Source organism: Pinus tabuliformis, chromosome 5_1 (assembly GCF_031772625.1).
Source record: "Pinus tabuliformis cultivar Carrire ecotype Pingquan chromosome 5_1, CPIR1, whole genome shotgun sequence".
NCBI classification, from domain to species: domain Eukaryota; kingdom Viridiplantae; phylum Streptophyta; class Pinopsida; order Pinales; family Pinaceae; genus Pinus; species Pinus tabuliformis.
This window is the reverse complement of record NC_142305.1, coordinates 196284842-196573199: the sequence shown is the minus strand read 5'-3', so window position 1 is coordinate 196573199 and position 288358 is coordinate 196284842. Positions and strand designations below refer to the sequence as shown.

Below are 288358 nucleotides of genomic sequence, written 5' to 3'. Positions count from 1 at the left end.
CAACAAGGGGTTTGATTCTTTGAGCCAAGAATTTAGAAAGAAGATACGTAGGCCCACCTATTATGTTAACAATAGGTCTCAGGGGGACACCAGCCTTATGAATCTATGGAAGACCATAAATTTTGGGGATGAGGGGATTTCTTTCAAAAAGATTTTTACAGAGAGGCTTGAGGGAATTAATCGAATTAATGGCAGTCGATACTTCTTTGTTGACTTTTTTAATGGGATTCTTATTAAGCTTAATGTAACTACCACTATTATAAAGATGGTTTATCATCTTGCTAACATAGTCAGATTTATTCAATTTAGACTTCTGTGATCCATAGCAAGTTTATTGAGAAGAGTTTTGGCGAAAATCACATCAAAATTCATTTGTTGAAGCGTTTCGAACCACCAAGTGTGGTTCATCGTCTGGACAAGATGAAGAACCAACTCATGGCTACAAGTTAAATAGAGAGAACACATCATTCAACAGCTAGAAAAAATAGCTATTATTGACCAAGGAAATGGCTACAATGAACTGGGCAACAGCTATATTTGACTTGACCAAGACATAGGGAAAGGAAAATTAATTAGTTAGTTTGTTAGATCTATTTATTTCCTTGAACTTAAACTAAGATTAAAACCTAATAAATTAATATACTCTATATTATTTTAAAACTATATAAACTATAGGAATTATTATAGGATATATAAATGATTATTAATTAGATAACTTAGTTAGTTAAATAGTTGACTAATTAAATAAGTTTATTTATTTAACTATATATGTAACTAAATGAGTATTTTCTTCTAACTAAAAGCTAAATAAAAATAAAATAAAATTATGTTAATTCTATTATACGAAGAATGTAGCTATTTAAAATTAATTAGATAATTCGATTATGAAATTTATATATTTTAATCTAATAATGGGCTAAATATGGATTAAAACTAATGTTTATTAATCAATCAAATAATTAGTTTATATGCTTATAATTATTTCAGTGATATTTATGTATAAAATATTAGCCAAGTAAGGTGTAAATTATTTTAAAACTTAAATTAAGAATTATAATCTAATAACAAAAAACATTTTATTTTCAATAAAATATAAGATAACTAATTTGAATAAAATATTAATAATATTACTAAAATATTATAAAATAAAATAAAATAAAAAATTAATAATAATTAAAAATTAAAATTAAAATAATAATAAAAAATAAAATAAAATAAATAATATATATATAGATATATATAGAGAGAGAGAGAGAGATTAATTAGAAGTAAAGGGGAAAACAACAATCCATAAGACGAGGGAAAAAACCAAAGAAGAAATCAATAAAAAGAGAGAAACAGGGGGGACGGGCTAGGAGGAAAGGGCAGGGATCCAACAGTTGTTGATCTTCCATCCGTCATCCCCATTGAGATTACTTAGTCTCCTTTCAATTTCTATGGCCTCCCTAAACTTATGGTGATGAAAAGACGCAATTTTGGCAATCACCCAGGCCACCTCAATACAAATATGGTGCTTAGTCTTCTCCGCATGTTCTGTCAAGGCTGAAGACCGGGTCCTTCCATGTTTGATGTTGGCTGAGTGCTCATGAATCCTCTGATTAATATAGCGCCCAATTTCCCCAACATAGGGGGCCCCACACGAACCTAAAATAACATAAAAACCTTTCATGTCTTTGGGGTCAACTGGGTCTTTTACAGATCTTAGGGAGCTACGAATGGTGTTAAGGGGTCTAAAGGTTGAGGGAACATTATGCTTCTTAAGGATCCTTGCAATCTTGTTAGTGGTCCCCTGGATGAAAGGGAGATGAACCCCTGAGATTCGATCTTTAGGGTCTTTCTTAATCTTGGGACCTCTGCTAGCTTTAAGGAAAGCTTTCAAACCTTGGTGCCTACTATAACCATTATTAACAAAAACATTAAGGAGATGGGCTTTCTCTTTATCAAGGTTATTTTTATCATAGATTCTAAGTGCACGAGTAGCTAGCGTGTTGAGAACACCCAACTTTTGAGCAGAGAAATGATGAGAGTTGGCATGAAGATACTACTCAGTATGAGTTTTCTTTCCTTCTTTCACGAGAGGTAGTGGAGATTCCAGTGCCAAGAAAGTCACTCATAAAGGCAATTGCCAAAAGGTTACCATTGGAGGATCTAATTGAAGAACTTGTTGAGCCTAAGGGAATTCAAACATGAACAATTCTATGCATGACAAAGACAAGAAAGCCAAGGAGTTAGAGAAACATTTAAGGGAGGATCATTCAGTTATAGCCCAGCTGCAACAAGAAAGTAGGCAACTAAAGAAGACCATATTAGGGAAAACAACTCAACCTAATGAATACCTGCCTATGGTTAAAACCACACCAACTACTGTCGAATCCAAGGGCAAAGGAAAGGGAATTAAGGAAAGGGTTAAGAAGGCAAAGATACCAGCAATCATGGTTACAAGATCCTCTGAAAGCATGTCTGCCAACTATTAGTACCACCCTTATTATACTTGATGATAAGATGAAATTGTTGTTTATCAGTGTGGACGATGGTTTCCTTACCCGTCAAATAGTGTTTCCATTGTTTCTAACAACTTTCTAATTAATGGCTTAGCATCCCGAATTGATTGAGTTCTCACTCGAATGAATAAATAATGTTCTCATTTGTTTCTCATGTTCTTGATCAAGAGAGAGCTCTCTCTGTGTGTTCTAACAGGGCTGAAGATCGGGTCCTTCCATGTTTGATGTCGACTGAGTGCTCATGAATCCTATAATTAATAGAGTGCCCAGTTTCCCCAACATAGGGGGTCCCACACGAACATGGAATAACATAAACACCTTTCATGTCCTTGGGGTCAACCGGGTCTTTTATAGATCTTAGGGAGCTACGAATGGTGTTAAAGGGTCTAAATGTTGAGGGAGCATTATGCTTGTTAAGGATCCTTGCAATCTTATTAGTGGTCCCCTGGATGAAAGGGAGATGAACCCATAAGATTCGATCTTTAGGGTCTTTCTTAATCTTGGTACCCCTACTAGCTTTAAGGAAAGCTTTCAAACCTTGGTGCTTACTATAACCATTATTAACAAAAACATTAACGAGATGGCCTTTCTCTGTATCAAGGTTATTTTTATCAGAGATTTTCAGTGCACGAGTAGCTAGCGTGTTGAGAACACCCAACTTTTGAGCAGGGAAATGATGAGAGTTGGCATGAAGAGACTGCTCAATATGATTTTTCTTTCTCCCACCAAGTGTTTCGAAAGAAAACTCATATTGAGTAGTATCTTCATGCCACCTGTCATCATTTCCCTGCTCAAAAGTTGCGTGTTCTCAACACGTTAACTACTCGTGCACTGAGAATCTCTGATAAAAAGATCCTTGATAAAAAGAAAGCCCATCTCCTTAATGTTTTTGTTAATAATGGTGTTAGTAGGCACCAAGGTTTGAAAGATTTCCTTAAAGCTAGCAGAGGTCCCAAGATTAAGAAAGACCCTAAAGATCGAATTTGAGGGGCTCATCTCCCTTTCATCCAAGGGACCACTGACAATATTGCAAGGATATTTATGAAGCATAATGTTTCCTCAACCGTTAGACCCCTTAACACCATTCATAGCTCCCTAAGATCTGTAAAAACCTGGTTGACCCCAAGGACATGAAAGGTGTTTATGTTATTCCAGGTTTGTGTGGGACCCCCTATGTTGGGGAAACTGGGTGCTCTATTAATCAGAGGGTTCATGAACACCCAGCCGACATCAAACATGGAAGGACTCGGTCTTTATCCCTAGCAGAACATGCGGAGAAGACTAAGCACCATATTTGTATTGAGGAGGCCCGGGTAATTGCCAAAATTGCACCTTTTCATCACTAGAAGTTTAGGGAGGCCATAAAAATTGAAAGGAGACTGAGTAATCTCAACAGGGATGACGGATGGAAGATCAACGACAGTTGGATCCCTTCCTTTTCCTCCTAGCCTGCCCCCCTGTTGCTCTCTTTTCATTGGTTTCTTCTTTGGTTTTTTCCCCGTCTTATGGATTGTTGTTTTCCCCTTTGCTCTTGATATATATATATATATATATATATATATATATATATATATATATATATATATATATATATTAGTAATATTATTAATATTTTATTCAAATTAGTTATCTTATATTTTATTGAAAATAAGATGTTTTTTGTTATTAGGTTATAATTCTTAATTTAAGTTTTAAAATAATTTACACCTTACTTGGCTTTATTGAACATGATATATAAATAAATAATATTTTATACATAAACATAACTGAAATAATTATAAACATATAAAATAATTATTTGATTGACTAATAAGCATTCGTTTTAATCCCTATTTAGCTCATTATTGGATTAAAATATATAAATTTCATTATCGAATTATCTAATTAATTATAAATAGCTACATTCTTCATAGAATTAACATATTTTTATTTTATTTTTATTTATCTTTTAGTTAGAAGAAAATACTCCATATTTAGTTACATATATAGTTAAATAAATAAACTTATTTAATTGGTCAACTATTTAACTAACTAGGTTATCTAATTAATAATCATTTATATATCCTATCATAATTCCTATTGTTTATATAGTTTTAAAATAATGTAGAGTATATTAATTTATTAGGTTTTAATCTTAGTTTAAGTTCAAGGAAATAAATAGATCTAACAAACTAACTAATTAAATTGGAGCTTACTGAGGAAGGAACAATGGGGTTAGGGTTTCGAAACCGGCTCCGTTTACAGGTTTCAGGGATCGCTACACTACTCTTCCGCCGGCCATCGTAACCATCTTTCCTCGTTGCGGCACCCGTTACCTTCAACACAACAATCTACGAGCACGATTTACCGGTTTGCGTCACTCACCTGGACGGTTTCGGTCCCTCTCACTGACATCTCCCTGTTTCCTTGCATCGAACCTACAGGCAGCCGTCAGCCAGCCTGAGCGACAGTTATGGATGATCTCCTTGAATATTCTGTGAACCCATTGGTGGAAGCGCCCATCTGGACTCATCCCGGGACCATTGCGGAAGGTTTTTTCACTTTTGACCACGAACTCTCAGGGGAAGTTGAAGCTCTCCCCACCTTTTCTCGGTCTCGCATACCTTCCATCTCGCTCCCAGTTGATGCATCTTTTATCCAGGAGTACATCTCCCAACCCCTCCTGCCGCATTCTTTGGCTATTGCAGAGCTTACACAACATCCGGGCCAACAAACCCTAGGAGAGGCCCACGGTTCGAATCCTTCTTTGGCTAGTCTGAGAAAACCCTCAGACGCCCAGCACCTGGATACAGCATCACAGGCGCCAACAACATCTGCAACATTGGCCTCGGAGGATACACCTCTTGGAAACTTCACTGGTATTAGCTCCATACCTTGTTTTTTCGATTCCATTCCGACGAAGCAACCATTTGTGGCTAGGGTTTCTCCGTCCTCGGCGGCCACTCATACAATTGGGGTTTCTAAAGCTACAGGTAAAAGGAACAGTGAGGGTTCTAAGCGAAAGCGGTGCCTACAACTACAAAGCAGTGAGGTTTTCCTCAAGCTTTCTAAGGATACTCCGCTACTAGAAGCCATGGACTCGACGAAAAAAGTTCTTGTGGGGCGAGTACAAGGCAGGCACTACAGTGTGGAGAGACTACAGAAATGGACGATGGAGGTTTGGGGCCATCATCTAAAGGACCCCCCTAGAGTTCAGACTTTTGTCAAGGGATGGTTTGCACTACGGTTCACCTGCTTGGCACATACCAACTAGGTTCTCTCCACTGTTTGGCACATTGACCAAGCCCCTGTTCTTCTCAGACGATGGATGCCAATGTTTGATCCTGAGCTTGAGAGGGTCGATGTTGGGCCAATTTGGGTTCGCCTCCGGAGGCTACCCTTCCATTTTTGGATGGAAGACATCTTCAAGCGGATCGGGGATGCTATTGGAACCTACCTCACATTTGACGCCTCCTTTCAAACTACTAGGCGTATGGATTTTGCCAGGATACTGGTGCATCTTGACCTCTCGGATGGACTTCTAGAACACATTAACATTCAATGGAGAAATACTTCCCAGCGATAGCTTTTGGATTACGAGTTCGTCCCCTTCAGATGCAATAGGTGCCACAAAGTGGGACATCTCTTCAAAGATTGCCCCCTCAATGGTGGGTCGCTCAGGAGGACTACTCGTCAGGAACCAGTGGAGCAGGAGGAACGGGTTCAAGGGGAACCTGTACAGGAGGAACAACCTAGGGTTCATGAGGAACAGCCTCGGAACACAGTATCCTCTATGGAGAGGACGGATACACTAACTAGCACTGAGGATTTGGCTTCGGCACCTACACAGACTACCCAGAAGAAGCGGGGCAAACCACCTCACCGTCTACCTCCTCTACAACCTGGTCTGTCCATGGCAGCCTCTGGAGACTCTAATACATCGGGTAAGAATTTCACACATTCTGTACCCTCTCACTGCTTCTCTCATATTCATGATATCTTATTATCTGGTCTTTCTTTGGGTTCGGGTTCGGTAATTTCAATGGCTGCCACTGCTCAGATAAATTGTGATATTGCACCCCCTTTCCCTTCCATCTCTCACACCCCCCCCCCCTTCACTGTCATTTCCCCCCCCTCCGGCACCCTCATCCTCCACACCTACTCCTCATTTTGGGTATCTCACTCGCTCAAAGGCTAAGAAACAAGTGTTGGATCATGTCAGACTTGAAATTATCCCCTCCCCTCCTCCCCCTAAGCTTCATCGAGGTCAACCCTCTTCTCTCACTATAGCACGATCACAAGCGGGTGATGAAATTGCATTGGGTATTCAGTCCACCATTCCTGGGGTCCTTAAAGGCAGAGAAACCCCCTTAGAACCCCTGCCATGAAGATTATGTCCTTCCATTGTAGAGGGTTGGCTAGGCCTAAGAAAAAACTAGCTTTCTGTCAGTTAGTTGGCACCGACTTGCTGGACCTCATATTTTTACAGGAAACCCTTGGTCCTACTGTGAATATTTCCCTTTCCCTTGAGCATATGCTTCTTGGATGGAAATTTACTGGTCTAGATGCTCATGGACGATCTGGGGGTCTAGCCTTGGGATACAATACCCGTTCTATCAAGTTACTCTCCAACTGGGGAGGACCTGATTTATTGGAGCGAATATCCATTCTGCCGACCTGGGAATGTCCTTCAGAATCATCAACATATATGGGCCATGCCATAAAAGACCTGAATTTTGGGAACATCTCCTAAGCTCGACCTTATTTACTGTAGATCATCTCATTCTTGGAGGAGATCTCAACTTCTCTATAGGACACTCAGAGTCCTGGGGCCATCATGCTCAGAGAGACCCTCTCTCGGATTACTTTTTAAACACTCTGGAGTCTTTACATTTTATCGACATCCCTCCTGCCAAGGTGCAAGCTACTTGGAAAAATAATTGGACTGGGGAGAATGGTTTGGCTAGGAGATTGGACCGCTTCCTAGTCAAGGAGAATGTTATGGAATTAGGACTTCTCATTAGGCAATGGGTCGGATCTGGAGGGATCTCGGATCACCTACCTATATATATGGAATTGGATGGGGGCAGAGCAAAGCCCAAGGGACCATATAAATTCTGCTCTGCCTAGCTCAAAGAAGCCTCTTACATCAACATGGTTACTGATTTTTGGAAAGCAAATCCTCCTGGGGCTAGAGGAAATTTATCAGAGGGCTTTGTTAATAACCTCTCTGAGCTGAAGACATTGTCAAAGAATTGGGCACATCACAAAAGAACACAAGATGATCATACCCTTCGACAAATTGAACTCGAGTTGACTGAGTTTGAAAATGATCGGGATGGGCTATACACTTCAGATGAACATAAGGAGAAGATCACATCCCTCTATATTGCTCGCAATAAGATTCTTAAGGACAGGGAAGAAGTCTGGAGGCTGAGAAGCAGAGCTATTTGGATGCGGGAAGGTGATGCTAATACCAAATTCTATCACAAGTTCGCAAATGGGAGGAAGGCGATCAATACCATCTGGCAGCTACAGGATGAACAGGGACATATTGCTAACACCTTCCCTCAACTGGCTGCACTGGCCACAACACACTTCAAAAAGGCATACAGTGCTCCCAGGGACGCTAATTTGGCTGAGATAATCAGAGTGGCCCAATATTTTCCTCGATTTGTGGAGGCCTAAGAGGGCATATATCTGATGAAGGAGGTCACCCTAGAGGAGCTGGAGGCCACATTAAAATGGTTTAAAAAGGACAAGAGCCCTGGACCAGATGGCTGGACTATTGAGTTCTATCTGGAATTTTTTTACACCATTGGTACAAATTTGCTACATGTCATTGAAGACAGTAGAACAAGTGGACATTTGGGGGCTTCCATTACCTCTAAATTTATCTCTCTTATTCCAAAATCTGATAATCCATCCTCCTTTGATGAATATCGCCCTATATCCCTTTGCAATTGCTTATACAAGATCATAGCTAAAATTATAGCAAATCGGTTGCGGCCCATTCTATCCAATCACATCTCACCTGAAAAATTTGCTTTCCTCCAAGACAGGTAGATTCATGAAGCTTTTGGCACAGCCCAGGAAGTACTACATACTTTACACATCAAAAATCGCAAAGGTATGATCCTGAAGGTTGATCTATCAAAAGCATTTGACAGAGTGAATTGGTTGTATATTAGGATGCTTTTAACTCATCTGGGGTTCCCCTTCAATTTTATCAAATGGATTATGTGTTGCATCACTAACATTCTGTTCAGTGTCCTGGTCAATGGAAGTGCATCCCCATTTTTCCTCTCAAAAAGAGGGTTGAGGCAGGGATGTCCACTTTCCCCATTTCTTTTTCTTCTGGTCATGGAGGGGCTCAGCAGGACCTTAAAGGATGAACACAGAAGAGGCAGACTACAAGGAATCAAGATAAAAAATGAATGCACGCTCACACATCTACTATTTGTGGACGATGTACTGATTTTCCTCAATAGAAGTATTGGTGACCTGACCAATATCTGTACAATTTTTTCCTTATTTCAAATTGCTACGGGGATGATGATCAATGACAGCAAATCTACACTTACTTCCACGGCATGCAATCAGCATGAGATACTATTTTCACTTCAACGCTTCAGATTTACTCAGCTGAGACTTGCTGAGGGATTGAAATACTTGGGGTATAAGCTAAAGCCAATTGGATACAAGATTACTGACTTGACCTATCTCATCGCTAAGCTGGAGAAAAGACTCAACATTTGGTACCTCAAATATTTATCCCGGGCTGGTCGCCTCACACTCATCAAGAGTGTCTTGGAGACCACACATGTTTACTGGATGTCCCTGGCTTGGATTCCTAAAGGAATACTAACTAGGATCTAAAGCGCTATGTTGCAGGTTCTTATGGATGGGTAGCCAGCCGGGGAAGACTTTCACTTGGGTCAAATGGGAAGCCCTCAACTTACCAAAAAATGGGGCGGCTGGGGACTAAAAAAATTGGATGACTTTTCCTCTGCTCTGGCTACAAAACTCGGGTGGCATCTGGTCACATCTATCAGCCTTTGGTCCAGAGTGACTACAGCTAAATATATTGCACCATTACAGATATTGGATTGGATCAGAAGACTGAACAGGACCACTGCAGGAATTTCAACCATTTGGAAGGCAGTCATTAAGGCGTTGGACCCTATTCAGGCAGGCCTTACATGGCGGATCCGCTCGGGCCACTGTGTTAGAATCGGGATTGACCCGTGGATTGGTTGTGGGAACTCTCATAGATTGCCACATGAGCTTCTTCAGCATCTTCGGGAACAAAATATCTCATACATAGCCCATATTGTTGATGATGAAAATTCTACATTTCTCTATCAGGCATGGAAATCTGTACAACATCTGAATATCCCCCCTCAGTGGCATCGGGACTAGCTAGACTTCACACAGGCACTAGTTGAGGCCCACATTCGCATTACAGAAGGAGAAGACGAGCTTATTTGGGCATTATCCAAGATGGGAAGATACACTCCAAAGGAAGGATATTTGGTCTTGTCGGAAGCTAGGAAACCTCTAAACCTACAGGCATGGTGGAAACACCTTTGGAAGCTGAAAGCTCCCCCCAGGATGTGGTTGCTCATGTGGTGCATAATGAACAAAAAAATCCCCACTGGGGATAACCTTATGAAGCGCACATTTCATGGTCCTCACTGGTGTTATCTATGCAACAGTGATTGCGAATCCGTAAATCATCTGTTTCTCACCTACCCGAAAGCTTGAAAATTATGGTCCCTGCTATTTGTTGTTGTATCCCCACCCTGTAACTGGCTTGCTAATACTGTTATAGGGGCCTGGCACTCATGGTTCTCCAGCGCATCTCCCCTCAAACTGCGTAACCTCCCCCTACTGTCCTACTGGGCAATCTGGACTACCTGCAATCACCTCATATTTCATAACACTCCTCCTCGGTGGTCTATTATTGCTGCAAAGGCAATGGCAGATTATGCACACATCCCTGATGATCCACCTCCCCCGCGGCCTAGGAACATTATCCTTGAACATTATGATCCCAAAAGGCCCTGGGCTTACTTTAATGGGGCCGCTCAAGAAGGAGGATGTGGGAGGTGGGGCCATACTTCATATCTCTTCAACACACTCATATAGTTTGCTCATGGGTTTAAGAAGAGGCACCAATAATTTTGCAAAGTTATCAGCAGCAAAACACAATATTCATTTTGCTTTGGAGAAAAATTGTCGAGCCCTACAATTATTTGGGGACTCAAAAATTGTCTGTGGCTGGTTGAATGGATCCACTAGATGCTCATCTTTCTCTTTGAGACATATTCTAGATGAGACTCTGAGATTGATTACACATTTTGATTTTTTACTTGTAATCTTATCTACACGGAGCGGAACACAGTTGCTGATCACCTATCCAAAGAAGTTGCGCTCTGGGAGCTGAGTATCTGTTTGATCTGCGAACAGAATGATAGAATGATGATGATCATTATCAATACTACCATAGGCCTTTCATGGACAATATGGATTGGTATTACAGAGCATATGGTTTATTTTAATTTTGTTTTGTATATATCGCATTGATGGACTGTGTTTACTTTACTATGATTATCTCAGTATATTTTGGACTATTACCTCCCTGCGTGGATCAAAGGTAACTAGTTTTTATTTATTTTGGATATGAACTTTGCTACTCTGGTTGATGATAGCCATGTCATTGATAGTATCTGAATATGCACGTGCATCTACAAAATGTAATTTCTTACTATGAATGAAATTACGAATTTTTCCATGGGAAAAAAAAAACTAATTAATTAATTAACCAATTAATTTTCCTTTCCCTATCTCTTGGTCAAGTCAAATATAGTTGTTGCCCAGTCCATTGTAGCCATTTCCTTGGTCAATAGTAGTTTTTTTCTAGTCGTTGAATGATCTGTTCTCTCTATTTAACTTGTAGCCATGATCTGGTTCTTCATCTTGTCCTGACGATGAACCACACTTGTTGGTTCGAAATGCGTCGACAAATGAATTTTGATGTGATTTTCGCCAAAAACTCTTCTCAATAGTCAGATTTATCAAGAATGACTACAGCCCCACCTTTGTCAACCTTAAGGATGACAATGTCAAGGTTATCATTTAAGGCTTTAAGGGCAATAAATCCATCTTTGCTAATGTTTCTTTTGGGAGGCTTAGCCTTCCTGAGAACGATAACACAGTCTTTCCTAATAACTTCTTTAACATTATCAGGAAGGTCTCTATTGCCAAATTAGATGTTACAAATAATGTCATATATGGAAATCTTATTAGGGGTAAGAGCAAAATTAAGTCGTTTATTTAAGAGTCTAAAATCCGAGGGCTCAAAATTTTTACCAAAAAGATTAATAACATTTTTAAAAGGAAGAGAAGAGAGGCTATTGAGATTGAGAAGCATGCAATCAACCTCAATAGATATGATGATTGGAAATTGAGTAAGAGTTGGATTCTGACCCTCTCTTCTTAATTTCCCTTGTTATTTCCCTTTTAATTAATTAATTAGTGAATAAAAATTTAGTTATTTTCTTTAATTGTTTATTTTCAATTTTAATTTCTTCCTCATTTTATTGAAATTTTTTATTCCAAATTTTTTATTTTTTTCCATATAAAATAAAAAATTTATTTGTTTATTAATTTATTAATAATAATAATATTAACCTTACGATTACACTTTACAATTTGACCCCTTAAGATTTATTCACTTTATAACTTTACATATGAATTTGGTTTTAATTAATTTTTGTATTTTAATTTCAAATTTTTACTCATTTTTTATTGATTTTATATTTCTTTGAATTTTAATTTAATTAATTTTTATATTATAATTAAATTTTTAATTTCACTTTATGATTCAATATATGAATTTGATTTTAATTAAATTTTAATTTGACTTTATATTTGAATTTGATTTTAATTAATTTTTTATATTTTAATTTAATTTTTATATTTTAATTGACTTTTAATTTGACTTTATGATTTTATATTTGAATTTGATTTTAATTCATTTTTATATTTTAATTGAATTTTAATTTATTAAATTTTATGTTTAAATTACTAATGGCTAATATACAATAATTAGTTTATAACTAAAATTTTATTTTAATTAATTCTATAACTAATTTTTAATGGCTAACTCTAGACCCTGATACATATTTGCTATTTATTCATTTGGATTGATGGATTTTTTCACCTTTGTCCCAAGGATGAACCATATTAGTTGGTTTGAATCGTCGACCAAATCCTAATGATGTGATTAATCCAAAAGACATTCTCATTTACAGTATGGATCACAAAAGTTTAAGATCTAATTTACTCACTAGTCAGATGCTATTATGAGGATTGCGCAAAGTTCGGTTGAGTTTGGACGCCTTATAGGATAGTTTAATTCCCCAAAAATAGCTTCCATCCTCAACCCCTCCCATGAAGCTTGAACCTGAAACCTGGTGACGACTGAAACTCAGTAAAACTAATTAATCTATACTTCATGAATTCTACGGACTTTATTTTGATTATTAATTCAGTAATATCAATGTGTATAACTCTATGTATTTAAAATATAATTATTTTTTACAATTTTCCAATTTCTTTGTAATATTTAATTTAATTTAATTTTTTCAAATTTTCACTGAAATTTCAAAAAAAATCAAACTTGAGAACAAAATTAAAGAAATTCTAATAATTATGCATCAAGAAAGAATCCAAAAATAGCTTAGGTACTAATGCAATGAATATCAATAAAATTTCCTAATTCATATATTATAAATATATATAATTAATAAATGAACGAGTAATATGGATATAATAAACCTTATTCCATATATTTATATACTATTATATTTATGGATATAATAGTCATAAAAGTGAAAGATTTCATCCTTTAATTTATAATTTTATTATTATTTATGTATTTAATATTTATTATATTTTTTGAAACGCATGTATTGTACCATATGTACCCTATAATATTGGGCATATTATATAATACAATGATATACATCACTACATAAATTATGCAGTTTGGGACCAATGCACATTAAGATATTTTGATTGCCATTTATGATGCATTTTTTTTGGACCAATGCACATTAAGATATTTTGATTGCCATTTATACACTATAATATAATACGATACGAGGTAAAAAAAAAAATTAAACAAACATCCCTTGGTTGGAAGTCGTCTTCTTTTTTGTGAAGGGCGGCGAATTATATTACTTCAAAAAAAGATTACATGTTGTTTCTATTCATAGATAATTTCATCTAGCATCAGAGTTTAATAAGAAGAGAGTTAAGGCATTTTCAAGAAATCTATCAATGTGGGTTCATTATAATTAACTAGAGAGTTGATCTCCTCATAGTAGATATAGATCAATTTCAAAATTTCCAGGAGGCGAGAATAAAATAACACTAACAACTTTAACCTACTATCAAACATGTTAGGACCCAAACACGATTATGAATGAACAGAGTCAAGAGAGTGTCCATAATCCATAAATCCCATATCCAAAGACAACAAAAGAGCAATAGTTACGTTCCAAGAGAGGAGACACAATTCCCATTTAACACATTGGACTAGTCAAAGACAACTTCACCCAAACATGTCGAGCTCGAACAATATTTTGAATTCATTAAGCCAAGGCAGTAGAGAAGCTCATTGCGAGAGTTGAGCTCCAAGTGATGAGGAGAAAAAAGGTGCAATAAACTATCATCGATCAAAACCACCATAGTAGTGAGCTTGTTGTTCTTGCACTCATCAAAATAACTGCAAAACCAGGGAGTCATCGTATAAAACCATTGAACACCACAAATCCGTACTATTGAGAGTAAGAAAACCATTCACATCACTGAGACAAAATCCATCAGAATGCAAAATAGAGCTACCAAGTTTTTAGTCATGATCAGAGGAGATGATGGTAAAGTCATGAGCATTACTAACAAATGGATCAGTTGGATCTCCCAGAGGGTCAGTAAGATCCCCCAAGTGAAATTTAACACCAAGAAACTCTCCAAACTTCTCAGACAATAATCCATGTTTCTGTTGAAAATAGCAACAAGAAATGATAAAAATAGAATCCAGAATATTCCAATTTTTATTTGTCCTTGAATTAAAATTGTGAATTAAAATCGAATTTAGTCTCACCAGTTGCTTGGAAATAATTAATTAATTCATTATGGATTAATTAGTTGGAGAAATTCAAGTTAGAAGTCTTTCTGCAATCATGCAATAGTTATCCCTTAAATTAAGGAGATTATCCCTTAATTAAGGAGATAAGATTGAGTTATATTTGAGTTGTAATTAGTTAGCTCAGTTTACTAAGTTAAGTCCAGTTAAATTAGTTCCAAACTGTTTGAGGAACTAATTGTGAGTTATCAGTCAGTTGATACATGCATGCACTCAACCAATGTACTCCAGATACTGAAGATTCCCTCATCATAAACTCCTGCATGTCTATTCTGAGAAAGACCTAATTGAGCTAAATGTCAAGGACATTGTACTATCAGTTGCATGTTTTCTCCTATAAAGGAAACTCATGCATGCATTCAAGGTAAGGTTCCTTGAGGATTGCGCAATTCTGATAGTGTGTTAGAGTAGTGTGTGAGAGCAGTGTTCCAGTGGGTGAAGGAGATCATCCCAAAGGAACTGCGCAAGGAAATAAGAGCTTGAAGGGCAGAGGAGAAGGCTTGTGAGAAGCTTTGATTGCCTATGAGCATCCAGGAGGATTGTACTAAGAGCTGGCTAGCTGTGAGAGCTAAGGCTTTGTATAATTCTAATGTATTTCCACCTTGTATGATAATACAGATAGTGGGGTTTTTAGCTGAGGCTTTCCCCTAAGTATTTTTTGTGTTTCATGTACATGGATTCTTCTTCTTCTAGTTATATGTGTTCAGCTCGATCTTGCTCGATCTTTCTCAATATTTAAGCTTCCGCAAATTGATAGTAGAAGTAGGTTATAGTATTTTTCTTTGGTATTAATCCAGGTGGATCTTCAAATACACTGGCATGCAAAATCTCAAAATTCAAAGTGGCATAAAAGTAGGTGTCCTGACATCAGATCGAAGCGCTCGTCACCCTGATTCCAATGGTGCGAATGGCACTCCAATCCGAGTCCAGATGATGAAGTTATGGCAGACAAAAGGTTGCCTTGTTCCTTTCGAAAATGAGGCATTTTCTCCTAAAAATGGGTTTTTAGCCTTTAAAAAGGAAATCGCATTGGAAAACGTGCAAAGGGGCAGACTTAACAACCCCCGATCAGCGATTGTCGATATATCGGGTCGGAGGCAGGCAATCAGCGATATCGGGGGCTTCAAACCTGCGATGTAGCGATCGCCGATATTGGCGTCGGTGGATTGAGTCGGCGAAACACAAGTAACAAGACCAAGACCTTCGGGCCATTGCGATTGTGATTTGTCGATCAGCGACGGGCAATCTCAGCCGTCAGATCGAGAACAGATCAACGGCCAGGATTAAATCAGCGATTCCCGTGACAAGGCCTTTAAACAGTGCGATAGCGACATGATGCAATTTGGACCGTCCGATCAAGGAACGGATCAACGGTCTAGATCTAATTGGTGGATCAGTGATCGGCGATTGGAGATTCCCAATAGACAGGGCCGATGACATCAGCAATAAGGATCGAACCTGATGGATTTATAGGTCTGATTTGACATATTTTGAGGTCCGGCCTTTCGAGTTTTTCAATGTTTTTGTGTATATCACTTGAGTGGAAAAATGGCTATTTTAAAGGGTTAGTTGTACCTGCCGACCCTTCTACCTGAACGGTTTCCATTGTAATAAAACTGACCTCCGATTTTCAAACAGCTTTGTCATAAAAGAGACATATAAAAGCCTGATGATTGGAAAAAGCATGGGAGAGAGGATTTTCAGCATGTTGTTCAAGGCAAGAAAGCTTTCAGGTGGCCAATAATGCATTTTGTCTGATTTGGACAAGTTTTTATATGTTTTCAGCCCCTCTCAATGCCACGGACGCATTGGTGTTGTCCATTTCTCCATCTGAGGTCTTCATTTCACAGCCATTGTCCAGAATGGAGGTATAAGCCTCTTTTGATGTACTGATGATTGTATTTTCTTCTTTTCATGCCATTTAATATACGAAGGCCTCCCCATCGATCGAGCAAGGCCCGGAGACGTAGTCCGAGTTGGACAAACTCCGTTATCAAGTCTTGGTCTCTTCTTGTCATGCTTTTGTGTGTTTCTTCTTCTTTTCTTGTGCGCACATTAAAACTCTCCGTTAAGCCGCAATTTTCACATGTGATTCTTTCCATACATCTATAAGTGAAAGTATCCTGGATCAAGTGGTATCAGAGAGGTCTTTGTGTTGATGTGAATCGCAGTGTGAACAATGACAGAGGATGAAAGAGCGATGTACGAGACCATGCTCGACATTTACAAGAGAGTGGAAATTATGTATGAAACTCTATAGAAGGAGACTGAGGAGAGAGACTGCAGGAACAGATTTCAAGGCAAAAGGCAGGCACGGACTTCGAGGCATTAATTAATATTTTAATGCAGGAACCATGAATTTTGCAGGGGGGCAAAATTTTCACTCTGTCAGAAATTGACAAATTTTATATGGATTTTACACCTCTCGTTGCCACGAGTGCAACAGTGTTGTCCGTTTATCCATCAGAGTTCTGCATTTTTTGGTAATTTTCAGAATGCACATGGAACCATGATTTTAGCAAAAACAGGGAGCAAAACCATGAGCCTTGAAATTTTCCCAAGGAGGTAAAATTTTTCCATGTCAAATTATAGTCAAGTTTATACTTGTTTTTCATGGTTTTCCGCAGGGATTGCAATGGCAAGATTAGATTCACCATCTTAGTTGCAGATTTGTAGTCCATCCATGGAGCAGAATCTTTGAGGAATCCTGGGGGAATCTAAAAAATTCCTTGAGCCCAGAATTCTCAACTTCTCAGAATTTGGATTTTGGACAGTCGATTCAGCACTACTCAATTCCAGAAATCTGATGGTGTCTTCAGACTTCTTATTCTCTCATTTCTTCTTCTAGTCAGTTTTATAAGTGTCAGTGCAGATGTCCACATTCATGTGCGAGCAGCCATCTTCATACGATCGATGCCTTGAGATCAATGGTCCGAGTAGCTTCAGTAGTGTGACATCCACTTCTTTAGATAGCCCTTGGTTGTGAGGTATATGATGTGTTCATGTACTTCTTCTTTCTGCATTATACTGCACAGATCCTTGATTGATGTTGATGTAGGATCTTGTTTATTACATGTTGTCATGATTCCTTGCTTGATTTGATGCGGAATCTTTTATGTGATGTACTTGTTGTCATAACTCACCATGTTATGCTTGTGATATCCCTTGTTGTATGTTGCTGGGATACTCTTGTTGTCGTCATACATGATTTTGCATTGAGATCCCTTTTGTGCCATGTTGGTGGGATGCTCATCATGTATGTTTTTGATTCATACTGATAGGAGTCTTTTGATTGAGAGTTCTAGTTGTGGAACATCTCTTAGAGCCACTCCTGCGTGAGGGCATTTTTCCTGGTATGATCGCGACATCATCTCTTCTGTACATCACCTTTATTAACAGCATTTAATGCAGCGACCTACACCATCTTGACACCGGGGCCCGGAGACGTAGTCCCTCCTAAACAAACTCCATTATCAACGCTTATGTTTTCATGTGTTGATGATTGTTATGTTCCTCTTCTTTTCCGCATGCAAATGTATTCATTAATGTTCTTTTAAAAAGCAATTTTAACACATCACAAAATTAAAAGGTCTTGGAAGGGTCCTTCTTCACACCCGGACCTGGATCAGGTATATTGCATTATCAGGGTAATCTACAGTCAGATTTTCTACATAGTCTTTGAACGAGATTTGTAGAGAATTTGCATAATTTCTACATGGTATCAGAGCTAGCTGATCTATAGAGAAATTTCTACATGGTATCGGAGCTAGCTGATCTATAGAGAAATTTGTACAGTTTCCAAGACAAAACTTGACGTCTCTTAGCATATGCTTTATACCTTCAAGTCCAGTTAACACATTATACTTTTCAACTTGCTTGTCCTTGAAAATTAGATGAAGCAAAGTTTTGTTGTTGCAAGGAGAGAGAATACAGAAAAATTGAGTCTTCTCTTACAGAAATAATCATGGTTTGGAACCCATTTCATCCCATCACCAAGAATTTCTGAGTCGGAGTGGTAAGGCCTATCTCTCGATTCTTAGGACTCCAAAACTAGAATTTCCTTTCTAACTTCAAGGGGTACATAACCAAAGAATTTTTTCATTATGTAAAAAGCGAAATTTCAAGAGTGTTTAACCCCAACATGACCTAACCACCTAGTTTTCATGTCATTCGTTGATGAGGAGCCATAATGGAAGCAGCAAGGGAAAAATGCAAGCAACTAGTAAGATCAATGTGACCCAAAAAAGCAGGGAAATGGACAGACCATCACCACTTCGAAACCAGACTGAAAGACAACTCTGTTGTCCCCCAACCTCTAAGCCAGGGGACCAAATTCAAGGAGGTTTTGAAATTCTAAACATGCAAAATACATGAGATACCACAACCTCCAACATCGTACCAAACTATGGTGTCTACCAAAACCCCACAAAACCATAAGAGAACTCCTCCCACCAAGAGAAAAAAGAGAAAATAATTCCAAACCAAAAACAACATCAAATAAGCAACTTAATCACTCTAAGAGAGACCCAATTCACGATACCATAAAATTCCAGGGTCGAGAATAGAAAAGGCCAAAGAAAAACCCTAAACCAATACCAATTATCTACTGCCAGAAATAGGTTCCCATCAACTTCAAAACCAGACTGAGAAATTACCAAGGTACCAACAACCGCAAACTAGAACTGGAAAAACATATGAAATACCTCTTTATTCGTTGTCCAAAGGGGACGAGGTAGACTATATGACCACCAATTCAAATATCACCCCAGACTTTGTGGAATGGATATATAGGACAAAGAACATCGCCTCCATGGTCGCACCAGCTGAAACTGAACCTGACATACCACTAGCTCTACACAACCAAACCTAAACTCAACAACATGAAATTAGAATCCAATGGAATACACAACGAGATAGTGAAAGGTGTAAGAGGTAGAGGAAGAAACCTCACCTCCACTCCCACACATAACACACCCTCGCCACCTGACGTACAACAAGATTAATGGTTGGAGTGTGCAAGAAACATTAACTCATTCTTACTTTCGAATTACATTTTCAATTCAGAGAATCTCCAACAAATTTCTAACATATTTTTTTTTCTTCTGAATTGCAAAAACTAAGTACATACATTCATAGATAATCGTATATCAGATTCCTCTTCTATCATTTCTAAAATTTGGATGAGTTGGAATTTTCCAAAAAGGAATCCAAGCTCCTTGTTTTTTTCCACAAAGTCTTAGATTTCTTCGCATTTTTCCTCCTACAAATCTAGTCTATTTTCTTAAACTTAATAAAAAACTAATTCCACTATATCCATAAAAGCAGATACGATTTTAACATCATTCCTATCCAAACTTTCTAATCTTTAAACTAAAACAAAGTTAATTTACTAATAAGATAAAGGAATCTAATTCTTTCCACATTATATCTGTTTTTTTACAATTTCAAGAGTAAGATGCTCCTGCATCACCACCCCATAGAAATTAACATACATTTATAATGAAAGAACGTTGTGTGTGAATATGACTCCTTTCACTTGCATGCTTATGTTAAAGAAAGTGTAGCTAGGTTCAGTCTTCATAAATATGAATGTACTTTTGATTCTTGTATTTTGTAAAAGAAAGAAAAATTAATAATAATAATATTATTATTATTATTATTATTGAGCTTGGGTTTCTTGCCCAAGAAATTTGTTCTATAGGCCAAGCACTAATTGAAAGTGCCTCTACGATTGTCCTAGGTTAAGAAGTCAAATAGGGACATTGTCATAATGTGAAGACCCCATCGGGCATCTTGTATATTGTAAAAAGAATTATTTTTGTATTTTATTGAGCCTTCCAAGGCCAAGTCAGCATGCCGACCTGTTAAGCCAGCCTAGAAGTTGGAATTCGTACCCCTGGAAGACCTATGTATAGAAGACAGTTTGACCTCATTTGGACACATTCATTAAAATGAGAAAACATTGATACTTAATGACCGCACAACCAAATGATGTTTATTTACAAGAGACACAACAATGTGCTAAGTTTTCCAAAATGCATGTTGTACATCTCTTAATGTGCATCGGTTCCAAAGACCTAATTTCTATATTTTTTAAAATGTGTTGTTTTCTATGGTGTGCCTATGTATTGGAAGAGCATAAAGGCTCCTAATAAGAAGACTTCTTCGCTGATGGGGGTGCGAACAATGTTAGGTATGCAATTTTTTTGGGTAATGAGTTGATTGTACATTTGTTTGATCTCGGGCATGGTGTGGAAGCTGTTGAAGAATATAAGGCAAGATGACATTAATGATTCTTCTAACTATGATAAATGTTTGTGATGTATTTTTACTTATTAGGATTATCTTCTTCTTATTATTATTATAGTGTGTTATTCAATCATCAAACAACTACTAGAACAAGAAGATCAACAAGATACAAGTATACAATATGTAGGCCCTAAGCCAAGGAAAAATCTCTCCTCTTGAAAGGAAAACCCTTCAATTTATTCTTTTAGATTCTTTATTGACAAATACCAAGACCCTTGACCAACACTGAAGCCCTTCCAAGACCAAGATCAACTTCTCAAAATGTGCTTTCTTCACTGCTTTCCAAACCTAACATAATCTCTTCCAACAACAATACTTCGACCTCCATCCACAACTTTTTGGCCCTAACTCCAGATCTGCAACTTAAACCCCCCGACAACGACAACTACTTCATACTTGTGGACTATAATTGCCTCTTCTTTGCCTCTAGCTGCCTCACTTGACCTAATTTGTCTTCTGGATCTAGAAAGGGACTTTGTTGGCCCTTCCTTCAACTCTTTTTCGCCGAATCGAACCTCCACAACAGAACCCTAGCCCAACAATAGAAACCCTAGCAAAAAGCTACAGAATTTCAACCCTCTTCTTCGCCTATCTTATGTGTTGAGGTCATTAAGTATCAATGTTTTCTCAAAACTAAATATATTTTTTTACTTATTTCTACTTGACATATTAAGAATCAATTTAACAAAAACTTATACTTACCACCTTTACAAAAAGGTTTATTCACAATAACTTTTGAAAATTGCCTGCTCGTGGGATGACGGGTGATTGTCTCATTGGGTTGTTATCGCCTCCACCTGGTTTCAAATCCCACGAGGGGACACCATGGCGGGTCATAGTGAGGCTGGAAGGATAGGCGTCCCGTTGGAATTTGAGACCTTGGCTCCAATTTTTAGTGGTCTTCGGATGTATCGGTCATAGGCCAAACTATGAGTTTTTTATATGTGTGGCTTGTAGGCTATTGCATATATCTGAGGAGGTTGGTAGTTCCCCATCAACCATTTTTCTTTAAAAAATAATAATAAATTTTAAAAATCTCTACTCACAACATGTTTCCTATAAAATGTATATAAAATTTACATTTTTTGATCTTATATCAAGAACTAATTGAATAAAAATTTAAACTGAATTATTTCGAATTATACATTCTAGATATATCATAGAATTACGTGGACAAGAGCGAGTTCAATTATTTAACCTCATCTATCAAATTTTAAGATATTCTTAAAATCTACAATCAAAACAAAAATATCCTAAAAACTTATAACTACTACTTTCACAAAAACATTTATTAATAACAAACTTTACCGATAAATTTTTATGATCATAAATTTTTTTTAGTAAAATTATAATATTTTATTAAATAACATAGTATTAAATAAGTAATTATTAGAAAATCATATAATTAAATTGTAACTCGAAGATTATAGATGGTTTCATAAAAGAAAATGATAGTGATTAACACGATAAGTCCTCTTATCATTCCCCATTCTCAAATGAATTTTTAATGTTAGTGATAATAAAACTTTTAATATTTTATTAAATAACATGATATTAGGTAATCAATCATTAGAAAATCATATAATTAAATTGTAACTTGAATACTATAGGTGGCTATATAATAAAAGAAAATGATAGTGATGGACACGATAAGTCTTAATATTCGGAGGGGTAGAAATAATTCTCAAAAGAATTGTCAATGTTAGCTACTCTAGGAATTTCAATATTTTTAATAAGTAAACATAAAGTTGACTTTTAAAACTATTAAATTTTAAATGAAACATTTCCAACCAGAACCACTAGTCATCCAATAATTTTTATTATTTTATTTATAGTCATACTCTTATATGCTATAGTTCCCAAATCTAGAATCTCATATTTAAATTTATTAAATATAATAATGTGTATTATGTCATACTCCCTATTAAATGATACTTTAATATAACATACACTAACCACTTGTCTAGGCACAATATTGTAATAAAAGAGGTTCACAATATGCCCACTATTCCGAGGGCAGAATCTGGGAATCAAAGAGACTCACAAGATGCCCACTCTTCCACCTCAATATTCTCACATGGGAATATATTAAGTGATTTGTGTATAGTGCATTACAACTCCTCTTATAAAGTAACCTAAAAAATTGAAGTTCAAATTTTGTGGGTATAATATAAAATTTAAAGAAATTATTAAGAATTAAAAATAGTGTAGGTATATTTTAATGTCAGATATATTAATTATCTAAAAGATTAATTTTTTCGTGGTATAAATATAGTTTTTGAGTGTAAAATTTGAAAAAAAAAAAAAAAAAATATACTTTAGGAAAAGTTTGCACTTTGAGAGATTTGATCCCTCTTGATATTCATTAGATCTAGAATTAAGATGGATCTAGGCTAGTTTGATATATATGAGCTCAGTCTACTTGAAACTCTGTTGTTAGACCATAAAACCTAATAAGCTCTTGTGTTATATCGTTTTTGTCTTTGTAAGAGTCGAGGATAACTAAGTTGTTATGAACATCGCATAGATATATTCTAGTGAATTTTCATGCGGAGGTTAAAATGAGTTGTTGACACAATCTAAATTGAGCAACTCTAATAAATTCTAATGTGGACTAAAAAATTATAAACAAAATGTAAGATTGCATGCAATATATATATATATATATAGTGCTCACATTTCTCTTCACACTACTCAAGAGTAAAATTTCAAACATATAAATTAAAATGAATAACATACAAAACATTCCAAAGGTTTGTCTTGGATATAATGTCAAAAGCATTCCTAAAATCAACAATGAAACATAGGGGATTATTTCTATTATTGCAACACTCCTCTGTAATGACCCTAAGTGTGGCAAGGTGGTCCACAATTGAATTATATCTTCTAAAATCAGCTTGGCCTTTAGGTCTTTGATTGTGGCTTTTTAGCCATAGGAAAAAACTTCCTTTTCAAAATAATTCCATAGAACTTGGATAAAATGGAGCTAATCATAATGGTCATATAATTAGACTGATCCAGGTGGATGTTGGTGGCCACCCGCCTATTCCACTTGGACCCCCACCACTGTCTCTTTCAGTTTTTTAGTTTACTTAGTTGTAGCACAGTTTATTATTTTTGGCAATTTTTTCAGGTCTTGAACTTTCGAAGCCGTTTTGAGGCCCTAAACGGCGTTTTTGGGAAAACTGGGGAAAACATGAGCCCTTAGTTAAGATTTCTATTTGAAAGTTGTAGTCCTCGGTTAGATATTTCTAGCAAGGTATTGTGCGCGTCAAACGGATATCGTATGTCAAGGTTACGACCCTGGGAAGTTGATGTACCAATTTACCAAAACGGGGCCCATAGTTTTGGCACTTCACCTCCTAGGATTAGGTTTTTGGATGTTTAGGGTTTTCTATTGTTTCTCAATAATAAATAGGTCTTCAAGCCTCATTGTAACATAGTTCAGAGGCATGTAGTCACCACATCTCTTCTCAGATATAAGCTACCATCGCTCGAGCTGGTTTATTTCCATTATGTTTGTAAGCTTATTTCAGTATTTGATATTAATGAAATGAAGTGTTATTTTTGTTGCATCTCTGTATTTACGATTATATATGTAATTTTTTGTGTTCATGTTTAAGTTCGTATCATAGAGGGCATGTTTTATTCCCAATTCTAAAAATAGGTACAATGAAGCTTTACATCCAAGGTTTAGGAAAGTTCAGCTTGACTACGAATTGAAGAGTTTGTGTATGTGAGGGATGAGGATAGACCCTCCAATTTTAAAAATTCCAACTTGGTAACCATCAATGTCGTTAGATTTCTCATTTGCAAGATACTTAACCCTGAATTATATATCTTCCATAGAAAACATACTAACCTTTGTTGGAATGTTTGGAATGGTGTCCATGGCATTAAAGAATTCATAAAAAAAAATGAGGGTAAAATTTCTAATCCTTCAAGGGAATTATATTATTATCTTCACTTTAGGAAATATAAGTTTCCTCCAAAATTTCTTAGGTTCAAGATTAGATATGTATAAAAGATATTCCTACTTCCTATCAATATGGCATATTTCTTTCCTCTTAATTAGGGCTTTGTGTAAACTTTCCTTAATTGCAATTACTAGAATTTATGCTTCTATCTATTGAAGATGATTTGTCTTCAGAAATTAATTATGGCAAATAGCAAATAAATCACTACTACAATTTTCACAAATAATAATAGGAACTGAGAAATAATGCACACACACAAAATAATGAACACCAATATTTTGGACAAATTGTCCCTCCAAAAACCCCAATGTGGGGAAAAACAATTCTACAGATGAGGGTTTTATTATTAATCTTCAACAAAAATTGAGAATTACAATCCACGCGCCTCTCACTAGAAAATCTCCCAAAAAAAAAATCTCTACACCTATTGGCAAAATCGTACTAAAAACACAAGTTTCCCTTCTAGAAATCAACACGGCCTCCTCTGTGCAATTCACACTCTCTGTCTACAACAAGTATTGGCAAATCTAGAAATATGTATGGTCCTCTCTAGAATTCGCACTACCTTCGAAAATTCGTTTCAGCAATGATCTATGCCTCCTGCAATTCGTCTGAGAAAATTGCACCTCCTCTGGAACCTGACTCCGGAAACTTGAAATATAGTTGTTACCAATCTATGCGCACTATCTAATTCGCAATGGCAAGTATGGCCTAACTACAAAATAATTCAGTCTCATTTCCATTCTTATAATGACTAGAATATCTATAGAGAATTTCTCTCTCCCCGATCTCGCTATTGAAACCATGTTGTTGGTGTCCTCCATTGCGCCCTTGTTATCACTGCAATTTGTTGTCTCTAAGTGATCTACAAACCCCCGTCAACTCGCTCTTATAATCTCTCGTTGAGCAACCAACGACCACGATCTAATCATAATCGATGGCTAAGATCATCTTGACTCCATCAAATGACTTTTCTAGAAGTCTTTAGAGAAAAATTGATTTACCTCAATTAATTTGATTTAATTAACCAGTTTTCCTAAGTTAGACTTAGGAAAATATTGAATAATTGGTTGATTAATCTAATTAAGGAATTCCCCTTAGAAATTTTTTCTATGTCTTGGAGATAATTATCCTCTTATGTTCCTTAACCTCATATACACCAATAGAGACTAGAACACTTGTCTGAGCTACCAAAAAATAACACTCCCTATTAGTGATGAAGGTGTTCTCCACTATTCACAACTTATCCCTGAAGAAGACAAACTTTGCCCTAGCCAAGGCCTTCGTGAGAATATTTGCAACATGTTGATTTGTGGGAAAACATTATAGCCTAACTGATCTGCATTGTACACAATCTCTAATGAAGTGGTATCTGATGTTGATATTTTTCGACCTATCATGGAACACTATATTCTTAGAGAGCTTGATGCAACTCTAATTATCACAATAGATATTGGTCAAATCCAACCGCTAACCAAACAGTACCACTAGCAGCTTTTGAAGACAAATAGCTTCACATGTAGCCATGCTCGCTACCATGTATTCTGCCTCTGCAGAAGTTAGTTCCATGGAATTTTTTTATTCCTAGTGCACCAAGAGACAACCCTTAATCCAATATTGAAGCAACAGCCTGAGGTGCTATTTCGATCCACTAAATTGATTGCCCAGTCTAAATCTAGATATCCCACGAAACTTACACCATGACCTCGAGCATATCTCAACCCATACTCAATTGTACCTCGTAGATATATAAGTAAATGTCTTTTTGTGGGCCAATGTACTCTCTTAGGTTCTACCATGAACTGATTGAGAGAGTTTATCGTGAAACAAATGTATGTCCTTTTGTTGACTAGATACATAAGAGATTTGACGATCTGCCTATACAAGGTTGGGTCCATTGTTGTGTCCTCTAATGCATCTATCTTCATCCAGTTGGTAATCATAGGCATAGACATGGTTCTACAGTCCTACATCTTGAACCTCTTCAAGATCTCCATGGTATATCTCCCTTGACCAAGGAGGATTCCCCATATGTTTTCCATACCTACAATCCTAGGAAATAATGCATCATTCCTAAGTCCTTCATCTTCAACTCAGTTTCCAAGTGCCTCTTGCAATCCTATATGAGCCTTGATGACCCTGTCAAGAATAGATCATCCACATATAGTACAAGAATGAGTCGCTCAACTCCTACCATCAAATAGTAGAGGTTATAATTCGCCTCACTCTTTACGAAGACCATTTACTGCAAGTAGTGTCAATCTGACCATACCATGCCCTAGGAGCCTGCTTGAGTCTCTATAGTTCCCTCATCAACATACATACATGAGTATCCCTTTCATGCATCTCAAATCCTTCTGTCTACTTGATATAAACCTCCCCTTCTATCACCTCGTTCAGAAAAGTTGTCTTCACGTCCATCTAGTGAATTTTCCATCCCGTCTATGTTGCTAATGAGATCACACCCCTGATAGAAGTGTATCTAGAAACTAGAGAAAATGTCTCCCCGTAATCTATGCCCTCCTTTTGAGCAAAACCCTTGGCCATGAACCTAGCTTTATATTTCTCCACACTATCATATGTAACATACTTGATCTTGTAGATCCATTGAGAGCCAACTATTGACCTATCCATTGGTCTAGTAATGACCTCACATACATCATTTAGTATGATGTAGTGGTACTCCACCACCATTGCATCTTTCCACACCTAATGTTGTGCATCCTCCTGATAGTTGAAAGGATTTTTCTCAATGATCTTTGTCACCAACGCCTTATAACTTTCTAGTTGTCTATGTTCTCTCGTGCTCACCCTAGGAGCTTCCACGAACTCCTGGGCATCCTTTAATGTATGAATCACCTCCATGTTCTTCTTCCACTAGTGTAGGGTGGAGCTTCATGCTCCTCATCCTGCCCCTACTACTTCATCTATTGTGAACTCACTAGACCACCTGCACCTGAGCTAGTGGTCATACTGGTAATTGTGCTTGTGTTATATTGTCCCTACAGTTGCTTCTCAACCCTTGGAGCTTTAGTTGGCCCGCTATGAGCATCTGTTGGCAACTCATGATATTTTCTGAAGGATTTATCCTCCTGGAATTTGAGATCCCATCTCATGATAATCCTCCTGCTACAATGAACGTAGATCATGTATGCATTTTCCATTCTGTTGTATCCATTGAAATAGCCCTTCTCTACAGTCTGGTCCAACTTGGTGCATTTGTCATCTAGCATGTGATAATACGCTATACTTCCAAATATTATGAAATTTCCAACCTCTGGCTTCTTTCCTATAAAAGCCTTTTCTAGTGTCCTCATCCCTAATTCTTTATGAAGAAATTTTTTATAAATGTACATCGTTGTGCTACATGCCTCTGCCTAGAGAAATCTAGCCATGTCATGGTCATATAAAATCACCCTCACTGCCCCAACTATCTTTCTATTCTTTATCTCTATGACCCCATTTTGTTGTGGGTTGTATGGAGTTATCCACTCTCTTCTGATACCCTCCTTCACAAAGAACCCCGTGAAGCCCTTATCTATGTACTCACCTCCATTTTATGTTTGAAGCACCTTGATCTTTCTTCCTGTCATGTTCTTCACAAGCACCTTAAACTCTTTGAAGCAACTAAATAGATCGTCCTTTATCTTCAAGAAGTAGATCCAGGTTTTCTTAGAGAAGTTATTGATAAATATTAAAAAATAATCATAACCCCTGAGATATTTTGTAGACAATGAGCCACTTATATTTGAGTGTATCAACTGAAGCACACCTTTGGCCCTATTTTCACTCCTTGGGAATGTTCTTGTTGCAAAATTCCCAATCACGACCCCTCTGCACATATCATCATGTTCCATACTAATTTTTGGAACTCCTGTCATAGTCTCCCTTAGCAACCTAAGTGCTCCATGATGTAAGTGTCCCATCCTCCTATGCCATAACTCTCCCATGCAATTGTTATTGTTGTTGCTAATCAATTCCTTTTGAGTATCGATCTAAAAATTATACAACTTGTTGCTCCTTCCTCCAATCTCTTTTACCTTCTTCCAACTCTAATGTTTGATATAAACCTTATGCCCAAAAAAATAAACATTATAACCTTTGTCCTGGAGTGCAAAAACTGAAATCAGGTTCATGCCTAAACTTATCACACGTATCACATCCGTAATATTTTTGATCTTGCATGACTCCCTTTGAATGTTGATGGTCCCTCTCCCAACTGGAGTGCATTTAGTCTTTCTTCCCATCTACATATGGAATTCCATCTCCTTTTCCTTATAACTAGAAAATTATTCTCTAACTCTCGTCACATGTGTTAACACTCCACTGCCAATATATTAGACACATGTATATGTATATCTAGAGAGGAAAGTTATGAGAGTGAATTCATTATCTAGCCTTGAAGACAAATCCTCAATGTCTGTTGAAGTTTTTGTATTCTTCCCTTTCTTTTCTCCCTTATTTTGGTTAGGACATTGGCTAACATAGTGTCCTAGCTGAACGTAAGAAAATCACTTGATTTTACTCAAGTATTTCTTCTTATTTTCTCCTTTTGGGCCTAATCCCTTATTGGAACCCTTCTTCGACTTCCCTTTTCCTGCTAGGGCTAGTGTAATAGCCCTAGGTTGATTTTTCGTGTAAAAGGAAGGACATTATAAAGGCAAAAATCAACCAAGGTCACAGGACATGTATTCCAAGCTGAATGGATGAAAAAACATTACATTGGGAATCATTTATAGTTTACTATTGGCTACGGAAATTGGCATTGGCATTGGCAAAAGGAAAAAGGCAATAAATAGCAATTAATTAAAGAAATAAAGGAAAGTAAGAGAAAAATGAAGATGAAGAGACAAGAATATGCATGCAAGGGAAAATATAGAGGAAATAAAGGCAAATGAAAGAAAAGAGGAAAGGAAAAAGGAAGAGACATCAGACATCAATGATAAAAAATCATCTAAGAAACAATTGACAACTTTTGATCAGTTTCAGCTTTAGTTTTTCTAAGGAAGAAATAGAACTCCAAGAGGAGAGAGAGAACACTTGGACACAAGCAAGCAAGCAAGGGACAAGCAAAGGAAAGCAAGGGAGCGCAAGGAAAAGATTGGAAGAGAAGCTATATCAGGAATATTTTGCAGGTAACAGGTTGCATGTGTGATTTCCTTATTGGGATTTGAATACATGATGCATGCTTTTGGTTTGCATGATTACTTCACTGTCATTGGCATGGGATTTTCCTAAATTGACAGTGGTTACAGCCATGCTTTGCCATTTCCTGGATAGCCATGGTGAGATGGGATTCATTCTTGGTTGAGTTTGGATTGTCAGAATATCTTAGATCCGAGTGAGGTGGTCTCAAGAAAATCCTAAGGACTAGGGGTGGAGATGGTTTTCTCTAGGAAGCCCTTGACAGGTAGGTGGAGACAGGAAAAGTCCTTTGGGAATGGTGAAGACATTCTAAGGCATCCACGCTTGTGTTGGTTGGTGATTTCTGGACCAATTTATGTGAAATCACTATGGTTGAGGGTTGAGGTGGTTTAGCCTTTGAATGCCCTAGTTGGTTTTAATTTTGTTTATCCTATGAGATCCTGCATTCATGCTTGGAATATGGCATGGGGGTGATTGGCTTAAAGAGAGATTTGGTTCAGCCCAATATATGGTCGGGTGGTACGTGGAAGTCACTAATTTGGTTGGCTTTATGCATATGTTATTATGCATTATTCCTTATTGAGATCAATTAGCACACGTATTGGTTATTGTGTTGATTTTATGATTGATTTGTCATGGCTCCACTTTGGTTAAATGTTGGTTATAGGCACAGTTAAATGATGTGCTCTTGTTATGGATCTTGTTCATGATTTGATAAGTTAGTGAATGGTTATATGAATGAATGAGCTAACAAGTGTTTGATGTAGCTAGCTTGAGAGGGTAGTGAGCCTTCTTGATAATTTTTTGGTGAAACTAATGAGACGGTGAACAGATATGCATTCATGACCTGTAGCTACTATGTTTACCATATGTTTGTCTAAATGATTATCATGTGTTTGGCATGGTTTGGCAAGAACTGAGCCTAAGTGTAGTTTATGCATACCTGTGATTATCTTAGACCAGATTCTGGAAAGTTATGGGTAGTTCTAGTCAGTGGCATGTAGGCTAGCCCCGAAATTCATGCACTGAATCCACGGCTGAAGGCACAGAATTGAGTATTTTCGGCTGTAACTGCATGGAGGATGACATGTGCGTGTGGTTGGAGCCTTCTGACTGCATGGAAGGCTTGGCATGTGTGTGGCTAGGCTATAAAGTCAGGCAAACATGTAGTTCCATTCTAGGAAAAGATTATCAGTGGATGTTTTCTAACATCTGGGTGATCAGGTGTTCTTGGATGTTGCAATAAAGTTTAAAGGTAGTAGGCCCCACTTCCATAACTAGAACTTTTTTTTTTGTTCATGTCAGATCATGTTCACCCCGGAGAGCTTGTAAAAGCAGGTAAATGTGGGGTGGGGTGTTACAGCTACGCTTTCTTATTCCTTCTCGACCTTTGTAATTTTACTGTTGTTGCTACTACTGCCACTAACCAAGTTGAGCCTAAGCTCCTCCTGAGTGAAATCACTCCACAGAAGATCCCAACTCGATAACTGGTCACATCCATTGATAAGTTGGACAAACACATCCCAGGAATAGAAAACCCATTTAGGGCCACTCGCACCAGCTCATCATTACTTGGCTTATCTTTAACTACAACTAACTCATCCCTGGAAAGTCGAACTCTAGTAAGATAGGAAACCATGTCTTCACCCTTAAGCATTTTAATGGTCCTCAACTTTTCACTGAGAATCAATTTCCTAGTTTTTGTAGGATTCTAGTACATATTTATAATTGTGTTCCACATCACCTTTGTTGTGTCCTTTTGTGTGATATGCAGAACTATATGGTCCTTGACACCATCAAGGATAATAATCTTAATCTTTGAATTCTCATTTTTATAGGTTTCTAGCTGATGTGGATCTGTTAGTATGGCTATAAAACTTTGCATACTCCTTCAATCCATGCTTGTCCAATAAAATAAACATTCTAGCTTTCCAAATACCAAAGTTAAAGGCTCCATCCAATCTATCTTGATGTCTCAAACCTGCTGGGACCATATCTTAAAATATGGAAATATAGCAAAGCCAAAAATAAATATGAAGAATATGAACTGGTTTATAAACCCTTAGATTTCTCTTGTTGTGCCCTATGTTGATTTACTCCTACAAACCCTCTGTGCTTTATATCTACTCTGATACCATGTGAAATTTCCTTAATTGTAGTTATCATAACTTATTCTTATATCTAATGCAGATTATTTGTCTTCATAAATTAATTACGGCAAATAACTAATAAATCACTATTGCAGTTTTCATAAATAATAACAAAAACTAAGAAATAATGCATACACACACCAAATACTGAACACCAATATTTTGAACAAATTGTACCTGGAAAAACCAGTTCTGTAGATGAGGTTTTTATTATTAATCTTCAGCAAAATTTGAGAATTACATTCTACTTGCCTCTCACTGGAAAAGTTATGACAAATATTTTTATCCACTCCTACTAGAAAAATCAAACTGGAAGCACCAGTTTCTCTTCTACAAATCAACACGGCCTCCTCTGTGAAATTCGCATTCTCTACCTACAACATGCACTGGAAAATTTCGAAATGCATACGACCCTCTTTGGAACTCGCACTGCCTCCAAAACATCATTCCATCAATGATCTCTACCTCTTACAATTCTTCTGAGCAACTAACACCTCCTTCGACACATGTCTTTGACAACTAGAAATCGAACTACTACCAAGCTATGTGCATTGGCTAATTCACACTGCCTAGTATAACCTCACTGCAAAATAATTCGACCTCCTTTCCCTTCTTGGAATGACTAAAATATTTGTGGAGAATTTCTCCAGAAATTCTCTACCCAATCTCTCTACTAAAACTTTGTTGTTGGTGTCCCCCACTACGCCCTTGCTATCACTACAATTTGTTCGCCCTAAGTGATCTCCAAAGCCCCATTAACTTGTTCTAATAATCTTTCACTAAGCAACCAACAGCCACGATCTAATCACAATAGATGGCTAATATCATCTTGACTCCATCATATGAATTTTCCTTAAGTCCTTAGAGCAAAATCAATTTACCTCAATTAGTTTGATTAAATTAACCAATTTTCCTAAGTTAGACTTCGGAAATATTTAATAATTGGCTAATCAATCTAATTAAGGCATTTTCCTTAGAAACTTTTTTTAGGTCTTGGATATAATTATCCTCTTATGTTCCTTAGCCTCATAGACAACAATAACGACCAGAACACTTGTCCGAGCTACCAAAAAGTACCACTTTGTACATATTTATTATATTAACTTTCAAGGACACATTTAAGCATCCTTAATGGATTTCCTAGCAATTTGCATTCACTATCATACTAAGTTGCATGATGCCTCAAAAGACAACTTGTTAATGGAGGTAGAAAGGGTGGTTGTAAAGTTATGATAGATGTCTTCAATGTTGTCTATATGTGTAAGAATATTTAATTCATTACTTACATCCCTTTAAGAAAATATCAACTTTGTTTTTGTCAAAAATTCAATGCCTTGTATTATCATATTTTCCTTCGATATAGCCTTTGTGCATGACAAATTTTAGAGTTAGAATTAAACGTCTATAGTTAGAGTTAGGTTCGTGACCATTTCAAAGGTCAAAATTCATAATTTGGTTCGATAAAAGGCTATTAGATATCACATGGTTCATGACACTATTTCCTAGCCCGTGAATACAAGTCATCCAATTGGAGTTTAGTCATTTCATTACTCAATTACAAATTATAAGTACAAAGCTTGACTAGCTCAATACTAAACAAATTCTCAAGGGGTGGCAGGAGGGGGGGAGGATTATCATCAATCCCGAAGGAAAAAATTTCACCAATTACTCCTGGGGGCTAAGCTAGAAGACAAAAAATGAAGCGGAAATGTATGGTCTATTATTAGGATTATTTATGGCCCAAGATATGGGAATCCCCAAGCTGATAATCTTGCACGGGGGCTTCACTGGGGGAGAAATAACATACCACATGTATTCATATTCGAGGAGATATATTGAGGGGAAAATGACATAATTTATTGAGCATATAATAGGGGCTAAAGGGTTTTTATATTGGAAGGTATAAAAAACTAAGCTCAAAGTTAATGAAAAAATATAAAGGGATATAAAAAATGTTAATGAAAAAATGGATACCTACAATATCTAGTGAAAGTAGAGGTTTTTTAAATTGGGAAGGTGTATTTGGTTTGTATTGGTAGGGGATTAAATAATGCGATTTTTAGAGGTATTTTCCAATATGTAGTCAAATTAAAGTACTATTTAGTATGCCACAAACACACGTGATATGTTAGAGTTTCATTGAGTGAAGCCCCTGTGTAATCTTGGGAGACTCTATGAATACTATACAACATCTAAACAATGGCTCCTCTCAAAAACAGAGTCACCTCAAGCTCCTCCTCCAAAGAATTGATCATGCTCTAGAACACTTACTCTGAAATTCTTTCTTTGATATCCTCAGAGGCCAAAATATAGAAGTAGATCACCAAGCTAATATAGTCTGCCTCCTCAGCGTGGTTCAAACTAAAATAAATGGCATCAAGGATTGGAAAACTATATCTTAATTTTTATTAATGACTCTAATCAACCCTGTGCTAACCTCAAATCCGCACTCTTGGTGACATAATAAGGGAAAATATAAGTTTTGGAATTTATTTGCAATGGGTTAGGTTGGTTAGTTTCGTGGTTGTAGCCAAGCGTTTGGTCCATTCATGGGAGGCCTTCTTAAATCCACACACTCCATCCTACCTTGTACAAATACTCATGCCTTGTACATAATCTGGAGAAGTTGAGCATTATGTGTCTTAATGGCGATTCAACAACCTTTGTGTGTGAGCGTTGACGCTTCTGTGTTAAATTCAAGGCTTGCATCAAGTTTTCTCACAATTATGCTTGGGCACAATCTCTGTGGGGGCACCTTTCCAATCGCTCCCATACAAATTGTGTTTCCATTCATTACAAAATTGTTATTGCTTTCACTACTCTATGTGACAAGAGGCCCTATAATAGGCTCTGTATGCATGCTCACTCCTTGAGTATCAGTGGGTCAAGGAATTGACTTCACCATTCCTACTGTCCAGTCAATTTCAGTAATTCTCTTACAAGAACCCAATCTATGTAGGGAATTGACATTTGTAGGGCTCAGGGCTACCTCAACAATTTGGACATCGAAGGCAACGGGTGTTTTTCTCAGGTTAGCCTTAGTTACCCAAGCTCTGTCAATATTTGGTCTCTTCTACCCATTAAAGTTACTTCCTTCACTTTCCTTGCTTCCAGAGAACTCTTGTTATTGATCACCCTTCTCTGTATCCTCCCTGCCCTAGGTTTGTTCAATTTTCCCATTTATGACCCCCCTATCAGTGATTAATGTGTCAACTATGTACCCGTCGGTGTCTCTTACACCCCCTTCAACAATCCTCCCATATTGTGTTTTCTTTCTCTGAGCAATAGTGAATCATCTGTCTTGAAGGCTCCTCCACCTCTTGACATTTCCCTTCCATTCAACATTATCCCTATCATCTTTAAGCCTGCAAGTGACTCTTGTAACCCCTGTGACACCTCTTACATCTTCTGCTTATATATCCAGATCCAAGCTTCTTCGGTCACTTGCCCTCCCCGCACCACCCCCCCCCCCACCACCGCCACTTGTCTAATAGGCTCTCCCGTCAGGATGATGATTTGAATGCTCTATGAAGGCAGATGGAGGAGCAGAAGCAGATACCCCAAGTTCCATGGAACCAAGACATTGCCAGCATTACATCAAACCCCCCACACTGGCAACATGAAATTGGATCTAAATAGGCCTCTAGAGGAGGATTTCTTCTTCCTTTTATAATGGTTTTATTCTGCAAATATGTCCTTCTATTAGCACAATTTTATAAGATATATGCATGTTGGCCTACTACTATATTCTATTTCTGTTATAGTTTTTTTGGTCTCACGGTTAGTACCTTCGTGCAGGATGCCATGCAATAAATTGCATTGTAATGAATTCCTCGTGTATTTGTTGTGACTCGGAGTAGATTTAATATAATCACTACTCATTTGTGTTTAAAAAAAATATTTAACAAATTCTCGATCAAGTCTCTAGAGGATCATGGTTGGAATCACCGCTTAACAGTATAGCTTGAATAATAGAAATTCTAGCATTAAAATCTCCTAGCAAGAGAATATTACCTTCATTTCTCGGCCTATAAATACCTTAGTCTGGGATATTATAGGGATGATGTTTATCTAGATTTTTTTTCTTAGAAGAAGTAAAATTAAAAGGTGTGAAATAAACAAATTTTCTATATAAATATTTTTAACATTTTTACAATTGAATATTCCTATCCAAATGTGTTGACTGAGAGAGTTTATTTTATGAAGTTGGATGTGAGGAGGAACATTCTCTCTTATGCAATAGGTTATACCTCCAACCCCTCTATAATAGAATTTAGTGTTCCATGTCAACCATAACATAAATACTTCTATGTTAGGGACCTTAGACTTCTTATGCTCCCATGTTTCAACTAGAAAAATAATGTTAATTTCACCTTGATCCAACTTGACGCGGGTCCTTTATGCCATGGAAAGTCATGAAAGTTCCAAAAAAAGATCCAGAGTGTACCAAGTTCCTATTTATTAGGATCATTGTAATCTATACCCCAATAATATCATTTTTATTTCTAATTATTGCCCATTTTCCTTCCTTCCTAGTTTTTTTTACATTATGAACTTTCTTTCTTAATTCAACTTGGTCTTCTAAAATGAGGTCTTCATTTGTAAATATTCCTAACCCTTTTAAGTTTGGAGAATTAGTGACTATGTCATTTATGGTCATTATAGTTTACCTTCACATGAATCAACATATCCTTGAGTTTATTTATTTTGCCTAGCCTAGTTGCTTCTATGAATTAAATTGTTTTAATTTGTGATTTATTTTTTAGTTCTTCTTTTACTATTGCTAGTGGTCCTCATCTTATTGCTCTTTTTATACCAAAAATTATAAGGTTTAGGGCTCTGGTATTATGTTCATGATCCAATTTGATTAGTTAACTCATTTTCCACTTGATGGATTTGATATCCAATTTATTTTCCAAACTACTTGAAACCAAATAATTTATTATTTAATTTGTTTTCTATTTTTTTAAACAAATATTTTATATTATAATCTTCTTAGACCTCTTTTTTTTAATTTTTTTTTCAAAATTTGATACCTAACATCTATTTTATATAATTTAACATCCATTTTATATTATATAAAATATAATTCAATTAAAAAAAAAAAACTCCAACTACTTGTGATATCTTATACTATTTAGTTATTTAAAATAAAAACAAATGCTTCCCCGATCGGGGTGTGAGACAGTTGGAGGCCCACTTGGGCTTGATTGACATGACATAGCTTTTATTGTTTTGGGACAATGGGTGGTATCACCCATGCCCTCACACGCATATTCACTATGATAATATGCAGCGTTGCAGATCTTGGCAGATCCACAACGTGAAAGTTGGTAATCCTTGGTGCCTACAGGCAGTGGGAGCAAAGGTGGAGTTAAGATCACATATCTTACGTATAAACTCATGTCCTCATCTTCTCAAGGAGCCTAAGTTTGTTGGTTACAGGTTCGCAACGCTGGGAACCCAAGAGGAATAACCAACTGTTGCATGTCTCTGCTCGAGGTTGTCGTATAAAGTCCGGTATGTTATAATGTTATCTCTGTATCCCGGGTTGGGGGAGGCAGCTCGGGATAAACTTCATTCCCGAAGGGGAAAGGAAACACTAGTTAAATTAGAAGTTTTTGTGACTAGAAATATAGGCCTTCTCGATTATGTAATGTCGATTTCTATATATTTTTGGCAATATTCTTTCTCGCATGGGCATGTTTACTAGTTTTCACTATTTTATCATGATGTTTTCTCTACATGTTGATAATTTGGTTTCCCGATTTAAGCCTTAATTATCGCGGAAAGCACTGTGGAGAGCAAGGGTTTTGGAAAATTATTAGGGCCAAGTCTACAAACTCAGGGCTCAGGGGAGTATGGGGGACACCATTTCTATTCTGGCGATAACTCCCACCTTTGAAGGGTTATTAATTATATATGCTTGTTGGATCGGGTGGTGGAGTTCTGAAGGGACTTAGCGTTGTCTGGAATTGCATTTGTTTTTTCGGCCATTCATTAAGCTAATACCTGTTTTTTAGGTGGTTCTTTATACAAATTATATTCCAGGTCCGCCTACGTTGTATTTACTTCTAGCCTTTATACATTAGGTTGGGTCACAAGCGCGGGAACGTGGGAGAAGGATGAAGAAAGGTAGCCCGGCCTTGGAAAATATGGTGAGGTCTCAGCCTCACGGTGGAGCCTTGAGTCGAGGTGGAAGAGGCAGAAGACACCAGGAAGATAAAGGAAAATATGTAGATACATCCTCGGGTCGGACTGAGCGGCAGAGGACCGCACTGCATAGGACTGAGCGGTGGGAGATTACATGGCAATGAAGTGCGTGGCAGATGGGTCAAAAAAAAATCTGAGAATCTTCAGGCCACGATCAAGGCTTACTACGAAGGGACCTCAATGCAGGTGAAACAACTGATTACAGACTAGGAGGTAGAGTTGAATTCACAAGCTGAGCTTTAACCGCAAGTCGCAAACTAGGGGGAACTAATCATGGACCCTGGGTACACGTGTGACTGTCTCACCCTATTCAAATAGTCCATTCATCTTTATTGGTTAATGAATTGCATAGTGACCAAAGCAATGGTTGTGACCACCAACACAACGGCGCACAATGAGGTTGAGTTGAGTCTACAAGACATTCAAAACAAGCTCCAGCTTATCCAATGTTGGTTACTAAATCAGAATGCCCATTTGGGCCGCATCAAGCAACATATCCCATGTCTGCCACAATCTGAATTACCAGGATCAAGTAAAAATATCCTGCTCCGATGGAATCGTCGGATGATTAATGGGTCAAAGCTATGACTGTTAATTTTGGCTTATTTTTTGTTTTTTATGTCATGTAGCATTTATGTTTTCAGTCTGATGTTTATTAGTTGGTTTCAAGACTATCAGCCTTATAAGGCTTGGCTAAAAATACTCAAACTGTTTAAGTTTTGGATGGCTTATAATGCGATTCGTTGGCCAACAAACCTGGTTTCCCACTTGGCAGGTTGAGGCCACCGAATGAACCATATATTTATAACATTTTTGTTTATAGATGAATGAATGAAAGGTACTACTAATCTTACAACAACAACAACAATAAATGCTTACTCTACACTTCTCTCGTGTAAGAAATATGATTGATTTTCCTTGAATGTTATATGCTAATTTTGAAAACCCCATAATCATTTACATACATTACAATAGTCTTTTATATTTTCTAATTAAAACTCTAAATGGTGTCGTAAGTTTCCTACACTTTTTTCCATAATTACACAATCTTTGAATCAATAACCATATGGGGAAATTTATATGTTTAACAAAATAGCTAAAACTCAAAATTCAATTTTATAGAGTGTGGTGGATAGATTTACATAATTACACCGAAGGTGTTCCCTCTGCAGGCTTGGGCTAGGCAAACGCTGTTCAGCCCAACCAATCCCAACACCCCATTTTTGTCATCCTCCATCAAATAAATATTTGACACGTGGAAAGGGCTTCGCACGGAGTTATTCGGTCTTCCGGAGCCATCATTGCCCTCGCAACTTTGCACATATCCTCACTGCTAGCTCCACCAATGCCTCATCTACGAACCTCCACACCAACCTTCAAATCAATGCTTGGTATCACCAATATTGTTTTCTTTTTTCTTGATTCAGCAATCGTTTCTGAATTGGGTTTGCGTGAGTTTTTGGGGCACAATTTACTCGCCATTAAGCGAACTAAAAGGAAGGCTTTAGCAATTGCAGTAGCTGGAATTATGGAATTAGTTTACCCTTAGTCGCTAGGATTGAGGTTTCTTATGTTCTTAGAGCAATTATTTCTAAGGGTGTTGTCTATAGACAATTCCTCATCTTCATGGGTGTGTCATTGTCTATCACTGCATTCTGCATTCTGAGTGCTTGCTAGGATAATCTTCTCACCGCCGATATAGGACAGTTGGCCATGGATGCAGCTGCTATCAACGATGTGGTTTCTTTTCAGATACAGACAAGAGCCCATTAAGAGGCATTGGATTTGTGGCTTTCATGCTAGTGGTATTGAAGCTAGTAATGGCCTTGATTGCCCAATGTTCACCTGAAAATGTTACCGTTAAACTAGAAATTTGATTACATTACTCTGGTAGGAGTGCTAGCAACTGATTTTGCAACAAATGTAATTGGGATTCACTTAATCTTTAGAGCTTTTGTGTTTGGATTCACAATTCCCAAAGATGGCCCTTTTGCAGGGATGTTTATTGAAATTCCTTGTTGCTTCCACTCTATTTTTCCTTCAGTGGTTTAAAGACTAATGTGGCAACGATTCATGGAAGGCCCACTTGGAGTCTTCTCCTTTTGGTAATCGTGACTTCCTGGGCTAGGAATATTCTGGATACATTTGTTGTTGCAATTGCGCACAGAGTTCCTTGTGATGAAGCAATGATGTTAGGGTTCTTGATGAACACCAAAGGATTGATCGAGTTGATTGTCCTCAACATTGGAAGAGATAGGAAGGTAAAACTCAAATCTTATAAAAATGTTAAATTCAAATGAAATATATTGAACATATTTTATTTAAATCAATTTGGTTGTTATTTTTAGGTCCCGAATGATAAGTGTTTATGATTTTGGTGTTGATGCCTCTATTCATGACATTCATCGCAACTTTGTCAGTAGCAGCCATATACATCCCAACAAGGAAGGTGGTTCCATACAAGGTTCGCGCTCTTAACCCCTTGCCTTCGCAGAAGAGAGTTCATTATGTAGGGCATAGATTACCCAATTTGTCCTGCAAATTTATATCACAAAATGCATGTTATTGTCCTCAATCCTCATGGAAATTTAATTGAATGTTCGAAAAAACTATGAAAAGTTAAAGGTATAATTTATCATAAGATTATATGAAAGATAAAATAATTACAAAAATGAAAACTTAAGGGATCGGTTATGCAGTGAATCATTCAAGTAGCCTCTTGAATTTATGAAATAGTGAAAGAGAAAATGAAAGTTTATCATTGGATTTGCCTAGATAATAGAGAATTGTCAAAGGAGAAAATGGAACCCGTGGAAAGCAAAAAGGGTTCACCGGTGAAGCTATTGCAGGCGATCTTATCTTACTCCTTCAAGCTTCTGGTCATTCCGTATTAAAAGAGTCCTGAGTGGGCTCGAAGAAATCTACAATATAGCCATTTATTGTAATAAGAGAATGCATGTTATTCCTTGCATGAGGAATTAGATAAAATTCTCTTTCTCTCAATGTGCATGGTTGTTCATCACGGTGCAAATGTGTTTCACTCTACCCTTACTTTGAGTTACAACTTACGTGTGTGACATTTACCTCTTATTTATTTAGCAATATGTAGGGTTCCCTTTAAAATGCCAGTAAATCAAAGTTGGGGATTTAGACCATTACATTTAACAGAAGAGCCTACATGATGTTTTGCCTATTTTCTTTCATCTTGGAGAAACTCGTTAAATATATTTTATGAGGACAAGTCAAACTGTTTCATGTTATTCCAGCAATCATTATTGGAATCTAGCAATTCACTGTGGGTGAACTGACGAATCTGGCGATTCAATGTGGGTGAACTGACAATTTTTTATTGCTTAAATTGCCTTTTGAATGTATAAATCAATTCAACGCCGTCCAAAACTTATAAAACACTTGGTTTGTGTAATATTAATATTGAAATTTACAATTCTATTAATTATTTTAAACTTTTAATGATCCAGGTGGATATTGGTGGCCACCTGCCAAGTCCACCTGGACCCCCACCATTGTCTTTCTCAGCATTTTCAGTTTCCTTAATTGTAGCACAACTTACTATTTTTAGCAGTTTTTCGGGTCTTGAACTTCCGGAGCCGTTTTGAGGCCCTAAACGACGTTTTTTGGGGAATCCGGGGGCAACATGGGTCCATTGAATGGATCGATGTTTCCCGTTCCAACAATGATAGTACTCGGATAGATCTTTCTAACGAGCTATTGTATGCGTCAAACGGAGATCATATGCCAAAGTTACGACCCCGGGAAGTTGATGTACCAATTTACCCCAAACGGGGCCCACAGTTTGGCGTTTCATCTCCTAGGGTTAGGTTTTGGAATGTTAAGGGTTTTCCATTGTTTCTCAACAATAAATAGGCCTTCGAGCCTCATTGTAACACAGTTCAGAGGCATGTAGCCATCACATCTCTTCTCAGAGATAAGCTACCATCGCCCTAGCTGGTTTATTTCCATTTCTGGTTGTAAGCATGTTTCAGTATTTTCCATTAATGAAATGAAGTATTGTTTCCACTGCATCTTTGTGTATATGGTTATCTCTGTAATTTGTTGCGTTCCTATTTAAATCTGGATCAGTGGTATCAGAGCGGTTTGCTTTTTTTCTCTGTTTTTCTTTGCATGTCCCTAACAAGGTCGGGATATAAGGAGTTAGGGCTTGAATTGGTTGAACCTTTGCAAGACCAGCCTCGCAAATCCCGACGGCCTCCCATGGCAGACGAGAAGAAAGACGAGGGGGCAGGAGATCCCATCAAAATCTTGCTCGAAGAAGCCCTCGAGCGACAACGGAACGCGATGATGGACAGCTTTGCCCAGATCCTTCAGCGGCTACCCAGAAGGGACGCATCGGCTTCAAGCAGCTACTCTGGAAACGCCACACCCTTTAAGGTACAAGTTAATTTTGAAATCCCCATATTCGAGGGTCAGATAGACGCAGATGCCGTAGATAAATGGTTAAATCTGCTAGAGGGTTATTTTTCTGTTCATGAATTTTCGAGTCGGGAAAAGATTGTTTTTGCTCTTCTCAAAGCAGCCCCCCACGTCAAGGACTGGTGGGAAACCTACTGCGAGCAGAAGGATGAAAGTACTGGCTCACTATTTTCAGCCGCACCCACCTGGGATTCGTTCCGGGATGCCATCAAGGAGCAGTACTACCCTGTTGGAAGCTATGAGGATGAATACATAAAGTGGACCACGCTGCGGCAGGGAAGGGACCAAGACGTGCCGGAGTTCACCAATCTTTTCCATACCCTTCGCACAAAGTTGGGTATCAAGGATTCGGAGCAACATTTGATACTCAAATACCGTGGCTGCCTGCACAAGTACATCCAGGAAGAAATACAATTCCTAAACATCCCCTCGCTCGGCGCAACGTATCGATATGCCGTCAAGGTCGAGCAGAAGTTTAAACAAAAGAAGTGAGACTTTGGATCTGCGAATCCAAAGCAAGGGAAAGGTGCCCCTAAACCACAGAACAAAGGACCAAACCAAGACAACCAGCCGAAGTTGCAAGCAAAGAACACTCGCCAACAGAATATCCAACTATATCGAGTTGTCAAAACAGGCCAACTCCTTTAGCAGGGCAAGTGGCTCACCAGGGAACAAGTTCAGCAAAAGTTTCCTCATCTCATGGAGGAGCTCAACGCAATGGGGACCATTGCTTCCTAAGGGGGGAGGAATGATCCAGGTGGATATTGGTGGCCACCTGCCAAGTCCACCTGGACCCCCACCATTGTCTTTCTCAGCATTTTCAGTTTCCTTAATTGTAGCACAACTTACTATTTTTAGCAGTTTTTCGGGTCCTGAACTTCCGGAGCCGTTTTGAGACCCTAAACGACGTTTTTTGGGGAATCCGGGGGCAACATGGGTCCATGGAATGGATCGATGTTGCCCGTTCCAACAATGATAGTACTCAGATAGATATTTCTAACTAGCTATTGTATGCGTCAAACGGAGATCATATGCCAAAGTTACGACCCCGGGAAGTTGATGTACCAATTTACCCCAAACGGGGCCCACAGTTTGGCGTTTCATCTCCTAGGGTTAGGTTTTGGAATGTTAAGGGTTTTCCATTGTTTCTCAACAATAAATAGGCCTTCGAGCCTCATTGTAACACAGTTCAGAGGCATGTAGCCATCACATCTCTTCTCAGAGATAAGCTACCATCGCCCTAGCTGGTTTATTTCCATTTCTGGTTGTAAGCATGTTTCAGTATTTTCCATTAATGAAATGAAGTATTGTTTCCGCTGCATCTTTGTGTATATGGTTATCTCTGTAATTTGTTGCGTTCCTGTTTAAATCCGGATCATTTAACCAACTTTTGGAAAAAAATGGTGTGAAAATGTATCTAGAAAAACTTTAAAATGTAAATTGTTTTGAATATTTTATGATTTGCTTAATCTAAATTAATAGACAAGAATGTCAAAACTTTCTTTATATAGGTATACTATTTATAAATTATAATATTAAATGTAATATCTTATAGGTAATACTTGTAACTTATTCACTTCCATGTAACATTTAATGCCTTTAGGAAGATGTAAAACTACCCAAATATTTAATTTTGTGATGTTAATGGAACTTGAAAGTTGAAATTGATCTAGAATCTATGGTAAATTTGACAAAGATTTCAAACTCAACTGTATGGTGTGTATTGGCCTGGGCATCTCAAGCCTTGGATTGACCTATTGAAATCTATTTCAAAAATAAGATGCTATCATGAGATTATGTTAGAGATATTTTGAGTAATATTTATTGATACCTAGGATGCAGAAAGTTATGACCAACAAAGAACACGAGGAATTTGTAAAAATACTTATATTTTAGATATAAAATAGAAAAAATAATCATCAATACACCATATAGTTTGTCTGGGATAAAAAATTATAAATTTCAAGCCCTGGATTGTTAGTTGCATTATTTATTAAAAAAAAATCTATATTCTATATGCATCATTAATTTAGATACACATCGAAGCCTAAGTTGTGAATAAAATTTGGATGACACTATTGGAAAACCCAAGATGTTGAATCTTCTAAGACGCCCATTTTTACATTTTGAAATGTAAGAGCTCCAGAAGCAGGCTCATTGCACTTGACAATTATAAAGGCAGATGTTTTTAAAATAATAAGATTGAACAAAAGAAGACAGATTGTTGATAGAGTAGTTTTGAGCTAGAGAGGTGTGTTGAAATTTTAACATACTTGAAAATTCATGTTTAATCTCATTTTTCTCAAGAGTTTTTGAGAGTATTAGTTGATACATCCTTAGATTCAGTAACAGGTACCTTAATATCGCTTTGGTTGTTTCAGCTCAGCCATGTAGACAAAAAAAATCATTGAAGCAATCTGATAGAAACTACTAAAATTCTATAATTTGAATGGCATGTTATTGCAATTAAGTCATTAAAAATAGGGTGGATTCATACCTACTTACCAACTTTGATAGGTTCTACACTTTCTCCCCAAATTTGACGCACTCAATAGTGGTTTAATGTGAATGTTTATTGTTCCATAAAGTTGAATTTTTATATTTCTTTTCAAAAATTTGGTCCGTTGTGTCAAGATGGAATCAGAATCTTCTCCTTTGGGGACTAAATTTGTGTCACGTGGCCTTTTAATAAAGATGAAAAACCCTCCATAGAGATATAAAGAGGAAAATAATAAATATGTTGGAATCATCTCCATCAATGAAACATATACAAACGTTTATATAGGAAATAAAATGTAGAATTTGAAAACATTGCCTTTTTTCAATCTTTGCATATCTAGAGACTAGGATATGATCATATCCTGGTTTTAAAAATGAGTAAAATTCCATGCAGAGCATGACAAATTCTTTCTTTTAATATAATAAGAAGACAAAAACACTAACATGAAGGACCCAAATTTAATGCCCATTTCCCACACCATATACATGACAAATGTGAATATTTCCACATGAGAGTTGTTGCATGCACTCATTGCCATTGTCTAGAGACATACCAAACTCTTGATGGAATTGAAGATACAAGTCACCAAGTTATGGTTGCCATCTTAAATGTTGATGAACAAGTTATCCAAGTTATCCATAGATTTGTAATTTTGCATTGTGGAGGTGGAGAATCTTGTCCTACTTAGCTAAATTATGTCTTCTTGTAGTGATAACGTTCTTTTTTAGAAGATTGTTTGTTCTTGCCAAATATATTTGTGAAAGATAGGTTGAATATATTTCCTAAAAAAAATATAAAAATTAAATATGGAATTGCTTTATTTATTTACTTATTTGGGAGAAGAAGTTACCAAATACATTTGTGAGAGATAGGTTGAATACATTTCCTAAAAAAATATATAAATATTAAATATGGAGTTGCTTTATTTACTTAGTTATTTGGGAGAAGAAGATCCATCACGTGACTTCAAACATGAGAAAAAGATGCAACAGAGTTTACAAACCATTGCTTTGAGAAAATAAATTAGGGCAAAGAATGGGAAAATTGAATAAGGATTCTCACTAATCACTCTAAATGTAATTTTCTCTTATCTATATAAAGGAATTCTCAATGTTATATAGTAAAATTTATGTAGTCAGCTATATAGAAAATCTCACAAATATAAATAGCATCAACCTTAAACATTTCATGAACACCAATCTAAATGTAATATCTCTATACATTGACTTTTTGAGTGTTTTCTTGCCATTTTATTTTGCTTTGAAGTTTGAATGTTGTATTCTTCTCTTCACTAGTGAGTATGATATTTACATTTTTATTAGCTTTTTTTTAATCGATGCTTGTTGGAAAAATTTAATTTATAAATTCTTCCAAGGGAAGTTAGTATTCAACATGTTAATGGACATGTCCTTTCATATTTTGGTTTCTTGTTAGTTTACACTTGATTGTGTATTGCTTAGTTGACATATTCCTTCGGTGTTCCTTTGCACCGTTTAGGGGCAATTGCTAGTTTAATCTTCTTTAATATTTAGTCTTATTAGTTATTGCCTCGTTAGGGACTATAGCATCCACCTCACTATCAAAGTGTGTTTACTTTGCATTATTTTGCTGTGTTTTTGTAATTTTAACCAAAGTTCTGAGAAAAAGCTGAATATTTCTATTTTCCCGTAAATTCAAAAATAATTTTCTAATTTTCTGGAAATCTTATTTCTGATTTTCAATTGGTTGAGTGAGATCTAATGGGACATAATTCCCCCAAAAATCATTGCATAACAAATCATTTTAGAATAAACAGGCTAATTTTCTGAGTGGCCATTTTGTCAATGAGTGCTTTGACACTGACACTCTTATGTCTGACACTGCTACTACTATGTCTGATGATGTCAGAACTGATGGAGTTCCAAGTCCCTTACGTAGGCAAAGGGGGGGGGGGGGGGGGCATGGGGGCATCATGTTGATCATTGTGCAGAGTGCATACATTCGTAGGAGCCCCCACTCTTGGAGCTCCTCTGCACCCCCGCACTCTGCACAATGTATTATCGTTTCACGTTTATAATTTCATTATCGAAGTTTTGCAAATTATTGGAATATTGACAATGTCCAGTCTGCTTTTATTGATTCTTTTCTACTTACAGTAAAGAAAATATCCATCTCTTTGTTGCAGTTAGATAATTCCTCTTACATTGCAGTCAAAAATCTTGGTGACAACTTCTAATCATGATCGATGGCTACTTACCACTCAATTCAAATCCTGCTCCAATATGGCGAATTGTGATTTCTAAGGTGAAATACTACAAAATAAGTTTGGAATTTATTTCAATTACAAACATTACTTAGTAACAAGAGTTTGGGGTGGAGGAAAAACCAATTGGCCCAATGTCTTAACCATTTCCAGACGCCACCTTTGACTTGTTTTTCCACAAAATCTAGCTGACATCCTGTGCAGTGACAAGGCTTCCAACTGCCAACTACTTGTTGACAATGCAACCCCAACCCCTGCCCTAAGGTTGCCCTATCTTGAGTTTAGAGTGTCTCATTTCTCCACCACTAACTCAAGCCTCCTCCATTCATAACACAAGTGGGCATAGGCGTGTTAAGTGCTCTGACTAAGAATAAAATGGAAATGGTAGCCATGATTGCTAAGCTTTATCCTATGGAGGCAATTGAAATCAATTTCATGCCATCATTTGTGTATGCATATGATTCATTCTTCCATTGCCTTCGAGGTGTTTTATTCAATGGGATTTGTGTTTTTGCAAAGTAGTGGAGGAAGTCGATTGTGCGGGAGTGTGGAGAAAACACCTTTGTCCATACTCTCGCACAATCAACTTCCTCATTACACGTAATGTTTTGAGACTAACATAATTTGTGCAAACTTAGTTTGACCAATTACATGTTACAAGAAAAAATCTACCCTTATTTAAACTTAATCCTTACAAAAAATGAAAACAATTAAATGAAATCATGTTATAAAATTACACCGAACAAATTAAAACAATTAAATGAAAACATTTTATCAAGGTATGGATTCTTCTCATTTTATAGCCCTACCAGCTCAATTTTTTTACAAGAGAGTGTGCTCTGCCCATTACGGAAATCATTCTACGTTAATTAAATGGAATAATCACCAATTATGGATTCTAACAATATTGGAACAAATCTCTTCAGTACTTTGAATTTAAAAAGTTAGAGTTCATTTTCCATCAAATGCCATATAGATTCGTGTCCTTCCCTATAGGCATCAATTGAAACTTTTATATGAATACCTTTTGATGCCCAAGTGCAGGCCTCACTTGTGAGTTGGTCGAGCAAGTGGCTACGGGTACTTTATCGAGAATATTGGGGTAGAAAATCGAATAAGCCAATTTCTTTTTTGTTATAACTCGCAGTAGGGAAAAGAACTGCCACTTTAAAATTTATTTTAAGTCGATGATCTTGATGGAATTAGAATAGTTGTGGTATGTGGAGGCAACCAAAATCAATTTCATGGCATCCTTTATGTATGCATATCAGTCACTCTACTACCACCTTTGAGGTGTTTTATTCAACAAGATTTGTGTTGTTGTGTAGTTGTGGAGGAAGTTGATTGTGCGGGAGTTTGCGTGAGAAAACACCTTTCTCCTCACTCCTGCACAATCTAACTCCTCCTCATTGGGTCACAACCAGAGGGATTTGAATGGATCTCTTACTTTTCACAGTTTCGAGAGATAATCATAATTTGTGGTAAACTTAGTTTGACCAATTACGAGTGTTTCAGCAAGAACAAAATGCCTACCCTTGTTTAGAACTGTAATCCATACAATTAAATGCCAAAGCTCATGTTATCATTTTTTTTTGGTATCCCAAAGGAATCCATCAATGCAATTTCCCAGCGGACGAATTTGAAGAAGGCATGCCTCGGCCACCTGCAATAACTACTAGCCTAAACCTCTCGGGGTCTATGAGCATATCCTCCTGGGCTTCGCTAAATTGGGTGCACAACCAGAGGGATCATATGAACCTTGGATCTCTCTACTTTTCACAGACTGTCACAATCTACTTCAATTATTACAGCTTGAGACATTGCCCGCTTAATGTAGGTAAAAAAAATCATGTTATCAAATTACATAAAACAAATTAAAACAATTAAATGAAAACATTTTGTCAAGGTACGGATTCTTCTAATTTTGTAGTCCTACCAACACAAATTTGTTTATCAGAGAACGCACTTTTCCCACTATAGTCTATGTTAATTAATTAAATGAAATAATCACCAATTATGAATTCTTTTCCTGAAACATAATCAATAATGGGTCATCGTCTAAAAATATTGGAACAGATTTAAGAAGTTAGAGTTTATTTTTTATCAAACCAACTTCCAATGCATGTCGCCACTTCACAACACATTCCAGTGAAAATGATCTCATTTTAACATAAATTTCATTGATTCTAGTCGCTAACTAATTGTTGCTTATTATTATTTATTTAGCTTATTAACTTAGGTTTTAAAATGAATTGGGAGGAAACTCATTGTGCAGAAGTGCAGAGCTCCGCACAATGATTTGAACATAAATTTCGTTGATTCCAATAGCTAATTAATTGTTTCTTATTGTTATTTCTTTGTTTAGTTAATTTAGGTTTTAAAATGAATGAATGTGGAGGAAGCTCATTGTGCGGGAGTGAGAAGCTCCGCACAATGAACTTAGCTCATTGTGCGGAGCTCCATATTCCCGCACAATGAACGTCCTCCCAATTATGTGTTCCAAGAAAATTTATATCCTTATTTAAACTTAATCCATACAACAAACGAAAATAATTAAATGAAATCATGTTATCCAATTACATAGAGCAAATTATAAAAATAAATAAAAAAAAAAAAAAACATTTTATCAAGGTATGGATTCTTCACATTTTGTAGCCCTACCAGCTCAAATTTATTTACAGGAAAGCATGTTTTTCCCACTAAGAAAATCAGGGTATGTTAATTAATTAAATGAAATGATCACCAATTATGAATTATTTTCCCCAAACGCAATCAATAATGGGTCGTCATATAATAATATTGGAACAAATTTAAGAAGTTATGGTTCATTTTTATTAGACCAACTTCCAATGCATGTCACCACTTAACAACACGTTCCATTGAAAACAATCTTGTTTGAACATAAATTTTGTTGATTCCATACGCTAATTAATTGTTGCTTATTATTATTATTTATTTAGCTAATTAATTTAGGTTTTAAAATGAAAAAATGTGGAGGAAGCTCATTGTGTGGGAGTGTGGAGCTCCACACAATGATTTGAACATAAATTTTGTTGATTCTAGTCACTAGTTAATTGTTGCTTATTATTATTTCTTTGGCTAACAAATTTATATTTTAAAATGACCAAATACGGAGGAAGCTCATTGTGTCGGAGTGCGGAGCTTCACACAATGAAACATGTAATTGCAAGGAAGTTTGTCATGTGGGAGTGCAAAGCTCCACATAATGAACTTAGCTCATTGTGCAAAGATCCACACTCCTGCACACCGAACTTCCTCGCAATTACATGTTCTAAGAAAAAATCTACCGTTAATTAAATTAATCCATTCAACAAACGAAAACAACTAAATGAAATCGTGTTATCAAATTACATAGAAAAAATTAAAGCAATTAATTGAAAACATTTTATGAAGGTATGGATTCTTCTCATTTTGTAGCCCTACCAGCTCAAATTTGTTTACAGAAGAGCATGCTTTGCCCACTACAGAAATCATTCTATGTTAATTAAATTAAATAATCACCTATTATGGATTTTTTCCCCAAACTCAATCAATAATGGATCATTATCCAACAATATTGGAATAATTCTCTTCAGTACTTTGGATTTAAGAAGTTAGAGTTCAATTTTTATCAAACCAACTTCCAATGCATGTGGCCACTTCACAACACATTCCGTTGAAAACGATATCATTTGAACATAAATTTTGTTGATTCCAGTTGCTAATTAATTGTTGCTTATTGTTGTTTCTATGGCTAATTAATTTAGGCTTTTAAATGAACGAATGCGAAGGAAGCTCATTGTGTAGGAGTGTGTAGCTCTACACAATGATTCGAACATAAATTTTGTTTATTCTAGGCACAAATTAATTGTTTCTTATTGTTATTTATTTGGCTAATTAATTTAAGTTTTAAAAGGAACGAATGTGGAGGAACCTCATTGGTCCGAAGCTCCACAAAATGAACTTAGCTCTTTCATTGTGTGGAGAACTTTCATTGTGTGGAGAGCTTTCATTGTGTGAAGTTTTCTCCGCACTCCACACAACCTTTAATCAATTAATTATTATAGAGGCGGGGACTATGATGCATTGCGGCTATGACCCTTGTTTGATATAAGAATAAGTCAAATTTCCATGTAACTAAATTTTATTTATAGAATTATAAAATCTTGATTTATTAATCATGAGCATCAAATTATATTTAATAAAAAATAAGTATATATGTGTATATGTATGTATGTACATATATAAAGTTAATTAAATTTATTTCATGTGCTTGGGAGGAATGATGTTATCCTCCTCACCTAGATTCGATTTTCGCAAATTACATGATGAGCTTGTATCAAGTATATTGTCATAGCGGCATAATTCGTAGTAAGAGTACATCAAAATTCTATCTCAAATATTTTAACGAAAGTGAAAAAGAGATCTATCTTTTAAGATATATTTGTACATCATACTTCGTATAGTGAACACAAGATTTTAGAATAGTTTATAAGTGTAGATTCGACAAAATAAACATAAAAAATTGTATCGCTTTGTAAAATGTATAAATCATCATAAGGTATAACAGTTAGTTACTTCTTCTAGTGCTACTTTGGCTATAGATCAACCCTACTTGACAGTCTCCACATCATTAGCGATTTGATGCATTATTTATTCTTCCCTTAATATCCCATGATCGAATTTATAATTGCACTTGATTGGATGCTACATATTACCCACCCGTGGTACAACCATATTCTTGAGAATGTTGCATTGTACCTCTAGAACAATGATCTAGCATTTTTGTTGAACCAAGGTTCCCATAATTATTGCAATTTGAACAACGACCTAAAGATATTTCTTATGAATATTTATTGTGGTTATAAGGGTTGAGATTCTATTACCCTAAGTAGTGTCCTTATGGCATCATAATGCTCTCCTCTCCCTCAACTCCTTGTAATCCAACTAAGGAATGTAATAGTCCAGGTCCCAACAAAAATTTAAAAACTCAATGCTATCAATATGTCTAGTTGTTGATCTACCATCAAGTTCCTCAAAACCTAGAACAAATGTTGGCTTGGCTCGAGGTAATGGAAACAAGCATGCCCAAATAATCTTTGGTCCAAATAAAAAAGGCAGTCAAATATGGATACAGAAATTTCGAAAATGTTGTACCTAAACATGAGGAAAAAAGAAAACATGAAAACACAATCCACCAAAAACACAAAATAAATAGTTCCCTCACTTAGAAGGCCCCAATTCGACCACGAAAAAGTCAAATTTAAAAGAGGGTTCACTCAAAAGGAAAAAACCTTGCAAAGATTATTGAAAATCAAATAGAAGTAGAATAGGTTCCTTGAAGGTTGAAACTGAAACAAGGACTAAGTCTCCAAAGCTAAAGATTGTGGCAAACATGTTAACATTGAAATCTTCAAAAAAAAAGGAAACTAAGGTGATAGCTTATTTGTAGTACAAAAGAGGATCAATATGACACTCACAAGGTGATCCTAATTACCAAAACTCAACAAGCCAAAGATTAAACATGTAAGATTGAACCTTCATGTGAGAAAGCCAAACCACAAAGCCATAATCCCACAATGATAAGGTGAATTGCATTCCATGAATTCAAATTTGTGTGAAACAAGTTATTGAGGCATGCAAGGAGATGGGAAAGTCACTTCTCATAACATACTTTGCCATACAATGAGCTTGCCTTAAATTGATCCATGTGCCTCCTTAATTGATTGATATGTGCCTTATCCTCCATTAAAATGTCATGGCATAGGTGGGGTGTATACCTTACCATTGATAACAACAATTCACACTTTTGTTGAAGTGTCTTGTTTGGAAAATTTATTTGTAAGTTGGTATTCTCCCATAAAATTTGATAGAAATTATGTTACAACATTGAAAATATGTAGAAACATATAACAATATAAGAAAATTAGAACTTTACTAATCTAACCTCATATCCAACATAACAACATATAATCAACAAAATAAAGGGGATAAAAAGGGAAGCACACACAATATATACTGTAGGTTTTAACCCTATACAGAAATTACCTGCATACGAATTCTAAAACACAGAAAATAAACAATGGAAGAGAATAACACATAAAACACATATACACAGAGATTTTCGCCTCGATCCCAAAACCGGGACTACCAGTTTGATTTTTCATTATGTTCCTTTCAATGCTATAATACATATTTATAAATGCCGAAGCATCCAATACCATGGACCGAAAACCATCGCGTCTAAAAACATGTGTGAAAATCATGCACAAAACCATAGGTGGGTCCGCCCAACCTAACATAGGGTCTAAAACCAAAATTTTCCAGGCGCTGCCCTGCACCCCATAAAGTGGGGTTACGGGTACGCCTCAAACCCCCTGTGACCCCCCCCCCCCCCCTCCACTACACAATCAGCGCAACGAAGGGGGGCTCCGCCCCCCCTCTAACCCCCTAGTTAACTACGTGGGCTAGTCGTGGAAAGAATATAACACAGCCCAACATTCTCCAACATTTTGTTTTCTTTCCACAGGGGGCCACAAGAGAGATTAGTCATTTTTCCAGCCCTGAAACGCCCATTGTCTCTGTACACCAAGAGAACTTCTCAGAGCTCACAGATTTTTCAATGCATTTGCAGTATTCTTCAAAGTGTCCACCTTTACCAGCAACACCTTTTTGTCTTCTATCATATCCCTCACAAAGTGATACTGAACATCAATGTGCTTTGTCTTTGAATGATATGCGGGGTTCTTTGCCAAGAAAATTGCACTTTGGCTGTCACAGTCTATCCTTATAGCTCCCTGTACTAACCCCATACTTGAACACAATCTCTGCAACCAAACTGCTTCCTTGCTTGCATGAGTGGCTGCCATGTATTCTACCTCTGTAGTTGATAGTGCCACTATAGATTGTTTCTTACTCATCCAACTGACTGCACCTCCAAATAGGTTAAACACATACCCACTTGTAGATCTTCTCTGATCCAGATCTCCAGCCTAGTCTGCATCAACAAAGCCATGAATATCCAACATTCTGTCCAATCCTGATCTTCCTTGGTAGCACAAACCATAATCACTAGTGCCACGCAAATACTTGAAAACCCGCTTCACTGTTGTCCAGTGCTCCTTCCCTGGTTTTGACATAAACCTGCTCAATACTCCCACTGCATGTGCAATGTCTGGTCTAGTACAGACCATTGCATACATCAGGCTACCGACTGCACTTGTATATGGAACACGGGACATGTCCTCTTCCTCTTCTTGTGTCTTGGGACACTGTTCAGCAGATAACCTCACACCTACAGGAATAGGAACCTTCACTAGTTTACTATCCTGCATATTAAACCTCTGTAGTATTGTCTTGACATACTTCCTTTGGTTTAACCAGAGCTTCCTCTTTTCCCGATCTCTTTTAATTTCCATGCCCAAAATATAGTTTGCAGCACCAAGATCTTTCATGTCAAATTTGGAGGACAATTGGGTCTTCAAATCCTGAAAAATTTCTTTGTCATTTCCAACCAGCAACATATCATCCACATACAAGACCAGATAAATAACACGGTCACCAATTAATTTAAAATACACACAGTGATCTGCTTTGCTTTTGGTGAAGCCAAGTCCCCATATAAATGTATCAAATTTCTGATACCACATCCTTGGTGAGTGTTTTAACCCATACAAAGACTTCTTTAACTTGCATACCAGTTCTTTCTTACCCTTCACCGCAAAGCCTTCATGTTGCTTCATATATATTTCCTCTTCCAAATCCCCATGAAGAAATGTTGTCTTCACATCCATCTGTTCTACCTCAAAATCAAAAGCAGCAGTAGCAGATAAAAGTAATCTAATAGAAGTTACCTTGGCAACAGGAGAAAAAATATCACCAAAATCAATTCCCGACACCTGGGAATAACCTTTTTCTACCAACCGAGCTTTGTATTTCTCCACCTTTCCTTCTGCATTTGTCTTCTTCTTGAACACCCATTTGCTGCCAATGGGTTTCCTTCCAGCTGGCAACTCCACCAGATCCCAAGACTCATTTTTGTGCAAAGATGTCATTTCATCAGCCATGGCCTCTTTCCAGAGTTTTCCATCCTCTGAATCTACTGCTTCCTTCACAGTTCTGGGATCATCATCTGTAATAGATAAAGCAAAATTTGAACAAAAAGAAGATGGACTATACCTTTCTAGTTGCCTTCTTTCTCGAACTGATCTTCTCACAGCTGGATTTTATGGCTCTTCATCTTTTGATTCCTCCTCTGATGTAGAGTCTGATTCTTCCTCCTTTAGCTCAAACTCTATCTTCTCAGGTTCCTTTGGTTGGACTTCATGTTTAATAACATCTTTCACCTCTCTAAACACCACATCTTGGTTGTACGCAACCTTCCTTGTTACTAGGTTCCAAATCTTATAACCCTTTAAACCATCCTTATACCCAATAAAGATGCACTTTTCAGATTTACTATCCAACTTGGTTCGTTTCTCCTTTGGAACATGTACATATGCATCATATCCAAATACCCTCAAATGTGAAAGAAAGGGTTTCCTACCAGTCCATACCTCTTGTGGAGTCTTATCCTCCAATGCTAATGAAGGTGACCTATTGATCAGGTAACATGCAGTATCCACCGCCTCCGCCCAGAATTGTTGTCCTAACCTGGCACCACTGAGCATGTTTCTTGCCCTTTCCATCAACGTCTTGTTCATTCTTTCTGCAACTCCATTTTGCTGAGGTGTATATGGAGTAGTCTTTTGTCGTACTATACCACACTTCTTACAGAATTCTTCAAATTCCTTGCTGCAAAACTCTCCACCATTATCTGTCCTTAGCACCTTTATCTTCTTCTCTGTTTGATTTTCATTCAAGAACCTTAAATTCTTTAAACCTGTCAAAGACTTCAGATTTCTTCTTAAGGAAATATATCCATGTATTCCTTGAGAAGTCATCTATAAATGATACATAGTACACAGACTTATCCAGTGATGGAACCTTCATAGGTCCAAACACATCACTGTGCACAAGCTCTAATATCTATTTCGCCCTCTTACCACCAGAGGGGAAACTCACCCGATTTTGCTTCCCATATAAACAATTTTCACAAAAATCAAAATCCAGAGAGCTATTACTCATACCTTCTACCATACCTTTACCATGAAGTATTCGAAGGCCTTTCTCTCCAATATTTCCAAGCCTTTGATGCCACAACATGGTCTTCTCTCTAGAGACCACTAGATTTTTTGCTCCACTTTCAAGAACCACATAACTGTTGCACCCATCAACAACTGTGCTACCTTGCAGCTTGTACAGAGTTCCAATCCGAACTCCCCGCATAAATACCAGTGCTCCCCGAACCATCTTGCAAGTATCCTTCTCGAACACTGTTTTTACACCTGCATCATCCAGCTTGCTTACAGAAATTAGATTTCTGGCCAATGCATGAATATGTATAACACCCAAAAGTGTTATAACTCTTCCACCTTGCAAAACTTTACCTTTCCGCGACCAATGATTCTAGCCTTCCTATCATCCCCTAAGAAGACATCACCACCATCGTATTTCTCATACTCGCAAAACCACTCTCTATGGGGAGTGAAGTGAAAGGATGCAGCTCAGTCAATCAACCATGCCTCATGATCAACATGTGTACTTGAAGAAGCCAAGTACACATCCCCACCTTCATCTGAGATGGTTTTTGCCTTTGCAGAAGGAGCATCATCAGATCCCTTTCCTTTATCAGGAGCTTTAGATTTACAGTCCCTTTTGTAGTGCCCTTCCTTTTCGCATTTCCAGTACACCACCTTTACAGGTTTTCTTGGAGATTTAGATCTCCCTCTAGATTTAGATCTCCCACTCGATGACTTAGTTTTGTTTCTGTTCTGGGACTGTCCTCATACAGACAAGGTATCACCATTCTGGCTCTCCATATTTTTCCGTCTCATCTCCTTCGTCAGCAAGGATAAGGCTATTTCATCAAACTACAATGCAGTTGCATTGCTACCTATTGCAATAACCAGACTATCCCACAAATCTGGTAGAGAACACAAAAAATTGATGCACTTATCTTCATCTGAAATTTTAATATCAACAGATGCTAACTGACTTACCACAGTATTAAATGCATTCAGATGCTCTGTCACCAAGTCTCCATCTTTCATCCTCAGGTTATACAGCTTTTTCCGCAGGAATAGTTTATTCACCAGAGACTTAGATTGGTACAAAGTCCTTAACGTTTCCCACAAAGCCTTCGTCGTAGCTTCCCCTGATACATTCAGCAATACTGAATCTGAGACACACAATCGTATTGTGCTCTTTGCCTTCCGATCCAACTTCTTCCATTCTTCATCAGACACTCCCATTGGTTTAGTACCTGGATCTACCGCGATCCACTAATCTTTATCTACCAACAGATCCTCCATCTTGAGTTTCCACAAATCAAAACTCTGACCATTAAATTTCTCGATCTCTATCTTTCCACTGCTCACCATCTTCTTTCACCACCAGAATCGATCTCGCAGATCTCCCACTGAATAGGGTCTATCACAAGCCCGAGCAAAACCCCTCAGCAACAAAGGCGTCCCCTTGAAGCCAAAACTGCTCTGATACCAAATGTAGGTTTTAACCCCGTACAGAAATTACTTGCATACGAATTCTAAAACACAGAAAATAAACCATGCAAGATCATAACACATAAAACACATATACACAGAGATTTTCCCCTGGATCCCAAAACTGGAACTACCAGCTTGATTTTTCATTATGTTCCTTTCAATGCTATAATACATATTTATACATGCCGAAGCATCCAATACCATGGACCGAAAACCTTCGCATCCAATACCATGGACCAAAAACCATCTCGTCCAAAAACATGTGCGAAAATCATGCACAAAACCATAGGTGGGTCCACCCAACCTAACATAGGGTCCAAAACCAAAAATTTCTGGGGCGCTGCCCCGGACCCCATAAAGTGGGGTTACAGGTATGCCTCAAACCCCCTGTGACCACCCCCCCCCCCACTGCACAATCAGCGCAACGAAGGGGAGCTTCGCCCCCCTTCTAACCCCCTGGTTAACTACGTGGGCTAGTCATGAAAGAATATAACACAACCCAACATCTACATGGTAAAAATCCAATTAGAGAAACATCCATGTGAAGGTAGCAATGTCCTTACTATATTTAGAAATTTCCATCTTAAAAAGAGCACCATAAAAAATGCTTCACCACTTTACAATGATAAAAATTATCATATATATATATATATATATATATATATATATATATATATATATATATATATATATATATAGATAGATATAGATATAATGCCTTATCGGACTTGCTAACCTCTATTATATACCAAGATCTATTGGGAAATTGCATTCCCAACATGTTGAATAATTTAATTTCACTTCTTTATATAATAAATTATTACAAGGGTATTTTACTCCATGATAAATGTGGGATATGCCTGTTTTACATAAAATAGAGTTTCTTCCAACTTCACCTAGACATTATTACCTTCCAAAATCGCATATTCCAACACTCCCCCTTAATGATGACTAGGGAGATGGAATTCTTATGGAGAAATATGTTATTATATCAACACTCCCCCTTGATGACAACTTCTCGCATTCTCAACAACTACCGAAGTCATGCAAACTTCACCTTTGTCATGGATTTAGTGAAGATATGAGTTGCTTGTTGTTCCATGGGACAATAATCCAAAGAAATAAAACAATTCACAACAATATCTTGAATATAGTGAGTATCTAAGTTAATGTGCTTGGTTCTGGAGTGATACACGGGATTATATGCAAGATGAATGGAACTTTGATTGTTAGATCTTAACTTTATAGTTGATTTATGGAACAAGCCAAGCTTGGTAAGAACATGTCGCAACCAAACTACTTATTTAGCTACTTCTTTAGTTTCTCTATACTCTACTTCACTGGAAGAGAGAGAAAAAGTTATCAACTTCTTACTAGACCATGAAATCGAACCTAAACCAAGCTAAAAGATGTACCCTACAGTAGACTGTTATCTCAATTGTCACCCGCCTAATCAAAATCTGTATGACCAAGAAGAGAAATCGTAGCTCAACTCAAATAAAAAACACAATAATTCATTGTTCCTTGTAAATATATGAGAACTCTCTTTTCCTCTTGCTAATGAATTTCATGAAGTGTGTGCATGAACCTTGAGACCATACTGAAAACAAAAGATATACCAAGCCTACTGTGTGTCAAATAAATCAAACTACCCACAAGCTGACAGTAGAGAGTAACATCAACAAGAGTAGTAGATCAATTAATAGTTAAATTTCCACAAGACTAAAATGGTGTTTGTGAAGGCTTACAATCACTCATACGAAACCGAGCAAGTAAATATGTCACATACTTAGGCTATGAAAGATATATTCCATCGAATATATGCCAAATTTTAAGACCTAGAAAATAGTGTAAGATGCCTAAATATGTCATTTCAAATTCATTCTGAAGTTGATCCTTCAATACTTTATAGATGCAAGTTGGCTACCACTAATAATAAGACCATCCACATATAATACAATAATGAGGATTTAATCATCAAAGTGCTTTACATATCAATTCAAATCAAATCTACATTGCTTGAAACCATTCTTTAGGAGATAAGTATCAAATTTTTCATACCAAGCCTTAGGTGTTTGCTTAAGACCATATAAAGACTTGTTTAATTTTCATACCAAACTTGAATTAAAAATGATAAAACTAGGTGGTTGTTGCATATAAATGTTTTCATAGATCACCATTCAAAAAGGCACTCTTGACATCCATTTGATGTTGTTCCCATTGATAAGATGCAATAATAGAAATATTAGTTCTTATAGTGTTCATTTTAGCAACTGGATCAAAATTTTCGTTACAACCAATACCTTCTTGTTGATTAAAACATTTTTCCACTAACCAATCTTTATGTTTTTCAATTTATCGTTCTGCAAAGAACTTTTTCTTATAAATGCAATTACAACAAATTAGATTATGTTTAGGAGGAAGAGGAAGAAGAGTCCAAGTCTTGTTCTTCACTAAGGATTCATACTCTATAATCATTATTTTTACCCATTAAAGTTTGTCCTTAGCTTGAGCATAAGTGGAAGGATCATCTGTAGCCAAAACATTAGTCATAAGAAAAAAAATCAAATCTAGTTCTATGAGTATTGGATGGAATACCAATCTCAAAACCTATAGATTCAAGAGTATTTTGGGCCCATACAGGAAGAGGGTGAGTGATAGAAACCATTATATTATCTTCGGAACATTCAGGAGGATCACTTGAAGAGGTGTGTGAACTAAGATCAATATTAGGCACAGAGCTAGGAGAAGGGTAACCAAGACTGGGATGGGAGTAACAAGAGAGGAAGGCAAAGTCAAAGGAACATGAAGTTTTGAAGACTTAGGGGAAGGAGAAAATTCATTAAACTGAACATCTCGTCAATTGATGACACCTTGGGTAGATGGATCAAACAACCTATAAGCTTTAGAATCCTCACTACATCCAACAAAAGTACATTTGTGAGACTTGGGATCTAATTTTTTTGCATTTTTAATCAAGAATGTGAGCCCAACATTCACTTCCAAATATTCTAAAGTTATTTCAGTCAGGTTTTCTTCCATTCCACTTTTGTCGAAAATAACCTGCAAAACCACCTTAGTAAGAACTCGATTTAAGATGTAGTTAGCACAACAAATATCTTTAGCTAAATCCCTTTTATGAAATCCTTTAGAATACAACATACATCCAGTCATTTCACCCAAATTCCAACTTTTCCTTTCAGCTACCCCATTTTGTTGAGGTGAATAAGGAATGGCATTTTGATGTTGAACACCATGCTTAGTTAAGTATGCAATAAATTCCTTTTTAGTGAATTCCCCCCAATTATCGGTTCTCATGTCTTAATACTTTTATCGGATTCATTTTCAACCATGGGTTTAAATTCTTGAAATTTAATAAAAGTTTCACTTTTCTATTTCTAAAATAAATCTAAGTGTTTCTACTATAATCATCAATAAAAGTAAGAAAATAAATAGCATGAGATAGAAAAGAGTTTCAAGTGGACCACAAATATCACTTTGAATTAGTTGCAATTGTTCTATAGCTCTCCAAGCTTTACCTTTATCAAACACTTCCATATGATGCTTATCAAGTACACAACCTTCACAGACACCTCTAGTCAAAAAAAGAGGGGGTATGCCAAGTATTGTTTTAGATAACAATTACATTTTACCATAATTTAAGTGACCCAGCCTTTCATGCCATAGTTTACTTTGTTCATCAGCATAAGCAACACAGGAATAAAAGGGTTGATTGTTTGTTGAATGAAAACCAATAAAATTATATAAACTAGAATCACGATCATGGCAAGACCTGAATAAACTTCTTTGAAGTTATGTTTTATATCTTTAAGAATATACGTGTCTCGCCACGCCTCAAATATATAACTTTTTGACATGCACAATAAATAGAAATAAAATTGATAGAAATTCCTTGAATATGAAAAACATCTTCCAATATACCATTAGGAACTTGAATATTACCCGATACTACTAATTAAAGTTGTTTACCATCACCAATAGAAACTTTTTATGATGTGTGATTGTTAGTGTCATAAGAGGAAAACAAAGCCGCAATATTAGACATATGGTTAGAAGCACCAGAATCCATGATCCATTCCACATAAGAAGATGATTTGTTTGGTTGAACAAAATAGGCACAAAGAGCAACTTGTTGTTCAGAGGAGGATATCTTCTTGGCTCTAGCAAGATCATGTTTCCATTTAAAGCACGTATTTTCACAGTGGTTGGTTTTCCCACAATATTTATAAGGACTAAGCACTTTCTTTTTACTAGCATCACTAGAAGAGTGTTGGGGAGATCCTTAGTATGTGGGTTAGGAGCTTTATTGGCAAAATTCCTAGTATTCTTTTTATTATGTGCCATGAGAGATTTATTAGGGTTTTTTTTCCTTGAATCAATTAACCTTGCTTGTTCATTAATCAAACCTTTACATAAATCTTCAAAGTTAGGTGTCATAGATCCTTTAGACATTTCAATCGCTCTATCCTAATTTGGATGAACATATAAGAAATTTGCAAATTATGTTCTATAAGAATTAATAATTATTAAGGTTGTACCGATTTTCTTGTAATCTTTGCCACATTTATTGAGTTTTTTATTTGAGATTTTTCATTTCAGCAAGAAAGAATTCTATCCTTTCAAAATCATTAGGATCTAGCTCGTGGATTATCTTTTCTAGATAATAATCAGATACATCATTAAATTTATCAAATAAAGAAGCTAAAGTTCCATCCCTCAATCAGACTATCTTCAACCTCAATATGTACTTGAAGGCTATCTGAAATGATTTGACCAATGAGTCCTCTTGTTTGATCATATCGTTCTTCCCATATATCCAAGTCTTTAGTATCAATAGGTTTTTTGTGCTCACCATTAACCACCTGCCATAGGTTCTTACTCCTAAGAACAACAACCATCTTTCTCTTCCATGTAGACAGTTAGAGCCTACTAACATAGGAACATAAACTACATATGATGTCATAATGGTGAATAAAAAGGAAACTAAGCCTTTGCAAATAAAAACAAAAGGCTAATGAGAAACTTACCAACCAATGTTCACGAGACCAAGATAAAAAAACAAAACAAAAACTCCAATAACTTTTGCTATTAGAGGAGTTATTTATTTTTGAAATATATTTGCAATAGAAAAATTTTGAATAATCTTCTTATAAATAATTATTTATTAATTAAAATATTATAAATAAAATTGTTATTTACAAATATTGACACTTTAAACCAAAATCAAATTATAAATCCAAAAAACAATTAATATATAATTATAATAAAAATATCTACAAAATTGCAAAGTTATAACCAAAACACTTTATTGTAATAAAAAATTATTTATTATAATAAACAAATTTCATAACAACAATAAAATAGTTATTATCCATGTCACACATGCAGTGGATATTGCATTGGCTTTTTTGGTCAAACCCATATTAATTTTGGGATTGACCAGAAAAATTAGTGAGCTTTCTATAGTTTAACATTACAGATTAAAATATATTATTGTTTAAAAATATTTTAATTTATTTATCTTCAACCTGATTATCTATCAATTTCAACATGTTATTTATCATTGCCTAACCAAGAATATAAGGGTCGTATCATGGGTTAGTGCTCTTGTGTTAAAGGAAGGTACAAACAACATGTTATTAACCTTATTTTTATTTTTTTTAACTACATGGTGAATCGGTAACTGCTAGTCCTAATCTATGTGAGACCCAGGATCAATCCTCGTAGTTGCGACTATAACACCAAGAGTACATCCAACTACCTGCAAGTCGATATACTAAGATCCTATGGTTTTAGCAAAGCGAGACTCTCGTGCCACCTAGGCGGGGGTGGGGAATCTGCTTCTCGAGCATCCACCACAGCAAGCCAGTGTACTCAATGAGATTTGAAGTACGGTCTCCCAAGCTTCGCCCAAGTAAACTTACCATCAAACCACACATCGATATCGATGTACATGTCATTAACCTTATTGCAAACGACATGAAATATATTTTTAAACATGAAATATATTTTTAAAGTCGGTTCTAAATAAAATCACCATGGTGTAAGATTAATCTTTGTGACCAAAGAGACTTTTGGACCCACGCGTTGAAATCCGCCTACCGTTTTGTGAAACGTGCAATGACATAGGCGTACGCCATCTACTAAATTGGTGATGTCATTACATGTCTTCCTTGTTCGTTACGTAATTCACCATCATTCAAAATCTAAGGGTTCCACCTCATCTGGACGCTAAGGAAATTAGACAAAGAGCACAATCTTTCAATAATAAAAAAATCATTGGTTTTTATAATTAAAATTTTTAATTTTAAACTTTCACGTTAAATGGATCTAAAGTACTTATTTTTGTTTTTAAAAAATCCCTACTCCATTTTTAAAGCTTTTAATGAATGCAAAAAAACCATTAAAAAACTATTCTTTGATAATAAAGTTTTTATTCTATGATATAGGGTCAAATTAATCTATTATTTATTTAATCATCTATACAACAACATTTTTTTAATAACATTTAATACTGGGAGTTTATAATTTTATAATTTTTAATATTATAAAAAGTGTATTAACATTTATTTAGGTTCATGTAAATAATTTGTTGTAGAAGCATGCTTAATGTATATTAGTATACAAATAATTATAGGCTAAAATTGAGTCTTGTTAACATAGTGAATTGCAATTACATCGTATCAAAATGATCACCATAAATATCCTATCAACTTTACTCAAATCCTTATTATATTGCTAAAAAATCTCACCATAATCACTGCCTAGGAGGCAATTCACTCTCTCAAGAGCCTTAAATCAAATGGTATGACGATAAAATTGGACTTATCCAAAGCCTATGATCGCATGAGTTGGTAATTTTTTATGAACATACTGAAAGCCTTTGGATTTTACTAGCGATGGATCCAATGTATTTCTTCTCTCATCTCCTCCCTGGTATTCTCGATCCTCATAAATGGCTCTCCCTCCCGCACCTTCAATGCATCCAGAGGCCTCCGTCAAGGTGACCCTATTTCACCCTTCCTCTTCATTCTGGCTGCGAAAGGGCTAGGAAGATATATAAAATCAGTTGTTCAAGCTGGCCATTTAAAATGAACTTGTCTGTGGGGGGATGACCTTCCCTTATCCCACCAACAATTTATGGATGATATAATATTATTATGTCAAGTCTCCCTTTAGGAATCCAAGGCTCTAAAAGCCATACTGCAAGACTTTATGCAAGCTTCTGGTACTCAGATCAATAATGAGAAATCCAATATCTTTTTCTTCAACACCCTGATTCCTTCCCAATCTTTCCTGGCCAGGATTCTGGGATTTCACATTGGCTCCCTTCCGTCCAAATACCTGGGAATTCCCCTAGTGACTAACTCTCTTAGGACCTCTTGTTGGAAAACCCTCCTTGAGCGAATCCAATCTTGGCTTCAAAACTGGTCTTTTCGATCCCTAAACATTGTTGGGAGGGTGGTTTTACTGAAGGTTGTGCTGCAATCGATCCCAATATATCAACTCTCATGTCTAGATGCTCCTAAAATTGCTTGCTCTGATATGACAACTATCTTTAAAAAATTCCTATGGCAGGGGGCTCAAGAAGCTAAAAAATGGGCACTCCTTTCATGGGATCAGTTGACTAAACCTAAAATGGCAAGGGGGTTAGGTCTTCGGGATCCCTTTCTACTAAACCAAGTGATGGGGACAAAACTCTAGTGGCGATGGATTTAAGGTGGTACTGATCTCTAGAAGGTCATCTGGGGCCGGAAATATAACATGCCTTCAACTACAAAGGAAAGAATGAGAATGCAGGGAACTTCAAGAGGATCATCAATTTGGAACTTAGCTTCTGAGAATAAAGAGTTAACTCGCAACCATACATTTTGGGAAATTTGAGATGGTAGGAGAGCTCTCTTCTGACCAGATTCGTGGCAACAACTGGAAAAATTCTTGAGTCACCAGGATTTGGCGGAGATCTTCCTTTTCACTAATAGACCCCACAACTTGACGGTTAATCAGTTTTGGGACCCAACCCCCAGGAATCAATGGAGACAGTGGAACGAAACAAGACTGGCACATCCCTTCTGACTCAAATATATGGGATGTGTTTGATTTCGAGGTACGCACTAGAAGAATTGCATTGTTATAAGGACAAGACATTCTCAGGTAGGGCTATAAAACTAAATTATTTTCACCATAAAAGAAGCTTACCAAATGGCAGCAAAGGAGCATCTAGATCAGAACAATCCACTCTGGAGGAAAATATGGACGAGACAATTTTGGTCGAAAGTAGTCTATTTCATGTGGCTAGTGTGCAATGGCAGGATTCTCACTTGGGACCAATTACAGAAGAGAGGAATCCATGGGCTCTCTTTCTGCAGTATGTGTGCCTCTCGGACCAAAACCATAGAGCATCTCCTAAATCTATGCTCCTTTGTAGCCCGACTCTGATAGAATATAGATACTCTTTTCGGTCGTCTAGATCGGGATAATACCAATATCTGATCCACCATTGGGAGTTGGAGGAAAGGAATCTCTTCCAACCCGGTGGTAAATCGAGCTTGGTTTCTATCTCTCGACTTTCTATTATGGGCAGTATGGAAGGAAAGGAATAGACAGATTTTCAAGGACTAGAAACTGTCACACTTGGAAATCTGGAAAGGAATACTCCAAAATGTAAGAGAAACTATACTAGTAGAGAAATGGCATTATGATGATTGGAAGGTCAACCCCCAAGAAGCACAGATACTGTCTACTGTCAACTTATCCTCGCAAATTCTTGCTGTTGGTAAACATGGTTTGATAATAGCTAGAAGGGAAGGGCTAAGAAAAATGGTGGTGGAAGGCGACTCTTCTCTGGTCATTGATACTATTAAAAATCTTAACCAAGGGTCCCAGTGGGAAAATATTATTAAAAGCTAGAGGACTGCTCGCTTGATCCAAGATATCAGTGAACTTATTCAAGATTTTGAATATATCATCCCCTCGCATGTCCACTGCAATGGCAACAAAGTTGTGGATTTCTTAGCAAACTAGGGTTGTCTTCACCCGGGAGTGAATATAGATAAGCCTTGGATAAGGGAGATTAGGGAAGCATGAATGGACCAATTGAATTTGATTTTGAACCAGGACCTGGCTCCTAATCAGAACCCCAAATTGGGGTGTGAGACAGTTGGAGGCCCGCTTGGGCTTGATTGACGTGACAGAGCTTTTATTGTTTTGGGACGGTGGGTGGTACTATTATGCAACCAACTCACAAAATAGAATAAGAGATAGATCAACGAATTTAAAATTAACCTCTCTGAGGGGGAAACCTCCTTTACATTACACAAAGGAACAATTCTTGGATGATACAAATGACAAAACATCTTTTCTATATATAGGAGTCTAAGGGGTCACAACATTATCAGAGCCGACATAACAATAATAATGTAAGGGCACAACAATAACAATAGTGGGCTTCTATGGGGCACAATAATAATGATATGGGGACAACAAGGGCACAAAAATAACAATAAGGGGATACAATAACAATAATAATGGGGGAATACACTAGTATGATAGGGACCTAACATGCCTCTCTCCTTCAAAAAAGTGTTGTCCTCAATGCTTGAGTAGTTCTAGATGTTTTTGTATACAATTATCATCCTCCCATGTGGAATCTTCAGCGGGTAACTTCTTCCACTTGATGAGATACTCTGAAATTGATCGATTTTGTAGCTATCAAGTTCTTTTTTATGTGACTGCTTTAGGTTCCAATATGATTTTTCCTTCCTCATCAAGTTCTGAAAATATTGTTTGAACTGGGAGCTTGTCACCTATAATCTTTTTTAAGAATTAAACATGAAAAACTAGGTGCACTTGGGAAGATGCAGGAAGCTCCAATTTGCATGCCATATTACCAATCTTTCACAACACCTTGTATGGATCATAATACTTTGGTGATAATTTATTATCCTTCTTAGCTTGCTTGAGGGAAATTTGTTTGTATGGTTGTAGTCGTAGAAATACCCAGTCACCTAAATCAAAACTTCTTTCGTTGTGATGTTGATATGTTTGTTGTTTCATTCTATTTTGCACCAAAGTGAGGTTATCCTTTAAGAGTTGGAGAACTTGTTATTGATGCTCAATGTGATCTTCCACTGCTTGAACCTTAGAATTTTCTCTTAAAGATGATGTGATGGACGGTGGATGATATCCATAAAGTGCCATAAATGGGGTCCTTTTTGCTGCAGTATGGAAGGAAGTGTTATACCACCATTCATCCAGAGGCAACCACTTGACCCATTGTGTCTGTTTATCATATACAAAGCAACGAAGATATCCATCCAAACATTTGTTCACTATCTCAGTTTTCCCATCAGATTGAGGATGCTAAGATGAGCTATGAGCAAACTGGGTACCTAGACAAGAAAATAATTCCATCCAAAAATTTCCAGTGAAAATGGGATCTTTGTCGCTTACAATAATCTTTGGTTTTCCATGTATCTTTTGGATTGTTTCCATAAATGTAGTAGCAATTGTTCTGGCTTTAAATTGATGAGATAATGCACGAAAGTGTGCATACTTGGTAAGTCTATCAACTACAACCACGATGACACTCTTTCCTTGGGACTTGGGTAAAATTGTGATAAAATTCATTGAAATCTCCTCCCAATGTTGACTTGGAATGGATAAAGGTTGTAACAAACCCGCGGTCTTAATTGTCTCAACTTTATTTTGTTGGCAAACGAAAAATTTCGCCACAAACTTTTGAATATCAGATTTAAGGTCATCCCAAAAAAAATCCTTCTTAACCCTATGGTAATTTTTAAAAATCATGAGTGCCCTCCTAAGGGAGAGGTGTGCAATTCCATAAGAATCTTTTGTTTGAGTTAGGAATTCTTATAGAGGTATAAGCATCTTTGTACCATAACGAATCATTTTTCCAACTAAATGTATCAAATGTACTGGGATCTTGATGCAACTTTTGAATGAGTGCCCGCACTTCTTCGTAATTTTTCCGTTCATCCCTTGCTTCGTTTATCCAATCTGGTTGGATGATAGAAATGTTACAAAGCAATGCTTTCACATCCTCATCCTTTCTTGAGAGTGCATCTGCAACAACATTTTTCTTCCCTTTCTTGTAGATGGTTTCAAAGTCATAACCCAACATCTTTGTGACCCATTTTTGCTGCTCTTCTAAAGTTAATATTTGTTCTAAAAATTATTTAAGGCTATCATGATCCGTTTTTACCTTGAAGTGTCCTCCCATTAGGTAAGGTCGTCACTTCTTAAGTGCATGTAGTATTTCCAACATGTCCTTCTCATAAATAGCTTTGTGTAAATACTTTCCTTTGATTGGAAGACTTTCAAAAGCAATGGATCTTCCTTCTTGCATTAAAACAACACCAATTCCATTTCCTGAGGCATCACATTCCACAATAAAGGTTTTTGTGAAGTCTGGCATAGCTAAGACCAGTGCTTGGCACATTGCCTCTTTAAGATGTTCAAAGGCCTTCGTTGCTTCTGGAATCCAAGAAAATGCATCTTTCTTCAGTATTGTTGTTAGAGGTGCTGCTATTCTCCCATAATTCTTAACAAACTTGCGATAATACCCTGTCAACCCGAGAAATCCTCGCAGATGCTTTATGGATGTGGGGATTTTCCATTCCTTAATGGCTTTAATTTTGCTTTCAATTTTTCTAGCCAACCTGAATGCCTTTTCCAATTAATCAAGTTCCCAAAGGCAAACCTCATGTTGGACGTTATCCTTTAAAGTCCCTATGAGCACATTAATCATATGCTCCTCTAGAATATAATTTACCCTTCTATTCAATTTTTGGAAGTCTTCAATGTGCTCCACTATTGAACCCTTTTGTTTGAGATTTATCAATTGGCTAAAGAAGGTGTTGCTCTTTGTATCCTCATAATGTACTATCATTTCCTTCATAAAAATTGACCAAGTGACAATTTGTTTACAAGAGCAAAGCCATCGATACCATACAAACTTATTGGGTTCCAAATATAAATTTGCAATGGGTACCTTTTGTGTGTTTTGCACATTATGGAGATCGAAATATTGCTTCATCTATAGTATCCATGTTATGGTATCCTTGCCATCAAACTTCCTCATATCAATCTTTGAACGTGGTGGGTCTTCAATCCAACGTTAGAGTCTATGAAATCGTGATTAATATTTCTTTTATTCTCATCATGAGTTTCCTCTACTACATTTTCGCCATTATGAAGTCTTCATCAATCATGAATAATTCATCCAATAATTCATCAATGACAGGAACGGGAAATTTATCTTTAATAGTGAGCTTGTTGAGCTCCCTATAATCTGAACACATGCGCCATGATCCATCCTTCTTGTGCACCAATACAACTAGAGCAAAGAAAGAACTTTGACTAGGTTGAATTATACCAACCTCTAGCATTTCTACAACCATACATTCAATTTCACTCTTTTGGGCTCACACGTGTATTCATTGTGATAATATGCAACGCCACAAATCCACGACGTGAAGGTTGGTAATCCTTAGCGCCTATAGGTAGTGGGAGTGAAGGTGGAGTTAAGACCACATATCTGGTGTATAAACTCGGGTCCTCGGCTTCTTAAGGAGCTTAAGTTTGTTGGTTACAGGTTTGCGGCATCGGGAACACGAGAGGAATACCCAGTTGTTGCTTGTCTCTGCTCGAGGTTGGCGTATAAAGTCTGGTATGTTATAATTTTATCTTTGTATCCTGATTGGGGGGCGGCTACTCGGGATAAAATTCGTGCTCGGAGGGGAAAGGAAACACTGGTTAAATTAGTAGTTTTTGTGACTGGAAATATAGGCCTTCTCGATTATGTAATGTCGATTTCTATATTTTTTAGCAATATTCTTTCTCGCATGGGCATGTTTACTGGTTTCCAATTTTTTATCATGATGTTTTCTTTGCATGTTGATAATTGGGTTTCCCGATTTAAGCTTGAATTGTTGGGGCAAGCCCTGTGGAGAGCAAGGGTTTTGGAAAATGATTAGGGCCAAGTCTACAGACTCAGGGCTCAAGGGGGTATGGGGACACCGTTCTTATTCTGGTGATACCTCCCACCTCCGGAGGGTTATTAATTATATATGCTTGCTGGCTTGGGTGGTGGAATTCTGAAGGGACACAGTGTTGTCCGACGTTGCATTTGTTTTTCCGGCCATTCATTAAGTTAATGCTTGTTTTTCGGGTGGTTCTCTATACAAATTATATTCTAGGTCCGCCTATGTTGTCTTTACTTCTAGCCTCTGTACAGTGGGCTGGGTCACGAGCACGGGAAGTGGGAGAAGGGTGAAGAAAGGGGGCCCAACCTTGGCAGATATGGTGAAGTCTCAACCTCGCAATGGAGCCTCGGGTCGAGGTGGAAGAGGCAAAAGACACCAAGAAGATAAAGGAAAAGATGTAGATCCATCTTCCGATTGGATTGAGCAGTAGAGGACTGCGCGAAAGAGGACTAAGTGGCGAGAGACTGTGTGGCAGGTGACTGCATGGCGGGGGACTGCACGGCAAGGGACGACGTAGAGGGGGACTGCGCGACAAGAGATGACGTGGAGGGGGACTGCGTGACAGATGGGTCGAAAAAAAATTCTAAGAATCTTCAAGCCATGGTCAAGGCTTACTGCAAAGGGACCCTGACACAAGTGAAAAAATTGATTGTGAACTGGGAGGCAGAGTTGAATTCGCAAGCTAAGCTTGAATCGCTAGTTGAAGACTAGGGGGTACTAATCACGGACCTTGAGTATACGTGCAGTCGTCTCACCCTGTTTAGACAGTCCATTCATCTTTATTGGTTAATGAAGTGCATAGTGGCCAAAGCAATAGCTACGACCACCAACATAACGGTGCACAGAGAGGTCGATCCGGGTCTACAAGACATTCAAAATGAGGTCCAGCTTATCCAACATCGGTTGCAGAATCAGAACGCCCATCTGGGCTGCATCAAGTAGCATATCCCATGTCTGTCGCAATCTGAATTACCAGGATCAAGTGTTAAAGATCCTATTCCGGTAGAATCGTCAGATGATTAGTGGGTTGAAGCTATGACTATTAATTTTGGCTTATTTTTTGTTGTTTATGTCGGGTAGCATTTATGTTTTCAGTTTGATGTTTATTAGTTGGTTTCTAGACTATCAGTCGTATAAGGCTTGGTTAAAAAGACACAAACTATTTATGCTTTAGATGGCTTATAATGCGATTCAGTGGCCAACAAACCTCGTTTCCCAATGGGCAGGTTGAGGCCACCGAACGACCCATATATTTGTAAGTTGCCTGTTTATAGATGAATGAATGAAAGGTATTACTAAGCTTACAAACAAAAAAACAAACAAACAAAATCTCACCATATACTTTTACAAATTAATAATAAAAATAACATATTTAACTATAACATATATTTTAATTTAGCTATATTTAAACTAAGTTGCATGGAAGTTAGCTACTATGTAGCACTTGTTATATACAATAGAAAGTGATATTTTAAAAAAGCAACCATGTAAAACCAAAAAAAGGACCTTTTTGTTTCTGTTTTTTTAAACAAAACCCATGGCATAGTATTAAACTAAACTTACCATATCAATAACACTATGTATATTAAGTGGGATGGCCCATGTCAAAGTGTAAACCATAAGTGGAGAAATTAGGCATATAAAGAAGTAAAGCCAACGTCTAAGTGTCGATGATGCATGTAAACTTAGACTTGTACAATGGTATAGTCGACACAGGTTTCCTATGTGCGAAGACAATATAAGGTACTTGCAATTAAACAACCCTAGGAAGCAATTAGAATTCACAATAATAACATTAGGATTTGTTTTTAAAGAGTGCAAATTTTGATTTCCTAGCCTATAACAGTCTGCTTCTCCAATGTTTTAGTAATAGCCAACAACCAAAAGACTCTTAGCTTGCATTAGAACTCTATTAGCAAACACAAGAGGGAAGAAAAAGGAAAAAAAAAATATGCATCGGGAAACTTGAGTAAACTCGATTGTATTAATTTTGTACAGGTTTGTACATTGTGCAAATAGTGCTAAGAGAGGACCCAATAAATACGTCTCAAAAAGTTGTACCTGTAAAAAAAATCACCCAAAATGGATTCCAACAACAAAAATTATCGTCTTAGGATAAAATCATTAGGCTTGATTAAAAAAATGGTTTGGTAAATACCAAACCTTAAAAATGATTTAAAAATTTTACGTTAAAAAATTAAAATAACCTAATTTAATTTAGCAAAAATGTTGAGATCTAAAGAGAAGATTTAATGGCTGCTAGATTTGACAACAGATTTACAAATAATAAGTGCTCAACTTGAAAAAAATAAAATGTTGTTATCTAAAAATAAAATGACTTAAGTAGGTAGAAAACAACTTTGATACCATGTTATATTATTGAAAATATGGGAAAACATACTCATATAAATAAATCAAAACTTTACCACTCTAACCTTTTATCCAACATAACAACATTTAATGAATAGAAGAAAGGAGAGAAAGAAATAGAGGACACACAATATTTATGTGGTAAAAATCCAAATGGAGAAACATCCATATGAAGGTAATAGTGTCTTCACTATCAAAAATCTCCAATTTTACAAAGAGTACCACCAAAATGCTTCATACTTTACCACTCTAACCTTTTATCCAGCATAACAACATTTAATGAATAGAAGAAAGGAGAGAAAAAAATAGAAGACACACAATATTTATGTGGTAAAACTCCAAATGGGGAAACATTCATATGAAGGTAATAGTGTCTTCTCTATCAAAAATCTCCAATCTTACAAAGAGTACCACCACAAATGCTTCATTGCTTTACAATGATAAGAATATCATATATTTTTCTTGTGTGTTTTATGAGACTTTCTAACCACTATTATATACCAAGAGGTATTGAGAAATCACATTCTCATAATACATGTGGGATAATGTAATTTCATTTCTTTATATAGTAAATTATTACAAGGGTATTTTACTCTATGATGAATATTGGATATACCTCTTAGACTAGAATTGAAGTTTCCTACTTCACAAAAAAAAACTATATATCAATGGTGTTAGCCTAAGTTCTTCGAAGGATCAAATTGTTTGGAGTTGGAATATTTTTTTGGAAAGGTGAGTGCAAAACTTGCATATGAATCCATAGATTTTTCTTTTGTAGTTAAGGGTTCTTGCTAATGGAATAACACTATTTAGAGTTAAACAACCCTAACAAGTTGAAGTGTTTTTTAGTGAAGGTATTGTGAAGATTGGCACTGGAACGTGCTCTGAAGATTTAAGGTGGGAAAAGACATCTATCTTGTTAGCCATCATGATTAAGGCAAAAACATAAGAGGGAATGTAAAGGAGTATATTAGTTAATGAAAACATAATGAAACTATATTTGTCAAGTGGTTCCACGTATAAGGAGTATATTAGTTAATGAAAACATAATGAAACTATATTTGTCAAGTGGTTCCACGTATGTTTCCACGTATGATATTATGGAGAAGCCTTAATATATTTATTTATGTGAGAGAAGCTTCGACAAAGAAACAACATTTTAGTTATTATAGGTAAAGAAATTTGTCACGGAGTTAACCTAAGAAAATGATGATTGTGTTAATGATATTGTTAGTAAAAATATTTTTTTAATATTTTTTATGGATATGGTTTATTTATTTTAAATGTGTGATGTTCTTTAAATTAAAAGTAAATTATATAATAATTGGTTATTAATAAAATATGAGGTCTCAGGATGGCTAGACTAGGTATACTACACAGTATAGAATATGTGACCTTTTATATTTTTCAATCACTTTGCAAGATTGAGTTTGAAGTGGATTTAAGAAAATGGACAAATAATGATTAAAGTAATGATTTAACAAAAATGTATAATGGATAAAAGGTGTTGTTTAAATATATTTTAGAGTTTTTAGTTGGAATCTAGTCAATTTTTTTTTTTTGTTAAATCTTGATTTTTAATAAAAATGAGTTTTTAATTATATATATAGATTCAATATCTTAAAAAAATTTGGTCATCTAGATTGTGGAGAGTTCACAACTCAATTTATAATTCTAATAAATTTTTACAAAAAATTTTAAGCAAATTAAACTAAAAATATGTCAATAAACCTTCTAAAACATATAATCAATAAACTACAACTAAATAAAAATATTATACAAATTTAAATTATAAAAACTCCGATTTAAATATGAATTAGATAAAAAAAAATAACATAAATAAATCACATCACTCTTATTAGTGAATAATTAAAAGTAATGACAAATTCCTTTTAGTTTGTCTTTTAGTTGATTGGAGAAGTTGATATTCTTTCAAAGGTCTAACAAGAAATTACCAAAAAGAGAATAGGGATGGGTTTATTGCCATGTCAAAGTCTTAGTTTTTAAATTACATTATAATCTTGAAGAGTATTGATTTTAAATTACATCATAATCTTGAAGAGTATTGAAGGACGATATTATTGCCATCTCAAGTCTTAGTATTTAAATTTCCTCAAAATTTTGAAGAGTGTTAAGTGAGGGGTACTATTTATGTTAATTTGTTTTCATTTAAATGTAATTAATATGATTAGCTATTATGTAGTATGAGAAGATATAAATTTGCTAGTGTTATTTAAAAGTATTTTTTGAATTTTAAAAGGAAAGATAAAATAGTTTTAATTTAGAGATGGTGAAAGATTTATTTTCTTAATATATGTGATAAAATTATAATTTTATATATATATTCAAATAATTTGTTTATAGGATTATGTGACAAACACATCAAGGGTATGAAGTGAAATTTCAATCAAGTATAGTAGTATATGTTCATGTATTTTCATGTATGGAGTTTAGTTAAGGTGGATGGTTGATACCAAATGGATTTTATTTAGTATTATCAATGATGGAGCACAATGTGTATCGAGTATCTTAAGTATATTTTAGGGGGTTTAAAGTGCCTTTTTAAACCTAAAGTAAGACTTTAAATTAATTTTGATTGGCTAAGATTTCATTTTCTTGAATTGTAAGGAAACAAGTAAACAACTCAATACCTAAAGTCATTTGATAGGACTGAAGGTCTCCCCTCTTGGAGACTATTGATGGGTTATGTCATGTAGCATCATTTTCCTTGAATAATAGTGATGAGTTAATTTGCATTTACAAATATGTTGTAGCCGCTACAATAGCCCCAAATTTTCCACCATTTCAAAATTTGGAGTCCCCCTTTACTCAACTCATTTTCACACTTTTCCTATGATTTCTTAGGCTTTGAATCCTCCCTTTACCTAACTATAGTTCCATTTCATCCTAACAAGCCTAGAATTAAAGCTTTAAAACTTGTATTTTTTGTCATAGTCGCAATCGCAACATGCAATGCTAGTCTCCCTAGCCTCTGGAAATGTGATTTGTGACTTACCCTGAGCAGCTCATCCTCTTAAGTCAGAAATCATACTTCTAGCCCACGGTGACTTGTGACTACCCTCTGGAAGTGTGATTTGTGATTAGGATTGCCTCCATCGCATGCGATAAATCCAAGTCACACTTACAAATTGTGACTTCCTCACACATGCCTTCACTTATATATTGATGTCTCTTCTCCTCTCACTTCATTCTACCTTCAGCGCTAGACAAGTGGACCTCTCCTCTAGATAGGATTTGTAATTGCAACTACTTGGTAAGTAACGCACCTCCCTTGCCATCATTGCTTCTCGGGTTGTCTAAATGATTCATCTTCCCTATCCCTACATACTTATATATGTAGCACGCATTTCTTCTTATCTTCTCTACGTCCAACCATCAAAGATACCTCTCTGAACTCTTCGTTGACTATCTAAGTTGTTCCCTCACAGAAACCTCAAATTTCTTTTCAACTCTAAGTCCTAGCCTTTGTTCGCCCTCGCCCTCGCCCACCATTCTATTGCCAAGGGTTCCTACCCCTAATTTAACCATGTTTCATCAACTAAATTTCATGACCTTCGATTTCTAGATTGTGTGGCACGGGAGCATATTCATTGATTGATATTGCATAATTTAATTGTGCGGATTCATTGATGGGAGAAATCATACGGATTGTGGCTTGAAATTGTGTGAATTCTTTTAAATGGAATCATATTTATTTTCTTTGGATTATTTCATATGATACATTTATGGAACCATTGTGAAGTTGTACCACTTCTTTTCAATAACGCATTCCAATCCCTACGCTTTCCTTGTGATTTTCTAATACAGAAACCCCTATTGAATCACACACTAATCACCATGGTGCACCCCTTTTGATCCATGTGACTGGAAAATAGAGGAGTCTCTTCTTCAAAATACCAAGTCGCATTCTCATACCTCGACGACACTAGTGTTTGAGTCTACGACCTCTAGCCTTGAAATTGCAACTTGTACTTTTAGTTTGTAGTGTGACTAGAAATTGAAAGTGCAACCTCGATTGTAACTTAAAATTGTGACTAAGCCTAAATATGAAATTTGTGACTATAGAGGGGGGTTGTTCTCCTTAAGTCACAGGTCACAGTTGTAGCCTCCAACGCCTTTAGGAACCCAATTTGCGACCAATCCAACACCTTCCCTCATCAAATCACAAACCGCATTTATAGTGTGCATTGAGACTAAGATCTAAATCTACAACTAAGCTTGTTTTCCTCCTTTCCTTAGGTCTTGAGTCACATTTCTCGTCCTCACTAAGACTGTAATCTGAAAATGTGGCTTGTGCTAGAAATCTAAATTGTGACTTGCACTGTGAAGAGGATTTGTGACTAAGCTTGTAAATGAAATTTGTAAGTAGACTATACTTTCCCTTGTCTTTAGGTCACAAATCACAGTTAAAATAATCCTCAATGTCACTGTAACTCAAAATTGTGACTTTCTCTACATTTGAAATTGTGACTTGCAGAAATCCTTCTTCTCCAACAGCATATGTTATCTAACACTGCCATCCGAAAGCATGAGCTAGACCATTGCATTTTTGTTTGTGTTTAGTGATTAGCATTGCTATAATCTAATGTTTTTTTCTGCTAATGAATATCTTCGATATGTCAGGTACAATTGATCTAGATTGCCTCAACATATCCTATTCATCCAAAGATATTCTTCTACCTATTATAATAGGATCCGACAGAAGCTCTAGCATGGTGGAAAGCAGTATAGAGGGAGTTGTGAACAACCCTCATAAATTGCATGTAAATGGTGATATTGTTTGTTATATTAGCAAGGCAACAGAGCTTACATGGGGTGATATCTACTCAAAGTTTCCCAAGAAAGAGATTCCACAGGATGAAGACGACTTCTAGGTGTATATCAATGTAAAGAAGTCTTGGATATATAAGGTGTCACACATGTGCCAGTCTTCCCATGTGAAAAAATTATAGAGTGGATTCTTCAACACACAGATGAGCAGTGTGAAATAAAAAGTAATAAGGGAGAACTTATGGCATCATTTATAGAAATAGACATTGCAAATTATTATAAGCTTCCCAGACATAAAAAGGATTTCAGTAGCAGGTGGTTTTCTAGCTTTGATGGATCAACCAAGAATGTGTTGAAGTCTTGGTGGAAAGAGCCAAACAAGTTCAAGCACAGAGCAAATGGTGTTGGGTTGTGTTATATTCTTTCCACGTAGTTAACAGGGGGTTTGAAGGGCACCCGTAACCCCACTTTATGGGGTCCAGGGTAGCGCCCCGAAAAATTTTGGTTTTGGACCCTATGTTAGGTTGGGCGGACCCACCTATGGTTTTGTGCATGATTTTCGCACATGTTTTTGGATGCGATGGTTTTCAGTCCATGGTATTTGATGCTTCGGCATGTATAGATATGTATTGTAACATTGAAAGGAACATAATGAAAAATCAAGCTGGTAGTCCCGGTTTTGGGATCCAATGGGAAAATCTCTGTGTATATGTGTTTTATGTGTTATGCTCTCACATTGTTTATTTTTCTGTGTTTTAGAATTCGTATGCAGGTAATTTTTGTACAGGGTTAAAACCTACATCTGGGATCAGAGTTGTTTTGGCTTCAAGGGGACGCCTTTGTTGCTGAGGGGTTTCGCTCGGGCCTGTGGTAGACCCTATTCAGTGGGAAATTTGCGAGATCGATTCTGGTGGTGAAATAAGATGGCGAGCAGTGGAAAGATGGAGATCGAGAAATTTAATGGTCAGAGTTTTGAGTTGTGGAAACTCAAGATGGAGGATCTGTTGGTGGATAAAGCTCAGTGGATCGCGGTAGATCCGGGTACTAAACCAACGAGAGTGTCTGATGAAGAATGGAAGAAGTTGGATCGGAAGGCAAAGAGTACAATACGATTGTGTGTCTCAGATTCGGTTTTGTTGAATGTTTCAGGGGAAGCTACAACAAAGGCTTTGTGGGACAAGTTAGGGACTTTGTACCAATCTAAGTCTCTGGTGAATAAACTGTTCCCGTGGAAAAAGCTGTATAACCTGAGGATGAAAGATGGAGACTCAGTGACAAAGCATCTGAACACATTTAATACTGTGGTAAGTCAGTTAGCATCTGTTGATATTAAAATTTCAGATGAAGATAAGTGCATCAGTTTGTTGTGTTCTCTACCAGATTCGTGGGATAGTCTGGTTATTGCAATAGGTAGCAATGCAACTGCCTTGCAGTTTGATGAAATAGTCTCCGCCTTGATGATAGAGGAGATGAGACGAAAAAATGTGGAGAGCCAAAATGGTGATGCCTTGTCTGTACGAGGACGGTCCCAGAATAGAAACAAAAATAAGACATCGAGTGGGAGATCTAAATCTAGAGGGATATCTAAATCTCCAGGAAAACCTGTAAATTTGGTGTGCTGGAAATGCGAAAAGGAAGGGCACTTCAAAAGGGACTGTAAATCTAAAGCTCCTGATAAAGGAAAGGGATCTGATGATGCTCCTTATGTAGAGGCGAAAACCACCTCAGATGAAGGTGGGGATGTGTACTTGGCTTCTTCAAGTACACATGTAGATCATAAGCATGGTTGATTTACTCACGTGCATCCTTTCACTTCACTCCCCATAGAGAATGGTTATGTGAGTATGAGAAATATGATGGTGGTGATGTCTTCTTGGGGGATGACAGGAAGGCTAGAATCGTTGGTCGTGGAAAAGTAAAGTTGAAGTTGCAAGGTGGAAGGATTAGAACGCTTCCAAGTGTTCTACATATTCCTGCATTAGCCAGAAATCTGATTTCTGTTAGCAAGCTAAATGATGCAGGTGTAAAAACAGTGTTCGATAAGGATACCTACAAGATGGTTCGGGGAGTAATGGTAATGATGCAGGGAGTTCGGATTAGAACTCTGTACACGCTGTAAGGTAGCACTGTTATTGATGGGTGCAATAGTTCTGTGGTTCCTGAAAGTGGAGCAGAAAATCTAGTAGTCTCTGGAGAGAAGACCATGCTGTGGCATCAAAGGCTTGGACATATTGGAGAAAAGGGCCTTCGGATACTTCATGGTAAAGGTATGGTAGAAGGTATGAGTAATAGCTCTCTGGATTTTGATTTCTGTGAAAATTATGTATATGGGAAGCAGAATCGGGTGAGTTTCCCCTCTAGTAGTAAGAGGGCGAAATAGATATTAGAACTTGTGCATAGTGATGTGTTTGGACCTATGAAGGTTCCATCACTCGGTAAGTCTGTGTACTATGTATCATTTATAGATGACTTCTCAAGGAATACATGGATATATTTCCTTAAGAAGAAATCTGAAGTCTTTGACAGGTTTAAAGAATTTAATGCTCTAGTGGAAAACCAGACAGAGAAGAAGATAAAGGTGCTGATGACAGATAACGATGGAGAGTTTTGCAGTAAGGAATTTGAAGAATTCTATAAGAAGTGTGGTATAGCACGACAGAAGACTACTCCATATACACCTCAGCAAAATGGAGTTGCAGAAAGAATGAATAAGACGTTGATGGAAAGGGCAATAAGCATGCTCAGTGGTGCCGGGTTAGGACATGAATTCTGGGCAGAGGCAGTGGATACTGCATGTTACCTGGTCAATAGGTCACCTTCATCAGCATTGGAGGATAAGACTCCACAAGAGGTATGGACTGGTAAAAAACCCTCTCTTTCACATCTGAGGGTATTTGGATGTGATGCATATGCACATGTTCCAAAGGAGAAACGAACCAAGTTGGATAGTAAATCTGAAAAGTGCATCTTTATTGGGTATAAGGATGGTTTAAAGGGTTATAAAATTTGGAACCCAGTCACACGAAAGGTTGTGTACAGTCGAGATGTGGTGTTCAGAGAGGTGAAAGATATTATTAAACATGAAATCCAACCAAAGGAACCTGAGAAGATAGAGTTTGAGCTAAAGGAGGAAGAATCAAACTCTATAGCAGAGGAGGAATCAAAAGATGAAGAGCCACAAACTCCGGCTGTGAGAAGATCAGTTCGAGAAAGAAGGCAGCCAGAAAGGTATAGTCCATCTACTTTCTGTTCAAATTTTGCTTAGTCTGTTACTGATGATGATCCCAGAACTGTGAAGGAAGCAGTGGATTCAGAGGATGGAAAACTCTGGAAAGAAGCCATGGTTGATGAAATGGCATCTTTGCACAAAAATGAGGCTTAGGATCTGGTGGAGTTGCCGGCTAGAAGGAAACCCATTGGCAGCAAATGGGTGTTCAAAAGGAAGACAAATGCAGAAGGAAAAGTGGAGAAATACAAAGCTCGGTTGGTAGAAAAAGGTTATTCCCAGGTGCTCGGAATTGATTTTGGTGATATTTTTTCTCCTGTTGCCAAGGTAACTTCTATTAGATTACTTTTATCTGTTGTTGTTGCTTTTGATTTTGAGGTAGAACAGATGGATGTGAAGACAACATTTCTTCACGAGGATCTGGAAGAGGAGATCTACATGAAGCAACCTGAAGGCTTTGCGGTGAAGGGTAAGAAAGAACTAGTACGTAAGTTAAAGAAGTCTCTATATGGGTTAAAACAGTCACCAAGGATGTGGTATCAGAAATTTGATACATTTATACGGGGACTTGGCTTCACTAGAAGCAAAGCAGATCACTGTGTGTATTTTAAATTAATTGGTGACCGTGTTATTTATCTGGTCTTGTATGTGTATGCTATGTTGTTGGTTGGAAATTACAAAGAAGTTATCCAGGATTTGAAGACCCAATTGTCCTCCAAATTCGACATGAAAGATCTTGGTGCTGCAAACTATATTTTGGGCATGGAAATTAAAAGAGATCGGGCAAAGAGGAAGTTCTGGTTAAACCAGAGGAAGCATGTCGAGACAATATTGCAGAGGTTTAATATGCAGGATAGTAAATCGATGAAGGTTCCTATTCCTGTATGTGTGAGGTTATCTGTTGAACAGTCTCCCAAGACACAGGAAGAGGAAGAGGACATGTCCCGTGTTCCATATGCAAGTGCAGTTGGTAGCCTGATGTATTCAATGGTCTGTACTAGACCAGACATTGCACATGCAGTGGGAGTATTGATTAGGTTTATGTCAAAACCAGGAAAGGAGCATTGGACAGCAGTGAAGCGGGTTTTCAGGTATTTGCGTGGCACTAGTGATTATGGATTGTGCTACCAAGGAATACCAAGATTGGACAGAGTGTTGGATATTCGTGGCTTTGTTGATGCAGACTGGGCTAGAGATCTGGATCAGAGAAGATCTACAAGTGGGTATGTGTTTAACCTATTTGGAGGTGCAGTCAGTTGGATGAGTAAGAAACAATCTGTAGTGGCACTATCAACTGCAGAGGCAGAATACATGGCAGCCACTCATGCAAGCAAGGAAGCAGTTTGGTTGCAGAGATTGTGTTCAAGTATGGGGTTAGTACAGGAAGCTATAAGGATAGACTGTGACAGCCAAAGTGCAATTTTATTGGCAAAGAACCCTGCATATCATTCAAAGACAAAGCACATTGATGTTCAGTATCACTTTGTGAGGGATATGATAGAAGACAAAAAGGTGTTGCTGGTAAAGGTGGACACTTTGAAGAATACTGCAGATGCATTGACAAAATCTGTGAGCTCTGAGAAGTTCTCTTGGTGTAGAGAGACAATGGGTATTTCAGGGCTGGGAAAACGACTAAGCTCTCTTGTGGCCCCCTGTGGAAAGAAAACAACAAGTTGGAGAATGTTGGGTTGTGTTATATTCTTTCCACGTAGTTAACAGGGGGTTTGAAGGGCACCCGTAACCCCACTTTATGGGTTCTAGGGCAGTGCCCCAGAAAATTTTGGTTTTGGACCCTATGTTAGGTTGGGCGGACCCACCTATGGTTTTGTGCATGATTTTCGCACATGTTTTTTGGACGCGATGGTTTTCGGTCCATGGTATTGGACACGATGGTTTTCAATCCATGGTATTGGATGGTTCGGCATGTATAAATATGTATTGTAACATTGAAAGGAACATAATGAAAAATCAAGCTGGTAGTCCCGGTTTTGGGATCCAGTGGGAAAATCTCTGTGTATATGTGTTTTATGTGTTATGCTCTCGCATTGTTTATTTTTTTGTGTTTTAGAATTCGTATGCAGGTAATTTCTGTACAGGGTTCAAAACCTACAAATGGTATCTACAAGACTAAATCCCTCATAAAATTTTATCAAGTGATGGTTGTTATGATGAGTAGGCTCTATGGCATACCAAACATGGAAACCTTTCAGGAAACTTGAGTCCCTTTGATGCACACATATGCCACTAAAAGGACAACCTTTAAATGGGCAAGTATGCTAGCATCCTCCATTAAATCTAATTCTCAAGTAGAAAATAATTTGGCAGAGGGAGAGCAGTTAGAATTTTACAAGGCATCTTACCTATTGGATGTTGTGTGTGCAAAGTGTGACTTTGAAGTGGAGCCCTGATGAGGAATAACCTGTGCATATTTATTTCAAAGGCTTGTGGAACACATGGTATAGAGGGATGTATGAGAATATTGTAGAGTATTTCATCTCTCCTCTATATAATGTAGCTTTCGACACATAACCTCCATGTATGTATGACAGAGATAGGGCTTCTCTACATGATATTCCAGACTGGTTTCCTAATGGGGATGCTACTTATATCAGAGTGTTCGGTGCTTACAAACCTCCTCGTGCTCTTCCTACATTTATTATGGACAAAATGGTATTCTAGGAAGTGTCTTACCAAATTTCCATAAGATTGTCCAATACCTTGTTCAAAGGCAAGAAAGTTCCATGGCCTATATTCCCATTAGGCATCTGAGCTTACTCTATTAAAGGTTTCAAGGAATTAAATGTGGAGGCAAAATAATTACAACATCTCAGGTTTGATGAGTTAAGTTTTCATAGATATGACCTGAGGGGTATCACCATGGCACACTACGAAGCAATTAGATATACTTGGGTATATGCTTCAACCACCGAAGCAGAAGAGGAAAGGGTTAAAAACTTTTATCTCTTCCAAAGCACTGAAATCAACTATGAAAATTGAAGAGAGAAAGTAATCAAAGCATGAAACTCAAGAAAGCATGACGTGGGAGCGAGAGCATCTATTCTCAAGAGGAAAAAAGGGCAAGAGACCAATAAGGCAAATCAAAAGAAGCAAAAGGAAGATAAAGAAGAAACAAGAAGAAAAGCCTCAACAAAATCTATAGGAGGAAGAGATGAGAAAGAAATAAAAAGAAGAAGAGAACATGAAAAAGCAAGAGGAGGAGAGGAAAAGAAAAGAGGCCATAAAGAGAAAGAACGCAGAGACAACAAGAAAGAGGAAAGTGGAGGCAAAAAGGAAAAACAAAGAAGAGGAAGATCTAAAGAAGAAAGTTGAAGAACAATAAAGGAGAAAAGAAGAGGAAGAAAGAAAGAGAAAGGAGGAAGAAGAAACCAAGAAGTAGGAAGAGGCCTTATCCAAGCACCTTGAACATGATCTATTTGATAAGGAACATGATGATAAGTTGGCAGAGGACTACAGGTTAAAGGGGTTGGAAATGCAGTTGGAGTTTCCCACCTTGAATGTCCCACCACCTACTCCTATCATTGAAAGATATTTCCCATCTCATGAATTAGGTATCACAACAGAAGAGGAGGAGGGAGTATTGGATCTCTCTAGGCTTACTTTTGACAAGTCCAATGTAAGATCATATAGGAAAGGTGCAAATGCTTGGAAAATAACCCAAGAAAGCCCATATCGGTTATTACACATAGGGAGATAGTAATGGATACTACAATAAACCCTAGAGTAATAGCTTCTATTGAGACCACTTTTGAAGTTGCCACATAAAGAAATATAGACCGATTATCAAAAGAATTTGAAGATTTAAAAGCAAAGTTGGTTGTTGTTGAGCAGAAGAATCTACAACTATAGAATGAGAACCAAACTTTTTTTATCTCACACTCTTGAGGTGAGGGGTTGCAGAAATCCATCCTTGAAGAGGAGGTGTTAGATGAAGCTATGGATCTGGTTTATAATGAGATGTTGACCATACATCAAGTTATGGCTCCATTTCTCAACATGCAAGGTGAAATTAAAGAAAGAGGAGTATTGATAAAAATGACACTGTCAGTAATTGATTTCATGTATGAATGACGCGTGAAGTATCCTAATGCACCTAAAGAATTGCCAAGGAAAAATTGGATAACAATGGAAAGGGATAAGGTTTATTTCAGGATCAAGATGCAATCACATGAGAAGTTGAGCAAAAACTTGGACAAAGTAATGGCCTCTTATAAGACCTTGTATAATGGGTTGGAATCTCTTGTCAAAGTACACAAAATACCTTCTATTAGTGAATTGGGTGAAACAAGATAAAAAGAATAAGTCAAGCAAGAGATTCGAGGAATTTTGGATCCTATTAAGCAAGCTACAAAAGAGGTGGTTTTGCAGTATGTGATTAAGCTTATGAAGCTACACACAAAGCTCACAATGTTGTTGAAATAGCTACAAGATAAAAAGCCAATATCGGTATCGGATGCATTAGAATGCCTCATGAGCATGGAGATGATATACAAAACAAGATCTTGATGATCGTAGGTGAATACAAAGTTTGGAAAACATATTTGGTTAGGGATCTACAGGCAAAAGCTCTGGATCTTTCCATCACCAAACTTGTCAAATGTGCACATTTTGTTTCTTTAATTTTGATGTAATTTGTATTTTATTAAAAATTAAAGTAGAATTTAGAGTAGAAAGTCATATGGAATGTTAAAATTCATGTGGAAGTTGAAGAGTCGTGAGGGTAGGTGAAAGATCGTGGTAGGTGAAAAGTCACTCTACCTTTTATAAATAAACCCTCATCGCTAGATGTAAGTACTTCAGTTTTGGACTTGATATGTGCATATTGTTTGCGAACTTATGGATATTTGAGGATTCAAGTGGTGGCTTTGCATTTCCACTAATGGATTTCATGGGAATTTCATGTGATGGTGTTGTGAATATTTCAGCTTAATGTTAGAAGCTCTTTGAACCCGAGCACGCAATTCCTTACATGTGTTTTTGAGCATTGTGAGACTCTTCTTGCAGTGATTTGATGGTATATGTTTTGTTTCCATGTGTTTACATTAACAAACTACTTTGTTGATTTAAGCACATATCATATGTGGGATTGTATGCTTTTAAATGCTTTCATGTTTATTGTTAATTAGGAACTAATTCATAGTCGATAAACAAATCTTTCTCTTTATACATGTGTTTTAATTGAATTTTTTCTAACATTGCTTCTTTAATATTCATGTCGTATTATTTAGTTGTTGTTATGTCCAGAACATCTCATATGTTAAGTTTCCATGGAGTTACTAAACTTTTGTTTATTAAAAGTTTTGTTTGCTTTCTAATGGTTATTGTTCATCCTATCCAAAATGAGCTTCTAAGCAACATGGTGGTAGTCGGGCCCACATACCGGATGGGAATCCTATCTCAAACTTTGTAGATTCTAGTTGGGATTTTGCACATGGGAGATCCCATAACTGTTGGCAGCAAAATCTGGCCCATCAACAAAATAGTAGCAAATAATGATTGTTTTCACTGTTAATTGATCATTTATTTATTTTTGTAAGCTTTAGATTCGAATACTAAGCCAAGAAATTACATCATATATAGCCATATCAAGTGCTCTTTTGTCGCAGTCTACCATTGGGGAAACTAGACTAGCGGTCTAAGAGAAGAGTTTTTGTCCAAAATTTTACAAACATTATGCAACATTTATACTATTATTTAAACAAAGAGACATAAAACATAATAAATAACATTTAAAATCTTAGACATGAGCAACTATGATATTAAAAAAAAAAAAAAAAAACTAAAATAATGAAATCCATCAAGTCAAGGTTGATACATTAATGGTTATAGCAGGAGTGCCAAGGGAGGTCAGTCCCTTTCCTTTAGTCAACAATGCTTCAATTCTTGTGATTCTGAGTAACATGTCTTGTGTTCCAAATAAATGGTTGTGTGCTCCTCCTGTATGTGGTCCATTTGGTGAGACAAATCTCACTTGGCTTTGTTCCTTTCTAAAAGAGATTTTTCAATTAAATTATTCATATGCTAATAGAGCTCTATTGTGCATATGTAAAGGTTTTTCCTCTCGCGGGTATGCCTCGGATTAGGAATTCAATTAGCCACAAATTCTAAAACTTTTGAATCAAATTGTTCCTCCCTTTCTGCTCGGGCCTCTCAAGAGGCTTGATGAATTTCCAATTAGATCTGGTTTGGAGAGGAGTCATGATATCGTTGGGTAGCATCATGAACTCACTGGTGACCACGTGAACTACCTTCCCCTTGAGAGGATGAGTCGCGTCAACACCTAGCTCGTTATCGGGGCATTGTGTTTAGAAGTAGAGAAATAGTGTGCAAAAAAGTGGTGTGGGTTAAACCGAGCGAGTAGTGTCATGAAAATCCAAAACATAGAGACAATGTAGGAACACATGTAAGATATGAAGGACTGAGTGGTCGAGAACACCCCTACGGTGGGGTATGAATGCACCTACTGGAGATGAACTAGAAGTGTGTACCAGAGGTAGACTAGGGACTATGAGTAAAGACGTGCCCACCAGTGATAAACCCAGACTACCAGGGTGAGGGAGAGTGTTTTAGGAAGCAGATGAAGGCCCAGTTCCAATCCAAACCAATGCTCTCGACAATGTGCAACGAGAAATTGAATTGAGCATTGAGCATAGAGTTAGATTGAGTCACCATGAACCTTACAATTATATGAGAAAGTTGAAGATGAGAGTGACTTGTTGAGTTGCAGCCTCAGAGCTTCCTTTCACTTAGTTTTGGTGTGGCTGATGAGCTTCAATCAATGTGACCCTTTGTTGCAACCAACCCAAAGCAATGTGTTGAGACCGAGCATAGAAGAGAAATTCTAGAGGATGATTTAAGGGGGAGGGTCAGGTCAGAAGTGCTTGGACCTTCCCTTGGCAGTAAGAAAAAACCAATAATAAGACCTGGCAAGATGAGGACCAAATTAGTAGGTTTCCATTTATATGATAGCTTATAACACAAATAACTTGAAATCCTAGGCAAATTTCCCTGCTTAATCCTGCATTTCTCATTTCCCATCATGGTCAAGATCATTATTGATTGCATGATATTATTTTTGTCCCACAAATCTTCTCTCATTTTAGCTAGGCGGTGTGGCACAATCTTGATTTCAAGTTATGGGTAAGATTGAGGCAAGGTTGCCACTCCTCCCCTCGCCAAGGCTTGGGTTGACGGTGGTGACATGCCCCCCACCCTGAACTGTATCAACATTCTTATACCTTGTAATAACACCCCAAACGAGGTGTGTGTGAGATTAGTTTCATAGCCATACTCCCATTGATCCATCTCTTTATGAAAAAATTGTTAGCAATCCAAAAAAAAATTGATCCTAATAAAAAGAAAGATTCATAAAATGTTATAAGCAACCAAAACTATCTAAATAATAAACAACCTTCTTATCAAAACATTTAATATATATATATAACTCACAAACAATTAAAAACACCCTAAAAGGAAATATAATTGATTTATTTAAGGAAAAAATATAATTTATTTATTTACTTTTAAAATATTTATATATTAAATTTATATTTCAACTACGCAAACATAACCCAACTACCCACATCCACATAATACCTAAACGATGTTGAACTTGAACAATAAATTTTGAAAGTGTTTTCGGAATTTGTGTTAATATTGATGTGATTATTTCAAAAACATAAAGAAATACAAACATGTAACCAACAGTGTTTTGGAATCTTAAATAGAAAGACAAAAGTAGTTTTCATCTAAATATGATGTATGATTTGTGATCAGTACAATCAGTACGTAAGGCAAATAAGTATATAATAAATGTAATTTCCATTTTATAATAAATAAAAATAATGATTATATATGTGTGCTCATTTTTATTTTATAGTGAACAAAAATAATGGTGGTATATATATATATAGGGGTGATTTGGAAAGTGTAAAGAGATAAGGCAAGATTGCTAGGAGGGAGACGTGCTCATTGTTCCTAGTAATGTTTTAGGTACGTGGTATGAAAGGTAGGTAATATTTATTTGAGTTATAATGGGTATTTATTTTTAACAATCAATTCTGGTATGTAACTGCATTTTTGGTGAGTTGGCCACTTGCCTTGGGAAGTTTCTCTAAGTATTATAGCTCTAGTTTACGTTGGTGCTATTGTTGTCTTTGCCTTGATCCATATCCACCTTTCCTTTCTAGCTTCTTTGGTGTTTGTTTCCAAACTTTTTTGAGATACTCTTGGAACATCTCTTTCTATTTGCCAATTGTTTACCTAGTTAAGTCGAGCTTTGCTTACAAGTTTTTCGATTTTAGGGCTAGGCCTTCCTAGCCTAAGACCTCTTCCCCTATTTTTCCTTCCACGCCCATGGGTTCTCAATCCAACATCTCTAGTTCTTTCCTCTAGTCGGGTGCCCAATATGACCAGGCAACAAGCTCGATGTAGATTATGTGGCATCGGTGTGGGTTTCCCCAAAGGCTCGCGAGCTCTTACATGGGCCTAGTTGTCAGCATAACTCTACCATTTGCAAACATTACCGATGGTGTAGCAAGAATTATGGGAAGCAAAGGAGAAATTTGTAAAAGAGAGGGATTATCATATAGACTCTAAGGTTTTGGCTATTTTGGCAAACTAGGTGCTTGAGATGGGAAATATTCATGGTTGTCTAAATCAGTAGTTTCGCATTGGTGATTTATATCAACATCTAAAATCACTATTGGGAAAATTTTCTACTAGAGAGGAATTATGCAAATTCCAAAATCTTGTTGATGTTAGAAGAACTCTAATTACAATTCAAGGTCATGGACAACGGGTTGGCGTGAATAGAGGCAAATTTAGCTCATGGGAAAGGTCTAGGACTAGATAGCCTAGTCGAGCCAGTGTTCGTAGAGGTAGACACCTCAACTTCTTCATAGTTCTTTACATATTAGGATTTCCCATCTTTTTCTGGTTTTCTAGTCTTTATAGGCTTATTAAGGCTACAAATATTTGTCTAGCTATGCGTGATAAAAAATTTGGTTAGAGGCCTTGGCCTTATTATATTTTTGTTATGGTATAGACATTAAACATTCTCTGGACAAAGGATCTCCTGTTTTCAAATGGTTTCGTTTCCCATGCGACAAACCAAAGACTAACAAAGATCCATAACATATGTAATCGATTTTTGATAACTAAGGACTTTAACTTACCCCAAAAAAAACTTTTTATAAGATTATGTAACGAATACCTCATATGTATGAGGTAAAATTGCAACCAAGTATAATATCTTAGCTTCATGTATGGAGCTTAGTTGAGATGGATACTCGATAACAAATTATCTCCACCCAACGTCATAAATGATAGAGCACAAGGGGTATTAAGGATCTTAGGGATATTATAGGGGGCTTCAACTACCCTTTTGGTCCTAGAGTAAGACCGAAAACTACTCCTAATTGACTACGAACTCATCTTCTTCAAATATAAAGAAACAAATAAACAACTTAAAAACCAAAGATATTTGGTAAAAGTGAATATTTCCCCTATTACAAACCATCAAGAATTATTTTAAGTAGCATCATTTTTCTAAATAATAGTATTAAATTAACTTATATTTACACATAATAATAAATAATTATATTCAATATCAATTTACAAATTAGTTAATACATTTCACGACTCTAAAATAAACAAATTATTATAAAACAAATTCAAACACACACACACACACACACACACACACACATCTATATATATAATTTTATAATATCAATTTATCAATCACAACCTAACTAACCATACACAATTAATTAAAAATAAAAAATAAACTTAAATATTAAATTATAAAAGTACTTTTAAAATTCAATAACATGCTTTCCCCAATGGGGGTGCAAAGTCGGAAACACATGGTTGCGTCACCACATGACTAAATCTAAATGTTCAAGGTGGGGGATATGGGCCTCCCGGTCAATTCAGGCATTAATAGTCGTACAATGTAGTGAGTGGTTAAGCGTGCGATGAGCATTCTTGAGAATGTTGTCGAGGGTGGCGGGGTGAAATACGACGGAGCAATGGTGATCCTGGGTATTTGCATATGTGTTTTCATTCGCGTCTGGAGGAAGGTGACAGCCTGGTAGCCAGAAAGGCATGGCGAGCTGGTAAACCTGGTTTTTGTGGGAAGAGAACTCTAACGATGTGTTGGGGAGAGTGTCAGGCGCAAAGAAGAGGGAGGCTTCCATTGCTTGTGGAGTTGTGTTCTCTAGTGTGTTCTGCATATTTGGGTATGGAGAGTCCTTGCTTTCGCTCCAATGGTTAATTGGTAGCGTAGTAGTGAGATAGGGTGGTGTCGGTCACTAGACAAACCTTTGTTCTTTGTGCAACGACAACTGGCCCGCCCTCGTGGCGTCGTTGTTCATTCGTGGCGAAAAACCAGGAGGGCATGCTACTGAGTTTGGTTTGTCGTATTTTGCGGGTGGAAGCTCTTCAAATTTCTCTTCCAATTTGGTAATAATTTGTTTAACTCTGAAGGACGCCATTTTCCCAGAGAAATCTCGGAAGACGGTGATGTTTGGTGGATTGTTTTCTGGGTAATTTTTGTTGGTGCGAGTGCAGGCCGATGGGGTTCAATTTGGAGCTAGAAGCTCTGTGAAATTCCCCATTTGGGTTGGCTGCCATGAAGACCCTGTCGTGAAAGGTTTCCTCCTTTGATCCCCTTGCTACTAAGGAATCACCCGCCTAAGCGTTGCTTCTGGCTCCACCTCGCCATGGTGGTAAAATGGTTGGGAGCTCGCGACAAGGTTCTAGTCACTCACGAGGTGGTAGAGGTGGAGGAAGGTTGGAGGTCTGCCGAGGGGGAGGTGTTAGGAGAGGTGGCAAACAGGGGATGAGTCGAGGGGACGCAGAGAACAGTTGCGGATACAGGAGCCGGGGTGGTGGACGTCTAGGTGGAGTAAAAAGCGGCTCAGGAGCATCTGAACCTCAATAAGGGCAAGTCCAACACCAGTGCTATGGGGAAAGCTGTCAAGACCTCATTGTTAATCTAATGGATCAAATGGATGTTGTTGAACGCATCCGGAGAGAAGAACATGCACTACAGATGGCAACCTTGGAGCGGCTTCACTACTTCCAGAGTAAACTCAGGGAACATGTGGTTGTGGTGTGGAGAGGTAAGAATCTATTCTCAAAGAAAGTTGAAAAGATGGAGACCTGGATGGCGCACTTCAAAGGGCACGTCTAGTGCGACTTCCGCCCTCCACCGCCTCCTGGAACTGCCTCGGATAATCCTGCGTCCATTACTTCTGGTAACTAGTATGCTTTCTCAAGTTTATTTTGTTTTAGTTGTGTTTTGGTGCCTATGGCCTAATCGATTATGGTTTCTGCCTTTAGAGACCCTGTTGGTATCTAATTGATGATGTCAATCAGAGTTCATTTAATGTCAACCCAGGAAGGTTAACTTAGAAGTGCCACCTATAGGTCTAGAAAGATTTCTAATTTGTCTGAGATCTATTGGTTCTCTTACAAGAACACATTCGATAAGATCTCTTCCAATAACTAAACAAACTAGAGAAATTCCTAATTTGTCAGAGATCTTAAGGTTCCCTTACAAGAACACATGAATTGTAACATCTCTTCCAACAACTAAACAAACCTAGATCTAATAATTATCTGAGATCTTAAGGTTCCCTTACAAGAACACATGAATTTTAAGATCTCTTCCAATGTTAGAACATCTAACAAACCTAGATCTAACATTCGTCAAGATCCTAAGGTTCTCTTACAAGAACACATGAATTTTAGGACCTCCTCCAATATTAGAACATCTAACAAAAACTTAAAAGCTGAAATGAAATAAAACACAAATTAAACTATACCTAAAATAAGCATGCAAGTGAGGCCATGGGGGCCCTCCATAACTCCACAAGCACACCACTTCAAAGGAGACTCAAATGTAGAAGCAACAAAATCAAAGTATGATTCTTTATTTCAAAATCTCCATCATAATGTACAAACCAATTCTAAGATTACAAACTCTAAGATTACAAATGGAACTCTAAATTACAAATGGAGGAGATTGTACTCCTATTTATACAATGGGATGAGATAACAAACTCATAATGATGATCCACTAATCTCTCTTTAGTTCCATACATCTCTCAACCATCTAGACACATAACCCCCTTTTGTCCTTGATCTTCTCCATGAGATCATGATCTTCTCCATGAGGCTTATCTTATCAAATTCGAATTTGATCATTCAAGGCCACATAAAGGTGTCTTGGAAGCTTCCTTTGTACCTACACATGTCACAAAAACAATCCACTTTCCATATATGAAGTAAAATATATTATTTTCTAATATTTAATCAAGAATTTCTCTTAAAAATGCTTGAAAATAAATAATATTTGGAAGATATAAATGAAACCCATAAATGATGAACAATAGGGAAAACGAAGTGACATGGTAGTGAATAATGAGTGCTATAATGGAAGCATAGGTGAAAAATGTATGGTAATGAGTGATATTTGTATGACATTTTGAAGCCCAACATACGCTTTTGTATTTTTTTCATACGGTGAAATTTTTGGTCAACAAACCCAGTTGGGGTGAGACCAGTTGTTCCGATGGCATCTCTATGTACTCCTTTCTCCAAAATTAATAGAAGATTGACTTACAAAAAAAAAACATGTTTTTTTATCTCAATTTCTATTTTCTTAATGAGAATTGATATCTCCTCAACATTTTGCATCTACACCTTTCATTATTAAATATTTAATGAGGGTTACATGGTAGGCTTAGCTTAAATATAACTTAATTAAATTAAAAAATAATAAAGACAAATATTCCATCACAAAAATAAAACAACTAATAAAATGTTTACTGTTGAATGTCATTGCCAAAAAAAGTAAAACAACTAATAAAATGATGTATTGTTGAATACCATGATCAAAAATTAAGAAATATGATTAACTATATATATATATATATATATATATATATATCTTAAAATATGTTTTTAATATAATAATAAGTCATTTTAAATTGAAAATATGGAGAAAAAATTATAAGTCATGAACATGGAAATAATACAAAAAGGAAAAAATCAAAATCAAAAAGTTAAATAAAAAGGAAATAAAAACAAAAAACAAAAAATTAGTAACTAACAAAAATGAAAGTTACTAAAGAGTCTAAGACCTAAACAATCACCTTACAAATAAATAAATTTAAATAATAATAAAAAATAACAAAAATTAAATTCTCAATGTTAAACTATGGATAAAGGACAATTTTTTTTTGTGAAAGACAAACTAATACGCAGTCAAAACAACATTGAATGCATAATACCATCCCTATTACAAGTATAACAAGGGCTACATAGTAGTTAGTACCTACCGCTTAGTTTAAATATAGATTAATTAAATAAAAAATAAAAAGACAAAGATTTCATCGCATAAGTAAAACAACTAATAAAATGTTATATTGTTGAATGTCATCACCAAAAAATAAGAAATATGATTAACAAATATTGTTTTATTTAGCATGCATATATTATAAGTGTATGCTTTATTTTTATTAATATATATAATTGTTTATAATTAAATCTATTATAATATGTTTTTAATATAATAAGTCATTTAAAATTGAAAATAATGTGAAAAAAATATAATTCATGAAAATAGAAATAATAAAAATAAATAAATAAATCAAATAAAACAAAAAATTAGTAACTAATAAAAATGGAAGTTACTAGCTTCATCTTAAAACCTACTTCGCCTCCCCGAGCTCTGCAACCTGCTGCGTGCACTCACGGGCTGGTTGGTTGCGTTAGGGCTGCGCCCCTTCTTCAATGGATGAGCTGGGCTCGTCCCAGGCTCCTCCCATCTGTCTTTTGTCCTCCCCTAAGGCTGATGATGTTGCATTCAAGACTCTTCTCGCTTCGATGCTAACCAAGAAAAAAGTGATTGCTTTGAAGTTTGTTAAAAAGCTGGAAAATATACTAGAGGTCTCCCTTCCTCCGTAGGGGCCGATCAAGGTAGCTTTGTCACTGGCGGAGAGGGCCCTGGTAGGATAGTTCACTGGCCTTTGGCCTTCTCCCAAAGACACGGAAGCTTGGGTCTGCAGAAACTGGAGACCGTTAATCAAGCAAAGTGTCACCTCGTATTTTCTAGGGCGAGGCTATTTTATGTTCGAGTTTATTTCAAAAAAAGACAAGGATCTAATCTTCAAGAATGGGCCCTCAAGGTTTCTATTTGAATAGATGGACTCCTGATTTTAATCCAGCTGAAGATGTTCCATCGGCAGTTCCAATGTGGGTAAGACTCCTGAATCTTCCTGTTCATTGCTAGAACTGGGATTCCCTCCAACATATAGGCAACGCGCTGGGCAAATTCATAGATCAAGCAAGTACTAAGGATCAATATGACTACGCTAGGATTTGTGTCGAAGTGGATCTAGAAGTGGGGCTGTCGGAGGCTATAAAGATAAATGTAGGAAGCTGGACTCGTGCAAAAACTTGACTATGAGCAACTTCCTTTCAAGTGCCACAAGTGTCAGGAATAAGGTCAATTTGCCAAAAAATGTACTAAAAATGAAGAGGCGGTGCAAGGAAAGGAACAAGGATGGAAGCAGGTCAAAAGAGCAAGGCCTAACCCTAAACCTTCAAACCCTCTTGGAGCTGCAAAGGGAAAAGGGTAACAGCCTTCCTTTAGTGGTCAAGGACAACCAAAGGCACAAGAGAATGTGTTTGCCCTCCTTTCCTCAGCCTCAATTGAAGTGCAAGAAACAGAACAGTAGCAGAAGGAGGCAAATGAGAAAGAGATCCTCGAAAACTCCAGGCAAGGCGAGAGTGCAGTAGTAAGCCCTAAGGGAAAGGTCACAGAGATGGAAGAGGAAGAGAAAGATTTAGAAGAATCTGAGGAGGAAGGAGAAATAGGTGACTCCTAAACATTGTCCCGCAGATCGACAAGAGGAAGGAAGTCTGACCGGGAAAAAAGAGAGCGAGAAACATATAAAGACAAGCTTCAAGGCAGTCAGCCAACGTTGGAGAAGCTTCTAGCAAAAACACCAAAGATTACAAGAAGTCATGGACAAGGCCCCAAAGGGGCCACCCAATCTCAGAAAGGTAAATAATGAATATTGTCTCCTGGAATTGCAGGGGGTTGGGGAGCAAGCAAAAAGAGGAAGCAATGCGAAGTTTGATTAGGATAGAAACCCCAGATATCCTACTGATCCAAGAGACTAAGTTGGAGGAGAAGAGTTTCCTCCAAGTAAGCAGGAATCTTTGGAGAAAAAGTGGAGGGCAGGCTGTCTCAGCCTGAGGTGCATCGGGAGGGCTGGGAGCTCTCTGGAATGAAGCCAAGTTGGAATTGGTCAATGGAAAGTAGAATACTCACTGGCAGCTTATGTAATTCATAAGCCGAGAAACAAGGGAGACCTTTAGTCTCTTTAATGTTTATGTGCCGGTAAATGCAAGGGAAAAGAAGTAGTGTTGGGACTCAATCAAACTCATGCCTGAGGAAGAAAATCTAGGAAATATCATCATTGCAGGGGATCTGAATATAACTTTAAGCTCTTCTGAGAAGAGAGGTGGCAGCATAGTAAGGGATCCAGCGAGGGAATGGGTGGAGGACATGATGCAATATTGGGATCTACTCGACATCAAGCCCTTGAAAGGTAAGTATAGTTGGTCAAATAAAAGAATGGGTCCTGGCCATATTGCTGCGCGGTTAGATAGATTCCTTGTTCAAAGTTCCTACCTTCTTCTTGGTTTAGAAGCTAGGATGCTCATTTTACCATGTAGCATCTCGGATCATAAACCCATAAGGTTGGAGCTCTCAGCACACAAAAATTTATTCCTTTTCGATTCAGCCCTTTATGGATTAGGCACCCAGACTTTATGGATAAGGTCAAAGAAAGCTGGAATCGGCCCGTCACAGGGTCTCCTTTCTTTGTATGGGAAGAAAAATTAAGAATAGTAAAGGTTGTTCTGAAGAGCTGGGCTAAAACTCTTCCTAATCTGGCTGATGAAAGGAATATGGCCCATGCCTCCCTCGAGAAGCACCAACTGCAGATGGAAGAAGAGGACCCCTTGGAGGAATCTATAGCCATATAAGGAATTCTACAACAAAAATTTCACAAAGCTTGCTTGCAAGAGGAAGAATATTGGAGACAGAAATCCCGTACTCTGTGGTTGAGAACAGGAGACAAGAATACCTCCTTTTTCCACAAGCAAGCCCAAGCTAGAAGGTCCTTCAACACAATATCTGAAATAAAAGAAGATCTTGTTACCCACAAGGATTTCACAAGTATCAAAGGGGTTGCCTTCTGCCATTTTGAGAAACTCTATAGTGAAGTTGAGGTAATGAGTCAGGACACAATGTTCTTGGATGTTATCCCCTCCAATATCTCTTCAAATATGAATCATCAGCTGGAAGCTAAAGTTACCAAAAAAGAAATAAAGGATGCGCTCTATGAAATGGAGCCGGATAAAGCCCCGGGTCTGGATGACTTCACAACCATATTCATCCAAGTTTGTTGAGAAATAGTGAAGAAGGACCTGCATAGAATGGTTTCAAAATCTCAAACCTGCCTGAAAATTGGAGGCAGCACGAATTCTGCCTTTCTCGCCCTCATTCCAAAGGAGAAGGAAGCCAACACTTTTAACAGGTTTCGTCCAATATCGCTATGCAACATTGGTTACAAGCTCATAACAAAGGTGATTACCAACATATTGAAGGTCCTCTTGCTCTCCATTATACCTGAAAATCAAGGGGGGTTCTTTCAGGGTAGGCAGATCATGTACAACATAATGCTTGTGAAGAGGCTATTCATTCTAGCTTGCAGCGGAAAGAAAAAGGTATGGTGGTCAAGCTGGACCTAGCTAATGTGTTTGATCGAGTTCATCACAACTTCCTCCTTGATGTGATGCACAAGTTTGGGTTTGGTCAGGAGTTTATTAGATGGATCCGGGCTTGCGTCTCTGAGCCCTGGATTGCCCCTTTGGTGAATGGAAGAGCAACGAAGTTCTTTAAAGCCTCTAGAGGGCTGCCCTCTTTCTCCTCTCCTTTTTGTTTTACAAGCTTTAGTTCTGAGTTTTTATTTAGAAAAGTGTCAGGTGGATCAAGAGTTTATGGGTCTTAGGATTGCTCGAGGTGTCAAGGATATTAATCATGCACTGTTAGCTGATGATTCTCTTCTATTGGGTGCTGCCTCCGTATACTCTACCTCCAAATTCAGGAAAGCATTGGACGACTTCTGTGGTACTTCGGGCAGTAAGCTACATGAAGGGAAGTGCCATTTTTATGGCTAGAATATCTCCAACAACGATCTCTCCTCAATATCCAGATGTTTGGGCTTCGTTGGCTCTACTAGTTGGAACTATTTCATCTATTTGGGCCTTCCTATCTTCCAAAGGAGGCACTCTAGCAAAGATTGGCTCCCAATGGTTGAGAAATTCAAGAAAAAATACAGTCTTGGGGTTTCGCGTGGCTGAATCTTGCTGGGAAGACAGTGCTTATCACGTCTGTTCTGACCAGCCCACCAATCTTCCAATTCTCGACCATGTTGGCTCCCGCCAGTATCCTCAAGAAGATGAAGGAGTGGATTCGGAGGTTCTTTTGGAAGGGCGGCAAGCAAAATGACAGGAAGATCCCCCTTGTTAGCTGGGACAAAGTTGCTGAGCCTCTGCTAGAAGGAGGTTTGAACTTCAAGGACCTGATGACTCAAAATATCGTTAAGGGGGCTAAGATTATGTGGAGACAAATAGCCCCGAAACTGAGCTGGGCTCAAAAGGTGCTATGGAAGAAATATTTCAGGGGTCAGAGGTTAAGAAGCTTGGAATACCTCACCCCCACCATTAAAGGTTCTCAAATTCACAGGCTTTGCATGCAGGCCTTACCTCTGATACAAAAGCATGCCTTTTGAATCCCGGGTAACGGCAAAATTATTAATATCTAGACTGATAAAATTATGAACGAATAACCTTTAGGTGATGTCCAAGAGCTCGCTGAGCTTCGAAGGTGGATGTTAAATAACGATTTATGTTTAAGTCCCTGTTAATGGAGAATATTAACACAGTCGGTTACTTTTTATATATTGCAAAAAAGGGGGAAAGGAAGCTGTTCCTTGTACAATCAAGGGAGGGCAGCTTCAAAAGTAGTGCGTAAATGGGGGCGCAGTCCCTGTAACTACTTTTGCCACCCATAATCCATAAACTTCAAAAAAGATGACTTGAACTCCAAAAAATGACTTAACTTTTGAAGAGGCAGATAAAGTCAAAGACCATTATCCTCGAAAAGTCGGCATATACACAATACACGGTAATTAATGATTTCCGCTTTTCCGAAGCCTTAGCACAATATTCAAAGATTACCTTTATAAGACTTGATCTCCACCATAGAAAATCCTCCGTCAGATCTGACCAGTCAAACAACTTGCACGTCCCACTTCCGCCGTCGATCCACACACGATAGATCCAACGGTTGGCAAGAATATCGGGCGGGCAAATCGCGCGGAGAGTACCCGCCCGAAAAGGTGGTAATCTCACACCGCCCTCATGATACGTGTCCATCAGTGAGTGGAATCGGGTGGTTCCCTCCCGAAACCACTTACCGCTGAAACTCTGCCTGAAATACCATTCTGGTTTACAATCCCGCCTTTTCTTATTGTCTAACTCTCGTGCAAGAAAGTGCCTGATGGTCGTTGATCTGCCACCATCAACGGCTGTGACGAAATTTTCGAGATCCTTTTCCGCTGTAACTGAAGTCAAACCTTGGCCATTGATCTCCAGAATCCCATGATACCCGTGCGATGATTCTTCGTCAATCTCCGCACTCCTAATTTGCGGCCTTTCTTCATTGATTTGTGGTTTTTGGTCCTGTCTTATTGGTCTCTATTGTGAAGAAACCTACTGCTGTTGATTGCCAAACTGTCTCGGGTCGCCTGGGAGCCTGCACTGATACATGTGGATCATGGTATACATTCTCGTTCTTTATACTGGGAGAGGGGGTCAAGGGATACTTTCTTCATAAACTTCATTGTTCTCTTTGACTATGCCAACTGGTCTGTCAATTGCTTTGTTGGCATGGCTATCCGCATCCTTATTTTGGTTTCTCAGGACATGCTTTAAGGTTATATTTCCTAGACTTTCAAAACTTGCTCTAATCCTTTGATAGATTTTATTGATGGCTATGCTTTTGAAGTCCCTATTGGCATCTAGAGCGGCTATTATGATAGCAGAGTCCCCTATTATTATAGGGTTTTTGAATGTGTTTTTGTTTAAAAGCCTTGTGCCTAGGAGAAGGTTGTATGCTTCAGCCCTGTTGTTTGTCATTTCTCCCAGGCTCCATTCATAGGTTATTATTTTTTGTCCATTTGGGTCTAGTATAACTCCTCCTGCCCCTGCTTTGCCTGGGTTATTTTTTGCAGCTCCGTAAAAAAAGAGAATGTGTCTCTTCTGTTCTTTTATCCATTCTGCAAATTCTTTGTCCTCCAATCTTAATTTCCAATTCTTGTTTGTGTGGGATTCTTTATTATTTGCTGTAACTACTGCTTTTGCTTTGTTTTCTAACATTGCTTTACTGTACCAGTCTTTCTCTTCTTGTTGTAAATTATTCTGGTCCATTTTTGAGATTCCATTTGTACTGATTATCTCTGCAACTTGGCTCCAAGTTTTTGCTAAGATCTTGCCTAGATTTGGCTTTTGTTCTTTGAAAATGCATTTGTTTCGAGCTAACCAAATTTGCCAACATAGGATTGAAGGGAGACATTTCCATATCCTTTTTATTGTTGCCTTTTTTTCTTTGTATATGGGTAGCTTTTATCCCAGTTTTTATGAAGAATTGTCAACTAGATTGTTGGATTTATGTTTATTTCCAAAGGACTTGTTGCCTGTTTCCAGCACTCTCTCGCCACCATACAGTTAACGAAGAGGTGTTGGATAGTTTCTTCCTCCTTTTGACACATGACACATTTTGAGGGCCCTTGTATTCCTTTTTTTTTTAATTTTCAGAGGTAAGAATTTTACCTTTGAGAAGGGTCCAGGTGAAGAATTTAATTTTGGGCAGACTCTCTGAATTCCATGTTGCCTTCCAAAGACTCCAGTCATTTTGATTGTGAAGTTTTTGGAGGAGGTTGTACCCCGATTTCACTGTGTAATCCCCTCCATTTGGGTCCCAAACAAAGTCATCCTGCTCTTCTATGTTGATGGGCGCAGCCCCAACCAAATGGACTTTTAAAATTTCCCACTAACTTTTAAGTCTTGGTGGAGTGGCCATCTTTTTCCATCTAACCCAGTTATTCTAATCCCAATCCGAAATAGAATAAAGTGTGTTAAAACTTTGCTCTTCCATCCATCTCTGAAGGCCCCTTAAATTTTGTTGTTGATTTAAGGGGGTTTTCCCCATTATTCTATCCTCCCAAATAGAAATTGTTTTGCCATTCCCTGGATTTTTGGATATTTGATCTCTAATAAGAGGAATTATCCTTTTAACCAATTTCCAGATTTGGGTGCATGGCCTGTCTGGAATAGTATCAGTGAGCAGCTTTGTTCTATGACCATTCAAGTATTTCATTGTTAGTACTTTTTCCCACCAGTGGCCGTTCCCATTTATCATTCTCCAGATAATTTTTGTCCCTAGGGCAATGTTCATTAGTCCTGGCAGTCTTATTGCTATACCTCCTTTTTCATAGGGAAGAGTAACTTGCTCCCATTTAACAAGGCTAAATTTTTTATTATCTTGTTTTCCTCCTTGCCAGAGGAAGCTTCTAATTATCAGTTCCATTTGCTTGTGGGTGCTTTCCGGAGCCATAATGATTGCATACTGATATATAGGCAAGGCCGAGAGAAGTGCTTTAATCAGTGTCACTCTTCCTGCCAGGTTGAGCCACATCACTCCCCAGTTCTGAATTTTTCCCCTCATTTTCTCCACTTGCCTATTCCAGACTTCTGATTTTACCACTTCCTTTGCTAAGGGCAGCCCAAGATAAGTGAAGTGGGTCCAATTTATTTGTAGGGGTATTTCCAGAATTTGTGAGATACACTGCATTGTTGTTGTTGGGGTGTTCCAACAATAAATTCTGCATTTGAAGTTGTTTAAGGTTCCTCCTGAGGCTAGGAGAAATTCATCCAAGACTTTTTTGAAACGTTTTGCAATAATGCAAGATGCCCCGCCTATGAGAAGGGTATCATCTGCAAAGAGAGAGTGGTTTATATCTTTGACTCCTCTCGAAATGTGGATCCCTGTTATTTTTTTCTCTTTTCTCTGATTTTCTAGCATAACACTCAGCGATTCAGCCATGATGATGTACAAGAATGGAGAAAGTGGACAACCTTGCCTCAGCCCTCATGTGCTTTGGAAGAATTTACTGGGCCGACCATTGATTAAAGGAGCTATCCAAGGATTTGATATACATGCTTGGATAATCTCTATGAAATTTGTTGAAAAAACAAACCTTTTGAGAGTTGCTGCAAGAAAGTTATGGTTAACTCTATCAAAAGCATTAGCCATATCTAGCTTAATAATCATTCCTCTCTCCTTTCTTTGGATACTATTGTGGATAGCCTCCTGTACAATTATCACAATGTCTGTGATTTGCCTCTCAGGACAAATCCTCCTTGGTTCTCTGAAATTATTTCCAGGAGTAATTTTTTCATTCTATTTGCTAGGATTTTGGTAAGTATCTTATAAGACGAGTTGCAAAGGGAGATTGGCCTATATCTGTTAAAAGTTGTAGGATTGGGTTCTTTGGGAATGAGGGCTAGGAAGGAGGATTTAGTATTTCCTCCAATCTTCTTCTTCCTTTTTTTTTTTGGAAAGCATTTTTGAGCATTCTCATTAGGTCTTTTTTGATAATTTCCCAATGTTGTCTGTAAAAGGCCATTGTAAACCCATCTGGACCTGGTGCCTTATCAGGGTGGAGATTCCACACAGCTTATCTGACTTCTTCCTCAGTAATTTCTTTGTCTAATTCCCTATTTTGCTGGTTGCTTATTTTTTTTGTTATATGCTGCAAAATTTCTTCGTTAGCTGCCTGCTAGTCACTTGTTGAGAGGAGTTATTTAAAGTGTTTATGGGTTGCGATTTTTATTGCTTCAACTCCTTTTATTTCTTGACCATTTACTTGAATCTTTTCAATATGATTTTTTGACCTTCTTATTTTCATTGTATTATGAAAGAAGGTTGTATTTTTGTCTCCGTATTTTAGCCAGAGGCACCTTGAATTCAGTCTGCTCTCCTCTTCTTCTTGCCTATTTTGCTTATATATTTATAGATATATTTATTTTTCTTGTATATGATCTTGCTGGCTTTCTTCCTTGTTCTCTTTTTCCTTGCAAAGGTTATCCATTTTTTTTTGCAATTTGATTTTCCTGGCTTTGTCCGAGAGATCATTTTCTCTTGCCCAATTTTTTAGGTGTATCCTTAGGTTCTTTAGCTTAGTTTCCCAAACATATTGGGGAGATCCTATGACACTTTGTTTCCAGCTGTCCTTTATTTGTTTGTCAAAATCTTCCTTACTGTCCCAAATTGAATTATATCTGAAGGGAAGGGGTCCTTGATTTTCCAGTTTCCCCAAGGTTAACACCACCGACTTATGATCTGAAGCTGAGTTGTGAACAATTTTACTTTTCACAAGGGTGTAGGTAGTTGTTATGCTTTCACAAATAAGAATTATGTCCAACCTTTCTTTTATGTTGTTTTTTCCAATTCTTTTGTTGTTCCAAGTGTATTTTCCATTACTTGGCAGAACGTCTATTAATTTGTGTTCTTCTATTATTCCTTCAAGAGCTTCTCTTGATAGATCGTTGTGGAAGATTCCGCCAAATTTTTTTTTTTCCTTATCAGATTTAAGTCTCCTCCCAGGATTAAGTGCCCACTTTGTCTCTCTGCTATTTCTTCTTTAACTGATTTCCAACATTGTTCTTTCTCTCTATAGTGATTTGGAGAATACACATTTAAAATGCTATACTGTTCTTTTGTTTTGAGATTCCTCAACTCTGTTCTAATCCAGTGTCTGTTGATTTTTTGGGTCATTAGTTCCCATTTTCTTTTATCCCAGATAGTGTTGATTCCTCCTGATGCTCCTGTGGCTTCTAATGCTACTTCTTCATAATTTTTTAGTTTTTGAATCATTTTTTGATTTTCTTGCTTGTTTAGTTTGGTCTCTTGGATCATATATATGTCTGGTTGTTCCTTGACTAAAATGTCTCTAGCTGCATTGACTTTGAAGGAGGTGCCAAGGCCACGACAATTCCAAGAGACCACTATCATTATTTACTGTTATGTTGGTGTGATCCTCCCTTTCCTCTTTGCTGAGTTTTTTCATGACTTCCTGTTTGTTTCCCAAGGAATGAATCCATTGGCTGTTGCGTTCCTAGGGCCATTTCTTTAGCTGCTGCCTCATCTCTGATTTCTTTATTAGATTTCCTTCCCACTTTTTTTTGCTGATCCCAGGCTTGGGGAATTTCTTTGGCTTTGTTTCTAGTAAGGATGCGGTCCACTGAGGGAGGAGGTGGGGAGGATATAGGGTTGGGGGTGGATATGAGAGCTAAAGAGGTAGGGTTTGAGGGAGGGGATTTGGGAGAGGGTGGATCAAAGGAGTCTTCTAGTGGCTCAAAAGGATTTGGAGTTGTGTGATCAGGAGGAGTAACCTTCGCTGGAGGCTGAGAGGTTGTTTCATTTGCTTCTTGGGACTGATACATATTTGATGCTATCTGCTTGTTGGTAGGTTTTTTCCTTTTCACTTGTTCCCATGTAGGTTCTTGCTCTTCTACATTTTCATGCTCTACTTTTTTAAGACACCTATTTGCAAAATGACCATACTCGTGACATACCTTGCATTTAAATGGTATTTGCTTGTAGTCCAGCTGTTGAATGTGTGTCCACTGGTCGACCTTGATCTTTATTGCTTTTGGGAGGCCTTTTCCGAGATCTACTTCCACACATATTCTTGCGCACGCATGCATGTTGTCTTTTGGCTCACATCTGTCAATATATTTGCCCACTGTGTTTCCTATAGCCTTTAAAAATCCATCTCCCCAACAGTGAAGAGGAAGATGCAAGAGCCTGACCCACACAGGCACAACGTTTGGGACATCCATCTCCGGATCAAAGTCTGGTGTCCATCGGTTCAGGTATAAACTTCTGGAATCCATGAAGTAAGGTCCGTTTCTAAATATCAGATCTCTGTCCTCCTTTGTTTCAAAGAGAAAGGTGTAGTATCCCCTTCCACAGAATCAAATTGCTACCTTCCCCTGTGTGGTTGTGTTCCAGTTTCTTTCCACCCATTTTTGCATTGATTTGGGTGAAGGCCATAGCCCTGTGAACTGTCCAACCAGTTCGCGTTCTGCCAGAGAGATGGCTGCTCTTCTTGGAAGTGCTGGAGGGAGAGAAATATCTGGGATACTTTCGAGTTTCTTTACAAATTTATTGACTGATGGCTTGTTCCTTAGAGCTCCATTCTCTGTGATCAGAGATGCGAATGCTTCTGCATTTTCTTCAATCCCTGGCTATGTGGAAGAGTGGGGATCTCCCTCCTCAGAGGGCTGCATGGTCTGGTTGGCCTCAATAGCAGGAGGCTGCTGAGGGAAGGATTTGCAGGGGCAGCGATAGCTAGGTTAGCAGAGGCAGCGGCGGCTAGGGCAGCGACAACGTTACTTACAAAAAAATATTTCCTATATTAAATAAAAATAAAACTAATAATAAGTCAACAATAAAATCCTTAATATTTCACTTGAAAATAAAGTGTCGAATAAGAAATTCAAGAATTCTCTTAGCATTGCCTTGAATTTTGAATGACATGAAAATACTTAATATTTGTAATCAAGACCATGTTACACATATGTATGTGGTTAAAAATGCATATCTTAATTTCCTTTTTTCTTTTAATAATTGATATTGTGATTATTATTCCCTGCCGTAGCACGGTAATAACGCATTCAAAATGCATTGATGTTGACATTAAATTTAAATTGACTGAAAATTAAACGACGTTATCTAATGTTTACATTTGAGTTTTTTTTTAGGTTGGTTAAATTGTTTGGGGTCTTATTTTGTAATGATAATATCACCGTCGTTCGTACATTGACGGATTAATCGCTATGTACAGCTGACGAGACATATAATTTATATTGCGGTGTACAATTGATGAGACCATAGTCGCAGAGACCACAAACTCACTTATGTATTGCACAGAATATGCCAGAGAGGTCAATCTATTATTCAGATCCATTGACACAATTTGACAGAGGGAGTATGACCTTTAACAAGAGCTGGAGGTAGTTGTAGTCCCTGCTAGGCATGTTAAGAGCCAGATAATCTGGTAGAGATGTAATTTTACGTTCTTTATTGTGCCAGAGTATGAGAAAAACTGCTTAAAGAATCCCTTAATTGAAGCATGTAAAGTAGTAAGGTACTGATGTTGCTTTAAGGTAATGTTGCTTTGTTGCTTTAAGGTGATGCTATTTTTTCTGTATAAGAGAAATAAATCTACATGTATGCTCCACGAGAAACAATGTTGAACTTGTGATCATGAGCTTTATAATGCATATCTGAGATCATATGCCACATATGAAGTATTGGAATTTGACATATGTAATATACAAATATTGAAATTTGACATATGCAATCTACAAACGCGAAAAAGTTACATATTAAAGTTTAGATGCATATGTGCTATTTAGTTTTATTTCTTTGAGGGCAAAAGCTGATTATTTATTTATTTTATTTATTTTTACTTTTAATTAATTAATATTTTTTTATTAATATTTGTTTTCTTTTCAAACCTAATTTAATTAAACTAATATCAAATAAATGCACATGCGGCTTTTGAGTATCTTTGAATTTGCTATTTTTCAATAGTCAACGAAAAAAAACTCCACATAAATGAACTCAAAGCTCTGAATTTCTTGAACTCATTGTTTGTGAAATGGGGTTTGGATTAAACATTGAATATAAAACTACACTGAAAGCTTGTTCTGACCAAAACATGAAAAGATCAGTAACACAAACAAAGGCCAAGAATAGATATTCGGTGCATTTTTATGCCATTCGAGCCTGGGTTGCTTCGCTGAAGCACAATGAATAAACAATTGCTTACATTTTAGAAGATTTTTTTTGCTATGTTTCTTATTTTTTTCCAAACTATTTGATTTTTATTATCTATACAAAAATTTAAACATCATTCTTAGATATTTTTGTTTTTGTAAAAAGTAACTAGAAGCCAAAATTAATTTGAGGTTGAATGCTTAAATTGAGCATAAACCATGGATATTGATTGCCCATCACCAAAGATAGAGACTCCACCTAAAATCTTGGAATGTCAACGTTTCTTCTAATACTTGTTTTTGTTGGATGTTAAATTAAAAATTGAAAAGTCACATAACAATCGACTGAAATCTTAAGTAACAATACAATATGATAGCCAAGACCTTTCTAAGTCACATCATGAAAATTAGGAACTAGATATTCACAGAAATTGGTCGTGGGGATGAAGAATAAACGAAGCGCAGAGTCCCAAAGTCTTTTCCTGCATGCATGAGATGATAAAAGAAACAAATGCAAACCATCACCTTAAATATCACGCGGATCTTTCCACTTATTTATTTTCGAAAGGAAAACATTTTGTTCGAATTACCTTCATTTAATAAAAATTTGGAGAAATAAAGTGCATTACCTCAAAATTTATCATACTAGAGCCGAACAACAAAGAGCGTTGAAATAGCAATTTAAACTCAAATTGAATACAAAAAGATACACTTAAACTCAAATTAAATACTGAAAGTTACACTGAAACCAGATGCTAACCAAAACAGGAAAATACCTATAGTACAAACAAAGACTAAGAGCATATGGCAGGTGCACTTTTATGCGATTCGAACTCGGGTCTCTTCACCAAATGATTCACTGCCTCCATATTCCACCTTTTTGAATTTACTACAACACCACAATGAGATGAAATCCTCTCTACCTGGGTCACTTCCATTCTTTCTTAGGTTCATTTGGTAAGAAAAACAAAGTTACCAAGTCCCTCGCCTTGCTGTGGGATCCCTTATTCCCCCATTAGCTCCCTCAATCTTTCATGCCTCAATTCTACTCTTCAGATTATAATTCAACTAACCTTTTCTCTGTTACAGGATTCTGGATTCTATAGATCTTGTAAAGCATCCAAGGGCATCTGTAGTTACAATGTTGTAAAGAAAAATTATCTTTCCCTGTGCGACCATTGGAATTCCCCGCAAGAAACAAATTATAGGAAGAGGTAGTGTGATATAAAGCAAAGTAGCGTGAAGACGCGTGGACGATATCTGGCATCAAGAAATCATGGGAAGTGCCAAGTGCCAATGATAAGTGAAATCTATTAAACTTAAAAGAGAATCTAGTGTAAACTTTGGATAGAAAAAACTATTGGATATAAACTTCTGGCGTAAAATTTGGATAGAAAAAAACTACTAGATATAAACTTCTGATATATGCATCTGAGAAAAAATGAATCCAAAGTCGATATGCATTCAACATGAGAGAAAAATTTGGGTATGCATTCAACATGGCTTGAATGAATGATTGAGGAGAGTTTATAAAAGTTCATCTATCCAAGTTTGCATATCAAAGTTTCGGCGATAACACTTCAAACCCATTGAGGAGAGTTTATAAAAGTTCATTTATCCACAGTCGCGTATCAAAATTTCGGAAATAAGACCTCAAACCTTATTGCGCAATCATATTTAAAATACAAATAGTTTAGTTTTATTATCTAAATAAAATATATTACTGTCTTATGTTAAAAGATGGATGGACACATAATTTTAAAAGTCAATGCTAGATTATTAGGCGGTCAATGTTCTATCGAACACTATAGTCCCAGGTAGGGACTAATAACATAGCATTCTTCCAAAAAGATTATTTTTCATTTTACTTTTAACTAAATTATATTATATTCATATTGTATTCAATGTCTATTGGGGATAATTTGTATTAGTAAGAAATAAAATGTTATATATGGCTATGTTCTTATGAAGTAAATTGAAGGAATTAATTTCTGAAGTGATCTAGCTTTTTAATAAATATAAAATATCACAAATTTGGTTAGATAAGGAAGTCACGGTAAAATGTTTTGTATTGGCGATGCTACAAATGGTTTCAGCAAATTTTCAAGCCAACAAGACAGGTTTCTTTAAATGGTGGATTTGGTGAATTTTGTCTATTGTCAAGCAAAGGTTTTCAACTAAAAGTAAAAGTAAGAAGGTGCAATGGGCTTAAGTGTCTCCCCAAATTCATGTTAAATATTTTGGAAATATATATATATATATATATATATATATTTTAACTCAAAATTTTAAAATGCCCCATATTTTTAGTTTTTGTTGTATTTAATTATTTTGTATCTTTGAATCTTTATTTAATTGTTTTGCATTTTAAAATTTATATTAAATTTCAATTTCTAAAATGATACAATTATAAAATTGTCATATATACTATCAAATAACATATTACATCATATAAAATAACAAATTACATCATATAAAAAATAAACTATCAAATAATAAATAATACATTTCATTTTGAGAAATATAGAAATTATTAAAAAATGTAATAGTTAGCTAAATTATTATTTTATGGTACTTAGATTACATAACTTTTAATCTATTGGTTCTTGAAATACACCTTGAAATACCCATTTTTCACCGAGAAAGATTTTAATCATATTTATTTTCAAAGTCTTTGATATAACGGTTAGTTAAATTATAATTTTATATTGTTTAAATGACATTTTTAATATCAATTTTGCCAAATACTTTATTCTTTTTTTTGTGTAAGTCAGAAGTTATATTATAGCACAAAATATAGTACAAAAAATCTGCCTAGGCAGATCGAGAGCAAATACAGACTGAAAGACAATTCCAAACCAGCTGCTCAGAAGATTCAAAAGATAGCTAAGGGCACACCACGCAGGGAGGCCAAAACTGAGAGCATCTGCTCAATGAACCGACACAGAAAACACTTGACAGTACATAGACGCAAAGCTAGAAAACAAAAGGCCGAAGCCTGAACCAGAAATAGAGAGAACAGACCGAGGGAGGAAGCTAGATGAACTTTCCCATGTGACTGATAGTGTCCAGGCCCACCTCCAGAACATGCTTATCCACTTTGGCCTGCAGGGCTTCAATCGGCTCGTTCTCCTGCACCTCCGTAGTCTTGTGCTGCTGCTTTGAGCGGTCTGGACACACGGTATTCCTCAGAATTCTGATAAGCAGTGTGAGTTTCTTGTTAACTGTTTCAACTGCTTCATGCACAGTTGTGATGCGACGATCCAGCGAGCTGTTGTAATCTATGATTTTCACCATCTGGGCCTCAGTCAAATTAATTTCATTCACCACATGCTCTTTATCTTTGTCGTTAGATTCCAGGGCTTTGGCTAAGAGGGTTTTGATGCGCCAATTTTCTGCTTTAGTTCTGACATATTGCGTGGCTCGCTTCGAGGGAGTACCGGGGTCCTGAATCCAGTTTACCTCGCCCGCCATGTCTTCCTCAGTCCGCCGAGCCTCCTCCTCTTTCACTTTGGCTTCCAGCTCGGCCACCTTTCGCTTATTCCTGCTGGCCGTTCTCGTCTCATACATAGTCTGCGCCTCGCGCAGCTCATGGTTAGCAGCCGCAGACCTACAGCTTCCCGTATCCATGACTTGCGCTCTGTGCTTATCCCGGCTGATACGAATGCCAATGAGCGAAACTCTCTCAGCGTCTTTAGAGATAACAGTAGGTAAACCAGGGTCCCGACAGTCTGATATATAGTGTATCCCCATGTTATTTCGTATGAAGCTTGTCCCTGTCCATCGCATAGTGGGAGTACTGTAGTAATAAATTGGGGTGATGGCCGCACAAACCGAGCCAATCCAAGCCGATATTACATTAATGTTGCAAATCTTCATCCAGCCAGAAATGCACCAAGTGTCCCGTTCATTTGTGCTGCTGCTACGGTTAATTCGGTGGTGTGACTTTTCATAATTGCCAGCTTGGCTAGCCGACTTGTGCCATGACCCAGGCCGAATCGCCCCTTCCAATATTATCATAAAAGCTGCTGATATTTTTCTATACGAAAACGTACCAAGCGTCCCGTCTTCAGTTCTTTTGATGCTGTTAAACCCGCGGTGTGATTTGCTATGATTGCTGTTCTGGCTGTCCTGCTGCCGCCAAGAATGCCACCGCCACTTTTGTTCTATCATCCAGTCCCCGTGGAGATTACTTCTGCCATTACCGGTTTCTCCACTTATCCGGTACCTTGACCAGAAACCGTTATCGGCTAAGCTCGATCGGCTTCGGCTAAGTCCTTCTCTGCCAGCTGTGCACATGTCGTTTTAAGAATAGGGCAGTCCACCTCCTGCCAACACCTGTCCCAAACTCTGTCCTGGTTGTCCACGCCGAAGTTTGCCAGATGGTCTGCCAACCCATTCGCTTTCCTTCTGATCGATTGGAACACTAAGCCTCCCATTCCTTCCAACAGCTCCGCGATACTCTTAGTGACCTTAGCCAACCTCCAGTGGTTAATGGCTTTGCTAGCCTTGGTTCCTGCCTGAATGCGTTTGGCCGTAGAGATAACTAGTGAAGAATCTCCTTCCACAATTACATTGCCTCTTCGAATTGTCTTAAGAATTCTCAGACCCTGTTCGAGCGCAGCAAATTCCATTTCATTGTTTGTGCTCTCTCCTAGCGCCCTGCAATATATATGTAAAATTTCTCCATTCTGATTGCGAATTACGCCTCCTATACCTGCTTTACCTGGGTTCCCCCTTGAAGCGCCATCAAAATTTAGTTTTAGACCTCCGATCGGCGAACGTTGCCATCTTAAGATTTGCGAGGAAGGTGGTGGCCTGTTCACCGACGTCGATGGATTGCTGGAGACCTCCAGATGAAAGCTCTTCAGGATGCGTAAGTCCTAAGCTGACGGTTTCTCATCCTGTTTTGCTTTACATTTTGTCTGAATAAGCTGTTGGATATTAGCTAGAATTGTTTCTTTAGCAAATTCTGTATTTCTGTGTTCATCTTGAAATGTTCTGCGATTACGCTCCTTCCATATAGTCCATAGCATAAACCCTGGGACGCATTTCCATATGCTATTAACTCTTCGAGACTGTGAGAAGTTTTTTCTCCAATTGAGAATTGTTCCGTGAATGGATTCCCTGTCATGGTCAGATTCGCCGAGAATACTTTCCATCCAGTTCCACAGCTGGTTTGCCCACTCACAAGAGTTAAAAAGGTGATTCATAGTTTCCGCATCATTAGTGCACATTGGGCATCTTGAGGGTCCCCTGAAACCTTTTTTATACAGATTTTCCCAGGTTAGAGTTTTCCTTCTCATCAGCAGCCACAGAAAAGTTCTGATTTTTGGCCAGAAGAGGTTGTCCCATACCTTGTTGCACCAGGGCACGACTTCAGGCTGCTCTTCCTTTTCTATTATGCTCCTGGCTTCTTTCAGAGAGAAATTTCCATTGCCATGCAGACCCCATCGCAGCTTGTCATTCTCTTCTGCTTTTCGAATCTTCCTTTTGAGAATTTTGTGATTCAAAAGCTGAATGTTCTCCCTTGTGTTCTCGTCAATGTCTGTGTTGAAGATCATCCACTCCCTCCAAATCGGATCTCTACTGTTAGGGTTCCAGTACTGGTTAACTCTGTGTTTACCTTCATTTTGATTTATCTGCTTCAGGAATGCAAGCTCTGGGGATTCCAGTTTAGGGAGTTGCTGCCAGGCATCCTCCCAGAAAAGAGCCTGGCTTCCGTTCCTTTTCTCCGAGAAACTGTGTTCCTGAACTATATTTATGTTGTTTTTGGCATGGTTCCATATTGGCGAGCCAGCAGGGACGTCCTGAATTCTTATGAGGTCCTGATCATTATATTCCGGCAGGTATTTTTCCTTCCAATGTTTGGCCCAAGGTAAGCTTGTATCCGTTATCCATTTCCACCAGATTTTGGCCCCACAAATTCTGTTGACCACTAGGGGATCGGCTAGATTTAAACCACCTCTGTCCTTTGGTTTGCATAGTTTCTGCCACGCTACCAAAGACCATTTTTTCTTGTCTCCTTTTCCATTCCACAAAAAGGATCGCTGTATAGTTCTCATCTGATCCATGATCCCCTTAGGAGCCGGGAGAATTGATAAAAGGTATTGAGGAATGGCCTGCAGGACAGCTTTAGTTAAAGTAAGCCTTCCTGCGAAATTTAGAGCTCTGTTAGTCCAGTGCTTGCATTTCCTTTCCATACTGGCAAGAACTTTTTCCCAATGAGCCTTCTGCCATGGTTTGAGAGTCAGAGGGGCTCCAAGATATTTCGAAGGAAGGGATCCAATTCTAAATCCTAGAAGCCGAGACAGGTGAATCTGGATTTCCTTATGAGTGTTGAAAAAGAAGATTGTGGACTTGGAGAAATTAATCTCCATACCCGAGGCGTTGCTGAACAAGTTGAGGATATCCCTGTAGGCTTGCGCTTCTTTCACTGTGGGAACACCATGTAACATGGTGTCATCCACAAACTATTGATGAGTTGTGGCTGGAATTGATCTGATAGGTTGAAGACCTTTAATATGGCCCTCTGCTTTTTTCTTGGCGATAATTCTGCTCAGGCCTTCCATGAGAATCACAAATAAAAACGGGGATAGGGGGTCACCCTGTCTAATACCTCTCGAGGGAGAGAAGGGGACTGAAGGAGCGCCATTCACCAGGATAGAAAATCTTGGTGATTTAACTAGAGCCAACACCCATTTTATCCATTGCATGCTGAAACCGAACGCTTCTAATACTGCTTCTAGGTAGTTCCAGCTTACTTTGTCATATGCTTTAGATAGATCTAGTTGCATAAGCACTCCTGCTACTTTCCTTGACTGAAGTGAGTGAATCATCTCCTGTGCCATCAAGATGTTATCTAAAATTTGTCTGCCTTCAACGTAACCAGATTGTTCCTGCGATATTATGCCCGGTAGTATTGACTTCAACCTGTTGGCAATGACCTTAGATATAATTTTGTAGATGACATTACATAATGCAATGGGTCTGAACTTTTCCGGTTTATTTGCTTCTTCAACCTTAGGTATGAGAGCAATGAAGGTAGAGTTCAAAGATTTCAAGATGGAACTAGATCGTCTGGAGTCTTCCACCACCTCCCAAACTTCCTGCTTGACAATGTGCCAGCAGGCCTTGTAGAAGTTGATAGTAAATCCATCCGGCCCTGGAGCTTTATCGTTGGGCATGCTCCTCACTGCTTCCTCAACTTCTTCCAGAGAGATTACTCTCCAAAGGGCCCAGTTTTGATCAGCTGTGATAGATTTAGGAATGGCATTAGTAATTTCCTTTATAGCTTCCTCTCTATTGGTTCCCGGTTCTTGTGCTATGGAGCAGAAGTGGTCCGATAATATAGCTGATATTTCAGTGTGTTTCTTAAGGACCTCCCCTTCATTGTTTTTTAGTTCTAAGATCTTGTTTGCGCTTCTGTAATCCATGGCCGACCTATGAAAGAACTTAGTGTTCTACTCCCCTTCTTTCAGCCATTGGATTCTCGATTTCTGTTTCCACAAAGTCTCTTCTTGCTTACATCTGTTGTGCCACTGTTGAGTGAGCATTTTTTCTTGCTCAGAAGTTTCCTCGCTTCTGTTTCCTACTGTACCTTCCCTTTGAATCTGTTCCAACTTGTTTTCTATGATACTTTTCTCCTGAAAGATGTTTCCAAACACTGTTTTGTTCCACTCTTTAATTCTATTTTTAATGGTTTTTAGCTTTTTTTGGAGGTTGAACATTTTGGAACCTGTTTCTTCCGCCGGTTCCGACCACCACTGCTCAACCATCGATAGAAAATTGGGATGGTCTAACCAAAACTTTTCGAATCTGAATGGCTTATTCCTGGGGGTGCCCTGAAGTTCGACAATGAGTGAAATAGGCCAGTGATCCGAACCTCCACTTGGGAGGATATCCGATTCGACTGTTATTCCATCCAATAATATGCTTTCTGAAATTAAAAAACGATCAAGTCTGGAGGCTATTAATCTTTCGCCCCCCCTTCTGTTGTTCCAAGTGAATTTACCACTCTTAGGGTGAACATCCACCATCTTGGCACTATCAATAAAACTTGTGAAGGCATCTGCATCCCTGTTAAGTTTCCTTAGGCCTCCTTTCTTTTCCAGAAGGGTGGTAATCATGTTGAAATCCCCCCCCAGAATACATTTGGAATTGGGGTGTCTTTCAATGAGTCTAGAGATCGAAGATAGGAAACTTATTTTGTCTTCTAATAACTGAGGGCTGTAAATGTTAATACATAAGAAGGATCTAGAATTACCTGTGGGTTGAACCTCCACCGCAATGAAATGTTTACTTGCCTCCGCTGATAAAATCCGGATTACCCTTGTGTCCCAAAACGTAGCCAGGCCTCCTTCACGACCTTGACTCTCGATCTCCAGGACTTCAAAATTTCTCCCCAGCTTGATGCGAATGCGTTCAATGCTGTCTCTGTTACATTTAGTCTCTTGTAGGAACAATATTTCCGGTTTGTATTTCTGCATTTTCCTCTTTAGAACTCTCTGCTTAGCCTGGCTGTTAAGCCCCCTTGCATTCCATGATACAATCTTCATGATAAATCAGTTTATTGGAAGGACGGGAAGGCGCTTAGCACCTTTATCTTACCTGCATTACATAGCATCTCACCCAGCTCCTGCAGTACTTCTCCACTTGTTTTGCGGCCCCTGCGTCGTTTCTGCTTCGAACCTGAGGTTCTTCCCAGAAGGCTCTTGGTGTAGAGGCTACTGCCTTTGACTATTCCTAACTTCCTATTTTGTTTTTCTAGTTCAGCTTTTTGCCGTGCTATGAATAAATCATTAACCTTCTTGATTTCCTCATCCGGCGCTGTTTCAATTCCTTGAGTCCTCCAGCTTTCAGCAATAGCAGGGAGGTTTAGTCCTTCATAAGTTAGGACCTCTTCCAGCTCTAGATCCTCACTCCCTCCTTCACTGGTAAGCATATCTGTTTCTTCTTCCGTTTCTTCAGTTCTCTCTTGCATTTGGATTTCATTGTTGAAATCTCCTTCCTCAGTTTCTTTCCTGGTTGGTTCTTCCTTTCCTTCATGCCCTGCGTCCTCAGTCGATGTGTTGTTCTTATCCTCTGAATCCATTTCAAGGTCTAGGACACCGAAAGAGTTGTTGAAGTTGTTTCTATTTGTGTTGCCTTTGTAAGCTCTTCTTCTGTTGGTTTTATGTCTGTTCTTTGGTTTAATGAATGAGTCTTTGTCTTTGTTGTCTTGCACTGTTTCAGTTTCTGCCTCCTTCTTGTTCATCGGGCAGTCTCTCATTAGATGCCCATGCTCGTGGCATTTGCGACAACGAAAGGGTATCTGCTCATAGTCTATGGCCTGAAAGTATTCCTCATCCCTGTATTCTAGCCATAATCCTTCGTGCAACGCGCCAGAGACATCCATTTCAACACAGATTCTGGCATAGGAGGTATATATTTTTTGTAGTGTTGCCTCTGATGCCTTAATGAAGGTTCCCAGTTTGTCACCAATTTGTTTTAACGCATTCAAGCCCCAGTAGTCAATCGGGAGGGAGAATAGTCTGATCCAGACTGGGACTCGAGTGAAAGATTCCTTTTCTAGGACGAAGTTTGGCTTCCATGGTCTCATGTACAGACCCGCTGAAGCCAGAAAGTATGGGCCACCATCGAATACTCGGTCTTTATCTTCTAGATTAGAAAAAACTACTGTGAAAAAACCTTTTGCACCCAGATGAAGCTGAACATCCCCTCTCGGCTTCCATTGCTGTCTTATCCATTGGCACAGAGTTCTTTCTGATGGCCAAACTCCCATAAATTTACAGATAATGGCATGTTCCACCATATGTTCCCTATAAGCCTGGATCTCTGGGTCATTGATTATTACCCTCAGATTATCGTTCTTTTTGGGCTTGCAAGCTTTGTTAGTTGTGGGATTCTTGTTGGGGTTTGCGCTGGTTTCCCCCTCCTTCTCCGGCTGTCCCTCATCATTGTCTTTTTGCTCTTTGTCTTCTTCTGATTGTTCTCCCTTGTTCTTTGAAGAGTTGGGTATTGCGGCGGTTTTGTCTTTAGTATTTGTCCGGTCCTGCACCTCTTTGTTTCTGATTCCTGAGGTGTTATCTGTTTTGTCAGATTCTACTGGTTTTTTCTCCTTGTTCCTGCTGCCAATCTGCTTATTGCTGTCCCTTCCTGATATTCTGACTCCTTCTTTCAGGTTTTGTCTCTGATTCTGCATGATGATCTCCTTGAAAGTTGGGGTCCCACTGGACCCCTTTGCTTCCATCCAAACCGACAGCGCTTGCCCCTTTCGAAGTAGTGCAGCCAATCTGGATCTGTGCGGTTCCAGCTCTGAGTCAAGATCTGTCCAGCCTGAACCCTAGTTCCAGAGCGCTCTTTGATCCTCTACAATTGCCAAATACTTTATTCATTTTGAAATGTCATAAGGTAATTAATGCAAATGTAAATTTTTTATATTTTTTACAATACATTGGAATCTAGTTATGTAAGTCATGGTCAAATTGTCGCTTGTGAATTTTGCCTAAAATCAAATAAAAATTAATTGAAATATTTTTAAATTATTATGCATTAAAAAACACATTATTAAAAAAATATATATCATAATTTTGTTAAAAATCATATCACCTAAAATTAATAATGTAATTGTGTCTTTACTACATAAAACATTACAACATCAACATTTTCTTAATTTATTAGTTCATTTATTGTGTTTGATAAAAATCTCTACTTGAGTGTTCGTTTCACTTGTGTAGAACATATATTTTTTGTTCATATTTAGTATATTCATATATATTTGTGATGTCTATCTTGAGCATGCTCATATGTATTCGTACGAATGTAATATTGTGTAAAAATAGAATTTGATGAGAGTCTGTATATATGTATATGTTAGCAGTTTTAGTTAGCGGATTTCCAATGCAAGATAACAATATTTTTTTTACTACTTTTGGTAGAAACATTTTTTGGTTTAGAAGTGAGGTTCTAGAATTTTGGTTTCAACTTTCGATATGAATATTTTTTTTACCACTTTTCGTAGAAACATTTTTTGGTTTGGAAGTATGGTTCTAGAATTTTGGTTTCAACGTTCAAGTACTAAGTCTCACGTCATTAGCAATATTTTATGGCTACTAAAAAACACTTTATTCATTCATTCATGTATGTCTTATTTGTTTCTTACTCTAATTTAAGGATACTTAAACTAAGCAAAAATATCTACAAAGTAGCCCTTGTTCAAATACAATAATTAGTTCATACATTTCAAAATTCAATAATTGAACTAAGCTGGAACACTAGCTATGCGGCCTTGTTTTAATTCATGCTCGAAAGCAATAGTACATATCTACATTGTTTTAATCTCACACTTGAAATTAATGGTGGACATTTAGATAATTTTTTAAATATATAAAGTTATTCATATATATATAATAATAATTATTATATATATATATATAAACGATGTATGCTATTTTTTTTAATATTTAATAATTTATGTATTAAGAAATTATATTATTATTATTATTATTTAATTTTAAGGTCACGACTAAGTCAAACACCAAACATTAAATTGATGTATGAGACCCCTTGTTTGTGGGACAAGGGACTCATCTCTGCGCATCGATTTGACTGCTAAATTTACTAAGGCATACATACTCTACCCTTGTGGTTTTGAATCTGTGACTTTTTAGGAGCAAACATATGCCCTTAACCATTGAATTTGTTAAAATTAGAGAAAGTGGATTTATTATAAATTTGTTTAAATACTATAAGATTTTTTGTATTATGCCAATTTAATTATTAAGAATGTATGCTTTCTTGTAAAAGGTTATAGGTTCAAATCCAAAAGGAGGGTAGAGTGTGGACATCTTTATAGACTTTATAGTCTAATAGGTGCATGGAGGAGGGTCCCTTAGTCCCGTAAATAGGGGTATCACATGCATCAATATAGTATAGTGACTTAAAATTAAATTATTACTATTGTCTCCTTGTGGGATGATTGAGTGGTTGACACAATGAGATATTATTTGCTCCACTTGGATTCAAATCTCACAAAGGGATATTTTTGGCTCCTTGTGATAAGACTCAAGTAACAAGCTCCTCACTCTCTAGGGTCCAACAAATTACCCTTTCACCATGATAAAAACAAAAAAATAGAATTATGATTAGCTTTACTATAATCTAAAATTAAATTATTATTGATACCATTTATCTCTCTTTTATTTAAAATATAATTTAATATAATTTATAATTATAATTTTGATTTTCAATAATATACACCTAAAATATATGGTAAAATTTATAATCATAATTTTGATCTTAATTTATTTATACTCAATTTTAACTTATGTTTTGGAGTGTTAATATATTGTAATTTATACTTGTTGAATTGAAATAAGCAATATGTACTATATAATCTAAAATAAATATGATGATTATGGTGATTAACATCTACTAAGACTAATATGGTCTATATACCTAAAGAAAGTAAGAGATTAGTTAGGATTTTTTAATATTTTATTTCTATGATAAAAAAGGAGAGAGAGAGAAGCCTTCCTAGATCACCATAATTTTGCTGACATAACAAGTCAAGAAGGTTGGTAGTGTGGCAAAGTTTTTGAAAACTAGAATGGATGTGAGTAAGAGCCGGGCAATCCAAGAGAAAATGCTTTTCATCTTCAACCCTCTTAGCATCCCAAATGTGACTCACTCTTTCATCCTAAGGTGTTTTGGGAATTGACCAGTTTCACTTTGAAGCTCATGAGAATTACTTCTTATCCTCACACTGTTCATTTTCTTCTTAGCACTCCTTAAGACACAAAGATAGTTCTACTTATCAAGGATTGAGGTTGATCACCTCCTTGTAATAACTTAACTTCTTTTTCTCCTCTAACTCTTTATTGTCCCATAACTCATTCTTAAATTTGAAAATAATAATATAAAGAAAAAATATATAATGAAAAAATAAATATACTTTACAATTTTATCTTATTTATATAACACATGATTATACATAACTATAATTTTACAATTTTATCTTATTTATATAAAACACATGATTATACATAACAATAATTTGACAATTTTATCTTATTTATATAAAACACATAATTATAAATAACAATATTTTTTTTTTGTAAGCTAGTGTAGGATCTTCTCTATTATATTCAACCAAGATTAATATGTACAATCAGTTGGTGACCTCAACCCGCCCCGGAGGGAAACCGGGTCTGTTGGTCACCATAAGTCTGTAAATGTCAACCCATAACATATGAATATAAACCACCGAGTCTATACCATATAGCATACCCTATCAACAGACTACTCTGGATTCCTATCAGCAATAACAATTCAAAAACATTTCCAAAAAAAATGATTCTCATAGGCCTAACAGAAGGATCATTTGAAAACAGAACTGTAAGGTTCAGTCTACCATGGTTTCTGGCTTGGTCTTCTCCTCGCTCTGCACAGTAGTTATCTTTTTCAACAGAATTTGAATTTCCTCTAGCCTGCTATCCTGCATCAGAAGAGTGAGTTGGAGGTTTTTCATCTCCCTTTTTAGTGTTGGGATTCCTTGAGCCTTTTCAGTCATCTCCTCAGCAACCTATTCCATGGCCTTTGCTAATAAACGTTTCATCACCCAATAGACATGCAGAGCTTGTTTGTACAGGGATAAACGTCCCCTTGTGTTTCCTGGGTCCGGTAATAGAATGTCCCAGTCCTCCATTTCCGGGTCTGAGGCCTCCTGCAATACATTATTTTCCAACTCCTGGATAATTCTTCTGATCTCCGCATTAGTCCCTTCTTTATACGCCCTTTCCGCTTCCTGAGCCATCTGCTCCGATGTTCTTCGACCTCTTTTCTGTCGGGTTGGTGATGGCGCCTCAGCTTCATGACTGTCTGTTTGCCTAACTCTCCCACCACCCCTGCGTCTTCTGCCTTTGCCTCTTCTGGAGGGTCTTCCTCTGATGGTACCCCGACTACCCTGTCCAACCTCGAACGTCACCTTCTCCGTGAACTCCTTCCTACCAACCTCCATTTCCTCCTCACCTCGAATATCTTCCTCTTCCGACTGCTCCTTCTCTGGCTTGTTAACCCTCACCGCTCTTCCTTTGGATAGCAGATGCTTTTTGGCCTCCTGGGGGCTTTCTCTCTCCTCGGCCCTCTGCTTATCATTCTCTCTTACGTTCTGAACTCCCTGCTTATCCTTATCGTGGCCCATCCGTCTTCCTTCCTCTTCAGTGTTTTCTCCTGCCTTCCTTCTTCTCTCCGCCATTGCCTTCTGCCCTCTTCTAAGCCGGTTACCAGGGTTTCTTTGCCTAATACTCTCTGCCTTCACCACCTTACTTAACCTCGGATTGTCTGTTACTTTGCCTTCACCAACTCTTATTGATTTATCGACACCTATCCTGCGCTCCACCGACCAAATGCTGTCGTCCTTTTCCCCTGCCTTTTCCATTATTCTTTCACCTCCTCGCCTCGGGTCTCGAACACACCTGCATGCTGGCTCTGCATACCGGAGTATGATTAACTTAGGAGGTGGCTTGTGCTTCCACGCACTGACCTCCATCATTTCTTCACACAGAGTCCTTTTCCCCACCCCGATCGGGGTATAAATAACAATAATTTTTCCCCACCCCGATTGGGGTATAAATAACAATAATTTTATATGTATAGAAGTGTTATATTAATATTATAATATAAAAAAATTAAAATGAAAGAAAATATAAAATTTATAATATGATATAAATAAAAAATAAAATAAATTATGGTTAAGGAAAAATAGTTATTATAATAATTTAAAATATAGTGTAATAATAATACAAATTCATATAATTTTATTTAGGTTTTGATTTTTTTAAATATTAAAAATTTTATATTTTTAATATCTATTATATTTAATAAAATAAATTTATTTTGATGATTATTTTTCAAGAAAAATGTGAAACTATAATTTTATTTTTATATCGCATTTTATTATTAATTGATTTATTTCTTTTGCACTTGAGAATTGAGAGTTAAAATAATCGCATTTTTCTCTATCCACAAATTTCAGAATTTGCTCTATATTTGCCTCTTAAAGAAGAGACATAACTTTAAGAGATGAGTCTATATAAAGAACAAGTTCCTTTTCTTTTTCATGATAATTGTTTATTAGAGAATTTGATTCTTTACTATTTGCATTTTATTTAAGAATATGAGATCAGGGATAATCTTCTCTAAGTTTTATTATTATCTTTTTAAAGTAAGTTGTTGTTGTTGTTTAGTTTCAAAAGATTACATTTTCATCATGTTTAATATATTACATCACGTCAAAAAAATATTTTAATAGAGCACCTATTCACCATCTATTCGAAATTCATAAATTTTTTAAATCATTTCATTTTTTTTTTACTACACAATTTTAAATGAATTTAAATTTATAAAATAATTAAATTAAATTAGTTTTTTACTTTTAATTTTAATTATTATTATTTTAAAAATTTGTATAAATTTTATGGGGATTTGAAATTTAAATTTCATGATTTACAATAACTACTCATTAAACTACCCTATAAACTTATTACCTCATAATATTTGAAATAAAAAATATTTAAATCAATATATTTATATTAACTAATAAAATAACAATCCATTTATCTCTATCTTGCTATAAAATTTCCTTTCCTCACAAATCCATTTATCTCTATCTTACTATGAAATCTGATTTCCTCCCAACTCAAGATTAACATACAAATATTCAATAAACATGCACTTCCTCTGCATAGGATTCTAGGGAAAAGTGGAGATGGTTAAAAAGAGGAGATATGGGCCTAAGGATACAAGAACCAACCCAAGTGTGGGAATATTTAAAAAAAAAATATTAATAAAAAAGTAAATATAAAAGCGAAACAAAAGCGTTGGATTCACACGGAGGATCAAAAGGGGATAAATAAAGAAGAGGTGGAGTTGGCAGAAGAGTTTCCGTCTGGGCAGGATAGTGTGCTGCGAATTGGGGCAGATCAGGAGGAGAGAAAGAGCTTTGTCACCCGATCAGCTTGGAGAAATTCGGGAGGATCTGGGCCTGCTTCTGCAGATCTCCACTGTCAAGGGATCCACCCATTTGCTGGCAACCACCTGCGGTTTAATGCACTATTTGTACCAGAAATTGCCAATAACATTCATGGTGGGCGGAGTTCCAATCTAATTATCTGCATCAGTAGCGGAATAATTGAAAAGGGGTTGAAAAAATTGATCCCAATTGGTGGGTTAGAAGGCCTGAGAGGACGGATTTGATGATAATTTGATATCATTTATGGTAATCTTGATGTTAATTATGTACAATAATTCTAGTTGTGGGTGGTGGATTGAGGTATAGCAGGGGTTAGGGGTTGGGAGGGTGGTGGGTGTCTATCATGGCGGGGGAGGAATTGCTGGAACTCAAATTTAGGCTTTACGATGGTACTGATATTGGTCCTAATAAATATGCTCCTGCTACCACCATTGGCTATCTGAAGGAAATTATACTGGCTCATTGGCCTCAAGGTTAGTTTGCTTTTATTTCATTATATTTGGATTTTCCCTGAATTCCTGATTTATAATTTTGTTATTGTAGAAATGGGTATTTTCATTTGTTGTTTGTCAGAGCATGTCTCAATGTTTCTGTGGGTATGGTCTCACACATATCGATGTATGCACATGATTTGGTTATGGTTTGGTGCATACATATGCTCAAGATTCTGATCTGGGTCCATTATGAGGGATATGCAAATCAAGATTCAAACTGGATGTGGGTGTGGTTATATGATTAGAATTCTTGTGTGTGTCTGTTGTAGCTCTAACTTCGGATCCGAGCATGGTCTGGTCATTATGTCACTGAACTCTGAGCTGGGTGTGATTGATCTGACTGTTACAGCTCTGAATTGTGTTGGTTGTCATCATGGTCACAAGATTGAGCGATTTTTTTCCCAAAAGATTGTAATTCACGCTAATTTTTTTTTGATAAATTTCGTAAAAAAAACACCAAGGTTTATTTTTTTTGTTTAAAAAATTAAAGAAAAACAAAACATGTATTTGTAATTTTTAACATGTTTTTGATCAATATATGATGTTTTAATATATTTTCAGTCCTCGCAATTAATTTGGGATATTCGTATTTTTTTTGGTTTGAATCTATATGAAGTTACAACGAAATTCACTTAATAATCTTTGCCAGACATAATGTCAAACTTTATCATATTTTTGTTGAGATTATGATGTTAATCTTCGCTTAAGGCTATGCGCTGACCTATTGTATCGATTTATCGATGGTGTTATTGAGCATTCACTCAACCCTTTACTGTACTTTGAATTATTTGGCTATTTTGGCTAAGGCTAACCTAGTCAACCTCTTAGGGCTAGTGCCACAAACCTAAAGGATGTGGATAAAGATTAAATACAATGCACTCCCTCTCATTTGTATTCGTTCCTTCAAGTTGATTATGGATAAAAGCCTAAGGGCATATCTTCTATAGCATGCCTCTCTTGAGTACTTGTGTTTGGGACCTTGGGTTATGCAGCAGCCTTTCTTGGTTATGTTTGACTTCTCTTTCGAGCACACTTATGCCTTTTGAGTGCACTATGGTATGGGTTCATCTCTCTTGTGATCAACTTTGAGTGCTGTTAGAAATCTGCTATGTTTCATTTGTCTGGATTAGGGTTTGTTGAATTGTTTACCATTGATCTACTATCTATTTATTATTGCAAATGTTTTTGCGTTGGTGAATTATAACCAAATTTAGTTGCAACCGAATTGAACACGAACACAAACTAGGGGAGTTAGGTTGTAGTATATGGCTGTAATTCTGAATCCTAACGCTGATATTGATACAATTCAAAATTCTGTAGTGGAGGTGGATCCTACTCTAAATTCTGTCATACTTATAGTCTGATAGTTATAATTTTGTGTTATGAATCATGATCTGGGGAAATCCAAAATCTGATGTGGAAATACTTTGACTGGTGATAACCACAAGTTCTGATGTGGACAGGATCCAATGGATATACTGCAAAAAATCTGATGTGGGTGATGTCTTATAGCTATAATTTTAAGAATAACATGAATATTTGGAGTATGCAGAAGATATGGAAAGGCTAAATTATAAATCGTGCCAACATGCATTAAGAAAATGCCAATATAGAAATTATGATATGGAGAAGACATCTTAATATCTGATCTGTTGGAGAGTTGCAAGCAGCTGAGGTCCAAGAAGGGAATTGTTTAGATGGGAGCTCCATGCAGCAGACTCCAGAGCATTAGTCCAACCACTAGTTTGGGAGTAAATTTTTTAATTTAATTACAGAGTTTAAGGTCTTGTGATCTGAACACAATGGAAAACATGGGCATTATACTAGCAATTAACCCTGCCCTTGTAAATCAAACTTTCCTTTTTTTTTGCTTTTAACTACATATCACATTTTTTTCTGAATCACTCTGTCTTGGAGGTGTTGTATGTTAGTGATATTACACAATTTTTTGCAAAGAAAGCTATTATTATCTAAATATCATGACATATGCAAGTGATTTTATGATCACATTGTCATGTAAATATGAACAGTAAGAAAACCAAATGGAAATCGATGGCCATTCCATGAAATATTTGTTAGAGCAATTAATATCCAAGCTTGCCTCATCAGAACATGCAGGAACATTCCTCTTTTCTTGGAATTGTGCAACAGCAGCAACAAGTTAGAAATTAAGCAAGAGTATTTTTTGTTTGTTTGGCATCTTTTTGAAAAGGTCAGGAGTTTCTTGGAATATCGGCTAAATTGCAAGTTTTAATGGTGAAAATTTGGGATTCTGCAAAGACTTGGAAAAATCGTGATTTTGGCAACAAATTGCCTAGTTTTACAACTCTTCTTTGACTATATATTATTACTATATGATATAGTATTCATGGTGTATTATATTCAAAGGCAGGAACAGTTCTCTGCTTCCAAATTTGCGCAGCAGCTTGTGGGTATATACTATATATGTATGGTTTGTTGGATACGTATACCCATGATTCTGATCTGGGTACAGTATTAGGAGTATGTAAATCAAGATTAAAACTTGATGTGAGTATGCTTATGTGACTCTAGAATTCTTGTGTGGGTATGTTGAAGCTCTGGCTTCTGATTTGAGCATGGTCTGGTCATTATATCACTAAACTATGTGCTGGGTACGATTGTTCTGATTGTGACAGGTCTAAATTCCTAAGAATTCATGGTTACAACTCCCTGTTCTGAATGTCATTGGTTGTAATTTTAGACATCACATTCAGTGAATTTTTTCCAATAAAATTGTAATTTGCCCTAATCTCAAGCACTGACAAAGTGAATTTCCCAAGCAATTGTTTTCTCTAAATTTCATAAAACAATTGTTAAGGTTTGCCTTGTTTAAAAAATTAAATAAAAACAAAGCAAATATTTATAAATTTTAGCATGTTTTCGATCAATATGGGATGTTTCAATATTTTAGAGTTGTATACTATATTTGTATTTATTTTTTGTTTGGATATATAAAATTTATAATTTTTATCATATTTTTTTGCATTCGGGAATTATTACCAAATCTAATTACCACTGAATTCGAACACAAACACGAACCAGGGAACTTAGGTTGTACTTATGAATCCTAGCATGGGCATTGTTAGAATTCAAAATTCTGAAATTGGTGTGGTACTTTGACTAACTGTTGTAAAACTCAGACTGGGGGAAAACTTGGTGGGGGTCATCAACTCGGGAAATAAGAAAGTTTGAGAAAAATGGCCAAAAATTCTCAAGCCTTAAAAGATGCTAAATATATTCATTTTTTCCGTTTAAATTTAAATATAAACTAACAACAACATCATATAATCACATTCCCATGTAAATATGAATGGTAAATTTGACAAATGGAAATCAACGTCCATTACATGAAATATTTGTCAGAGTAACTAATCTCCAAGTTTGCCACTTCGAAAAATGCAGGAACACTCGTCTCCTCTTGAAACTGCACAACAGAAGAAACAGCTGAGAAATCACATCCTGTGGCTTTGCCTAGTTGAAAGTCCATGAGTAATTTGGAATCCCCATTGATCTTTATGGAATACCATTCCTGATGTAGAGGTTGATCCCTTAAGTTAAAGCTTTGACCTTAACTTGATTATTAGTTGCATCATCAACAGAGGTGCAGGTAACATTATGTTCAATGTTAGAGCTGTTGTCTATCTAATGTTTGGCATCTACAGCTAGCAAACTCTTATTCTTTAGCTGCTGTTTGTACCATTAGGATGTAATCTGGGTGCAACTTCTGTGTAGCTTGTTAACACTTAACACTTAAAATTGTCCACTCAAATGGTAACTAGGGAAGGTACATTGTCACTTCCATAGGTTCCCTGCTCTTTGGGCTAGTGCTTGCTATCCTTTGGGGAAATATCTAGGTGATCTGAAGATAAAATTTGATTTCTGCAAACAAAGACAACTTCAGATCTGCATAAAAGTCTCAACATTTTCTCAAGAATCAGAGTTCAAATCAGCTTAAAATTGTTTCCAAACAACAAGTACATAACAGGTTTACACTGGGATTCACTGATCTGTCAATAATCAGACTTCAAATCACTTAAAACTGGTTCTGAATGGCAAGTACAAAATAGGTTTATACTTAGAAATAAAATTTTGCCTTGGTAGTCATGCAAATCTGCCTTTAAAGACCTCAAATCAGTGGACAACTGTTGTCAATCTATTGTTTAAAACTCAAAACAATGAAGTAAAACCTCAAAATCTTCAACTTGATGACCAATATCCTTGAATCCGTTGTGCTAGAGTTTCCCTAACCCAGCACCTGGTATTTGGTTCCCAACAATTATTAACTGAACGAATAAATGGCTAAGTTCCTAACCAATTTTTTTTAGCAGAAGCTAAATTACTCGATCTAAATCACATACACAAAGAAATATTTGCCCAACCAACAGTTCTTCATTAATAAATTAATCACGGAACTTACTTGGGTTCCTTTCTTGGGATAATGGCCCAACTGAGAAAATACAAAACTGATCACCAACCTCACTGCACTCTCTCAGACCCAGCACACGCTCACTGAGAAGCCTCTCTCGATCTTGTGCTGCTATTTTGTGTCCAAGCTCCTCACTTTAGGCTCAATTTATAACTTTCATAAGCTAAGATTGACGGCCAAAATCAACTCATCAAGTTAACTGAAGATAAGTAACTTTACTTTAGTTAACTATCCTATCTTTAGCTTTTTTGCCTTTAACTCAAGTACAAGTCATAAATTTAGCTTGCTTTACATGCATATCTTATGTATGTCACATGCAACACATTCACATGCGTGCAACTTACTTGCACACTCTGCATGTCACATGCAAGCTCCTAGAGAGGCAAATCAAGGTCCTTCTAGTCAAGACACAAGACTAGAAATACCTTTCGAGCTATGAAACTCAACACTCCGTCTTAGTGAGAGAGGTACTTCTAGAAGAACCTCCTCCATCTGGATTTGTCTCCTACACCACCACATTATCCGTTGATCCCACTGAACTAGAGGACTTCCTTGCAACTTGCTTCGGAATCTAATCTGAAGACTTGTTCCTTCCAACCATGCTCCTAGGTTCCTGCTCTTGAGCGTCTAACAATGTCATATCATACTAGCAGAGGTTCTTGGGAATACCAAAAGAATCATTCTTCCTCGCCACCTACTCCCTCTCAGTAATTGACACTGATCCTGTATCCAATATCCTCTTGGATATACCCACAGGTTGTCCCAACAACCTGTATGACTGCTCCTATCTGATGCCAAGCACTACAACTGCATCCAAGGTCACTCCCTTTGAATATAGAAGCACCTGTCCATCCTGGAACAAAACTCTATATCCATCATCCTCCAAGGTTGATATTGAGAGCACGTGTACCATCAACCCTAGAACAAACAACATCCCTGTCACCTCCAGAAATCCTCCCGACTCTAGCTGGAATTTGACACATCCAACCCCCTTCACTGCATGCATGGTACTAGTCCCACTAAACAAACTGTAGTCTGAGCTTGTCTTTGAAATACCGTGGAATACTGATTTCATCCCCATCGTGTGAATGGACGCTCTACTATCCACTAGCCATAATCCACTGTCCTCATACACAATAGTACTACTGTGAGAAACACAAGCAACTAAAGAAAATCCTTTTTCAAATTTCTCTGTAAAGTCATCAATCTCAGTTGATGTTGATGCAACCACCTGATCCCCCTCCTTCTTGTATGGACACTGGCTCGCATAGTGACCAATCTTGTGACACGCAAAGCACTTTACTTTGCTCATGTCCTTCACCCTTTCTTTTTTTGATTACGAGATATTTTTTTTTTGCTCGCAAAAAAATTATGCCTGTAAAAAGATTCTTCTCGGCCTAAAATAGAATAGTATTGTTGCCTTAAAAAAATAAATTCGTTCGTATGATCCCAGCCAACCTGGCTCTAGTGATCCGACGTGAACCTGACACATGTAATTCTGTGATCGATTCAGAGTTGGAGCTCTGATACTATGTTAGAATTTCCAAAACCCAACGCCCAGTATTCAGTTCCCAGCAATTATTAACTGAATGAATACACGACTAAGTTCCTAACCAAAAATATTTAGTGGAAGCAAAATTACTCGATTTGAATCACATATAAACAAATTTTTGCCCAATCAACAATTCTTCATTAATAAATTAATCACGAAACTTACTTGGGCTCTCGTCTTGGGGTAATGGGTCAAGTTTGAGGAAATACAAAATTGATCACCAACCTCACTGCACTCTCTCGGACCTGACACACGCTCACTGAGAAGCCTCTCTCAATCTTGTGCTGCTGTTGTGTGTCTTAACTCCTCATTTTAGGCTCAATTTATAACTTTCATAAGCTATGATTGATGGCCAAAATTAGCTCGTCAAGTTAACTAAAGATAAGTAACTTTACTTTAGTTAACTATCCTATCTTTAGCTTTCTTTACTTTAACTGAAGTACAAGTCATAAATTTAGTTTGCTTTACATTCACATCTCATGCATGTCACATGCAACACATTCGCATGTGTGCAACTTACTTGCACACTGTGCATGTCACATGCAAGTTCATAAAGAGGCAATTCAAGGTCCTTCTAGTCAAGACACAAGATTAGAAGTACCTTTTGAGCTACAAAACTCAACACATTGGGCGATGGGGTTTAATGGAGAAAAAAATTGCTTAAGTGGGAATGATTACCAAGGTTAACTCAAACAAATATGGATAACAATAATTAATCTCACCAAAAGGAGAAATTTTGTTATGAGCCAAATTCCCCAAATATCATAAAAATAGAAAGAAGCAACAATTCTACACCTTGAGAATGATAAATAGTAAATAAATACGAAACCATTTCGAGGGGGGAACCTCCCTTTACAATATATTTAATGCACAAGACAAGATGCCTATACAAATGAATCTCCTTTATTATAAAAGAGAGTTAAAGTGAGCATAATGTAACCTACCACTAAGTTGACCTAGCCATAACTAATATACCAATAATGAACGAGAGTTAGTGCTGTTGAAAATTGGGTAGTTGGGAGGTACTCCTACAAGCCTTGGATGCTAGGTTTGTGAGCAGAAAACTCACAAAAGAATGGCTTTGTGGGCAAAGTACCCAAGTTTGGGGTTTTGGATCTAAAGCAGTGGGCTTGGAAACCAAGAAACTAATATTAAATTCTAATTTGTTGTTGAGGAGTCTCTTAAAGGATAAAAAGGGCTCCTAAAGCAACTATTAGAGAGGTATATATTGAAGGCTGATGGAGAGGCTAGTCACAAGTGTGAAGGATTACATTTGTGGAAGGAGATTGCCTTAAGGAGAACCGCTAACAAAAGGAGGCCGAGTAAAGGTGTTTTGTGCTTAGAAAGACCACAACAAGGATGAGGGAAGCTCTATTTTGGAGGGTCAAGGCCTAGTCTAGGACTATGTGATTGAAGGCTAAACGAACCTAACCACAACCAAGAGGGTAGTTTGTTCTGTGGTTTGAAGAAGCTGAAGCATATCACAACAACGAAGAAGTGACCGAAGGTTGAATAAGGGTCTGGGTAGGTAGAATAGCACTGACCGCAATGGATGAGAAAGAAACCTCGAGGGTCTCAAGAATTTGTGGAGTGGTTCGCTGTGCTAGAAAGGTGACCTCAGGCTGGATTGTGGTTGTGTAAGGGTTGAATAGAACCCAATAGAAGTAGATCGAGGTTGTGATAGTAAGAACAAGATTGCTAAGAAGGGTTAAACAATGGCTGTTATAGACAGTGGGCTTAAGGGAGTAGTCGACTGGTGAATAATAGTAGGATAGAGGTCAAAGGGAGCTAATCTTTGTGTGGGCAAAGAGGACTGAAAGGGATGATTGCTAAGGAGTGCAAATTGCAAGTAAGTTGAGTTGTTTTGTCTTTGTTTTTATGGGAGGATGAGGGCCTAATGGATTAGGCCTCAACCCTAGTTGTAATAGTCAAAGGACAAACTTGTATATTATTGATTATATCATTGTATTATAGTTTCTAAAGGGCCATGATCCTTGGTATGGGAGCCTTATGATTTTCTTGTTAATGGATTGATAAGAAAAGTGTTTGGGCCAATAAATGTTGTGTACTATTGTTGATTTCTCTATTGATATGTTCCTTTGTGCAAAGTGCTTCATTGTTGGGCATCTTTAGTGTGTTTGTGTTCCTATTTAGGGCATAAACCTGACCTAGGGTGCAAGGAAATTTCAACATGGTATCAGAGCTACTCTGAAGGGGAATTGGATCATAGTGTGCACAAGGAACGACTTAATAGGGAGCTGAGTTGACTTGTTATTGAAGGACAAACAACTTGTCAAAGATGGTGACTGACTTGGGGTATGAGGACTAGTTGGAGGGGCTGTCCAACTATAGTCCGTGGAAGGAAAGGATCAAGCTAGTGTTGTTGGTGAATAATTTATGGGATTTTGCTGATAAGAAGATTGCCTCGCCAATTGACGCAACTAAGTTGGCTAGGCATCATAAGTCAGATGCGAAGGCGAAGTTGATCATTCTTGATGGAGTAAGGATCACTTGATACCTCATCTCATTGAGAAGAACATTGTATGGGATATGTGGTAGGCTTTGAAAGAGAATGGTTTGTACAGGCTGAAGGGAAAGCCTATTGACCAAAAAAAGAAGAAGGTTCATGATGTTGAAAATGTAATTAGTGTCGGCCTTCATAATGTAATACAAATGTAGGTTTTAGAACAAGAATGAGAACCAAATGATGGTATTGAGAGAGAAACTTAGGGAGATCAAGATGGAAGATGGAGAGAATGTGACTTCGTATCTAACAAGGATTCAACAAGTCCTTGACGAGTTTAGTGCCATTGGTGATGATGTGCCAGAACCTAAGTTGGTGAGGATTGCCTTGGAGGGATTTTCCGAGCAGTGGAAGCCATTTATCAAAGTTGTAGTCTCACACGAGAATCTGTTAGATTGGAATAGGTTATGGGATGATTTCATCAGGAGCAACTTCGAGATGAGGATCTTTAGAAGAAGAATTCTGATGAAGAGAATATGTCTCTCGCAAATAAACTGAGGAAGGGCAAAGGGTGTTGATTTGGGGTAGCATCGGATGTGCTCTTGCCACGAAAATTGGTGGAGAGGCTAAAGCACATGAGATCTCCAATACCCTGAAATGGTTTGGACAGATTCTAAACAGTTTGGGAGATATTAAAATAATTAATATTTTTAATGGATTCCCTAAGTCTAAACTTAGGGAAAATAAAATATTAATGTGTATTAATATAAAACTGTGTTAGAAGCGTCCAAAAGTCATGGATCAAGCTAGAGTTAATCTTAGCCGTTGATTAGGGACTTAATCTCGGTTGTTGATTTGTCAACGAGAAAAGTATATAAGGAGGCTTGAGTGTCACTTGGAAAACACACCAGAGTGATCAGTGATTCTATTCTCTAGAGTGGGGTTTTGCTAAGAGAGATAGAATCAGTGATTAACAGCGAGGGGCAGTGAATACAGAAGCAGAGAGGCAGAGAGGGTACCGGGAGAATCAGCGCAGAAGCTGGGAGAGAGGGATGCAGAGCCAACTAGGGCCCACGTAGAGGCAGCCAGGAGCTACGCAGTGCCTTAGAGAGCCAGCATGGGTGATGCAAAGGCTCTAGAGACTGACGTAGTGCCTCCAAAGGTTGCCGCAGGTGTTATTGGGCTGATGTTGGGTTAGCGTAGGGCCAGGAAGGGATGACGCAGTCCCTAGACGCTGACGCTAGGGTTTTCGTGGGGCAGATTGGAGCTGGGAGCTGTCGGAGTGTTCATCCAGGGTTTCAACCAGAATCTTCCGAGTAGAGAGGTACTACTGCCAAGTTTATTCTCTGTTGGGTGAGTCGGTTTTGGCACCCTGATTGTATTCAGAAACTGCATAATAATAAAACCCTCAAATAGCTGCACCGGTTTTCCCGCTTTGGGTTTTTTCGAGGACATTGGTCCAAAAACAACGGTGTCAGTTGTGTGCTTGTTTTGTTTCCTTCAGTTGATTATTTGTAATGTGTTGAGCATGTACTTGTATTTATTTCCAGTATTTACATGGTAAATAACTTGTTAATTAACAGAACAAGTAGGTAGGAATAAATTAGTAAAGTACATGAAGGGTTTCTAACAGTTTGACTTAGAAATTCCAACAAAGGGAAGATTGACAATGGCAAGAAGGACTTGAGTAAATTGAAATGCTTTACATGTGGCGAGTTTGGTCATTATGCAAGTAAGTGTCCACAAAGGAAGAAAGGAGGGAACGAGCTTCAACTTTAACATAACAGGATGATTTCTTGAAGAGGTTCGATGAGGAGTTTTCTCTAATCTCTCATTTCTGAGGGAGCACCATTCGTGAGGCTGCTTGGTTCATATATAGCGAAGCATCGAATCATATGACAAGATCACAAGAAGTATTTTAGAGCTTGACCGAATAGGAGTCTGATCTACGCCTGAAGATTGTGATAAGAGTCAAAAGACAGTCAAAGAAGTAGGAACTGTAATATTCAAGATGGAGTCAGGAGGATTGCTCTGAGTCCAAGATGTACTTTGGGTACTAGAGCTTAGGTGCAACATGTTGTCTGTCTAAGCGATTGAGGCTAAGGGGTTTGGAGTAATGTTCCAAGATGGAAAGGTGATTCTCAAGCCCAGTGGCTCTAACTTTTAGTTCAGGAGCGGTTCCTGGAATTAAAGAAAATGGTCTATACAGGTTGAAGGGCAAGCCTATTGACCAAAAAAGAAGGTTCCTGAGTTGAAAATGTAATTAGTGTTGGTCTTCATAATGCAATACAAATGTATCATTGATGTACTTATTATATTCATTTATTACATTCATTATTATTATTTTATTTCTAGTCAAAGCACGTTTTTCATACTTATAGGGTTAGTCAAGTCAAAAGAGAATTTATTATGAGTCAAAGTCCCATTTGGACTTCTTGTAGGAGAGAAAATTATTCTATTTGAGTCAAAAAGTCAAATTGTCATCCACAAGACCATGTTGGCCCTCCCTGGACAAGTCGGCCTAAAGAGGTAGCTATTCGACCTCCTGGACAACTATAAATACAAGACACTTCGACCTCATTCATTCACTCACTCAACTCATTGATTTCTGTGCTAAAGACAAGAAGAAAAATAACGTTAAAGGAGAGAGAAATTCAGGTGTTTTGGATTGTTTCTGTTCACATGTGCAAATATTTTGGGGCAACTCTGCGAAATTACAGGTCTGAACTGCTGTTCCAAAATTTTGTGATTTGACAAGGTTTGACTAGCGTTGACTTTCGTTGACTTTGATTTGGTTGGAGGAGATTTGCAGGAGGGCTAACTTGGATCTTTGTGATAGTCTTGGTCTTGGATATGTCACTTTGATTTGATTCTATAAGAAGAAGATTTTTGGGTTTCCCCCTTCTGGGGTTTTGCCCTGGCATGGAGCCTGATTTCTGGTATTCTTTGTGATCTTTATGTTTTTGGTAATTGGTTAATGTAGAGAACATGATATTTAATAAGAAGCCAACAAACATTCACAATTAATTGTCAAGTTAAGAGAAATCATCATTATCTACTTGCATTTGATTTCTCAACACTTGAGACTTGGGGGAGTTGAGTTCGAGAGGGAGTTCACAGATTCAAAGGGAGATTCTGCAACCCAAGAAGATCGCTTCGTTAGAGGGAAGAAAGGAGACTTCCACAACTAACAACGAGGAACCATGGAAATGCGTAAAGGCTTATCAGGATAAGAAGAAGTAGGAGGCTATTAGTGGCAGGGACATTTCTAAGGAGAGTGTTGTCCATACTGCAGGCTATGCTTCAGTGATGGATGATGAAGAGTTTGATGATTGTTGGAGAGCAACCATGAAAGGGGATTGTGTTCTACTATGGGAAGATGAGATACTTCTGAGGAATGGAAGTACCTCCCTCGCTAAGAGGGAGTGTTGAAAATTGGGTAGCTTGGGAGGTACTCCTACAAGCCTTGGGTGCTAGGTTTGTGAGGAGAAAACCCACAAAAGAATGGCTTTGTGGGCAAAGTACCCAAGTTTGGGGTTTTGGACCCAAAGCAGTGGGGGCTTGGAACCTAAGGAAACTAATCTTAAATTCTAATTTGTTGTTGAGGAGTCTTTTAAAGGATAAAGAGGGCTCCTAAGGAACTTATTAGAGAGGTATATATTGAAGGCCAATGGAGAGGCTAGTCACAAGTGTGAAGGGTTACATTTGTGCAAGGAAATAGCCCTAAGGAGAGCCACTAGCAAGAGGAGTCTGAGTAAAGGTGCTCTGAGCTCAAAGAGACTGTAACAAGGACGAGGGAAGCTCTATTTTGGAGGGACGAGGCCTAGTCTAGGAGCCGAGGCCAGTATTTAGATTAGTACTGTGTGATTGAAGGCTAAACGAACCTAACTGCAGCTAAGAGGGTAGTCTGTTTTGTGGTTTGAAGAAGCTGAAGTAGATCACAACAAGGAAGAAGGGACCAGAGGGTGAACAAGGGTTTGGGTAGGTAGAATAGTGCTGACTGTAGTGGCTGAGAAAGGAAGGTCGAGGGCCTCAGGAATTTGTGGAGTGGTTCGCTGTGCTAGAAAGGTGACCTTTGGCTGGATTGTGGCTGTGTAAGGGCTGAACAGAACCCAAGAGAAGTAGATCGAGGTTGTGACAATAAGAACAAGGCTGCTAAGAAGGGTTAAACAATGGCTATTATAGGCAATGGGCTTAAGGGAGCGGTCCACTGATGAACAACAATAGGACAGAGGTCAAAGGGAGAGGTCCACTGATGAACAACAATAAGACAGAGGTCAAAGGGAGCTGATCTCTGTGTGGACAAAGAGGATTGAAAGTGCTGATTGCTAAGGATTGCAAACAAGAAGTAAGTTGAATTGTTTTGTCTTTGTTTTTATGGGCAGATGAGGGCTTGAAGGATTAGGCCTTAACCCTAGTTGTAACAGTCAAAGGACATACTTGTATCTTATTGTGTTATAGCATTGTATTAGGGTTTCTAAAGAGCTATGATCCCTAGTACGTGAGCCCTATGATTTTCTTGTTAATTCACCGATAAGAAAAGTGTTTGGGCCATTAAATCTTGTGTATTATTGTTGATTTCTCTGTTGATATATTTTGTTGTGCAAAGTGATTCATTATTGGGCATCTCTAGTGTGTTTGTGTTCTTAGCTAGGGCATAGACCTGACCTAGCGTGCAAGTAAATTTCAACAAGTGCCTTAACATAATCCCTTTCTTTGAAAGCTTTGCCCTCAATGCTTTTAATTAAAGGTGTTTCTTCATGAATTGCTCATTTGTAGAGGTAGCTTCTTCTAAAGACATATTCTTCCACTTGATTTGGTACTCCATAATGGTTCTATTTTGAAAAAAATAAAGAACGTTGGTCTATAACTTTTTTTGGTTCAAGAATCAATTTCCCTTCATTTAATTTTGGAAGTTTTGTTTGCATTGGCATAACTTGGGCCAAAAACTTTTGTAGACAAGATACATGAAAAGCCTTATCCAATTCAAATCTAACTCAGATGTTGCTTCTTTAATCAAACAATGAATCTTATAGGGACCATAAAAATATGGAGCTAGTTTTTGATTCTTCTTTTCTTTGAGAGTAGATTGCTTATAAGTTATAAGGTTGTAGTATCAAAATACACAATCACTCTCGTTAAATTGTCTTTCACTTTGATGTTTATCTACTTGTTGCTTCATCCTATTCTGTGCCATTTGAAGGTTTTCTTTAAAAGTTTTCAAGCTTTCTTTAGTCTTTTCCAAATGTGAGTTCACTGCTTGTGCTTTGGATTGGTCCAACAAAAAGTGTGTGATACCGGGAGAATGAAATATATAGGCCTTGCTAAGTTAATTCTCCCATATTAAGTTTAATGTTATGGCATCTTCCTCCATAATTAATACTCCTCGCATGAGCAACCAAACTTGAAATTTGTCCTAGGGGCGGCTCGAGAATGGGACTTGCTTGCTTCTTAAGCAAGGTACAAAGCTTTCTAGTATAAGGGGATGAGGATTTAAGGGCTATGTTCAAGGAGTGTGAATTGTAAAGGAGCTTTCAAAACCCTAAAATCCTTATTGAACTTGGTTTCCCAAGTGGTTTTTGAAGAATTGATCTTTCAAAGGTATGGGACCACACAGGACCATGTGGACCCAGGTTAGGTTAAGGGGAGGGACTTTAGCAATCAATGATGATCTTAACCTAAACAAGGAAGGGGAAAAGATCAAAACAAGAGTTTCCACTTAGAGGTGCCAAATTGATCCTATGAGGTACTAACCTAGGGAACACTAGGGCAAAGTTTGGTCTCAGGAATAGGGCTTGGGATATGTCGTAATCCCACCGTCGGAATTCTTCAAATTTGGAAGAGACCTTGAAGACACACCAATGCAGTAGAGGCCAAGAGATCAAACTTTTTCTATGGCTACTTTGTCGGGAAAATGATGCCCTAGGTGGCCCAGTGTGGTTAGAACTAGAAAAAAGGGGGGAAAGTGAAGAAAAAAAGTTTTAAGGTGATCACCTTATGGTGGACCAGTGCCTAATTCCTTTGGGGATATGGAGTCGAGAAGAATTATGAGAATGGATCTTGTTTCTAGCTCAAGGAGGCTTTAAGGGCAACTTCGTTTAGCATTAGGGCAAAAAGAGAGTGACCATAAAACGTTCATACTTTGTTTGCAAATCAAGGTTGCTTATCAAGATAACTTTCAATCTCTAGGAAAATTTGTTCAACAAACATGGCCCATACATAAAGATATGCTATATAGAAACGTAATTCCACAATTAGCCCTAAAATGGCGAAAATCCCATGATCAATGTATGTGACAAAGTAAAAGAAAATAACATCAAAATTGTACGTACATGTGAGAAAATATATCCAACCATCAATATATTTGCCAATTAAGAAGCTCCAAGATAAGAAAATGCAATCCAAACATCAAAATTTATCCATGCTCCAATTTCGTCCACCAAGAAGGAAATGCGAAGTTCTCAAGAGAGAGAATGATCCAATCCAAGTGATGATACAAAATGAATTCATGTCCCTCCTATTTATACACTTATTAGGAGTTCAAATTACCTAATTTGAGCCTACATTAGCCCATCAACTAATGCAAATAACTATCTTTTGGTGACAAGCCCACCAAACTAGCTCATAAACAAAATAGCAAGCCTCCCAAGAGGTTGAATAATCAATAATGCGTGTTGTTGGGCTCTCTTAGAGGCCTGATGAAGTCCACAAGTGCAAAATGATGAATTGGACTTCCAAAAGAAATGGACAAGGGGTTGGCCTCTTTTTCTCCACATAATAAACCTGTGGTGCTCCCAATAGCTGCGAGGGCACACAATTGACCTCATGGGTCTCCAAAGTCGAAGATACCTGTAGACCATCTGTAAGGGCTCAGATGATGGTGTAAGTGTGCCACATCAGTATACAAGTCCTGGGTCATTTGCCAAGTGCATGGTACAACTATGGGGCTGGTTGGGCGAAGGTGAACGAGGTGCATCTTCCTCGTCCAATAGGTGAATCTTGAGTTATGTTTGAACATCTTTGGGGATCCATGGAGTGTTGTCTACTGCTGTGGACGACCATGGCTCTCAACGCACACCCTACATGTGCCAATGTAGAAACCTCTGGAGGGTTAGGGCCTCGTATAGAGAGAGACCAAACCCAAGATGGAGACCATTTGCAATCCTGCATAAGATCCAATGTGTGCCCTAGCCTTCTAGTACAACAAGTCATCAAGGGAAATCGAGTAAGAGAGCTTACAAATCATGGACAACAAGTGGGGACTTCATAATGGCATGCCCTTCCATAATGGGCTTTGGCATGTGCTAATGTCTCCAAGCTCCAAATGGGGTTAACCAATATCCCGTTAAGTGGTTTCTCCTTCTAAAGGGGATAATATGTCCAAGGTACATCCTTTAAAATGTGGTGGAATGTGGTAACGAGATGAATGGAGTAAGGAATGAAAATGGGTAGCCCTGGGCCACATGCTGGGGTACAAGGGTAGGTAGAAAAAGGGAGCAATCGTGGTACATGAGGTACCCCAACCTAGATTTTTCCACCCTTCTTTATATGCCTTTTGCCTTTTATGCTTTTTCTTTAATGAATTGCTCGGCACCTAAGTTGCATGAAACGCTGAAACGTTCTGGAGTTTCTGAAACGGGTATGTTTAGAAACGTCACCTCCAAAAAATGGAAATGTCGGTTGAAAAGTCAGCCAAAACATCATATATATATATATAAGTGAATAACACATTATCTTTGCAAGAAAAAGGGGAATAAGACTCACAAATGACATTTTAGAAGGAAAAACAAGTCTATATTAACTCTCGTAGATGATTACATGATGGTCAAGTTTTGGCTGCGTTTTGGCCAAGTTTCGGAGTTTCGGGTACGGGTACAGCCTGAAATGCCAGGTTCCTAGAAGTTTCGTGCAACATAGCTCAAGGGGTGAGAGCATGATGTGTGAGATATAGCAGTGGATGCCCTTTTTAAGGTAGGGCGGTTCATTGCCCACCAGGGGTTGGGACAGTCATGGGTTCCTAAATGATAAAGGAGGCTCATCTAGGGCTTGTAGGAACCAGAGTGATGGTCATGATGATGGGGTAGAGCTCATGTATTGGCTTTTGCCCACGTGCTAAATGTGTTTGTCCTGACCATCTTTTGCATTTTGTGGTATATCTTCCCGTTGAATGTGGCCAATTATGCTCTTGCTTTTCTTTTCAGCGGCATCAATCTCCGGGGCATAATTCTAGGCCTGACCCAGGGTGTGGGCAAGGGGAAAGCCAACCCTATGTGGACCCTGTGGAAAAATGTGGACCTAGGTGGGAGAAATGATGAATGGGGTTATAATGAGTGGAAAGGGGGCAATATATATGGATGAGGAAGTGAGACCATGAAACCAAAATCAGGGTTTCCCATGAAGTACCATCCCTAAATCCAAAGGGTCAGTAAAAGAGATCCCACGGGACTAGAATCCAAGGTTAACATCCAAAAGGGGTCTAGGGGACAAGAGCACAGACCTAGCCCATTCTTTCCGTTGAATCCCCCCATTAATCCATGCCCAGAAGTGTCCATGATAAGCAAACTACAATACTCAATTACCAAATGACAAGGCATACCTTTAGGTTCGGGAGGCCCACCTTCAAACATACGATCATGGAAAATGGGTGAGGGACCACATGGCTGGCTCAGGTGGCGGAGAAGTGGCACAACGAGCTAGTTGGTGGTTGCAAGGGGCTGTTGGATGCCGACTGAGGACCAGCTTGAAGAAATTTTTTCTCCTAGGGATATCACCCACAAGATGGTGGGTAACAGGCACTACTTGAATCAATAAGCATTATGACCTTTTGCTTCTTAATGTATCCTGCAATCTTGAGGGTTTGAGGTATTGGCGAACCTACCAATGCGTGAATTAATAATTCACACGTCTACATCTATGTTGTGCAAAATTTCTACGTCTTTTTTATGCTCTTTTAAGTTCACAAGTTCTTTGTCAACCATTTGTCTAGATGGCTTTATTTGCCCCTCATCATTATTCTCCAAAGTGAACAATTTTGTTTTTTTGACATTTATGCCCTTTTGGCCATTTGCATAAGGACTGGTATGGAAAAAATAAAGAACTGGAAGAAGGGACAGAACCCATACTTGCTGGAACTGCACAGGACAGAATGAAGGACAAAAAAAATTAATGACAACAGACAGAGTGGAAAGAACAAAGAGCGCACAGGAATTAGACAGGGAGAGAGAGACTTCATGAAAAAGGAATGCGAGCAACAAGGGGCATGCACACACAAAAAGATCACACTGGACTTTTGTGAACATTCTGCATAGCGCATAGGTGACACACATAGTAGATAGATGAGGAGCCTTTGACCAGGCAATGTACTCAGAAAAAGGGAGAGCAAGAGGATCTTGTCTTGACTGTGCGCTTGGAAGCCGTCGTGAGTAGCTGTGAAGAGCTTGGCAAATTCACATAAAGTTGCATGAGACATGTTGTGAGCACTAGAGGAAAAAGTGCATGCTTGAGTTTAATAAACAACCAGTGACACCTATAACAGTGTGGAGGAAACTCGGCTCTGTCCGCACTCTTAGAAGACATTTATACTTCCTGTTGAGCAGTAGGAGTATAACCAGACTCCCTTCAGGAGAGGTTAAATATCAGGATGCCCTAGGGCTGGAGGGTGGAGATGGTGTTCTCTAGAGTCACTTGACAGCTTGGGGTAGAGATTTAGGCCTTGAATTCCTTGTTGGGGAAGCTTTGGAGTCTCCTTTGCTTGTCTATAATTTTGGTTACTGGCAGTGGATTCTAGACTCCCTCCATTGGGTGGAACCATTGTGTTGCATGCTGCCAGGGTGGAGGTGAAGCCTCTGGATTCCCTGGAGTGTGTGTGTGACTATTGGATAGCTGAAGGGTGGAGGCAGCAGGTCTCTAGATTCCCTGTGCATTGGTTAACTGCTGAATAGCTGTTGGGTGGAGGTAGGAGGACCTCTGGAGGCTCTGTTTCAGTTGGAAGTTGGAGTTTATTTCCTTAAGCAAGACTGGAATCTGGCTTGGGGGTGACAGCTGCAAGTAGCTCGCTGCAACTTGTCTATGGTTGGGTGGAGAGTTGTAGTCCTGAAATCAGTTGCCCTTCTTCATCACAATCCAAGACAAGTTCTTCTTATGTACAACCTTGCATAAATTCCAAGTTAATTGTGAATGAATGATTTGCTGAAAGGCTGTATGATAAGTCTTGGTTTACTTGTGTTCATATGCTAAATTTCTGGTTACAATCCATGAGAGGATGTGAATGAAGTGAATAAATGTTTCCATGAGATTAATGGCCATTTGCTAATATCCTATTGCAGGGATTTATTTAACTATGATGTGCTGGAGTTGCATTATTTGAAGTGATTACATAATGGAGTCAATGATCACTGTGTAATGACTTCAATCTTGTTTGTTTGTATGTTGAATGGCTGAACAAGTTCTAGCATGGTTGCTAGTATGCTTATTGGTCCTTCAAGACTGAAGGGAAGGAGGCTTGTTGCCATCCCTTGTGTCTGCTTTCTTTGGTTGAATTGATACATGCTTGAGATGTTGAATCCTTGTTCATCTATTTGCTCAGCGGGTAGGGCTGATTGAGCTAAAGAGAGAAGGTTTCCTGTTTGATAAGAACTGTTCTAGTTCTGTGTGTTTTTAGAAAAGAATTGCAGATGGAAGTGTTTCTGTTTTGGCATCATTCTATTGGGCAATTGTATGCCAAGTATGCATAAAGTTTCCCTGAAATCCATTGCCCAACGAGTGCTGGAATCAGTGCTTGAAAAGCTTGAGGAATCCTGGAGAAATCGTGGAGAAATGCAAACTCTGAAACGCTGTTAAAAATGCTGCAAAATAAGTCAAAATTTTAAGTTTTACGATCCCTGGGCTGGGGTGTCACACCAAACAATCCACCTTCAACTAGGCAACTCAACTTTACCCTAGAAATTGAAGTTAATGAGCTTGCTAGAATTCCTAGAGGATATATAAAGCCACCTATTACACATCAGGACTAAGATAACAAAGGAGAGAAGAGGTGTTACTACACATGCAAAATTCCTTCCAAGTGGTAGATTTTACTCTTCAATGGATGAAGATGCTAGTCTTGCCTATGTAGAAGAAACTACACCACTTCAATCTTTAAGCACCGAAATATTTACGCATTCAACAAAGGAGGAGCCCTTGTACATCACATATGCTCCAAGAAAGATGTGTCCATTAAGCTCTAATGAAGGGAAGCTCCAAAATTCCAACCATAATTACAAATTGAAAGTGATACTTTTTTAACAGAGTCTAGCTCCATCTCCTTTTACAATCAAATAATAATTGTTTTCCTAGATCCACTAATCTCTTCAAGGAATATAGTAAAATAATCTCTTCAACAACTTCATTACTAAAAGTAGCAATGATTCGTTGAGATCCACTTTTATCTCCTAGAAGAATCAATAAAATATGTTAGGAAAACGATACAATAATTCTCTCATGTAACCAACTCCATGAGATAAGCTAACAATAATAAAATAAGGAGTTGGTTGTGCAACGATATCTATAAAGTTCTCCAAGATGAAGTGTCCTCTCAGTATGGTGTTGATTTGGGGTAGCATCAGATGTGCTCTAGCCATGAAATTTGGTGGAGAGGTTGGGGCACATGAGATTTCCAATACCCAGAAAGGGTTTGGGTAGATTCTAAACAGATCAGGAGATATTAAAATAGTTAATATTTTTAATGGAGTCCCTAAGTTTAAGTTTAAACTTAGGGAAAATAAAATATTAATGAGTATTAATATGAATCTGTGTTAGAGTGGTCCAAAAGACATGGATCAAGCTAGATCTAATCTTAGCTATTGATTAGGGACTTGATCTCGACCGTTGAATCATCAACAGGAAAAGTATAAGAGGAGGCTTGAGGGTCACTTGGAGATTACACCAGATGATCAATCATACTATTCTCTAGAGCGGGGTTTGCTAAGAGAGATAGGATCAGTGATCGGGAGAGCAGCTGAGGGGCATTGAGTACAGAGGAACAAAGAAGGCAGAGATTGTGCCGTGAGAGCAGCGTAGCAACCAAGGAGGGTGACGCAGAGCCAGCGGGGGCTCACGGAGGGCCACGCAGAGGCAGCCAAGTGCTGCGCAGAGCACTAGAGGGGCCAGCGTAGCTGACGATGAGGCTCCCAGAGCTAACGTAGGGCCTTCTGGGGCTGACGCAGGGCCAATGTGAGACAAAGAGGGGCTGACGCAGTCTAGATTGGGCAGACGCTGGGGTTGCAGGAGTAGTTTTGTGCTGAGGAGCTGCCGGAAGGGTTTTCCGGGGTTTCAGCCAGGAGATTTCTCTCAAACTGTGAGGTATAGCTGCTAAGGAAATTCTCTGTTGGGTAGGCCAGTTACGACACCTAGATTGTACTCTGATATTGCTTAATAAGTAAACCCTCAGATAGCTGCACCAGTTTTCCCGCATTGGGTTTTTCCGGGGACATTGGTCCAAAAAATAATGGTGTCATGTGGTGTGTTTGTTCTTCTTTCTTTTAGTTGCTGATTTGTAATATGTTGAGTATGCATTGGTGTTTATTTTCAGTATTTATTTTGTAAATAACTTGTTAAAGAAAAATTAACAAGTAGGTAGGAATAAATTAGGAAAAGTGCATGAAGGGTTTCTAAATTAAGTAAACTTAGAAACTTCAACATATGGCATAAAAATGTGTGCCATGTGGCCTCAAGAGATGGGGTTCTCTCCACCATAGGAATCATCAATCAAGATCTCCCAAAAATAACCAAAGCACTCAAGCAATAAAGGTGGGGTGCTCCCCAAACAAGTGGTCAAATTGTGGCAAGAACTTTTTAGTGGCAAATTTTGAAATCACCACGACTACATCTTTTTTTGTTGAAATTACTATTATGGCCACATTTTGGAAATCCTATGGCCATTTTGCATCTTAAGTTACATGATACCTAGAAACGGGTACATGTTTTCAAAGCAGAAACGCATTGGAAACATACCCCACAAAAATTTGGAAATGGGAAAACGATACACTCACACAAGCTATTTTATAAATAGCACATTATATTGAAACTTGGAAGGAAAACATTATAAATAAATGAGCAAGAACATTTAAATGACAATCATAAATGTCAAGCAAATTTCCACCATCACTTACATTGTGATCCTCATCATTAGTCATCACCTTTTTCCCTCTACCTCAATCCTTTAGGGACATCAGTCAATACCACCCAATTTTGATGAAGCTACCTAATCCAAGCTTCAAAATACAATAGAAAAAATTTAACATGCCTAATCTATGATTTTTGCTTTAGTGAAAGGGTACATTTTTGCTTAAGGCTGTGGCAGAGGAGTCCAACAATCAATATCACCAACTAAAAGGTACATAAAGGGCTTGGTGCTCTTGATTAAATGCCAATCCCATACTCTCATACACGATAGAATCTAATGAAAATGTTGCAATCCTATCAATCTTGAAATCGTAAAAATTGATAAGTCTATTGAATTTTAAATAAGATATGAAATTCTACTTTCTCCATATGAAATTTGACGAATTTGGAAACACTCTCAAACATTTTGAAACAATTAATGGTTCGAAACGTGTCGACAAATGAAATATCATGTGATTTACGTAGAAAAACTTTTTCTCATAAACTTGATATGGATCACAGAAGTCTCAATTCAACAATTAATGGTAATGTTAAAAATTTAACTAAAAAGGATGAAAAGGAAAAATAAAGGAAATGTCAACTTAAACATTACCATTAATTGCTAGCATTTCTGGTGCAAATTGACAGTGAAGCTCTCTTTTAAAGAAAAATTTCTAGTCTTAGAGGCTTCTAGAGGTCTCACTAATTCACAATTAACCTCTAATTAGGGATTAAAACCAAAAAATTGGGTCCCAACAATCAAATTAAAGGAAAATTAAACATTTTTTTTTCAAACGTGCTGTATGGAGCTTGAAACACATTTCAGTCTATATGAGACACATTTCCCACAAGTGAAATGTGTTTCAAGCACATTTCAGCATTTTGGCATGGAAATACAACTGATATGAGGGGGGAAGGCACATTTGTTGCAACATACTTTTGGTTCTAATGGTATTTGTTAGGTCAACATAACAATATTGATTTGGCAAAAATTTTGGTACTCTGTGAAAAGATAAATTTTGGTGTGGAACCTCGGATCTTGTTTTCATCAATGGCATGGGAAAAAATGAAATAATCAAGTAAAACCCTCCAATAGTGGAGATGTAGCTTCAAAGTGAAATGTCCTCCTCAAAGCATGTGAAGACCAAGTGAGAACCTTCATAAGGTGGTACATGTGACATCATGAGTGAGATGTCCTCCAAAACTATGTGTAAAGGAGTGAAAGGAGGTCTCAATAGGTGGAGTGCTCCATCAATGATTATGAGTTATGTAACTAGCAAGCCCTCAAGAGTGGATGCCCTCAACAATAATGTATAGATATAAGTGTAAACAATCTCCTCAAGTGGACACGTGGAGTTTCTGAGATAAATGTCCTCAATTGCATAGAAGAATGTGCAATAAAGAGTCTTCCAAAGTGGATGTCCTCTTCAAAACAAATGTTAGGAAAGTGGATCCATGAAACAGGGCACTGAATCCATGAAGAAGACATCAATGCTCAACTAGCTCCATGAAGGGAGGGGGTGGCCTTTCATCAAACATAACATAAAGACAGTGTTCCACGGGGACTCGCCCCCCCCACTAGGGGTCTAGTTTCCTCGCTCCCCGCGCTCCGGGGACTTGGGGACGAGTAGGGGACGTTTCCCCGTGCCCCCAAAAATGAGGAAACTCAGGGGGATGTGCCAGGGAGTCGTTTCCCTTTCCTGAGGGGCCGTTTCCAAAAAAGGGGACATGAGGGGACGTGGGGGGACATGGGGGGGGGGCGAGGGGGGACGAGAGGGGGTGTGGGGGGACGTGGCACATGTTTAAAACTAATCTTTAATTAATAATTAAACTAAGCGTAGGGTTTTGGAATTTAGTTGTTTCATGTTATAAAAACAGCAGGGTGAACACATAACAACACACACAGCCTTCGCGTGCTGTGTGTGTTGTTATTACTAGATCTGATCACTCCCATGCATGGAACCTCGATGGCATCTGTTGGAACATTGCAGATTGCAGAATGGACCCTTGATATGGCTATCACATTGGTAATGTGATTTGGTTATTTGCAGGAATTCTGGAGTGCACATATTAGACAGAATTGAAGACAGATCTTGAGGATTTCTATCACTATGAACCGTCGGCCCTCTGATTAGACAAATTCTGAGTTTGATCCAAACAAATTCATTTATCTGTGGTTGCTGCTCAATATTACCCTACACATTCTGTGAGGAGATCATCCCTGAAGTGGTTACTCATCAATGCTTCTCTGCTTCTCTCAAAGCTCGGCTCTTCAAGATTCACTATGGATGATCAACATCAGAGGCTCCCTCTTGTGAAGAATTCAGTTTGTGACGATAAGAAATATTAGAAGGCAAAGAAGTTCAGCATCAAATTAACTTAACTTTTGTGTGGCAGTGCTTGCTTTCTAAAAGACACACCGATCACGTTGAAGTATTTTTTATTTCTCTAAGTAACCCTAACTGGTGTCTTACAAGTATCTGTATAATCAAGTTACAGTAATCCTTGAGGTCATTGTAATTTGAATTTAAACAAGAGTTTCAAAGTAAAGGAGCAGAAGCTGTAATACATATAGCCAAATTGTCAGATATGGAAGCTACAGGTTTAGATTGCAGATTTTTGGAGTTATGATAGAAGTATGAGTAATGTTCTAGACACAAATGTGCATCAGTGGACAGAGGCATTAGCATCTTGTTATGCCATCAGGAGTCTGCACAACAGTCACTCTTCAACAAGGATACAATTGTCAATAGAATTCACACGAGCATAACACAACAATGTTGTTTTGTATATCCTTGTAATTGATACTATGTATAGATGGGCAAAACTCACCAATGATTATAGCAGTTTGGCCTAGAACTGAATAGAGTTGCCTTGATAACATATTGTTGAAGTTGCAGAGGACAGAAGTGTTAAGATTCTAAGATTAAGATCTTTTATTGATAACAGAGATGCAGGAAGAATATATCTACAGTGATCTTCTACAACGACATTGTTGAGGTTTGTTGTGTATTATCAGAATGCTGAAGATGGTGGTATTGCTGTCTTTGTATTTTGTTATAATGTATGATCATTGATGTATGATTATAAATTAGAATTTTAAATTTATTATTTTATATGATATTAGAAATTTAGATAATGATATTCATATCAATGATCATGCTTTGCAGCTTTTCAATTCAAACCAAATTGTCATAGTGGACTCAATTAATAAATTATATTTTATATTTATAAGTTTTTAAGACCCTGATGCTCCCCCACGTTTCCTAAAAAATGGTGGGGAGCTTTTGCATAGGCCGCTCCCGTGCCCCCTCACTCCATCGCCCCCTCATCCTGGAACCTTGGTGGAACATTGCATAAAGGCCCTCCCTCAACATGTGTGCAAATGCTAAATCCTAGGAAGAATGAATAAAATAATCCATGTATTACTATCGACCTTATGCCAAGTCATCTAGGTGATCAAACAACTCAGCAAGGAGTAGGACAATGTCATCAAAATATACATAAAATGATATCAAGTGTGCATATGCCTCCAAATCCGAGTCAAAGAATAGGAGTGCTCAAGATATAATCATGATTCACACCACAAGTAACCCATCCATAAGAGCTTGGCTGTTGGAGAAAAGGAACTCTCACCATGCTCACACCCATTCATCCAAGTTATAAACCATTTGTAAGAAGAGGGGTGTATGCGAAGCACTCTATACCATGATGAAGTAGACCAAATGAATATGCCAATATACTATCCACTTAACCCAAAAGTGCTAGGACGTTCCATCAAGGGATCCATATATCCTCACATCCAATCATCAGCAAAATATAGAGACCAAGTGCTGCTATCTCTCTATAGTAAGCAAGTGTACTGAGCAAAACAAATCATTAAGGCACCTAATACATCATCCATGTCATCAACAATAGGAATTATTGAAGACCAACAAACCCTAGTTTGTCTAAAGTTCTGTCTGCTTTTCGAATATGTCTTTGTGATGAAAATCACAAGTGTAGTGAAAAAACTCATTAGTGTCATCCCCATGCAAAATGAGGGATAACAACGAGCATATTGCATAGCTTCCATAACATTTTTAGGATGTTTAAATTGAAGCTCATGTTTAATGTCTTCTTTCAATTCACCTATTTAAGCTTCCAATAGATGTTTGCTGTGTATGTTATCCGCCTGAATACCTAAAATTTTGAACTATAATGTTTGACATCACTTAAGTGCTTGGTTCTTGTCAACTGACTAAATTAGTCTTGTTCCCAGACTTTGCCATATTGTGCTTCTAAGTCCCTTGTAAATAAACCCCAAGTACAATGATAAGAATGAGGCTTCCTTTTACTACCCATTGATAGTATTGATAGGGTTTTGTCTCAATGTATACAGCTGTTAAGTAAATCCTTTGCTTAGCATCCATAATATTATGCAATCCAAAGTATTGCTCTATTTGGTTCGCCCATGTAAAGACATTTGTTCCGTCGAACTTCCTTAATTTAACCATGGGAAAGTGGTTAACCCTAGGAACCCTTCCATGATTAGCTCCAGTATTAGAGTCAAATTCTCCTAGTAGCATATGCTTATTAATGGAAGGCTGTTCAACATTAATACTTCCTTTATTGTCATGAGTCCCTATCACATTATCACATTTAGGGAGCTTCTCATCTAGGGTCTGTATGAGCATGACCAGCATCTTCTATTCCATCTGTTCCATCTTATTTCTGCTTGCCTTGGTGTATTTACCAAATCAACCTTTATCACTTACCTATCACTCAGTTTTTAAATTACATCTCTAATTTGGATAGTTGGTTATGTATGTCTTCACTTTCTTCATGAGTCATAGTTTAGCTCTCTGGAGGTTTAATAGGTGTAGAATATTTTGCAACGCCCATTGCCATGTGGGATAACAATGATGTTTATATATAATTCTTCTGTATTTTAAGTCACTTTTTAAAATAGATCCTCCATTCTATGTCAACTGTAAGTTACAGACTTATAACCCTGATTTGGAGACTGTTATGTAGGCTAATCATGCACCTATAAATATGAACTTTCTGTGCTTCTAAGTCTGAAGTTTCAATCTGTGGTAGCGTGATATGTCTTTTCTGCAATGCCATTGATTTTGACTAAATTCTGATGTATTGAGAACAAGTTATGGTAACTTTCCCGAAACTTGCTGATTTTAGCCCTTTTATGAGAGTGAACTTGCATAGACTGCCACATGTCCATTTTTTTTGATCTGCTTCTGAAATTTTAACTTGAAATATTATGGTCTGTACTTTATTCAATAGTAAATACAGCTATTGGCACTCACTTTGGAACTCTCTAGAATCAAATATGACTGTTTTACCTATAACACCCATTTAACACTAGTTTTAGAGTTAGTGAAAAACCCTAACTCCCACAACATGTAACTTGAAAAGTATAGTGAACCAGAATCTAATCTTCTTATCACAGCTATTTTTCTCTGTTGTCTTAGGCTCCAAAAAATTTAAAAATGACAAGGTTACTCGTTTGAAGGAGCCAAACCCAAGGATTGTATGCTCTGAAACCAAGTGTTATGAACCAAATTCCCCAGATAGCATAAGAATAGAAATAAGTAATTTTACGCCTTGAGAATGATAAAGAGCTAAGGAATAAGAATCCACTTTGAAGGGGCAACCTCCCTTCACAATATATCCAATACACAAGACAAGATGCCTGTACAAATAAATCTCCTTGATTATAAACATGAGATAAAGTGAGCATGATGTAACCTAATATTAAGTTGACCTAACCATCACTAGTATATTAATAATGAATGGTTAGGGCCTTAACAGATTTAACTGCCAAAACTTAGTACCTTTACTCCAAAGATGTGTATACAATGTTTAGGGGAATTGATTTTAAACTCCGGGACCCAAGTTATTTCCAAAGCGCCCTCTTTCACCAATTCCAGGGATTGGATCACATGGACATGATGGAAGGACATCAAAATCTCATAGACTTGTAAGGTATGCTCTCTTACAGTCACTTTAAAGGATTAGAAAATGAATGATGCGGGACTCAAGCAATTAGTGACCCCTCATCTTAATAACACTCTCTAGCTCTTATAGAATGAGTTCAGGAATTTACAACAAGAAATTCTTAGGATATAATTAGATAAGAGAGTTGTGATTGGCCAAGGAAAGCACCCCTACTTTTGCTGAGAACAAAATTAAAGAAGAGAGAAGAACCCCAAGAAAATAATCTCTAGCTAGTGTGTACTAGTCACTGCTATCTGTGGAGGAAGTGTTTCCAAAGTAGTCATCAATACCTGCATAAACTACTGTGAATGGAGGCAAGGGTAGGGCACATAAGCTAAAGTGAATAGAGGCAGGAAGAAGAGAAGCAAAGTGATTAATTTCCTCCAAATTGTTAGAATATCTACTTGGTTGCTTTCAAAGTGTCCTCGCACCGTACCTTTAGCAGCACACCTTTTGTAATTGTAGATCCAAGATGGTGGAGGGTGCACTAGTAAAACCTCCAAGTGAGGCATATTTGCTTGATATAGATAGTTGAAAGTCTTTCAATAGCTGATCTACTCAGAGCAAGTTTTATTCCGTTTATGGTTTTTCCAGAATTAGAATAGGTTGTTTTTCTTAAACTAGCAATTTTTTTTTATTATAAGAAGTTAAAAACAGATTTGATACATTTGGAAAGTGTTTTTAGCACAACTTTCTTGGCATGGTAGCCCAACACACGAGTCTAGAGTAGGAGGGTGCATGCCTTTGGGGTGCATCTGCTTCTCTAGCATGATTTTCCATGCAAGCCGGGCACCAGGGCAGATTTAGTCCAACTTGATTGTAACCCATGACCCTTTGCTATGTAGTATGGTTATAAAAGCGGGGTGTGAGAGTAGAGTGAGGTGTTCTAGTTTTGGACCTTTCGTTGTGTATTTTGTTTTTCTGATCTAATGCGGCGATAATTGCAAGTTTTATATTTCAATATTGCGTATTCGTTGTTCATGAATAATATGTATTTGTAGATCAATGTGTTGTAGCTCTGCTTGCCATGGTCTGCAAATTTAATGTGGTATGAGAGCACGTTCTGAAATCTTCTAGGATTCCATGTATATGGATCAATGTTATCAGAACCGAACCGGTGACTGAAACGGAAAACCCTCTAAATCGGGAACCGGTAAAAAAAACCAAACCAAAAAACCGGTCAACCAAAAGCACATAAAATATTCAAATTCTAAAGAAAAACACATATATTCATGTGCATCCATATGAATCCAAATCATTTATGCACAAATAAGCAAAAGTTTTCATTTATATAGCATGTAAGGGTGCATATGACAAAAATAGCATTGAGTGCAATCCTTCTCTGAATAAAAAAATACATCAACAAAATGGCTCTAGATGGTCTCGAGCATCCCAAAAGAATCACGCTACAACGAATGCCTACCTATCATCAAAATCATTGCCTATATTGGGATTTTCGTCATCAATATCACCCTCTAAGCATTAAAATAACATAGAAAAAACGTAGCATGTCGAGTCAAGATTTTGTTTGAGTGATGGGTACATTTTTAGTAGGGTTGTGATAGAGGAGTTCGACAACCAATGCCACTAACATCAAGGTACATAGAGGGTTTGGTGCTCTTGATCAAATACTAGTTCCATGCCCTCATACATGATCAAATCCGATGGAAAGATAGCAATCCCCCCAATCCTGAAATTCTGAAAAACTTACAAGTCTGCGGGATTTTGAGTGAGATCTAAAATTCTACTTTCTCCATATGAAATCCAATGAGGTTGGAACAACTCTCAAAACATCCTGAGTGATTTCAGTAATGTTAAAAATTTAAGTAAAACGATGACATCCTTTTACATTAAGAATTTAACATTACCATGAAATGCATAGCAATACTAGGGCCATAGGCTTGAATATTAGGCCCACCCCACTGAAAAAATCCCATTTTTTCTTAAAAAAATTATGTTTCAAACATCTTTGATCAACTTATACGGAACTGGCCGTTTTGGTACAAAACTGGCCAGTTCAGTGAAAAAAGACCGGTTCGGTGCCGAACTGACCCGTTCCATATTACAAAACCTGAAGTTCGAACCGAACCGGTTTGGGGACCAAACCGGTTGGACTGGCCAGTTCCACCGGTTCCGGTCTAGTTCTAATTACACTGATATGGATAGTAGGGATTCTACTTGGGATAGGGAAGTTTTGTTAGAAGGTTTTAAGGGTGGGATGTCCAAGATCCATTTTGGACCTATGATAGTTTACTGTAGGTTGCTGCTTTGTTTTGTTTAGCTCTGTGTTCTAGGAGTGACAGTCTAACTACCTTTAGTCTAAAACGTGAAGACTGATTGGAAGGCCCCTCCAATTTTATTCCTTGTATGTGTTGGTTGCAGCTACTTTTGGAGGAGCACGGGCCTTGGCATCCTGTGGAAAAAGAGTATGCAACATTAGATTTCTGAAATCCGAGTTGCATGTCTCTAGACCTGTGCAAATTAGAAAGTCCAAGTTAAATTGAAAAGGAGGACAGATTTGAGATGTATGTGAAACCATGATTTCAATCTCATTATTAGGTAACATTAATTGTTGATTCATTTATTGCTCTTAGAATCTCTGTGTTTACATCATGGAGACCAAGGGTGAGGTCTTTCAGAAGTTTCAAGAGTTTAAAATTTCTTGTAGAAAATCAAACAGGTGAGAAGATTAAGTTGTTGAGATTAGATATGGAGGAGTATATACTCTAAAGAGTTACTTTTTGCAGGGAAGTAGAGATCAAGAGGGAGTTGACAATGCCTTATAAAACACATCAGAATGTGGTTCTAGAGAGGAAGAATAAGCCCATCATAGAAACTGCAAAGGCAATGATCCATGATGTAGATCTGCCCATTTGTATAAGTCTACATAGAAGGCTTACAAAGTCTATATTTTGTACAAGTGGAATATGGTTGTCAGCTGAGATGTCCAGTTTGATGAGGATGCATGGTCCTTAAGTCTTAGTGTCATGCGACAAAGATTTGGGAGGTAGAGAAGCTTGCTTCCTCAAAGGCTGTTCCACATATGCCAGTGAAATCAAATTGAAATCAGCTAGATACCAGTGGAGGTACAGAGACCATTTTGCCTTCTAGTTCAGTTAGGAGGCCCGAATGGTTTACCTAGACAGTGTAGGGGGCACAAGAGCAAGTAGGAGCACATAAATCTTCTTTTTGAGTGTGTTATCCTCTTGAGAAGTTTCCTAATTATGGTGCAATGGTATCTTCCAATTTTTTAATAAACAAATGGTAAGTCATCTATACGTTATATACTAATTGTCAAAATATTTAAATGCTATTAGAAAATTCAGTTGAGAAACCCTCACATTGAAACTGCTATATAGTCTATCAAGTCCATTGGCTTGAATAATATCATTTATGAAGTTTGGGAATTTTGTGTATATGTTGGCCAATGTTTGAAAACTCAGACTCGGATTCAGAATCATTGAAGGGTCAACTCAGACTTGGACTCAGAATTGGTCAAGGCTCAACTCAGACTTGCACTCGGACTGATCTGATTCAGTGACTCTGTTTACCAAAAACTATATAGAATGTTGAACTTTGATATATATATATATATATATTAAAGACTCCACACCATTGAAAACAGAATATGCAAAGTCTGGTCATGGCACATACATATACCATGTAAAGCTGAATATATCAAAAAAGTTTCAAAATGACACTGAGTGCAATATGTATCAGCAACAATGAGGCTCAATATGGCCTCCATAAGTTTAGAGTCTGAAAAACATGCTACAACCATCTCCTTTTGCCTAGCATTCATTGTCTTCCTTCAGATTTGGCAAGCTGATTTTGCAATTCTAATCTAATCTGTCCAATCTCCTCCAACAGGGCCATGCATGGGGAAACTTGGCCTCTTATACCAGCCAAGCGTTCCTTAAACCTATGAATTCTCGCTCCCCGGCCCTTCTTAATGCATTTCTCGCAGTATTTGCAATAAATTTTTTCATCAACCAGATCAGCATGGATCCATGCAGGACCTTTGACTCTTGGGACGGCAGCCATGGTAAAATTCCAATCTGCAGTTTGGAAGAGCACATTAGATTTCTGAAATACGAGTAGCATATCTCTAGACCTGTGCAAATTAGAAAGTCTGAGTCAAATTGAAAACAGGGACAGATTACAGATGATTTGTATTTGTAATGTAAAGAGGCACATAACTGAACTTCGAAGAGAAAAAAAATTAAAAACAGGGACAGATTTCAGAGGATCTGCATTTGCAATTTAAAGAGAGGGAAAACATACCTGGAAATGAGAAGAATGGGTAGTGGGCACAAAAATTTTGTCCACAACTCCTCCAAGCTTCAAGATGCACTATAACCTCCTCATTAAGCTGCCCAAGTCCACTGCAAACAGCCTCAAACAAATGCCAAACCAGCTCCAAGCTCAAGCCTCACATTGCTCTTCAAGATTTCAGCTCTGCTCCAAACTCCAAATGCTCACGAATGCTCAGTGAGAAAGGTGCGAGACAAATAGAGGGGTGGGGGGCCTCTTTATTGCAATTTGCTCGGCTTAATGCATAGGTTTTTTGAGTTTTTTAATTAAATACTAGATATTTTCTTGGATTCCATGTGGTGTCTTCATGCATCTACTTGGCTGAGTAGGGCTTGTTTGGTACCAAACTGGCCCATCAAGCCAAGTCGGAGAGCTCAACAATCAACTCGGCTGAGCTGACCGAGTTTGAGTCAAGTCGGACCAAGTTTTGGAACACTAGTGTTGCGCCCCTGTCCATTATATCGTAATATAATCAAAAGAAAGTAGTACTAAGTCCATTGTATCGTAATATAATCAAAAGAAAATAGTACTAAGTATAGTTGCGCTGTTGGCCACTAAATAATAAATATAATAGAAGCAGGACATAACAGTGTTGGATATAGCCTGGCTCCTACCCACTAAATCCTATGCTATCAGAACAATAGAAATAAAATATATAAACTAAACCCTTATAGAGAGGGGATCTAAGATTCTTCACGTTATTCATTCACTTCAAGGAAATGGGATGGTGGGAGTCTTTTCCAGCCTAGTGGTCTTCCATTTGTCTCTCATCCCTGTCCTTTGGAGCAAGCGCTGAACCTTGGAGGGCTTTCAGCAAGTAGTATTCATCATTGAATTGCTGTAGCTTATCCTTGATACCATTCAGAAGGGGGTTCTTCTTTAAGGCTGAATACATGTGACAGCCTATAATTTCTTTGGTATGCTATTATAGATCTATGGTCAAAGAGGGTTTGTTCTTCTTGTTTCTTGAAAACTCTGCATTGGGGATGATGTGAGCCATCTACATGCTTGCTTTTTGTCCACGAACCTGCTCCTCTAGTTTACCTAGATTATGAACTGTGGTGTCCTTGTGCCACTTATTGAAACCTTGTGCTATACATTGAGCCTCACAGTTTTGCATTTGGTTCCATTTCATTCGGTGGTGGCTACCTGGTAGGCCTGGCATGTGGGTGGTTTCTGCTTACTTTTATGCTTGGGTTGTGTTGGGTCTTATGTTCTCTTTGAGGTGCTTTGTCCCATAAACTAGAACATGTACACTACAATCCATGGTTACCTAGGCACTCACATTTCCTTCCTTTGGTTCTTTCTATGCTCTTCTCAAATTTGCTATGCTCTGCTATGTGCTGCGTAGATGGAGGGCAATGAGAGAGGCCATTTGACTCTTGGGATCATCATGGGAGGATGTTGGTCTGGAGATGGATGGATGGCTATAAACCCCCACAACCATGGATGTGGTGTCATTTCTCTGTAATCTATCATTTTGAAGTGTAACAACATCATCATCTCTGGTAGAGTTCTTATCCGAGTGCATACCAGGTTCAAAGCTTCTAAGTCCCTTTTCTAATCACCCTTGTCACCTTCTCATTTGGAGCCTTCATTAACCAAGGGCATGTGGCTAATGCGATCCCCATTCTCATTAACTAGGTTCACATGGTGTGTGTTGTCCTTGTTGCTGGGTTGCTATCATTATTGACATTTGGTGGTGTGATGGGCAAGATGTTTTGCATCCTTGACACACCGTTTGGGGACATTGATGTCTTCCATTATTGATGCAAAGCCTTCCAGTTATGAGGAACAGTGGCTGAGCATGTAAAGCGAGATGCCATGGTAGAGGAGTGGAATTCCATCCCCAAGAATAATTTTGGGAGTTAGTGTCAAGACCAACAGGGAAGTCAAAGATTGATTGTAGGCTAAGTCACCATGTTTGCTAAACTTGAATGGGGGAGTTTGAACGTGTGCGAATTTTAAAGTGCCACATGAAATTTGGCGAACTTTTGTATAAATTTGGCACAGGGATTTTCAGTATTCAACAGAAGAAGTTACAAGCACTTTATGAGTCATTGCTGACAACAAATATGGTTTGAGTAGCCTCTGTTGTTGTTCCACCTATGTTTGGGTCACCTCAGCATGTCTAGTTCTCCATCTCATGGTACAAATTATACCACCATTGCTTGACCATCAACACAGTTTCTTACCACTCGTTTGTACTGGGATTATTGACCATATTGCTGGAAAGTTATGCTTAATCTATGTCCACTATTCACCACATATTAGTATGTATTACGGAAGCTTCTTGAATGTTATCTTTAGTGAATTTATATCCGTAAATTCTCTGGTCTAAACATAGCTTTAAATCTGTAATAAATAAAGCTTATCAATGTTTTCTTTTTAATTGTTAAGTTATATGTACTATGTCTTATAAATGTTAAATGTAATATATTTATTATTTGATATATGTTCTATTGAAAAAATTAGATGTAAGTTTTTTATATAGATATATTTGAATTTAATGGTGAATTTCATTGAATTTTTGTATGGGGTGACTTTTTTTTTGAATTTGATTGGCATTGAACTCAAACATGAACACGAACCAGGTGACTATGATTCCGGGTGGCTGTACAAGGTGAAACGTGCTGCTGATGATAGTGTTGACTACCCTTCCACATCTCCTCTGTTAGAGCTCTATGAGTCAAGCCTGTGGTATCATGGATTTAGTGCACTAGCATTAAACCTTGGTCAAAAGAGCCTTCAATCTGCCTAGCCACTTTGACTTTATCTAAAAAGCATTTTGGATCACTCAACCTGAGTAATTAGTGATCCTCTCATTCTATACATGCAAACCTTGAAGATGGGGTGTTTATCTCTTACAACAACCTTGGGATGTCAGCATTTTCTGATGCATGATAATTGATTGAATCTATCTGATCAAACATCATTTATATGAAAATCAAAATCCTGGTTGAGTGGCATCCTTGGGATTTCACCATTTTCTGATGCATGGTATTGGGTGGAATCCATCTGGTCAAACACCATTTATATGCAGGTCCTGGTTGAGTTTTATTCCTGTGTATCCAATGGATTCTAGAAAGGGAAGCAGGAGACTAATGGCATGAATTCAACTCTCTTTCTGTGGCATAAGTTTTGTAGCTTGGTTGCCAACATTCTCTTGTGTAGATATATTCACATGACTGTTCTTGAATATTTCAACAATATGAGAAATAAACCAATATCCGAATTTAAAGACAAAAAATATCATTCAGCCAAAAACGAAGCTTTCAAGACCTTGCAAATTTTTTAAAATATAACACCCTAGAGTCAAGGTAAGTAGGATGTGGGTTCCTTTAGAAGATTGCTGGTTCAGAAAGCCTATCTATATATGCGCCTATGTCTGTATGTTAGTGTAACACAAGGTTACTTGGGAGCGAGAGCGACATTTTCAGAAGCTCCCGGTTTGGAGCGATTTTTTATATAATATATATATTTTTATATTTTGATGCATATATGTCAACAAAAGCATGTAGAATGATGAATTAGATATAAAAAGCATAAAAAACATAGATTGAACCAGTGTTTTAAGAAACGGCCGTTTCGAAACCGAAACGGCCTGGTTGATCCGTTTCAATAGCAAAATTAGTGACCCGGCCATGGAAACGGTCCGGTTGGTTTAGTCACCCATGACTCGGCCAACCTGGCCGTTTCCGTTATGACTCGGTCGAGTCACAAAGGAACAGCCCAGGCACACGTAAACAACAAAAAATTTAATTTTTTAATGGATTTTTTAATTTTTTTTTGTTTGGTTTGGACCCCAAACAGTGATATGAATATGCTAAATGATTTTTGGGGTCCATTTCCCCCTCCCAAACCCTATTTAACACACCCAAGTGCTCTCATTCACTCACAGCAGTCTTATGCATTTGAGTGAGAGTCTTCTTTGAGAGTTGGTGAGCAGTTCTTGAGCTTGTTTTGGAGCAGTAGTGAGGAGTCTTGGAGGAGCATTGTAGCTGGAGTGAGGAGCTTCTTGGGCAGCCATTTGGAGCAGCATTGAGGAGCTGATTCTTGGAGCAAGCTTGAGGAGGCAGTTTGTGCTTGGAGGTATTTTTTTCCACCTCTATAAATCTGTTTTTGCTTAGTAAATTTTAGGTGCATATCTAGAAAGCTTAGAGAGTGTTTTTTGTCAAATAAATGAACATTGAATCAATGCTTTTTTTTTTTTTTTTTTCATTTTCAGATTGTTTGCTTTCATTTCCTAGTCAAAAAATGGCACCTAGAGCAAGAGATCCTGCTTGGGCATATGTTGAAATGGTTGATAGTCAAATGCAATGCAAATTTTGCCATAGGAAAATTAAGGAAGGTCCTGGGGCATTCATAGGCTGAAAAACCACTTGGCAGGGATTAGAGGCCAAATTACCCCATGTACCTCACCAGAAATTGGGGAGATTAGAAAGAATTTGTTGGCCAGCTTTGAGAAATTTAAAGAAGATAAGGCTAGGCAAAAAGACATACAGGCTGAAATTGGGAGGAAGAGGGAGATACAAAAAATGATGGCTACCAACCCCCACTATGATTTTGAGGGTTCTAACTCTATCCCTCAAACTGAGGCATCCAACCCTTTCCGATATGTTCCTCCCTCTTTTGGTTCTGTTCAAGATAAGGGAAAGGGTAGAATGTCAATGAAAAAGGGTGATGTGACTATCAAAAGTTATTTCACTCCCTCCTCTCCATCAGATGCACATGGTCCTGAAGTTAGTAAAACTCAAAGGCAACCCACTTTAGATGACCATTGGAAGAAAGAATTGAGGGAGACTGCTTGTGATTACATAGCTAGATGGTGGTATGATGCGGATATCCCCTTTAATGCTGCTTGTTCACCATATTATGAGCCTATGTTTGATGCCATACACGCTACTGGAAAAGGCTTCAAAGGCCCTACTATGCATGAGCTAAGGGGGGTTCGTTTGCAGAAAGAAATTCAATCCATTAATGAGTATATGCAAGAGTTCAAGGACTCATGGGCAAGAACAGGGTGTACCATCATGTCAGATGGATGGACTGATCAAAGAAACCGTACCATCATAAACTTTCTTGTCTTCTGCCCACAGGGAACCATGTTTTTAAAATTAGTTGATGCATCTAATAAGATAAAAGATGGCCACTTGTTGTTTCAGCTATTGGATCAGGTTGTTGAGGAGGTGGGGGTGGCTAATGTTGTTCAAATCATCACAGATAATGCCTCTAACTATGTTCTTGCTGGTAAACTGTTAGAGGAAAAACACAAGACCATCTTTTGGACCCCATGCGCTGCACATTGCATAGACCTCATGCTTGAGGATATTGGAAAATTAGATTGGGTCAAAAACACTATAGATCATGCCAAAAGCATAACAAAATTTATCTACAATCATACATTGGTTTTGAGCCTCATGAGGAAACACACTGGGGGCAAGGATATTATTAGGCCTGCCATCACTAGATTTGCTACACATTTTTTGACATTGCAATCTATGCTTTCCCAACATAGAAACTTGCAAAAGATGTTTTCCAGTGATGAATGGAATCAAAGCAATTGGTCTAACAAACTAGAAGGCAAAGAATTGAAAAGGAAAGTCCATGAAGAAACTTTTTGGAGAAAGGCAGCAGAGATTGTGAAGCTTGTTGAGCCACTAGTTAAGGTGTTGCGGTTGGTGGATGGGGAAAGGTTGGCTATGGGCTTCATTTATGAGGCTATGGATCAAGCAAAGGAGCAAATAAAGACGGTATACAAGGATAGAGTGGCAAAGTATGGGCCCATTTGGGCAATCATTGATGAAAGATGGAACAATCAACTCCATCGCCCTATACATGCAGCTGGGTATTTTTTGAACCCACGGTATCATTATAAAGCTAAGGAGTCAGGAACTTTGAGGGGGGAGGTCAGAGATGGACTGGTTGATTGCATTGAACGCATGATCCCATCGGAGTCTGATCAGCTGGAGATACACCGACAGGCCAATATCTTCAGCAATGCAGCAGGTACCTTTGGGAAGAACCTAGCAAAGATTGCAAGAGAAGCAGATGAGCCAGGTAAACAAAAATTTCAATTTTCAAATTCTTAATAGTTTTACTTTTTTTTTAAAGTTTGTTAAATCGTTTATAATTTGAAAGTTAGATATAATTTGTAATTTTGTTGAGCTAACTCATTACACTCCTATGTTTTTTGCAGCACAATGGTGGGAGGCCTTTGGTGGCCATTGTCCTGAATTGCAAAGGTTTGCAATTCGTATTTTGAGTCAAACTTGCAGTGCATCTGGGTGTGAGCGCAATTGGGCTGTCTTTGAGAGGATTCACACAAAGAAGAGAAACCGTTTGGATCAAAAACGGTTAAATGATCTAGTTTATGTCCAATACAACCTTCGGCTCAGACGAAACCATTTGCTGAACAAAAGACCTGATTCAGATCCCATTGTGTTGGAAGACATTGATCCAACATCAGATTGGGTAGTGGAGAGTTGTCTAGCAGAGTTTGATCCTGATGAGGATCTTGATTTAGATTTAGATATGGAGACATCAGTTGAACTTGAACATGTTGTTCAACTTCAGCCTGTTCAGTTGAATGCAGATCCCAATCCACCAGCCTCAGTCTCACAGCCAGCAAGGACTCCAGTTGTAGGTGCTTCCTCTGCTCAGCCACGACAGAAGCGCAGCCGCATATCTACTCTATCTCAGCTTGCATCTGCTGCAGTTGCACAGCCTGCTAGTGGTACCACTTCTACAGTTGCAGTTGGGGATGATGATGATGAGGAGGAGCCATGGGGCCCCCTGTCTGACTCTGATGATGATGATCCAGAGATTGATCGACATGATCTTGGCTCCTCTGACAGTAGCTACTAGCCAGTAGTACTGTAGTACTAGTACTGGAGTCTGGTCACTGTCACAGTTTACTTTTGTTGTAGAGGCCATTTCTAGCCTCCTTGGTTATGTGTTTTTTGTTTTGAGTCTTCGATCATATATGACAGTTGACTATGTATTGCCATTGGGTACCATTTTGATATAATGGATTGGTTCATGAGCCTACTTTGATCATATGTTGTCTTCCATCTATATTATAATGCTGTGTGTTTGGAAACATGAATGAAAATCTTTAAAATTATGTTTAAAATTATGTTTTTTTATAAAAAAAATAAATATTTAATGTATTTTTTACAACGACCAAGTCATTGAAATCGAGCCGGCCGAGTCATTACCGTTTTGGAGTCGGAGTCGGAGTCGATCCTCGGCCGAGTCGGAGTCTTAAAACATTGGATTGAACCATACAACAACAATCATCTAGAAGTTATAATCTTCAACCACGTCCACAAGTTAGTAACATACAACATATTGAGTCTCATGATTCATCAATCTTAAAGTTTCAAGTTTTCAAAATTCCATATATAACATTTATCATAATTGATCACCAAAGTTGTACTTGTAAGCTAAGTGTAACCATTACAACAAAGAATATCTAACATGAAATGAAATGAAATGAAACAATTTTCAATTTTCACGAAGCATCATATTCATAATTCATTACCAATGAGTTATAATTGCCAACTTCAAACTTAAATTGTCATATATTGTTTAGAAAAAATATCATAATAAATATGAAAGAGTCAACAATTATTAAAACTACTAGAAACTAGAAAAGACAAGTAAATCTATTATCTACAACTTCCTCTTGCCACGAGAAATATCTAATTTCTGAGCAGTTTGTGGTGGTCTTCTAGGAGTCTCTTCCCGCACAGTCGCACTACCAGAACTAGAAGGCACGTGCCCTCCACGTGAGGATGTAGATGGAGGCGATGACAACAAAGGAACAATACTTGGAACTTGAGCACTAGCACTGCTATTGGATGGTGGGGGTGGCATGGTTGTTGTTCCTTCATCATCATCTCTCATAAGTTCTGCTTCCAATTCTTCAAGATGTATAGTGCCATCCTCCAAATTATCATTCTTTGGGTGGTTGTCCCAAATTTTATATGTTGGATTCTCATAAGCCTGATCACAATAATGACTCAACAGCGACCATCTGGCTCTTCTTTTATCATCTTTCTCTTTCCCTGATGATGGATCCCATTTGGGATTCGAAACGTTGGTGTAAAAATTCCATTACTGTGGGTTCTCCGGTCAAAAATTCAAAAAGCTCAAACCACAATCTCTGAAATCCAATATCTTATCCCTGTACGGAGGGGATACTTGGAGTGAAATCCTTGCACTCGAAAGTGTTAGAGTAAGGATAAAAAGAAGAGCCTCAGATCTTCAGTTCCTCAAAAATTGTCGGGACAGCGACCATGTGGCTCTTCTTTTATCATCTTTCTCTTTCCCTGATGATGGATCCCATTTGGGATTCGAAACGTTGGTGTAAAAATTCCATTACTGTGGGTTCTCCGGTCAAAAATTCAAAAATCTCAAACCACAGATCTCTGAAATCCAATATCTTATCCTTGTACGGAGGGGATACTTGGAGTGAAATCCTTGCACTCGAAAGTGTTAGAGTAAGGATAAAAAGAAGAGCCTCAGATCTTCAGTTCCTCAAAAATTGTCGGGACAACGACCATGTGGCTCTTCTTTTATCATCTTTCTCTTTCCCTGATGATGGATCCCATTTGGGATTCGAAACGTTGGTGTAAAAATTCCATTACTGTGGGTTCTCCGGTCAAGAATTCAAAAAGCTCAAACCACAGATCTCTGAAATCCAATATCTTATCCCTGTACGGAGGGGATACTTGGAGTGAAATCCTTGCACTCGAAAGTGTTAGAGTAAGGATAAAAAGAAGAGCCTCAGATCTTCAGTTCCTCAAAAATTGTCGGGACAGCGACCATCTGGCTCTTCTTTTATCATCTTTCTCTTTCCCTGATGATGGATCCCATTTGGGATTCGAAACGTTGGTGTAAAAATTCCATTACTGTGGGTTCTCCGGTCAAAAATTCAAAAAGCTCAAACCACAGATCTCTGAAATCCAATATCTTATCCCTGTACGGAGGGGATACTTGGAGTGAAATCCTTGCACTCGAAAGTGTTAGAGTAAGGATAAAAAGAAGAGCCTCAGATCTTCAGTTCCTCAAAAATTGTCGGGACAGCGACCATGTGGCTCTTCTTTTATCATCTTTCTCTTTCCCTGATGATGGATCCCATTTGGGATTCGAAACGTTGGTGTAAAAATTCCATTACTGTGGGTTCTCCGGTCAAAAATTCAAAAAGCTCAAACCACAGATCTCTGAAATCCAATATCTTATCCCTGTACGGAGGGGATACTTGGAGTGAAATCCTTGCACTCGAAAGTGTTAGAGTAAGGATAAAAAGAAGAGCCTCAGATCTTCAGTTCCTCAAAAATTGTCGGGACAGCGACCATGTGGCTCTTCTTTTATCATCTTTCTCTTTCCCTGATGATGGATCCCATTTGGGATTCGAAACGTTGGTGTAAAAATTCCATTACTGTGGGTTCTCCGGTCAAAAATTCCAAAAGCTCAAACCACAGATCTCTGAAATCCAATATCTTATCCCTGTACGGAGGGGATACTTGGAGTGAAATCCTTGCACTCGAAAGTGTTAGAGTAAGGATAAAAAGAAGAGCCTCAGATCTTCAGTTCCTCAAAAATTGTCGGGACAACGATCTCATTTCTTCCATCTGGCTCTTCTTTTATCATCTTTCTCTTACCCTGATGATGGATCCCATTTGGGATTCGAAACGTTGGTGTAAAAATTCCATTACTGTGGGTTCTCCGGTCAAAAATTCAAAAAGCTCAAACCACAGATCTCTGAAATCCAATATCTTATCCCTGTACGGAGGGGATACTTGGAGTGAAATCCTTGCACTCGAAAGTGTTAGAGTAAGGATAAAAAGAAGAACCTCAGATCTTCAGTTCCTCAAAAATTGTCGGGACAGCGACCATCTGGCTCTTCTTTTATCATCTTTCTCTTTCCCTGATGATGGATCCCATTTGGGATTCGAAACGTTGGTGTAAAAATTCCATTACTGTGGGTTCTCCGGTCAAAAATTCAAAAAGCTCAAACCACAGATCTCTGAAATCCAATAACTTATCCCTGTACGGAGGGGATACTTGGAGTGAAATCCTTGCACTCGAAAGTGTTAGAGTAAGGATAAAAAGAAGAGCCTCAGATCTTCAGTTCCTCAAAAATTGTCGGGACAGCGACCATCTGGCTCTTCTTTTATCATCTTTCTCTTTCCCTGATGATGGATCCCATTTGGGATTCGAAACGTTGGTGTAAAAATTCCATTACTGTGGGTTCTTCGGTCAAAAATTCAAAAACCTCAAGTTGTAATGCACATAAACCAAGCTTTCTACCCGATTTTCATTGCGTCTGTTTCTTCTCACATTATGTATGAAGCTATAGGTGCTCCAACACCTCTCTACAGAAGAAGTATTTACAACCTGTGAGAGAACTGTTTTTGCCAAATTTGGCAAAAGTCCCATGCCATCATATGCTTCCCACCATGTGAGAGCATCAAATCTGTCTTTATCTTGCATTGCATGCAAAGAACCAAACAAACTAGTGCAACTGAAGTATCTGCCTAATTCAATACGCAGATTAGCACGCTCCTCCTTGTCAGGTACCAACTTGTCTAATGCTTCCATATATCCTTTAGATACCTTTGGATCTGTATGGGGTTTGATCCTAACCCCATCCCCAGGTGCAAGTTGGCCCAACCAAGATGGAGAGTAGTATTTTGGCATAAGGATATATGCCAAGGCATGTAGTGGAACATTAAGTTTATTCCACCGTGTACACACACAATTGTGAATCAGTGTATACAAGTTGGGATCATCTTCTTGAACAATATCTTTTATTTGCCCCAACATGGTATCCATCTGCTCATACACCTCCCCAATCATTGGTTTATTTGTATCTGCAAAACGAATCATGCTATAAATGGGCTTGGTGAATTGCAATACTTGCCTCACACGTGCCCAAAACAGACCATCAAGAGCGGTCTCCTCCACTTGTTCAAAACCTTGCTTGTCAGTTGCATTTGTAGCCCTGTCCTTTAATACCTGTCAGTGTGGACTTGATACCATGCTAGCCAATGACTCTCTTACCTTCAAAAGGCGCCTGAAGGTGAGATAATAGCTAGCAAATCTAGTCTTCGCAATCTTCAACAGCTCCAAACTTGAGTGATTGTGGAAAAGCCCATGGTATTGCTATGATTTGTAATAAATTTTATCATCTGTTTGCCTCTCTTGTACAAGTCACCAATCCATTTGTATTGTTGACATTTGTTCTTAATAATATCATGCATCAAAAGGTTCCTTGTGTGAACCAAACACCTAGACCAAAATATGTTGGGGTATTTATCCTCAATAATTGCTCCCGTTGCCTTACAATTATTAGCATTATCAGTGATGACTTGGATGACATTGTATGGCCCAATACGTTCAATTGTTTCAAGTAATGGTTCTACAATGTTGATACGGTCTTGAACTTCTCTAAGTAATCATACGCTAAAGGAAAGATGGCACCACTAACAGACACAACAAGAACACTTATCAATGGCTTGCCTTTTACATTTGTCCATTTGTCAGATACAATGGACACCCTATGCCTAGTCCAAGGGTTTGTCATTCTACTCAAAGAATGTGATATTTTTTGCTTTTTCATGATCAAGTCCAACAGTTCTAGCCTTGTCATACCTGAGGCTCTTGTATACTTTGGGGGCATCATTCATGGCAGAAACCATTTCATGCCAATAAGGCGAGCGAAGAACATTGAATGGTATCCCCCATGCATAGAGAAACCGGTAAATTTTTGAATCCACATCATTCCTACGCCTTTCACCAAGGAAATCTGATATGGTTCTACGCCTTAAAGAGATGTTTGCTTTTGTGCCTCCATATACACTGCCATGGGAGGATGCTGAAAGAGTTATTTGTGCATGTTGATGTGATTGTGAGCTATGTTCAAAGAAACCCTTTGAATTTTTAGATTTCTATTGGTCTTCCTCCTCTTCCCTTATGTATTTGTCTCTCTTTGTTGCTGACACCCTTACATAAGTTTTGATTCCTGTTGGTTTATCTTCATCCCATGGCCTTTTCCCACAGAGGTGCCTTCTGGCACAGGTGTCTGAACCTGTTTAGGTTTTGTTGCAATGGGGGCATGTAAATTTAGTGGTTCCACCCCCTTTCTCTCCTTTAGGCCTATAAACATATTTCCACAATGGGGTTTGGTCTTGTTTAGTTTTTGGGGCCTCATCATGTCCACTTTCTTCCTCCTCACCAAGGTACTCCTCTCTAGGGTTTTCATCAAATCCACTATAACCCACTTCTTCATCCTCTTCATCATCATGATCAACCCTCCTCCTTCTACTCTCCAACAACATAATAACCAAAAAAAGAACCAACAAGAAGAAAATGCCAAGCCATATAGCCATGATGTTTGAACTTTGAAGTTTTGAGTTTTCAAAAAAATGGAGGAATGAGAATGGGAATTAGAGATTTTTTGTTTTGTTTTTGTTTTCTGTTCTATTATTTAGCAATGAACATAAAAAAAATGCTAGATTAGAGTGTAGATCCTACCTCTTTGGCCTTCAATCCCAAGCTCCAATCTCCCTTGCAAGCTCCTCCAAGCTCCTCTCTCTTGCTCTCTAAGTTCCAAACTCTCTCTTGCTCTCTCTAATCAAAATGGGTGAATAATGGAAGGGGAGAGGGTCTTTTTATCCTTTTCCCCTTCTGCGTTCCCTCCCTTTCCTCTCCCTCTCCATTGCTGGCTGTCACCCCTCTCTCGACTGCGCGACGTTTTCCGCTGCCGACGGGAGCGTTTTTTAAGAGGGGAGCGGTCGGGAGCAATCGCTCCCCAACTGCCCCCCTCTTAAAAAAACGCTCCCTGAGCGAAGGGGAGCGATCAAGGAGCCACCGCTCCCCTAATCGCTCCCTATTGGCTTATATGGGCCTTACCCAGGTTCGGAAGAATTATTTAGCCAAACAAATCTCGCAGCTACCGGCCCTTTTGGCAACGGCTCGCGGAGCGTGGACTGAGGTCTCACCCAAGGTAGCAGGGGAGGGTGCTGGAACTAGGTTTTCGCACCCGGGCTACTTCTTAAGCTTAATTACTTAATGATGTATTTTAAATCAGATCTACTTAGAAGGGTCTTTAAGCAAACATTTATTAGAGTTAACCGGTTCGCGCATTGGGAATAGACGCAGATTCACATATATTCATAACATAAGCATATGCGCACAGATTCAAACAGTTATATTAATCATATAATAGCCAGAACTGCGATAATACAGATTTAACACAAAATTTCAGAAGCAACTTATCTTTATTCACTTTCTTCACCACTACATCTAGATCCGCCTTGCGCACTTAGCTGCAGGGGTCCGTGCACATAGCTGCGGACTCTTCCAGGCCTCTGCGCACACAGCTGCAGAGCCTCTATCTACTACCCAATCCCTCGACTCGGACTTACAGATGCTTCAAGACTTTTCTCCTCAAAAACCCATTACATTTCAGATCCAAAATCATACCACAAACTAGCTACCTCTACCCATAGAGCCTTGCTCTATTTATACCTTTCCATGGACCGCGATCCATGGGCGGGCCGACTCACTTACATTTCTTTACATTATTTTTGGGCGGACTACCCTTTGACTCAACTTATTACAACCCGCGCTCTGCGCATCCCGCGGAGTCTTTACCCTATCTTTACCCAAAATTTCGGGCTTTGTGCCCTATGACTGTTGCGCAGGGCTTCTGCTACCCAACAGTCCCCCAACACAATCATCGTGACTCATCTTGAGTCACTCAGCTAGTGCGGAAATCTTTGCGTGGAGGTCGGTTAGCAGCCTCTGTGCTTCGCTTGTACTGGCAGCAAACTCTTCCGTCATTCGCTGTATCCATTCCACACGTGTCGCCGACACATCAGTCTCTGTCTCTGCTGGCTGCATGGTGGCATATTCTGTCTGCATGTGTGCTACCTTGCGCTCTATGGTGGTCGAGACCGCAAATGCCTCATCTAGCCACGGCTGGAGACGTTCTTTAATCACCGCTTCCTTCTGTGCCTTAAATGGGCCATCATATCATGAACAGTATCTGCAACGGTCGCTTTCCATCCTTTCCCCGCAGCAACGGATCCCCAAGTACGCAGGTGCGTTTTTCGTATGTGCGCTGCAGTCATGTCGCACAGCTTCTTGGTAGCCTGTTTTATAGTCTTGCGCCCTCTTTCAACTGCATGGGGTGCTGGGACTGGGCCTCCTACGGATAGTCAGGTGGCCGCACCCGTCGTGCGGGTCTTCCGTTTCCCAACTAGCCCGGGCTATGGGCACCCTTCGCTTTCCCTTGATTCTAATAGCGGCTTGTGGTTTATGCGTTCTGGTACTCCAGGGTGCAATCGCAACCATGCTAGCGGGGTCGCGGCTTGGCGTAGTAGTGTAGGAGAGCCAACCATGTCTGATCCCTTCATTAGTTCCTTCGCGTAGCCCATGTGGGTGACTTTTAATTGCAGCTTATCAATTTCTTCATCCAGCCTCGCACTTTGTTCTCGGAGTCTGGCCCCCGTTTCTTCTAACTTACAAAGTTGTATTTTGCCACGCCAAACGGCTGCCCAGAGCTATTGAATCCTTTCGCGGATGTTGTTATGGACTGTAGAGGTACTGGTCGTGGAGAGAGTTCCCTGCCTGGCCCTGTGAGCCCTCGTTCCGTGCAGCTCCGGTTGGGTTGATGGTCGTGATGTGCACCCGTACCCTTCGTTGTTGATGGATGACCACTCTGTACCAACGAGGCTGCCGCGCACGTCCTCCAATCCGTACCTGGAACCGCCTCCTGCATCTCAGCGTCTGCGCCCTCCATCCGGGTGTGCGCTTGTGCTATGATTAAGGTGCCAAGCTAGACGAGTTGCCCCTCATTCGTTGCGCCGTTCTCCGTTGGCCGTTGTCTTTCTTTTGTGGTCACGCAGCGCAATGATCGAATCATCATATTACAGTTAAGTGTCGTAACTTCCTGCAATCGGTTCTGCCATCGCTCAGTCTCCTCATCTGAATCCATTGTGCAGGTGCTCTCACGCTCCCATGAGATTCTTCCATCGTCTGTGGGATGCATCTGATCCTGGTCTTGCGCTGTTATCTGATAGATGCAATCCAGTTCATCGTTACTCTCCTCGTCGCGCACTGGTTCGGTGTAGCGCTCTCCTTCCGCTGGGTCCAACGGAACTACTACCTGCAGTGACTTCTTTTCGAACGTCATTTTCCGTCTCTTTAAATTAATGATCCCATTCATGTCCGTGGCCCAATCAATCCCTAGCAAGGCAGGGTAAGGATTACTGTCATCAGCAATTTCTATTACCTCGAAATCGGTCTGCGTACTTACGCCTTCGATGTCCACGGTCACCCCTTGCAGTTGGCCCATCGGTAAGATCTTTTGTTGGTTGGCCATCCTTAGTTGAATCGGGGACCATTGCAGTGCGGGCTTGCCCATGCGTTCCCATGTTTGCTTAGGCAACACGTTCGCATCCGAGCCTAAGTCCAGGATGACCTGATCCATCTCGTATTCGTCGATTTGCGCTGTCATTCTCATCTCTCGTCCGGTACGCAGGGCATGTCTTCCTATTTTCTGGACTATGCGCGGCTCGCCCGATCCGGTGCACCTAGTGATCAGCTCCTGTAGTCCTTTAACGGCTTTACTATCGTGCAACAGCTTCATGCAAGTTTCAAGAAAGGTAGTAATCATGGAGGGGTCCAATCCTGGCTCCGTTTGGTCCCTCCTACCTGGAGTAGAGACTTCCATGAAGCTCTTCTGAGCTTCCTTAGGCGTCTGCATCCCTTGTTCTGGCTCAGAGTCAGGTTCCTCTGTAGGTGCGTCGCGCCTTTTCCTGTCTTCTGCAAGCTCTTTCTGCGTATCACCTCCTGCGCTGCTCCTCAATACCATATTTATACTAGGGTCCGCTTTGCATGGTTCCGATCGCATCATCTGGACATTTTGAGTTGGTGTAGGTTGTAACACCCCCTTCTTGCGCATCTGGGCAATTAACATTGGAAAATCGACCATTTCATGATCAAACTGCTCACAATAGGGGCAAGATATCCTAGTCGGGTTAGTGCAGTCGCGAGCATAGTGTCCTGGCCCTCCACAGTTGTAGCAGATCAGCTGTCCGCGGCCCCGCCCGGGCCCCATTCCCCTTCCTTGTCCGTGTCCTTGAAATCCTCCTCGCGCTTCAGTCTGTACTTGGTAAGCTGAGGTTCTTTCCATCATTAGGTCATAACTTCGACACGTCCGCTCATCGTGACCCATTGATCGACAAAAGTTACAATACAGTTGCTGCGGGGTTTGGGTATACTTCTGCAATAGGTGACAGTTATTTGTTGCGTGTTTTCCACCCACTTGACAAATTGCACACCAAAGCGCAAGTGCGGCACTCGGTCCTGCTTGTACCTCCACTTTTAACGGCATTGGGCCCCCCTCGCCAGATAGTTCGCGAAGACGGGGTAGTGGTCCTTATCATGCCCTTGACTCTTGCATTTAATACAACCTACCTCTACACGTGCCTCCGGTCGGGGCACCCTTTCTTGCTTCAAGCTTTGCATTTCTAAACTCAGGTTTTGTAGTTGCGCGTGGATTTGCTAAACTCCCAACCCTGGATCCGGTATTGGGGTTTCGTGCAACCTCATTGTTGTCTCCAGCGCTTCAGCTTGGGTTGAGATCTTTTGTTGTGACAGAGCCGTCCTTAGATGTGGTGTCAATGACGCCACAAACCACGCGCAGTGCTGCGCATTTGTCAATGTCATGTTAGCCTCGCGAATAGTGCTTTTTAACCTCTAGTCTAGATCCCACGAGGTTTCACTAGGCAACATTGCGATCTCCTTGAACCCAATAACCAACTGTGTTTCTGATTTTGGTCAGCCAAACTCTTTGTTTAGCGCCTCCTGGATTGCTGCTATCCCCTCATTTGGATGATCGGTTGAGTATTTTATGTACCATGTCAACGCGCGGTCCTGCAGTGCACTAACTAGGGTAGCCTTTTTGATATTTTCATCTGTTATGCCTTGAGCGTCCCACACAGACTTTATCACAAACCAGAACCGGCCTGGTTCCTCATTTCCTACACCCTTAAATATCGACAGCTTTACTGCGCTCGCCATCCCAACTTTTGGTGGTGGTGGGGTTGGAGATGGGGTTGGTGTTGGTGTGGATGGATTTGATGTAGGTGAAGTGGGTGGTGGCGTGGACGGAGGTGGTATCAGTGGGAAGTGCTCCTTGATCAACTGGACTGCACTTCTTGGTGAGAACCTTGCGAGCTCCTCCTCGCTTTCTCGTGAAATAGAAATCAGAGGACTGTTCTCTGCCCCTCCTGTTCCACGGTAACCTCTTCTGCTCTGCATTACTCTAGACATCAATAAACGCGCATAATCTGTTTTTCACACAACAACATCTTAATCCAAGTATTCAATGATTTGATATACTTACCCCGCGGTCCTTGGAGAAATCGACTTTCCGCTTCACTATAACTCACAGTTGTATCTATCGCGAACTCAGTGATAAATCTTCCTATTACCCGATCCAACGAATGATCTATTGTGTGTGCGATTTTATCTTCGGGAGCTTCTAGCCAGCATACCAGTTCTGGGGTCCACACAATAGGCTGATCTAATCTGCACCTTCCCACGCTGTCAGCTAGCCTCACGATCCACTTGTATAGCTCTACTGGAAATGTCGCGAAGAAGACCTCGTGAATATCTATGTATATATAGTGGTCCACCCAATCTTCCTCCGATATTCGTGGGTTTCTGTTTTCTTGAACTGCGAACTCGTGGAGCTTCAGATCCCACCACTCTTCAATCTCTCTCTTTGAAGGGTTCCAGTGTTCCAACATCAAACACCCCTTAGGCAAATCCCGGTCCCGACAACGAAACCATTTGTTGGCTTATATGGGCCTGACCCAGGTTCGGAAAAACTATTTAGCCAAACAAATCCCGCAGCTACCGGCCCTTTCGGCAATAGCGCGCGGAGCGCGGACTGAGGTCTCACCCGAGGTAGCAGGGGAGGGTACTGGAACCAGGTTTCCGCACCCTTGGGATGTCTAGATGTGGTCTGGAGGTTTCGCGTGCCGTTTTGCAGTTTTGCGCTGCTCTACTTCTGCGCAGATCCGGACCTGGACTAGGACTACTTCTTAAGATTAATTACTTAATGATGTATTCAGAATCAGATCTACTTAGAAGGGTATTTAAGTAAACATTTATCAGAGTTAACTGGTTCACGCACTGGGAATAGACACAGATTCACATATATTCATAACATAAGCATATGCGCACAGATTCAAACAGTGATATTAACCATACAATAGCCAGATCTGCGATAATACAGATTTAACACAGAATTTCAGAAGCAACTTATCTTTATTCACTTTATTCACCACTACATCCAGATCCACCCTGCACATTCAGCTGCAGGGGTCCGTGCACACAGCTATGGATTCTTCAAGGCCTCTGCGCACACAGTTGCAGAGCCTCTATCTACTACCCAATCCAAAACCATACCACAAACTAGCTACCTCTACCCATAGAGCTTCGCTCTATTTATACCTTTCCATGGACCGCGATCCATGGGCGGGCCGACTCACTTACATTTCTTTACATTATTTTTGGGTGGACTACTTTTTGACACAACTTATTACAACCCGCGCTCCGCGCATCCCGCAGAGTCATCACCCTATCTTTACCCAAAATTTCGGGCTTTATGCCTTATGACCATTGCGCGGGGCTTCTGCTACCCAACACTCCCTAAAAACCAGGGAACGATTTTTTTTAAAGGGACCGCGCTCTTGAAATTGCTCCCCGCGCGACCTTTTCCGCTGCCGATGAGAGCATTTTTCAAGAGGGGGAGCGGTGGGGAGCAATCGCTCCCTGACCGCTTCCCTTCTTAAAAACGATCCCGGAGTGAAGGGGAGCGGTCAAGGAGCGACCGCTCCCCTAATCGCTCCCTAAAACCAGGGAGCGTTTTTTTAAAGGGAGTGAGCTCCCGACTAGCTCCCAAGCGGAGCGCGAATTGGGAGCGGATTCAGGGGGGGGTGACGCTCCCCCACAACCTTGGTTTAACACTAACAGAAAGAGATCATGTTTAGAAGATCTGTGAGCTTTAAGCAGATATATGCTATGCAATATTAGATTGGCTTCAAGGAATTGTACTACGAATGTATTGGTCAAGAGAAACAAACAATTTTTTAGAAGTTGGAATTGATACTGAAATTGGTCGAGGGTCAGACTGGACTACAACCATCTGACAAACCAATTTACTAAAAATACATAAAGGATGAAAATTCTGATATAAACTATATATTAATGTACAACAATGTACATCAAAACTATTAGACACCAAATATGCAAAAGTTTCGCAAAAACTATATGCTATATAGCATGAAGGGTAAATATAACAAAATGGCATCGGGTGCGATACATATTTGAAACAAAATACTTAAACATTAAGGCTCTAAATGGTGTATGAAGTCCAAAACAAATCTTGCTAGTCGCTACAACTTACAATCAATAACTACATAGCAATGATTGTCATGATTAAAATCGTTCTGAATCAAATCTCTTCATTGCAGCTCTGCAGATGCCAATCATTCACAATTGATCAATGAGAAAGGTGTTAGGTAAATAGGTGGGCATCATTACATAATTTTCACTTAGGGTTTGGAGGGATTTTTTGCTCTTTTGTCATTTCCCTTTTTATATGCAGTGGTGGGTATGGACTGGTTCAGTTTGGGAACTGGCTGTCTCAACCAATGTCGTAAACATCTTGATTTTATCGTGAAAAAATTGCGAAATTGTGATTTTTTGGCCTAGCCGATGTTTGCCGATTTCTACCAATATTTTCTCAATTTTGACAATTTTTTGGTTTTCTGGACCCTAGCCAATTTTATCCTGATGCCAATGTTTGCAACATTCGTCTCAACTGGTTCCATCCTGAATCAACATCGAATAGGTGACTTTGAGGGTTGATGTTATGAATATAATTATGTAAAAGTAATAAATATAGATAATAAATAATAATCACTATAATATGTAATTAAAATAATAATTAGTTAAACAAAGAGGCATGTCTCTACAAACATGACCCTTCGTGAAAGGGTACTTACTTGACTATATATTACAGGACCGTCACTCTCAATTGTGTCATCATATTCTTATTCATACATTTTAATATATATTCTTGTATCTCAATGGAGATCTTTATATTCCAAGTCTTTTGGAGTATTTAAATTGAAGAACGAACCTTGTTCGTCCCAGTTGAACTTGCTGAACCTGCTGATTCTGGTTCACCCAGTTTTTAAAACACTGCAAACATTTGAAGGCAATCTTCACTAGTATAATAAATTAAGAAAGAAGAGAAAAAAATAAGTTGCTGCTGAGATTTGTATATTGGAAATCTAATATCTTCTTTTGCTCAACACCCTGTTGCTATTCACTGTTCTTTACTTTCATCACCTGGTGTTGTGAAAAGGACTTCCTATGGCTGAATTGACAAACAGATTCTAGTCTTTCAGATCAAGTCTACTGATAGTGTATGATTATTAATGATAATAGACTCTATTGCTGTTGTAATTACTGTGGGAGGTCAAGTGAGGTAACCTTTGACCTGTACTTATTAAAACTGTCCAGGGGATTTAGAGCTAGAAGTGAGCAATATGTTGAGATCCTCTCTGCTTGTATATGCTCATGCCTTTTGTATTTCTCCCTTTCAGTCAGTTAGTTTATTTTGTTTTATATTTGAACATTTTATTTGCTTCTGCACTATGGCTTGCACTTCTGATTTCCATTGACCTACTTTTTTGGTCATTAGAGGATAAATTAAATGCATCTGATCTTATCTGTGCGACTCTGTCTAGCAATTCTGTTGTTGTTGTATCATCAAAATTACTGCCAGAGGTTACTCAGTTGTCATTTCCATGCCTCGGAAAGTTCCGTGCTTTCAATCTAAATGTGAATTGAGCAAGATTCAACAACTTTAATTTAAATTCCAGTGGGATTTTATTACGATTTGGGCTACCACTCTCTACAGAACTACACTCTAAATTTCAGCTTGCTTAGCCATCCTACAAATTTTACCACTTGTAAGTGCCAATGACTGTAAATCAAGTGACAGGTCCTCACTTAAAAAATTAGAAATGACTGAAGCATACAACTTTGGCATCAGGATATATATAGTCAGGAAATGACTGGAATGATATTCGATTAATTATGTGCTAGTACCTATCTAAACCTGAGTCTAAAAGTAATATTAATCTATAGATTTTATCGAAATAGTTACTGTCAAGTACAAGGTACTGAACTGTTTGTTATTTTAATTGTATTTCTCAAGAGAGTTGTGTAGCTAGGATCAATTGTTTGTATGGTGCAGTGCAACCAGCAATGCTACATTCTTGTTGAATTATCTCTGACCAGAAAATCCTCCAATGCTTGGTTTTTTTGTAAGCTAGTCGAGAGTTGAAATTACATTAAAGAAAATTACTAAATATAGTCTAGATCTGCTGGTCTGCCACTAGGGAAACCAGACCAGCAACAGAATGACAAGTCTTTTTTCCATCTGGTTTGAGATAAACTGTCTTGCCCACAGCATACAAAACTGATTTAAGAATATCTACCTAAGCCAAACTTATAGAAGGCAGCAGAGTTGCTACTGCTGTGTTGGAAAAACAGAGAAACAAAAAACCTGGTCTAAGTATCAGTCTGAAGGGATGTTGACAGGGCCATCAGTAGTGTGTCTTGGAGTGTCTGCAAACTCCTGGGTATGTTTCCTTTCTGCTAAGACTGAAACTTTGCTTTCAAGGGCCTTGATTTGAAGCTGCAGCTCATCCAGCTGGAGCAGGATCTCCTGATAGGCCTCACTTCTTTCTATTAACACGTTGCCCACAATTATTTTTATCTGCCAGTACAAGTCCATAGTTTTATGCTTATAGTGCTTAGTATCCCTGGTTCATGTGTTGCCAGCTAAGTTACTGGAAACGCCTGAAGAATATTCTGGAAATGCGGATCCCCGTTTTTGAAACGGAAACATATACGATTCTTGTCCAAAATGCTGTAAAAATGTTTTTGTGTCGTTTCAAAATATTGGAAACTTTGGATTTTGAATTGGATACCTTTCCAAGGGTTTCAATTTTTTTTGGATCCGTTTCCGGAAACAGATCCACGAAAATTGTGATTGGAATCCACCCGTAAAATGTTAAAAAGCATGAAAATTTGTATAGCCATAAATAAATAATAAAAATGAAGAAATCAGATTTGCAAATAAACTCACTATATAGTATAAACACAGTTTCATAACGTCTCTTCTAAATCTTTAGAATCAACAACACTTCATATATTTATCAAGGATTCTTACTAAGAAAAAGATAGATGTTCAAAAATGCAAACATAAGGGTTTGATGAATGTCTTCGTAAAGAGATTCATTGGAGCGATTAATTTCCAATTTGGTTAAGGTTTTGTTAATTGTTATTGATTCTTCTCTTTAATTCACGAATCCCTCCAATATAACAAATCTTCTCTAACCAATCTTTTCCCTGCATAGTCAAGAGGCCAAGCTGAAGTTGAGAAGATTGAAATGTTCAAATAGGTCTTGACAGGATATCCCAATGATCCCATGGGCTTTTTAATTGCCATGCAAGGAAGATAGATACCATCTGCCATGCATGACATGTTCTTTGAAGGAGTTGGACCTGAAAGCACAAAGGCTGTAGCATTTCTGATTACATTACTAATGATGATGATAATATGTCAAATGTTATAATAATCACTAATGATGATGACCATGTTTATGCTGAATTGATGATGACGATTTGTTAATGTTGAATTCATGATGATGATTATGTATTTTTAGATATAGAATCTAGATTCTAAAAGATGGATGACAATTTGAAATTCTTATATATTTATATATCATTTCCTTGTCGTATCATATCCGAATTTTTGAAAATTTTCCTTATCTGTTTCAAATCCTGTATCTGTATCCGTTTCAGTGCAACTTACATTACCAATGTCAGGAACCCAAAGCCTCATTTCTTCATCAATATTAACATCTGGACGCTGGAATAAACCCATGATCCAACCTTGCTTCCTCCTTTGATTCAATTTTATCCCAAATGATCGTTGGACTCTGTGCTTATAATGCCCTTGTAGACACCTCAACTTCTTGCTGGAAATGAGAGAGGGCCTGTCTTCCTCACCTTGTCTGGCCCCTACGTCCCTAATTGCTTCATGGCATCGTGTCCTGCTCGAAAAACAAAAAGTTTAGAGGAGCTAACACAGAGAAGGAACCTTGCAGGGCAATAGACCCCAGAATGCCATCCACCTCCATCTGGCAGTGCTCTGGGCCTTCAACTATAGTTTGAGATGCAAACTCATTAAGGAGGCAGAGAACACGGGTGGGGAATGCCCACTGGTGGAATGACTCTCTCTGTCTCGATAAGCTAGAGGAGCTTACTCAAACAGTTTGCAGAGACAAGCAATGGCTGGAGGAGCTAATCAACAGAGACCAATCTTGCATCCTTGATTTCGGCTGGATAATTATCCTAGGAGGTGAACACCAGGACCTCTCAAACCACATCATGACTGTAAGTTTCCTTCCCAGAAAATGTCATTATGGTTGATACCTCCTCATCTCTCACACCCTTCACCATTATGGTGTCCATGCAGCAAATTGTTTGTGGATGAGTGAGCTATTACCTCGAGCCCTGAATCACATGGGAGTTCGAATGATGCGGTGCTATGTCTTTGCTCCTCGATGGGGTTCGTTTGCATCCCTAACACTGCATCCGGGGGGAAATCCTCCAACGCTTGTTGGCTCATGCCAGTTGTTCTAATTTCTGTTGGGGCTAGGCTAGATGTTGAAAATTCGCAGCTAAGGGATGAATTTCCTTGAATAAAATCTCATTTTTGACAATTCTAGAGTGAGTTTCTAAAAATAGAAAGTCATGTCTATCATTTCAAGCAGGACTTTCCAAAAATAGTAAATCTCCTTGTTTCAATTGGTAATCAAGTATAGATGATGAAAAATCATTTAACTTGTCCTTAATCAATCCTAATTGTTCAATTTTTACTTGATCATCAATATTATCGTTGATATACTTATGATATTATAATATTATTATCAAAATGGAAATACATGTCACCTTTTCTACTTGGCACTCAATGATGCGACTTTGCACCCCTCTCTCTTTGTTGGCACTCATCTTGTTGCACAGTTTTTGTCAAAGTTCCAAGAAAGCGGAAGTACATATTTTTTCAACAAGATGGGGCCATATATCAACAGTTTATGTGTCATTGTAAACCCATTTTGCAAGTTATTTAATGTAAATGATACTAGTAAGACCATGAATGTATGTAACGACCTAGGTAAGCCTATTATTTTGGCAAGAGTTTCACCCTAGGAGTTTTTTTGTCTCACTGACTCATTTGTGTTTCTAAACACGGATGGTTAGCAAAGTTTTTCCTTCCATCCTCACCCCAAAGCTAGGGTGATATTTTTTGTCAAAGTCTTAGGTGAATCTTAGCATTCCAATAGAGTCTTATGTAAAAGTGATTTGGGAATAATTTAAGCTAATTGGCTAAATTATTTTATTACACATCACTTGGTCTATTAGATCATATTGTGTCGCAGAATTGGTTATGTAATTTGAGGGTCGAAGCCAAATAGGTATTCCCCCTTTGAGGGTTGAATTGTAAAAAATCTTATGTAAAAAATATTATAATGCATGGTCCCTCATACTTGGACACCATGATTAAAATATTAGAGGATGGAAAAATTATTAATCTTCTCAAGTGTCAATTAATGAAATTTCCCTGCAAAAATAAATAAAAATCCTAAGCCAAAAATTTAATTAATTAGAGTCAAAATTAAAAGTCTAGAAAAATTAAATTCTCTAAGTGGAAAAATTCATAGGTCTTAAAAGAAATAATTTTTGAAGGTCCTCCGCCAAGGGAATATTGGATATTTCAAGAAAAAATAGACCCTTGGACCTTGGTGGTTAAGTCAAAGTCAAAATTTTGAAGAAATTAGCTCAAAATAATTAATTTTGAGCTAATAAAAATGGAATTAAATGATAAATTCGAAAATTCCTCAAAAATAAAAATTCAACGGCTAAGATTAAAAGATGATCAAATATTTTTTGACGGCCAAAATTATTTTGACAAGGATCAAGCAAACTAGCCGTTATTTTTCCACTTGGAGGATTTATCTATAAATTAGAGTCATTTGAGTCTCTAGCCATCTGATTTCTGGCTAAGAAATTGTTGTTGAAGCATTGATGTAACACTATTGTCCCGCTGAGAACTTTTATTTCTATCATAATAAAGACTTTGGGGTGCAATTCAAGGTGTTTAGTGTTCGTTGATTTGTGGTATGTGCTGGCTATGGGCTTTCCTATGTTGTGTTGGTAAATGATAAAATTTGTTTTTCATTAGATAGAGATAAAGTCATTCTATTGATAGTTTTGGGCTAATTTTAGATGATTTGATTTACCATATGATTAACATATTTTCTTGAGATATATACATAGTGTTTGCAGGTACCTCAGTGCTTGGTTTCCAAGTTCACAATCTGTGGGCATGAACCGACTTTGTTTGGATCCCAAATATTTATGTGGTTGATTTAATCTTCGCTAAGGCTATAGTGTGTTGCATTGGGTTTCTAAAGTATTTTTAGCTATTTATCAAAGAAAAAATTCCATAAATTTTTTATCAAAATTTATTTTAAAAACCTTGTATATTTGTAAATTAGTTTTGCTAATTGGGGTTTTGTATATATTTGGGGTTTTGGGTATTTTATCTCCATTTTTTGCAGGTGAAATCAAGAGAACAGGCTGGAATATAGCTAGATCTAGGCCGTTGAGGGTAAGATCTAGTCTCTAGAATTTTTACAAAGCCATGGAAAATTTGCAACAAATTGAAGATTTGAAAGGGAATTTTTATTTTGATTTTATTAACGCTGCGGTTTTGAGTTTCACCCCTCCCGGGCCTAGATCAGGCCTCTCCAAGGCCAGCGCCCTCTATCCCTCTTGCGTCACCTTGGTGAGGCTCCTTGAGGCCTGCGTCAGCCCTTAAGGGCCTACATCAGCCTCTAAGGGCTAGCCTTAGTCCTTTTCGGTCTCTTGAAGGCTTGCCGTAGCCCTTCTGGGCTTCGGCTTCCCTTTTTCGGCCTCCTTTCCTAGGCCATGGCCCTTGTGGGGCCCACGATAACCCTAAAGGAATCCTGACCCTAGCCGCAACCCTAGGAGGGCTTCCTCCTTTTTGCGTCAAGCCTTCTAGGGCATTTTTTACCTCTTATTCCCTCTTCCATAGCCGTTGACTTTCTTAGCCTTTTCTTGGCCTCCTTCCTCCTTCCGTCATCATCTTTGGCATTTGCCTAACCCTAGTTGCCCTAAATCCATCTCTGATTTTTCTGGACTGAATACTTGGTGGTTTTGCAGGTTTTTGGCCTCAAAAAATTTGATTTTCAGGTGGCAAGCTCATCCTAAAGTTTCAACAAATTTGGACCAAGGGATCTTCAAGGCCTTAGGCCTAGGGTTTGCTCTCTAAACCCTAATTTCTCACTGTTTTGCTACTTCTATAATTTTTATGTATAACATTGATACATAAGCCCTAAAATCATGATAACCCTAAAGGGATCTTGTCCCTAGCCGTAGCCCTAGGAGGGCTTCCTCCTTTCTGCGTCAAGCCTTCTAGGGCATTTCTTACCTCTTAGTCCCTCTTCCATAGCCGTTGACTTTCTCAGCCTTTTTTTGACCTCCTTCCTCTTTCTATCATCATCTTTGGCCTTTGCCTAGCCCTAATTACCCTAAATCCATCTCTGAATTTTTTGGACTGAATACTTGGTGGTTTTGCACGTTTTTGGCCTCAAAAATTTTGATTTTCAGGTGGCAAGCTCATCCTAAAGTTTCAACGAATTTGGACCAAGGGATCTTCAAGGCCTTAGGCCTAGGGTTTGCTCTCTAAACCCTACTTTCTCACTGTTTTGCTACTGCTATAATTTTTATTTATAACATTGATAGATAAGCCCTAAAATCACATTAAGTTGGACAAAATACTCTTAAATTGCAAAGTCTAAATTTTCCAAAAATTTGGCCACTTGGGCATTGGTTATCTAGCCTAGATCTGATTTTTTGCTTGCTGGAATTTCACTGCATAACTGAATATATCATATTTGAACTTTTTTGAATAATTCACTTAAAAGGCTCGTTTCAAATTTTTAGTTTTGGCAAAATTTTCAAGTTCTGGGCATTTTTTGGCATTTGTTCAAGCACTAATAGCTCATTGGTTTTCTATTTACTTGCTGCTGTAATAAATTATATCAGACCTGATCTAATTATGAAAATTGCCGTTCAAGTTAGCTAAAATTCACTGTTTTATTTTGGGACGTTGTTGGGCACTTTAGTGATCAAATCTAATTGCTATAGGCTTGTCATCTCTCGGGTTTAAAGTGATTTCCTTACTGCTATCATAAGATTAATAAGTGTTGATTTGGGGTGGCATCGGATGTGCTCTAACCTCGAAACTTGGCGGAGAAGCTTAGGCACATGAGATCTCCAATACCCAGAAATGGTTGGGGCAGATTCTAAACAGTTTGAGAGATATTAAAATAATTAATATTTTTAATGGAGTCCCAGAAATGGTTTGGATAGATTCTAAACAGTTTGAGAGATATTAAAATAATTAATACTTTTAATGGAGTCCCTAAGTCTAAACTTAGGGAAAATAAAATATGAATGTGTATCAATATAAAGCTGTGTTAGAATGGTCCAAAAGTCATGGATCAAGCTAGAATTAATCTTAGCTGTTGATTAGGGACTTAATCTCGGCCGTTGATTTGTCAACGAGAAAAGTATAAGAGGAGGCTTGAGGGTCACTTGGAGAACACACTGAGTTGATCAAGATTTTGATTTTCTAGGGCAAGGTTTGCTGAGGAAGTCGAAAGAGTGATCAGAGTTGCAGCTGAGGGGCAGTGAATACAGAAGCAGAGAGGCAGAGATAGTACCAGGAGGATCAGTGCAGAAGCCGGGAGAAAGGGACGCGGAGCCAGTTAGAGGTTCACGCAGAGCCAGCTACGGCTCACGCAGAGGCAGCCAGGAGCTGCGCAGTGCCTCAGAGAGCCAGCGTGGGTGACGCAGAGGCTCTAAGGGCTGACGCAATGCCTCCAGAGGTTGACGCAGGGCGAGTTAGGGTGACGTTGGGCAGACGCTGGGCCAGAAAGGGCTGACGCAGTCCCTAGAGGCTGACGCTGGGGTTTTCGTGGGGCAGTTTGGAGCTGGGAGCTGTCGGAGTGTTTATCTGCGGTTTCAGCGGGAACATCTGTTTCCGACTGAGAGGTAATACTGTCGAGGGCATTCTCTGTTGTGTGAGCCATTTCTGGCATCCAGATTGTATTCTGAAACTGCTTAATAATAAAACCCTCAGATAGCTGCAACGATTTTTCCGCATTGGGTTTTTCTGGGGACATTGGTCCAAAAACAACAGTGTCACTTGTGTGCTTGTTTTGTTTCCTTCAATTGATGATCTGTAATGTGTTGAACATGTACTTGTATTTAGTTTTAGTATTTACATGGTAAATAACTTGTTAATTAATCAGAACAAGTAGGCAGAAATAAATCAAAAAAGTACATTAAGGGTTTCTAATAGTTAGACTTAGAAATTCCAACAATAAGTGCTAGAATTTCGGAAGTATTACTGCTGATTTTTTGTCATTTGGAATCTAGTGTTGGCTTGTCTTATCACGTGTTATAAGAATTTTCAATTTTTGCACCTACATCACTCATACACTTAAGCTCTAAATTGCTGATCTTATTGATGGTATAAGCTACTTTGGCATTTGAAATCTAATTGGCTTTGTGATAAGAACATCATGAATAATTGTTATTGGCATCTTGTGGATAGGTACTCTAAGTTCTTTTACTTATATCGTTGGTTGAAGTATCTTGTGGATTCATTTCTTATTAGCACTTGTATCCTTAAGCACTTGTCTTGTTTTAAGATTGTCTTCTAATTGTTGCTAAGTACCGTTGTCATAAAGAGTAAACATAATTTGTACTTAAACACTCAAACAATCTTAGCTCAAGTGACTTCACTCATAATCATTGTGTAAACATTCTACTCCTAGTTTTGCACTTGATAACTTACCTCCAAGCATAAGCTTGGTTGATAGAATCCTAGGACAACCCTCTCTCATCTAGCTCGAGGGATTCAACCCTTCTTAATGGTTAACACAGTGACCTTGCAGTCGTCAGAGCTATAGTCTCTTCAATGTCGGAGGCACTGGGTGGTTGGAACACAAGGGGAGGTATCTTTAATCAAGCCACTGCCTGCTTCCTGTTGGTTTCCATCTTCACAACCTACTCTGAACACTGTTTCTCAAAACAATTAAGGGAAAGGTTCAACTTAGATTGGACATTTAATCTAAAATTAACCCAAATCCCTGCATCACACCTAGTTCTTAGGAGTTGCATCTTCATATGGGTTAGTTCATCATATAACCGACAGTTGTCCATCCGGTTACTTGGCTATAATTTCTAATAAGCAAGAAGTTTGACTCTATCAGGCACTGGTCTCAATATTAAATCTAATAAAATCCTTAATTTTGCTAAATTCTACCAAGTAGCTAGGCCACTCAACTGTGTCTCCTAAGCAAGTTGGTTCCCAACTTGCTTTCCATAATCTCATTTCCATAGGAACTACCCCTCATAGCTTGCTGTTGGGAGACAACTAGAACAGAGTGGGTGGGCATCAGAGTGACAACCCCCCGTCTTGAGCAGTTGTCGCGGTGCCTGTACAATTTGAGCGACAACACGTCTCTCTCACTCAATGATGCCCTACTCTCTCTCTCTCTCTCTTAATGGATTCGTTGTACTCTTACACTCTCTTACACTCATTAAAGACATGTCATAAAAGATTCCTCTTATGCACTCTTCAATGCATATGTTACTCTTTCTCTCCTTTAAGGCATGAGTTACAAGGCATACATACCTCTCTGCTTTATGGCATGCGTTACAAGGCATGCATACCTCTCCCCTTTATGAGGCATTCATACCTCTCCCTAAATTGGCATATGTTACTCTTCCTCAAAGCATTCGAGTTACTCCTTTATGACATGAACTCACTGCTCCATAGGTGTCTCATATCTTCACTCCTTACTCACTTGTTTATTGTTAAAGGAGAATTCGAACTTGTGAAAGAGTTGGAGAGACTAGAGAAGGATTTTGAGAGAGAGAGAGGTTTGGAGAGTAGGAGCAGAACTTGGTGAGCCAAAATGATTTAGTGTTTGCATCAGCTGCTGCTACCAGAGATCTTCTTGCTACAACTATTTCATATTTGGGTTAACTTACTCATTCTCTTGATATCTCATTGTATTCTGTTTCTCTGCTGAACAATTGATTTCTAATAGAAGAACAATCCGGTTGGGTTTTCCCCTTGTGGGTTTTGTCCTGGTCATTGGACCTAAATTCTCTGTCTCACATTGTGTTTTGGCTGTATTCTATTGTGCATATGGTTTATATGGTGTATGTTTGATCTACAATTGCTTAACTGATATTGCAATGGAAAAAAGCTTCATGATAAATAATTGTTTCAGCATAGAACATCAATTTTGAACACTAGAGAAGTTAATATCTGCACTTTTTTGATTGGGGAAGTTATAGCTTTGAGATATTATCATATGGAATCATACAAAGTATGCTAATTTGCATTTCATACCAAATGAATTTTTTATGCATTAAGTGAGAGCAAGTAATTATCTTGCCATTCAAGGATTTGAGTTCTTATCAATACAATCCTACAGAATAGGCCAGTTGGACTTTTCAAACAAAAGGGCTCCTTTATCCCCTATGGAGCTTCTCTATATTATTGTATCTGCAAAGGCTGATGTAACTGGAAATGATAATACTGTTTATACTTTCTTGGATATATATACCAATATTTAATAGATTTAACCGTACTAGAATAATATTTAAAGGCAAATTATGCTAGATAATTTGTAGCATCTACACTTCATTGATTGGGCAAGTTATAACTTTCATAGGTAATCATTTAAAGTATGCCAGTTTGGCCTTTCAAAGCAAATGGCATTTTTATAGAATAAGTGAGAGCTAGTAATTATGTTGCCATTCAAGGATTTGAGTTTTAACTTTATAACGTATGCAATCATAAAAAAGTAGGCCAGTTTGACTTTGCAAATAAAAGGGCTCCTCCTCCCCCACAATGGAGCTTCTCTATATTATTGTTGCAAAGGCTGATGTAACTGGAAATGAGAATACTGTTTATACTTTCTTGGATATGTATACCGATCTTTAATAGATTTTACCATACTAGAATAATATTTGTATGCAAATAATGCTAGATTATTATTATATTAGTAGTTGGTTGTTAAACAAATAGTAATCTTGAGTTGTTTATGCTATTTTTTATAATTGAGCAGATTTTTTTTATTACCCACGTTGCCTAAAATATTGTCAGCAGGCTCACATAATTATTGATTTATCTCTGTTATTGTCTCTTTCTACTCACTTGATTATATCCTTCTCTTGTCTACATTTTCTATCTGAACTATTCATTCTTTTGTCTTTGTTTGTTGATACATTTTTTCTGTGAATTCTGTTTGTTTTTTTTTCCTTTTTTTCTGAATTTGGAGTTGCGTGTTAAAATAAATATGTATACAAAGCTGTCTTTTCTAATTACTGAATACAAGACAGTGTACTTACATTGTAGAACTAATTCAGATAGCATAGATTGAAACTGTATCTCTCCTTTTGCTTTAACCTTGATTTGCTGGTCAGGGACTTTTAGTTCCATTATGTTGAAAAGGTGTCATGTGAGATCATGTTGAAGTTTGATTTCATTTTGAATAAATTTGATGTTTCTAATTAGTCCTTGTAAATTTCAGACAAGGATAATGCTCCCAAAACTGTCAATGATTTGAAACTTATCAACGCGGGGAAGATTTTGGAGAACAACAAGACACTTGCAGAGTCTAGAGTTCCTGTCGGTGAGCTTCCTGGCGGGGTTATTACAATGCATGTTGTTGTGCGCCCTCCTTCATCAGACAAAAACGGTGGTGTGTAAGCTTTATTTGCTTTTTGTCATGACTTCATGCCATTTTTTATATCTTTAAATGAATGAAATTATAGAGGTTTACTTATTGAATGTACTCTCAATAGACAGAAAAGCAGTAAAATCTTAAAATATGATGATTCCCTTGTTAAACCATTTACCGTTGGTATGCTTTTTATCATTTTGATAAGAGTTCTTGATATGTAGATGTGAGAACTGAAAAGTGCTTTTGCCACTATTTTAGTTTTTTTCTTTGAAGACAATTAAAGTCTAAACCTATGCTATTTGGAATGAGGAAACAGCTATTAGTTTCAGAAGCAACACTACCAAAATTTTAGGAAAAGAGGAAACAGCATATCTATCTATAGATGTATGAGAAGGAACAATTTTTTTTATATACAGTGTAGATATAGATGTATGTGTAGCAACTCTAAAATTATTAAATCTTAGAACCGTTGTTTTTTTACTGGAAGTTTTGAAGTCATGGGATTATCGATGCCTAATTTTAAACATAATATTTTTTTTTGGTATTCCTCCCTTGTAAGAAGAGATCTATTCTATTGCCTATAAATTATAAACATACATAATTACAGAGAAGCAAGTAAGCTTCAGGCTCTGGTGGTCTGAGAGAGACCAGAGCTGCCGTGAAGGATATGCCATAAGCCTTCCAGTCTGAATGATGTGCAAGAGAAATAAAAAAGTAAAAAACCATAGAAGCCTACTCTAAGGGAAACTAGGCTGAAACAGAGCTACAGTACTTAGAAATGTCATTTAGAGAGATCTCAGGGCCAGTTTGCCAGACAGGAAACCAGACTGGCCCTGAGTTGAGTTTTTGAACTGAAAAACTAAAGGTAAACTTTAAAGTGACAGCAGGGCTGTTCATATTACATAACAAACACAAAAACCATTTGACCTAGAGGAGATAATAGAGGTGAGGTCCCTATGCTGATGGAGCTGCCGAGACATTGATATGGTTTTCCTTGGAGTATCCAGCAGATTCTGAGGGAGGAACGCCTCCATGCCATTTTGCCAGCTAGGTGCCGAGAGTGACAAGCAGGCAGCTCTGCTTCCCCAATTTTTCAAACACTGCTTGAGCTATAGCCTCATTTCGTGAGAGAGAAAAGCACAGGCCACAAAAGTCTGAGTATGCCAATATAGTTCCAAGGTCCTGTAGAATTTGGCATCCCAAGTTCTGCTGGTTCCTAGGTCGAGGACAAAGTCTTCGACCATGCGATCTATCTCCTCATCTGCATGATAGGCCGTTATGATTTTGACCTTGTCATTCAGAGCTCAAAACCTCTCTTTGATGGTTGGTGAGAAGGAACAGTGGAAAGCCTTCGCGTCCTCCTGTGTGGCTAGTTCCGCCTTGCTCTGATGAGCCGGTGCTTTCCCACAATGGGCTGAACAAGTGGCCATGCAAAACAGAGAGATCAAGAAGCAGAGAACAGTAAGACAGCAAGGAGATTTTTCTCAGAGAACTTAAATGGAAACACCAGGCATAATGACATTAGTGGGGAGATCCAAATTTGCCATTATACAGCAATGGAGGCAAAGCCAGACTTTCTCCATATGCAGCGAATTGATGGCACTACCTTCCATCATGATTATTGCTGCATCTAAATTCATCATGCTGAAAGCTTGGCCCTGCAGTACGCCAAACTTTGTCCTGTGCATGGAGTAATGGATTAAAGGCAGCAACTGGAACTGGCAGCATGTGTTCGCCTGCAGCATTTTTGTTAATTTCAGGTAAGTTCTATGCTAGAGCAATTTTTTTCAATTTTCACACTTAGCTTAATATCTTTTCCAGATTAGCAATCACATCAGCATTAAAGTAAACTGCAGATAGAACATAAATATAATCGCAGAAGACAAGCCAAGACAAGAGGACACAAGATGTGGCTCCAGCCAGGGACAAACCCCAATGTGGGGAAACCCTTGATCAATTCTTCTTTTATGTTCTTCAAAGTTCAGCAGAGAAAGAGAGAGAGACATTACATTTACAATAGAAGTCAACATTTTGACTTTTGATATCTGCATGAGATCAGTGGAAGACATATTGCTTCAACTGATTCTCCAAGGTGACTGCTTCAACTATCGTAGTATGGCATTTCGTCCATTTGCTGCACCTTGCCGTGTAGCACCATGCTGTACCATCACAGTGCTGGACTTTGATGACTGAGCTGCTCTCATCTGCTCTCATCATCATGCTGCCCATTATGCTGCATCATGCTGCTCCTTACTTAACATGCCCATTATGCTGCATCTTTCATCACCATGCAGTCTCATTCATCATCATGCTTATAACTGTCTCATGTATGCTTACTGTACCTTGCTGCTCCTTGCTGTCCCTGCTGTTTTGATGGTGACTGGTTAGGGCACCTCAGGCTGCTGCAGCAGCCCTCAAACAGTCATCCAAACAACCCTTAATCTCAACAACCTTCAAGCTTGAAGATTAAGGCATGAGAGTCCAAAACTGCACACGCTGTCCCTTGCTGTGGTGGTATGGCCTTCGGCCTACCACACAGCCTAGCTGTAGCTTAACAGCCCACGTATCAAACAGGCCTCCTCTAAATTGCGTTTTACAGCAATGACACTTCTCCTTCAATACAGTGTTAGGCCTCTTCTAGAACAGCGTTAGGCCTCTTCAAAACAGGCCTCTGTACCTATGCTATTCAGCTCTTCCTTTTGACTGCGGTTAAGCATCATTAAGACCATAGCTAGGTCTTTAGATGACTGTGGCTAGATGATGGCTAAATCCTTCCCTTGTTGCTGCATATATACCTCCATGAATTATGGCCTAGGACAATCTGTGGCTAGAAGACTGTTACGAATGTCTCCATGAACTGCGTATAACTGTCTCCATGACCTGTATATAAGTCTCCATGAACAGCGTATAACTGTCTCCATGACCTGTGTATATAAGTCTCCATGAACAACGTATAACTGTCTCCATGGCCAGCGTACACATGTCTTCATGAACAGTCTCTATGCCATGCGTATAACTGTGGTAGGGATCCTTCCAATTGCGGCTTCATTATGAACAGTGTATAAGGTTTCCATGAACAGCGTAAGAGTCTTTATTGACTGCGTGTAAATGACTGCATTGGATTAGGGCATCATCTGCAGCTAGGGCATCATACTAGGCCAGCGTATTCTTTACTGTCTCTCTTCTCCAAAAACCCAAGACGTGGAGAGGAGATCACATGAAGAGTGTGTCTCAAATGACTTCAAGTCCTCACCTATTTATACTAAAACGTAGATGATGAATAGACGTGACTATTGGGCGTTTGACTCTACACAAGTTGCTGGCCAACTTGACAATTTGTCTTATAACATAAATAAATTCATAACTCCATGAATACTTATCGGAATCGGATGATCTTTAGATCAATCCTACACCTCTCGATGAGAGGGATCCAATAAAAATATCAGTTGTCATAAATAAGATGACCGACATGGAGTTTGGCCCTAGTTGCCAATTTTAACACTCCCTCTCAACTAGGGAGAACTCCATCCGCTGATCCATATGTCCGACTGTACTATTTTTGCCATCAGTGCCCTGCACTGCTTTGCTAGCTCTGCTCAACTCCGCTAGCTCTGCTCTGCTGAACCATGAAGAAGAAGAATTGATCGAGAATGTGTCATACCATTCTCCACTGACCCGAAGTCAGTCTCAGAGTGTGTACCACTGGTCCCAGACCAGTCCTCAACCGACCCGAAGTCAGTGTCATAGTATGTACCACTCTCACTGGTCCCAGACCAGTCCTCTACTGACCTGAAGTCAGTTTCAGAGTGTGTACCACTGGTCCCAGACCAGTCCTCTACTGACCCGAAGTCAATGTCATAGTGGGTACCACTCCCACTGGTCCCAGACCAGTGCTCTACTGACTCGAAGTCAGTTTCAGAATATGTACCACTGGTTCCAGACCAATCCTCTACTGACCCAAAGTCAGTGTCATAGTGGGTATAGCTCCTACCACTGGTCCTAGACCAGTATCATTGATCCCAGATCAATGAAGGTCATCCTAGCATAGGGAGTACAGTAGATACAATGATGCGTCCATCAGTACTACTATGGTCCCTATCCTCATTTCCCTGCTCATTGATCAGATGAGAGGTACTTCCCATGAGTCCTGGACTACATGTGTAGGATGCCTCAACAGGAGAACTAATTATCCTGTCCACAGGAGAGCGAATCATCCTGTCCCACAAGTGAGTGAATCATCTTGTCCCACAAGAGAGTGAATCATCCTGTCCATAGGAGAGCGAAAGTGAATCATCCTGTCCACAGAAGAGCGAATCATCCTGTCACACAAGAGAGCGAATCATCTTGTCCTAGTGCGCACCACTAGGGGAGGGTGAATCACCCTGTGGTCGTATGTTGCTCTAGTAAGAACCGCAAGCCCCCAGAGCTCCCAGAGCTCAATGTATGCAACATGCAGGACCCTTTTACAAGGGTCTCTCGACAACTCCAAGTCGTTCGGGAAAATCACAAACTTGATCTTTCCCTGGGGCTTTGACAAAGTGTAGCGACTTGTACATCATCTCAATGCGATGGAGCCTCCTTGCTCATCGACTTACCATATCCCAGATAGGGTAGTATCTGATGTCTATCTGCTGGAGCAATCGTCGAATACCGGATTCCTCAAGAATCAAATCCCACCTCTGGTTGTCACAGAGAATCACGATGGTATCCAATGTAAATCCAAATAGCTCACTGAAGAGCTTTCGCAACCGGACTGTCTCACAGGAGGCCATGCTAGCGACAATATACTTTGCCTCGGCGGTGCTCAAAGCCACCGACTTCTGCTTCCTGCTCATCCAGTTCCTAGGTTATCGAAGTAGAATCCAAAGAGAACCAGCACTGAGAAGTGCTCTAGTGTTCCTTCACACTGTCCGCCCAGTTAGCGTTCGAATAATTATGCAGTTCCATATTTCCGGCAGTGTATCTCACTCCATGAGAGATTCTGCCCCGAAGATATCTCAGAGGATTCTTGGCACTAATCCAGTTAGGCTCAATCAAATATGAGCTCACCATGCTAACTGTAAAACATATGTCCGGACAGAAGTTCACCAAGAACATCAACGCGAATGAGTTTATGAAACTCAGAGGCATTTCCCAAATCTGGTCCGACATCACTACCATATAACTTCTGAAAGTTAATATCCTCGAGGTAGTCATAGGCTTGCAGTTTATCATTCCACATTCGGAGCCCAACTCCCTCTTACTTCTGCAAATGAGAGGGTCTGCACCTGTCAGAAATAGATCGTCCTCATAAGGTGCCGGTATGAGAGGTCTATCATCCACAACCTTCGGGTAATGATTTGGATTGGTTTCACTCCTAGTGAATCTCAGCTTCATCAGACTGCTATCAATCCTCTCATACTACGCCCGAGGTGTTTTTGCTTCAAGCCATTGAGGGCTTTCTTCCACCTGTATACATGAGATTCCCAATCATGAATTTCAAACTCCTCGGGTTGTTCCAAACTTGTGGACCTGCTACATGAGGGGAATGGTCCCCTTATAAGATTTTCCTTTGGCACATCTCAGACATGTACCTTCATGCTCTTTTTGAATTCAGGCATCCCTGTCACCATCTGACTCACAGACCTCCGGCGCTGTGTTAATGGACATGGTCCCCAGTGGACTTCCTGCAACTTGATACAACCTTGAACTCAAAATCTTTGAAAAATCTATTTTCAAACACGTACCTTTCCATCGATGAGTGCCAACCTGTAACCTTTGACTTCCATTGCTGAAATGGACACCATGTTCTTCTTGCGATCAGGTACATAAAAGAGATTCTGTAAATGAATCGAGTTACCCTCATTCAATTGAGGGGTAACATTCCCTACACCCTTTCCGGGATATGCTCCAAGTATAATCCCACGATTGTTTCCATCTCTACCAAATTAGAGAGTGCACCCTTCTATCCGATGAAGTGCCTTGAAGCACTACAATCAATAAGCTTGATTCCCAAAGAATCTGAAGGAGAGGGCCAAATTGCCAATACAAGATAATGCTTTATCTTATCAGAAACAACACCATATGGGGTTCCTAGCTTTCTTTGAAGAGTCGACCATTTCCTTGATGACCAACATTACCAGTCATTCCTTTGATCATTGAAGATGTCCCTGGAATGATTGTTATCTTCATCAAGAGATGTGTCTCTGCCATGGAGGGCTTTCCTTCGCATGATGGCTGAACTTATTGCAACCAAGGTATCTGCCTTTCCTTCCACCCAGTGTTAGTTGGGAGCGGGAGCGGGAGCGAAAATGGGAGCGGAAGTGACATTTTCAAAAGCTCCCGGTTTGGGAGCGAATCCCGGAGCGATTTTTTGTATAATATATATATTTTTTATATTTTGATACCTATATGTCAACAAAAACATGTAGAATGATGAATTAGATATAAAAAACATAAAAATACATAGATTGATCATTGAACCATATAACATCAATCATCTAGAAGTTATAATCTTCATCAACCACGTCCACAATTGAGTCTTGTGAATCATGATTCATCAATCTTAAAGTTTCAACTTCAAGCTTTCAAAATTGAAAATTCAATATATAACATTTATCATCATTGATCACCAAAGTTGTACTTGTAAGCTAAGTTTAACCATTACAAGAAATAATATCTAACTGTTAACAACTTAACATGAAATGAAATGTTATAAAATGAAATGAAACAACTTTCACGAAGCGTCATATTCATAATTCAGAATCATTACCAATGAGTTATAATTGCCAACTTCAAACTTCAAACTTTCATTGTCACGACTCACAGTCATATATTGTTTACAAAAAATATCATTATGATATGAAAGAGTCAAGAGTCAAGACTCAACAGTTATGAAAACTAATAGAAACTCGAAAAGACAAGTAAACTTTAAATCTATTATCTACTACTGCATGTGGCCCTTACCACGAGAGTCTAATGTATGAGCAGGTCGTGGTGGTCTTCTAGGAGTCTCCTGCACAGACTGACGATCAGAACTAGAAGGCACATGCCCTCCACATGAAGGTGTAGATGGAGGTGGCGATAGCAAAGGAACAAGACTCGGAACTCGAGCACTGCTACTGGATGGTGGAGGTGGCATCACTGCTGCTTCATCTTCCTCCCTTATAAGTTCCTCTTCTAGTTCTTCAAGATGTATAGTGCCATCCTCCAAATTGTCATCCTCTGGGTGGTTGTCCCAGATTTTATATGTTGGATCCTCATAAGCCCGATCACAGTAATGACTCAACAACCTCAAGTTGTAGTGCACATAAACCAAGCTTTCTGCTCAGTTTTCATTGAGTCTGTTTCTTTTCACATTATGTATGAAGCTGTAGGTGCTCCAACACCTCTCTGTAGAAGATGTATTTACAACCTGTGATAGAACTTTTTTTGCCAATTTTCGCAAAAGTCCATGGCTGCCATATGTTTCCCACCATGTGAGAGCATCAAATCTGTCTCTGTCTTCCATTAGATTTAAGGTACCAAACAAACCAGTGTTACTGAAGTATCTGCCTATTTCAAGGCGCACACTAGCACATTCCTCCCTGTCAGGTATCAACTTTTCTAATGCTTCCAAATATCCTTAGATAACTCTTCATCTATATGGGGTTTGGTCCTAACCCCAACCCCTAGTGCAGGTTGGCCCAACCAAGATGTAGAGTAGTATTTTGGTGTAAGGATACACGCTAAGCAATGTAGTGGAAGATTAAGTTTATTCCACCGTACACACACAAAATCGTGAATCAGTTTGTACAAGTTGGGATCATTGTTATGAACAATATCTTTTATTTGCCCCAACATGGTATCTATCTGCTCATACACCTCACCAATCACTGGTTTATCTGTATTTGCAAACCGAATCATGTGATAAATGGGCTTGGTGAAATCCAATACTTGCATCACACGTGCCCAAAACATACCATCAAGAGCGGCCTCCTCCACCAATTCAAAACCTTGCCTGTCAGCGGCATTTGTAGCCCTTTCCTTTAATACCCGAGTGTGGACTTGATACCATGCTAGCCAATGACTCTCTTACCTTCAAAAAGTGCCTGAAGGTGAGGTAATAGCTACCAAATCTAGTCCTCGCAATCTTCAACAACTCCAATCTTGAGTGACTGCGGAAAAGGCCATGGGTATTGCTATGATTTGTAATAAATTTTATCCTTTGTTTGCCTTTCTTGTACAAATCACCAATCTATTTGTATTGTTCATTTTTGTTCTTAACAACATCATGCATCAAAAGGTTCAATGTGTGAACCAAACACCCAGACCAAAATATGTTGGGGTATTTATCCTCAATAATTGCTCCCGCTTCCTTACAATTAGGAGCATTATCAGTGATGACTTGGATGACATTGTATGGTCCAATACGGTCAATTGTTTCAAGTAATGCTTCTGCAATGTTGATGCCGGTCTTGAACTTGTCTGAGTAATCATATGCTGAAAGAAAGATGGCACCACTAACGGACACAACAAGAACACATATCAATGGCTTGCCTTTTACATTTGTCCATCCATCAGATACAATGGACACCCCATGGTCAGTCCAAGAACTTGTCATTCTATTCAAAGAATGTGATATTTTTGCTTTTTCATGATCAAGTCCAACGGTTCTTGCCTTGTCATACCGAGTTCTCTTGTATCCTTTAGGGGCATCATTTATGGTAGAAACCATTTCGTGCCAATAAGGTGAGTGAAGAACATTGAATGGTATCCCACATGCATAGAGAAACCTATAAACTTTTGAATCCACATCATTCCTACACCCTTCATCAAGGAAATCTGATATGCTTCTACGTCTTAAACCTGGTGACCTTGTGCCTCCATATCCACTGCCTTGGGAGGATGCTAAAGGAGTTCTTTGTGCTTGTGATTGTGAGCTTGGTTCAAAGAAACCCCTTGATTTTTTAGATTTGTATTGGGTTTCCTCCTCTTCCCTTATGTATTTTGCACTATTTGCTGCTGACACACCTGCACAAGTTTTGATTCTTGTTTATTTATCTCCATCCCATGGCATTTTCCTGCAGAGGTGTTTTCTGGCACGGGTGTATGAACCTGTGTAATTATTGTTGCAATGGGGGCAATGAAATTTAGTGGTTCCACCCCCTTTCCCTGCTTTAGGCCTGTTAACATATTTCCACAATGGGGTTTGGTCTTGTTTAATTTTTTGAGCTGAATCATGTTCACTCTCCTCCAGCTCCTCCTCACTGGGGTTTTCATCAAATCCACTTTGTCCTCCTTCTTCATCCCCTTCTTCATTTTGAACCCTCATTTTCCTACTCTCCAGCACCATAATAACCAAAAAAGGAACCAAGAAGAAGAAAATGCCAAGAAATATAACCATGATGTTTGAAATTTGTAGTTTTGAATCTGCAAAATTTAATAAAATGGAATGGGAATGGCCTGATGGGAATGGGAAACCGAAATAGAAATTTTTTTATTTATTTATTTAGAAATTAGGAATAATTTAATAAACATTAAAAAAAAATGCTAAACATTCTATTCAACATTGTAGAGCGGCGAACCTACCTCAAATGCGTCCAATCTCCCCTTGCTCCTCACTCTCTCCTTGGCACCTTGCTCAGTCTCAGTCTCACTCTCTCCTTGCTCCTTAGTCCTCTCTCACACTCTCAATCTCTCTCTCTCAAATGAGCTTCTCACTCAACTCTCACAGTCACAATGAAGCCCTTATGCCCCCCCCCCTCCCGCAATTTATAAAAGAAATTTCGATTTTTTTCAACGTCGATATTTTTTTTTTCAATTTTTATTTATTTATTTATTTTATTTTATTTTATTTTTTTAAATATGTTTGCCGGTTTTTTTCCGCCGATTCGTTCCCACCCTCCGTGCGCGTCACTCCGGGAGCGGTTGGGAGCGTTCGCTCTCTGACTGCTCCCGGGTTATAAAATCTGTTCCCGGAGCGACGCTCCCGAATACGCTCCCGAAATTGGCAGGGACACAAATTTTTTTATTGGGAGCGCGCTCCCGAAATCACTCCCAACCCGCTCCCGAGTTGCTCCCGCTCGGAGCGCGGATTGGGAGTGGGATCGAGGTGGGGGGGGGCGCTCCCCCACAACACTACTTCCACCCTTAGATCCAAACTTCTCAATGACTTGATCTTTAAGTAGGCCATCAAAAACTTCTGTTGCATCATTTTGATAATATTCTCTGCTTCCACTTCACCCTCGGTGAATTTGAAGAGGGATGTGGAACCCATTGATCCTTTTGTCCTTTCCCAACTGCCTTGGGTGATTGCTCTTTCACTCTTGCTTGGGCATTGTCTTCACCTCAGCTCTGATACCATGTTAATTTTAGGTAAGTTCTATGCTAGAGCAATTTATTTCAATTTTCACACTTAGCTTAATATCTTTTCCAGATTAGCGATCACATCAGCATTAAAGTAAACTGCAAATAGAACATAAATATAAATCGCAGAAAACAAGCCAAGACAAGAGGACACAAGATGTGGCTCCAGTGAGGGACAAACCCCAATGTGGGGAAACCCTTGATCAATTCTTCTTTTATGTTCTTCAAAGTTCAGCAGAAAGAGAGAGAGAGATAGTACATTTACAATTGAAGTCAACATTTTGACTTGTGATATCTGCATGAGATCAGTTGAAGACATATTGCTTCAACTGATTCTCCAAAGTGACCGCTTCACCTATCGTAGTATGGCATTTCGTCCATTTGCTGCACCTTGCCGTGTAGCACCATGCTGTACCATCACAGTGCTGGACCTTGATGACTGAGCTGCTCTCATCTGCCCTCATCATCGTGCTGTCCATTATGCTGCATCATGCAGCCCTATTCATCATCATGCTGCTCCTTACTTAACATGTCCATTATGCTGCCTCTTTCATCATCATGCAGTCTCATTCATCATCATGCTTACAACTGTCTCATGTATGCTTACTGTATCTGCTGCTCCTTGCTGTCCCTGCTGTTGTGATGGTGACTGGTTAGGGCACCTCAGACTGCTGCAGCAGCCCTCAAACAGTCATCCAAACAACCCTTAATCTCAGCAACCTTCACGCTGAAGATTAAGGCACAATGAGACTCCAAAACTGCCCACGCTGTCCCTTGCTGTGGTGGTATGGCCTGTGGCCTACCACACAGCCTAGCTGTAGCTTAACAGCCCACGTATCAAACAGGCCTCCTCTAAATTGCGTTTTACAGCAATGACACTTCTCCTTCAATACATTGTTAGGCCCCTTCTAGAACAGCGTTAGGCCTCTTCAAAACAGGCCTCTATACATATGCTATTCAGCTCTTCCTTTTGACTGCGGTTAAGCATCATTAAGACCGTAGCTAGGTCTTTATATGACTGCGGCTCGGTGATGGCTAAATCCTTCCCTTGTTGCTGCATATATACCTCCATGAATTACGGCCTAGGACAATCTGCGGCTAGAAGACTGTTACGGATGTCTCCATGAACTGCATATAACTGTCTCCATGACCCTTGTATATAAGTCTCCATGAACAGCGTATAACAGTAACTGTCTCCATGACCCATGTATATAAGTCTCCATGAACAGCGTATAACTGTCTCCATGGCCAGCGTATATATGTCTTCATGAACAGTCTCTATGCCATGGGTATAACTGTGGTAAGGCTCCTTCCAACTGCGGCTTCATCATGAACAGTGTATAAGGTTTCCATGTACAGCGTAAGAGTCTTTATTGACTGCGTGTAAATGACTGCGTTGGATTAGGGCATCATCTGCAGCTAGGGCATCATACTAGGCCAGCGTATTTTTTAGTGTCTCTCCTTCTCCAAAAACCCAAGACGTGGAGAGATCACATGAAGGGTGTGTCTCAAATGACTTCAAGTCCTCACTTATTTATACTAAAACATAGATGATGAATAGACGTGACTATTGGGCTTCTGAGCCTACACAAGTTGCTGGCCGACTTGACAATTTGTCTTATAACATGAATAAATTCATAACTCCATGAATACTTATCGGAATCGGATGATCTTTAGATCAAATCCTACACCTCTCAATGAGTGGGATCCAATAAAAATATCAGCTGTCATAAATAAGATGACCCACATGGAGTTTGGCCCTAGTTGCCAATTTTAACAATTTTCTCATCTGCCAAGCGTGCAAGCAATCTCCTCTCTCCATTTAGCACCTGATACAGGGGGAATTTTAAACAGAAGATTAAAAAGTCTGTGAAAGATTTTTATACAAGAAACTTCCTGAAAAGATTTCTGAGACATCTAATATTCCAGTCTTGATCTATTCAGGTCCCAGGGAAATGGTGTTTCTTGTTGTGGATATCTGTTGTGATTTAGATGTGTTTGAGTTGTGTTTTAGCTTGAAAAAGGATTTTTTGCAAACCATGATCCATTCAAAGATATCGTATTTCATGTTATAACTTGTTCGGTTTTGTAATTACAGGTAAGAGCTGGGTATGGGTGAAAATTTGATAAGAGACAATAGACCAGAAGTATATGTAGAAAAACGTAGCTACATTTTTTTAACATAGATAAAGTATATTAAAATTGCAAAATTATGGACTGCCTGATCTGTTTTCCAGTAGGCAAGTTGAAATCCCAATGTATCTACACATTGGATTCCTTCAAACAAAAATGACTGTCTAATGGATATTAGAGCCTAGATTATTTTCTCCTATTAAGCATCTAATAGAATAAGAAATAGACAGTTAATCTCATAAACATATTCATTACATAGCACACAGATGATTTTAAGTAGAACCCTCCTGGGGAATATACTCCATTTATTATTAATCTGAGAGACTGTTGATCAGCGAGTATTTCAATTGCAAACTGGAGACAAAGTGAAGATGAGATATGTTGATTTCGTAACAGTGAACAATCACTCTGAGTTTGTTTCAAGTAAATGTTTTTTGCCTTGTGAGGATAGGCATGAGTTTACAAGTATCTCAGGGAGCTTTAGTCTGGTGTTGTGCATTTGGGAGATAATTTATAACGCCTTAGCTCAGTTCTTTTCCTTGAAGGTATGCATAATGAAATCAGCACCTAAGTTTGGAGGTACAGATCAGCACGCCAGCACTTTTGGAGCTTGCATGAATACATCATGATTGTCGCTCCCCAAAGCTTTAATTTGACACCTTTTATTCTTTCAATCGATTCATGATGACATCTGTGATATTCTTCCTGCTACGAGTCAAGGGTATTCGGGATTTGTGACTTGTCATAATCCCTGACTAGTGGTAACTCTTTGTATTTGAGAAACAGCAAGAGTTGAATTTTTCAGTGTGTTGTAGTCATACCGCTCAATTGAATAAGATAACTGGTTGATCCAAATGCTTGTCGCTTTTGATTTCTTGTGGTTGTGGAGTTTCTTTCCTCACTGATTGCCTCTTTTAGGTGATGTGATTCATATCTGAGATTACTATTTAGCAGGATTATTTCATTATCAATTGCCTTTTTTTAAAATTTATTTATTCTGCAAATAAGAATAGGATTATATTTTCATAGGGAAATTGTAGGCTTTAACCTTGTACAGAAATTATCTCCAAACGAATTCTTAAAACAAAAAAATAAACAATGGTGAAAACAGAAAACAAATATACACAAAGATTTACCCCTCAATCCCAAAACCGGGACTACCAGATTGATTTTTCATTATATTCTTTTTAGTGTTACAATACATATATATACATGCCGAAGCATTCATAAACCTTAATCCATTAACCCTGGATTAGAACATAACCGTAGTTCCCTTGACCGGATCTACAAAATATCATGGACAAAAAACCATCATGCCCCCCAAAACCATGTGCAAAACCCATGCACAAAACCAATGGGTAGGTCTGCCCATCATCTTTGGGTCTGGCCCCCATCCTTGGGTCTGCCCATCATCTTTGGGTCTGGCCCCCATCCTTGGGTCTGCCCAACTATTATTGGGTCCACATAATTTTTTTATTTTTTATTTTTTATTTTTTTATATTTCGTGGGGTGCTTCCCTCCCGCAAACTCTCCGGCAAGGGAGCTTATGCCCCCTTTGCTGCGCCTGACACGACACACAATGCGTGGGGCTAGTTGTGGAAAGAATATAACACATACCCTACAAAAAATTATATACAAACTGAGAGTTTAGCTGAGCGAGTCTCGGTCAATTTCTTAGATAATAGTCTTTCGAACTTAAGAGTTCGAGCATAACCATAACTGAGAGTTCAGCTGAGCGAGTCTCCGTCAATTTCTTAGATAATAGTCTTTCAAACTTAAGAGTTCGAGCATAACCATAATAAAAAAATGAAATTTCTTATGCCTCTCCAAACAGGGAATAGCTAAAACATGTTCAAACAATTTTGTGGTTTGTTAAAGCATGCTTGCTAATATCCACACAATAGTAAATATAATTTGGCCCCTGGCCTTTAGAAACTAAGCTAGCAGTGTAGTAGTTGAAACAAAGACAGAATCCTGGTGAGAAATAAGAACCAGAAAAACTATGTGCTAGTTTGCATCTTGTGCTAGGGAGATGGGGTGCTGGGGATTTGCTCCCACCTGGGTCTCTAGGTTTGTCTCTGCAGCTGTAGAATCTCTCTGGGCAGCCAGATCCCCATTGCCTTCTGGTCCCTTCTCAAACCCCTAGATGGCATCGAGAAGGCTGTAGTATTTGTCATCAAACTGGTAATCTTTCTTTGAGGTTGTAGGTTCAAAATAGGTAGTTTTGTTCTTAGGCCATGTCCATGTGGTAGGTAATCATCTCTTTGGTGTTCCAAAATAAGTCAACTGTGAGAGAGTAGTAGGTGGTTCTCCTTTTGGAGAACCCAATGTTCGTCACAATGCTTTCTAGTTTTTTGTCAATGTGTTTGCTATTGACAATTTTCATTTTAGAATGAACCATATCTTCTAGGCTATCCAAATTGTGAATGGTGGTCACCCTTGTTAGCTCCCTTTACAGCTCCCATAACGGCCGCTGATGATTTAGAAACTTAGAAACCGATTGCCGTTTAGCCGCCGACGATTTAGAAACTGACTGCAGTTGATTAGTTTCTTGTTGGGAGCTCCTGGAGTGGTCCATTACTCCCTTTGCAGTTCTCCACCATGTTCTGTGGAACACTTGACACATAGCCAACAAAATCTTGATGGAAACTTGGCTATAAAGACTCCTGTTTGGTCCCCAAGCTCACCATTCAATCCCCTTCAGCCTTACACCATCAAATCAGAGTATGCAGAGCTTGGAAGTGCCAAATGGGATTTGGGAACGATCTGCTTGCCTCTATATAATCCTTTAAGCCTCCGGTCTTCTACATTTCGCTTTGCTTTGCTTCACTTCACTATTTTCCCAAAATTAATGGTTTTCTACTCGGCTCGATGCTTGCTGACGAGCAAGCCCTTTTAGCATTTCTCATTTAAGAATCTGAGCCGTTCCAAGCTCTTTCTGCGTTTGCCTTTTAAGCTTCAAGTTCTAAAACATTTGCCGCCTTATGCCTTTTTTGAGCCTTTGAAGTACCTAGAGGCCAAGTAATTTATAGCAGAGCTCTTTATTTAGGAGAGAAGAGAGGCCTACAGTTGCATTGGACATTTAAGTGCAAGTTTCGTTTTCCGATCTTGTATATTGAGGGTTCGAAGCTCCGAAAGGCAGTTGTTGGAGTTTTTTCAAAGGCAGTTGATGCTGGAGGTCCGAGTAGCTTTATTTCGGCGCTTCCATTATCCCGTACAACAACAAATTGGGGTAACTACCGTGAAAGAGCAAGTTACAAGCAATCTTGCTTTTATTTGATATCAGAGTGTGAGCAAGCATCAATGGCCGGAGGTATGATTTCTTGGGTATTAAAGTTTTTTTTTATTCTTTTAAGTGTTTATTCCGCATTATAGAATCGTTATTTTGCTATCATTTGGTATCAGAGCATCTTTTATCTCTGCCTTGGTGTTTATAGACATGCTCTATTTGGCTCAATGCCATATTTTGAGAATTTTCTGAATTAAGGCATTTATTTGGAAATATGTCTAAATTTTTGCTCAATTTTTATGGTTATAATATTTAATTTAGTTTTATTTATGCAATTTATAATTATTCTCATATCAAGCTAGTTTTATGCATAAAAGAAATAATGTCTGAGTGATCCATATAATTTTTAATTGATTAGAGAATAGCCACAGCGTCTCTAATTAAATAATATTATATATTATGATTGATTAGGATCACATAAAGAATATTTAGACATTAATTGTAATTAATTATACTAGATATAATAAATTTTTTCCCACATGAATTTTTATTATATTTATATAATTAATTAGGATAAAATATCAAATTATTCATAACTTACCCATAGGAATCATGAATTAATAGTTCTATCATAAAGGGTATATTATGAGTAGTTACCCTAATTTGCTGCTGTACGGGATAATGGAAGCACCGAAATAAAGCTGCTCGGACCTCCAGCATCAACTGCCTTTGAAAAAACTCCAACAACTGCCTTTCGGAGCTTCGAACCCTCAATATACAAGATCGGAAAATGAAACTTGCACTTAAATGTCCAATGCAACTGTAGGCCTCTCTTCTCTCCTAAATAAAGAGCTCTGCTATAAATTACTTGGCCTCCAGGCACTTCAAAGGCTCAAAAAATGCATAAGAAGGCAAATGTTTTAGAACTTGAAGCTTAAAAGGAAAACGCAGAAAGAGCTTGGAATGGCTCAGATTCTTAAATGAGAAATGTTAAAAGGGCTTATTCGTTAGCAAGCACTGAGCCGAGTAGAAAACCACTAATTTTGAGAAAATAGTGAAGTGAAGCAAAGCGGAATGTAGAAGACCGGAGGCTTAAATGATTATATAGAGGCAAGTAGATCGTTCCCAAATCCCGTTTGGCACTTCCAAGCGATAAATTCTATCATAAAGAATAATTGAATCTACTTGAATTGAAAATTTAGTCCACAGACAATTTTTATGTCATTAGATTCAATTTTAAGCATGATTTACATTGGTAAAGCATGAAATTTTATTTTTAGGCCTTAATTTTAAAATTTTAACATAAGCATGTAATCTTTAATTTTATGCAGTTGTACAACCTGCAAATTTCTCTGATATTCGTTGTGATATTCCTGAACTTAAGGGAGATAACTATAAGGTTTGGAAGGAGAGAGTTCTCCTTCATTTGGGGTGGATGGACATAGACTATGCTATTAGGAAAGATGAACCACCGGCACTCACTAATACTAGCACTGCAACGGACATCATGCTTTATGAACGATGGGAGCGATCTAATCGCCTAAGCATGATGTTCATTAAGACTAAAATTTCAGCTGGTATTCGTGGTTCCGTTGATTAGCATGAAAAGGTCTGAGACTTGCTAAAAGCCATTGATGATCAATTTGTCACTTCAGACAAGGCACTAGCAAGCACCTTAATCATGAAGTTCTCATCCCTAAGGCTCACCAGTGTGAAAGGTGTACGCAAGCACATCATGCAAATGAGGGACACTGTGGCTCAATTGAAGAAACTCGAGGTTGAAATATCAGAGTCCTTCCTGGTGCACTACATCCTGAACACCCTTCCGCACCAATATGGACCCTTCAAAATCTCATACAACACACATAAGGATAAATGGTCAATTAATGAACTCATGACCATGTGTGTTCAAGAGGAAGGGAGACTGGGGATGGAACTGGGAGAAAGTGCAATGCTGACAACGCGAGGAAAGGGCAAATCTTAAGCCAATCAGAAAGGGAAAGGTAAAGTACCTCCCCAAGCCGATATCAAGAAGGATTCCAAGTGTTTCTTCTGTAAAAAGAAGGGACACATGAAGAAGGAATGCGCCAAATTTCAAAAATGGCTTGCAGACAAAGGTAATCCAATCTCGTTTGTTTGTTATGAATCTAATATGGTTAATGTCAATATTAACACTTGGTGGATTGATTCTGGATCAACAATTCACATTTCGAATTCCTTGCAGTGTTTGCAAAACCTAAGGAAGCCAGTGGGAAGTGAGCAAAGCATCTTATCAGGAAACAAGATGGGCTCGCATGTGGAAGCTATAGGAACATGCTATTTAACTTTAAGTAGTGGCTTTGTTTTAGAATTAGAAAAGACCTTTTATGTTCCAGGTTTTTCTAAAAACTTGATTTCAGTTTCAAGGCTTTTACATTTTGAATATTCCTTTTAACTTTTCAGAAACATCTTTTAGTTTATTTTATAAATCTAATTGTGTTGGGAATGGTATTTTGTCTAATGGTCTTTATTGCATTAATTTACAAAACAATGTCACTTATGATTCAATGCATGTTCACATTGGCACTAAAAGATGTGTTGTTAATGAGGATTCCTCTAAATTATGGCACCGGAGATTAGGTCATATCTCCATAGAAAGAATTAAAAAATAAGTAATTGAAGGGGTACTTAATACTCTGGATTTTACTGATTTTGAGACTTGTGTGGACTGCATAAAGGCAAAGCAGACCAACAAGTCAAAGAAAGGTGCCAATAGGAGTTCGGACATATTAGAGATCATACATACTGATATATGTAGTCCAGACATGGACTCACATGGTTAGAGATACTTCATCTCTTTTATAGATGATTATTCACGATATATGTATCTCTACATGCTTCATAAAAAGAACGAAGCATTAGACGCCTTTAAGATCTTTAAGGCTGAAGTAGAGAAACAATGCGGCAAGCAAATTAAGAACGTGAGATGAGATAGAGGTGGAGAATATTATGGTAGATACACAGAAGATGGACAACAACCTGGGTCATTTGCAAAATTTCTTCAAGGGCATGGGATTGTTGCCCAATACACCATGCCTGGTTCACCTGACCAGAATGGTGTAGCAGAAAGAAGAAATCGAACATTATTGGACATGGTGCGGAGTATGTTTAGCAGCTCCAATCTTCCTAAATCCTTGTGGACTGAAGCACTTAAGATGACAGTGTATATATTAAACCGAGTTCCAACCAAGGCTGTTCCTAAAACGCCATTTGAATTATGGAAAGGTTGGAAACCGAGTTTGTGACATATGCGCGTTTGGGGATGCCCGTCTGAAGTGAGAATTTATAATCCACAAGAGAAGAAGCTGGACCCAAGGTCCATTAGTGGGTATTTCATTGGATATGCTGAAAGGTCTAAACGTTACAGATTTTATTGTCCATCTCACAACACTAGGATTGTGGAATCAAGAAATGCAAAGTTTCTTGAAAATGACTTGATCAGTGGGAGCAATCAAACCAGGAACATAGTTTCTGAGAAGGATCATTCAGAATCTCAACCTTCCACCTCAAGTGATAGATTGGTTATTGTTCACAACACCCCTCAAGTACAAACTAGTATTGAACAACCAAGTGTTGAAGTTCCACAAGCTGTTGACGACATTCCAGTAGATCAGGTAGTTCAAGAGTTTCCAAGAACTTTTGAACAACGAGTTGAACCACATACTTCTCAGGAAGATGATGGTACAACATTAAGAAGATCTATTAGACCAAAGAGATTAGAAATTCCTGATGATTATGTTGTGTATCTGCAAGAATCTGACTACAACATTGGAGCTGAAAATGATCCCGAGTCATTTTCACAAGCCATGAGTTGCAAAGAATCAGAATTATGGTACGATGCCATGAAGGAAGAGATGAATTCTATAAAGAGTAACGAAGTCTGGGATCTTGTTGAGTTGCCTAATGGTGCAAAAGCCATTGGATGTAAATGGGTCTTTAAGACAAAGAAAGACTCATTGGGCAACATTGAGAGATACAAGGAAAGACTCGTTGCTAAGGGATTCACTCAGAAAGAAGGAATTGATTACACGGAGACTTTCTCTCCTGTATCTAAGAAAGATTCCTTGCGCGTTATTATGGCATTAGTAGCCCATTTTGACTTGGAGTTGCAACAAATGGATGTGAAAACGACATTTCTCAATGGAGATCTAGAGGAGGAGGTTTACATGAAACAACCCAGTGTTACTTGGGAGCGGGAGCGGGAGCGACCATTTTCAGAAGCTCCCGGTTTGGGAGCGAATCCCGGAGCGATTTTTTAAAAATATATATATTTTTTATATTTTTTAATTTTTGATACATATATGTCAACAAAAACATGTAGAATGATGAAATAGACATAAAAAACATAAAAAAACATAAATTGATCATTGAACCATATCACATCAATCATCTAGAAATTATAATCGTCATCAACCTTAGTAAAATAATAAATTAAAATAACATTCAATTCAATAACATTTATCATCATTGATCACCAAAGTAACAAGTTGTACTTGTAAGCCAAGTTTAACCATTACAAGAAGTAATATCGAAGATATTTCTAAGTCCTAACTTCTAACTGTTAACATGATATGAAATGTTAAAAATTTATAAAATGAAACATGAATAATGAGATGAAATGAAACAACTTTAGTCTTTCACAAAGCATCATATTCATAATTCACAATCATTACCAATGAGTTATAATTGCCAAGGCCCAACTTCAAACTTCAAATTTTCATTGTCACAGTGATATAATGTTTACAAAAAATATCATAATGTCATAATGATATGAAAGAGTCAAGAGTCAAGAGTCAAGGACTCAAAACTCAACACTGAACAGTTATGAAAACTAAAGTGACAAGTCTAATAGAAACTAAAAAAGACAAGTAAACTGTAAATCTACAAGTGGCCCTTGCCACGAGAGTCTCCAGGAGTATAAGTAGGTCTTGGCGGTCTTCTAGGAGTCTCCCGCCCAGACCGACGACCAGAACTAGAGCCTCCACGCGAGGGTGTCGATGGAGGTGGCGACAGCAATGGAACAAGACTCGGGCCCCGAGAACTGCTACTGGATGGTGGAGGTGGAGGTGGCATGGCTGCTGCAGCTGCTTCAGCTTCATCCCGTACAAGCTCATCTTCTAGTTCTTCCATATGTACAATGCCATCCTCCAAATTGTCGTCCTCAGGGTGATTGTCCCAAATTTTATATGTGGGATCTTCATTAGCCCGATCACAGTAATGGCTCAACAACCTCAAATTGTAGTGCACATAAACCAAGCTTTCTGCTCGGTTTTCGTTGAGCCTGTTTCTTTTCACATTATGTATATAACTGTAGGTGCTCCAACACCTCTCTGCAGAAGAAGAATTTACAACCTGTGCAAGAACTTTCAATGCCAATTTTCGCAAAAGTCCGTCGCCGCCATATGTTTCCCACCATGTGAGAGAATCAAATTTATCTTTGTCGTCCATTGCATGGAAGTTACCATACAAACCACTGCCAGTGAAGTATCTGCCTATTTCAAGGCGCACAACTGCACATTCCTCCCTGTCAGGCACCAACTTTTCTAATGCATCCAGATATCCTTTAGTTACCTCTCGATCTAAATGGGGTTTGGTCCTAACACCACCCCCTGCTGCAGGTTTGCCCAACCAAGAATCTGAGTAGTATTTTGGCGTAAGGATATACGCCAAGCAATGTAGTGGAAGGTTAAGCCTTTTCCACCGTTCACACACACAATCGTGAATCAGATTGTACAAGTCGGGATCTCTGTTATTAACAATGTCTTTTATTTCCCCCAACATGGTATCCATTTGCTCATACACCTCGCCAATCACTGGTTTGTCTGTATCTGCAAACCGAATCATGTTATAAATTGGCTTGGTGAAATCCAATACCTGTCTCACAGTTGTCCAAAACTGCCCATCAAGAGCGGCCTCCTCCACCGTTTCAAAACCTGCAATGTCAGCTACATTTGTAGCCCTTTCCTTTAACACCTGCCAATTTGGACTTGATACCATGCTAGCTAAACCCTCTCTTACCTTCAAAAGGCGCCTGAAGGTGAGGTAATAGCTACCAAATCTAGTCCTCGCAATCTTCAGCAACTCCAATCTCGAGTGACTGCGGAAAAGGCCATGGGTATTGCTATGATTTGTAATAAATTTTATCATTTTTTTTCCTCTCTTGTACAAATCACCAATCCATTGGTATTGTTCATTTTTGTTTTTGACAATATCATGCAACAGAAGGTTCAATGTGTGAACCAAACATCCAGACCAAAATATGTTCGGGTATCTATCCTCAATAATTGCTCCCGCTGCCTTACAATTAGGAGCATTATCAGTGATGACTTGGATGACATTGTATGGGCCAATACGCTCAATTGTTTCAAGCAATGCTTCTGCAATGTTGATAGCGGTCTTGAACTTGTCTGAGTAATCATGTGCAGCTAGAAAAATGGGACCACTTCGGGACACAGCAAGAACACTTATCAATGGCTTGCCTTTTACATTTGTCCATCCATCAGATACAATGGACACCCCATTGTCAGTCCAAGAACTTGTCATTTTATTCAAAGAATGTGATATTTTTGCTTTTTCATGATCAAGGCCAACTGTTCTTGCCTTGTCATACCCAGGGCTCTTGTATCCTTTAGGGGCATCATTTATGGCAGAAACCATTTCGTGCCAATAAGGTGAGCGTAGAACATTGAATGGTATCCCATTTGCATAGAGGAACCTGTAAATTTTTGAATCCACATCATTCCTACACCCCTCATCAAGGAAATCTGATATGGTTCTACGGCGTAAAGATGATGACCCTGAGCCTCCATGTCCATATCCACTGCCTTGGGAGGATGCTGAAGGAGTTCTTTGTGAGCTTTCAAAGAAACCCCTTGATCTTTTTGCTTTGTATTGGGCGTCCTCCTCTTCCTTTATGTATTTGGCTCTATCTGCTGTTGACACCGCGTCGCAAGTTCTGATTCCTATTTGTTTCTCTCCATCCCATGCCCTTTTCCCGCAAAGGTGTCTTCTCAAACGGGTGTATGAGCCTGTGAAATCATTGTTGCAATGGGGGCAATGAAATTTAGTGGTTCCACCCCCTCTCCCTGTTTCAGGCCTGTGAACATATTTCCACAATGGAGTTTGGTCTTGTTTAGTTTTTTGACCCTCATGTTCACCCTCCACATCCTCCTCACTGGGGTTTTCACCTATTTGACTTCCTCCGGCTTCTTCATCCACCTCTTCAGTTTCAGGCCCCCTCCGTTTCCTACTCTCCACCACCATAATAACCAGAAAAGGGACCAGGAAGAGGAAAATGCCAATAAAAATCCCCAGGTCCATCGTGTTTGATGTTTGTAGGGTTTGAGTCTTGAATCTGCAAATTAATTTAGTTTATTGGGATTAATTCATTTAATTTATTAATTTAATTTAAATTAATGATCTTTAAACTCAAACAGGTAAATTAAACTAAACAAACTAACTACCTAACCAACTAAACTAACTAAATGATTAAGTTACTTACCTCTGCAAGCTTGCTCCTCGCTCCTTGGCACTTGCTCCTCGCTCCTCAGCTCTGGCTCCTTGCTCCTCAGCTCTTGCTCCTTGCTCCTTTGCTCTCAAACTCAAGCTCAATCTCATTGAAATGATTTTGTTTTGGCCCATTGGGCTTATAAACTCAAAAAAATTAGTTAAATTTTTTGTTTTTTTCGGGTCCGCGGAATTTTTTTCCGCCGAACCGCTCCCGGTTCACTAAAATTCGCTCCCGGAGCGTTTTTTAATGCCCGGGAGCGATCAGGGAGCGATCGCTCCCCGATCGCTCCCGGGCATTAAAAAGCGCTTCGGGAGCGCGGGAGCGATCGCTCCCTGAAGCGCTCCCTCACAGACCAGGGAGCGCAAATTTTTTTACGGGAGCGCGCTCCCGAAAATCGCTCCCGTCCGGGAGCGATTTGGGGAGCGCGCTCCCGACCCGCTCTCGAGCCGCTCCCGCCCGGAGCGCGCTTCGGGAGCGGGTTCGAAGGGGGGGGGGCGCTCCCCCGCATCACTGAAACAACCTAAAGGATTCCCCTCTAGTGATGGTGAGCAATTGGTTTGCAAGCTCAAGAAATCATTATATGGTTTAAAACAAGCATCCCGCCAATGGTATTTAAAATTCCATAATGTAATTTTTTTATTCGGTTTTGTAGAAAACATTATGGATCAATGTATATACCTGAAAGTCAATGGGAGTAAAATTTGTTTTCTTGTTTTATATGTGGATGACATTTTGCTAGCAACCAATGATAAAGGTTCGCTGCATGAGGTGAAACAATTCCTCTCTAAAAATTTCTATATGAAGGATATGGGTGAGGCATCTTATGTCATTGGCATTAAGATCCATAGGGATAGATTTTGAGGCATCTTGGGTCTGTCTTGGGAAACCTATATTAATAAAATTTTAGAGAGATTTCGGATGAAGGATTGTTCACCAATTGTAGCTCCCATTGTAAAGGGTTATAGGTTCAATTTGAACCAATGCCTGAAGAACGACTTTGAAAGGGAACAAATGAAGAACATTCCATATGCTTCTGCTGTTGGAAGCCTAATGTATGCTCAGGTCTGCACAAGACCTGACATTGAATTTGTTGTGGGAATGTTGGGATGATACTAGAGTGATCCGGGTTTAGACCACTAGAGAGCTGCAAAGAAAGTAATGAGGTACCTTCAGGGAACCAAAAACTAGATGCTTATGTATAGACAGACAGACAATTTGGAAGTAATTGGCTACTTAGATTCTGACTTTGCTGGATGTGTTGATTCATGCAAATCAACATCAGGATACATTTTTATGATGGCCGGTGGCGCTATATCATGGAGGAGTGCCAAGCAGACCTTGATTGCCACTTCCACTACGGAAGTCGAGTTCGTCTCCTTTTTTGAGCCTACTTTACATGGTGTATGGCTTAAGAGTTTCATTTCTGGACTTAGAATTATGGATTCTATCTCTAAGCCATTGAGAATGTATTGCGACAATTTAGCTGTTGCTTTTATGGCTAAAAACAACAAAAGTGGGAGTCAAAATAAACACATCGACATTAAGTATTTAGCTATAAGGGAATGTGTTAAAGAAAAGAAAGTGGTCATTGAGCACGTCAGCACTGAGTTGATGATTGCTGATCCTTTGACTAAGGGCATGCCACCGTTTAAATTCAAGGATCTTGTAATGAATATGGGACTTGGTTCCATTATGTAGTTTCTCATTGTATGGACGATGTTGTTTTAATGAAATTCTTACTTATTGTGATGTTTTCCTCGTATTTATGTGCACCTTAATTGATTTGAGAGAATTCATCTGTGTAGGACCAAGAATAAACATAAGATTTATTCATTAAGAAATTGTTGCCACATAAATTTTAATAGAAATAAATACATAGTAATACATGGAAGATAATACTCGTCATTAGAGGACTTATCGCCATGATTCATGTATCTATTACTTAATACAAATTTTCAATGGGTTTTAAGATGAGACATTAAGATTGGAAGTATGGACCAAGTGGGAGAATGTTAGCTCCCTTTACGGCTCCCATAACGGCCGCCGACGATTTAGAAACTTAGAAACCAACTGCCGTTCAGCTGCCGACGATTTAGAAACTGACTGCAGTTGATTAGTTTCTTGTTGGGAGCTCCTGGAGTGGTCCATTACTCCCTCTGCAGTTCTCTACCATGTTCTGTGGAACACTTGACACATAGCCAACAAAAGCTTGATGGAAGCTTGGCTATAAAGACTTCTGTTTGGTCCCCAAGCTCACCACTCAATCCCCTTCAGCCTTACACCATCAAATCAGAGTGTGCAGAGCTTGGAAGTGCCAAACGGGATTTGGGAACGATCTGCTTGCCTCTATATAATCCTTTAAGCCCCCGGTCTTCTACATCCCGCTTTGCTTCACTTCACTATTTTCCCAAAATTAGTGGTTTTCTACTCGGCTCGGCGCTTGCTGACGAGCAAGCCCTTTTAGCATTTCTCATTTAAGAATCTGAGCCGTTCCAAGCTCTTTTTGCGTTTGCCTTTTAAGCTTCAAGTTCTAAAACATTTGCCTTCTTATGCATTTTTTGAGCCTTTGAAGTACTTCGAGGGCAAGTAATTTATAGCAGACCTCTTTATTTAGGAGAGAAGAGAGGCCTATAGTTGCATTGGAGATTTAAGTGCAAGTTTCGTTTTCCGATCTTGTATATTGAGTGTTCGAAGCTCCGAGAGGCAGTTGTTGGAGTTTTTTCAAAGGCAGTTGATGCTGGAGGTCCGAGCAGCTTTATTTCGGCGCTTCCATTATCCCGTACAATAGCAAATTGGGGTAACTACTGTGAAAGAGCAAGTTACAGGCAATCTTGCTTTTATTTGATATCAGAGTGTGAGCTAGCATCAATGGCCAGAGGTATGATTTCTTGGGTATTAAAGTTTTTTTTTTTAATTCTTTTAAGTGTTTATTCCTTATTATAGAATCGTTATTTGGCTATCAACCATGTGCCTTGCCACAAATCCCTTGGCTATTGAAAAGCTTCTGAGTTTTGACTGTTAGAGTTATTCTGTTTGGAGTTGCTTTCCCCACAATCCTTGTGCTTGGTAGACCTCCCTCTTCCTAGAGGTTTTGATGAAACTTTTTCTTGTTCCTCCTTTTCCTTCCTTGGGGCTCCAACTTCAAAAACCACGATAGAAACCCTGTGATTGAGCCCTGCAGCAAAAGTTCCATTGACATGGTATATGTTGGCTTCTATGCAATTTCCTTCGCATTCACCTTGCTCACCGATTGCTTACTGCAGAGACGAAACTAACATTCACTTTGCTCACTGATTGCTTGCTGCAGAGATGAAGCAAAATTGGAATGTGAGCAGAATTGTTTGGATGCATGGCGAGGATGAAGATTAAAATGAGCCCATGACTGTCATTGAGAGCCAGTGTCTTCCTTTATGCCTTCCTTTCCCCCTCTTGTACTCGCTTCCTCATTTCCTTGTGTAACTTTGTCCAAAGTCAGATCCTTCAGACTCCATCTCCTATATGCTTGCACGAATGACATACATGTCTTCAACACCTGCTACATTGATTGTGTTAGCATTATTCCTTGCTACCACCTCATCCAGGGGATTCTTGATTTCCTTGTTAAATTTATTTTGCATCTATTATTAAATGGGAATAATCTCGCTTCCCCGTGTTGACCACTCAAGTGTCAAGTAGAGGATTGTCAAATGTCGGAAATGTAACTAGTTTTGGTCTTCATAATTGTTGTTGTACTCATTTCAATATGTATCTTATGTAACAAACAAAAGAAGAAAAAGAAAAAGTTATTATTTTAAAGCATAGTTTTCATCTTCTTTGTTGATGGTCTTCTAGGTAAAAGCATGTTCTTCATGCTTCTAGGATTTGTTATGTCATAGGATTTATTGTTATGAGTCAAGAGAGTCAACATCATGTTTATAAGATCCTTCTGTGCAAAATATATCTTGTGAAAGAATTTATTTTGAGTCTAGAAACCTCCAAAGTACAAATCAGCGTCGACAGCTTCAAGTCGGCCTAAAGGAGGGAATTCGACCCCTTGGAAAGGCTATATAAAGGAGCAAATTCGACCTCATTTGGCACTAATTCCCTCACACGTTTGATTTCAAGAGAAGAAGTTTGATCTATAGCTAGGAAGCAAGATGAAAGAAGAGCGAAGGTCCAGGAGGAGAGAAGGACCATGAAAAATGTACTCCTCTTCACAATCTATGTAGAATAATTTTTTCTCTTCACACTTATGACCTTTAGTGTATTTTCTATCACAACTATAACAAAGCCCTTTTTCTCTTTTTTCCTCCAATTATTGTGGCATTAACCTTGTAGGTTGTGGAAGGCTAGAAGCAACAACACTTTCATTTTTATAGTTGTTAGTGGTAGACTAACTTGTTGCCATAATTTTGCTTTCAACTTTTCTTGTCACCCTGAATGCCTTCTCCAGTGAATCAGGTTCCCAAGGCGAACCTCATGTTGGATGTTATCCTTCAAAGTCTCTATGAAGACATTAAACCTATGCTCCTTTGGAATATCAATTACCCTGATATTCAATTTTGGAAGTACTAAATGTGCTTTGCCATTGAACCCTTTTGTTTGAGATTTATCAATTTGCTAAAGGTGTTGCTCTTTGTATCCTCATAATGTGCTATCATTACCTTCGTAAAAATTGACCAAGTGACAAATGGTTTACGAGAACAAAGCCATCGATACCATAGAAACTAATTGGGTTCTAAATATAAAGATGCAATGCGTATCTTTTGTGTGTGTTGCACATCATGGAGATCAAAATATTGCTCCATCTGTAGTATCCATGTTACTAATGGCGAAAAAGTATTCCTTGAAACTCATGAAGAGAACAAAAGGAATATGAATTATGATTTTAGAGACTCTAATGTTGGGTTTAAGACCCACCACATTCCAAAGATCGATATGAGGAAGTTTGATGGCAAGGATCCGGTAACATGGATACTATAGATGGAGCAATATTTTGATTTCCATGATGTGCAACACACACAAAAGGTACGCATTGCATCTTTATATTTAGAACCCAATCAGTTTATATGGTATCGATGACTTTGTTCACGTAAACCATTTGTCATTGTCAGGCCAGGAGGTAACTCCTCAAATGAATCGTGTTTATTCATTAGGATTGTTCATGGTTATATACATGAGGGAGTGACTCTTGGGTTTCACCTCTCGATGACTCTTCCTTTTCCATTACTTATTATTTACGTTATTTACAAGTGTTCACCCAATCCCCATGATTAGGTGTCAACATTCCCCCCCTTAATCTGAAGGGATGTTGGTGAGTCCAAGCATCGTTCTGAATCTTTCAAGCTTTTCTCTTCCAAGTGCTTTGGTGAAGATGTCTGCAATCTGCTCATTAGTGGAACAATGGCGTAGATGGATTGTCTTGGCCTCAACATGATGTCGAATCAGATGGTATTTTGTATTGATGTGCTTCGTTTGATCATGGAACTTTGGGTTCTTGGCCAACTTTATTGCAGAGGTGTTGTCAATCATGAGTGGAGTTGAATGTACTTGTTTTACCTGCAAATCTTCCAGAATTTTCCTGAGCCACACAATTTCTTTTGTTGCTTCAGCTGTTGCCACATAATTTGCCTCTGTTGTGGAATCTGTTGGAAATAATTGTTTACGTGATCTCCAGGAGACAACTCCTGGTCCAAAACTCATAGCATAACCAGAAGTAGATGCCCCAATTTCTTTGTCTCCATTGAAGTCAGAATCAGAGTATCCAATCAAGCTGAAGTCGCCCACCTGTGTATACTTGAGTCCAAAGTCTTGAGTTCCCTTCAAGTACTTTAGAACTATTTTTGCATCAGACTAATGTCCCTCACAAGGCTTTTGCATAAACCTGGAGAGGATTCCAACAGCGAACGAAATGTCTGGTCTGGTAGTAGTCAGGTAGTTGAGACTTCCTATAACCTGTCTATACTTTGTTGCATCCTCAAATTCTTTTGCTTCAATGGATGTGAGTTTTAAGTTTTGTTCCATTGGAGTAGTTAGAGGATTGCACTCAGCCATGCTAAACCTGTTCAACAGATCTCCAATGTACTTCTTTTGAGAAAGGAATATGGACTTCGGATGTTGAGTTACTTCAATACCAAGATAGTAATGAACATAACCCAAATCAGTCATTTCAAAACCTTTCCTCAATTCCTTCTTTATGGATGCAATGTAGCTCTCATAGTTCCCTGTCATCAAAATATCATCTACATTTACCACAAGATATACAACTGTTTTGCCAACTTTCTTGACAAACAAAGTTGCATCAGCAAGATCATAATGTTTGAAGTTGAGTTTCAGAAGATGCTCAGTTAACTTTTCATACCAGGCTCGCAGTGCTTGCTTGAGGCCATACAAGGATTTCACAAGTTTGCATACTTTATGTTCATGTCCTTTCCCAACAAATCCTTCAGGTTGGGATATAAAAACATTCTCTTTTAGATCTCCATTCAAGAAAGCAGTTTTTACATCCATTTGATGGACTTTCCAACCATTCTCAGCTGCTAGGGCAAAGAGTGTTCGGATGGTAGCCCATTTTGTTGTGGGGACAAAAGTCTCCTCGTAATCGACCCCTTCCTTCTGTGCAAAACTTTTTGCCACAAGCCTGGCTTTGTGCTTGTCAAGTGAGCCATCAATGTTATACTTGTTCTTGTAGACCCACTTGCAGCCAATTGGTTTGGTTCCCAATGGAGGATCAACCAGCTTCCAAGTGCCATTCTTTATCAAGGCATCATACTCCTTTTGCATCGCTTCTTTCCATTCATCATGAGAAGCTGCTTCTTTGAAGGAAGTTGGTTCAAAATCTGTAGACAAATTCAGTTCACAATGATAAGAAACATCCATATCAACAAGTGAATCAGAATCATCTACATCACCTCCATTTTGCCTGGTTGAATTTCTTGTCCCTGTCTTTCCAACCTCATCAGGATGAACATTTTCAAGTGTCTTTGTCAACCACTTTGGGGGACCTTTCTGAGATGGTACAAGCTGCTCAATTGATTAAGTTGGGACTGAATCAAGATTGAGTCTCCCATTTCTGTCAATCACATCACTCAAAGTATCATCAGTGGTTGGAGTTTCATGTGGGGGAGAGAGTGCTTTAGAAGAATATTCCACAAATTGATCCATTATAGGAATCCCCCCTTCAAGATGTGGAATCTGATTATCAAATTCTTGAAATGATTTTGCATTTCCGAATCTATCCAAGCGATCAAGTTGCCGCTCAACAACATTGTCAGCTTTGGAAGATTCAAGAAAGATTACATCTCTAGATACAACAAACTTTTTATTAACTTCATCATAGAGATGGTATGCTTTGGAGGTATTTGAATACCCCAAGAAGATACACTTATGACTCCTTGCACCAAGTTTGTTTGTATGTACTTTTGGTATCAAGGCATAGCAGGTGGAACCAAAGACCCTGAGATGCTTTACTGAAGGAATGTGGCCATACTACATTTCATAAGGTGCCTTGTTTCTAATAGCATTAGATGGACATCTATTCTTTACATATATAGCACATAGAACTACATCAACCCAAAACATCAATTTTACATTCTTGAAAAACATCATGGAACGTACCATATTTAAGATTGTCCTATTCATTCTTTCAGCTACTCCATTCTGTTGGGGATTATAAGGCACAGTTGTTTGATGTTTGATCCCATGTCGGTGAAGATAGTTTTCAAATTCATTTGAAGTGTATTATTTTCCATTATCAGTGCGAATAGAACCAATATGAGATTGGGCATCATTTTCAATCCATGTATGAAAGTTCTTGAATGTTTGAAAAGCATCAGATTTGTTCTTCAATAAATAAACCCAACACCATTCTTCTTCAATGAGCGAAGGCTGTCATAGTTCAAGCGTCCAAATCTAGCATGCCATAATAGACTTGATGGAAATGTACCTTCATCATATTGAGAAATGTAGGAGAAATTTTGTGCACAAGCAGGGGTACCTTGTAACCAGCTTGAGAAGCCTTTCTTCTTCTATCCCTGTCATGACAAGTGAGTGATCTGATACTTTTCTCACCTCAACCTTGCCATCAAACATATGAATGGAGTGTCCTTAATGGTTGATGTGGACCAAGGACAACAAGTTTCTTCTCAGCTGTGGGAGATATAAAACATCATGCAGAAGAAAGTCTGGAAGACTAGGCAATTTGAGCCTGATTGTGCCAAGCCCTGATGGCTTGAGTTTTGATTTTTCTGCAAAGTATACTGTTCCATCAACATTGTCAGTAAATTCTTCAAAAAAATCTCTTCTAAAAGTCATGTGGCAAGTTGCTCCTGAATCAAGCAACCAATCATTTTTCCAGGAAGCAAGTGAAGCATTAAACAAGTCTTCATTTACTCCAATATTACAATGTGTCACAACATATTGAGTGGGTTTAGGTGCTTTACCTTTCTCTTTGTCATTGGTTTAACCTTTGGGTTGATTTCTTTTCTGCTCAATTCTGTCCCAAGGTAACTTGCATGTGGATGCATCATGTGATCCATCTCTATTGCAACATATGCAGTGTAAATAAGACTTTTCTCCTTGAGAGAGTTTGTCCCCCCTGCCTCTGAAATTTCTTCTTCCTCTTCCTCTTCGACCACCTCTTCCTCTGGAAGAATCTTGAGCATGATTCTTCTCTCTATGTGCAAGACATACAACTTCTTCAAAAGACTGAGGAGTTGTCTTTTTCCCAAAAGCTTTCTATCTCTCAGCAAATTTATTCACAAGGGAGTCAAAAGTAATTTCTTTGAGGTTTCCATTTGCTTGCAATGATTCAAGATAATTTGAATAAGTGGGATAAACTGTCTTGACAAAAGCTATTAGAGGAATGTCTAGTTCAACATTAGTGACTTTGATATCATGCATAATAGATTTTACTTCTGATGAAAGAGCAAGGGGATCATCATTTTGTAATTCAAAGCTGAACAATTTAATCATCTGTTGAACAACTTCAAGCGTAGAGTGTGAGTCATAGAGTTCCTTCAATTTGTGTAAAGCTTCAAAAGCATTTGAAAATGGTTCAATCTGACGACTCACCTCTTCATTTACTGATGTTGCGATCAAGGCATAGGCCTTGCTGTTCTTGTTTTCCCAAATGGCGAATTCCTTGTCTGAGATAGGCTTTGCTGGTTCATTGTCTCCTTATCCAACACAAACTCCTTTCCACAACTCATTAAAAATGAGAGTGTGCTTAATTTTCTGAGACCACTCATGATAATTCTCCTTTCCGTTGAGAACCACTCCCATAATAGATATCAATGAGTGCATTTTAAAAATGTACTCTGCTGCCAATATATAAAAAAAATTGCACTTCTGGTGGTTAAAAAATGCAGTTCTAGTGGCAAAAAATGCACTCTGATATAGTAAAGACAGAGGTATTATTTAGGGGAGGTGGTATATAGGGGAGGGGTCAACGATTGACTGAGAGTCGACAACGTTATATCAGAACAACGTATATGTAATATGGAACAATGTATATGTAAACAACGTATTTAGGTAACTTGTGTGCGGGATATGCGAAACCAGAGCGGTGATTGTGCAACGTAGCCCAGCGTATGGAGGCGTGGCGGTGGGAGATATGTTATGGCGAGAGGGAGGTATATTATGACAACATTCAGAGGTATGCCGACCCATATTTTTGGTTTTTTTTTACAGCGATGAGGGGAGGACTGGTATGGTGCTATGGCTATTATGGCAGTCCTGCAATGGTATGGAGTGATGAGCCAGAAGGTTCAACATAACAATGTGTATAGGTGGTTTAACGTAGCATGGACCAGCGTTGTGGGAGTCGAGGGCACTGTGTATGGCAACGGTAGAGCAGTGAGGAGGGGACACAGTCACTCAATCGACTAAAACAAAACTTCACGCATTCACCATATATGCCATCGACCATCAATCTTCTTCAATGTATGAGCTTGTTAATGAATTTCGATTATTGAAAGCACTTACCAAACACCCATTAGTATTTCAATGCAACACCTCTAGGTTTGACCAAGCTCTCACATTGATTCTTCAATTGTTTCGAACTTTCCAACACACCAGCTTGCAAAGCAATGTCTCAACACAACAATACAACCCCTTCAACAGTAAGATTACTGTTGAATACAACATGCAGTAACACGGTTCAACGAATGTATTCAACAATGAACGAGTTAGGGTTTCGACAGAGATTTCAGTGTGCAAAAAATGCAGAACAGAGGGACAGAATATGGCAGACTGCGGAAATGGCAGAAGGGAGTTACAAGGGCAGAGAGGGAAGCCAAAAATGGCACTGGTTCTGATACCATGTCAGCCAGGTGGTAACTCCTCAAATGAACTGTGTTTATTCATTAAGATTGTTCATGGTTATATACATGAGGGAGTGACTCTTGGGTTTCACCTCCCGATGACTCTTCATTTTTCAATATTTATTACTTACATTATTTACAAGTGTTCACCCAATCCCCATGATTAGGTGTCAATAGTCACTTGATCAATTTTTACAGAGGAAATGATAACACATATTGAGGATACAAAGAGCAACACCTTCTTTAGCCAATTGATAAATCTCAAACAAAAGGGTTCAATGGTGGAGCACATTGAGGACTTCCAAAAATTGAATATCAGGGTAACTAATATTCCAGAGGAGCATAGGATTGATGTCTTCATAGGGACTTTGAAGGATAACATCCAACATGAGGTTCGCCTTTGGGAACTTGATTCATTGGAGAAGGCATTCAAGGTGACAAGAAAAGTTGAAATCAAAATTATGGCAACAAGGAAGTCTACCACTCACAACTATAAATATGGAAGTGTTGCTGCTCCTAGCCTTCCACAACCTACAAGGTTGATGCCACAACAATTGGAGGAAAAAAGAGAAAAAGGGCTTTGTTACAGTTGTGATAGCAAATACACTAAAGGTCATAAGTGTGCTGAGAAGAAATTATTCTACATATATTGTGAAGAAGAGGAAGAAAAGGAACAAGAAACATCAAAAGAGGAGGATATACACTAGGAACCAACCTCAGAGAAAGAAGAAATGATTCCGACCTTATCTTGTAATGCATTGGCAAGAATTACCACTCCTCAAACTCTCAAGATAAAAGGATATATCAAGAAGAAAAATGTAATAGTGCTGATTGATTCGGGTTGTACCCATAATTTTATTCATTGTAAGATAGCCAAGGAATTGAATTGCTTCTTATATCCAGCACTAGAGTGTTCAGTGATGGTTGCAAATGGAGGAACTATAAATTGCTCTGGAAAGTGTGCCATAATATCAATCTAACCATGGGGGAATATGTATTGAATAGTCCAATGCTTTCCATTCCAATGGGTGGTGCTGGTGTTGTACTAGGAGTCCAATGGATACAATCTTTCGGGACGATAGCTTTTAATTTTCAAGATTTTTTTTTGAATTTTTTCTGGGAAGGAAATAAAGTTGAATTAAGGGGTATCGCAGGGAAACTAGGAAAGATAATCAACTCTAATGACATGACAAAGCTTTTGAAGGAAGAACAATGGGGCGTAATTGCACAATTATGCTCACTAGAGGCTCAAACATCGAAATCATCTATTTTTCCAGATCTCCAAAAAGTCTTGGACAATCACTCCAAGGTATTTGAGACTCCCAAAGGCCTCCCACCTATTCATTTGATTGTAGAGAGTGTTCTTCCAAAGATTAGACCTTACGTATATCACTATGCCCAAAAGAGTGAAATTGAACATATGGTTGCTTAAATGTTAGAGGTTGGTATAATTCAACCTAGTCAAAGTTTTTTCTTTGCTCCAATAGTATTGGTGCACAAGAAGGATGGACCATGGCGTATGTGTCCAGATTATAGGGAGCTCAACAAGCTCACTATTAAAGATAAATTTCCCATTCCTGTATATGATGGATTGTTGGATGAATTACATGGAGCAATTTACTTCACCAAGCTGGATCTTTGTTCAGGGTATCATCAAATTAGAATGAAGACTAAAGACATTTCGAAAACAACATTCAGAACTCACGAGTGTCATTATGAATTTTTGGTCATGCCTTTTGGCCTTACTAATGCACCTTTTACATTTCAAGGTTTGATGAATTCCATTTTCAAACCCACCCTTAGAAAAAATGTATTAATATTTTTTGAAGATATACTAATCTACAACAAATCTTGGAAGGATCATGTTCAAGATGTTGACAGGGTGCTCAAACTATTGGAGGAGAAACAATTATATGCAAAAACCTCCAAATGTTTCTTTGGAGTACAAAAGGTGGAATATATGGGTCATATTGTATCTCATGAGGGTGTTAAGGTAGACTCTAACAAAATTAAAACCATTAAGGAATGGAAAATCCCCACAACCATAAAGCATATTCGAGGATTTCTTGGGTTGACAGGGTATTATTGCAAGTTTGTTAAGAATTATGGGAGAATATCAACACCTATAACAACATTACTAAAGAAAGATGCATTTTCTTGGACTTCAAAAGCAACTAAGGCCTTTGAACATCTTAAAGAGGCAATGTGCCAAGCTCTGGTCTTAGCTATGCCAGACTTCACAAAAACCTTTATTGTGGAATATGATGCCTCAGGAAATGGAATTGGTGCTGTTTTAATGCAACAAGGAAGACCCATTGGTTTTGAAAGTCATCCAATCAAAGGAAACTATTTGCATAAACATATTTATGAGAAAAAAATGTTGGGAATACTACATGCGCTAAAGCAATGGAGACCTTACCTAATAGGAAGACACTTAAAGGTTAAAACAAATCATGACAGCCTTAAATACTTTTTGGATCAAAGATTATCTTCAAAAGAGTAGCAAAAATGGGTCACAAGGATGTTGGGTTATGACTTTGAAATCATCTACAAAAAAGGGAAGCAAAATGTTGTTGCAGATGCAATCTCAAGAAAGGATGAGGATGTGGAAGCATTGCATTGTGACATTTCTATTAGCCACCCTGATTGGATAACCGAAGCAAGGGATGAATGGAAGAATGACGAAGAGGTGTGGACAGTCATTCAAAAGTTGCAGTGAGATCTCAATACATTTGAGACATTTAGTTGGAAAAATGATTCATTATGGTACAAAAATCGCTTATATCTTTGTAAGAATTCCCAACTTAAGCAAAAGATTCTTTTGGAATTGCACACCTCCCCCTTAGGAGGGCACTCAGGATTTTTAAAAAGTTACCACAGGGTCAAGAAGGAATTTTTTGGGATGGCCTTAAATCTTCAGAAGTTTGTGGCAAAATGTTTGGTTTGCCAACAAAATAAAGTTGAGACAATTAAGACCCCAGGTTCGTTACAACCTTTAGCCATTCCAAGTCAGCATTGGGAGGAGGTCCCAATGGATTTTATCACAGGTTTTACCCAAGTCTGAAGGAAAGAGTATCATCATGGTGGTAGGTGATAAACTTACCACGTATGCACACTTTTGGGCAAAGGTGAACCAGGTGCATCTTCCTTGTCTAATGAGCCAATCTTTGAACATCTTTAGGGATCCATGGAGTGTTCTCTATTGCTGAGCAAGCCCATGGCTCTCAACACAAACACCCTACATGTGCCAATGTAGTCCTCTGGAGGGTTAGGACCCCATATAGAGAGACCAACCCCAAGATGGAGACCACTTGTAATCCTGCATAAGATCCAATGCATCCCCTAGCCTTCCAGTACAACAAGTCATCAAAGAAATCGAGTAAAAGAGCTTACAAACCATGGACCACAGGTGGGGACTTCATAATGGCCTGCCCTTCCATAATGGGCTTTGGCATGTGCTAATGTCTCCAAACTCCAAATGGGGTTAACCAAGTATCCCATTAGGTGGTTTCTACTTTCAAAGGGGATAATATATCCAAGGTACATCGTTTAAAAGGTGGTGGCATGTGATAAAGAGGTGAATGGAATAGGGAATGAGAAGGGGCAACCCTGGGCCACATGTTGGGGCACAAGGGTAGCTAATAAAAGGGAAGCCAACACTTGGGTATATAGTATATAGGAGGGAGCAATCGTGGTACATAAGGTGCCCCGGCCTTGATTTTTCCACCCTTCTTTATATGCCTTTTGCCTTTTTATAATTTTTCTTTAATTAAATGCTCGGGGCTCAAGGGGTCAGAGCATGATGTGTGAGATATAGTAGTGGATACCCCCTTTTAAGGTGGGGCGGTTCATTGCCCACCAGGGGTGGGGACAATCATGGATTCCTATATGATGAAGGGGGCTCATAGAGGCTATAGGAACCAAGGTGATGGTCGTGATGATGGGGTAGAGCTCATGTATTGGCTTTTGCCCATGTGCTAAATGTGTTTGTCCCTACTATATTTTGCATTTTGTGGTACGTTTTCCTGTTGAGTGTGGCCAATTGTGCTTTTACTTTTCTTTTTAGCTGCATCAACCTCTGGGGCATCATTCCAGGCTTGACCCAAGGTGTGGGCAAGGGGAAGGGGAGAGCTAACACTATGTGGAGCTAGTGGAGGAATGTGAACCCAGGTGGGAGAAATGATGAATGGGGTAATAATGAGTGGAAAGGGGGTAATATATGCAGATGAGAGAGTAGTACTACACAACCAAAATCATGGTTTCCCATCAAATACCATCCCTAAACCCAAATGTTCAGTAAAAGAGATCCCATGGGACTACAATTTAAGGTTAATATCCAAAAGGGGGTTTAGGGGACAAGAGCACAGACCTAGCCCATTCTTTCTGCCGAATCCCCCCATTAATCCATGCCCAAAAGTGTCCATGATAGGCAAACTATACCACTCAATTACCAAATGACAAGGCATACCTTTAGGTTTGGGAGGCCCACCTTCAAACATATGATCATGACAGATGGGTGAGGGACCACATGGTTGACTTAGGTGGTGGAGAAGTGGCACAACGAGCTAGTTGGTGGCTGTAAGGGGCTGCTGGTTGCCGTTTGAGGACCAACTTGAAGAATTTTTTTTTTCTCCTGGGGATATCACCCTTAAAATGGTGGGTAACATCTGGCTCCAACTGGGACGTGATCTCTCGAAGAAGTGGACGAAGCTACTTGAACGAGAGGTCACGAGAACTCCAACAATCTCTTGGTTACCGTAGACTATTACCTACACATATAATAGATGAAGAACACCGGGCAACATGCTTTCGTGACATCTCATGATCGCACATGCTTAATGTTAGGTCGTAAAATCAATAGAAAAATAAAATATGCAAACTTTAATTTAGATGCATCTACTCTACCATGAGAAATATCATACGATGTTAGTTCTAATGTAAAATCAACATGCAATGCATCCTACTTTACCATGCATATGATACAATATCAAGTCTCCAGGAAAGGGGTGCAACGACTTAATTTAAATAGCTCGAGCCAAAGTTCGTCGTTGGGTTTGGCAATGTAATAATAATCCTCCCCAACTTTACATGAATTTTGACAGGCATTGGATCTCTATCAACCAAGACTAAGTCCACGACCTTATATTCCTTTTTGGTCTTCCACTTTTTTCTTGCTTTAGGGATTGGTCGCTTGAGGATACAAACTTCTTGAGTCGGGAGAATAGGAGAAGGCTTCTCAATTTCATGTGTTTCATAATATGGTCTAGACTTGATCACATGAGATAGGTAGGTGGGTTCCCTATAAAGGATAAAAGGGGTTCCATCAATTTGCGAAATGGTAGCATATGAAAAGTCCATTTGAACATGACCCCCAACTCTCCATAATAGCTTGATGTGATGAAAGTGTAATGTGTTGAAGAAAGTGTAACTAGGTTTGGTCTTCATAATGACATGTAATTATGACTGATGTAAATGATGTAATAAAGAGAACAAAATATTTTGTAATACTTGCATCATGGGTTTCATGAGCAAGGAGTTTTTATTATAGGTCAAAGACTTCTTCTTGATGTCTTTAGGGGTTTGTCATCTTGTCATAAATGTATAATTTAGAGTCATGTATATGAAGTGCTATTACACTTGTAAAGAAGTCAAAGTGTCTATGTAAAAGTCCTCCAATCTAGACAAGCACAGTCATCCTATGTCGGCTTCAATATATATATGATGAAGACTTCATGTCGGCTTCGAATGGATACACACCCTTTGGATATATATATATATATATATATATATATATATATATATATATATATATATCATAGTATTCAAAACCGGCCTTGCTAACTGGTTACCGGTCTAACCGGCCGGTTAGCAGGCCCACCGGTTGAAATCGGCCAAAAAACCCGGTCAGAGGGGCCATTTCTCCTTTTTTTGCAACTAACCGGTCCTAACCGGCCGGTTCCATCCTAAACCGGCCGGTTAGGAGGCATGCCCACCGTCAACTGAAAAAGTGACTTTTTGACTGTGTTTTAGGGGTTTTGGGGGGAAACTAAGGGCGCTTTCCCTCCAAAAACACCCTCTCCAGGCCTTTAAGAGGCCCCTCTCACTCTCATTTGTCTCACACATCTGATTTGGAGTGTTTGTGAGTTTGCTTGGGAGCTTGGAGAGTGTTGAATTTTTGCTAGAGTAGTGGAACAACAGAGTTTAAGCGAAGTAGTAGTCATCATGCCTCCAAAAGCCAGAGATACTGCATGGGCTCATTGTGATATGATTGATGGCAAAATGATCTGCAAATATTGCCAAAAATCCATTCAAGGAGGGGGTATTAACAGGTTTAAGCAACACTTGGCTGGGATAGGAGGCCATGTAAAGCCATGTGGAGCACCAAATGAAATAATAGGGCATATTAGGGCAGAATACCTTCAGAAGTTTGAGACTCAAGTCACTGAACCAATAGAGAAGTTTGTGACTGCAAAGTTTGGGAGTCGAAACTCAACCAACTGAGTTTGGTCATGATGGCTCATGAGAAGTTTCAAGTGATAATGTTGATCACTATTATAGTATTATCATATATGTAGACTTGAGTCTTGTAGTAGGCCACTGGCCCCATAGATTGTAGGCTTTGTTTTTGCACTCTAGAGGCCATTTAGAGCCTCATTGCTTATGTATTTTGTCGATGATATGTATTGCACTCGGTGCCATTTTGATATATTCACCTTTCCATAGTATATAAATGAGCAATCTTTGCATATTTTGTCTCTATTGGCTTGGAATCATGGTTTTAAATCTTAAAAATAGTTTTGTTTCATTAAAAATTAATTATTTAATGTATTTTTCTAAAACTGGTTCATTTAGACCAAACCAGTCCCGGTTAGACCGGTTCATTAGGTGGACTGGTCTGGTCACTGGTTCCGATTTTAAAAAAACTGATATATATATATAAGTGACATGTCGGCTTGCTTCTGAGACATGTCAGTTCACAAAGGACAGGTCGTCTTAAATATAGGCACAAACAACTATATATAGGAGCTTGTACCCTCACATTTCCACAGTGGACAAATTCGATATATCTCTGAAATTTCAGATGGGTACAATAGAGATAAAATGCAGATTATCCATAGGTAACTTCTCAGCATATTTTCTGAGGTTCTTGGTGGTCAAGACAGCAAGGAGTTCGATCACAGTGCGGACTAGTTTGGGGTGATATTACAGTGATATCCTCTTCACTGTCTCAGGCATATATTCACTGAAATGCGGATGAATAGTGGTGCAGTTTGGATAAGGTCTCAGTAGGATGATACTGATGCACAATGCTAGATCTTGGTGATACCAAGTGCTGTGCTTAGTAGTGACATGATGATTAATGATGCTAGGTGCTACATGATGCAGCTAGGAGTTACATGGTGCAACTCGATGCTAGTAACAATATGAAGAAATCGAAGAATCAAGGAAGAAGGATGACTGTGTCTTGGTTTGGGAGTGGCAACATAGGTCAAGGGTCATGGTCTTGGTATTCGTCAATTGGAATCTCTATAAGAATAATTTTGTGCGGGTTTTCCTCTCAAAGAGAGAGGTTTTGGCCCTGGTAGAAAGCCAACATCTTGTGTTCTTGTCTCTTTTGTTTTGGCAACTATTTGATGAAATAAGAAAACACACTAATAATAATAACAAGAGAAGATTGTGCTAATGAGAAAAAGTAAAAAGTACCTCACAAATAGTTATCATCGTGAGAAGAATCTTATTAACCTAATTGCCCTAGATTCTTCAACATGGTATCAGAGCTAAGGTGCTAAAGTCAAAGGAAGGGCATAAAAGAGACATTCAAGGATCAAGTTTCAAGAAGGGCATCAAAGCAAGTTGAAGGCTTTATGTTTCAAAACCTACATCAAAGATTGAAGGATCAATCTACAACAACAGTCTACAATGGCAAGGGCTCTTGTCTATATAATCAAGGATACAGTCTACAACAACAAGACAATTTAGTCCTACAGTAAGACTGATTTGGATCCTTATCTGAAGTTCTTGGATAATTTCATAGTCTCATACTACCCACAGTGTCAGTGCCACAATATGATTAAGTAAGCTCAATCAAGAGATGAAGTCTGGATGTTAGATCACAAGTGCTCAGAACTCGGGTTCATGACAGCAGTTTTGGTGCCTCTCACAGTCTTGGTCTATGTCATACAGTGATCTCAATAATAACATGATCTCATCATACCAGTGATAGTCACTACCTCAGATTGAATCCTTTTCTATAAAGAATACAGTCTTGACAACTCAGATTCATGATGCATACTCGATGGTATATTGAAGCGGATCATCTACAACATAGCCCTCAGAAATAGGACTAGGTACTATCAGGTGATTGTAGCAAGTAACCTTGATGCTCTATGATTCTACACGATGCTGCATACTACAAGGTTCACTTGTGTGATAGCAATATAGTACCATCTCAAATCATAAGGATCAGATGTATAAGTGGCAGTAATTTGAAGGCAAGCTTCCCATCATTACATCAAGGATCTCATTCGGAGGAAGCATCAATGCATTTGCTTCAACCACTTTCAACATGATCAAGGTGAAGATTTTATCTTCACATGTCAAGTAAGTATTTTTTCATTAATCAATTTGGTAAAATGACTTCATGATTGCAAGGAGATCTATAGGTTGGATGGGTCATCAAAGGTCCTTGCATGGAATAAGGAGGATTGTCATAATCCTCATAGATATGAGAAATCAATGAACATATCAAGGAAAAAGTCTCCTTTGAATTCATGGGAGGGAACTCTTAAGGTCCTCTCATCACTATGTAGCAGGATAGGAGACATAAAAGGATATATGAAATACTAGAAGATATATTCTCTAAATAATGCAGAAAAGAAGGTCATATCACTTAGACCTGATCTACACAAAATTGAAGGTATCAAATAATGGAGGGATATCTTCATAAGATCTCATTTGGAGATTTGGGAGATGATTAGAAGAGAATCATCATTGTTCTTGAATACACTAATTGATAAGCAAGGTAACAAATGTCCATAGACAAAGAAGTTACCTCATTCGACAACTTGTGGTCTCTATGCTAGATAGAAAAAGAGAAGTTGAAGGCAAAAAGTGTTGAAGGTAAAAGGACTCAAACATTTGCAGAAAAGGAAAGGGAAGTTTGGCCCTCAAGCAAGACAAAACAGTATAGCTAAGATTCAACACTATGGAAAGATTATGGAAAGAAATCTCATATCACCGAAAAGATGGAGGTAGCTGAAAAGGACCAAGGAAGGAGGGAGTAACAGATCTCTACCATGTTTGAGATCGTCTCCTTCACAAAAGGGTCTTATCATAAGCTCCTAAATATTTTGTTATGAATATGACCATGATAAATAATAAGATGCATTACGACACCATGAAAGCATTGGAAGCAAGAGTTCATAGATCACCATGGGGAATCATGAAGGATAAAAGGTTCAAAATCCATGGCAGTCAAACATGAAGGATATAGCTCTTGGGAAACTCATTGGACATTTAAGGAAAGGATGAAGTCATCTAGGACAAGGCTCATCATACATCAAGTCAAAAAGGAAACATCTGCCAGATGGGGATATGCAAGATCCTTAAGATTCTCTGATGGAATCCTCATTAGAGGGTTCACTAATCTAGAGAGGAAGCAAGTGTTTCATCAGGAACTCCAACTTGTGGAATTCATGGATGATGGTATGATGACATAAGAGATGAAGCAAATCAAGGGGTTGAAGACACTTCAATCAAGGAAGTTGTTGAAAGAGGCCTAGATGACCTAAAGATAAATGAGGTATGTATGCTTGTGTTTAATATTATAAAGTCATGTCGTATGGTTGCAGGTAACATGGATCACTACTTATATCTTGAGAAGCATGATCAAGGGAAAATGATCTCCTCGTTTAAGATGTAGGAAGGCATAAGTCACACTAGATGAAATCAACATAATATGTCCTCATATGAAGTACGAGGTGGTTGACTACAATAAAGGAACTCTGATTGGAAGCTCTTGAGAACGGAATGTGTAAGGAAGGAAGAGATCGTGAGATATGCAACCATGATAAAGGCGATCAACATCCAAAAGACCAAGAAGATTTGATTAAAAAATCTCTCGGAAAGACATGAAGACTGTGATGGAAGTCTGAAAAGGATGGAGACCCTTGACAATGGATATCTTTGGGAGATGTGTCAACATGCATGCAGGATGCTGATACCTACCGGAAGATGTCATGATAAAGAGCCATCTCATAAGTTACTATTTGATTTAATGTTATGTTTTGATTTCTTGAATAATATCTGGATGAGTTCATGCAGGGCTACTAGAACAAGAGTTGTAAGTGCAAGTACAACTAGCATTCGTGTGGTTGATGGAAATTCCTTAAAGAAGCATGATGAGAAAGAAGTAGCCATGTGAAGAAGGTTCTAGATATGTACCAAGAAGGCCACTTTCCATGAAGAAAGGAATAACATGACGGACTCAGAGGGAAAGTGATCGATGGATGTTGCCCTGCAAGAAAGAAGCTCAACTGAATTTCATGACATCAAGGAAGGAAATTGATCAAGTAGCTGAAGCACCCACAAAGAAGAAGCTGCTGATGAAAAAGGAGAGTCCCTAGTTAAGAGGGAGCTCTGACAAGTCCCTAATTGAGAGGGAGCTTGGGCAAGTTCTTGGTTAGAGGGAACTTGGGTACATTCCTTTACAGGAATGGGTATATCTTCTTTGGTTGAGAGGGAGAGATAGACACAACATTCTTGACTTCAATTGGGAAGAAAGAATGGAGGATTGGGTAATCATTTGGCATCTGATGCTCTTTGAGGATGTGTAGGGCATCCAAGATAAGAGTAGGCAAGAGGATCGATATTCTTTGAGGGTTGGGAACCCAAGATAAGAATAGTCCTAGAAAGTCATACTCAGTGAACACCTAGGTGGGTATGTACCTTGAGAGACAATGATGAAGGTGTCTATAGTCATTGTTCTCACCAACATTGTGCTCTGATCTAATGAGAGCAGTGTCTTAAGAACTGGCCGGTCTGAACCGGTAACTGGTCAAACAAGGCGGTTAGCAAGCCCACCGGGCCAAACCGACTTAAAAAGCCGATTTACCTCCTCATTTCGCCTTTTTGTTGCCCTAACCGGTCCTAACCATCGGGTTTAAGATGGAACTGGTCGGTTTGTGGTCAAACCAGCAGGTTTATTGCCAGGGCAACTATAGCCCCCACAAAATGCATTTTTGTGAGTTTTGAAGCTGTTTTGAGGGAAATTTGGGGTTGTTTTCCTCCAAAAATAGTCTCTCCAAGAAAAACATGCCTACCCTCTCATTTTCCTGACACATCTCAACCCTAACAATGTTGGCAATTATTGGTAATGTTAAAGTGACATTTCTTTTAATTTTCATTTTCATCCTTTTACTTAAATTTTTAACATTATCATGAAATGACTCAGGATGTTTGAGAGTGGTTTCGACCTCATTTGATTTCATATGGAGAAACTAGAATTTTAGATTTCACTCAAAATTCAGCAGACTTAATGGTTTTCAGGATTTCATGGTTTGGGGGTTTGCAATGTTTTCATTTGATTCTATCATGCGTGAGGGTATGAGATTGACATTTGATCAAGAGCATGAAGCCCATTAAGAACATTGATCGTGGTGGCATTGATTGTTTAACTTTGTTGATGTTGGTGGTACTGATTGTTGAACTCCTCTACCATGGCCTTAACAAGAATGCACTTGTCACTCAAAGGAAAACAACTGGTTAGGCATGCTAATCTTTTTCTACCACATTATAAGGTTGAGGAGATGAACCCTTCACTCAAACCAAAATCATTGGTTAGGCATGTTAAACCTTTTTAATTTCTATCATGTTATAAGGTTGAGCAATCCAAGTCTGAAAACTTTGAGCTAGATGATGTTCATGTATCTCTTGTTGATGATGTTTATGTATTTCTAGTAGCATTGAATCAATGATGAGTTTCATGAGTGACCATGTTGATCAATGATTTCTAATTTTGATGTCTATTTTTGCTACTACTACTAAAGTTGTAGAGGAATTTTAGGAGTCCTCAAACTCGGAGGCATATTATTTATGTAGCTCATGTTGACAATCTCTTGTCTAGTAGTGGTGATGAGTTTGATCATGATGAGGAGTGATCATGTTATTGATCACTGATATGTAGACTTGTAGTAGTTCAGTGACCCCATAGCTTAGAGCATTGTTTTCAGACTCTAGAGGCCATTTAGAGCCTCATTGATTAAGTATTTTGTTGCGGATATGTATTGCACTCGATGCCATTTTGATATATTCACCTTTACATGGCATTGATTGTTGAACTTTGTTGATGTTGGTGGCACTGATTGTTGAACTCCTCTACCATGGCCTTAACAAGAATGCACCCTTCACTCAAAGGAAAACAACTGGTTAGGCATGCTAATCTTTTTCTACCACATTATAAGGTTGAGGAGATGAACCCTTCACTGAAACCAAAATCATTGTTTAGGCATGTTAAACCTTTTCAATTTCTATTATGTTATAAGGTTGAGCAATCCAAGTTTGAAGACTTTGAGCTAGATGATGTTCATGTATCTCTTGTTGATGATGTTTATGTATTTCTAGTAGCGTTGAATCAATGATGAGTTTCATGAGTGACCATGTTGATCAATGGTTTGTAGTTTTGATGTCTATTTTTGCTACTACTACTAAAGTTGTAGAGGAGTTTTAGGAGTCTTCAAACTCAAAGGCATATTATTTATGTAGCTCATGTTGATGATCTCTTGTTTAGTAGTGGTGATGAGTTTGATCATGATGAGGAGTGATCATGTTGTTGATCACTGATATGTTGACTTGTAGTAGTTCAGTGATCCCATAGCTTAGAGCATTGTTTTCGGACTCAAGAGGCCATTTAGAGCCTCATTGATTAAGTATTTTGTTGCGGATATGTATTGCACTCGATGCCATTTTGATATATTCACCTTTACATGGTATATAAATGAGCAAACCTTGCATATTTTGTTTCTATTGTCTTGGAATCATGGTTTTAAATCTTAAAAATAGTTTTTTTCATTAAAAAATAAAATTTTAATGTATTTTTTAAAACCGGTTCATTTAGACTTGACCAGTCCCGGTTCGAAACCCGGTTCATTAGGTGGACCGGTCCGATCACCGGTTCCGGTTTTTAAAACATTGATAATACGTCAACTGATGTTTCGTCAAATGGTACTGTATATGGTCCGTGGTGTCCACTTCTAAACCAAAGTGCATGTTGACTGGTGTGTTTACCCTGATGTGCTGAATGACTGGTATGTTGCGTTGAAACTTTTTTGAATTGAACATTGTGAATGTTGTGCGTTTGAACTAGCTTTCTGATGGCCGAAAATCGAGAATGTTTATATATGAAAGCATATATGAATCGACTGTTCAAAAAAAAATGTGTGCTCCATTGAAGAATTTTTTCATATGAGCGTCTTTTTTGGAGTTGTTGGTATATGTTTATAATCATTGTGAATGAAGACCGTATAATGTTTGTGTGGTGTTAATAATTCTGTGAGTTACATTTGAAGGTCGTAAACATTTATGAAGGCATATATGGTATATAAAAGTGGGTTGAAAAATATGATAATGGAATGTGAAAGTGAGTTGAAAATGCGTTGTGTTATTTTTGAAAGCCATATGGTATGTGATGATATGTATGGTATGAAAATGTGATGGTATTTATGGTATATGGTATGTATTATGGTATGCCATATGGATGGTATATATTGAGAGAGTGCATTTTTAATTGATGATTTTTTTTGAAGACATAATCAGTCAGCTTTATTGCAAAAACATCAACCTTTTGTTGCAACCACTATAATTTTGAGGCCAGATTAGACTATATGATGCATTCACTCATCTCCATTGTGGGTGTAGTTCTCTTTGGAAAAGAGAACTATCATGAGTGGTCCCAGAAGATAAAACACACCTTGATTTTTAATGAGTTGTGGAAAGGGGTTTGTGAAGGAGAAGGAGACAATGCACCTGAAAAGCCCACTTCAGATAAGGAGCTTGCCATTTGGGAAAACAAGAACAACAAGGCCTATGCCTTGATTGCAATGTTCGTAAATGAAGAGGTGAGTCACCATATTTCTCCATTTTCAAATGCCTTTGAAACCTTAAAGAAATTGAAGGAATTATATGACTCCCATTCTGAACTTGAAGTTGTTCAATTGATGATCAAGTTGTTCAATCTTGAGTTGAAAAATGATGACCCTCTTGCCTTAGCATCAGAAATAAGATCCATTATGCATGACATAAAGGCCACCGGTGTTGAAATAGATGTTCCTCTCACAACCTATGTCAAGGCACTATATCCCACCTATTCACATTATCTTGAGTCATTGCAAGCAAGTGGCAAACTTAAGGAGATTTCCTTTGACTCCCTTGAGAAGAAGTTTGCTGAAAGAGAGAAGGCTTTTGGGAAGAAGACAACTCCTCAGTCTTCTGAAGAAGTTGTGTGCCTTGCACAAAAAGAGAAGAATCATGCACAAGATTCTTCTAGAGGAAGAGGTGGCCAAAGAGGAAGAGGAAGGAAGAATTTTAGAGGCAGGGGGGGAGGCAAACATTTCCAAGGAGAAAGGTCTGATCTTCATTGCATATGATGCAATAGAGATGGACATGATGCTTCCACATGTAAGCTGCCTTGGGACAGAATTGAGCAGGAAAGAAATGAAGGAAAAGGTAAAACACCTGACAAAGGGAAAGGAAAAGCACCCGAGTCTGCTCATTATGTTGTGGCACATTGCAACATTGGAGTAATTGAAGACTTATTCAATACTTCACTTGCTTCATGGAAAGATGCTTGGTTGATTGATTCAGGAGCAACTTGCCACATGAATTTCAAAAGAGATTTCTTTGAAGAATTCATTGACAATGTTGATGGAGCAGTATACTTTGCAGACAAGTCAAAACTCAAGCCATGAGGGCTTGGTACCATTAGGCTCAAACTACATGGTCTTCTGGACTTTCTTCTACATGATGTTCTATGCCTCCTGGAGTTGAGGAGAAACTTGCTATCTTTGGTCCACATCCGCCAGCAAAGACACTCCATTCAAATATTTGATGGCAAGGTTGGGGCCAGAAAAGCATCAGATCACTCACTTGTCATGACTAGAATAGAAGAAGAAAGACTTCTAAAGATGCAAGGAACCTCTGCTCGTGCACAAAAAATTTCATACAGTTCTCACTATGATGAAGCTACATTTCCATCAAGTCTTTTATAGCATGCTAGATTTGGACACTTGAACTATGACAACCTTTGTTTGTTGAAGAGAAATGGTGTTACTGGTTTGGCTACTATTCCTAGGAAACTTAAGCAATGTGATGCTTGTATCTTAGGAAAGTACAACAAACAACCTTTTCATGATTCTCATTCCAGAGTTTATAGAAAACTTGAACTCATTCATTCTAATTTATGTGGCCCAATGCCTGTTCCTTTTGAAAATGGTAATAAATATATGATGACATTTATTGATGACTACACTAGAATGTATTGCGTTTATTTATTGAAGAACAAATCTGAAGCTTTTAAAACATTCAAGAACTTTCATGCATGGATTGAAAATGATGCACAATCTCATATTGGATCTATTCTTACTGATAATGGAAAATAATATACATCAAATGAATTTAAAAACTATCTTCGCCAACATGGGATCAAACATCAAAAAACCGTGCCTTATAATCCCCAACAGAACAGAGTAGCTGAAAGAATGAACAGGACAATCTTAAATATGGTATGTTCGATGATGTTTTTGAAGAATGTTAAGCTGGTGTTTTGGGTTGATACAATTCTATGTGATATGTATATAAAGAATAGCTGTCCATCTAATGCTATAAAAAACAAGACTCCCTATGAAATGTGGTATGGTCACATTCCTTCGGTAAGGCATCTCAGGGTTTTTGGTTCCACCTGTTATGCCTTGATACCCTAGGAACAGAGAAACAAACTCGGTGTAAGGAGTCACAAATGCATTTTCTTGGGGTACTCAAATACCTCCAAAGCATACTGTCTCTATGATGAAGTTAATAAGAAGTTTATAATATCTAGAGATGTGATCTTTCTTGAATCTTCCAAGACCGACAATCTTGTCAAGCGACAGCTTGATCGCTTGGATAGATTTGGACATGCAAAGTCTTTTCAAGAGTTTGATAATGCGATTCCACATCTTGCGGGGGGATTCCTATACTAGATCAATCTGTGGAATCTTCTTCTAAAGCACTCTCTCCCTTGCATGAAGCTCCAACCACTGATGACACTTTGAGTGATGTGATTGACAAAATTGGGAGACTAAATCTTGATTCAGCCCCATCTCAGTCAACTGAGCAGCTTGGGCCATCTCAGAAAGGTCCTCTAAAATGGTTGAAAAAGACACTTGAAAGTGTTCGTCTTGATGAGGTTGGAAAGATGGGAACAAGAAGCTCAACTAGACAGAATGGAGGTGATGTAGATGATTCTGATTCACTTGTTGATATGGATATTGGTATGATTGTGAATTGATTTTGTCTACAAATTTCGAACCAACTCCTTCAAAGAAGCCGCTTCTCATGATGAATGGAAAGAAGCGACGGATAAAGAATATGATGCTTTGATAAATAATGGCACCTGAAAGTTGGTTGATCCTCCATTGGGAACCAAACCAATAGGTGCAAGTGGGTCTTCAAGAACAAATATAAAGCAGTGGGCTCACTTGACAAGCATAAAGCTAGGCTTGTGGCAAAAGGTTTTGCACAGAAGGAAAGGGTCTATTCTGAAGAAAAATTTACCTCCCCAGCAAAATGGGCTACCATCTAGGCACTTTTTGCCTTGGCAGCTCAGAACGGTTGGAAAGTCCATTAGATGGATGTAAAAATTGCTTTCTTGAATGGAGATTTGAAATAGAATGTTTTTATGTCCTAACCAGAAGGATTTGTTTTGAAGGGTCAGGAACACAAAGTATGCAAGCTTTCCAAATCCTTGTACAGCCTGAAGCAAACACCATGAGCCTGGTACGAGAAGTTAACTGAGCATCTTCTGAAACTCAATTTCAAACATTATGATCTTGATGATGCAACTTTGTTTGTCAAGAAATTTGGCAAAACAGTTGTATATCTTGTGGTGTATGTAGATGATCTTCTGATGACAGGGAACAATGAGAGCTACATTGCATCCATAAAGAAAGAACTGAGGAAATGTTTTGAAATGTCAGATTTGGGCTATGTTTACTGCTATCTTGGTATTGAAGTAACTCAACATCTGAAGTTTATATTCTTCTCTCAGAATAAGTACATTGGAGATCTGTTGAATAGGTTTGGCATGGATGAGTGCAATCCTTTGACTACTCCAATGAAATATAACTTAAAACTCACATCCATTGAAGGAAAATATTATGAGGATGCAACGAAGTATAGACAACTTGTAGGAAGTCTCAATTACTTGACTACTACTAGACCAAACATTTCATTTGCTGTTGGAATCCTCTCTAGGTTTATGCAAAAGCCTTGTGAGGGCCACTAGTCCGCTGTAAAAAGAGTTCTAAAGTAGTTGAAGGGAACTCAAGATTTTGGATTCAAGTATACACAGGTGGATGACTTCAACTTGATTTGATACTTTGATTCAAATTTCGATGGAGATAAAGAAACTAGAATATCTACTTTAGGTTATGTTATGACTCTTGGATCAAGAGCTGTCTCCTGGAGGTAATGCAAATAATTAGTTCTAGCAGATTTTGCAACTAAGGCAGAATTTGTGGCAGTCGCTAAAGCAATAAAGGAAATTGTGTGGCCCAAGAAAATTCTGGAAGATTTGCAGGAGAAACAAGTACATTCAACTCCTCTTTTGATTGACAACAATTTTGCAATAAAGTTGGCCGAGAACCCAAAGTTCCATGATCGAATGAAGCATATCAATACAAAATACCATCTGTTTCGACATTGTGTTGAGGCCAAAACAATCCACCTATGACATTGTTCCACAAATGAACAGATTGCAGACATCTTCACCAAAGCACGTGGAAGGGAAATGTTTGAAAGATTTCGAATGATGCTTGGACCCACCAACATCCCTTCAGGTTAGGGGGGGAATGTTGAACACCTAATCTTTGGGATTAGGAATCGTATGTAAATATTGTAAATAGAAAAATAAAAGAAGCTAGAAGACGAAGAGACATTAGGAGATGAAACCCAATAGTCTCCCTCTCTTTGTATATAGTCATATTCTATCTTAATGAAAAGGCAACAATTCATTCGTGGAGTTACTCCTGGCCTGACAACTATGCCCACTTGAAAAGTGCTAAACACTAGGGAAATAATATGAGAAATGCAACATGAGCTAACAACGTTGAACTTGCGAGGGAGTAGGATTTGAACAACATGGAGAGGAATCACAATGAAGAGAAGGGAGCCTTTGCCAATGAAAGATTTTGACTTGTATACACATCTACTTGAATCGGCTATGTGTTGGCTTATGATCTTGATTCTCAGGGCTGATTCTTCCTCACATGCCAACTAAACCATGGAATAGGAGGACTTACTAGGATGCCACATGCTCCCTCACTTTTCTCTTCGCTATTTGTTCCCCTTGATGTTTCACAGATTCACTTAATATTAATTCATATAAATATTCCATAGTTCAAAGTTCAAACTTCAGCCTCAACATAGATAGAGTATTGAACACAGGACAAAATGCTATTTGTACATTCTCTAGTTGGGTCTTGGCCTTGGGCTCTTGATAGGAATTCATACGAGGACATATTTTCTGCATAGAGACTTTATATACATACCCTTAACTTGGCACCACAAAAACTTGCAAGTCACTCTTGATTCAGTGGCTATATAAAAATATGCACATATATGTCAGATTTTTACACATGATCCATGTCTATCTAAAGAGGTCAAATGTTGAAATGAGATATTATGTGTATATGTTTTTGCACATCTTAATAGTTGAAGCATTTTTAACTAAAATAACCACTAAAACCTCAAAATTGATGCATATAGTCTTGTCAAAGCCTCAGTAAAATATTAATGGATGTCTGAGACTACAACATTGTGCTTGTTTTAATTCAACACTTACATGAATTTGTTGAATTTTGAATATTAGCTTAAAATTTGGGGAGTCTTGTGAATTTGCTTGCAAGTGTCAGGGCTCTATTCTCTCAAGCCACTCAGAGTGCTAACAACTTACATGTAGTTATAATTCATGGGGGTGGTGACACATCTCCAAGGGAGGAGAGGTGGTTTGATAACCTAAATTCATTTTGGAGAATTTTTAGGTCACCAGGTTCACCCTGGCTAAATAGAATGATATAATGTTCTTGTGTTCATTTTCCAAGGCATGACCTGGGCACCTAATTAGTGCGGGGTGTATGTTTGAACCTTGATTCTGACAACTCTTATCAAAATTGTGTGAGATCCATGTATATCACACACACATACCTACATCTGGAGACATCCATGATGTCTTGTGGTTCTTTGAGACGGCATCAATAGTAATTTACTAAAGAGTTTTTCTGGGTGAACAAGAATATGACCACCACATGTATGACAGAGGAAGTGTGTTTTTATTGCAATTTCGGAGAATATTGCCAAAGTACTATACATCATTTATACTTTACAACAAAATTAACAAGGCGAATATTCCACAAAACATAACTGTACATCAATTTATTCGAACTAATAGAAGAAGATGATGAGGAAGTACATAGTGATGAAGCAAAAGAGCAAACAAACAACGATGAAGAAACCAATTTACATTTTTGTGATTTTAGAGAAACTTGTGACATATAATACGCTCTGATAATTGATGAGGTTCAAATATTGGACAGGAAATAATTAGACAAGAGAGCCTTGTTAAGAACTGACAACAATTCTATAGAAGACCATGAGTCTCGCTACAGTGAATTAAGAATTACCATCATTTACCCATAGTGATGGAAACAAGCAATAGTTAATAATAAATATAGAATAGGAGAGAGTGGATGACGAATGGAACTTCTTTTGACCAGGAATATCTTCTACAAGAAGATTCAAGTTCCCCTAGCAATCAGAAGAATGTGCTTCATACCTAATACTTATGGCATGGACCAGGATGTTAAGGGATGGAGAATATTCTATCTTGAATTTGGCAAAGCAAAAATCAATTCTGGGACCTGATAAGCACAATTACAGTTTTTTGTTTTGTTGTATCTTTTAAATCAAAATTTTGATTATCAGAGTGAAGAGACAGCGAAATTGTTTGAGAGAGTTGTGTCTCATATTGCAAACACAAAATTTTCTTTAATGAAGAATCCTCAACTGCTTTAAGTTGTGCTCAAACTTGGGGTGTTGCTTCTTTGACTACAATTATAGCTTTAGTGTATATTAACTCATTCCTTAATATCACTTTATTTTATATATTAGTGTGTAGGTCATCCATTACCTCCTAAAAGTGTTGATAAATTTAAGTTTTCTGATACTTTTGGATTAGTACTAGGGCATCATCATAATTTGCTATTTCTTATTTAAATAATATTCTTTTCTTTTTAATATTATCAGTAAGTTGATTGCTTTGTAATTGAGGGATTTATTTTACTTGAGCTTAAGGTCAAATCTCGACTTCTTTACATTGATTTTTCAAGATTTCCTAGACTGATAATTACTTTCAATGATTCGTAAATCAATTCATCTAATACCACATTCATCATTAAGTAATTATGCAAGAAAATTTATCAACAGAAAAACAATAATGACAGCAGAATTGTCAAGAGACAGCCAAACACAAGAGACACAAAATTTATCCTAGGAAAAACCCCAATTCAGGGGAAAATCCCAGCGACCTTTTGTTAGAGAAATTTGTCCATTCAACAAGGAATACAATCTGAATTTTTCAGTCAAATCAAATCAAACTAACTAGTAACCAAACCCAGGTCAAACCTGGTCAAACTTCCCATTAATAGCCTCAGAAATTCAGTCAGCTGTGCCTCAGAAATTTTGGCCTGCCACAGAGAAGTTGTCCTTCAGTTCTTCCCACAGATTCATCCTTTTTGGTAGCCTCAGATTTGTCCTTTAAGAGTCCCAAAATCCCACCTTAGATAATCTTAATTATATCCTTAGATGTGATCCGAATTGGATGGCCAAAATGGGGAGGATGAATTCCAATATATAGTTGTTAAATGAGCTGAATTGGTCTGTCCCTTCACTGGGGCTGACTTGAAGCCGACTTTTCATTTGGAGGGAAAAATTCGCATTTGGAAAATTTAAATTTTACTTCCTTCAAAGCTGACTTGAAGTACAATTCATATTTGTCATTTTGGAGGGCTAAGAGAAATTATGAAGACCGTCCTCAGCTAAAAAACTTCAACACTCCCTCTTAGCTAGGGAGGTATTCATAATGAGCTCAGCTATGTCAATGAATCCATCCATCACAAGTTCAACACCGTAACCATGTGGAAAGCATCCCTGCATCAGCATCAAAGGAGGAACTAGTCACCCACTAGTCCTAGGGTCACCTACTCAACAAGTCGTCACTTGGAGGCATGTGAGGAACCCCACCTGACCCAAGGTGAACCCGAGACCCATTTACCATTCCCATGTGTCGTCACATGTCATGAATGGTAAATACCTGTTCGATGCTATGAGGCACAAACTCAACCCACTAGCCAAACCCCATGGCAATATGGTCAAAATCCATGACCGGGGGAGCAATCTAAGCCTTGATGCTCACTGTGCCAATCTCCCCAACCATAAACAATAGTTTCCTGGTCAACCCCATGACCTAAGAGAGCAATCTAGGCCTTGATGTTTATTAGGACAATCTCCCCAACCATAAACAATGGTTTCCTGGTCAAACTCCATGACCTAAGGGATCAATCCAAGCCTTGATGTTTACTGGACCAATCTCCCCAACTATAAACAATTGTTTCCCGATCAAACTCCATGACCTAAGGGAGCAATCCAAGCGTTGATGTTTATAACATCAATACTCCCTTTCACTAAGGGAGGGGTTCTCAACCACTCCAAGCTTGTCCTAGAAGTACACCAACTTCATCCAGGGATAGAGGCTTCGATCATAGAAATACATAGGAGCCTCACTTCTCCACATGCTTTGACTTGTCACCATGGTTGTCTCCGCACTTGATCAAACAATCCTGAAGCTATCTTGCTTCACAACTTGCCAAGCAACCTGCAGTATACTCTATTTCAGTAGTGCTGTCAGCTTCCTGCTCATCATAGCAGATCCCCAAGCTGAATCTGTGAATATCGACAGCTGTACTCGAGACATTCCTTGGTTCAATCATAAACTGACTAGCTTTCTTCACTGGATCCATTACCACAGTTGTTTTCTGTTCATCCTGGTGGTCCAGATTGCTCCCTCTATCTCAGAGGCAAACCTTTCTGCCATTGCTGTTCCCTTTAACACGAGTCCTTGGCTAACCTGCTTCTTCTGAACTAGGAGCCTTTCTGGCATGATTCGAGATATCAATACAATTTTTCTGCTTCTTGAACATGAATCATTCCAAGGAGATTCCTCGTCACACATTTTGCTTCGTTCTTCCAATACTTCCATCTACTGCCAGACCCTTGGCAGCCTTCACATTGTACTTGCAATCCTCACTAGGAGGGCATGGAAGAACGATTACAACCCAACAAAAGAGACAAATACCAGAGGCTAACTAAATAGGAAAACAACAACAATAATAATCAAGGAAGAGAGATATAAGGTACTTATCTTTTGAGGATCGAGGGGAATTTGTTAGCTCCCTCTTGATCCTTGCCATCTTGCAGAAATCATCCATCTGCAAAACTATTCATCCTTCCTTCCTTGCATGAGCTGGGGTTTCTTCTTTCAGCTGAAGCATTAGTCTAGATCCAGCTCTAGTGTTTTATTCACAAATTCTAGGGCAATCACATCCAAAACTTCCAGTCTTCTAGGGTTTACAAACCCTAAGACTTCCAAATTTCATTGAAGTAGTCTTATAGATGAAGAAGCCTTTTCTCCTCTGGCTTAATTTGTTCTAGCAACAGTACCCAAGCGTCAGCAACATATCTTTAACATAACCCCATCAGAACAACATATATGTAAGGCATCTTCTGCATATCAGATATACAGGATATTTTTACAACAGTACAAAGTATATGACATTAATATTTTAGATAACAACACTCTGCTTCAGGCCACATATCCTGCAGTATAATGCAATCAAAGGAAATATCCAATATCTTTCTCACAAGATAACTTAGTAATGAACATCAGTTTGTCATCAAAAAATGTTCACTAGAAGTATGCCAAACCAGCTGTCCCTGATGGCAATTCCTCCAGCAGCAATAAAAAGAATGATCCCGCAGGTAGGAGGATATCTTACACTGCCCGTGATGGTAATTCCTCCAGCAGCAATAAAAAGAAAGATCACGTAGGTAGCAGGACCTCCAGCAGCAATAAAAGTCCATCAGTAATTGTTAGTAAGGTTGTGGAAATTGGTAAGGCTATAATTAATGATACCAACAACATTAATAGTGATGCTATAAGATTCATGAATGATTATAATTTATTAAAAGATGTTGGAAATAAGTATACCAGGAACATAAAAGGTGATGCTAATATAATCATGGGTGATTATAATATTTATAAGAATGGAAGCAACTCTGAGGGTAAGGATCTTGATGCTGAAACCAATTCAAGCCACGAAGCTCCCAGTGATAATTCTAAAAATGATAGGTTTGCTATGGGGAACCCCATTGCTCCCAATAAGCATGATAAGAGAATCGTGAATCTCTCGTCTATAACTCTCAGCTCTGAAGAGATCAAAATCCTGAGCAAAGGATTGGGATTTGCAGTGTCACCTAAGAACATTCCCTTTGAAAGCATTATTTGCAACATTGAGAATGGGACTCAAGGTCTTTCCTCAAACGACAGAGAGATATTAAGACAAGAATGTGCCCTAGCTTTGTTGAAGTCTAAACGCCCAAAGAGTAACTTGAATAAAGAAGGGCGGGAGGCTCTTAGATCTCTCAGAAATAATGATAAGATTGTTGTTCTTAAAGCTGATAAAGGTGGCGCCACCGTTGTGTTAAACAAAGAAGATTACATTCACAAAATGAATGAGCATTTGAGTTGTGGAAGTTATAGAAGAGTCAATTCCAACCCTATTCCCAAGGTGATAAAGCAGGTCAAGAAAGCCATCATGGAAACCAACCTGGATGATAAAACAAAGAAGAAGCTGATTCCCTCCTGTGAGGTTATTCCTAGAATCTATGGATTACGAAAGATCCATAAGGAAGGGGTCCCCCTTAGACCAATTGTTAACACCATTGGTTCCCCTACCTATGAATTAGCCAAGTATGTAGCTAAAATCCTAAAACCTTTGGTTGGTAACACTGACTCCTTTATAAAAGACTCAAGTGATTTTGTAAAGCTTATTAAGAATAAAAGGGTGCATAAAGATGATATTCTTGTAAGCTTTGATGTCGTATCTTTGTTTACAAAGATTCCTCTTGATGAAGCTGTTCATGTTATAAAGATGGCCACCGATCCTCAAACAGCAAAGCTTGCAGAAATCTGTTTGCGGTCCACTTTTTTCAGTTTCCAAGATCACTATTATGAACAAATTTCTGGAGTCGCCATGGGTTCTCCGCTCTCACCTATTGTCGCCAACCTATACATGGAGTACTTCGAAAGAAAAGCCCTTAGTTCATTCCACTTGAAGCCAGCATGGTGGAAAAGATTTGTTGATGACACCAACCTAAATTGGACTCATGGTAAGGCTGAGCTTGACAAGTTCTTCAATCACCTTAACTCTATATCTTCCGAAATAAAATTTACAATGGAGCTTGAGGAGAATGGTAAGATCCCCTTTCTAGACGTTCTGATTTATAGAAAAGAAGATGGTACTTTGGGACATCAGGTCTACAGGAAGAAAACTCATACTGATAGCTATCTTCATGCTGACTCTTACCATCATCCCTCCCAAAAATCCGGCGTCTTAAACACACTGGCAGTGAGAGCTTTCAGGATTTCTGACCCTGATCACATAAAGGATGAGATTGAACACTTAACCTCTGTCTTCAAAAACCTTGGATACAAGGAGTGGAGCATCAAGAAAGCTATAAAAAGGGCTCAAGATAGAGCCCTCTCTGAGCATCCCCCTCAAGACAAGAAGGAATATCAAGGAAAAGTTTACCTTCCATTCATCCAAGGGATCACTGATAAGATTGCAAAAATCTTAAAGAAGAATAACATAGACACTCAATTTACAACATGTGGAACGGTAACGCAAATGATGAGGTCGGTTAAGGATAATATTGATCGACAACAGCTCAAGGGAGTGTACAAGATCGATTGCTCATGTGGGAAGAGTTATATTGGGGAAACAGGTCGGTCTTTGAAAATAAGACTTAAGGAGCATGCCGCTGACATTAAGAATGAAAGATCTCGCACATCGGCCCTTGCAGAGCACTCTTCCAAGACCAAGCATCATGTGTGTTTAGAAGACGCCAGGGTTATTGCAAGGGAGGACAACTATCATAAAAGAAAAATCAGAGAGGCCATTGAAATTATGAAATTCCCTCAGAACCTCAACAGGGACAATGGGAGTGAAATCAGTGGAAATTGGCTTCCTCTGATCAAGCAAATAAACCCCCGACCCTTGGAAGCTTAAAGTCGGAAATAAAGGGTCTTTCATTTCGGAAGTCTAATTAATTAATTAATTAAAACAATTAAAACAAATTAATTAATTAATTAAAACAATTAAACAAATTAATTAATTAAAACAATTAAAACAAATTAATCTAATTAATTTAATTTAATTAATTTAATTTAATACAATTAATTATATTAAATAAAATAAAATAAATAAAATGAAATAAAATTAATAATTTAATTAAAATAAAATAATTAAAATAAATTATGAAATTAATCATAACAATCAAATGGCTAATAAATTTCTAAAAAATGTAACTAAAATTAATTAATAAAACTAGATGTTAATAGGATTCTAATTGAATAAATATTAATCAATAGATAGTTTAGAATTATATTAAATTTAAATAAATTCAAAAATCAATATCTATTAAACAATTTAAATAATATATTAATTTAATCTATTAATTAAAAATAAAAAATCTTAATCAAATAAAAATTTAATAATATATTAATTTAATTTAATCTACTAAATAAAAAATAAAAATTTTAATAAAAAATTAAAAACAAATAGAATTAAAGCTTTAGCTTTATAAATTAATTTCTTTAATTATTAATTAATTAAATTAATTTCTTTAACAAATTTAATTAGATTTTAATTAAATATAACAAGGTCTTATTAATTGATTAAAATTAAAAATTGGTTAATAAAAACAAATTTATTAATTAATCAATTTATTAATCAAATAAAATTAAAATTAAAATTAAAATTAATTAATTAATTAATTTGATGAATTTATTAATTAATAGTCAATTAATTAAATAAATAAATAAATAAATAATTAAATTAATCAATGAATTAATTAATTAATTAATCAATAATTGATTAATTAAAGGATGGTTAAAATAATTTAATTAGATAAGAAAGGAATTAATTAATTAGACTAATAAGGAATTATTAATAAAAAGTTAAAAAAAAAAAAAAAAAAATTGTAATTATTATAAAAGAAAATTATAAATAAAAAATAAAAATAAAATTATAAATAAAAAATAAATAAAATAAATTAATTATTAATAAAAATTAGGAATCATGTGTCGGCCTTTATTAAAATTTAGGGTTCTTGTTTATTTATATCTGGTCGCAAGGCTCTCTTCTCTCAATAATTTTTCAATCATATTCTTTCTGATTTGTCCTGATGATGGACCCCCTTTGGGGTTTGAAACGTTGGCAGAATGAACTGAAAACTGTGGATAATCCGGATCATGAAACTTCAAAAATCTTCCACAGAAGCTTAAAATCTAACAGCTCAGCACTGTCTTGACAGATCAGGATCTAAAATCCTCCATATTATGATGCACATATTTGGACCAAGATACAAATCTTCAAGGAGGGAATGATATTCCAATGTCCTCTATAGCATCATACACGAGAACTTGTTCCAACAATGAGCAAGGTCCAGACTTCCTTCAGAATCAATAGCAAATTTTGTCCACAGATCTTGTTCATAGAGATTGTTGCTCTCGGCCCTTTCAAATTAAGTAGCTCTGTCTCTTCAAAACAATTATAGTAAAGGACAAACTGGTAATGACTCAGTCTTTCAAGTACCTTGGCCTCTTCAAAATCATTGCAACAGTAGTAATAATTTGTTCTCGTTCTTCAAGAAAATTTTAGTCTTTAACACTGATGAGGAACATGGCCTATTGTGAATGCCCTTTTTCATAACTGAACTCTATCCCCTAACAGATCAAGACACTTGAGCGAAGTGGAAACAAGTGGCCTAAACAAAAACCTTCTTTAAACTTAACAATGTCTATAGCCAATACTTCCAGCGTCTCATTTCTCAAATAATGGCAAGAGTCAATCTGAGAATTAATTTCCTAGAATCAAACAATCTGAAGAAATTTCAACCCCCACTTCGGTTATCAGTTTTCCTTATCACTCCATGCATTTAGTTTTAAATTCAAGCATGATAAAAATTCTAAAATCTGGAAATGACAATAATTTTCTGAAAACACAAATTTAGAGATTTCACAACTGCTGAAATTTCAGAAATAAAACACAACAAAATTATGACAGCCACACATAGAAAATAACACAGTTATTTTTGGTCAATGTGACCCTGGAAAAACCCTCTACAATTTTTGGGAAAAACCAGTTTGAGAGCTCTTCTTTATTTCTGAAAATGCTTTTACAGAGAAACTGAAATACATTGTAAAAATTCCAGCAACCACAAATTACAACTTATCTCGATTTTCGTGCTTGAACTCCAGCTCGAAAATCGTGCCAATCAGCAAACAACCAAAACATAATTTTTTACAGCAATAAAACAACATTAAATGTTGTATAGCCTGCCTTGAAAAATGTGCCGAGAACTTGTTGTACGAACTACATAGATTTCAGCAATACGAACGCCTTGAAATTCGTGCCCAAATCTGCCTCGAAATTTTTGCCTTTGCTGCTGTCCCTCTTCCTCGATTTCTGTGCCTTTCTCCTGCTATACAGTTTTGCTTGGGATGTGTGCCAAGAAATGTTGCGGTCCAGATTTGTTGAAATGTCTTCTTGTTGCTCTCCTCCACTTCCTCACTGCTCAGAAATTTTCTCCTTGCTCTCTCTTCTCTTTCTCTCAAATGCTCATGAAAAAATGAATTGATCTTTTCCTATTCTCTTCTCCTTTTATTCTCTAAATGACCTTTTGGGTTACCCTAAGATCTAATGGCTGAGATTCATTTAGATCTAGGGATTAGAATAAATGTGCATTTAATTATCACTTTCTATTTTTTAACTCACCCACATAAATAAAGACCCACTTAGCCTTTTATTTCCATAGTCACTTTTTCACTTTCTAATTCTTCATTGACTTTAATAAAGTCACCTTTAAATTAGAATGTAACTTTACCACTTATAATGTCACTTCTAAATTAGAATGTAACTTTACCACTTATAAAATCATTTTAAATTAAATTGACTTTACCACTTATAAAGTCACTTTAGGAGAAAAGTAAAATATAAATTTGGACACTTTTCCCTAGGCCAAAGATCAAAGCCTTAGGGAACCACTTGTTCTTTGGTACCCAAATTTTAACACTCCCTCTTACTAAGGAAAGTGTTCCTCACCACTCCCATCTTGTCTCTGAAGTAGACATGCTTGCCCTGTGCTAAGGCTTTGGTGAAAATGTCCGCTACCTGCTCATTTTTGGAAATGTACTCAAGCTTGACAACTCCCTTTTGGACATAGTCTCTAATGAAGTGATACTTGATCTCAATATGCTTTGACCTGTCATGAAAAATTGGATTCTCCATGAGTTTTATGTAACTCTAATTATCACAGTAAATTACTGAAGGTCTTAATGCCTGACCAAATAGACCAAACAACATCTTGCGAAGCCATATGGCCTCATAACTAGCCAAACTAGCAGCCATATGCTCTGCCTCAGCTGAGCTCAATGCAACTGACTGTTGTTTCCGGCTGATCCACGACACAATTGCCGAACCCAACCCAAAACAACACCCGGAAGTACTCTTCCTATCTGAAGCACAACCTGCCCAATCTGAATCTGTGTACCCTGCCAGTCTCACTCCATCACCCTGTCTATAATCCAGACCAAAATCCACAGTCCCCTGCAAGTAACGAAGAATGTGTTTTGCAGCCACCCAGTGCACTCTCTTGGGCTCACACATGAACTGACTCATAGTGTCAACTACAAAACATATATTTGGTTGAGTGTTGACCAAATACATCAAACGACCAATCAGCTGTCTGTATAGAGTAGGATCCACCAACTCGGAATCAGAAGTGTGAAGCTTCTTCCAGTTAGTGATCATAGGTGTAGACATGGGTTTGCAGTCTTCCATGTGAAATATGCTAAGAATATCCACAATGTACTTCCCTTGTCTCGGGAAGAAATGCCCCTCCTCCTGCCACACCTCCAATCCCATAAAATAATGCATCAAGCCGATATCCTTCATCTCAAACTCCGAAGCAAGATCTCTCTTGCAACCCTCAATGAGTCTTTCTGCACCAGTGATGATCAAGTCATGAACATACAACACCAGAATGAGATGCTTCTCACCCACCACAATGAAGTATAGGTTCGGATCAGCCTCACTCTTTGGGAAACCCAACTGCTGCAAGTATGTATCAATCTTCGAGTACTAGGCTCTAGGAGCTTGCTTCAGGCCATAGAGTGCCTTTTTCAATCTACATACACGGGACTCCTTCCCATGCACCTCAAAGCCCTGCGACTGCTCAATATAAACCTCCTCCTGAATGAAGCCATTGAGAAATGCGGTCTTCACATCCATTTGGTGCATCTTCCAACCCATCTCTGCTGCAATCGATATAATGGAGTGAATAGATGTATACCGATGTACAGGAGCGAAGGTCTCCTCATAGTCAACTCCCTCTACCTGTGAGAACCCTCTCGCCACAAATCGAGCCTTGAACTTCTTGATGCTGCCATCTGCAGCATGCTTTATCTTGTAGAGACATTTGGAAGTAACAACTGATTTACCTTCAGGCCTTAGCACCAATGTTGCAGTTATCGTTATCGGGATATTATTGGCCAGGGGAAAAAATCGGGAAATACAAAAATATTCTTTTTTTTTTCAAATTTTTTAATATCTAAAGCATCTACAACATAAAATAAATACATTGACACATAAATATGATAAAAGAACTAATATATAAGATGTGTAATATCATTTCTAGTGCTACATCACACATAACAGTGAATCATGTCCTGAATAGTAAGTCCTGACTCCTGAGTCCCAACTCAACCTCAAAATATCAACAAATAATATAATAATGTATCTCATATCATGAGTCATAATGTCATATACAATGAAATGAACCAAATAACTAAAGTCTAAAACTCTAATACTACTGATTTCCTCTGCCCCTCTTGCTAGAAAATGCAATAGCTTTCCCTTTCCCTTTAGATGTAGATGCTGGTGGAGTTGGTAGTGGACTCTGCTGTGCTTTAGAAGCTGAAGAACTAGGAGCTATAGGAGGTAGACCACGTCCTCTACTGGTGACAAGGGTAGCCTGGGTAGGTTGTGTCATTTCCTCATAAAAAAATCGGGGAGAGATTTTTCCCAAAAAATTGCAATTTTCCCCAAAAAATCGCGATTTTTTCAAGTTACTGCAATTTTTTTCATGATTTTTTGAGAAAAAAAACTAGCATAAAAATCGGGAGATAATATCGCCAAACTCAAAAGATCGCGATTTGCCGATAATATCGTGATTTTCACAACACTGCTCAACACTACCTCCCAAACATCGTTTTTCATAATAGAAGAATATTCCTCCATCATGGCCTCTCTCCAGACCTGCTGGTTGGCTGCCTCCTCATAACTAGAAGGCTCACAGTCAACAATGCTTGTTACCATTGCCATGTAACTACAGAATCTCTAACCTGTCTCGTTGGCCCAGCAACTGATGTGGCCTCGCGCAAGGTATTTTGAAGCCACTTGGGCTTCCTCTTCCCTGAGCATACTTCTCCCATCGGAGTGAAATAATCCTCATCATCATTAGGAGCCTGAACTCCTGAAGGCCTACCAACTGACCTCATCCTTGAATCTGTGCCTGTAGATGTTGAAGTACCGTGCGAACTGTCCATTAGTGGACTACCTTGTGAATTGCTTTATGGACTGCCTTGCATGCTGCCTGAAGAAGCACCCACCTTACTCTGAGAGCCACTACTCACTGATGGACCACTGGATCCCTGTGACTGACTCAACTGCTCCTGAGGGTCTGGTGACTCTGGATACTCTAACTCCCGTGACCTCCTGAAAGCTCTCCCCTCCTCAAACTTCACATCCCGCCTGACAACCACTTTCCTTTGCGCAGGAATATAAATCCGATAAGCTTTTGAGGTCTTGCTCTTGTCTGTAGTGGGCTTTAGCTTGGTCTTGTTCTCCTTGGGGACATAGGAATATGTAAGGCACCCAAAGATATGAAAGTGCCCAACATCAGGCTTCTTCCCAGAAAAAGCCTCCTCTGGAGTCACATTCCCCAAGGCACGATGTGGACTCCTGTTCTGCAAGTACATAGCAGTGTTGCAGGCCTTTGCCAACAAAAATAAAGGTAACCCCTGATCATGAAGCATGGCTTTGGAAGCCTTGCAATGGATCTGTTCTTCCTCTCTGCAACCCCATTCTGCTGGGGGTTGTAAGGAACTGTGAACTCCCTCTTAATGCTTGCCTCAACACAAAAATCAACAAACTCACCAAGGGTATACTCCCCTCCATTGTCCGACCTGAGGACCTTGATCTTCCTACCTGTGTGGGTCTCCACAAGAGCTTTGAACTCTTGAAACCGCTTGAAGACCTCACTCTTGGTCTTTAAGAAATAAATCTAGGAAGTCTTCTTGGAGTGGTCATCGATGAATAAAACATAGTACTCATAGCCACTCAAGGATACATGACACATCCGACCACTCACATCGGTATGAATCAAGTCAATGATCCCGATTGCTCTGCTATCACTGCTGGGAAAAGGGGATCTGACAAACTTCCCCATAGCACATCCTCTGCATACATTAAGGTGATCAAAATTGAAATCTGGCACACCAGTGGTGATCTCCCTGCAATGTACTCAAGGCCCCATGATACATGTGCCCCATCCTTCGGTGCCAAATCTCACACAACTCTGAACTGCTAGATCTGCTGTCGGTCCTGTCTCGGGTGTTGCTACTCAATGCCATCAGGGGCTGGAATGAGAACTTGTACACCTTGGAATGACGCACACCAATCTCTCTAGATGAAGAAGCTAGAGTTCCCCTAGGATATATAAGCATTTGCCCTCTCCTGAACAACACATCATACCTTCTGTCCTCAAGTGCTGAGACGAATATCAGGGTCTTCTTCATTCCAGGCACATATAGAACATGTGACACTTTTAAGGGAGGTCTGGGTCCCCTATCAAATGTCAATGTCCCCACACCGATTGCTCTAACAATGCTGTCATCACCAAGTACTACCTCCATATCAGTATCACCCTCTGAAAGCTCTGAGAAGTACTCTCTGACTTCTGTCATGTGGTGGGAAGCGCCACTGTCAACATACCTAATGCTAGAAGATGCTCTGCTAGTAGCGGGGAATACAAACTCCCTCTGAACCTGTATGGTAGGTGATCCTGCACTAGTGGCCTCACAAGCTATGAACTCAAAATCCCAATCAGGGCTCTCTATCTATGTAGAAGCTACCATGGGTTTGTCTTTCCCTTTCTTGTTCTTCTTCTCCGGACACACAACAACATAGTGTACCAACTTTTGACAATTCCAACATTTGACTTTGGAATAGTCCTTCTCCTTGTTCTGCTGCTTGCCTTTACCTTTGCCTTTGCCTCCATTGTTGGAAGCTTGCTTTGCTCTGCCCTTCTTGCCTCTTGCTAACAATGCCACATTGTCATCCACCTCCACCTATTTGGCTGCCCCAAGATGGTTCTTTCTGATCTCATTTGAATGCAATTATCCCACAACCTATCCCAATCGGGAAGTTTTTCCTGTGCAACAATGCCATCCACAAAATTCTCCCAAGTCTTGGGAAGACCATTCAAAGCAATCCTCACCAACTCAGTGGGTGCAATGATCTCACCTACGACTGCCAACTCATCTCTCACTGAAGTGATATTTGTGAGGTATGTTGTAGCACTGTCAGTCTTAGCCATTTTAATGGCCTTCAGTTTCTCCTTTAAGACCATTTTTCTGTTTTCATTTGAGCCCTGGTAAAGACGGGTCAAGGCTGTCCACATTTCATGTGCATAAATCTTTCCTCTCACATGAGGAATGACATGGTTTTTGATTCCTTCTAGAATCAATCTTTTTGCCTTAGCATTCTTTTTGTTAAACTCTGCCAACTGTACAGGATCGGCAGGTACTACTACTGGGTTTTGTGTGGTATTTACCATAATGCCCCAGACTTTTGCTTCCTCAAAGATGCTCTGGATTCTAATGACAACTACGCCCCTTTTACGCAACAAAGCTGCTTTTACGCAACAAAGCTGTATCTTTACATAATTTACATGTGCGGACCTATTGGTTATGGGCCCACGTATATATCGGAAGCATTATAATTGGCAGAATCACAAAGGATACCTGAACAATCACCCAACGGTCCTTTGAACGTTTATGACCGGAACCCAAAAGGAAATAAACCCCAGTTCATACCATATCGGGTCCGCCAGAAATGTTAACCCATGCGCACATTTGAGTGTGATTACCGTTCGATTAATCAACCAACGAACGGTCCAATCACTTGGAACTGTAAACTCTTTTTAATGAGTTTATCGGGTCCGCTAACTGAGGTAACTTGCTTGCAAGTTTATTGCGCGATCACCGTAGATCTTCTTCCATCAGACGGTTCTTGCGTCGTCCGCTCGCCAACTAGGCCAGACGATCTCCACTGAAGATGTGACCCTGCTCGATCCAAGGACTGTCACGCGATCTCGGTCTCCAACTAGCACGACTGATAAAATTTCGGAAGGACACGAGAAAAGTTGTTTTGCTGTGCTACGTGGCGTCTCCACGTTTTATCGCGTAGAATTTTGAAATACCACTTACAACCTTTAGGCCGCACGAGATAGCACTTCCGCCTTTGAAAACCGCCCACGTGCTTAAATCAAAACTTTTAAGAAACTCGGCTTAATAAATGTTTAGCGCTTAATCTCTGCCATTCCTCTTCCATCAATGTTATCCATTGATCTGGTCGATCTGATGGTTTCCGCTGTATCGATTCCAGTTTCGATTGAAACTCCCCTCCGTTGATCTGTTCTCAATCCAACGGATCTCTTGGTCGCTTATTGGTGGAATTGCGTTATAACACACATTTAACTCTGCCATACTCCGTGTAAAGCGAAATTCATAGGAATTTCGTCCTCTACACTCGCACACACATATTTATTAACTTTACAGGAAAGAATGTATATATAAAGGCACAGACACACAAAACTCAGATAACACGCAAATGTATAATAACACGTATATTTCATACATATACAGAACTCGATTACAGGCTAAGGCCTCTCGGCCTTAACTCACAAATTGCCCTGCGACTACATTGTGTACTCTATCCTATATTTCACACAACACAGGCTCTCTTATATAGGAAATTACAAAGGCGTGGATCATCTAGATCCACAAATTCCTCTTATAAATTGTCTAAAATCACTGAATCAAACCCCTAAATCTCTCTATTCATATACATGGCAGATAATTACATTTAATTAAGCCTTCTAGAGACTTATCAATTCCATCAATTTAGCTCTGTGTAAACAGAATTTGCCTCGGTTTACAATGATTGTCCACAATTCCTCTTTCACAACTTTGGTTTCCGATTTGAATGAAGGGTGCTTGGATGCTCCTGCATCAGATTCTCTCCTTCCATGCATTGTAGTTGTTCTGCCCATCCAACCTGTCTTCAACTCTCAAACCCAAAGACATGTTTCATTGTCCTACCAAACTGAAATTTTCAAATTTGTGGTAAAGGTTTCTGTTTCCTGTGTAAAAATCAGCTTGCCCTAATTTTCACTTTGCTATTCCAAATTGCACTTTTCAGCCAACCAAGCTCTAATACCATGAAGAAATTTCAACCCCCACTCCGGTTATCAATTTTCCTTATCACTCCATGAATTTAGTTTTAAATCCAAGCATGATAAAAATTCTAAAATCTGGAAATGACAATAATTTTCTGAAAACACAAATTTAGAAATTTTACAACTGCTGAAATTTCAGAAATAAAACACAGCAAAATTATGACAGCCACACACAAGGAATAACACAGTGATTTTTGGTCAATGTGACCCTGGAAAAACCCCCTACAACTTTTGGGGAAAACCAGTTTGAGAGCTCTTCTTTATTTCTGAAAATGCTTTTATAGAGAAATTGAAATACACTATAAAAATTCTAGCGACCACAAATTACAACTTATCTCGATTTCTGTGCTTGAATTCTTCCTCGAAAATCGTGCCAATCAACAAACAACCAAAACAGAAATTTTTACAGCAATAAAACAACATTAAATGTTGTACGGCCTGCCTCGAAAAATGTGCCCAAAACTTGTTGTACAGATTTCAAGAGTACGGGCTCCTCGGAATTCGTGCCCAAATCTGCCTTGAAATTCGTGCCCTTGCTGCTGTCCCTCTTCCTCGAATTATGTGTTGTCCCTCTTCCTCGATTTTTTTGTCTTTCTCCTGTTGTATGGTTTTGCCTTGGGATGCATGCCAATAAATGCCGCTGTCCAGATTTGCTGAAATATCTTCTTGCTGCTGTCCTTCACTTCCTCACTACTCAGAAATTTTCTCCTTGCTCTTTCTTCTCTTTCTCTCAAATGTTCATGAAAGAATGAATTGATCTTTTCCTCTTATCTTCTCTTTTTATTCTCTAAATGACCTTTTGGGTTACCCTAAGATCTAATGGCCGAGATTCATTTAGATCTAGGGATGAGAATAAATGTGCATTTAATTATCACTTTCTATTTTTTAACTCACCCACTTAAATAAATACCCACTTAGCCTTTTATTTCCACAGTCACTTTTTCACTTTCTAATTCTTCATTGACTTTAATAAAGTCACCTTTAAATTAGAATGTAACTTTATCACTTATAAAGTCACTTTTAAGTTAGAATGTAACTTTACCACTTATAAAGTCACTTTTATATTAAATTGACTTTACCACTTATAAAGTCACTTTAGGAGAAAAGTAAAATATAAATTTGGACACTTTTCCCTAGGCCAAAGATCAAAGCCTTAGGGAACCACTTGTCCTCTGATACCCAAATTTTAACACAATCTTCTAATCCATTCTGTCAGGTATAACTTATTTTCAATGTACCAGTCAATTGCTCTTTCCTGTATACATAGCAGACTTGCAAAGCTATTGAGATTTATAAGAAGGATTTACAAACCGTGCTGCTCATAATTTCCTTTCAGTAGACAATAAAATAACTTACCAGCTTCTTCACAGATTTGAGATATTTGATCTTTATATGCCTTCTGAATTGAGGCTTCTTGTCCCCTTAATCTCGACCAGCACTTGGGCACAACCTTCAAAATTGCTCTTAAACACAGGCTGTTATTGACAAGGAACAATTGTTTCTCAGAACCAAGTGAGGATTTCTTCTCATCCAATCTGAGTCTGTGTGGTCGACCTTCCTTATATTGTCAAGACACATTTTCCTGGTCACTTTCTCGGCCTTTGTGGCTGTCATATGAGTTCCTTTGCGGTCCTTCTGAGGTTCTTCAACCTCTGTTGTAATCATTTCTGAGGCTTTTGGCCTTCCTGTGGCCAGATTGAGGTCTTCTCGGCCCCTCTGCAGCCTAGTCCTGAGATATTTTGGCCTTCTAAGAGACGGCCTGAGGCCCTGAGCCTAGGGCTTTGGCCTCTTCCACAGTCACTAATAAACTTCGGACAAATAGTAAAAGAACTTTGCTTACGTCCATCAGATCTCGGCCTTATTTTGAGATGCAATTTGTCTTTGAACAGAACTTGAACTTCATAAGAATGATCTCTGAGTTTTGTGATTGGACTCAGAAGATAACTTCAAACAAGATGGATTTTTCCAAGGCTGCTCCTTTTAACCTCACTTTGAGACCATGCTGATTTTTCAAGATTTCCTAGACTGATAATTACTTTCAACGATTTTTAAACCAATTCATCTTATATGACATTCATCATTAAGTAATTATACAAGAAGACCATCAATAGTAAAACAATAATGACAGTAAAATTGTGAAGAGACAGCCAAACACAAGAGACAAAATTTATCCTGGGAAAACCCCTAACCAGGGGAAAAACCCAACAACCTTTTCTTAGAGAAATTTGTTCATTCACAAGGAATACAATCTGAATTTTTCAGTCAAATCAAATCAAACTGACCAGTAACCAAACCCAGGTCAAACCTGGTGAAACTACCCATGAATAGCCTCAGAAATTCAGTCAGATGTGCCTCGGAAATTTCTGCCTGCCACAGAGAATTTCTCTGTGAGTTATTCCCACAAATTTGTCCTTTTTGGTAGCCTCAGATTTGTCCTTTAAGAGTCCCGAAATTCTGCCTTAGATAATCCGAATTAGCCTTAGATGTGATCCGAATTGGATGGCCAAACTGGAGAGGACAAATGCCAATATATAGTTGTTAAATGAGCTGAATTGGTGTGTCCTTTCACTGGGGCTGACTTAAAGCCGACTTTTCATTTGGAGGCAAAAATCCACAATTTGAAAAATTCAAATTTTACTTCCTTAAAAGCTGACAAAGTACAATTCATATTTGTCATTTTGGAAAGCTAAGACAAATTATGAAGACCGACCTCAGCTACACAATTTCAACACTTTACAGTTCTCTTTCCTTTCTTTAGCCTTTGTAAGAAATATTCCCCTATGCCAACTTTCTTTAATGAAGAGGAACAACAAAAGTTACCTAGTGAGAGGAAGGTATCTTATAAGTGCTCAGGATCAGTTCTCGTGAGTCGTGACACGAGCCATCTATAATTAAGTTCTCTCTGTTCTTATTGTTTTCATATTGACCTTACATTTGGGCTTCTTGTCTCTATTGTATTTATTTTCTCATTGAACTTACATTGAGGGGTAAAACTTTTAAAAGGAATATTAGAGATATTTTTCAATTTAATTATTTTGCCCGACTCCAGAAAAAAAAAGAAATATGAGAGTGTTTGTCTAAACAATTACCATGATGAACAATGTTTTGGTTTGAAGTTGAACAACAACCTTTTTCAGAAAGAAAACATTTTCAGGGTGCTTCTAACATCTTTCATTTACACATGATACAACCAACCCTCGCTGTTACAGGAGTTCTTGTTCTTCTTTCCTTTTCATCTCATAGGGTTCAGTCTCTACTTCAATGTCCAAGGCTTATTTTTGTTTACCCTGTTAAAATTCTGATGTTCTATGTTGTAACAATTACTTATCCCAAAACTTCTTTTTGTTGCAATATTAGTTAAGAAATTGTAGATAGATCATAGAACATAAACCAAATGCACAATTGAAGATAACTAAGAACAAGCTAAGACAAAGAATTTAGGTCCAATGACCAGGGAAAAACCCACAAGGGGAAAACCCAACCAAATTCTTCTTCTATTAGATATCAATTGTTCACCGGAGATACAAAGTACAATGAGAGATCAATAGAATGAGTAAGTTCACCCAGATCTGAACACGCTGTAGCATAAAGATCATTGGTAGGCTATAGCAACAACAACAAATGTATACACTGAATCAACCTTCTCTTCAAGTGAATCAACACTGAAACACTGAAACACTAAATCAACCTTGGCTCAACAAGTCCTGCTCTTACTCTCCAAGTCTCTTTCTCACAAACTTCTTCTAGTCTCTCTAACTCTCTCTCTCAAGTTTGAATTCTTCTTTCACAATGCACAAGTAGTGAGAAGATGAGATGATATGAGGTACATATATAGGAGGAGCAACAAATTCTTGTCATAATGGAGGAACAATATGCATGCTTTGAGGAAGAGTAACATATGCCATTTAGGGGAGAGTAACTCATGCCATTAAGGAGAGAAATGCCTGCCTTAGTAACTTCTACCATAAAGGAGATAATGTAACATATGCATTAAAGAGTGCGTAAGAGGAATCTTTTATCATGCTTTAATGAGTGTGTAAGAGGAATATGCCGTGCTTTTAATGAGTGCGTAAGAGAGAGTGTAACATATCCATTAAGTGAGAGAGAGTAACATATGCATTAATTGAAGGGAGTTACATATGACATGATTGAGTGCCATGATTGAGAGACGTGAATTTACTTCTAATAATAATATAATAGTATCATAAAGGATAATAGTAATAATAATAATATTGATGATTAAGTCAAGATTGAACTATTAGGATTGATTAATGATAAGTTAAGTGATTTTCCATCAACTATACTTGATTACCAATTGATGCAAGGTGATTTACTATTTTTGGAAATTCATACTTGAGATGCTAGACATGACTTTCTATTTTTAGAAAGTCACTCCAGAATTGTCAGAAATGAGATTTTAGATAAGGAAATTCATCCTTGAGCTGCCAATTTTCAACATACCTCTCTGTATTGTTATTGTGTCTCAGTCCTTTTACTAATGTAGACTCTTAGATTTTTTGGAGATGCCTTAGGCAGTCATGCACTACCACCTTTTAAACTTGCTGTACTTTGGAGTCCCATTGACCTAATTTGGTAATTTCTGGACATTAATATACTATTTTCTTCCTTCATTTCCTTCTTTCTAGGACAGTCATTCATTTGTGTTTTATGTTTGAAGGACAGTCCTTTTATTCTACGAGAATGCGATTTCTTATTTTCACTCGTATAAGTGGCAACTCTGGTTGTTCTTGTTTCAGTTCTCCTGTTTGGAAGTTTCATTAAAGTTGCTATATTCAAATGACATCAGTCAAATGCAATTTAGTTCTTTAGTGGTGTTCAAATGAAGACTTTAATGAAATTTGGTTCTTCAATGGCTTTCGAATGATGAGGTTCTTCTCTTAGTTCTCTAGCAGCATTCAAATTGAATATGACTATATATTCAAATGAGTACATTCTTTCTGCTGCATTTGTTTTCTCCAGAATTTTGCTGGTCTTTTGCTTTGTCTTGGGATTATTCCCAACTAATTATTTGAAAAGGGAAAATCATTTCATAGTGTTTTTTTTTGTTCTCTTCCGAGGAAAAAACCGTAATTTCATTTATAGATTAAACAAAATTACATTTTCGTATATACACAACAAAGTGTATATTCATGAAAGATCTGCATAGATCCTTACAGTGGCCTATATAAAACACCAGTCCACCCATCATGATAATACATCTTAACAACATTCGACCCCAGGGGTCCTCACAAAAAAACTCAGAGGGAGCAGAGTAATACAACTCATATACAGTCTAACAAAATAACAGAGTATTCAGACTTATAGGCTTCAGCATCATTGTCAAAAAAGACATCAACATGTAAAATATAAAGATAAAATCAAAGGAGTAATATATCTATTGAATTTGAGAGTGAAAATCATCCATGAATGAACAATGAAAAAAACTGTAATGATCATCATTTAAAACCTCCTCAATGGACCAAATCCCCCAATCCAGCTGAAGGCCTCCCTTAGGAAGTCTGACCGCTTCCCTGTTGCATTCTCTGTAAATATGAGTGCAAGAAAAAGACACATAAGAAAGCTTTATCCTCTGCGAATCCTCCAATATTTGGGAAAGGTGCAAACAGCGACACTGTTGTATTTCATTGACCCAATTAATGACTAACAAGGAATCACCAAACACTTGGAGCTGATCACTACTCTTCTCATGAGCAAAAGCCAATAAAGAGCGACAAGATAACATCTCCGACATATTTGTTTGTTCCCCTTCCAAGCCCCAGGCTGACTTTGTAATAATGCTGATCAGATAAATAAAGAATGAAACCACCACATGTGAGATTTTCCCTCTACGTAGCCCCATCAAAGAATCCTCATGGGCGAGATTTTTCAGTTCCCTTCGGGATCACAAGTCTAGACTCTACCCCTGGTAGAGATAGATGGCTGAGGAAAATGAGAAAGGATGGTCATAGCTTCAGCTGCCACCTGATCCAGAGAGGATTGCTTGTTATGAAAATTTTGTTTATTTCTTTCCAACCAAACACCCTAGCAGATAAGCAGAGGCAAAGCCTTATAAGATTTATTATTCCTGTTTTGGACCCAAGACCGCCACTTCTCAAAATAGGGACCTTGCCATACACATCCCTGACCAAACACAACACTACACAAATTCCATATATGACAAGAAAAAAGGCACTGAGCAAAAAGATGCTCTATGGATTCAGCATTCGACTTACAAAGGGAGCACCATCCGGGGCTGATCTTGTGACGTCTTAGCAGCAGATCCCAAGTAGAGACTTTTTTAGCAAGGAGACACCACATGAATAAGCAAGATTTTGCCGGATATTTCACCTTCCAAACTCCTGTCCACCACCACTCCCCTACCTCCTCTACTATAACCATATTCAGATGAAGATACCCAATCTTGGGACTATAAATGCCTATTGGGGAGTGAGCCCAAACCAGCTCATTGTCATTCTCGAGAATTCTGATATGAGCCACAAGCAGAGCTTCAAGATAACCCCTCCAATTCTCATTGAATTCCTGATCAATCTGTGAGTCTTTGATTGTTAACCAACCTTGGCGCCATATAGAGGTCTGATCTGGGCTATTGATATGGGAAAGTCTTGAGATATCTCTATCTCAGAGAAAATCTGTAAGTTCCTATGGCAAGCGATGGGCATGCCCGCTACCAAGCTAGGGGTCCTGACCCAATTTGATCATAAACCCACTCCGATCTTCTAGGCTAGCCCCTAAGCAATAAGGTCCAATGAATTAAGAACAACATGCCAGGTAATTAATATATTAACACGAGGCTTGTCTCTCAACCTTACCCAATCCTCAAGAGAGTAAGGGTGAATGTATTTTTGATAAACCACCCAAGTCCACATGTTGTGAGTGGACAGGAGTCTCCAACCACATTTAGCTGCCAGAGCTTTTGATAACCAAAACATATTTTTGAGACCCCAACCATCGAGCGATTTAGGCATCGCAATACGATTCCATTTAACCCATGGAAGGACGAAATGTTCTTGAGAGCCAACCCATAAAAATTTAAAACAGATACTTCTAGCTCTTTCTAAAACTCCCCTAGGGATCCAAGCCACTGACATCCAAAACACAAGAATAGCTTCTAGAACTGATTTGACCAGAAAAAGTCTCCTTGCCCTTGACAACCACCTTAGGCCCAAACCTTTTAATCTTTTCTCTTTCTTTTCAATTAAGCATGACCAATTTTCTTTCTTGTAGCAATTTGGTTTCAGGTGGAAACCCAAATATTTTAGGCCTGCATCCATTTCTAGAAAAATAAATGGAAAAGTGTTCGTGAGATTGAACACTTCATGACCTGCCAAGTTTTGAGCTATAATAAAGGATTTTCTGTCATTAACCACCATGCCTGTAGCTTTTGCAAACAGATCAATAATTCAGGAATCAGATAACTTAGCCACATCACTACAAGCACCATTACAAAAAATTAGAATATCATTAACGAAAAGTAAATGAGTAATTGCTAGAGCATTAGCAATAACAACTCCTTGAAATTTGCCTCTACGCTTAGCATCTGCTAGTAGATGGTTGAGACCCTCCGCCACCAATAAAAACAATAAAGGAGATAGGGGACATCCTTGTCTCAACCCTCTCTGGGCATGGAAAAAAGGTGAGGCAGACTCGTTCATTAGAACAACAAAAAATACCAATTGAATGCAACCCATCATCCAATTCAAAAAATCAATCTAGAAGCCCAGGTGAGTTAAGAGAAGTTTGATGCACACCAACTTACACGATCAAAGGGCTTAGAAAGGTCATGTTTGATAAGTCCTACAAATTTGAGCTTTTATGCTATGGAGCCCCTCTTGAGCCACCCCAATGGCTTCATGGATTTGTCTCCCATCAAGGAAGCCAAAATTTTCATTTGAAATAGAGTTTGACAAAATAAACTTTAATATTAAGGTGATAAATTTGTAGATAACGGGACGAAAGTCCTCGAATTGAGAAGGTTTATCCACTTTTGGGATAAGGGCAATGAAAGTTGTGTTGAAGGCCGTCAAAGCACTACCTTCCATTTTAGATTCATTAACAACATCCAACAAGTTCAAGCCATTAATCTCATAAAGGCCTTCAAACAACTCAATCCCCCACCCATCGGGGCCAAGACTTTTGTCTTTTTGAAAGCTAGCAATAACAACCTTCAATTTCTCTATTGAGACCTCCTTCGTCAATGCTCTATTGTCTTCATCCTCCACAAACTTGGGAAATAATTGGGTAACCTTGATTACTTCGACAATACTAGCCCTTTCAGCCTCTTTGAATAGCTTTCGAAAATGAGCTCGGCCAAGAGAAGTAAGGCCCTCGAAATTTGAGAACTCCCTGCCCTTCTCGTCCTGAAGATTCCATATTGTATTACACATCTTCCTACCCTTAGCATATGCATGGAAGAATTTTGTTTTGTCATCCCCTCCTTCGAGCCATATGGGTCTGCTTTTCAACCTCCACGTAGCTTCTTGAGCCTCTAGTATGGCCTTCCCGCGAGACTCCAATCAGACCAATGTATCTCTAGATTCAACATTTAGAAAAACCCCATCCATAGAATCAGAAACAACGAGAATCCCCCTCTTGATATTGGTAAGATCATGCTCCTCTCTTCGTTTCTTCTTGGCCCAATCCACAACCAAACTCTTGACTCATTTGAGGTTTCCTTCCAAATGCCGGGCAACCAAAATTCCACTGTTTGGGACATAAGAGGACCAACCCTCCTTAAACTAGTTTACAAACTCTTCATATCTTTAATCCATGAGGAATTTAGTTTAAAAGAACTTCCAGGCTTGTGACCATGATTTTTAAATTCCAACAATATCGACAAGTGGTCAGACTCACCCCCGGACCCAATACATCAATGAATATTATTAAATCACTCTCCACCACTAAAAATCTATCAATTCTTTTAGCAATTCGATCCTCGCCAACATAGTGGTTTCTCCAAGAAGGTTTTAGCTTTGTAGGCTCTATACCTAGCAACATTTTACCCATAAGCTTGCTGTTAAAGAAATCAGAGAGGTGATCCACTCTGGCTCTTGGCTACTAGGACTCAACAACACCCATGGAGAAGTTTAAATCCCCTCCAATGATCATATTTTCGGCTTCCAACACCTTTGATAAAAAATATGATTCCTAAAGTCCACTCAGCCTTCACAAGGCCCATAGAGATTAATACATACGAGAGACACCCCCGACTCCAAAGGGAAAATTTCAAACCCCAACCCATAATTAATACTCCAAAAATTTATGACAAAAACATTGCGAGTATCCCAGCCAACAACGAGACCCCCAAAACGTCCACAAAGATCCGAAGAAATAGTACGCCACCCTCCCAGCGTTGATTCCAGAGACTTAGAGATCATCTCCCCAGCCCCTAGGGTTTCCTAGAGGAAAATGATGTTCAGACCCTCAACCTTAACCATCCTCTTCAATGCAAGTATTTTTATAGGAACCTGCCAAACCTTTGCAGTTGAACGACAAAAATTTCATTAGGATACCATGCCCTGGGCATTCAATGCTCTAAGTGCCCTAGTAATGGATAATTGCTTGCCAACAACCATCTCTTCTCTGACTTTCTCTTTGGCCTTTGACAAGGTCCTTTTATGCCCACGAGACTTTTGAGAGGAGAGCACTAATTGGCCTAAGCCACTAGGCATAACTTCAAAAGAGGGGAAAATCTGTTAAGAAATGAAGGTTTTAGAGAATCCCTCCAACATCAAGATCTCCAGAGGAATCAGAAACACCAGAGGAAATAGAGGCTCTCGAGGAGGACAATGCCATTGATGGAGAGGAAACAAGATAGATGACCTAAGTAGAGGAAACCTTAGAAACAGATTGTGACACAATAGGCCCAAGCCCCTTAGAAAGAAGATACCAATCATACCCTAGACTCGATAAAGAAATAACAAGGGAAGAAATAATAGGAAGGAGAGAGGGAGAACTTGGAGGATGCGCGACCGGAGGAGACATCCATCATCATCGGACTAATCCTGTGCCAACGACCCAGAAGCCGACATCTTAGATTAAAGCAGGACCTCCATATTTATATCCTGCACCTAAGTTGCACGAAAGGAAACGCGGAAGCGAAACGAAACGGAGCGAAACGAAACGCGACATTTTCGCATGCAATCATAAAGCATGAATGATACATTTACTTACATCCATTAAGATTAAATTTACATCACATTTACTACCTGGAAACCCAACGAAACGTGGCACAGACAGCCTGGAAAGCCGTACGGCCAGTTTCCGTTTCGGGAAACGTTAACGCGTTTCCAGGCCGTACGGTACGCGGAAACCTACCGGATATTCCTGCAACTTAGTCCTGCACCCTGGGTTCCATCACCCCACCCTTCGAGCTAGCCCCCAAATCTGACACTTGAGCCATATTCATCTTCCTCTTTATATCCCCCTGCGTTAGTGATTTTTTGAAGGGGAGAATGCAATGGTGGACTGTAGCCCATATTTATGGCAGTGTTTGCACCTAAACGGAACCCCTTCATAGTCAAGGATCTGAAGCCGCTAATAACCTCCGCCAATGTTAATGGTTTCACGAAGGCCTTTTTGTGGATTGAGGCTAACTAGAATCCGAGCCATGGACATATCTTTGGATTCTTTAAACGAATAGTCCACCTTCAGGAATTCCCCAAGACTATTACCAAGGTCCCTGAAGCTCTTTGCGTTCCACATATTCGACGATAGTCTAGACAACCAAACCCATATAGGCACCACATCGAGCCTTTCCCGGCTTGCATCAAGGAGCGTGTTGGAGAATTAATTGTTATTGATGTCAAAGGCTGTCCAATCGAAGAAGAAAATTGTATAGGTTTAAAGAGGACTTTAAGCCCTTTCCAAGTGAGTATTTGCATGCCTACTAACTCCTCTCTGTTGAGGAGAAATTAATTTTTTAAGATAAAAATCTACTTGATTTACCCCTGCCCCCCCAATAGACATGTCGGTTCTTTTGGGTGATTGGACTAGTGTAAATAAGAGATTTCTCTCCATTTCAACCACCAACTCGACTAAGCAAGCAACAAAGACAATTCGGGTCTGAGGAAGAAGGAATAGGTTCATATCTCATGAACTTTAAGGGAGCAAGTTTTTTGGTTTATATTTCTGTTCTTGGGTGAGGAATATAGGTCCTTTTGATCATACTTTGAAGCAAAATTCAGGCTATCATTAAAGGAGATCTTGGCCACCTTGTAGCACTGTTTTCGTTTTCCTTTATAGAACAAAAGTTCGATCTCTTGAGCATAGATCTCGGCCTGTAGAAGGAGCACTTCAGTCTGAAAAAGGAGCAGACTTTTTACCTCAGATTCGGCCGTGGTAGTTCGGGCCTGTGGAAGAGCTTGGCCCTCCCTCTTTCTGTGCACAGAACTTGGCCTAATTCAACCTGAGATTCGGCCTGAGGAAGGACAGGCTTAGGGCCTGAGATTCAGCCTCTATGTGGCATGTGGAAATTCAGCCTGAGTACATTTTGTAGCAGACTTTGAAACCTTCTAGAGCAGATTTGAAGCTTTCCTGGAGCAGATTTGAAGCTGATCTTGGATCTTTTTGAGGCAGTCACTAAAGACCTTTAAAAGCAGCCTTGTTGAAGCAATCTTGAAGTATTCTCTGAAGCAGACTTAGAGATCTTTTTGTGTAGACTTTTGAGAATTTGGATCGGATCTTGAGAGCCTTATTGAAGCAGATTTAGTACAGAACTCAGAGCAGACTTGGAGAAAACCTTTGAAGCAGACTTTAGACCAGCTTGTGGGAGTAATTCTGATGCCCTTTGTAGCAGAATTTGGAGCAGACCTCTTGAGCATTCTTGAACACTTTTGAAGCAGCTTTTGGAGCATTATTGAAGACATGTCTGAAGCAGATTTTTGGAACAGATATGAACCAGACTTTGAAGAACCTTCTGGAATATATCTTGGAGGCCATTTGTAGCAGCTGTGAAGATCTTGAAGACTTTACTGAGCAGCATTGGAAGTGTATTTGGAACAGACTTTGGAATGGTTGCAGCATAGGAGGATTGGAGTCCTTATTTTGACCAAATTGGTGCTTGGATTTGTTGAGAGGATTGGTGTCCTTATTAAGAGTCGAGACCAGGTTGGTGCTTGGATTTATGTTGAGGATTGGAGTCCTCATTCAAGGTTGGAGCCTTGAAGAAAGAAATTTTGTTGTACAGGTTGGAGAAGTTAGAAATTTTCACATCTCAGAATCCTGTCCTTTTTTTTGTTCTGAGACCAAGGCTAGACAACACTTTTGCTGGTGAATGTGAGGCTTCTCCTCCCTCACCTTCCCTTTCTTGTTGCCCAGAAACTACAGTCCCAGCAGGAAGAACGCCCCCCTCCCCATCCACAAGGAAGTTCCTCAAGAAGCTACTCGAAGCTGGCAGGAAACCCTTCGAAACGTGTTCAGCCTGTGATACCAGTACAGCAGCTGACGAGGGAAAGCCTACTTCTGTGACCGAGTAGCGAAATGTCTCCCTGCTCAGAGAAAAAACCAGATGGGGGTCAAACCCTGGTGTTTGATATCCATCAGTCAATGATCCCAAAGCAGATAAATTTGAACCCCCAGAAAGAGGGGGAACCGATAAGTTAACCTGACTTGACCCCGCCGGTTCCGAAACACAAAAATTAACCTGGGGAAGGGGTAAAAATTGTGAACCCAGAGGTAAACCAGAAGAAAAAGGCCCAATACTGCCAAAATCCAGACTAGAAACTGACAACACCCTCAGGGTAATTCCACCAGAAGTTATTATGCCCTCGCCTGAAAACCCAGATAACTATCCTGTGACTGCCCAAGATTGTTTGAACTCCACATTGGAGAGGAATATTCCGATGTGACCTGGGCTTTCAGAAAAGTCAGTTGGCTCTGACGACATCATTCTGCTGATAAACCTCTGATTCCCCTGATAACTCGCTTGTCACCAGAACGCTGTTGAAGTTACTATGCCCTCACCTGAAAACCCAGATAACTATCCTGTGACCGCCCAAGATTGTTTGAACTCCGCATTGGAGAGGAATATGCCCATGTGACCTGGGCTTTCAGAAAAGTCAGTTGACTCTGACAACATTATTCTGCCGATAAACCCCTGATTCCCCTGATAACTTGCTTGTCACCAGAACCCTGTTGACATTCAACATCCTTTACCAGTCTTTGGATGGAGGTCTCCGTTTCCTTTAAAGTAGATATGTTTTTCTGTAAATCACTTCATAGTTGAGAAGATGAGGGGTTCATTGAATCATTTCATACCAAACTATCCTGTCAATGAGTTATTTTGTAATTTTTTTCACCACTTTCATAATATGGAAGACATTGATCATGTTATTAACAACCACCTTGTTAGCTGGCAAAATAAGATAGTGACAGCTGACAATGTTGTCTTTTCCTTGGTTTCTTTGTGCTGTCTTTTCTGCCAATGACTTTGGGATGGCTTCTCTCAGATGACTAGTTACCTTCTCAGACTCTCGGCTTTCTTTTCCTATATAAAGCGCCCTTGGTTATTTAGATTATTTCATATTCACATTTTTGAGGACAAATTTCACAGGAAGAACAGCAAGGAAGTCATTTTGAAAAAATGTTTTCCCATGGTTAGGTAATATACATTAGTACTATTCCTTATTATCTGTTTGGTTTCCTTGTTCTAATCTGATGTTTACATGTTGGAAAATAGACCGAACTTGGAATTATGAACTTAGAAAATCAGATATTATATTATCTGTGTTGCCTCTTATAATTGTTATATTACTGTTGTCCTCGTAACTTATGCATGTAAGGATTGCAAAGTTCTGGGAAATGCTTTTGAAAGTTGTAATGAATTTATCTTTGTCAGCACGAGTATAGAAGAACTTGTAAATACTTCATTTTTTTATTGATTTTAGGAATAAAAACTCATTCTAGTTTTCGATCGTTGCCTACTTTTGAATGCTGGTTAAACATTTCTGATTTGATCATTGGAAATATCAAAATTCTCAATATTTGATCAATGTTATATTCATTTGTGGGACAGAGAAACAACTGGCGAATGCTCCAAAGAAGAACAGATGTAGATGCACGATTATGTAAAGCAATACAAAGCTGCAGAGTATTAAGGTCCTTTCAGTATGGAATTTGTATGTTCTTGAGCACATGTATTGTTACTGAGCAAGATCCAGTGGACTTGGACCGGGGACTGCAGTTTATGTGGGACCAGTTTATATTAAAATCTTTTTTTTAGCTTCAGCTTTATTCCTAGGATTTGGTGTTTAATTTCTTGGTGAAAGAATGACCTGAAAATGTTATATGACCACGATAGTCTAAAAATGTGATTTACATCCTTTTCATAGAAGGATGTTTGTTGTGCATATTAGTTGCTGTTATTTGTCTCAACTGAAGAGGCTAAAGCAGATGCAAGGTTATAAGCTCTTGTTTTCCGAAATTGGGGAAGAAGATGTATTGGCACTGTGGCTGCTTCTACGGAAGCAGGCATGATTTAAAGCTGCTGTATATTAGGTCATAAGCCTGGTCTCACTGCAGCTTGTGGGTTCAATTTCTCAGATTAATAACTGAGATTGAAGAATTGAAATTGTATTTTACCTCATCAGGAAAGTTGATGGAATCATACAATGTTGGCCTGGTTTAAAAGAAATAATTAAACAAACGTCATAATTTTTTGTTTCCACAATCGTATTTGTTTCTTGTTGTCTCCGTGTGGTAAAGTCTTCACTAGATTGATTAAAAAATAACTTTGCTAATTTGCAAGCTTGACCTGTCCCAGGTGTCGTGCGTCATACAAGAAAAATTTTCTTTCCCAAATTATGCACACAAGAAAATTTGGCATTGCAAATTACCTTAGGTTTTTCTTGGTTGTGGTATTTCAAGAGAAATTTTACCTATAGTTCTGATGATATATTTATGCTCTTTAGTAAGTGGCTGCTTTCCATCTAAAATGCGAGAGATCTTATTAAGAGTTTGCTGCCCTAATAGGGCAGTAAATTTGAAATTACTTTTTCCTATTTCAGCCTGGGAATCTCAAGAGCAAGGTTTTGAAGTTACTTTTATCAAATGTGGTTTTGCTTTGGCCATCTAACACAACTAATTTTCTTGTATAGAATAAAAGTTGCAGATATTGTGTTTTACATTGTTGACCGGGATGACATTATGTACCTCAGACAAATTGGGAAAGTATTAGGATCTTATGTACTTCCAGCAAATTGTTTATCCGTACTTTCATTAATTATCCCCGCACCAGTCATTCAAAGGACTCTGCTATTCAAGTTTTATTATCTTATCTTTCAGTGTGTCCAGGTCAACAGTACATTGTGCAGATCATATTGGTCAATCTGAGGTACCACTCCAGTATTAGAATTTGTGACAAATTTTGTCTTCAGGCTATCGGCCTTGTCATCATATGTGTATCATTTGCCTCAATCTCTTCTCGGCTGAAGTAGCTGGCCAACTATGCAAATCTACTGCTCCCATTTCTGGCATAAATTGTCAATAGATCTTTCCAGTGGTTTACAGAATGTTTTTCCATTCTGTAAAGTGATATCTATTCCTCCGAAGTTTAACATGCCTCCTCTTAGTTTTATATTCCTAAATAGTTAGGAATTCATTTTCGTATATGTTAATCGGGAGCCTTATGCTGTTACACCTGTATTGTAGTGAATTCACTTTGTTGAATATACTTGATCAAAATCCGCAATTTTCACTTGGAAATTCCAGTCTAAGCTCAAAATCAGGGTCTTGAGGATTGGACCATGCTGCTATTTTTGCTGTGATTATTGACTCACACGACAGTAATCCGTGTCTTATGTATCTTGTCTTTTGTTTCATTTTGGGATATGGTCATGGTGCCAATTGTGGATTTTTTCTTGATCTCGATATTTGAAGTATTGATGCAGACTTGCAAATCGTATTTTTATGCCTTTTACACTTGAAGCACTGTTTGGGCGGAATTAGAGAATTGAATTTGATGGGTAATGCGTTTATATTTTAACTTCAATGCAAGCGCACAATATAATTGCATGATAGTTGAAAGGAAGCATTAGTGGCATATATTTTGGAACTTAAGGAGCTTTTTGGATGAGCTAGTGAATTGCTGAAGGAGGGGTCGCTGGTTTTTAGATGAAATGGAAGAGTGCCTTTGAGTATATAGTATAATGATTGGTAAATATGATACAAATGCATTGATGTATTCCAATACTCTTCTGCTCTGGGAGATACAATGGAATGAAATTCTCAACAGGGCAGATGCAACTTTGCTGTTAAGTTATAGTTTGTTGCTACCTTAAGAAAAAACTGCATAGTGGATCATTGTCTCCTTGTTGAGTGTATATAGCTGATATATTTTGTAGAAGAACAATTTCTTAAGCCTAAACGAGAATGAGTGAAGGTTCTCATAATTATGTGTAAACTGTGTATGAGGGAGGGTTGTCATTATCTGTATACCAGATGAGCATCAAATTTATCTGCAAGATAGCCATGCAAATTATGTTTGTTGCAGCCACTTGCATTGACAAATTGGTTGTAACTGCTTTAAATGACGGCTTTGTATCATGGATGGGAGAATGGCAGGGTAGAGAAAATAACAAATTACCAAGCAAGACTTGGGAATTACATTGTCTATTGTATGTTGATTTTGCGTGGTAATGGTTGACTTAAGCGTGGAAGCGATAAACAAGCGTAAAACATAATTTGCAAGAAATTATCATAAAATTTCTTGGCTGGTAAAACTCATAGTAGGATTTCAATTGTAAAAGTGGGAGTGCTCTATATGAATCTGTCTTGGTCTATGGGAGTTAGGATCTTTGAAAATGCAGTAAATTTGTATTAAGAATAATTTGAATTAAATAATCATAATACTTTTTTAGCTGGTAGAACTTGAAGTAGGATTTCAATTATATAAAAGTGGGAAGTGCTCTAAATGAAGCTATTTTGGTCTTATGAGTATTAGGATATTTCAAAATCACAAATTAATTTAGAGTTAAAGTGATAGAACAAAGAAGATCAAAGTCATTTAGAGTTGAAGTGATAGAACAAAAAGAATCAACAACTGCAACAAGGCAAGTACTTGCTCTTTTGATGGTTGTGTGCAACACAAGCAAAGAAGAGTAATTATAATTTATACACAATACTTGCGAGCCAAAACTACCAGAAGTATGCTTAGTGAAATGAGTCCAATTATACAAGAAGTATGCTTGGTGAAATGAGTCCAATTATAGTTATTGCTTACACAATCAAACTCAATGAGTTGATTTTGATTAATTGTTGATGTAGGAAAAATGTGACATTTATTAGGAGGTGGAGAATGAATTTTTAGGTAATGTTAACCTCTAAATTAACAATAAATTGAAAATAAGCTATTAATTATAAAAAAACAAATTTAGGATGACACCTTGTTAAGAAATGTTTTCTCACGTTGTTAGGTGGGAAATCCAAAAACCAACATAGATCCATCTTAAATTTGGATCTACCGAGAGCCAAAAGGGATAAAGTCTCTCAAAATGCAAACACCCTTTTGAGTGCAAAATTTGAGTTAAGGTTTACACATCAAGAGATTTGATCCCTCTAGATGCTTGATAGATCCACATTTAAGATGGATTTATATTGGTTCTTTATAACAATATTTATATTATATATAAATTTCACGTGTGCGCGTGTATATATATATATATATATATATATATATATAATGATTCTTATTTTTAATTCTATTAAAACCTTTGTAATACTTACAGCTAGGTACATATGTGCATGCAATTTTTTTTAACATGTTAACATGTTTTATATATATATATATATATATATATATGCACAACATAAATTTTATATATGTATTGAATAAAATATATTTTAATTTATAACTCCTATTTATATTTTAGATATATATTCACATCTCTCTATGTAAATATTCTTATTTCTAATCCTAATTATATTGAAACCCCCTATTGAAAATCTATAGGGGGATTTCAATAGAATTAGAACTGGAAATAATAATATTTATATAGAGATGTGAAATATATTTAAAATATAAATAGCAGTTATAAATTAAAATATATCTTACTATATATATATATATATATATATATGATGTGCATGTTACATTAAAAAATAAATAAATTATAAAACATGTTTAAAAAATTTGCATGCACATATATGTATCTAACTAATGTATTACAACGAGGTTAGAAAAAGAGTTTATTGTATATATATAAAACAAGGTTTTTATACAAGCTTATATATAAAACTTCTAAGTCTTTATATGTTTGTTAACTAAATTGAAACAAATGTATGAAATATTACGGTTAAAATTATAAATTATTTTTTAAATTTAATGTTAGATGATTCAAAAATAAAATATTATCATAGGTTATAAAGTTGGAATAAAATAATTATTAATTTAAGATATTAAATTAATAATTATTATTCTAGAATATGTAATTATTTAATGGAGACATTTAAAATCAGTGTATTGTTGTAACAAGATATATGTCGTATCTTAGGCTCTATTTTAGGAGATTTGTTAGCTAGTTGTTTTGAATAGCATTTATTTAAATGGACACTTGTTATTTAATAAGTGATCCATAATTAGAGGTAGTTAGGACATTGAGCTTATAAATAGCTCATTGCAAGAGTGTTTGGTTGTTCGGATGCAAACTCTTACAAAATCAAATATGTAATTGTTTTTTTTTTATTAATAAAATTACGTGTGTGAGGACACTTCTGCCATTATTGTGGTATCAGAGCTCCAGTAATGCTGCAGTTGATATGAGGAGATTCCAGCTCAACAAGTTTTTGGAAAACTCCATTGAATTGTTCAGCGAATGATTGGTATGAAAATTGTCCAGTTTTTGTTCAAAAGAAAAGAAATTTTATTATTTTATTGATTTTAGATTTTTAAATCTGAAAATCAATTTTTTGTATTATTATAAAAAATTGTTATGTCTTGAATTTCTATTATTTTCTCCGCTCCAACTTCTACCAAACTTTTGCGAATGCATCTTGCGAGACCTCTCCATCGTGAGGTGGTGTTTCTGCGAGCTCTCAAAGCAACAGTGGGTTCAAAAGAAAAACTGTCAACCAATTGTTCAAGAACGAGAGAATCCATGAAAACGAGTGAATTCATGGCGAAGTAAGAAGAAGAATAATGTCCCCCGTGATGGAAAGAGCGAATCTAAGAAATCCCCAAGAGCAGAACGCAGAAGCTCGACGATATATGACTGGGTTGTGAACACATCTTTGAAAAATGAGGAATGGTGACCAAAGAGAAGTAATTTTCTGGTTGCTGGGACATTGTTAATTGCCTGTGAATTGATGGTGACGAAAACTTTATAATGGAAATACAAATCCAAGTTGTACAGAGAGTTTGTAGAGTTTGTTGCAGGCCGATGAGAATATATTTTTGTAAAATGTTTCAGTTTTAGAGTTTGTTCAGCGCTGACCCATATGTGCAGGTTTTTTGTACGAGCGGTGGACACAAATCACAAAGTTTATAGCATATGGAGTCTTTTTTGTTAATGGGATAACTGCTATAAACCCAACGTCCCAGCTTATCAGTCTAAACGTAGCCGATGCCATGGCAGCCTCAACAATGTCAACTATAATTCCAGAAAGTTCCCAGGGCTTCAGGGTGTGATATATCCAGTTGAAATAAGACGGGCAGAACACCGCCTTGGTTCCAAGAACAAGAGTCTGTAACTTTGACGGTGTGGAACACACAGTGGTGGCGTTCGTCATCTCGTTCGGACTCGGAGGTAGTGAAAATGAATTGCTAGCTGCAACTGCCTTCTTGTGCCATAACTCTCCCGTCCAATCATTGAGAAACAAAAGAAGCAGCGATACCAATAAGAACGCCAGAACAGATAACGAAATTCGGCATCTCATCATGTTTTGTAGTCGGTAAAGACGACACCCAGATCTTTATTGAAGAATAAGGGAATCAGTGAATGTACACAGATAGAGGAAGGTTAATGAAAGCGATGACCTTACACTCCCACGTCGGCCTACCTGGGAACAAGAGCCTGTATCAAGAGTCTTCAAAACCATCATCTACTCCATCCAACAAACAACGTCAACAAGGGTAAAGAAAAATTCGATTGCTCCTCCAAAGTAATGACTCCTTGAAAATGTCTTTCTTTTTGCTTTCTGGTGTAATTAAATTTGTAAATTTTGTGGAGAAATAAGGAGTATTGTATTTTGGAGAGATATGGTAAATTTTAATTTTGGGAATTTATTGCTTGTGGAGTAATAAGGTCATTTGTAAGTAATAAGGGGATTTTAATTGTAATTTTTGGAAGGATAAGTGCGACATTTTGACTCAAAGTAATTTTACTTGGGGGGGGGGGACTTTTTTTTCACCAAGTCTTGCAAAAGCATCGTTGTAAAAATCAAATTTTGAAAGTTACCTTGTATTTTTTTAAGAAATTGACTAGAGCCAAGTGCAAAGCTCAGTCATTTTTTTCCTGTTTCAACGACTATACGAGGGTCAAGGCCAAGCCCCGATAGATCGTTTTTTATTGCATTGTGTGTTGCATGTTGTGTTGCCCATCTTGATATTTTTTTCTTCTGAGTCTGATTCTTGGTGCGAAGCTTCAACGCTACAATGTCAAAGTTGATTAATTTGTTTTCTGATTCCGACAAACTTGAAGGTACAAAATCCTATAAAACATGGCAACGCCTCATTGAAAGCACTCTCATTTATAATGAATTATGGCAGGGTATATGTGATGGTGATATTAAGCTGAATAAACCCACAGATGCAGCTGCACTAGCAAAATGGGAAGTTAAGAATGCCAAAGCATTAGCTCTCATTAAATCTTCTGTCAATGATAAAATGTATGTCCATATATAAAATGCTATAGATGCATGGTTTGCTTTGAAAACTTTTAAAGACCTCTTTGATACTCAGCGTGAATCAAATAAAGTTGATTTACAATTAAAATTATTGCAACAAAAATTGACTGAAGGAGGTGATGTTCTTGAATATATCTCAAGACTTAAGAATATTATGCAAGAAATCATTAATGCTAGTTTTCCAAAAATAGATGATAGCTTTATGGTCACTATTGTAATTGTTGGACTTCCTTCTTCCTACACGCATTTTTTGGAGACTCTACAATTAACTGGGAAATTAGAGAAACTAAAGTTTGATGAGCTCTGCGAAATGTTGACCCAACATGATAAAACCTTTGGGAAGAAGAAAAAAGTTGGTGAAGATGTCTTTTTCACAGAAGCCAGCACTAGTAAATCATTAGCTGACAGTTCTCGAGGCAGAGGCAGAGGGAATTTCAATCAGAATCAAGCAGCACATAATGTACAAAGTCAAGGTCGAAGCCAAAGCAGAGGAAACAACTTTAATAGAAGCAACAGTTTAGGAAGGAATAATTTTCAAGGTAGAGGAAACAACCAAGGAAGAGGCTATTTTCAAGGACAAGGAAATAATAATCAAGGTAGAGAACAATTTCAAAATAGAAGTCAAAGCAGAGGCAGAGGACAATCTTCAGAAAGAGGAAGAGACTTAAGTCAAATTGTGTGTCGAAGATGTAACAAAGTTGGACATTATGCTGAAGATTGTTGAACTTCTCTTAATAAAATTCCCAAGTTTCATCAGCACTCAGCACAATTTGCAAATGTTCAAGATGATGATAACTCAGAATATGTTTTTACTTCCTCGTCAACATTACAACTTTCATCCCGTCTTAGAAGTGACTATGAAGATGCGTGGATCTTGGATTTAGGGGCAACTCAGCGCATGACTTGTCGATGTGACTTTTTTTGGAATTTTCAAGATTGCCAACTTAATTCCATTTTTCTTGCAGATGATACAAAACATAATCCTTATGGAAAAAGGAGCAGTTAAAGTTTTTCTACCTGGCATTGGAGAAAAAATGATTTCAAATGTATGGTATGCACCAACCTTTAAGAAAAATTTGATGTCTTTAGTCACGATTAGACAAGCAGGACATTAGGTAATTATAGAAGATAGCTTAGTTAAGATTAATTCAGTCAAACAGAGCTTGAAAATTGTGATGATAGGTTATGAAGATGGAAAACTGTTACGGATGAAAGGAACAGTTATTCCAAAGCATTCTGATTTTGCAAGGGCAGTGACTACAAGTATTTCACCTATAAGACTATGGCATGTAAGATATGGACATTTAAATTTTGATAGTCTTTCTCAATTGCAGAAACAAGGAATGGTTAAAGGACTTCCCACTTTTAAAAAGGAAAATGCAAAATGTGAAGCTTGCATTTATGGCAAACAAAGTCGAGAAAGTTTTCCAACAAGTTCATGGTGTGCAAACAGGTGGCTACAACTAGTTCACAGTGATGTTTGTGGACCACTACAAACTTCATTTGGTGGTTGCAAATATTTCTTACTATTCATTGACGATTTCAGTAGAATGACTTGGGTTTACTTCTTGAAGAACAAGTTAGAAGCATTTGAGAAGTTTAAAATTTTTCGCCAACTTGTTGAAAATGAAGTCAAAGAAAAGATAGGTACTCCGAGGACAGATAATGGGGGAGAATTCACTTCAAATGAATTCAAAACTTATTGCAGTGACAAAGGCATAAGACGACATCTTACAAATGTTTACACTCCATAGCAAAATGAAGTAGTAGAAAGAATGAATCACACCTTGTTAGGAATGGCGAGATCCATGTTAGCTTTCAAGAGGTTAAGTCCAACATATTGGGCAGAAGTAATACATACAACTGTTTACTTAAGAAACAGATCTCCAACTGCTTCTTTAGACGGAATCACACCTTATGAAGCTTGGTTTGGTTTCAAACCTTGAGTTAAACATCTTCGAGTTTTTGGATCAGTATGTTATGCCTTAGTTCCGAAAGAAAAACGAACTAAGCTTGACTCAGGAAGTTTGAAATGCACAATGATTGGCTATTCTGATGAGAAGAAAGGGTATCGTCTTTTGACCAATGGAAAATTCATTGTGAGCAGGGATGTCATTTTTGATGAAACAAAGAGTAAGAGTGCTGAAGAAATTGAAAGACTTCTTCAAAAGTTAGAAACTAAAGGTAGTTGAAGAAAAGGAAATACACAAAGTCAACCAAATTCACCAAATTGGTATGAAATTGATTTTCCTTCATCCGAAGATGATTCATCGAGTCCATCAACTTCAACAACACCATCTAGATCTTCTAGCAGTTCATCCACATCTCCAAGCAGCAGCAGTGCTTTTGACAATGATTCTCCACCGCCAGGACAGACATCAATTTATATTAATCCTCTTTACAATGATGGATACTTTTCAGAATCTCAAACAACTGAGCATCAACTACCAAAATGGGTATTTCAACTTTTGAAAGATGTCAAGCCTGATGAGCAGAATAAAACAGGCATCAGAAAGTCACATAGAAGTGAAGGAAATTTTGCCTTGATAGCAAATGATTTTACTGAACCTTCCACATACAAAGAAGCAGTAAAACATAAAGAATGGCAACAGGCTATGGTTGAAGAATATCAAGCAGTGATTGATAACAACACTTGGAAACTTGTTGATTGTCCATCAAATGTTAAACCCATAGGATGCAAATGGGTTTATAGAATTAAGTATAATCAGAAGGGAGAACTTGAAAAGTATAAAGCATGACTTGTCACAAAATATTTTGCGCAACAGGAAGGCATCGATTATGAGGAAACTTTTGCTCCTACAACTAAATGGAACACCATCCGATTAACACTTGCATTGGCCACTCAGAAAGGATGGAAAGTTCATCAAATGGATGTGAAAAGTGCTTTTCTCAACGGGGATTTACAGGAAGAAGTGTATATGACACAACCACCAGGTTTTGAAATTGAAGGGCAAGAACATAAAGTCTGCAAATTGATCAAGGCTTTATATGGGTTAAAACAAGCTCCTCGAGCTTGGTATGCAAAAATGGATGAATATCTTAGGAAAGTTGGTTTTCAACGAAGTGAATCTGATGATACTTTGTATGTGCGACAACAGGGAAAGAATCTGGTAATTATTGTTATGTATGTAGATGATTTAATTATCACTGGCAACCATGATGATCATGTTGCACAGGTGAAAAATGAGTTACATGCAGGTTTTAAGATGACAGATTTGGAATTACTTCACTACTATCTTGGAGTTGAAGTCTTCCAACGTCCACATCATATTTTCATTTCTCAGAGTAAGTATGCAGCAGAGGTTCTTCAATGATTTGGCATGCAGGATTGCAAGCCCGTTCTCACCCCCATGGAGCAAAACTTGAAACTTTCAAAATTTGAAGGGGGGGAAAAGGTGGACAGTACGACTTACAGACAATTGATTGGCAGCTTGATTTATTTGACAAATACTCACCATGATCTATCTTATGCAGTGAATGTTCTTTCACGTTTTATGCAGGAACCACACGACAACCACTGGAATGTAGCGAAAAGAGTTCTTCGATATATCCAAGGAACAAAAGATTTTGGTCTTCTTTACACAAAGACTAAAAACTTTGTACTTGGTGGATATTTAGATGCCGACTTTGCTAGAAGTATTGATGATCGAGCATCAACATCAGGTTATTTAATGAACATGGGGTTAGCAACAGTGTCTTGGAGTTGTAAGAAACAAGCTACAGTGGCCACTTCTTCAGCAGAAGCAGAGTACATTTCAGCATGGGAAGCAACATGTGAAATTGTTTGGTTGCGCAGAATTTTGCAGGACTTGGGCATTTCTCAGGCAGAAGCTACATCATTATTCATTGACAGCCAGTCAGCCATCAAACTTGCCAAGAACCCAGTTTTTCATTCAAAGACAAAGCATGTGGACACCAAGTATCATCATATCAGATCTCTCATTGCCAAAGATGTCCTCAAGCCAGTTTATTGTCCTTTCGAAGATCAGATCTCCGACATTTTCACAAAACCACTTGGCAAAATAAAATTTACCAAGTTCAGGGATGAACTTGGTATCTGTTGTAATGTATCTTTGGATCATGGGGGGAATGTTAGATAATCCAAAAATAAAATATTATCATAGGTTATAAAGTTGGAATAAAATAACTATTAATTTAAGATATTAAATTAATAATTATTATTCTAGAATATTTAATTATTTAATGGCGACATTTAGAATTAGTATATTGTTGTAACAAGATATGACTCTCCAAATGTGTCGTATCTTAGGCTCTATTTTAGGAGATTTGTTAGATAAATGTTTTGAATAACATTTATTTAAATGGACAATTGATATTTAATAAGTGATCCATAATTAGAGGTAGTTAGGACATTGAGCTTATAAATAGCTCATTGCAAAAGTGTTTGGTTGTTTGGGTGTAAACTCTTACAAAATTAAATATGTAATTGTTTTTTTTGATTAATAAAATTACGTGTCTGAGGACACTTCTGCCATTATTTATTTTAATGTGGTATGTATATTATAAAATATTTTTTTTTATAGTTTTATTATTAATAACAAGATTGAAATATAACAAATTGAATTGATTTGACTTATTATTTTTATTGCCTTTTTAGTTGAGGGGACATTATGTTTTTTTTCCACCAAAAAAAAATAAAAAAATAAAAAAATTACACTTTGTAAACACTACTGTGTGTATGCAAGGTAGTCGGTCCATAAAAAAAAACATCATGACTATATTAGTCTAGGATCAAAATACCAGGAATCTCCACCAAAAAGGAAAAACAAAATATGTACAAATGAAGAGGGCAGAAAAAGTCGACAAACATCAACTAGACATTTTCCCTTTATTTTTGTGCACCTTGTGCCAACCATCTGACAATGGTTCAATCGACACCAATGTCAATGATCTATCTGCATCTATTAAATGGGCCTCTTTATCAGAGTCAAAACTCTTTGAAACATGAGCTCTTTTAGATCCTGCAATCCATCCGAAATCTGCATTCCCACAAGGGGAGTGTTTTGTTGAATCTAGATAATTAGACATGTCTGGGGAGCAGAGAACTCAAGTGGTTGTTTCCTAGTCTGAATCAAATTCTTGTCTTCCCCTTAATCTTGAATATTCTCTTTAGATTCTTCTTCTTCATTGTCTAAAGGAGGAATCTCGGTAAACTACCATCCTTTTGGACGCTTGAGTTGCTTCTTTTTCTTTTTTGGGCTTTTCTTTGCCAAATGGCAAGTACTTTGAAGATGACCTATTTGAAAACATTCATGACATCTAAATGCTGTGTTTTCATAGTCCAAAAATTTTGACCACTGCAGATTATTGTGCATCAACATAATATGATATGGAAGTCCTTTGCTCAGATCTATTTCCACACATATCCTGGCAAAGGTTAATAAACTTTTTTCTGTTCTTTCCATACCTCTTTTTTTAAATTTACCCAATGCATTACCTATGTCTTCCAAAACTTGATGGTGCTAGAAGGGAAGGGGAAGATTTGGGAGCCTCACCCAAATTAGCATGATAGTAATTAACATATATGTGGCATCGAACTTCGGGAACCATGGGGCGATAAACAATCCTGCATTACCCTAGAACCATGGCCCTTCTTGTAGTACAAAATCCAGGTCCTTGCATATACCAAATTGGACTATGAAGAAACCTTTTGAACACAAAAATATGTAGCAGTTTGGGGTCTAAGATGAAAAAATCCATTGATTTAGGGCATCGGGTTTTGGTTAGAAACCATTAAATCTACAAATGATTGCCTTTTTTTGGAGCGTCGTAAAAAGAGAGGAGACCAATGATTTTTTCAACTCCAAAGTATGGGACTGTTCCATTTGGTCAACAATATAAGGGCCTGAAATATTTTAGGTTTGTTCTACTGAGCTAGAAACTTGAATCTGATTTGTTGGAGCTGAGCCCGCCCTTTGTGTAGTTGCATCCTTATAGGAGACATCAGATTTATTTGCTGATTTAGACACAGGGGCTCCCCCATGAAGTCTTGAATGGCATTATGTTTTATTATTATTATTTTCTTTGATTTAACATTTCACCTTTTTTATTAATCTTTTATAAAAAAGATTTAAAGGTTAATTGATTTAAGACTCCGCTACAATATCTCCCTCGTATTGGGGATATTGGGGTATAAAGTGCATTTCGATGCAAATTTACAAACACTTTCTTTGAGAAAAAATTCATAATATGAATATCACATTAAAAAATGATGAGTCATATTCATATCCATGATAACTTTATGTCTAAATATAATAAATAAATAAATATATAATTAGAAATAAGAGAAATAATAATAATTTTATATATAGAAATGTGAAATATATATAAAATATAAATAGTAGCTATAAATTAAAATCCATTTTATCAAACCTATTATTTCATAATTTCATATTTAAATTTAATTAAATATTTGGATGTATAAGTACAATCATGGATCAAATCTCATGGAAACCTATTTTTGAATGCAAAATTTGAGGAAAGATTTCCACCTTATGAGATTTGATTCTTCTAAGCACTTGGTAGATTTAGAGTTAAGATGGATCTATGTTGGTTCTTAATAATACTATTTATATTTATATCAATTTCAACACTTTATACATAGAAATATTCTTATTTTTAATTTTATGAAAAATCTGATAATACTCACACCATGCTACCTATTTTATGTTTCCATTAGTCTCAATCAATGGGAATCATACATCACATTAGGTTCAACACGTCTCGTTATTGGTGGCTACAAGTTAAAGCAGTTTGATTACTTGGGCTTTTCAGTATCGTTAACAACTCTAGCTTGTATACATTTGATTATCGTAACACTTACACTATTTGTAATTACACATATTACACTAGTTTTATCATATAAGGTAAAAGTAATTGCGTGTGAGAGAGGGACATGTTTTATAATTTAACTTTTTAATGTGATATGCATAACATTGATTATATATATAGTTTAGAAAAATAGTTTATCGGTTATGAAATAATATGGTTACAAATATAAATCATTATTATTTAAATTTATTTTAATGTGATATACATATTGTGAATTTGTTCTTAAAAAATGTTTATAATTTTATTAATAAAATAAAATTGTAGTATAACAAGTTAAATTGAATCATTTTTTTTTTAAATTTTATTACTTTTTAAATTGAGATGAGATTATGTTTCATGATTATTATTTTTGGATCTAATACTTCATGTGCTACTACGACATCTTCTCCATATTGGTCTGTAGAACATCTCTCAACACAATAACTTTAGGAAAATCTATTAATGCCATCAATTATTTGGATTTGTTGTATTATCTTAAAAGAATAGAGTAAGGATTGAAAAAAGGTGTTGTCTAATTATTATATGTTTGGAGATTTTGGTCAGAATCCAATGAAACAATTTTCGGTTGGGTCGTGTTTTTGTTGTTGGTTATATCTATATATATTTGAATGCATATATGGATTTAGTACCTTGAAAAATTCCTAGAGCGCTGGGATTGTGAAAAGTTCAAATATCAAACTTATGATTCCAACAAATTCTTGTTGGATTTTGAACAAATTTAACCATACAATATGCCTGGAAAACCTCCAAAACATAGAACAAATAGATTATGGCATTGAAAAAGTGTTGTCCTTTGACATGAGACTAGGTAAATTCACTTATAACTTCCTTGAGTGAGAGAGAATATTTAGGGATTTGAACATATTTTGATTTAGTATGGAATCATACTTTGTATGTTGTAAATGACATTGGGGAGAGTTGAGGAAGTGGGGTCGGGGCAGAAAAAACCTTGTTTCTCTAACCTTGGTTCGTGCTTTCTTTTACCACTTCCACCGCGTTTCATCCTTGTAGGCGTTGATGCCGATTCGTAGAACCATTTTTGTATAGTGTCGGAAGTCTCATGCAATTGCCTAGTCCATTGTGGGATGATTTGAAGGGGCAGAGGACTGGGTGGTTGCTTTGCTTCTCGACTCACTTCTTTGTGCCTTTTCTTGTTGGGTTTTGTCATCGTCATTTGGATTGGTCATTTCTACGGTGGGCTTTAGCTCTTTAGGCAGTCTTCTTCATATTTGAAGTGCATTTTTTCGCCGGTGCTGTTTTCGTCTCTAGGACGGGTTCTGCATATGTGTTTGTGTTGCATCTCAAAGAATCTCACCACAGTTTATTCTTTTTCCAGTGGTCACCTCTTCAACGTGTTGCAGGGATTATGCTATGGGTTCTTGTTGGGCATAGTAGCCCAATCTTTTCTTTTTCCTGAGGCCTAATTTTGGGTATAATTTTGAGTTAGTAGGGCAACTTATGCCCTAATTTTTTTTTTCTCCTAATGGTTTAGATGCCTCGTTGTTTGCCGTTTTTTGTGGCACGGGTTCTTGCCCTTTTTTTAATTTATTTATTTATCGTGTGGCGTTTTCCGAGATTTTGTGATGATTCTTCTCCCTTATGGGATGTTCATGGGACTATGTCTCCTGGGGTTATATTTCCATTGGCCTGCATGCCTAGATCATCTTTGTATATCTCTGCTCTATGTTTGGGCCTTGTTGTTCCTAGGGTTTCTTACCTAGACCCTTTTTTGTCAATTTTATGCTTCTTGTATCAAACATGTATTCGCTGGGTTTGCATACAAACTTGGTGTTTCTATAGAATGTATTTTTATTCCTTGTTTACATAATAAAATTACAATTTTTTTCTTCAGAAAAAATGTTCTAAATGGGATAAAATAAAAGGGAAGGTGAAAAGGGAGAATTAATATGTATGATATAACAAAAAACAAGGTGATCTTAATAGAAAAAGTTTATAATCTTAGTTAAAGAAATTCTTCCCCAAACACGAGCTCATCTAATGAAAAGCCATTTTGAGACATGAACATATTCATTTTCATTTCACTAATTAATATAGTTACCAAGGAAGATGTGTATGCATATGCTTTAATTTGGCCTGAAATAACTTATTTATGTTTCCTCCAACTTATGATTAACCCAAGGTCATACTCTCTTCTTAATAGTCTCTTAAGCATCCAACCATATGCTTTTCATCATTAGACTTTCAAAATTTGTTAAATATGATTTTATACATAGAAATGTATTGATAAGTGGAAGGTAAAATTTGTGAATCGAAGAATAATATCGTAGTGATATCAATAGTGATAACATTAAGACTAATTATAGAAAATTAGTGAAATTGTAAATGAAGCTATCCATGCTAAATTAAAGCATAGACATAATAACACGATGATAGCTAAATCAAAAATACATAACAAAAGGGATACACATGACACAAAAATATTATAAATGGAATGCCTAAAATTATGAAGCAAAATAAATTATATGCCAATGCTTAACTCTCAATTTATTTTATACGTGTTGAGAAATCTAGAGCATCAATATTAAGTCATTTCTCTTCATTAGATAACTGCTTGTGAATGATTTGTACTTAGATTAAGATCTTCTTTTACTTAGGTTATTATAATGTTCTTCATCAAACAACTACCAATGCATAAACCATAAAGAGTTGAGAGACACATAATGTAGGCTATCAGCTAGGGCCAAAATCTCTTCCACTTGAGAGGAAAACCCGAACAAATTCTTCTTGTTATAAAGACTTCAATTGATGAATACCAAGACCAAGACCCTTGATCTCTTTGCCACTCCAAGACCAAGACAAAAAGATTTCTTCTCTTCCTTGAGTCAACAATAGTCAAACTCCTGATTTTCTCTCTACTTCTTAGCTGCATTTCAGATTTTGGTTTACTGCAATTTCTTGGCCTATTTCAAAATCCCTAGTTGCAGTTCTGAGTGAGTGTCACTTTCTATGTAGTGCTTTGAATCCTTTGCTTAGCATAGAGACTCTTTCTTGCTTAATTCGTCTTCCCTTTGACTGGACCTTAATTAATGTATGCAAGGTGCATGTTCGTCGCATTCGTCCGTTGGTGAACCTGTCCTTCTGCATGTGCTCCCTTCATTCATCCTGTTGGTCATCTTGCCATGTTTGTTGGTGTACCTGTACCTGCAGTCACCCATGACGAGACGACATCAAATCCAAAACCTCCTAGTCTACCATGACACATGATAATTTCGGATGCAGGTGACCCGGAGAGGCAGAAAGGTTGAGAAACAGGATGATTGCTCCAGGCACTGCTGATGAAAAATGCGCAAGAGTCACTGAGTGATGAAGACAGGCAATTTGAGTTGACAATGATTGTCTACGAGGTCTGGCTCGATTGGGAGCCAAAATTGCATAAATTTTGGCCAAGACAGTCCGGGTTGCAGGAAGGCAAGGCAGGCATACTCTGCGCATTTTTCAGAACGAATGGGCAGCGGGGTTGGACAACCAGATTTGCACAATTTTTTAGAGGAATGGGTCAGGTTGCATGAAGGGTTAGCACGCAGAAAGTGTGAAGTTTTTGGGAGGAACTGTCCGAGAGATTGGTAGCAAAAACTATGCAATTCCCAAAGGGAATTGGCAGTTGGATGCTGGGGTCACTAGAAACCAAAAATGCGCAATTACCA

The 288358-nt window shown here is 38.1% G+C and overlaps 1 protein-coding gene across 1 annotated transcript; it reads left to right on the top strand.

Moving 5' to 3' along the window:
• Nucleotides 1-123619: 123619 nt before the first annotated feature.
• Nucleotides 123620-271650, top strand: MUB6 (membrane-anchored ubiquitin-fold protein 6 precursor). The gene is made up of 3 exons (XM_089431951.1): nt 123620-124229; nt 188048-188218; nt 270997-271650. Exons 1-3 carry the CDS (start codon nt 124100-124102, stop codon nt 271050-271052), a joined length of 357 nt encoding a protein of 118 aa, XP_089288077.1. The 5' UTR covers nt 123620-124099; the 3' UTR covers nt 271053-271650.
• The last annotated feature ends 16708 nt before the right edge of the window (nt 271651-288358 follow it).

Coding starts and splice junctions, on each gene's coding strand:
- MUB6 (XM_089431951.1), top strand. CDS start 124,100: ATGGCGGGGGAGGAATTGCTGGAACTCAAATTTAGGCTTTACGATGGT. Junction 124,230..188,047: donor ACTGGCTCATTGGCCTCAAG/GTTAGTTTGCTT, acceptor TGTAAATTTCAG/ACAAGGATAATGCTCCCAAA. Junction 188,219..270,996: donor TTCATCAGACAAAAACGGTG/GTGTGTAAGCTT, acceptor TTTGTGGGACAG/AGAAACAACTGGCGAATGCT.